This window comes from Podarcis filfolensis, assembly GCF_964270895.1.
Source record: "Podarcis filfolensis genome assembly, chromosome: 1".
NCBI classification, from domain to species: Eukaryota; Metazoa; Chordata; class Lepidosauria; order Squamata; family Lacertidae; genus Podarcis; species Podarcis filfolensis.
Window position 1 is genome coordinate 105,798,378 of NC_139604.1, and position 254,712 is coordinate 106,053,089.

The 254,712-nt window shown below is 44.1% G+C and overlaps 6 protein-coding genes and 2 long non-coding RNA genes across 15 annotated transcripts; 4 read left to right on the top strand and 4 right to left on the bottom strand.

The window, feature by feature from the left end:
• Positions 1–5,196: 5,196 nt before the first annotated feature.
• Positions 5,197–25,458, top strand: JDP2 (Jun dimerization protein 2). Of its 2 annotated transcripts, none has more exons than XM_083621515.1 (4): positions 5,197–5,827; positions 18,109–18,332; positions 22,900–23,004; positions 24,306–25,458. In XM_083621515.1, exons 2-4 carry the CDS (start codon positions 18,132–18,134, stop codon positions 24,489–24,491), a joined length of 492 nt encoding a protein of 163 aa, XP_083477641.1. In that variant the 5' UTR covers positions 5,197–5,827; positions 18,109–18,131; the 3' UTR covers positions 24,492–25,458. The 2 variants fall into 2 exon arrangements, with proteins under 2 accessions (XP_083477641.1, XP_083477640.1); XM_083621514.1 differs by having other exon boundaries at positions 5,199–5,385.
• Positions 25,459–43,192: 17,734 nt separating this feature from the next.
• BATF (basic leucine zipper ATF-like transcription factor) lies at positions 43,193–50,737 on the top strand. The gene is made up of 3 exons (XM_083621779.1): positions 43,193–43,531; positions 45,133–45,237; positions 50,131–50,737. The coding sequence occupies exons 1-3, from the start codon at positions 43,466–43,468 to the stop codon at positions 50,338–50,340; spliced, it is 381 nt and encodes a 126-aa protein (XP_083477905.1). The 5' UTR covers positions 43,193–43,465; the 3' UTR covers positions 50,341–50,737.
• A 6,271-nt stretch (positions 50,738–57,008) lies between these two features.
• Positions 57,009–64,089, bottom strand: LOC310766591. The gene is made up of 2 exons (XR_014550273.1): positions 63,966–64,089; positions 57,009–57,637 (listed from the first exon to the last, which is right to left on the bottom strand). It is a non-coding gene; the product is annotated as an uncharacterized lncRNA (long non-coding RNA).
• A 372-nt stretch (positions 64,090–64,461) lies between these two features.
• FLVCR2 (FLVCR choline and putative heme transporter 2) lies at positions 64,462–112,886 on the top strand. 3 transcript variants are annotated; one of them, XM_083616237.1, is made up of 11 exons: positions 64,538–65,324; positions 82,332–82,473; positions 83,003–83,143; positions 88,187–88,254; positions 88,951–89,054; positions 95,957–96,067; positions 96,734–96,839; positions 97,154–97,265; positions 98,121–98,176; positions 100,957–101,050; positions 105,083–107,227. In XM_083616237.1, the coding sequence occupies exons 1-10, from the start codon at positions 64,752–64,754 to the stop codon at positions 101,035–101,037; spliced, it is 1,494 nt and encodes a 497-aa protein (XP_083472363.1). In that variant the 5' UTR covers positions 64,538–64,751; the 3' UTR covers positions 101,038–101,050; positions 105,083–107,227. The 3 variants fall into 3 exon arrangements, with proteins under 3 accessions (XP_083472364.1, XP_083472363.1, XP_083472365.1); XM_083616238.1 differs by lacking the exon at positions 100,957–101,050 and having other exon boundaries at positions 64,462–65,324; XM_083616239.1 differs by lacking the exons at positions 100,957–101,050; positions 105,083–107,227 and adding an exon at positions 112,106–112,886 and having other exon boundaries at positions 64,547–65,324.
• Positions 109,317–117,921, bottom strand: ERG28 (ergosterol biosynthesis 28 homolog). The gene is made up of 5 exons (XM_083621697.1): positions 117,803–117,921; positions 116,819–116,975; positions 114,617–114,707; positions 111,462–111,580; positions 109,317–111,184 (listed from the first exon to the last, which is right to left on the bottom strand). Exons 2-5 carry the CDS (start codon positions 116,949–116,951, stop codon positions 111,105–111,107), a joined length of 423 nt encoding a protein of 140 aa, XP_083477823.1. The 5' UTR covers positions 116,952–116,975; positions 117,803–117,921; the 3' UTR covers positions 109,317–111,104.
• Positions 117,922–118,021: 100 nt separating this feature from the next.
• Positions 118,022–228,391, top strand: TTLL5 (tubulin tyrosine ligase like 5). 5 transcript variants are annotated; one of them, XM_083610486.1, is made up of 36 exons: positions 118,174–118,342; positions 119,754–119,920; positions 125,378–125,484; positions 126,057–126,139; positions 126,532–126,638; positions 127,200–127,330; positions 128,496–128,578; positions 132,026–132,095; positions 132,533–132,617; positions 137,053–137,154; positions 137,953–138,044; positions 139,602–139,709; positions 153,140–153,221; positions 153,381–153,442; positions 154,714–154,802; positions 160,312–160,353; positions 162,073–162,186; positions 162,617–162,708; positions 163,063–163,125; positions 163,684–163,719; positions 166,389–166,445; positions 170,606–170,757; positions 171,010–171,325; positions 172,617–172,737; positions 174,091–174,237; positions 176,285–176,385; positions 177,350–177,462; positions 178,197–178,310; positions 179,919–180,308; positions 183,373–183,566; positions 189,934–190,079; positions 206,980–207,178; positions 214,108–214,328; positions 222,535–222,620; positions 223,731–223,856; positions 227,792–228,391. In XM_083610486.1, the coding sequence occupies exons 2-35, from the start codon at positions 119,844–119,846 to the stop codon at positions 223,853–223,855; spliced, it is 4,107 nt and encodes a 1,368-aa protein (XP_083466612.1). In that variant the 5' UTR covers positions 118,174–118,342; positions 119,754–119,843; the 3' UTR covers position 223,856; positions 227,792–228,391. The 5 variants fall into 5 exon arrangements, with proteins under 5 accessions (XP_083466615.1, XP_083466612.1, XP_083466613.1 ...); XM_083610487.1 differs by having other exon boundaries at positions 183,376–183,566; XM_083610489.1 differs by lacking the exon at positions 223,731–223,856 and having other exon boundaries at positions 118,022–118,342.
• LOC310767001 lies at positions 204,071–227,785 on the bottom strand. The gene is made up of 2 exons (XR_014550568.1): positions 224,261–227,785; positions 204,071–204,251 (listed from the first exon to the last, which is right to left on the bottom strand). It is a non-coding gene; the product is annotated as an uncharacterized lncRNA (long non-coding RNA).
• Positions 228,392–232,322: 3,931 nt separating the features above from the next.
• Positions 232,323–251,865, bottom strand: TGFB3 (transforming growth factor beta 3). The gene is given in 8 exon segments (XM_083619937.1): positions 232,323–233,284; positions 236,022–236,175; positions 236,836–237,010; positions 238,332–238,439; positions 243,153–243,282; positions 244,269–244,432; positions 251,319–251,730; positions 251,732–251,865. Coding segments are annotated over 8 exon segments (1,398 nt in total). The 5' UTR covers positions 251,828–251,865; the 3' UTR covers positions 232,323–233,125.
• Positions 251,866–254,712: the final 2,847 nt, after the last annotated feature.

Genomic DNA, 254,712 nt, shown 5'->3' on the forward strand with positions numbered 1-254,712 from the left:
ATCTGACTTGCTGTCATAATTTTTCCAGTGGTGGTGGAAATCTTTCTTGGTCAGAATGCTGACATTGTCTAGACATTGTTTATAGTGCAATTGGATTCCAGGGGTTTTAGAACACTAATCGCCATTTGGAATCCTGCGTTTATCGTGGTTGGAATGGGTGGAGCTGAATCGTAATAACCGCAGTACCACCGGGGAAACAAAACAGGGTGGGAGGACAATGCTGCCATAGGTAGGTACATCATTCGGTCAAAGGATTTGCAATCTAACTGAAAGCAATGACATAACAAGTAATATAACCAATACTTGGAGAGGAGCAGAATGAGCGGAACAAAGGCTTAAGAATATACACACATTATTTAGTCATCAAGATATATAACCTAGTATTTCAGTTACAAAACTTATGTGTGCATCTGTCAAATACACTGGAAATACTCTGCTATGTCTCTTGATGATTTATGGTCCAATTCTATGCATGTGTACTTGGAGGGAAATTTGTGCTCAGTGGAATTTACTACAATTCAAATGTGTACGAATGAATTATTCCTAGCGCTTACTGCCTATTTTAATATTCTCCCTCGTCCCCCATAAGCACTTTCCCCAATATGAAATAGGATCTTCATACATTCTTTATATCTTTTTATTTCTTCAGGATGTTTCATCTCACTCCACCACCACCACCACTTAAGCTTTCTGTCATCCAGAAAAAACAAAAATGCATTTAATAATAACAACACTGGAGAAGAAAAAGTCGATAAAATTTTGCTTTTGGTGTTATTTTATGGAAGAGAGCTTTTGTCCCACTCCCAGCCTGTTGTTCACGCATTGAAACTCCTGACTATTCCCAATTGGTTTGACCTTGGGCAAATGGTAATTTTTCTTTGTCAGCCACTGCAATCACGGACTTTTCTTTCCAAAGGAATAGTTTGTTTGCCCTCCAATTTCCCACCCTTTCATTGATGTTGCCTTTCAGTAAAGTTTCGCCTGCTGGTGAAATGTTGGGTAATTGATGGATCCTTACTACTCTTTTAAACCAAACAGAACGATGCCCATAAAATCGCCGTGTTTCTTTCATGTTTGCATAAACCAAAACCTGAACTGGGAAGGAGAGCTTCCTGTCCCAGCAGAGAATGAGCTAAAGATGTGGGAGCTAAAAACAACACTCAGGCAGGAAAAGGGAACCTCTGACCCTCCAGATGTTGTTGGATCACAACTCCCATCATCCCTGACCATTGGACTGGAGCTGATGGGAGTTGAAGTCCAACATCTGCAGAGCCCCATCCCTTCAGAAATGGATGCCAAAGATACTCTCAACCACTCCCCTTATCACTTAGAATGATACTGAAAACGAGGGGAATACAGTCTATATTATTATTTTTAAACTACTTCCTTGTTGAACTTTGGAGTAGTCTGGCCCCATTACTGTACTGTTGTAGGTGCCCATTGGGGCTGGTATGATTGATGGTTCCACATTACATGGAACGAGAGCCAATGACAGACAGAGCCAACTCTAGTTTTCTCCCCATCTTCTTAGAGACAGAGGAGGCTAGCAGCCAGGGCCACCCCATGGATTGAAGTTAAAAGGCAGGGAGGTGGGGCTAAGGGCAGAGGTTAGTGGGGCAGTAGCCCATTAGCTCCAATGGCCCAGCCGCCAATGATTGCTGGCAAGGGCAAGATGGCAGTGGAGGTGGGTTAGAAGGCGACTGATATGACCCCATTCCACAATTTGTAACATTCAGCCCCAAGATATTCCCCCCCCACCAAAAAAAGCAGTATCTGTTAAGCATCTGCTCAAGTTCTGATCTTAACAAGTATTTGCATGATTTTCTGATCCTGGCCCTAAATGAGTGCCCATCTGTTTCAATTTCCCCTTGCCTAACTGGCCTTTTCCTCTCACGCTGCAGCCTTATTCTGCTCCTAGGATAGGGAGTGTGCTTTTTGACCATCGTGCAAACAAATGAAGGCTGCAGATCACACACCCGTAGAAAGACAGAATATTTATGCAATTTTCAGCAAGATGGCTTATGGAATATGCATATGACTGGGGTGCCTCTTGATTCATTTGAAAGGCGATTTGGGAAAGGGGATTATATTCTGGCTCAAAGCTACAGAACGAAGGGATTAACTAACCTATATGCGCTTTGATTCTCATTCTGTAGAAATAGATTCCAGATTTCCACTGTCTTTTTTAGTCTATGTCATTTTAAAAATGTATATATATATGTTTTATATTTTTGAAATGTTACGGTACAATCCAATGCACAATTTACTGGGAAGAGAATTGGCCCTCAAATGTTCTGAAATGGTTATTTATGTGTTTTGTCTAATTTCCCCCCCTCAAATAAGAAATTCATTTTAACAAATAATTTTTGCTAAGGCTGCATTTTTAATCATGGTACCTATATCCTCATCCTGAAAAAAATGTAAACACTGGGCCTACAGTGTCTGTTGATGGAGCCTAGCTGCACTCTTCCTAGGTTGGACCTGGTAAGGATGATGAAAGGGGGAGGGGATATGGAATGGAGATAAATGCATCTCAAATATAATCTGTCCTTTGCATATTTACACCCACACAGAAATCGCTCTTCTAAAATAAAGCAAAATTCCCCATGCTTGTCTAGGCCTAGCTACTGAAATCTGGCCCAAACACTATATGTTTAAAATGTGCCCGGAGGAGGCACCAGAGATACAGAGCTTGCTTTTTTGTTGGGGGTTTCAAGCCTCAAGTACACAAACCAATCAAGTTTATGACATAGGAACAGCTGCCTGTGTTAACTTCCTGAACTCTCCTCACTAGAAGGTCCAAAAATGGGTTGTGCACATGGAATATTTCTGTCATGTTTGCCAGGGGACCATTGGTGACATTCAGTGCTGTATATATACAGTGGTACCTCGGGTTACATACGCTTCGGGTTACAAACGCTTCAGGTTACAGACTCCGCTAACCTAGAAGTAGTACCTCGGATTAAGAACTTTACTTCAGGATGAGAACAGAAATCGGGTGGCGGCATCAGGAGGTCCCATTAGCTAAAGTGTTACCTCAGGTTAAGAACAGTTTTAGGTTAAGAACGGACCTCCAGAACGAATTAAGTTCTTAACCCAAGGTACCACTGTACTTGGAAATAGAGTGAAGGGGGGAAATCACTTAAACTAGACAGGAATGAGGCAAGATGGGTGAGTACTTGAGGACTGGAAAGTGGCCAATATAACACCAAAAAGGAATCCGGGGGAGTCCGGGAAATTACAGGCCAGTTATCTTAATAACTGTTCTGGGGAAACTAGTGGAAAGCATTGTTAAAGGATTACCAAACATGCAGAAGAATAAGTCTTGCTGAAGCAGAACCAGCATGGTTTCTGCAAGGGTAAGTTTTGTCTCACTAATCGTTTTGAGGGGTTTTTTAGCCTTAGAGGGTTGTGGGTTTTTTTTTAGAGTGTCAACAAACATATAGAGGTGATTCAGTTGACTATGTGTACTTAGGTTTTCTCTAGAATGCTAGTATTTTTGGGGAGGGATTCAAGTGCATACCAGAAATTTAAATGTGTGCAATTAATTATCCACTTTTTAAAAAATTGCCTTTTGCAACTAGGAAAGTGACAGGGAAATGCATTGAAAGCTGTGGGGTGGATGAATGATTAATGGGAAGATGCACAAACACCACACAAGCAAATTAGGATGAATGCTGGTTGTTGTGTAACCTGCCCACAAACAAATCAGAACAAATGCTCCATAAAGACTCACCATGGTCTATTCTTTGTGTAAGCTTTGTGCAAGCAAGTCAATATGAATGCTCAGTAGGCAGGCTGTCTGGGGAAGCCCATAAGCATTCAAAATGCTTCTGATAAAGTACCTCCAGCATCCTGTTCTCTTGAGTACTACTGAATATACTGAATAAGCTTAAGAAGAAGAAGAGTTTGAATTTGATATCTGGCTTTATCACTACCCGAAGGAGTCTCAAAGCCGCTAACATTCTCCTTTCCCTTCCTCCCCCACAACAAACACTCTGTGAGGTGAGTGGGGCTGAGAGACTTCAGAGAAGTGTGACTGGCCCAAGGTCACCCAGCAGCTGCATGTGGAGGAGCGGAGACGCGAACCCGGTTCACCAGATTACGAGTCTACTGCTCTTAACCACTACACCACACTGGATCTTAGAAGTCATGGTATAAGTAGAGGTCCCCTTATGGTTAAGGAACAGGAAGAAGAGAGGAAGAATAAATAGACTGTTCTCCTAATGGCTGGTAGAAAGTCTCCCAAGGATCATTATTGGATCCCTGCTTCTTAACTTGTTCATTAATGATCTAGAGTTAAGGGTGAGCAGTGAGGCAGCCAAGTTTACTGATGATACCAAGTTCTTCAAGGTGGTTAAAACTACAAGGGATTGTGAGGAGCTCCAAAGCATTTGGTTGGCCACTGTGAGAACAGGAGCCTGGCCAAGATGGGCCTTTGCCCTAATTCAGCAGGCTTGCTCTTGAGATAAGTCACCAAAAAATGAAACGCATTGCAAGTCCCCTAATGCATGTAGATTGTTCAATATTAAAAGTGTGTTGAAAGGTGCAGGGATCTACCACTAGCCTAGACATGGAACCAGAACTGCAGATTCCTATATTCAACTTTTACATGGTTGTTCACATACATGTTAGTTATTTGTTTAAAACTCAAGAAAAACTTTTTTTTAAAAAACCAACAACTGCAGATTCCTGATTTCTTTGCTATCAAGCACACTGTGAGGCTAACCTCTGGATAATCTATAACAGGGTACGGAACCTCTGGCTGTTCAGACATTGGACTACAATTCCCATCATCCCTGACCATTGGCCGTACTGGCAGGGACTGATGGCAGTTGCCATCTAACAATAGATGGACTATCCCTGATCTGTGTAGCATCTTGCTTCGGACATGCCCTGTAGGACATATATCTTTTTCCTATCCCTTGGCTGCGCGTGTCTCCTGGCATCACACTGGCGCTCAAAATTGCGTGTTGTGCTTTCTGGTTGGATGGCGAACCACCTCCGCGTTGTCATCCATACCATGAAGACCAAGACTTGCGCTGCATCATCACGATGAGCCACTAGCGAAGCTCCCCGGCTGCCCCTTCCCCAGCCCCGCGCTTTCTTTCTAAAAAAAAGGGAAGGAGATCCTGAGGTTGAAGCCCGCCTGGAAGTCACGCCCTCTGACCTGGAAGCCCTCTCGCCGCCTTTCCCCAGCTATGTTACGCAACGAAAAGTTGCAGGCGGGCATTCTGCACATGCTCAGAGTCGCCCACTCGCATGATGTATGCCTTGGCTTGCGTCTGCGCCGCTGATCCCCGGCTCTGAAAAGGGGTTCCGGGGCTGAGATCCATTCCGGCCTCTTGTCTTCTGCAAGGGGAAAGTCGGAGGCGGCGGGAACAGGCGAGCGATCCTCCGCGCGTTGCCCGTGCAAGTGGTCCCGCCCCCCCGGCCTGCGCTCTTCTCCTCTGCGGTCCCCTCTTCTCCTCCCACCTTGACGTCTGGAGCTGGCAGCCCGGCCGGTTCCGCATTCCCGACCCCTCCCCGCAGCCCAGGGGCCGCTATATAACTGGGGCTGATGCAACCAACCCAGCCGTCCGACAGAGCCTGCGGGAGGGACGGCGAGGGAGAGAGTCGACTGGCAGTGACGGCGGCGGGGGCTGCAGCCGCCCAGGCGTCCCCGGGGCCGCAGAGCCACCTCCCGGGACCGGACTGCGCTCGGCACGACGGGCCTGCAGAGACAGGCCGACAGCCGCTCCCGGAGCTGGGCGGCTGCAGGGGAGCTGAGCGCGCAACCCGCCTCCCGCTGCAGCCGGGCCCCGGGGGCACCTTTGCCGTCAGCTCGGTGGGTACGGAGATGGGGCGGGCGGGCGGGCGCGGGGGGTCGGGACCGCGGGAGCTCTCTCTCGGAGGCGGTGCTCCGGGCTGGCCGCGCGCGAGGGCTGCGATCATCCTCGGACCTGACTTGGGGCTGATCCGGCTGGGCCTGCCTCTGCTCCGGAACGCAGCGCGCGTGGAGCGCAAGCTTCTCCCGGGGCTCGCAGCCCTTTACGCATCGGCCGGGGTCCTTTCGTTACCGGATTGCGCGAGCCTTACCGCTGCCTTTGGCCGTCCTGCCCTGATAGTCCGGGTGACTAAAGAGCGGGACTTCCTTGCAGCTCCAGGGCATTCTGTGGGGCAATTGGGGAATTATTGTAACATGATCTGATGGCTTTCGTGATTGAAGGCAGAACCGCGGGGCTGTAGTTACTCTGGATTAATTGATGCGGAGTTATTACAGCGTGGATGTTTGTGTAGGAACCTCAAGGATCGTTCGGAAGTTTTCTCCCTTGCTGGCTTCTCCTTTGGGTGCTCTCCTAGCACCTCATTGTGACCCAGAATCTTGGGCTGGAAAAGGGCCTGAAGGTAGACTGAAAAAAACTTGATGCACCAAGGCCTATGTAGGAGGATGTTAAAATAATCAGTAGGTAGATTGGAGCAGGCTTTCCCAAGCCGGAGCCCTCCAGATGATGGGAGTTGTGGTCCAAAATGTATGGAGGGTACCAGGTTGGGAAAGGTTGGACTGGAGCATGGCTAGGGAAACTGGCCCTCCACACGTTGTATTGAATTGTAGAGCTGGAAGGGACCACGAGGGTCATCTAGTCCGACCCTCTGCAGTGCAGGAATCTTTGCCCAATATGGGGCTCGAACCCATAACCCAGAGATTAAGAATCAGATGTTGTTTGACTTCCAAGTCTTATCAGCCCCAGCCAGTGTGGTCAGTGCCCAGGGATGAAGGGTGCTGTAGCCCAGTCTGTGGAGGATCAAACCTCCTCATCCCTGGATTAGAGTATGCTGCAAGAAGGGGGCATGGGGTGTGGGTGTGCATGCTTGATCATGTGCACATGCATGCATAAGGTGCTCCAGGTCAGAGGTGACTGGTGGGTGCAACCTGGATTACTTCAAGAGCTGCTTGATGTTAACTAAGTGAAGACAGCCACACTGTAGAAAAACATATTTTTGTTTCATTTTTAACATATTTGCTGTTAATCCCTTTTTGTCTCCCCTGTCTCTTTTGCACCCTTAATGTAGGGAACCCTCTCTTATTCTGCACAACCAGAGTTTATTTGCTGTCACCTTTTGCTGCCCCTCCTCTTTCCCCACCCCTCTGCATCCCCACATCTCTCACCTCTCTCCTTCCTTCCCATTTTTTTGCTCTGTTTTGTGTGCCCTGTCCCCAGCCACACTCTTTACTGAGATGCCAGAGAAGCCCACAAGGCCCTCACTCCCCCAGCAGTTCCCCCGGGAGCCTTCGATAAAGGTGGGCTCTGTAGGCTGGCTACAACAGGCAGGGAAAACACACGAGTGCGGACAGTTTTGATGGGCTTGGTGGAGGCTTTTCTGTTCCCACAACAGTATGGGAAAGACTTCAAACAAAGAGCATGTTGAATTTGCCCAGGGGGCTGCAGATAGGGAAGGGTAAGTCATGTACACTGACCGTATAATAAGGAACAATGTAGAAGTGCCTGCTCTCCTGTACAGTTCTGTTGTCACTCTTGTTGTGTGTTCCTATTATCGGCTCCTGCCATCCCCCTCTATTTGCCTATCTGTGTGAAGCTGAATGGATAGTGCGAGTAGATGTTTCACCTCTGGGACTGGGCCATCCTTGGATGCCCCGCTGTTACTTAATCTGAGGCAGTAGGATTAGGCGCTGCCTAGAGGAGCTACAAAAGCAATTTCTCAAGCTTGCAAGTTTCACTGCTTTGGGCACGTCTGTTACTTTAGCCACGCCTTCTCTGGCATGTTAAGGAGGGCATATAGGTTATGGTTTTGCAGACTTGCATGAGGCACATCTTCCTGGGACAGCCAATTTTTTGTGTCAGTGTTTCACTGGCTGCTACAGAAAAACTGAATGAACTAGATGGGCCTTTTGATATGACCCAGGAAATTGTTTCTTACGCTTTAAAGGAGATTCTGAGTCAGCAAGGTTTTTATGCACATAGAGCAGTCTTGCTGATGATTATGGAGATGAATGCATTGAGATGAATATATGGCCCAGATCCACAAATGGCAAATAATAATAACAAGTGCATAATTTTGGCTTAGGACAACCTTCCCCAGCCTGGTGACTTGGACTTCCAGCTCCCATCCATCTCAGACCAGTATGGCCAATAGTCAGAGGATGGGAGTGCAGTTGTTCCATCTGGAGGGCACCAGGTTGGAGGGAGGCTCTCTTAAGTACTGCAGTATTTTTTTTGTTGATGACTGGGACCAAGGGATTTTCATTCTGTTTTGCAACATGGTTCTCTTCTGCAGACAGCTTGTTTTCCTCTTCACTTCATTGGTCTGCGCAATGTGATAATGCAAAAGGAACTGATCTCCGCTCTGTCTGAGCTCTTGTAGTTTTGCTACCCAGGTGTTGCAAATGTGCTTAGTCAATGGATGTTCCTTCTTCTTCCAGTTCTCTTAAACCTGCAAAGGAAAGGAGTCTCTTGAGTCTTAAGGAAGCAGAGGCAGTCTTCAGCTCGCTTTAACAGTCAGGCATAAAGTGGGAATTCAAGCCACAATCCTCTGCTCCACTCTATACAGCAGCTCTCTCTTTCCTCCACTCTCTGCCTCTGGTTGTAGAGAAATAGGTTGGAGATCAAATTGAGAGGAAGGAGAAATACCAAGAGAGAAAGAGAGAGAGAGAGAAAGAGAGGGAGAGAGAAAAGAGCAAGCAAGAGCCACATTATGTTTCCATTTTCCTTTTAATGAAGGCCCTGTCGAGGTGTATTTGAAAACACAGGGTCTCCTATGCCCTCAAGGTGGGTGAGAACACTCTCTTGGCTGGTTCCAGGGCCATATGCAACGTATGGTGGCCAATGAAATGGGGCCTGGCTCATTCTGTTGCTTGTCTTGGCAGCTTGCTTCATGGCTTGTATTACCAGCCCTGGAACACAACCACTGCCAAACTCTCTCAGTGTGTGCGTGTGTGTGTTGGGGCTTGGAGAGCTTAGCAGAGACAAATGCTTCACTGAGTCAGGCTAGGAATTTTTCAACTTGTTTCTTGAAGCCTGCATGAAAATTATCTGCAGGCTTTTGCCAGAGATCTCCACTGGGACTCTGCGAGCCTGTGGGGGCGTCTGGGATACCAGTTGTTAGGATGTCAGATTCTTTGTGTAGTTCCTGACAGTTTAAAATGCCCATTTGCGTGGGTGGGGGAGACAGGACATAGGGCTTGCAGTCCAAATCCGCCCTTTTGTTTTTTTGCGAGGGGCAACAGTTGGCTGTCTGGGGATTACTTGGCGTGCACTGGAGGGTTTAACGAAATTCCTGGAGAAATGAAATGCAAATTGGCTGCCTTTTGCCCTGTAACCTCTGACATTTTATGCTGCTATTGCCCGCAGGGAATATCTCATCCCTTTCACAAATGCTTGCAACTTCTTCATTGCAGTATGGTCTGCATCACAATGGTCTTGGCTCAAGTAAGATGGCACTACCTGCAGAAGAGACAACCTGGTGCTCCCCCACCCCCACCCCCACCCCTAGGATTTTGTCCTCCTCCCTCCTTTGTTGGCATCCTAGGCCGAGCTCGTATATTTGCTGGTGTTGAAATAATGATGCTGAATGTTGGAAGTTTCAAGGCAGATGCGAGAAAGTACTTCTTGACACAGCACGAGGTTAAACTATGGAACTCGCTTCTGCAGGAGCCAGTCATGGCCACCAACTTAGATGGCTTTAAAAGAGGATTAGACAGAAGAAGGTGATAGATGGCAACTAGCTATGATAGCTGGGCTGGGCAATAATGCAGTTATGCTTCTGAATACCAGTTGCTGGAAACCACAGGAGGGGAGAGTGCTCTTGTACTCAGATCCTGCTTCCCACAGGCATCTGGTTGGCCACTGTGAGAACAGGATGTTGGATTAGATGGGCCATTGGCCTGATCTAATAATAATAATAATAAATTTTATTTATACCCCGCCCTCCCCAGCCAGAGCTGGGCTCAGGGTGGCTAACACCAAAAAAATCACAGTAAAAACATAATAGAGGGGGAAAGAAGAAGAAGAAAGAAACCAATTTAAAATACAGGTTAAAATGCAATTTAAAATGCATTTTAAAAGTAGCCGATGGATCAAGACCATAAGGGGAGGGCAACATAAGGGTCAGACTGAGTCCAAACCAAAGGCCAGCCGGAACAGCTCTGTCTTGCAGGCCCTGCGGAAAGATGTCAAGTCCCGCAGGGCCCTAGTCTCTTGTGACAGAGTGTTCCACCAAGTCGGGGCCAGTACTGAAAAGACCCTGGCCCTAGTTGAGACCAATCTAACCACCTTGCGACCTGGGACCTCCAAAATGTTGTGTTCTTCTGTTAATGTGTTCAACTTCATCAGTCAAGTAAGCCTAGAAGTAACTTGTTTCCAACCATTTAACTAAAAGGCCTTGAAGAAGCGTCCTCTACATTACTTTTGGCTCCAGGGTTTGGATGGCTCTTAGGGAAATGTCCCCAGATACTTCCTTCTTGCCAGTATCACCGCTTGCTTGCACTCTCCAACTAGGCCCTTCCAGAGGCCGGGAAAGGACAAGACAAGAGGAGAACGTTGTTGTTCCAGTTGCCTCACTCTTGCCACTGCTTTCATTCTTGGAGATGCCAGGTGAATAGGCAACCACAGCAAGGAAGACTAGGAAGCTCCAGGTGTTGGCAGTGAGACCTTGTGAGGGTTTAGGGAGCCTGGGAAGATGTCTGATAAGGACATCGTGCTAGATAGAAGAAACGGCCTTGGAGAACTCCTGTAGGCAAGAAAACTGCATTAAAGTCTTGTATGTCATGGCAGCAATGGTGGTAGGCTCTGAAACCTGGTGGCTTTCTGTACTATGAGCACATTTCCTTATGTTGCAGTTGGGTCTGAGGCCTGTAAACTTGAAAGTGAATATTGGCTCCAGTTCCTAATCTGCTATAAGTATCCACCCCTGCCTTAGCAATGAACAGAAAACCTCTGAGCCAACCCCAAATTTATTTGGCATGAAGCTTGGTAGGCAAGGATCTCCTTCTTTGGATGCAGATGAGGTAGAAAGCGGTTGATAAACACTGAAAAGTAAACTAAGGTCTATCAATATTTCTCAAACTTGGGTCCGCAGCTGTTGTTGGACTACAACTCCCATCATTTCTGACCACTGGTCCAGCTAGCTAGGGATGATGGGAGTTGTAGTCCAACAACAGCTGAGGACCCCAATTTGAAGAATACTCACTTACCTCTTTGCAGGCAGGCATGATCTCCCCTCCATTGTACACATAGACCTGGCCAATGTGGAGCGCTGGTTCTGGTGGCTTCAGACATTTGTGCAACCATTCTCTTCCAATAGAGAAGAGGGGTGAGGGAGATTGTGCATGTGCTCCAATAGGGGGAATATGTGCTTGCTGCTCCAATGTGTGAAAATGTTCTACAGAAGGCATGGGGGAGCCTGTGGCCATCCAGATGATTTTGAACTCCCAACTTTCATCTAGAGGGCGACAGGTTCCTAAGCCCAGGTAAGTATGAATTAGGCCTGAGTTAGCAAGGTGAGCAACAAAATCTGTTCTGAAACTTAGGCGACTTGGAGGTTCTGAGGTTCCATCTGCCCTGAGCTCAATTATGAGAAAGGGTGGCATAAAAATACCATTAATAATTCAACAATAATAGAGGCCATTAAAAAAAATATGAGAGTATTTAAATTAAAATTTTCTGCTCGCACACTGGACAAGTTACCATTCACTTCCAGAATAAATTCTAACCTGGAAAGGGGATACTCGTATTTTTCTGCCTCCAGATGATTCTGTTTGTGGGCAATACTCTATTAAAAGACTTGTTGCCTCCAAAATGGGCTTTTCTATCAGAGGTGTGTGTGTTGATCCTCTTGGGGCCAAAATAGACATGACAGCCACAGGAGGTCCATGTGTCAGAAAGGAATCTGCTGCCAGATTGCTGTAAAGGTGGAGAGGGACACAACTGAAAGGAAGGCATGAGGTGAACCCGCTTCTGTATTTCCATTCAAAACCACTTTTTAAAATGGCATTTCCACAGCAGGAATGCATTCTGGAATCCAGGGCCTCATGAAGAGGTTTTAAAAGGCAGTTTTGGTAAGAAAAGCACAGGCAGGCTTCAGATGTGCTTTAAATCAGCTGCCATCCCATAGGGATTGCGTAGAAAGCTGCCCTTATACCGAATCCATCTAGTTCTGTATTGTCAACACTAACTGGCAGTTGTTCTCCAAGTTTTCAGACAGGAATCTTTCCCAATCCTACCTGGAGATGCTGGGGATTGAACTTTTGAGACCTTTTGCTTGCAAAGAAGGTGCTTTGTCACTGAATATGTGGTAGAACACATGCCTTGCTGTTAGGAGAAACCAGTTCCAATCCTGGGCATCACCTTTAAAAGGATCGGCTGGCAGCAGAGCTGACCCACCCATGAGGCATGGTGAGGGAACCACCTCAGGCGGCAGAATCAACAGGGACAGCAGATCCTGATGCCACTTTTTATTCCCTCCTTGTTCCCTATGTTGCTCTTCACTTACTGCTTCTTTCCTGGCAGGGAGAGGGGCGCCATTTTGTGATTTGCCTCAGGTGACAGAATGTATTGAGCCGGCCCTGACTAGCAGGTGACGTGAAAGACCTTCCTTTCCTTCAGATCCTAGAGAGCTGTTGCCGGTCACAAGCAGGCAAGATGGACAGCTAGTCTGGCCTGATAGATGACACTTTCCTACTGTCCTTAGCAGGCTTCATGCTATACAAACCAAGATGTAAGTGGGCTAATCTTAATAACTGCCTACCATATGGCAGAAGCAACATACTATGAATTAACTCTGGACCACCTTTATGGCCAGATTTTCTTTCCCCCACACATTTTAATTTCTTTTTAGTTATTTAAAATTGCCAATATGGCAGGTTGTGAGATACTGTGTGTGTGTGTGTGTGTGTTTTGCTCTTGCCAACCTAGCGAAAGTGAACGGACATCTGAGGCAATTCAAGATTCTCAGTTTCCCTCTACAGGAAGCAGGTACTGCATTTCAGCTGGCAGGAAAGAGTCACACACACATTCCAGCCCCCTTCCTTGTTTTACCACATAATTAATTAAGGGCTTGATGTTTCTAGGCAGATTACAAAAATGCCCTGAAACCTGGGGTGGGTCTACACACAGGAAAAGCCCGCTATAAATAAGTCAGAAATTAAATCGTTATAACAAAAGATAAAAACACGCTATGGAAAACCACAGATTTTTTTTTCTTCTCTCCAGCACCATCTGGTGTTGCATGTTTATAACTCATTCAAAACACTGTTTTTGACTAATGTAGCTGAGACCCTGGTCATATTCATCCCCCCCACTCCCTAATTTGTGCAAGTTTCTCTGTAAGGAACGTGAGACGTTAACAATGTGTCTAAGGAGTTTTGAACAGGCCCAGAATTCAAGTACAGTGGTACCTCGGTTTAGGTACTTAATTCGTTCCGGAGGTCCGTACTTAACCTGAAATTGTTCTTAACCAGAAGCACCACTTTAGCTAATGGGGCCTCCTGCTGCCGCCGTGCCGCCAGAGCACGATTTCTGTTCTCATCCTGAAGCAAAGTTCTTAACCTGAAGCACTATTTCTGGGTTAGCGGAGTCTGTAACCTGAAGCGTATGTAACCCGAGGTACCACTGTACAGCGTTTTCTCACCTTGCCTTACTTTCTAGTGGAAAGGTTAGCTTACTGCAAATCATATCTCCTCCTGATTTCGCTAACGTGCCATCTCATTTTTCCCAGGCATTTCCCAGAATACTAAGCGTAAAACAGCACAGTTCTGTCCTGAGGGAGCATAAAGTAAGACTCCTCAATGGAGACGGGCCTATTGGGCAAGTGGGGCACTGCCCCACCAAGCTCAGCCAACCCCCGTCCACCTTGTCTCTTTGGCCTCCATGTTGCTTTTGTAGAACTTGGCTGAGAGGAGGATTGAGGCAAAACTAGTCAAATGAGGGCCCATCCAGACTTCCCTTTGTTTTCAAGCACAGGCCTGCACTTAAAGCTCAGAATCCGATTTTCGGCTTGGTGCCTTCCCTGGGAAAAGCAGCGTTTCACTGCTAAATCGAAGCAAACAGCAGTAGGGTTTCCCATGGATTGCCGTTTGCTCTGATTCAGCGGTAAAACGTGGATTTTCCCAGGGAAAGCATCAGGAAACGACAACAAAAAAACCACACGCTTGGATACACAGCTTTAGAGTGCGTACCTGTGCCTGGAAAACACAGCGCAAAAGGAAATCTGAATGAGCCCTTTTGAACCAGAATTAGTTGACTTTGCCTGTCTTTGTGTTTAGGTCTGCTTGCCATTGGTTCTGGCTCCACCTACTGTCAACATCCCTGCCTTCTGCCCTCTCCCACCATCCCCACAGCTACTGTTCTGGGGTTTTCCAACCCACCTACCTCGCCCCGCCAATTTGGCAGGGGGCAGGAGGAGGAGAATTTGGGGGAAAGCCCTGATGCAAAATCCTCATGTGGGCTTTTGCTTGCAGGACCCACTAGCTGTATCCAGCCCATAACATCTTAATCCAGTCTCTTTTTGTTGTTGTTGAATGTATATATCTTTATTGTTTTAAAATAGATACATTTATGCCAGGAAAGCAAACAGACAAACAAACATACAATCAAATAAACAAACAAACTATAAATTGACAATCAGACAGCAGCAATATGTGAAACAACACAATTATGATAACTAACATCCTTTGTACTCCCAATGATGTGAATGATTGTAAAACTTGTAAAACAAGAAATTAAAAATGACTTCCAATTAGTCTCGCTGTACTTTATCTGTTGATTATCTTATACCGCAGTTACATATTTCTTATATAGTTTCTGTTAACTTCACTACAAACTTATATTTATACAATGCAAGGTTCAGTCTAATTCTGCCAGGAAGTTTCCTTTTATACCGTAATTTTTTAAGTATTCTTTAAAAATTCTCCAATCCTTATAGACTATTTGTTTTGTTTGGCCTCTAATCCTTCCTCTCATCTTTGCTAGCTGCAGGTATTCTACCATTAGGATTTACCAATCCGCCGTGTTAGGTATTGCTGTATTTTTCCAATTTCTTGCTACTAAGATTCTGGCCACTGTTATCCCATACAAGAAGCACGCATCTCGTATATAGAGTTGAGAGAGAAATGACAGGGTTTGTAAACTCCACACAGGGGAGGGAGGAGATCACCGGCATGATTCTGGATAAAGACAAGTTTGATTGCTATCAGAGAGGTAGCAGGTTTCCCCAAGTTAAAAAAGTTTTTAAATTTATTTTTAAAAGGCTACAAGAACACAAATGTGGGGAACTGGGGGACCCATCTCTCCCCCCCAAAAACCCTTCAAAAATTGCTCAACTTTGTGTCGTGGGGAATACAAAGATTATTCCAAAATGCAAAAGGCGGCAATATGACACCCATGGTGGAGCCTGTAGAATTAGTAATTGCCTGATTTCTAGAGGGCAAAAGTGTATTTATCATGAACACAGTTGATAAAAAGAAGCCGAGGCTATAATCCTAAACTCGGGGCCAGCTCACCCATGAGGCAAGCAGAGGCAGCCTCCTCAGATGGCAGAATCCCACAGAACAGCACACCCATGGGTGCCCTTGCTGTGGCTGCTGGAGAAGCGAGGTTAAATGGTGGCAGCAGCTCCGCAAGATCTCATGAGATCTCATAGGAAGCCTGCCACTGTTGCACGGCCCTGGAAAGTGAGACTTTGGCAGCAAAATGGGCCGGGCCACCCCTGCATGTACTTGGGAGCAAGCTGTATTTGAACACCCTGGAACGTGAATGCAGAGAATTGCGCTGAGACAGCTGCATTAGATCTAGTGACCGATAACAGCTTTTTAGTCAATAAAGTATTGATTTTAATTTATCTATGAATTAATCAACTTATTATTTATTTATTTGCACACCCTCTATCCTAAAGTAGCAGGGCACGTTACAACAATAAAAATGCAGTGTTAAAAACAATGTTTAAAACACCTTACAAGCATAGAAAGAAAGTGAGTCTTAAAAATTTACAACTTATGTGACCCTGGAAATAGTCTGTTTACTGACACTTTATTTACCGTATTTTAAAAATGACAAAGACCACCACCACCTGGTGGCTACCATCTTGAGCCTCATCTTAGAGTAACAAATCCCCCGCTCAAACAGAATTGTACAATTGCTTTGTTTTATTTGGAATTTAATTAATAGGGTTAATGAAGATTGAATGGGGGTAATTAACTAAAGGGGAATTGATTGAATTTTGGAGTTGGATCTGTGTAAGTAATTAATTAGGGTTGGACCCCAACCGCCTGATTGGACCTTGGCTTATTTAACTTTGATTAGCATGCTGTCAAACTTTTTGAATCTCCATTTTGGCGTAAAAGCCATTTTTAGACTAGCGTGTTTGTGAAGAGGCTTTGATTACTTCTATCATCCACCCTGCATTTTTCTCAAACCTGTTTGTAATCATTGTAAATTGTAATTGAAAAGGAGCTACTGATTTGGGATGGAGGGTTGACAATTCATTGATAAAAAATACTTGATTTGAGGTTAATTGAATAGACAGGTTTGGTTTGCCTTCTGTGAAAATTTCAGTTCCAGTAATTATTTCTAAATGGGCATTTGCAATTTTGTACTTTATGGGCCTGTGCCCCAAATCTTTTAAGTACCTAGTTGCTCAGTATTTCCAGTAAACAGAATTATGTTGTTTGTGTACTTAACTCTGGAGGTATGTTGACCTGAGCTGTATTGAAACTAATGACATATCAGTGTGCTTTGTGCTTAATTTTTTGCTGGATTCTGCCCGGTGTTCTGAGGTTCTATGAAATGTTATTTATATGTAGTGCCCAGTGGCAACCCTTAAAATTTGACTTTTCTTACCTCTTCTATGTTCTTTAGAAAGTGTTGCATGTATTCTCAGTCACATCAAATAGTATTAATGGCAATTAATTTTTATCAAGTAGATCCTGCGATGCTTTCGGCTAGTCAGCAGGCCTCTATCTTAATTTCAGACTAATTTTCTTCTTTCTAAAGAAGAAAACACATCACTCTGTGTTTCTTAACTTTCACTCCATGTGGAAAGTTAGTTGGTTGTTCCCTTTCATTTTCTCATATGGAGATTGTGATCGCAGGTGAAGTCTTTGTGGCTTTTTTTTGTCCCCACGTAGAATCACTATTCCTGGCCATGAAGTTAATTTTTATTTTACTTCCTGTTTTCATTGTAGGTTTTTAGCCTAAGTTATCTAAGGTGGTATTTTGTGAGAAATTATCACTAATCTTCCTGTGGCGGGCTGCTCTCAGCAACATAACCAAATAGGATATGGGAAGGATGTTTGTTTGTTTCTGTGGTGACGCCCTTATATTTACCATTTGCATTCAGGTTGATCATTTGTCTTACAGGTTTTACCTAGAGACACGCACTACTTCCTAGTCTTAAGCAATCTGTGTAACTAAATGGCTAACTTCTTTCTTGCCATTCTGCCTTCCTCCTTAAGCTCATAATTATTGCTGAGTCCTGCATTAGATAATCATTGCCTCCTGTCTGTTAAAGCGTTAACTCCATAAAGCTTCTTTTATTGCCCTTTGGCATAGGAGTCAATAATTACCTCTTTTTCTGTCCACTGACCTTCTTCACCCTTTACTTAGCAGTGATAAAGGCTTCTCGCCTTACGTAAACATATGCAAATATCTAATTATCATGACTTTGCATGTTAGATTATCTGGGTCAACCTGGCTCCTTGATAGAATGTCTTCTTTTTGTAGCTATTTCCCTGTGAAACAGGTAAGAATTCTTCATGTTCCTCTGGATCAGGGGTGGGGAATCTTTGGTCCTCCAAAATGTTCCTGAACTACAACTCCCATGAGCTCCAACAAACATGGCCAATGGCTAGGGAGGATGGGAGTTGTAGTTCATCAACACTTGGAATGCCAAAGGTTCTCTATTCTAGGAAGATGTCTCTGCCACATTGTGCACAAGGATTCCAATGTGGTATAGTTTGGATTTCCTGAGACGAGATAGTTAAGCAGAGACAGACAAATCATGTTCCTCATCTACACTGTCTTTCCTTAAGATTTCAGAATGATTTGTTTTGCCTTTTTGGATTATCATTGCTCAGATTCCCATAGTGATGTGTGGTTTTCTCTTTCTCTTCTCCAGGCTGTGGGATTGCATAGCCTGCTATGATGCCCGGGCAGATTCCAGATCCATCCCTCACAGCTGGCGCTCTGCCTGGCCTTGGCCCCTTGACAGGGCTGCCTGGTACCACCTTGACAGCGGAAGAGCTGAAGTATGCTGACATTCGCAACATCGGGGCCATGATTTCGCCACTACATTTCTTGGAGGTTAAACTGGGCAAGAGGCCCCAGCCAGTGAAAAGTGAGGTGAGTTTCAAAAAGGGCCTGTCAGGTGCCAGCTGTTTCTGTATGCTAATTCCTTTGTGTTGTCCATAAGGAATAGCGTTCACAGGCCTTTGCACACCCACCCACCAAAATGAGAATCGAATAAGTCAGCTACCATGAACTGTAACTCTAGCCCCTAATACAACTTTGAAAACAAACATAGCTGCTGATTTTGGGCATGTGTGTGTGCTGCACACCTCTAGTTTTGTTGAACCTTTCTTTTTTTCCTTGTTGTTGTTGTTGTTGTTGTTGTTGTTGTTGAGGTACCGGCCATTGGAAACTGGGGCACTACTGATTGCTGTTTTTATACTGACTGTTCTTTTTATATAAGAAGCTATGAATTTTATGATGTTTACTTTTTAAATTGTACTCATCTCAATCTCAAACCTTTATTGGCATATAGACAAAATCCCTAAAGGTTCAGTGCAATAAAATCACTTGGCAAAATCGGCGTCTAACATGTAAAATACTCTTGTATAACATTCACGGATCCTTACTGCATGCTGCAGAAACCTGGCTACAATTTCCGTCTTATCCCCATCCTGGATAAACATTAGGAAGGCTAACTTACATTCATCAGACTACCACTCCCTGCTAACAAACAACTGATGAATGAACTTGTTGGTTTAACTATCAATCCCCCTTCCCAGAGAACTCTGTGAATTGTAGCTCTGGGGGGAGAATAGGGGTCTCCTAACAACTCGCAGTACCCTTAGCAAACTCCAGCTCCCAGAATTCTTTGAGGGAAGCCATGACTGTTTAAAGTGGTGTCATAGTGCTTTAAATGTGTGGTATGAACGTGGCCTTAAGTTTGTACGAAAAGCCACAGGGAACGTGGGGGGCAGGGGTTTGTCCCAGAGGTACTTGTGAACCTATTTAATACAATCTTGCATTTCATGTTCAGTGTGTTTGGGTCCATACATTGGCTGCGTTCAGAAGCCAGAAGTTGTGGTTAAGCACATTAGTGTGTGCCCAGGCTGCAGGCTTGTGCATTCAGTTCATACTTCACTTCTCCCTAAGTCGAGTGGGGAAACAAACCATCGATCAAGCAGGGAAACAAGCCCTGGATTGGCTGGCTTGGTGCCGGATCTTAATTGGCCCTTGTCCTTTGTTTCTTCCAGCAAAGCACCACCATGGAGCCAAGAACAAACCTTGGCTTCAGATTGTGGTTAGCCTGAAGATAATGCGGAGCCAGGCATGGTTTCTTTCTCTTCTGGAGAAAGGGAAGAGTAAGCAGAAGAGCTCAGGCTGCATGCAGAGCCTAATTTGCTTAACCGTGATTTATGGTTTAATGTTGCATCCAAACATAGCCAGCCTCTTTCTCAAGAAATTGCAAAACTGCTTTAAGGAAATATTGGTCCATCCTACCAGCTTTCTGCAATTAATTGTCAGATTGGTCAACAAATGCTTAATCACTAAAGAGCTAATGTCACAGCCAAGAGTATGAGCTGTGAGCCTGGAAGTCCCAATTCAAATCTCACCACCTCTACTAACTCCTCAGACAGCAAGCTAGTAGTACCGGAATAGCTCTAGAGGGAACCAGCATGGCAGAGTGATTAGTGGCTTGAACTTGAGCTACTGAGACCCATGTTCTTTAGATGTGCTTCAGGCCTATCTATTCCTCTCAGCTATTAAGTTCACTTGGTGAGCCTCAGCCAGTCATGTATATCTCAGCCTAACCTACCCCACAGGGTTGTTTTGAGGACAAAAGAGGGGAGAGGGAGGACCATACATGTTGCCATAAGCTTCTTGGAGGAAGAGTAGGATGTGTATATAGTGGTACCTCGGGTTACAGACGCTTCAAGTTACAGATGCTTCAGGTTACAGACTCCGCTAATTCAGAAATAGTACCTCGGGTTAAGAACTTTGCTTCAGGATGAGAATAGAAATCATGCGGCGGCAGCTGGAGGCCCCATTAGCTAAAGTGGTGTCTCAGGTTAAGAACAGTTTCAGGTTAAGAACGGACATCCGGAACAAATTAAGTACTTAACCCGAGGTACCACTGTAATAAAATGGCCCTGTAGATAATCTTATATATGTAATTCCTACGGCATTCAGTGGAACTTACTCACAAGTAAGTGTGCATAGGCTTGCATTATTAGTCAAGCTTAACCATTAATTAGTCAAGCTAGTGGTCTTTTTAGTTTCAGCCCCACCCCCAGTCTCCCTCCTAACACCTGTAAGTTATTATAAAAAGATGAGGGTTGGTATTTCTTTCAAGTAATTAGTGATGACTTTTATTTATGCAACTATAAGTTTTCTCAGCCTCAAGAGAGCTTTCATTTCTTCTGTTATCCTCAAAATGGCACACGCATTGAGGATTTGGGTAATGGTGTAGTTTGTATTTAATCTATCTTCTAAGCCAATTAAATTTAATCACTTAATCTTTTGATAGCCTTGGATACTTTCTGTTGTTCCTAAAGGCTCCATGCTCTAGTCTGGAGAGAGCATCCCTAAGCCTACAAGAAGCCCAGATGATGCCACTCTTCACTGATGCCAATCAGGAAGCTTGGACTAGCCTGCTGGAGATGCAAAGAGTTTAAAATAAACAATATGAATATTATTGATTTGACAGTTAGTGTAATTTATGATTATTTTGATTAGCAGAGAAAAAAAGGTAGATTAATTTGCTCTTTCCTCAAGAGTTTGGATACCAAATAGATGTTTCGTTCAGGAGTGGAGGTTAAGACTTCTTTACGAATTAGCAAGTGCTATAAGTACTGTCAGGGAACTGCCATCAGCTCAGAGGCGAGAGGCGGAAGGGCAACTGGGTTACAGGGAGCCTCCAAAGATCGTGAGAAGCAGCACTTCCTCTGCGAAGGAGGGAAGTCCCGCCTCTAGTGGGGAAGGGATGCAGGGCTCGGAGGATGCAAGAGAGAGCCAAGACATCGTGCATGAGCAAAGCGGGGGGGAAGCAGGTCCCCCTTTAGCCACACCCTCTCTGCGCAGTAGGTTTACGCACAGAGAGGGGAGGCGTCGGATGGGGGTCAAGAGACTACTCTGCTGGGGAAAGTTTAAGGACCGCTCACTCTCAGATTCTGCTAGTGACTGAGCAAGACGTGGAATTGAGACGTTCTGCACTGTAAATTTTTTTGGACCAATAATAAAGCCTTTGAGAAGACCAGTGGGGATCTTGCCTGTTCGCTCTTGAGCAACCACACTGGTAGGCATAACGAGTACCAATGTTGGAACTGAAATGAAAACGAATTGCAAATATATGGGCTTTCTCACCCAGGGATGGGGAATCTGTGGTCCTCCATCCCTGATCATGGGTCATGGTAGCTGAAGCAGATGGGAACTGGACGCCCACAGGTTTTCCATCCCTTCCCTAATATTCAAAATTATGCAACATCTAAAAAAATATTTTGTGCTCAGTAGGTCAGTGTTATGTGCTTGCCTCCATGTGAAACCACTCTTGGAAAGAGGAATTCAACACTGTTCTGTTTATTCTGTCAGCTTGCCCAACAGAACGATGAAATGGGATTTGCCCCCCCCATGTGCTGTCCTGGGGGTTCTTGAGACACTCCAGAGCCAATATTTTTTTGGGGGGCACACTCAAGGAAGAGGGGGACAAATCCCACTGCACTAGTGGGACATGTTATGCTGGCTCCTGCCAGTGCACCTCCTAGATTAAACCTCAGACTCAACTATAAGCTGCAATCTTGGCAAAGCGCCTCAAGGCTGTGCACATGCACCTGGGAACTCCATGGGATCTGATTTTGCATGGACATGAATAGGATTGCACCATAAGTCAGGGTGATAATTGGCAGAAAAATGCAGTAATACAGAAAGTGATAAAGGATTTTGACTGCATTGGGCAGCAGAGGGGCAAAAGCAGGTTGAAAGGCGCCAGCAGTAGTAAGCACTGACACAGCCGAGAAGGGAGGGCAAATAGTAATGGAGGTTACCACCCACACACTTCGCCTGCGCTTTCTGCTTGTGTGGTGGCACCTTGAGAAGACCTCGTCTTACTGGTTATAGCAGAGAATTCCCCCGGAGGCAGACGGCAAGAGCAGTCGCCATAGTCAAAGTCCTCAGTCAAGCGCGTCTTTATTTCTTGACTGGCCATGCAAGCATTTCTATTACAAATATACACAAACATGCCTTCTATATCTCTCCAGCTCAGTAAACTCAGGGTGTGTGTGTGCTTTCCTTGTCCTGGAATTGCAGCTTGCAACTTCCTCCCTTTATTTGCACCTCCAGCTGACACCGGTCAAGCCAAGAGTGCTACTCCCACACACTAAAGAAAACTCTGGAACCTTCTTTAAAGCTTCCAGGAACTTTTATCTGTTTCTTGAAGAATGTTTTCCTAACAGATAATCCTGGGAAGACTACGGTGACCTGGTATCAAAAGAGAACCCTGTGGGAGAACAACCCTGTGATTTTATAGCTAGGGTTCTGCAGGCCTGGACTGGGACTTAACCAAAGAGCTACATGCAAGAGGCGTGTACCAAGGTTTTGTCCTGAGCTTCTTTCAAGGAGGCTGTTGCATTGCCTTTTCTGCTTTTTTTGTCTGGTTGTAATGGTGTGCCTGTGCCTTTCCCTTTAGCTAGATGAAGAAGAAGAAAGGAGGAAAAGGCGCCGAGAGAAGAACAAAGTAGCAGCTGCTCGGTGTCGGAACAAGAAGAAGGAGAGGACAGAGTTTCTGCAGCGGGTGAGTACCTTCTATGGTGTAGTGGTTAAGAGCAGTGGACTAGTAATCTGGTGAACCAAGTTCGATTCCCTGCTCCTCCACATGCAGCTGCTGGGTGACCTTGGGCTAGTCACACTTCTCTGAAGTCTCTCAGCCCCACTCACCTCACAGTGTTTGTTGTGGGGGAGGAAGGGAAAGGAGATTATTAGCCGCTTTGAGACTCCTTAGGGTAGTGATAAAGCGGGATATCAAATCCAAACTCCTTCTCCTCCTCCTTCGTCCTCTCCCCCCCTCTTTCTCACTGCCAGCACAAGGACGTCTGCCTCTCCACAGCTTCATTTTCTTGCCCAGAGCATGCTTTTAAAATGGGTAAAAATCTTGAGGAAATCCCTTTTCTTTGGAAGCTCTTGTTTCATTCCTCTATGTGAGGTGTGAACAATGAACAACTAGGGTACGAATCCAGTAAGGCAGAGGTGGAGAACGTGTGGCCCTGCAGTCGTTGTTTATGTATATAAAATTTTTATTAAATTTTCTGTTCTACAATTTAAAATACTCATTTTACATCCCTAAGATATCAATGACTTCCCTTCTTCTCTTTCCATGGTTCATTTTACATATCATAAATCCCTGCATATTTTACGAGAACTTATACCATTCAGTATTCCATTATTGCATCCATCAAAACTTATTTACACTGTTGAATTTATCTTAATGCTGCCAGCGTTTTTCGCTGTACACAATTATTTCCCATATGAGGAAATGAACGTTTTCCAATCTTCTTTAAACGTACGTTGTTCTTGTTCTTGTTCTCTTGTTAGGTCTGCAAGTTGTGCATATTCTGCCAACTTAAGTTGCCATTCTTCTTTGGTTGGGACCTCGCTCGTTTTCCATTTTTGGGCTAACGAAACACGGGCCGCAGTTGTAGCATACATAAATAGCCTTTTTTAACACCTGGGAATTTCAGTCTGAATTATCCCCAACAGAAAGGACTCTGGGGTTTTTGGGGGGAGGTGGAAGTACTTTTAAACATTTCCCCCCAATTCATTATGGATCATTTCCCAATACCCTTTTACAAGTCCAGTCCTGCAGTCATTGTTGGACTACAACTCCCTTCACCCGTGATCATTGGTCATGTAGGCTGGTGCTGATGGGAACTGCAGTCCAGCAATGTTGGCAGGGTCACCGGCTCCCATTTGCTGCAGAAGGAAGCTGGAGAGGACCCCTGCATGTGACAGTTGTGTGTGTGTCAGGTGATGCTGGGGCTTCTGAATGCATTGGTCAAGAAATTAACCCCCCCCCTTGTTTCTCTGGTTCCTGCTTAGGAATCTGAACGCCTGGAGCTCATGAATGCCGAGCTGAAGGCCCAGATCGAGGAGCTGAAACAAGAGAGGCAGCAGCTGATCCTGATGCTGAACCGCCACCGCCCCACCTGCATTGTGCGGACAGACAGTGTCAAAACCCCAGAGAACGAGGCCAATCCGCTGCTCGAGCAGCTGGAGAAGAAGTGAGAGGGTCCCGGTGGGCCAAAAGAACGTAGGCGGCAAAAAGAGACAAAACCCGGGGACCTTGGAGCGTCTCTCTTCCATGTACTGTACGAAGGACTGTGCACCAGAGATGGGTGCAACCAGAACACAGTGAGCTTCCTTGGGGATTGCACACTCCAACCAAATAGAGGGGATGGAGGAGAACGGCCACAACAGAAATGCTCAGAGGGGGAGCTGTGGCTGCAGTTGTAAGGCTCAACACAAGGGGGCGTGGCAGCTGCAGAGGAGGAGGATTTTCCAGCTCCCCACCCATTGCAGAGCATCTCAAATCTGGAATGTGTTGCGGGTAGGGATGCTGGGAGGTAGCGCTGTGGCTTCCCCACTATCCCTCTCCCTACGGCTCCTGGTTGGCAATCAGCATGGACACAAGGTTTGAACACTAGTAAGAACTAGGGTAGGAGGAAGCTGGCAGCAGGCTGAGCTGCGCACGCCTCTGCTCCTTTGGGACCCTGCCTCTGCCCTCTGTGCTCTCCCCAGAAAGAAACCAAGAACGGCAAACACTTGACACAAGTCCTGCCTCATCGCTGGGCCTGCCTGTGGCACCGTGGCGCAGGCGCCCCCACAAGCACACCCTCAGTATAATGTTTACAGCCCAGCTGTCCAGGCCATGCTTTTAAAAAATGCACATTTTTACACTTTTTTATATTTTTATAAAGTTTTGTTTTTATACAGCAGTCTCTATATGGATTTATATAATCACTAGATGTGATCCCATAGAAATGTATGTTATTCTGGTCTCTTTGTTACAAAATACATATGCCACAGTTATCTCCATTGTGTTACTTGTTCGGCAACGGGCCTTCTTTTCCCTCGGCATGCTGGGAAATGGGCCTGTGCCCTTCCCATGGGCTCCACTGCCATGTCCATCCATGTATGTCCTCCTTCATAATACTCAGTCCTGTATCTCTCAGTAAATGTTAACTTTTACTTATCCACCTTTCATGCCTTCTGCTTTGTTCAGTATCTTGCCCTGTTAGTTTTATCGCGCGTGAGGGTTTTGTGTACACTTTGTAAAGTCGGTCGATGGTGGTGGAATGGCCTGACCCTAATCAGGTGGCTCTCATTTGCAGCAGTGGCGACACTAAGAACTAGTGGCTTACAAAGAGTAGGGTCGTTCACTTGAGGGATAAGGAACGCTGAGCTGAAAAGTGAGCTGGCACTCCCTCAGCCCTCAGTCTCTCTCATCCCTTTGTCTCAAGTGCTCCCTTCAGATGCCTCCCCCTCTGATATAGGAGGGAGGAATTTCGGCCACAGTCACACCAGCTACTAAGGAAAAATCAGTGTCAGTCTCAGTTGTTTACATATCTCAGTGGTGCTGTTGCATCCTTAAGCACATGTTAGCCAGGGGGTAGCCAGGGTAGTGCCCATCCACCCCCACCAGCCCCAATGGACAGGGATGATGGGAGTTACACATTGGCTATACCTATGCCTATATTTATACCTGCATAAATAAATGTATTTAAATCCAGGGAAAGCTGAAAGTGACTGTGTATGGGAGTGGGGACTGCTTGACTCACTTCAGCCAGAGGCAGACAGCGGGGCAGCTCATGTGTCATACTTTCTTCCTAGGTAGGAAGGAAAGTGTACACCTGTCATGTATGTGAAAAGCACACTGGCACCCATTTACTACAATTAAACAAGTTTGGAGTCTGCAGTGTGGAAGTGGCTTCCAGAATGTTAATTGTGGCAAAAGAAACAGTTCCTTAATTTCATTTTTCACACAGGATGGTGCATGTGGCTCTTTCTCCTCCTCCTCCTGTGTAAATCTGCTTTATCGTGTGCGAAGCAAAGCTGATGCTTCTTTATGTAAAATACTTCTAGCCTGCTTTCCCAGTACTCATGGGAACTGGCAGCAAAACAATTCATATAACCCATACCAAATGCAAGTTAAATTCCAGAAGGACACAAGCAACACAGTGCCTTTTGCCTTCTGCATTGTCAAGTGTTCCATTGTTCATAATAGTCAAAAAGGGAATCTTGCAGTCCTCTGGAAACTTGCACATTTACTATGGAACAAGGCTTGCTTTTTTGAACTAGAGTCTGTGTCGTCAGCTGGGTAGCAATTTTCAGTTAGTAGGTATATAAAAGGGGAAAGATAGCTTTAACCTGGTTCCAGACTTGTTTTTTGTATTTCATTTCCATCTGCCCTCACTGTCTAATGTTTTCTTACTCCCAGGTATGAGGAACCAGTGGCCCCCAGCTTTTGTTGGACTCCCAACTCCCATCAGCCCCAGACCCTACAATAGTTGGTCAGGTTGATGGGAGATGCAATTCAGCAACACCTAGAAGGCCATAGGTTCCCCATCCTTATGCCATAATAATTTTGTCTGTCTTTGAAGCTGCTGGAGACTCATACATTATTTCAGCAAGAAACTCAAAACAGGGCAATTCCTCTGGAATTAATAAACCAGAGAGCCTATTGACCCCTTTGTAAGGTCTTCATAAACACTTTGCTGGGCACTACCCTGGCTACCCCCTGGCTAACATGTGTTTAACAAGTGCGGGAGGTCACACCACAGTTCTGGGGCACCTGCAGAGAAGGCCCAAGCCTTTTGCAGTAGCTGCTTAAACTTCCTGGAATGAGAGTAATTGGAATAAAGCTCTGGAAGGTAAAAGTAAAGGTAAAGTACCCCTGGACGGTTAAGTCCAGTCAAAGGCGACTATGGGTTTGTGGCACTCATCTCGCTTTCAGGCCAAGGGAGCCAGGGTTTGTCCACAGACAGCTTTCCGGGTCATGTGGTCAGCATGACTAAACCGCTTCTGGCTCAATGGGACACTGTGGTGAGTGCCAGAGCGCACAGAAACGCCATTTACCTTCTCGCTGCAGCGGTACCTATTTATCTACTTGCACTGGTGTGCTTTCAAACTGCTAGGTTGGCAGAAGCTGGGACAAAGCAACGGGAGCTTGCTCCATCACGCAGATTCGAACCGCTGACCTTCCAATTGGCAAGGGGCTCAGTGGTTTAGACCACAGAGCCACCTGCGTCCCTCTGGAAGGTGAAATGGGACACACGGCTATAAAGAGGCTTCAGCACCTCCATTGCCAGTCAAAGCAAGCCCTGTTCTTCCAAGCTGTCGGCAATTTTGCTACTGTCGGAACAGGAACGAAAACATTAAAGCCAGTTGTTGTGTCCGTCTATACTTTTTTTAAAAAAGCTTGTTGTACAATAGCTGTTGTTGCCCTCCTAATTCCTGCTAAAGCGCTGTGTGCGTGAGGCGTCTGTCCTTCCCAATTAGCAGCCCCTGCTGAGAGGGCAGGGCCTGGCATGTTCCTGAGCAGAGCTAGACATATCACAGGGCAAAGAACAGCTGCACTGGGCCCCTGCCAGTGCTGCCACTTTTGCTCTCCTGCCCGGGCCAGTTGCTACAGTGCCAGGTGTTATGAGTGGGCAAACCACTAAGTTAGATGCTCCTTGCTGCCCTCAGCACCAACTTGGCTCCCAATATTCATTTTCTGGCAGCTCTGAAGCAGAGAGAAGGAGGACGAGCTCTCAGGATGAGTCTTTGCCACTGGAATGAAATCAGATAGAACTAACACTGTCTCTGGGTGACTGTGTTCTCTCAAGGACTACCATAGAGGAGAACAAATGCAAGAGGGTCTCCTCTGCCTACTTGATGTCTGCCAAATGTTTTCGACTACAACTCCCATCAGCCTCAGCTAAAACATTCAATGCAATTCCCTTTCAGTTGCCCCCATTCACGATATTTCAGATAGCCTGTCTCTTTGATTTATTTTCTCCGATATCCTAGCCAGATCACCCACCCAATTCAAATTTCCCTGAATGAATTACCCAGCTAGAAAAAGACTGGAGGACTATGACCCACGGTCCACACTTAGCAATGCTCGCTGAATCCGGAAGGTGGGGGTAAAGGCTGTTGCATTTCTGCTTGTGGTAAATGAGCCTTTCCAGGAAAAAAGCTGGCAACCCTACTTTTGGTTAGTTAGTGTGACTGACTATAGCTGCGATTCCAGGCACTGGTAGTATTACAGAGGGTACAACATGTTCGGGCATCAAGGGATGCTGGCGGCAACACTTCGCCCCTGCTATGTTCAGTCCCTGGCCAATGCCACCAACTTCAGAAAGTCACTCCCTCTTATTCTGCAGGCATCCAATTAGCATATGGATCTGGCTTTCCCTGGAGTCACATGACCTGGTCCACAAGAGCTCTTGTTTTTGCAGTTGTGAAATCACTCCCACCCCCAAACCACAAAGCAGAGTCCTCATGCCTTTAAGTCCTGTGTGGCAGGCGCAAACCCATCAGGTGTAGTGCTTTGTATAATTGGGGCCGAGAGACTGAGCATGTGCCATTGCCAGGGTCATGAAGAGGGGGCTTTTCTGGGCCTGCTATTCTGCTTTCATATAGCCACATGAATAAGGACAAGGAAGCTCAAAAGGGCTTTCAGTGTCATGTGTGAATAAACCTTAAAATGTGCTTGATATAATACTTTGTCTTAGCTTTCGTGTTTTAGTATAATAATAATAATAATAATAATAATAATAATAATAATAATTTTATTTATATCCCACCCTCCCCAGCTGAAGCCGAGCTCAGAGAGGCTAACAACAATCAAAGTAACACAATTTACATAAAATCCCAATCAATTAATTGAAATGCATTCTAAAATCAACTCATTCTAAAATCAATTCAAAATCAAATTAATGGCAACCATTGGGCTAGAGTTCTGTGAGGGTTACCGAAGGAGGGGGTCAGACTGTGCCTTGGCCAAAGGTCTGGTGGAACAGCTCTGTCTTGCAGGCCCTGCGAAAAGATGTTAAATCTCGCAGGGCCCTAGTCTCTTGTGACAGAGCGTTCCACCAGATCAGGGCCACGGCCAGAAAAGCCCTGGCTCTGGTTGAGGTCAGCCTAACCTCTCTGTGGCCCAGGACCTCCAATATGTTTTTATTTGAATATCGTAAGGTCCTCCGTGGGACATACCAGGAGAGGCAGTCCCGTAGGTACGAGGGTCCTAGGCCGCATAGGGCTTTAAAGGTTAAAACTAGCACCTTGAACCTGATCCTGTACTCCACCGGGAGCCAGTGCAGCTGGTATAGCACCGGGTGAACGTGTGATCCCGTGGCGAGGACCCCGTAAGGAGTCTCGCCACGGCATTCTGCACCCGCTGGAGTTTCTGGGTCAGTCTCAAGGGCAGCCCCACGTAGCGTGAGTTACAATAATCAAGTATGGGACTGAAAAGCCCCCCCTTCCCCCCCACCCTGCTGACTCCTTTGAAACTGATTCCGACTAAACATCAGGAAGAACATTCTGACAGTAAGAGCTGTTCGACAGTGGAGCAGACTCTCTTGGCCTTTCCTTCCTTGGAGGTTTTTAAGCAGAGGCTGGATGGCCATCTGCCGTGGATGCTTTAGCTGAGATTCCTGCATTGCAGGGGGTTGAACTAGATGACCCCTGGAATGCCTCCCAACACTACAACTATTCTATGATCAATAGCTGACCTCAGAACAAGGCAGTTTCCTATGCTCATTCTGTGACTGGCCATTGCTCTCAAGAATTTCCCATTGCTTGTTGCCTGACCATTTAACTGGAGGTGCCAGGATTGAATCTGAAGCCATCTATACACAAATCATGTGCTCTGCCATTGAGCCATGTGCTAATCCCATGTGTAATCAGTTTAGGGGCCTTTTTGTTAGCAGTGTGTACTGTTATACAGTACAGTCATACCTCATGTTACGTTTGCTTCAGGTTGAGCATTTTCTGGTTGTGTCCCATGGCGACCCGGAAGTACCGGAAAGGGTTACTTCCGGGTTTCACAGCTCAAAATGATGTCACGCGCATGCGCAGAAGCGGCAAATCGTGACCTGCGCATGCGCAGATGCGGGTTGCGTTCTGCTCATGTTGCAAATGGGGCTCCGGAACGGATCCGTTCACAATGAGAGGTACCACTGTATATGTATTCATCAGTATAATTATTTAGGTGGTACACAATACAAATTAAAAATGCATTTAAAAATGCATCAAACCAGTTATACAATCCAAAACACAAATAAGACTAGACCAGCAAATCAAACAATGCAAAGGTTAAAAGCCAACCAGCCACCATTCATAGCAGAGAGACTCATAATGTCAGAGGTTGCTAATTTTTCTTTCTTTCGTAGCATGCTCCTGTGCCTTTAATACCAACCCAGAATGCAGGTGTTATTGTGGAGAATCTTTTCCCCATCTCTTTACATCCAGGCCAAAAAAGGTATCACATGCTCAATTTTGGCATGTCATAAGGCTCTTAAAAGTGCAGGATCAGAACCAGTAAAACTGCTTGAAGCCTTATTTCTGAACCATAAGTATTAGCAGTTTTTGCCACATTGGTTCCAGAAAACAACAGATATCATCTTACCTTTTTTGTATCTCAGTCTAAGTAGATGACTCTAATAATTTCCGTATAAATGTCAAATTATGACTCCCAGAATATAAAATGTATCAAGTAAACATTTAAGAGATGCTGAATTGCCTAACTTGACTGGCAGGGCACATATTCCAGGAAATCCTTATCCTTCCCTATTGAATTGCTTGGTTACCAGAAAGCAAGCCTGACATACTTAAAATCTCAAGCATAGCCAGTGATAGCTGCGGTTTCAAATGTTCCTACTGCCCTCTAGTGGTGCACATCCAGAAAGACACCCAATGACCGTCGATTTGCTAAGCCAGATTTGCTTCCTGGTTCACCCAAGGGCAATGGTTGCATAAATTGAGTGATCCTTGGGAGAGAACGATGACAGAACTCAAGTACTCTTTTGAAGCACCAGACTCAAGGCATTCCCTCTCTTCTAATTTCACCCCACTATAAAAGTAAGATGCCATTCTGGTATATCCTGTGGCAAAACTCAGACTAGACATTAATGAACATGACTTAACTTAGCGCCATCAATTTCAGTGTACAGTGGTACCTCGGGTTAAGTACTTAATTCGTTCCGGAGGTCTGTTCTTAACCTGAAACTGTTCTTAACCTGAAGCACCACTTTAGCTAATGGGGCCTCCTGCTGCTGCTGCACTGCCAGAGTACGATTTCTGTTCTTATCCTGAAGCAAAGTTCTTAACCTGAAGCACTATTTCTGGGTTAGCCCGGAGTCTGTAACCTGAAGCGTCTGTAACCTGAAGCGTATGTAACCCTAGGTACCACTGTATTTACTCGGAATAAAACTTAGTTGAATGCCATCCGATGGACCTTTACTCCAGTAACGAACTAGTGGAGAATTGCTTCTCCTTCTCAACTTAGTATACCCATAACAGGACAAATTCTTCTTGCTTTAGACCGAAGGAATGAGAAAACAAGATTCCAAGCTTTGATTTAGGAGGATAATTTACATCAGTGGCAGGGAATCTGTGGTCCTCAGGATGTTGTTGAACTCCCAAGTCCCATCATGGCAAACAGAGAGGATGGGACTTTCAGTCCAACAAGATCTTTAGTGCCACAGGCTCCTCATCCTTGATCTATGTAATATATGATGATCTGCAGCCGATTATAAATAATTTGACCTTGGATAGAATGGAAATTGCGGCAAGGTGGAAAATCAGCAATGTTGCAAATGTGATAGGGTTATGGTGGAATATAGCTGATATAATGAACATGACACTCATCCAGGAGAGTTATATCCATTTTAACATTATTATTATTATTATTATTATTATTATTATTATTATTATCATTATTATTATTATTATCATTATTATTAATAATATACCGCCCTTTACCTGGAGGTTTCAGGGTGGTATTAGTGTTTTCTTAATGTACTTGTTTTTTTAAAAAGGGAGACAAGCACAAAGGTGAAGACAGCAAGTGAACCATTGTAGAGAATCAGCAACCTACGAGGGTAGCAAGAGCTAGAGGAAACTCTGCCGAAAGATTAAAAGAGCCCAGCTATGTTGAGGAAACTGAAGTGAAGCATTTTAAGCACTGTGTGAACCACTGGAAACAAATGAGGGAATCTGTTTACAGGCCAGCAGCAACTCTTTTAGAAAGAAGTCAGATGATCACGTGAAAGATAAAGGAATATATGCAAACACGAAATTTTGCAGATGGACGATCTTTCCCCTGAGGTCAGCATATCACCTGCTTTTGAATAATGCTGACTTTCACTAGGCACAAAACGGTACCCATTCCAAGATCTAACCTTGATTTCAGGGAAAGGGTTTGTGAGGCTGACTTGAGCACCAACCACCCAACAGAAATACAGATGTGACAATCTCATTGATTTAATATTGACTGCATTTCTAGCCCACCTTTTCCTCCAAAGGAGCTCAGGGCTGTGTACATGGTTCTCCCCCTCCTCATTCAATCCCCACAACAACCCTGTGAGGTAGGCTAGCCGAAGAGGCAGTGGCTGGCCCAAGGTCATCCACTGAGCTTCATGGCCATGCGGGGATTCAAACCCTGGTCTCCCAAGTCCTTGTCTGACAACTGCTTCTTCCAGTTTAAGAGACATTGCTGCAGCATACTGGGGCAACATGGCCCTGATCATTTAGGCTGAGGGATAGCTCAGCTGGTAGAGCATGAGCCTCTTAATCTCAGAGTTATGGGTTCGAGTGAAAGATTCCTACATTGCAGTGGGTTGGGATATATGACCGTGGTGTGAGAAAATATGCTGGGAAAACTGCATTATCTGGAAAAACTGGAATGCACAGGTTTGAAGTGATCCTAAACTGTTCTGCCGACTGCATGGATCAGTAGTTCTCTTCCGCCATCTACTGGCCGCTTTGAAATATTGTGTGACGTTTCCACAGAGCAGCTAGGGAGGTGTTTGCTAGCCTGATATTTTCCTTTGATTTGCTTATAGACAAAAGGCCGTTTACTTTGGCTTGATACTGGTGACAGGAACACACCCACAGTACCCCAGAACACACAGGTAAAGATCAGGTTTGCTCTATTTGCTTATTTTGCAGGGCTGCATTGCCGAGACAGCCCATAACAAGAGGATACGCTTGGCATGATAAACATCTCAGGTTAAGTGCTTGGTGTCTCCAGTCAAAGTATCTCAGGTATTCAGGCTGATAAAGGCCTATTTCTGAGACCCTAGGGAGTTACTGCCTGTCAGTCAGAACAGACAACAATGGACCAATGACCAGGTGTAGCTTAATGCAGCTTCAGATGGCGAGTTTCTTGCTGTTAGTTCTGAAATGAACATGACTGCTGAAGCTGTGTTTCTTCTTGGTGTGTTACTGGATTGGCTAACTTTACAGGAGGGGAATCAAACTCCAATGGCTACAGGATGGGGGCAGGCATGTTACCCAGAGATGATCAGGAGAGATTAATGGCCAGCAAGCACAGTATCTGAATGGGATCCGTCTCCCTAGTGCTAAAGAATGATGCAAACCAGGTGTCTGTGTGGAAAAGTCTGCAGTTCTAGCATGAGACTGAAAAAGGCATGCAGAGAACAGAGCTGGGCCCTGCAAGAATCTTAAGGCAAAAAACTTGGGGGCATCCAGCAGAGTCTTTAATACTGTGCCTCAGTAATGTTGTATCCTTCATTGGCACCTGGGCACAGGGGTGGCAAAAGTCCTGTAAAGGTAAAGGGACCCCTGACCATTAGGTCCAGTCACGGACGACTCTGGGGTTGTGGCGCTCATCTCGCTTTATTGGCCGAGGGAGCCGGCCTACAGCTTCCGGGTCATGTGGCCAGCATGACTAAGCCGCTTCTGGCGAACCAGAGCAGCGCATGGAAACGCTGTTTACCTTCCCGCCAGAGCAGTACCTATTTATCTACTTGCACTTTGACGTGCTTTCGAACTGCTAGGTTGGCAGGAGCAGGGACCGAGAAACGGGAGCTCACCCCGTCGCGAGGATTTGAACCACCAACCTTCTGATCAGCAAGCCCTAGGCTCAGTGGTTTACACCACAGCGCCACCCACCTGGGACCTCCGCAAACCTTGCCTCCATCACCTTGCTCCATCCTCATCCCAATGAAAAGCAGCTCTACAGCTGCTGCTGAGAAGACCCCACTACCTCTGCCACACAGGCCCCTCACAAGCCAGTGCTGCTCTGGAGTTCCTTGGAAGCTTCTCAGGAGGTTGTCAACAAGGCAAAGGAATGGCAAATGAGCTTCCCTAGATAGTAGTTTGCTCACTGCCACAGAAGAGTCTCCTGTGATATCTTCATGGGTATGTTAGGTGTGCTCTTTGCTATTCGCTCGCTCGGTTAATGTGAAGCCACTGCAAAATTCCCCATGCGCCTGGTGCCCTGAATGAACTGTGTTTTCTATAATATGCTCCAGCATCGTTCGCAACGTGCTGGGGGAGCTCAGCGGCAGATGAGTCAATGTAGGAAAGAGTCGCCTGAAAGGCAGAAGCTGTGAAAAGCTGCTGGGCTTGGAGACTAATGACGGGAAGCTTCGTACCACTTTAACCAAGGTACAGGTTCTGACCATGAAACTCAGGGGCGAACCAAACGTGGTGCAGATTATGTGCAGGTAATTCACAGGCATGGTTTTTGTTCTTTAAATAAAAAGCTGCTGTAGGCACCCTCCCACCCTAAGAAGAACCAGAGATGGTTGTAACATGAGGAAGGGGCTAACCTTGTCCTCATCGTCATATTCCAGGCAAAAATTCCCTCCCTGAAGTTCCCATTGGCTCCACAATGAAGGAATCCCTCATAAGAATTTAAGAAGAGCCTGCTGGATCTGGCCCATCTAGTCCAGCATCCTGTTCTTACAGTGGCAAGCGAGATGCCTAGAAAAACTCCTTTCCTGTCAGGAGAAGGGGTCCAGGAGTTTCCTCAGGACCACAGCAGGGGGAGGGTGTTAAAAAAAACCCCTTCCTGTACACTGCAATCACAGTTCTGCATGGACAGTCCTGTGGCAGCTGTTTAAATATATATTTTAAAAAAACCAAAACAAGGGATGGAAGACAAATTCATTTTCACACTTCCTGAAACAATATGTGTACTGAACACAAACGTCCTTCGGAATTCAAGCTTCTCTGCGTTTGTGATGCAGTCTAACCCCCCAAAATGCATGCAGAAACGTGTATGTGAGGGGAAAGTGCACATAAAAACTCATACGAGTGAAAACGACATACAAAAGCGCACTATATTAGGGAGAAATGCTTGCAAAAATGTGTATATTACACAAAAGTGTATTTTAAAAAATGTGTACATAAAGAGAAATGTGAACTCAAACACCAGGCAGTTTTTGTGAGAACTTGAAAAAACACAACCCGAATGTGGAAATGTTGCAAACTGATTTTAAGTTTGGGGAAAGGAAAACCTGAGATTTAAAAGGAGCATGTATAGAAATGCAAGAAGAAAGCCAACACTTGTGGGGAGAAGGTGAGGGAGGTCAAAGCTGAGAATGAGCTCAGGCTTGCAAAAGAGATTAAAAATAAGAAAAATGGTGGGGTGTGCTTTTTTTTGCTATGTTCAAAGCAACAGGAAGAACAAGCAAATAGTAAGTCTGCTGTGTGGAAAGTGTGGGGAAATGCTATTAGGTGACAGCGACAAGGTGGAACTGCTCAGCATCTACTTTGCCTAAAAAGGAAAACAGTCTCCAGCCTGGTGATAATAGAAAAAATGATGAAAGAATTCAAATTCAAATCTCCATGGCCTGATGAGTTGCACCCGAGGGTACTAAGGGAGCTTGCAGATGTAATCTCTGAGCCTCTGACTATAATCTTTGAGAATTCTTGGCAAATAGCTGAGCTCCCTGCAGATTGGAGTCGGGCAAATGCTGTCCCCTTCGAAAAGGAGAAAAAGAGGACTCAGGCCACTCCTGACTGGTCCATTTGACAATGATACCAGGAAACCCTGTAGAACAGATTATTAAACAGTCCGTCTGCGAGCACTTAGAAAAGGATGCTGCAATCATTAAGAGCCAGCATGGGTTTTTCAAGACCAAGTCATACCAGACTAATGATTTCTTTTTCTGCTAGGGTTGCAAGCTTAGTGAATCAGGGGGTTGCTGTGGATGTAATGTATCTTGATTTCAGTATGGCTTTCAACAAAGTTCCCCATGATATTCTCGTGGAGAATCTGGTAAAATGTGGTCTAGATGATATTACCGTTTGGTAAATTTGTAGCTGTTTGACTGACCAAACTCAAAGAGCTTTGTGGCTGAGTGGGGATTTTAACCCTAGCCTCTCAGGTCCTCGTCCAATGCTCTAACTGCTGTGCCACACTGGCTGCTTACAGGTGTGGGTAGATGAGGTGTTTAATGCAGGAGAGCATTCAAAGTTGCTATTCCCCATCTGAAGTGATATAGTTATGGCACTGTTTGTCTGAGCTTCTTGGGCTTGCCGATCAGATGGTCAGCAGTTCGAATCCCCGTGATGGGGTGAGCTCCCTTTGCTCTGTCCCAGCTCTTGCCAACCTAGCAGTTCAAGAGCACGCCAGTGTAAGTAGATAATTAGGTACTGCTGCAGCAGGAAGGTAAACAGCGTTTCCATGCGCTCTGATTTCCATCACGGTGTCCCATTGTGCCAGAAGCGGTTTAGTCATGCTGGCCACATGACCCGGAAAGCTTTCTGTGGACAAACGCCGGCTCCCTCGGCCTGAAAGCCAGATGAGCGCCACAACCCCATAGTAGCCTTTGACTGGACTTAACCTTCCAGGGGTCCATTACCTTTTTACCTATTCATGAGGAGAGACTATAGCTCCTCATTCCAACCTCACTGTATTACAGGCCTCAGTCCTTATCTTTTCAGCAGGTAAGGAATATACAGTACAGTGGTACCTCTGGTTAAGAACTTAATTTGTTCCGGAGGTCCGTTCTTAACCTGAAACTGTTCTTAACCTGAGGTACCACTTTAGCTAATGGGGCCTCCCGCTGCCGCCGCGCTGCCGCCACACGACTTCTGTTCTCATCCTGAAGTAAAGTTCTTAACCCGAGTTACTTCCAGGCTAGTGGAGTCTGTAACCTGAAGCGTTTGTAACCTGAAGCGTTTGTAACCTGAGGTACCACTGTATTTATACCTTGGCTGCTCTGATGGCGGCTCTCAGCTGTCCAGGAAGTCATCTTGTGAATGTCTCAGAAACAGGGGTCAAACCCAGCCAGGACAGCCTTTTGTAGAGAAACAGTTGGGCTTGAATGAGGAAAGTAGTAACCTTTGGCTATCAGAGGTTTCACTGTGGCTTGTTGTCTCAGATGAAGCTTTGGGAACAAACTCTTTTGCCAGTAACACTCACCTTGTGCTGATGTTATCACTTTTCCACAGAATGAACTTGTTGAGCTGTTGCTTGTGGTTCCTCTGGGGAAACACTCAAAGCTCCTTGACAGACCAGCCTTTGCCTGTTGTTTGCACATCATGCATAATCCCAGAAGAGAAGAGAAAGAGAGCAGGTGGCTGAATATACTGGAGATGAATTCAGCTGGAAATACGTCACTGAATTTGGTAACTGCTTTCCCATTAAATATATAACCATTCCAGAGTTGCTCCTGTCAGGAGTGAAAGCTACAAACCTGCTGTTTCACGGCAGGATTCCTTGCCCAACAGAGAATCACTCCTTGGTGGCCAAGGAGTTTGAGGCCATGGCCAAGACCATTCTGGTTTTCTCCCCCAGTCTTCCTCCTTTTCCAATTAGGCAAATCTTCATGATGTTTGGAGGCTCCTGAACCACTCAGTAAAAGGATCAAACTTCTATTTCACATGCATGTGTCAAAATGACTTTTCCCTTTGACCACTTCATAATTAGTGCCATGTTTCCTGAACCTATTAGCGACCTGCATTATTGGCCCTGTTGTTAGCTCAGATCACACATCATTACTTTCGTCTCTGGCCTTTGTCCTTCATCTGCTTAGATCCTTCAGGGGCACCTGAGTCCCTCTTTGGCCAGCCCCCCCCCATTTCTAAAATCTAATTTTAAAAGTTGGAGAAGAAGAAGGTCAAGCATATGGTGTGGTTAGAGCGCCAGAGCAAAACTTCGGAAATCAAACAGCAGAAGTGTAACTCTCTCCCACCGAAATGTGGATTAAGAAGTGCTTAGCTTTTTTGCTCAGTTGCGCTGCTTGATTTTTCTTCACTTGAGGGATTTGCATGAAGCAGCCCAGGGCTCAGCGACCAGAGAAGCAGAAGCCTCTCTCGACTATTCAAGATTGACATGCCAGTGGCGTTATGGTAAGGTAATCTTTAGACAAACAGAGAATGTGAATCACCGAGCCTGTTAATTTGTCACTTGTCATGGAAGACTCGGCCCACACAATTTTCATTAACTGTTGTTTATGTTTCTATGCAAATCATTTGCTGTCACGCAGCCTAAACTACCTCATCAGCTCATTTGCATTAAATGTCAGGCATGAAAAGCTTCACACACACACACACACACAGAGAGAGAGAGAGAGAGAGAGAGAGAGAGAGAGAGAGCAAGAAGAGAAGCCACATATTAATAATATGTTTAGAAGGAGATGGGAAATAAGTCTTCTTGGATTCCTCCAAATGGTCTCCTAACTAGGATAACTGTGCATCACAGTGTTTATAACACGAAATCTTCTTTCCATTCTCCCATTATTCTGCAATATACTGAGCAGAGAAGCAAGTACTTGAACAATAATGCACAGCTGCTATGGCCTCCCTTAGAAAATCCTTGCTTCTTGCAGCTTGTACAGAGGTTGAAACCTAGGCTGTAGTTTTAATCTCTGTTATCCTAACACAGATAACAGCTTCACCGTTGCTGTGATTAAGATCATGAAACCCAAGAAGCCCCATGGGGAGAAACTGAATCCCACACCTGGGTCCTTCAAGCAACCTTGTGCCAAGCAGGAACACACATTGTGGGGTGGGACCTATGGTGATATGCCTCCTGTGTTCAAGGAATCGCTGAAGAGCATCACACCTCCAGCAAGTACCGAGAGCATTTAAAAATGGGCGAGTTCTGCATGTTATCAGTCAATGCAGGACCAGTGGTCTGGGGTCATAGGCCCCTTACTATTTCTCCAGCAGGGTGTCTACGCATCTCTAGCATCCTAAGTCGGCCAAATCAGCACGAAAGGTGTCATGGGAAAATTGGCTCACTCATTCCCAGGTGGGAAATTGACCTGAAATAAATGGACAGAGACCAGGCTAAAAGCAAACGCTCTTCAACAAAGGAGATCTTTTGCTGACTGCCAGCAGGACGAATCTTACAGGTAAATAAAGGTAGCTGCATGTTACAGCCACACACCTTTTATACTTTTTACAGTCAGGGAGTTGCCCCTGCCTCTTAAAATCTTAAAACTGGGGTGCCACGAGCAACACTGGCCTCTGTCCCTCTTTCCTACCCCTGATGATCACTCCCTTCCTCCTCTGATGCCCACTGTGTCATGTTGTTGTTTGTTGTTGTTTAGTCGTTCAGTCGTGTCCGACTCTTCGTGACCCCATGGACCAGAGCACGCCAGGCACTCCTGTCTTCCACTGCCTCCCGCAGTTGGGTCAAACTCATGCTGGCAGCTTCGAGAACACTATCCAAGCATCTTGTCCTCTGTCGTCCCCTTCTCCTTGTGCCCTCCATCTTTCCCACATCAGGGTCTTTTCCAGGGAGTCTTCTCTTCTCATGAGGTGACTGGGTCATAGTGGTTACCTAAGAACATAAGAAGAGTCTGCTGGTTCCGGCCAATGGCCCATCTAGTCCAACACCCTGTTTTCACAAGGACCACCCAGATGCCTGTGAGAAAGGCACCAAGCAGGATCCAACCAAATCAGCACTCTCCTCTCCTTTGGTTTCCAGCAACTGGTACTCTGAAGCACTGCTGCTCCCAACCACTATTCCACCATTACTCATGGGGGCATTTCCAGAGAGTAACATTGGCTGATTGCTTTTCGACTGCAGGGTTCCATATTATTCCCAATGCTATTTAAAATCTGTATGAAACCATTGGGGGATTTGGGGCATGATGTCACCTGTACATTGAAGACTCACTTCTCTGTTTTTCTGAGACATCTGAATCAGCTTTGGCTGTGCGAGTCCTTGGTTGGTATCTGGACTCAGTGGTGGGTGGGATGAGAGTGAATAAATGGAAACTGGATCCTTCTTAAGCCAGAGCCAGAAGCTCTGTTCATGGGTGGTTTCCAGGTCCAGTAGCTTGCTCAGTAACCTATTTGTGATGGGGCCACACTCCCAATGAAGGAGAAGGTTCATAGCCTGGGAGTGCTACTAGATTCATCATGGTTGCTGGAGGCCCAGGTGTCTTCAGTGATGAGGAGCGCTTTCTACTGCCTCTAGCTGGTGCAGCCTTTCCTGGACAAGTTGGTCACAGTGGTGTGCGCACTGGTAACTTCAAGACTGGATAATTTCAAGGTGCTTGTGTTGGCCTACCTTCAAGGCTGGTCTGGAAGCTGCAGCTAGTGCAAAAGGCAGCAGCTAGATGACTTTGTGGAGCAGCCTATCCTCAGCATATGTCACCAATGCTGTTAGAACTGCACTGGCTGATGAAGTGTTGCTGGGTCAAGGTCTTACTTTCAGTTTAGAAGACCCAGAACAACCCAGGACCAGGACCACTCTGCTCCCCGTGACCTCTGCACTCAGCTGCTGGGGCCTTGTGGCATATGGAATGCTGGGGCTGACTCGCCTGTGTCATTTTTTCAGCTGTCCTACTTTTCTTCTGGCCTGCTCTTAGCTTTCAGTCCTCATCCAATTAGCAATGCATATGCAGAGTCAGTGGGATTTTTTTTCTTTTTCAAATATGGACTGTCCCACATGATAGGTATGCAAATAAGCAGTCTACTTTTAGATTGAATTTAATACTTTTTTTAAAAAAACAACAACTTAAGCTTGAAAAAAACCGAGTGTGATAACAGGTTGCCCAGGCGTTGCATTTTAGAACAGCCTTTCAATTATTCTTCAAATGGGACTTCTTAGAATCAGAGTGTGCTTGGCTTAGCTTCTTTAAAAAGCGCTCAGAAGTTTCAACTGATGCAAAATTTTGCAGGAAGGGTTCTAGGAATAGGTTCTAGGAGTAGGGAGCCTATTGTTGTACAGTGGTACCTCGGGTTACATATGCTTCAGGTTACAGACGCTTCAGGTTACAGACTCGGCCAACCCAGAAATAGTACCTCGGGTTAAGAACTTTGCTTCAGGATGAGAACAGAAATCGTGTGGTGGCAGCGCTGCGGCAGCGGTAGGCCCTATTATCTAAAGTGGTACCTCAGGTTAAGAACAGTTTCAGGTTAAGAACGGACCTCTGGAACGAATTAAGTACATAACCAGAGGTACCACTGTACCTTCACCACCATAGCTGTCAACGTTTCCCTTTTTTTAAGGGAAATTCCCTTATTCCGAAAAGGATTCCTCGCAAGAAAAGGGAAAAGTTGACCGCTATGTTCACCACTTGGCCAATCAGTCCACATTCTATGGGCTTCCCCTTCTTCTGGTTTCCTCTGGAGAAAGCATGGGAGAGCCCTGGTGTTCCTGCAGTGTTAATTTCATATACAAATAGGCTTGTTAAACAGGAGCAAGCACTGTGTGCACTCCTGCCATGACACAGATCCACTATCTCCTATCAGATCCCTTAGGAACACAGGATGCCTGTCTTCAGTGGAGGTTCCTGTGTGCAGCAAAGTGTTGTACGGTCCTCCCAGGTTTCTGAGCCCCTCCCCAAACCTTCCAAGCCATAGTCCAGATTTTATCCTGATATCCAGTGTCATTGTTTAATTACGTGGGTGGTGCTGTGGTCTAAACCACTGAGTCTCTTGGGCTTGCTGATCAGCAGTTTGAATCTGCACGGCGGACTGAGCTCCTGTTGCTCTGTCCCTGCCTCTGTCAACCCAGCAGTTTGAAACCATGCCAGTGCAAGTAGATTAATAGGTACCACTGCGGCAGGAAGGTAAACAGTGTTTCCATGTGCTCTGGTTTCCATCACGGTGTTCAGTCATGCCAGAAGCGGTTTAGTCATGCTGGCTACATGACCCAGAAAGCTGTCTGTGGACAAACGCCAGCTCCCTCAGCCTGAAAGCGAGATGAGCGCCACAATCCCATAGTCGTCTTTGACTGGACTTAACCATCCAGGGGTCCTTTAGCTTTTAGTGTTGTGCTGTTTTTACCATCTGCATTTTTATAGAGTTGTTTTTACATCATTTCAAATTCTAACTATTGTCTTTTATATGTTTAGCTATCTGTGGTTGGGTTTTTTTGTGAGCCACCCAGGGGAAAAGGTGGTGTGTGTAACCTCAGGTTAAGTACTTAATTCGTTCCGGAGGTCTGTTCTTAACCTGAAACTGTTCTTAACCTGAAGCACCACTTTAGCTAATGGGGCCTTCTGCTGCCGCTGTGCCGCCGGAGCCCGATTTCTGTTCTCATCCTGAAGCAAAGTTCTTAACCCGAGGTAATATTTCTGGATTAGCCGAGTCTGTAACCTGAAGTGTCTGTAACCAGAGGTACCACTGTATTTTGTGTTGAGGTTTCCCCCCAAAAGCTCAACAATTTGGGTTTGTTCCCCAAAAAGATTCTCAACGATTTTGGTGGTTTCCTAAAGAAAACAAAAACCAAAAAAACGGCAATTTGGGGGTCTGCCAAGTAAAAAGCCACTTTGTGGGTGTCAGGAATTTTACTTTTTGAAATATGGCAACCCTATCTTTATACTTAACAGACTTTATTGTTTCTCCTCCTCTTCTGACGTTTGCACTGTAGCCGAAACCGCTCTTTCTCTTCTTCTAACTGCCTTAAGTTATGCGGGTTTTTTTCTTTTCAGACCATTTTGATTTTCCCAAAGGTTTTTTTTTTTTCTCTCTCTCTCTCATTACTTTTGATCTTCGGAGTTTCCGCCCACGTGACTTTCAGTTGAGTCCCTTGCAGCTTCCGAGAAACCACAGCAGCTAAGCTCTAAAGAGAGGGAACTATCAGAGTGAGCTGCAGACTCTAAAAGGACAGGAATGTAGACGCTGGGAGAGTGTCAAAGAAAGTGACCAAGAAGCCAGAAGGAGAGGGAAAGGAAGAAAGAGGAAAAATCAACAGAAAAGTAGTGGGGGAATCACCAAAGACCTCCAGGAAGCAAGAAAGGAAAGACCACAGGCAGGGGGAGCTGTAAGCCATGCCCCATAGCTCTGACAGCAGCGACTCCAGCAGCTACAGCCAGTCCTCTTCATCCAGCAAACAGGTACTGTTTGGGCAATTCCTTTTGAGTTAATTTTATGGCTGTCTCTCTTTTTTTCTACCAGGGCTCCTGTGCCTTGAGCACAAAACACAGAAATTCAACAGATGCAGTATCTCCTAGCATGGAGAAAACTTTGCCTATAGGATTTCTGCCCCTTTATGCTTAAAGGCACCAGAACAACTCCAGATATGAAATATGAGCTCCAATGGATACCGTCTTGCCACTTTGCCAAACACTTCGGTTCGTCTCGTGTGCTGAAACAGAGAGGAACAGAATGAATGAGAAACGTTCAGTGTTGTCGGGATTTTTGTAGGATTTTGAAGGAACTGATGTAGGGACAAACCCAGGAAAATGCTATTCAGAAAAGCTGAACCAAAGATAAGAAGCTAGGCAATAGGGTAATACGAAACAGTTAAAGTTACAGCAGTGCAGGGACCGAATGAGGAAGCTTGGTGATACTCTTGCATGAAAGCATCACAAGTGCCATTGGTGGCTATCGTAGCAGAATAACTGTTTACAGATAGGTGGCATAAAATGACCTCATCTGCTTGGCACTGCCAAGGTGTGCTGATCCATTGTGTCCCCTCAAGAAAATGTTGAAAGAGTTAAGATGCCGCCAGCACCACAACCACCCAAGATGGGATGAGTTTGAAAATCCTAAGATGGAGACGAGATTTACTTTGCTAGGAACGGGTCCTTAAAACTTGAACAAATCTGTGCGACGAGTTCATAGACTCATATACTAAAGGAAGTAGGAACCCTACAAGAATTGTTAAACACAACTCAGTAAGCGATTATCCAAGGAAGGCATGAAATTACATCATTGGACATGATGTAATTTTTTAAAAAGTGAGGCAAAGGCATGTGGACAAAGACATGGGTGAATCGATTTTTTTAACATTTATATGCCTCCCTGCTTCTTTCATGAAACCCAAGGCAGCATACGTATGATTCCCAGGTAGTCCATCACCTATTGAGAGATACTAAGCAGGCCTAAACTGGCATAGCTTTGTAAACCGGTAGTCTCATGTGCCTTCACGCTATGTCCTAGGACCATAGCTAGGTTTGGATTGGTAGGTTGGGGGACTTTTACATAAAACCCAATACTGTAGTTCAGGAAAGGGGAAGTTGTGGCTCTTCAGATACTGTTGGACTACGGCTCCCATCAGCCCCAGCCAACATGGCCAATGGTAAGGAATGATGGGATTTGTAGTCCAGCAACATCTGGAGGTCATCCTTCCCTGCTCTAGTTAACTGAATGTAAGATGAACACCCCAACTGTTTTGTATTGAGAGTTCCAAAAAGGGTTGTTGCTCAACTCTGATGTCTCATGTAATTAACCTGCTGGTTCTCTTGATCCTTAGATGCACTTACTTATCCTGCATTAGGAATTGGGGCAAATTTGGGGGAGGAGAGGGTCCTCCATCAAGCTGATACTGAATCTGCCATGGAGACAACAGAGGAGGAGAGATAATTGCTGAGAAAAACGCTTCCTTCTGCTTTCTATCCCAACATTGGCATTCTATGCAAGATCCTTACATGTGTAGATGTTAAGATGGTGTTCCTGTTGTCATACCTTGTGTTGCGTGATTCCCCTCACCCAGGAATCTTCGGATGATATGAGAAAAGTACAAAGAAGAGAAAAGAATCGTATTGCAGCCCAGAAGAGCCGACAGAAACAGACACAGAAAGCAGATACCCTGCACATGGTAAGAACGTCCATTCCCTACCCACAAGGATTTCTCTGGTATTAGCCCTGTTTCATGCAGGTGTGGTGATAAAATTGTTCCTGGACTGTACCACCACAGACTGCAGGTGGGCAATTGTGTGGCTGGGTGTGCCTTTTTGTAAAAGCTCCTTTCATATAATTCAATATTCATTTTTTCGTTGCTTTAGCAATCTGCCATATAGGGCCCTCACAGGAAAAGAAAGGCTCTCTCTTCTTGATTTATGGGAGTCTAGCAGGCGAATCACCAGAACCTTTCTCCCTTAGTATAGTCCCCCCGCTTGTTCCTATATCAGCAATGATGTCAACTCATTTCAATACTTTTATGCACTTAATAACACAGACACCACAAATTATCCAGAGCATACACCCTGAATCCCATGGTATACTGTATATGCATTGAGGTGAGCATATGCATTCCTATACCTTCCACAGTACTGCAATGCTAGTACTTCATTCGTTCCGGAGGTCTGTTCTTAACCTGAAACTGTTCTTAACCTGAAGCACCAATTTAGCTAATGGGGCCTCCTGCTGCTGCCGCACCGCTGGAGCACGATTTCTGTTCTCATCCTGAAGCAAAGTTCTTAACCCGAAGTAGTATTTCTGGGTTAGCAGAATCTGTAACCTGAAGCGTATGTAACCTGAGGTACCACTGTATGCCATGCCGCCAATCTTAATTGCAAACAGGACTTTAAAGGAGAGCAGCCTTGTTCTCTGTACGAAACGTTTCCCCGTGTTTTTGCACCTACGAGGAGAGGGAAGCTCCCCTCCCCTTTATCTTCTGGTGAATTTCCCCATTGCGTTGCCGCTTTCCCCAGCTGCTGAAAGAAACAAGTGAGACTTTCCTTCAAGGCCAGTAGCAGGTTTCCTGTGGCAGGTGGTTTTTCTGCTTCTAGATGGCAGTTATTGACCTCCCCACCCCCACTCCGTCTCCTTGAGGCCTGAGCCGCACGCTCTCTCGGGTCAGGATGTCTGTGGCCGAGGAAATACGCGTGTATGAAAAGGGCTTGGTGACAGGCAGTGGGAACCTACAGGCGGCGGAGGATACACTGCTGTCATTTCTCATAAGTCGCCGGCTGGGGAGAGAGTGCGGCCGAGGACTGAAAATGTCATCCGCTATCAGCACGGGGCTGGGTTCTCTGCTTGGGTTTGCCCAGAACATGAGTTTACAGGAAGAAAACGTCAGTCAATCAGCCTGGAAACTCTAGAGTAGCTAGCGAAAAAAGGCTATGAACCCCACCCACACAGACCCTTTCCCACTACCACTTCTTAGATACAGTACTGCAGTCAAAAACAGAGGCCTGCACATTTTTATTTATTTTTTAAGTGCTGCTCTGGGTGGCTTCCAACAAAATATAAAGGAACGTGGCAAAACATCAAACGTTAAAAGCTTCCTGAAACAAGGCTGCCTTCACTTGTCTACAAAAAGTCAAGCAATTGCTTATCTTTTTGTTTATCTGATGGAAGGGCATTCCACAGGACGGGGCGCCACTACCGAGAAGGCCTTGTTCCCTGTAACTTCCCTTCTTGCATTGAGAGGGAATTGCCACAAGGCCCTCAGAGCTGGACCTCAGTGTTCAGGCTGAACGATGGGGGTGGAGATGCTCCTTCAGGTATACTGGGCCGAGGCTGTTTAGGGCTTTAAAGGTCAGCACCAACACTTTGAATTGTGCTTGGAAAGCCCACTCCGCCCCCCTGCCACTTTTGGGACCTAGCAGATGGGAGAGGTTTCTAACTGAAAACTATATCTTTAAAGCAAAAAAAAATATTTAAAAAAAATGATGCTTATTGCTGTGGATCTCTTCTTTCTACAAATTTACCTAAGGCCTATTTTGCATGTTATAAAAGGGCTCCAGGCAATGTACCTTCTAGAAAGCCATACTTTCTAATTTTCTAGAATGTAATATTATATTTATATCCTGCCTTTTGTATAAGTAGCTCAAGGGGGCACACTCGGTTCTCCTCCCCATTTTTATCCTCACAACAACCTAATGATAATAATAATAATAATAATAATAATAATAATAATAATAATAATAATAATAATTTATTATTTGTACCCCGCCCATCTGGCTGGGTTTCCCCAGCCACTCTGGGCGGCTTCCATAGAAAACCAAAAATACACTAAAATATCACAGATTAAAAACTTCCCTGAACAGGGCTGCCTTAAGATGTCTTCTGAATGTCAGGTAGTTATTTATTGCTTTGACATCCGATGAGGCTTAAGTTAGGCTGAGAGACAGGGACTGGTGCATGGTCACCAGTGGGAATCACCAGGTCTCCCAGGTCCTAGATGGACGCTCTAACCCAGTGATGGCCAAACTAGGCCCACCAGTGGTTTTGGGACTACAGTTCCCATCATCCATGACCACTGGTTCTGTTAGCTAGGGATAATGGGAGTTGTAGTCCCAAAACAGCTGGAGGGCCAAGTTTGGCCATCACTGCTCTAGAACCAGAGGTTCCTATCCTGTGGTGCCTCTCCTGAAGCAGATGTCTCCTTTCCTCCTCAACAGCCTAGATATTCTCAACATGAGTGGTTGTTGAGAGGCACCAAATAAGCAGAGCTATTGCAATTGGTACAGCAGGCACAAAAAATAATAATTAAGGCCCTCAGCAATTTTCAAGTGGTCTACAAAAAACAAAGTTGGGGAAACCACTGCCCTGTACCACACCGGCTCACCAGATGTGTGTATTCACATGGAAACCCATAGCGTGACCCCCAAGTTCTGTACACATCTGCATGGGCCACAGTTCTCTGTTGCAATTCCTGTGACTTTGGTGACCGAAAAAAAAACCAAGTGTCACTAACAGTTGTGGGAATTGGCAACCGCAAACCTCAGAGATCATCACTTCATCTGTTGTGGAGAAAATAATTACTGGATGCCCTCCTTTTCAACTTCTAGCTCTGAAGAACAGAAGCAAATTGAGTTGCACAGGAGTAGCTGGGGATACACCTCCCTGCCAGGAAAGATGAAAGGAAATAATTCTGGTAATCTAGACAGGGCTGGAAGGCAGCTAAATTATTGCCCGCCCTCTCCTTTCTCTTTCAGGGCCAAACTAGACTTGATGTTAAATGTGTCTTTGCTTTTAACTTTTTAAATGCAAATAACACCAGTTGGGGGAGGAAGTGATAATTATCTGGATCTTAGGGGGGGGGTATTTAACCATTTCCTCCCCTGCTGCAGTTCTGAGGAAAATCCCTCCTCTGAAGTTAGTATTTGCATTAAAAGGAAATTCCCCTATTGGGGCCTTAAGAGATGAAGAAAGGGATTGCTTATCCTGCTCACAGGACATAGCAGGATGCAAGCTAAGACCTTTTTGTCCCTTGAGCTGCAAGTATCAACCTGTGTTTTTCATAATGCCCACTGTTAAAAGATACAGCTAGTTTCTTGAACTGTCCTAAACTCATAATTAACTAACCACCCTCCACCAGTGGCTGATCTTGGGGTCTCAAAATTTCAGCAGCACCCTGCACGGTGCAAAAATTCAGTGCCTCTCATGCTGCACTCTAAACCACCACCTCTATCCTCCACCTTATAGCGAGATCCTGCTTTCTTTTATTGATATCCCCAATGTATCATTTCCCTGCCCTTTTCTCACTTTTACTAGCATGTTGGAACCTTGTTTACTCATTCAGGTTCCACACTGATAATGGTAATCCATCAGTCTATTAAAACAGGGCTATATACAGTTCCTTGACAGGACTTTAAAATAGAGGCCTGCAGCAGGGCTCCTTGCCCCTTACTAGGAAAGGAGGGAAGAGTCTGGGCTATATAGGATTCTCTGGGGAAAGTTGCATGCTTTAAATCAGGGGTGGCCAACTCCCAAGAGACTGCAATCTACCAATAGTTAAAAACTGGCAGTGATCTACCCCCTTTTTTGAGGTTCTGGTCTAAGTTGTAGAGCTTTTTTAAGGAGGAGGAAAGCCCAGTTTTTAGGGGTTCAGGTCACAGTAGTTGAGCTTTTTTTAGGGGAGACAAAATTGGGGGGAGTCAGTGATCTAACAGTGATCTGCCAGATCCGCTCTACTTCCCCATGGGGAGGAGTTGCGGTGGACCGCATGGCCATCCACTCCCCACCAGGGGCGGGGGACTTTGTCCCCCATTGCCCGGGGGATCCCGGCCACATCAGAACCCGGCCAGCCAATCTGCTGGCCAGGGCCGTTTAAACGGAGGAGCGAGCCGGAGGACTTCCTCTTGGACCGGACTTCCTGTGCAGCAGGCAGGAGTCAGATATATGTAGCTGGGTCCAATCAATGCTTAAGCCAATACTGCTCACATTCTGTAATTCAGTAAAGTTGTGGCCAAATATGCCCAATAACTTAAACCTAATATCTGTGTCCTGGTGTGAGTTATTTCCCAATGAGGGGGTGGCTGAGGGGTCTTGATACGCAATAGATCACGATCTACCTGTTGGACATGCCTGCTTTAAATGTAATATAAATTTATGGTGTGGATGCAACTTCCTTCTTTCATCCTCTTTTACTTCAGTTTTTCCTCGCCGTGTCACCTACATAAAATTAGGCCAAGGCCTGCATTTGGCCCTTCAGCCAGTGGACTGCCCCATTTTCTTTCTCCACAGTGGGCCTATAGTTTCTGTTATGTACTGAAGTTCTCACCCTGGGCCAGCAGGGGGATACTGTAGATAGTTATGCAAATAAGGGATCAAAAGTGACGTTCAGTCATTGGATAGTTTTAGAAAATTGTTACAGTTACATTGTACTGGAGCTCTATATAAGCAGGCTGACTGAGCCCTTCAGTTCAGTTCTGTCCTGGCCTGTGAATAAACAAGAGCTGTTTGAAGAATTGCTGTGTTGTCTGATATGTTCACCCACAACTTAACAGTTTCTAACTGATCCCCCCCCCTTTCTTTAAAGGAGAGTCAAGACTTGGAGAGGCAGAATGCTGCTTTGCGCCGGGAGATCAAGCAACTGTCAGATGAACTGAAACACTTCTCTGCCATGCTGACTTCCCACGAGACTCACTGCTCCATCCTCCATACGCAGCCCCCAGCACCCACCGAAGTGCTTTTCACGCCACTCCCCTTTCCCCAGACCCACATCAGTGCCCCATGTTTCCAGCACTGAGAGCAACTTCTAGGACTGGGAAAAGTTTGCAGACTCCGTGCCTGGACAGAAGGAGGAGGAGGAGAGATGTACTTCACCACTATGGACCATTTGGGGGGGTATTCTCATATATCAGTTGGCAGGTGCTGTCCTGAATAAGGAGTAAAATGTCAGTAGGATTTGGCCTTTGTGAAGAACCTGTGACATGCGAGACTCACCTGCAGGGTATTGTGTGTGTGATTTAATGTACAGTAACCGCTATCAGTACTGTTCTGTTGTTTGCACTGATCTTCTTATCACAGAGCCTTGTACAATAAGCCATGTTCTGTTGTAAAATGTATACTAGTGGTTCTGTGGACACAGAGAACAAAAGGTGGTGTTCCATTATTTTTTTAAATAAAGATCTCTTTTTTATATATATACAGTATATATATATATATATATATATATATATATATATATATATAAGTTTAATGTTTTATTTTTTAAACCTGGTCTGACCTTCCCTTGCAGAGTTAAGAAACAACGAGACGAGAAAAACTGGGCAAGGAAGCCACTATGAATTGTTGCTGCATATTCAGGACAAAATACATGTTCTACATGATGAACAATGCTGTGCTTGGGGTTTTGTTTGCTAAATAGCAGCCACAGAGGAGACCAAGGCGGACTAAGACTGCAGTGGTGGTGGTGGTCAGGGAATTTAACCCTCTGTCCCAGCCATGGTCCTCATCCAAATTCCTCACCCACAGCTGCTATTTGCCCTGGGAGGAACTCATTCTGAGGCTGCTTCCAGATTGTCACTACTTTGCATGTGGGATTTAAGGGTATGCTGGCAAATTTAGGGTTGTACAGTGAAAGTGGACTTGAACTCTTCCAACCACAACAAACCCACTTCCAAAAATATCAAACTTTCTGTGGTAACTTGCGACAGGGAAATGCACTAGAAAGTATGGGGTGGCAATTGAGTGGTGCGTCGTGTAATAACCTTCCTCCAAACAAGCAAACACCCTGAAAAGTTTTTGCAAATAAATCAGGACAAACGCTCAGCAAAAAGATGGTCTACTCTGGTGGATAGAAAATCTGGTCCTGAAAAAAGGTGTAATAGTTATGCAATACACAGAGGCAGCGAGCTGTGTAGTTACATTACTAATTGGTTTGGGAGATACAGTACAGCGAAGCTATGGCACAAATTCCATAAAGCCAGGCATAATCTGTTCTGTCTTTTGAAATAATTACATAAAAACACCAAAGTTGAAATATTTCCTGTTACCTCTAGGACTGCACCTTTCCCCCTCTGATGGGCGCTACTGTCCAGTCCTCCATATAGCTGCAATGGAGAAATTGAGGCTGCATCTCTGCACATTAAAGATAGCTTCCATTGAGAAAATTGGGCCTGATAAATACTTGTTAAAACTTGTGTTAGGGAACATGGGCGTAGACAGGATTTTTGTTGGGGGGAGGCAGGACTTTGTTGGGGGGGCAGAACCGTCATGATTGGTCAGTTAATTAAGCACTTCTATTGTTTTACTTGATGGGGGGCAGCTGCCCCTCCCTGCCCCCCTGACTACGCCCATGTTAGGGAAGGTGAGTGATAAAGTGAGAAGCCTTCAAAATTCCTGATGCCTGCTTGTGTGTTTGAAGCAGCTGCTCCCATTCCCTATCTTACTAGTTTTCCCAGTGATTTTTCTGATCTGAGGCTGTGGTAATTCTCAGCTGCAACATTCTTCAGTAGAATAACATCCACACTGTGTTTTTTTGTCCAGAAAGGGTCTTGTGTGAGAAGCTTTGATAAACAGAGAACATATTGTTCTCCGGCTGTGGAGCAAATACTATTGTTGCATAAAAAAACTGCTTGGGTTGCCATAATTCCCATACAGATTACAAAAATGGCAACTTTGGGCAAAACTAAAAAAAAAAAAGCTCTTATCACCAGGGTTTTCCCTCCACACCCAGCCCAGTGATCTCGCAATTGCCTTGCATAGTACAGTGGTACCTCGGGTTAAGTACTTAATTCGTACTTAACCTTTTCTTGCAAGGAATCCTATTCGGAATAAGGGAATTTCCCTTTAAAAAAGGGAAACGTTGACAGCTGTGGTGGTGAAGGTACAGTGGTACCTCTGGTTACATACTTAATTCATTCCGGAGGTCCGTTCTTAACCTGAAACTGTTCTTAACCTGAAGCACCACTTTAGCTAATGGGGCCTCCTGCCTCCGCCACGCCGCTGGAGCAAGATTTCTGTTCTTATCCTGAAGCAAAGTTCTTAACCTGAAGCACTATTTCTGGGTTAGTGGAGTCTGTAACCTGAAGCGTATGTAACCTGAGGTACCACTGTAGATATGAAAAGCAGGGGTGGATCTCTCTAAGGCTCTCTAACTGGCCCTCAAAGACTCTTTCCAGGCCACGCCCCCTTCCCAGCTGCACCGCCTACCAAATTTGCTTTGCACACACCCCTCCAGTGCTTTCCCCTATTCCGTCCTTGAACTCTGATTGGTCCTCTTGCTTCCTTCGAAGGGGAACAGAGAGGGGTGTGTAGACACTGACTAGCCTACTGTACAAAGGTAAAATTTGCATTCATTGCTCTGCCCTCTTGAGCCACTGGCCCCACTCATCCCTGACATGTGGCCCCTAGAACATTGATCAGAAGGGAATGTGGCCCCTAGCTAAAATATACAGTATTCCCCACATCTGCCCAGAATCATGGGGACCAGTGGAGATGGAAAGCCCCATGAAATGTCCCTTGGACCTTTGAAATACCCATTTATAGTAGAGGGAGGGGAACTGTAAGGCACTCATACAAAAACTACTAGTGGGAAGTCCTGCCTAAAAATAATTTTTTAAAAAGCCACTTCAGGTGGGCATATTAGGAAGCTGCCTAATTTGGTCCATCTAGCAAAGTATTGTATACATTGACTGACAGCCGGTGACTCGCTAGGATTTCAGACAGGAGTCTTTCTCAGTCCTACCTGAAGTTTGTTTCTTTGCTTATTTCAAATCTATGCTTCCAGGCGCCATAAGAAGGCTGCAGAGATAGTGCAGGACAGTACACACCCTGGAAATTATCTCTTTCAGCTTCTGCCGTCTGGAAGAAGGTACAGGGTTATAAAGACTAGGACTAGCTGCCTGAGAAACAGCTTCTATTCAAATGTGATTTTGGTTTTAAACACAGTGTAAGCTAGTCTCTATGGGAGTATATGACATCACCTTGCCAACAAAGGTCCATATAGTTAAAGCCATGGTTTTCCCAGTAGTGATGTATGGAAGTGAGAGCTGGACCATAAGGAAGGCTGATCGCCAAAGAATTGATGCTTTTGAATTATGATGCTGGAGGAGACTCTTGAGAGTCCCATGGCCTGCAAGAAGATCAAACCTATCCATTCTGAAGGAAATCAGCCCTGAGTGCTCACTGGAAGGACAGATCCTGAAGCTGAGGCTCCAGTACTTTGACCACCTCATGAGAAGAGAAGACTCCCTGGAAAAGACCCTGATGTTGGGAAAGACTGAGGGCACAAGGAGAAGGGGACGACAGAGGATGAGATGGTTGGACAGTGTTCTCGAAGATACAAACATGAGTTTGACCAAACTGCGGGAGGCAGTGAAAGACAGGAGGGCCTGGTGTGCTCTTGTCCATGGGGTCACGAAGAGTCAGACACGACTAAACAACTAAACAACAGCAACAAAATGGGAGTATATTGAATTTAATTATGGGATATCAGAGTTTTTAGGGGGCTAACCAGGCCGGGATAGCTGGGATAGCAGGCTTGTTGGTTTTTCAATGTCTAATATAGATTTTTTCAATTTTGTTGTTCTGTATGGGGCAATGGCAATAAAGATTATCGTATCATAGTTATATATATAAAAAAATTAATATACCACTGTAGCCTCCAAGCAATGTAAGGATTGAATCTGGAACCTCTTACATTCAAAGTATGTGAATACACCACTATGAGTGATGGCCCTTTCCCCTATTCTGAGGCCAGTATTCCTTGTGGGATTAGAAGCCAGAGATCAGAATTAAGAATTTAAGAAGAGCATGCTGGATCAGGACTACAGCCATTTAGTCCAGCATCCTCGAAGTGGCCAGCCAGAAGCCTGTGCGAAACCTGCAAGCAGGACTTGAGTGCAACAACCCTCTCCCCTCCGGCATCTGCCAGCAACTGGTATTCAGAATTCGTAAGGCGAGGTCTTGTATAGTAAGCAATGCTCATACTGAACGAAGAGGCTGTTGCGATGTCATTGTGTAATGCCAGGAGGCCAAGTATCAGATGGATTTGAACTTCATGTCAATGGAGTAAAGCAAGCAAGCATACAACAAGTTGCAAAACCCAGGAGACTGATCAGTGTGAGAATAAAGGTAGAGGAAATGTAAAGAAGGAGCAAAACTAGGAACAAAAGGAGGTTAATTTACCTGCTGGAGGACTAAGTTTGGAATCTGTGTCAACAGTGGAGGAAGAAGTTGAGGAGGACTAGAGGAAGACCCTACTGCATGGCTCTTTAAAGTTTTAAATAGTGTCTTGGTTTTTCTCAGAAGGGGAAGAAATGGAGGCAGTGACAGATTTTACTTTCTTGGGCTCCATGATCACTGCAGATGGTGACACGAAATTAAAAGACGCCTGCTTCTTGGGAGAAAAGCAATGACAAACATAGACAGCATCTTAAAAAGCAGAGACATCACCTTGCCAAGAAAGGTCCGTATAGTTAAAGCCATGGTTTTCCCAGTAGTGATGTATGGAAGTGAGAGCTGGACCATAAAGAAGGCTGATCACCGAAGAATTGATGCTTTTGAATTATGGTGTTGGAGGAGACTCTTGAGAGTCCCATGGACTGCAAGAAGATCAAACCTCTCCATTCTTAAGGAAATCAGCCCTGAGTGCTCACTGGAAGGACAGATCCTGAAGCTGAGGCTCCAATACTTTGGCCACTTCATGAGAAGAGAAGACTCCCTGGAAAAGACCCAGATGTTGGGAAAGATTGAGGGCACAAGGAGAAGGGGACGACAGCAGACGAGTGGTTGGACAGTGTTCTCGAAGCTACAAACATGAGTCTGACCAAACTGTGGGAGGCAGTGGAAGACAGGAGTGCCTGGCGTGCTCTGGTCCATGGGGTCATGAAGAGTCGGAGACGACTAAATGACTAAACAACAACAACAGTAAACAATGCTTTAGCATAGCATCTGTTGAGCATAACCAAATATGAGTTTTTCCATCTTTGAGAGATGACCAACCTGGCCGCAGCCAATAAGCAAATTACAGGCATTTGCAATCAAGGGTAGCATTATCCCTTTCAAACACAGAACAAAAGCACAGTTTAGGATCTTATCCTAACCATGTTCTCTAGACTAGAGAATAAGTTCCCCTGATTCCAGGATGACCAGCTTTCAAGTAAGCATAGTACAAAATGAAGCATTTGTTGCAAATGCTGACATCTATTGGCCCTAAGGAGAACTGCAGCATTAACAACTAAGAGTGCTGAACTTTTAAACAATGGAATCCTACACTGTAAGTACACCTTAACTTAGAATCAAGTCTCACTGAGTTCAGTGGAGTTCACTCCAAAGTAAGTGTGTATTTCTGATTCAACACAATCCATTTAGATAATGGTTACTTGTGTTAACGCAGACTATGATAATCTGATGATGACTAATTCTGGTTACACCTCAAAGGTCAGTGCTGAACCTCTTCACTTGCTGACACGTCCAACTTTGCAATCACATGATTTTCATTTGTGACATTTGCTTTAAGTTTCAATTTCATTATAAATAAGGACCTCACCCAAAAAAAGGGGGAGGAATCAGGTAATCCCAGATACGCAGAAGACCCATCTCACATATGTGCATGGGGAGATGAGCTTTTGGTCCTTCCTCCATCATGCAAATTAGAATGCCAGCTAAGCCTAGTGGGTGTACAAAACTGCAAATACAACAGCAGGATGAAAATGTATTAAAGACTAGTTAAGATAAGTGATTAGTAAATAGCCTGATTGTTTAACCACCTCCTAAAACATGGACATAAAGCCACTTTAGACAGCTAGATCATATGGGATTTTTCCTTTATTCTTTTTGAGGAGGGCTGGCCCTACCATTGGGTAGAGTCAGGCCACAGGGGGGCATAAAGGCAAGGTGTTGCAGGAGAGAGCTGTGGGTTGCCCTGCACTCCCTGCTGCCCTCATATCTGGTGCAGGATGCGGCCCTGTCACAAGTGTGGAAGTGAAACCCAACTGCAAGTCCCGCTGACTTCTGTACATGGAATGTGGAGCAATAATCATCTTGTCCTTCACCTCGGGCAGCAAAATGTCTTGGGTCAGCCCTGCTTATATACCTGCTTTCAAGTGTAAGAGACAATTTCCCTAATCCTGACAGCTCTAATGGAAGAGGAGTCTCTGCTGATCTCCTGCTAGCTCTCCCCACTGTCCTCTCCATAAAGAATCCCAATGTTTTGACTCATTTCTTCATAATGACTGACCACTGGGATTCCTCACCTTTACAGAATGTTTCTGCACTAGGCAGCCTGACCTGAGGTAGAAAACAGAAAGATAAATCAGATTCGAAGCAGTAAAAGCAGACAGATAATTCTAACCCTCTAAATATTTTATTGGTCTGAAACACAATAGATTTATCCACCTTTATGGCATCCCATTTCTGAACGCTCAAGGCCGCTCTCAATACAACAACCATGTAATAAGATAATGCAGATGAAACTACTACTTATATTATTATTACAATTATTAATTACCTTCTACACCACCACCAACTCCTTCTAAATAGCCTATTAGTGAAAGTTTTGTAAGAATCTGTCAGAATATTTGAAGAACCAGTGCTGAAGAACAAAATGACGTAATCACAAAAGGCTGGAAGGCAATCAATCAGGTTTCTGCGATACTTCTGGTCTAGAAAAAAAAGAGAGCAGCACTAAAGCGAATCCTTCATCTCAGTTATCTTCAAAAATCCCTACTCCTCAGCTGCAAAGAATTTCTTGTTTTACAATATGTGGCTTGTTGGACTTTAACCACATTTTGCTGCTTCCCAGCCTACTCCCACCTCTGGCCTTTTCCTTCCACTGAGCTCCCTTGGAATTTCCAACACATTCCATCACCACAAGAAGCTCAGATCATGTCCTCTTTGCCTTAGAACTGTAACTTTCCCCTTATTCTTAATATATGCATAGCTGCCCCCAATGGTGTTTAGAATTTTCTCTTGGTCCCTCCAAGTAGAGAGTTGCTAGGTGTTCCTGAGTTCCTTTGCCTTCCATGGCTACAGCTTTCCTCATCATGGCATCTTCAGGAACAGGGCTGTCTCCTCAATTTCTTCTTGTTGCGCAGGAGCTGCGCAATAGGGAAAGGGGGCCAAACTGTGATTCAGTGAAACTGATTGGCAGTAGGTTCAGGACAGAAAAAAGGAAGCACATACAACACATAGTGAATGTACCAATATAAGAACGTAAGAAGATTCCCCTGCTGGGTTAGGCCCAAGGCCCTTTCAGCCTAGCATCCTATTCTCACAGTGGCCAATCATGTGTGACTCCAAGTAACTAGGATTTGGAGGTGTTGAGAAGAATGCAATGTTATGCTAAGATATGGTTACCAGATTTTAAAAAATGAATCCGGGGACACTTTTTTTTTTTTTTGAAGCCGAGTAGCAACAGGGAGTCAGCAGTGGGGATGGTGAGGCAAAAGACCCTGGGCCCAAACACACATGCATATTGTATAGAGGTGCAAAGCCCTTCTTTTGCACCCTGTGAAACATAAACATAAATGCAGAGTTTTTAAAAAACTGGGCAATGGCTGCCCGCGCAGGACTCCAGAGCCTCCCCCGATCAGTCAAAGCAAAGGGGGAAGGGGGCAGGAGATAGCACAAGAAACATCATGTGCGAACAAGACACATCATATGGGGACTTCCAGCAATGAAAAATGGCGGGCGCCACAGCAGCGAGCAACTCCTGAAGCCAGCCAGAGCCAACTGCGCTACCAGGCTGGCTCTGGGCTGCTGAGGCTGCCGCTGCCACATTTCCCAGGGACAGATGTGCAAATCTGGGGACATTTCGGGGACGGAATTTGTCCGGGGACAGATTTGCAAATCCGGGGACTGTCCCCGGGAACCGGGGATGTCTGGTAACCCTATGCTAAGATGATTGCTCCATCAAGGCAAGCATTTGGGCTTCCATGAAGGAATGACCAACCCCCTCTGTTCTCTTGCTATGCACTGATCCATGGGTTCTCCTGTGTGTGTGCGAGGAGGGAGAGGCAGGAAAGCCCTGTTGTGGAGGTGCAAGTCCTTGCACATAGCCATCATAGCTAGTAGCCACTGACAGCCTCCCCCACCCCCATGAATTTGTCTGAAGTCCTTTTAGAGCCTTCAAATTTGATAGTCTTTGCCAAATTTAATGCCATGAGATGGTGATGAAGGCTGCCAGCTTAGATGTATTTGGAAATAGGGTTGAATAGATGAATGAACACTGCAACAGCGGCTTAGAGTGAATCCTCCATGTTTGGAAACAGTGTACCTCCCACTTCCAGAAAGAGGGGTCAAAGACGATGGCTGTCATATTCACATATGTGTGCTTTCCTAAGGTTGGCTGCTGTTGGCGGCAGAATGCAGGACGGACCTTGACCTGATCTAGTAAGGCAATGTTTATGTTCTTATCTTGAGTATGCACTCTTAATTATGTGCAGGGGAATAGACTGACCACCTCATGAACGGTTCACAACCTTTACCCCTGCTCCATCACATTCTGCCACTTGGCTCAGAGTTTGTACTCTGGGCTGCTGCTTGGCTCATCAGCAGGTGTATATAAGTTGTTTTCATTTAATGGGGCAAGCACGCTATTTTTAACCTGGCCAGATGTGAACAAAGTCAGGGACTCTCCCAACAATCACCCAGTCACCTTCTTTCAAAGTTTGTAAGGAATTTATATCACTGTTCATCAGCGCTATTTTTCTAGAAAAAGAGGTGCTGGAACTTGCCATGAACACATCCCTTGTTCCCTTATAATGGCAACGGTGCCCACCTGAGAGGTGCCGGAATTGAGTTTTGCCAAGTTCTGGCTTAAAAAAAGCCCTGCTGCTCATGTTCTTTCAGGGTGTGTGCATCACACATGATGCCAGGATTTGCCTTATCTCCTTCTGAACATTTCTCTATATTTTTCTGAACAAATAGTGATCTAATTCCTTTGAGCTGAAACTACTGTCAGGTATAAGCTACTTCTAGGACATTCCCTACTGCAGCAGGAGCACAGCTGTCAACCTTCCCTTTTTTTGCGGGAAATTCCCTTATTCCAGCGCCGTTTCCCGCTGCTTCCCGCTGCTATCCCGGATTGTTAGATATCCCATAGACTGTCCCCGGGACAGGTGATCCCTTATTTTTGAGGCTGCTGATCCCTTATTTTCAAATCTGAAAATTGACAGCTGTGAGTAGAAGAAATGTGTGGTTTGAGAAGCCAGCCACTGAATGCCATGCTTGCCTCTGCACTTGGCCTCCTCCACCCTGTTTTTTTATATGAGGGGCACCACTTCACCCCAAATATTGGGGGCGCCCAAATGACTCAACCCCTAGGAGCTGGTGCCTCTGCTGGAGGGCATCAGGCTGCGGAAGAGTGTCCTTAAGTTTCCAGTACAAGCGTTTCGTGTCTTTACTCTAGAGGAGTGCCTGGATGAGCAGCTTACAGTTCATAATGCTGCTTGCTCTGTTCTAATATTTCTTCCAAACAGCTTCAGCAAACCTCACAAGATCTGGGAAACCAACACAGATAACAGGGAAATTATGTTTGCATAAGCATTCTCTAGCACAATCTACAATCTCACCTCAGTTCTCTCTCTCATGGCAATGCCCTTGCAGGCTGAGCTGGGAGTCCTTTTGGCCTTGAGATGGTAGTGAGGGGAGAAGTTCATGCTTTTTCTTCATTCGTGGGCCTTAGAGGCAATATTTTGTTTACTTGCACAGAAGATCCTGATTAAAAGGTCTGCTACCCAGGGAAGCACAAGTGAGTTTTGTTTGTGCCAGTCCTCTGGAGCAGAAAGAGTGCCGTTGACTTGTTGCATTCTCTCCTCATGCCCACCTGTCATTTTGTATCTGTCTGGGCGCAGGGTGCCCTGGAGTATATGGCTGGAAAACACTGGGTATGTGCACAGTGTTGCTGATGCACTCAAGTTGCAAGCCTTCGGTATATGACCCTTTCCTGTGTGTAGAACACAGTGCAATTTAGGGCATGAAAATAATAATGTCTCTCCACTTAACTTGAAAGCACAAGGGGGAGAAGGAACGGCATGAGCGCAGCTGTGTAGGGCTCATCTGGTTTAGCTACAGGTCAAGAGTGAGGTGAATCTGCGCTGCAGGGGCCTACAATGTGTTTTCTTGGCTCTTGAGTATGTTATTTGTCCTTAAAGTCATAAGAAGTGAATTTAAGTTCAAACATCTGACATGAAAACTGAATAATATCCTAGTTTAGAAAAACTAGTGAAAGCACAGGAAACAGGAAATGATGTTTGTGGCTAAGCGGACCTATCTATGATGGTCACTGGGCCTGCTATTGAGCATTCTGCCTGATTTTTTTGCTGAGAGGTTACACAACATTGGCTAGATTCTGATTTCTTTGAGGGGAGGTCAGACACTCTCCAGCGCATTTCCTCATCACTTTCCTTATTGCAAAAAGTAGGTTTGTTGCATAAGACTCAACCTTGCATCCCAACAAAGCCAATAATAGGGATGGCTGGAGACAAAAGTGGGTGGGGCCATCGCTTGACACACAGTCTCTCTCTACCCAGTGGGCTTTGGGGAGGGGGGGGGGAGGACAGGCCACTCTTGCCAGAGGCCTGAATCAAACAGTTGTAGAAGGCTTTCACACACACCTCCTCCCATCACTCTATCCATTTTGGCTCCCCTGCATTCCCTCCATGCTTCTCCCATGCGCCTTCAGGCTGCAGGTTCTCAACTCCTGGACTAGGGAGTTAGCCATGGGTGACCCAAGATTCCACACAACTGGGATTAAGTAAGTGGCGCTGCGGGTTAAACCACAGAGCCTAGTACTTGCCGATCAGAAGGTCGGCGGTTCGAATCCCCGCAACGGGGTGAGCTCCCATTGCTCGGTCCCTGCTCCTGCCAACCTAGCAGTTCGAAAGCACGTCAAAGTGCAAGTAGATAAATAGGTACCGCTCCGGCAGGAAGGTAAACGGCAGTTCCGTGCGCTGCTCTGGTTTGCCAGAAGCGGCTTAGTCATGCTGGCCACATGACCCAGAAGCTGTACGCTGGCTCCCTCGGCCAACAGAACGAGATGAGCGCCGCAACCCCAGAGTCGGTCACGACTGGACCTAATGGTCAGGGGTCCCTTTACCTTTACCTTTTCCAGTCATGAAACTACAACTAGAAACAGGGGTCTAATCTCTCTAAGGTAAATCACACAAAGAACCAGGCCTAGAATTTTGCATTTATAATATGCTACCCTAGACTTCAGTTCCAAGATGCAATGCCTTCTGCCAAGATGCATGCAAACCAACCCAAGATGCATGCAAAACCATTTTATAGACTTGTCACAGTAGAACATGTTAAACCTGCCTAGCTCATAAATCGTTCATATGCTATTATTGTGCTTGCATGCCAAACTAAGTTTGAACTGCCTGTTTAATACTGGAAAGGTAATTGACCTTTCTTACCTGCAGAGCCTTTTCCTCATGATGTTTATCCATTACAGCTAGTAAAATGCCTTTCCAAATTAGTTCTAGCCCATAAATTAGCTGTAAACAGAGAATGCATCAAACTAATGCCATTGACATTAGTTAATGGTTTTTAGTGTCCGTAGCTGGCTTATCAACTCTGAATTTATATATTTTTAATCCTTAACTTCTTGCAGAACCAGCTACCTACTAATCACAAATGCTTCTCTACAGTGGAGTGCGGTGAAATGTTGCACAGGAGAACAGTTAGGGCCAGACGTGCCAGCTTGCGAGGGCGATGGAGGAGAGGAGAGGGAATGTTGTGCAACATTCTTCCCTTCACCAGGCCTCAGACAGAATGCTGGAACCCTGCTGCCTCCCTCCCAAAACCAGGACTAGCTTAGTCCCCCTAGTCCTGTCTAATCTAGTGGATAGCACTCTATGTTAGAGAAGCAATCTATGCCTCCAGCGACAAAGTTTGCTTCCAGATTACCTGTTTAATTAGCATTCAGCCTGATTTGTTTGCAGAGAGATTTGATTATGTGTCAGCTATCTAATGAGCATTTATCCTGATTTATTTGTGTGGGGACTGGATGATGTGTTATCCCACACCTTCCAGTTGCAATTGAATCTCACCTGGCGGGGGAAAAAGACAGCCTGGAAGTGCCCAGACTATGTACTTTATTCATCTTTTATGTACCCCTTCTAGAACAAACTCAATACAATTTATCAGGGCAGATGAACCACCTACTAACCGTACCTCCATCTTCTCTGGATTCAGTTTGAGCTTAGAAGGCTGTAACCCTTACTTCCTAGATTGTGTATTAAGTTCCAATGAGATCAGTGACACTTGCTTCCAAATAAATATGCTTAGGACTACAATGTAAAAGATGCCGAAAATGTCTGCAGCTGGATTTGATGCCTCTCCTCCCCCTCCCCATCACAAGAGCGAGAGAACATGCTCTTTTGTTTGCATCAGGAGCCAAGTGTTATGTTTTGCAGTGGGAGCTGACCCAGTTCTCTGCTGAATCCATTATTGACTTGTCGGCTGCTGCTGCTCTCTTTGTACAGAGCCCTGTTCCCCCAACTGAAGGTGCTTGTATAGCATTTCACTCAGTTTTATGAAACTCTGTTCTATGATATAATGAGCTTTTGCAAAAAGAGCAAGTGCTACCGACTTCAACTGAGGTCAAAAGGATCTTTCTACCATTGCACTACAATGCTCTGCTTTATGCTGCTGAAAAGCTGTATCAATAGACTTTCTTTTTGGTGCATAACTTACTGCAGTGGTGCAACTAGGGAATTTTAGACTCTGGACTTAACGGTCGGTGGGGGATATGGGTGGGGCTTTAAGATAGCCATGTTTATCACTTCACAGTGATTTCTCTTCTCCGCCTTCTCATGCTTTACCATTCTTGATATGTTACTGCAAAAAACAAACAGATAACAGTTTGCCAGCCCTGGTTAAAGGTAAATAAATACTCTCAGCATGTGCTGTTTTTCATTCTGTATTCACTTCCTTCAGAGCACCACCAGGACCACAAGAATAAGAGTTTGTTTCTGCTGTCCTGGTGCGAAATGTATTAACTTGGAAATCAGCACCACATTGTTCTAGAAAGGGATACTATATTTTAAAACTAAAAATAATGCAATGAGCATCTGTTACCATGCACAGCCGGCTACCCTCTCACTTAAAAAAGCATTGAGAAGGAAGGTTGTGCAGGAGTCTGCGCCATCCTCCTTGGGCCCCTAGCTGCCCATATGCCTGTTTGGATCTGTCCCCAACATCTGCTGCTTTCTCGGAGGTCATTTGGGACCCGGGACTTCGGCCACTGACCTGCAAGTCCCGTTGTGCTATGGACAGAGAGTTGGTTCCCCGCTCTTTTATCAAGTCGCTCTTGCCTCGGGCAGCGAACCAGGAACTAGGAAGTTGCTTTAGCCTCCGATTTTACCGGCAGTCAGGCTGCGCGCACCCTCCCCAATCCGAATTGAGAAAAAAAAACCCGACCTGGTCGGTGTGCACACCCTCAGCCTGGCAGACCGCGAACCGGGACGTCGCCCCCCTCTTCCCCAAGCTAATGACTGGGACCGGATGACTGGCGGTCTTTCGAGCCACGTTCCTCTCGGTCGACGCGCCGCCGGAAGAATTTTGGCAGGTCCTTCCCGCGCTCCCGCCCTCAGGGCAAAACGACGCGGGAGCTCGTGAGGCCGCCGAAAAGGTTCCCGCGCTCTCGGTGCGGACGGAAGGCGGAAGAACAGCTTGGCAGGCCCACCCCCACCCCACTTTCCCGGAGGCTGCGCAGGGCGCAACGCTAACGGCGCTGCGCGGCTGGAGAACCCCGGACGGGACCGTCGGGGGGCGCGCGCCTGCCCCACTCTCTGCGCCCCTCCCCGGGCTTTTTCGCGGGACGGAGAGAGTTGCCATAGCAATAGCAGGAAGCAGCGCAGAGGGGCGGGGGGCAGGCAGCCAATCCGCGCCCGGAGGGGCGTGGTGGTGGGCGTCCAGGTAGCTCCTTCCAACGCGAGCCGGGGGGCGGTGGTTTCTTGGCTGACGCGCCTCGGCGGGCGGGGCGTGGTGACGTGCGCCGTGGAGGCAAACCTTGAGCTGGCAACATGAGCCGCGAAAGGTGAGCGCAAGAGGAAGAAAGTCCGGCGAGGCGAGGCGTGCGCGCGGGGGGCGCTCGCTGAGGGAAGAGTGAGGGATCCCCGAGCCCGCGCTGGTGGCGCTTGCTGCAGCTGGTGTCCCGCCGTCGGAGGAGGAACTTGTCGCTCAGCGCGCACTTCCTCGGCCGCTATGGTGAGCGGGGAGCCGGAGCTGGGAGAGAAGCGGACCGGGTACCGAGCCGAGCCCGACCTGCTGCAAGAGGCGAAGCCCGAGCCGGCGGACGCCGAGACGCCCAACGGGTCGGCGCCGGGGTCGGTGCCGGAGGTGCGCCTGACGCGGCGGCGCTGGGCAATCGTCTTCCTCTTCAGCGCCTATTCGTTCTGCAACGCTTTCCAGTGGATCCAGTACGGCAGCATCAGCGTCGTCTTCGCGCGCTTCTACGGCGTGACCCCTTTCGCCATCGACTGGCTCTCCATGTGCTACATGATCGTCTACATCCCGCTGCTCTTCCCGGTCGCCTGGCTGCTCGACAAGAAGGGGCTGCGCCTCATCGCCCTGGTGGGCTCCGCTCTCAACTGCGTGGGCGCCTGGGTGAAGACGGGCAGCACGAAGCCAAACCTCTTCCCCGTCACCGTCCTGGGACAGGTCGTCTGCTCGCTGGCCCAAGTCTTCATCCTGGGCATGCCGTCCCACATCGCTTCCGTCTGGTTTGGGTCCCGGGAGGTCTCCAGTGCCTGCTCCATCGCTGTCTTTGGTAACCAGGTAGGTGGCAAAATATTCAGGTATGCATTAAGACCCGGGTTCCCAAGTTGTGACCCACAGATCACCAGCTGTCCACAAGCTTTACTCAGATCCTTCGTAGTGTATCTGTGGCTGAAAATAGTAGATGGTGCATCGGTTGCCTTTTAATATTTGTACTGATTTTTAATTGCATTTGTATTGCGTTTGTATTTCTTATATTGTACTTTGTTGTGTTGCAGGTTGAAGTTTATAGAATTCAGATTGTGTCTTTCAAAACTTAGATACAGCTTTTCATTTATAAATGTATGACTCTCAAAGTGATTCAACTACAGCAGTTCAGCTGTAACAGCCACAACTAAAATAAAACTTCGATATCTACAATCAGGAAATGCCAGGGTAAAAAGGAAGGTCTTTGGGAAAGTGCCTGTTGTCAGTTTTCACTTGATCTCTACAGGGATCTCTGGTCACACCCACACCTTCCATTAAAAGCACATTTAATGGGGGGCCCTTTTTGTATTAATCATTGTGCATTCGCCACCAAAGCAGCCACTATGTGTCCTGGTGCCTCTTTCAGATCAATTGAGCAAGTTATCATGTCACTACAATGGCAACACCATCAAAATAAATAAATTAGTGGGTGGGGGCACAGAAGGGACAAAGTACGTTGAACCTTGTCCAACATACGGAAATGAAAGAAGCGATCAAAAATACAATTACAAATCATACAGCATTTATCACCATTATAATTGCTGCAATAGACAGAAGAATCATTGAGTGGTCCACCAATATTCTTAGCAGTGGTCCATGGTCAAACTGGGTTTGAGGACCAGCAAATTAAATAATATCAACTATTTCCATCTTGTTCAATAGTATAAGGTCAGAGAGAAAGAGATGAGGGGGGTTAGAGGAAAGGAGGTAGTCTTTTCCTCTACATAAGACCACATAACACCGGTCTTGAAAGATCTACATTAGCTCCCAGTATGTTTCTGAGCACAATTCAAAGTGTTGGTGCTGACCTTTAAAGCCCTAAACGGCCTTGGCCCTGTATACTGAAGGAGTGTCTCCACCCCCATCGTTCTGCCTGGACACTGAGGTCCAGCACCGAGTGCCTTCTGGCGGTTCCCTCGCTGCGAGAAGCCAAGTCACAGGGAACCAGGCAGAGGGCCTTCTTGGTAGTGGCACCTGCCCTGTGGAATGCCCTCCCATCAGATGTCAAAGAGAAGAACAACTACCAGACTTTGAGAAGACATCTGAAGGCAGCCCTGTTTACGGAAGCTTTTCATGTTTAAAAGACTACTGTATTTTAATATTTTGTTGGAAGCTGCCCAGAGTGGCTGGGGAAACCCAGCCAGATGGGCGGAGTATAAATAATAAATAATTATAATTATCATCTGATCTTGAGAGGGCTCATCCATGTTTTTGCTTGCCCCATGCCTAGAAAGGACAGGCCCACATGGTTTTCCACTTGACTCACTCTTTCTAGGCACAGGTCCAAGTAGTTTTCTCCATTCTCAGGGAAAACCTGCTCTTTATCTCTAAATTGGAGCAAACATCAATCCATTCCAGAGCAAACCCAAATTGCTACTTGCCATTGGCCCATCTGGGGTTCTAGTTTCCCTGCCAATCAGCTGACATCACACTGATCGGTGGGTGTCAGCTGGTGGGCAGGGGTGGTGGTGTTCAATTCTTCATTGGTGGTGTGCACTAGTTCCCTGCAGAGAACTGGTGTTCACAGATAATGCAACAGGATGGTACACTTAGTTCATTAGCTGATCGGGCAGGGTGGTGTTGGTGTTAAATTCTGGTCAGTTTGCCGGAACAAATCACTTTGCATTGAAACCCCTGTGATCAGGAAGGGGGTTGAATCAAAACTCCTGCTAAAACTACCCCCCCCCCCACTTTACTGATGTGCTTTGATGTTCCGACTTTGGGACTTCAAAACACCAAATAACATGATGCCGTTGTGATATCAGATGATTTACAGGCAGGCCACCCACCTCTCAGATTTGGTTTGAGAGACCAATCCTGATAAGGATCTGACCTGTGGAGCCAAACAGGTTCCCCGCCTGTGATCTACTTTGTAGGCTAAAAGCTTGCTAGCATAAAGGAATCACTAACCAGTGGAAAGTAACAGTGGCAAGTAAATCTAGATGTAAGACATGTGTTGCTATACTTCCTCAGGCATGTGCATAGCTGGTGCACAAGCCTAAATTAGGCATAAATGCTCCTGGCAAATCCTGGTGCAAGGCAGAACCCAGGAGGATGCCCAGACTGTGAGTCTGATTCTTCAAGGTGAGTACTACCCCATCCAAAACAGGCTGAATCCCTATTTCAGAGTCTGCATCCTTCCTGACTGGGAGTGCATGTATCTATTTTAGCTTCCATTTATTCATCCTCATCCAGCCCGTTACTGTCCCTAGGGATGTGCTTCTGCTAAAGTTCAGTACAGTGATACCTTGGTTTACAACCATAACCTGTTCCGGAAGTCTGGTTGTAAACCAAAACAGGTTGTAACCCAAGGCTCGCTTTCACCAATGGGGCCTCCAAAAAATAAAAATAAAAAATGGTTGTAATCCAAAAAAAGGGACACACACTTCAGGGTCTGATGTGGTTGTAATCCAAAACGGTTGCAAACCAAGGTACCACTGTACCTTTCCTAGCTAACAGCAGAAGTCTGGAACAGTGTTTCATGCTCTCCGAACAGCATAAGGTGTTTATTGTTACTGAATTTTCAGAACTTCCTTATGAAGTTAAAATAACAATCCAGTTATTTTGTGCAGTTTTTCCCCCTCTCTCTTTTATTTTACTTCATGCTGTATTTCTTACTGGTTTCTCATATATATATATATATATATATATATATACACACACACACACACACACACACACACATATACACCAACATTTATAATACTGCATGATTGTAGTAAAACCTCTACTCTGATAAATATTAAAATTATCAATAAAGACAGTTAAAAACAATTAGTGGCTCTCTTGTGATACTGGCAGCAGATCTGAGCTCTATACTTCCCCCTCCTTTCAAAATTGGCATTGTTATCAAAGGAGTGTCTTCCTAGGCAGGGGAAAATAAAGGAAATGTACGTGTACATCAAAGTACAATTGTCTCTGGTGAGTTTGTTTGTGCATGATGTGGCGGAAGCGTTCAATGTTCTCTATCCTTCCGCAGGGGTAGCCAGTGTAGAATCCAACAGATGCTCTAGGCTAGGACGACAATTCCCATCATCTGTGACCATGCTGGCCGGGGCCGGTGGGAGTCCAGCAATATCTGCAGACCACAGCATTGGCTACCCTTGCTCTAGTGCCGTCTCCCTAAATACTGATTCTGCTGCATCAAAGGGAATTCCCACATGCATTTGCTGCTTTTATCTTGATTAAGAGGGAATCCCAGGACTCTCCTGTCTTTGCGTTTGTGGTTAGCCTCACTGTGAAACTAAGGCCTTCATTTTAAATATAAGATCATGCAATTATCCCTCCAACCCTCAAAGACTGTGGGTTGTATTCAGCAATATGCTCTTCTGATCCTTCTGCCAATGCAAGCGTTTTAGCTAGCCGGTTGAAATGCTCTCCTTCCCCTCCCTGCCCAAAGCAAACGCTGTTCTGGAGTTCTCCAGAAACCCTCTAAGCCAATTTGGGTGGGTACCTGAGAAGAGGAGAGTTGGGGAAGCCACGTTGTTCAAGCAGAAGTCCTTGCCAAGGGCTCATTAGGTGAATCATACCCTATTAGGATAGTGAGAGGACCACAAGGCAGTTTATAATAAAAAACACAAAAATGCATAACATAGTAACAAACAAAAATAATGCCCTCCTTGCAGTTTAAAGGGCCATGTTTCTGTCAGAATAGGTAGAGAAGGTAGGTTTTTAATGTTTGATATTTTGTTGTCGTTTTATAATTTGTTGGAAGCTGCTTAGAAGGGCTGTGGAAACCCAGTCAGGTGGGCAGCAAGCAAACAAATAAATCTAGCTGCTTTATAATAGCTTGTATTTGGAACATTTTCTTTGCAACGAATGGCCACCATAGGGGATGTATTAGTACTCCTGCAAATTTGATAGATCCTCTTACTTGGAAATCTTTCTTTATTTTCTTGCCAAGTATGCTGCTCTCCAGTTGTTTGTCCTAGACAGAATATTATTGCTAGCATCTACTGTGCTCAATAATGATGTTCTTTTCTAAAATCAGGATATTACGGAGCTGAACAAGAGCAAACAAAATAAGTTTCCCTCCGGCTCCTGTATAAGAAATGCACTGTTTTCAGGTTCTTCCCCCTCACTGGTGTGGATTGCTGAAGGCAAAAGGGAAGTGCCTGATGCTGACATTGCGCAATAAGAAGATGCCTTGGCTTTCAGGCAGTCTTCCTGAGTTCTGCACACGCAGAAGATATAGGCATAATAATAGCTGTGAGCATTAAAAGTCAGTGTCGTTGGAAGCAAATGTTTCCATATGAAGGTGATGGTGAAGATTGCTGCACGCATTTGAAAGGAGATAAGTGTGTTTGTCTCACCGGACTGAAATTGCATGTCCTTAAGAATGATCTCTCAGATCAAGTACCATTGATGCATTTTAAATGGCTCTTCATAGCAGAGACACTTAACTTTGTAAAACTGTTTGAGCTGTTAGAGACCTAAGTCAGCAGCTGAACGGTTCCTCTGCCAGAGTTGTCTGGAAATGCACACATGCAGACAGAGAGAGAGAGGGAAGGAAAGAAAGAAAGAAAGAAAGAAAGAAAGAGCTCAAATAGAACTCAAAGATAGAACCTTTCTATGGGATTTGAGCATGGGTCGGCAAACTAAGGTCCGCGGGCCGGATCAGGCCCAATTGCCTTCTAGATCCGGCCCATGGAGGGTCCGGGAATCGCTGCATGGATCGCCAGCACGCATGTTCTTTCCCTCTCCCTCACACGGCTGCACTTTTCTCCTCAGGGATGGAGCAATCTTGTCCTATTCCGGGCTCCATTGACGGCGGGAGTTGGCTCACCCACCTGCCCACCTCAGCAGGGCGGTGCTGTGAAGGGGGCGTGTGATGCCTGTGGCCGGGTGCTGCTGCATTTTCCTTCTCCTCCTCCTCCCTCTCCCTCAGTCCTCCCTTCCTTCTTTCTCTGCGCCGCTTCCTCGCACGCTTTCTTCATCCCTCCCTTCCTCCTTCATTCCTCCCATGGCGTTCAGGCAGGTTGTTGCGGTGGCCACGGCCGCCGCTTGCGGGTTGGCAGGCAGCTCTGTCTTCACAGTGCCCCTCGGGAAGCAGTAGCAGCAGGTGGTGGGTAAAAGCTCTGACGACGCCTTGGTTCCCCTACCTCCGTCTGCGGCTCCTCTGCTGGGGCTGCTGCTTCTGCCTTCGCCGGCCAACGCAGCCTCCTACCCCGCCATGGCACCTGGCTGGCTGGAGAAGGCCAACTGCAGCTATTGGGACAACAACTGGGACAGGTAAAGCAAAGCATCTTCACGCCTCTTTGCGGCTGGGCAAAAAACGTTCTCTCCCCCCAAAAAAATATAGTTGGCCCCCCACAAGGTCTGAGGGACAGTCCCCCTGCTGAAAAAGTTTGCTAACCCGTGGATTTGAATGTGGGATCCCTCTTTTCCCTAAAGAGGGTACAGGTTACTGTAACAAAGAGTTGACTTTTGTAATTTTGCAACATTTGCGGCTGCTTCATGGTGTAACAGAGATACTTATGCAGTAGAAACATGTCAATGCGTTTGCCCGCTGCTTTGCACTTGGGCAGGGGTCCAGGGGATGCTGGCATATTTGGGGAGCATGTTGCCTTGGCATATTGCCTGTGCTGCATTTTCATGGTGCATTGTTTTAAGTATTTGATGTGACCAGAGCCTCTTTCTGCCAGATTTCACATGTCTCCTTGGTTGAAATAAAGTTGATTTATCTTTCTGATGTCTCACTCTGTTGGTAATTTTATTATAGTGCAGAACAAAATAGACTGCTGGCTGAAAGGATAAAGAAAACTCGAGGCCATTCCAAGTACAGGTTTACAGATGGCCAAGTTGGAACAAATAAGATAACAGTTAATACTAATACCAGCGGTCTTAAAAATTTCAGCGGCATCCTGTACTAGGCCAAAATTCAACGACTTTCCCAACGCTTATCTTCCATTCTGCTCAGTTTACTACATTATAATTGCAAAGCCCTGCAGCGTCTTTTGTGTTGGCACCAAGTGCACCAGACCCAGTCGCACTCCCCAAAATCCACCTCTGCTGATACTGAACTTGTAGAAGATACAGTAAATAAAACCTGAAAGGAAATGATCTTCTTTGCCAACAAGTAGTTACTGAAAGAGAAGGAATCAGTGAGGAGGAAGAGCAGATTGCCTTTCTATCTCTCACAATTTCCCCTGGTTCAGGTAGCTCAAGATAGCATCTAATTACCAACATTTATTCTAAAGGCTTGTCAGCTAGTGCGTTTGCCCCATTCTAAATAATCCCCACTTGTGCTTTTTCATTGTTTAAGTTATCACATGATTTCTTGGAACACACCACACACGATGTTGCAAGAGGGATCTATGAGACTCCTTCTGCTTCCCTGCTCTCCAGCTGAGTATCTTGACCTTAAACCCAGAATGCAAACACTGAGATAGGGAGACAATGTTTTTGGGTTGCCACTGGGGACGTGGTACATTAGACACATCTTGTAGACTTTGCTTTTGTTTCAAGGACAAAAGTCTGGATAGTATCTCTTATAAAATGTTTGATGCGATACCACAGAGTACTGTTCCTTGAGCTGTTCATAATGTTTTTAGTAGCCCTCTGCCTTTCAGCTAGGCTGTCATTTTGTTTAGAGGAATAATTTGTCTGGTACTGTAGTTTTTTCAGAGTTTGCTGTTGTGACCCAACATGTTTGACTTATGTTTGGTGGCTATCCAAAGTGGGCTTTGGTGTCAAATTTTTATTTTTTTATTTTTTATTTTGAATTTGTTTTTTATTTATTTGTTAACATTCTTATATTACATCGGTAAATGTTGTCATATTACATTACAGGACTTACTATAATATAATTTCCAACATGTATACAAAAATTATATACAAATTTTATATACCCAGAAAGAAACAAACAAAAAAAAAAGATGGAAAAAAATGAAACAAAAAAAAGAAAGAACAAAAAGAAAAACAACCCCCCCAAATCATATACATACCAACATACTAGACTTCCTGTCTATCCCATTGTATATTCCTTTTTTACAAATGAATGTACTCTTATTATTGTATATTTCTTTACATTTTATCTAATGCATTCCTATATCAATATGTGCTCTTAACTCTCAACTCATTCTCACTCCAACGTCAATCAAATGCTAGCATAGATAGCGGACCTATACTGTATTTTTGAACATATGTTTTATATCTATCCCACTTTTCCATAAATTTTTGTTTTGAATTGCCTCTCAGGGTATTTGTTAACTGTGCCATTTCAGCAAATTCTTGTAGCTTGTAATGCCAGTCCATTATTGTTGGGGCTTCTTGTTCCTTCCACCCCTTTGCCACCAAAGTCTGAGCTGCGGCCGTTGCATATAAGAATACCTCCCTAAAGGCCTTTGGGATGTCCCTGCCAACAATGCTTAACAGAAATGCCTCTGGTCTTTTTGAAAAAAGTTATTCCAAACATTTTTTTCAACTCCTTGTAGCCCCAGAACACTTCGTACATGTCCACCACATATGATACATGTCGCCATTACTCCCACCACACCTCCAACAAGTATTCGCTAAGTTTTTATACAACTTTGATAGTCTTGAGGGGGTGAGGTACCATCTGTGCTGCATCTTTTCTTTGATGTTATAACACGCCGTAAATTTCATATTTGTTCTCCAAAGCTCTTCCCATTCGGCCATCATTATTGGACGTCCAATGTCCTGTGCCCTTCTAATCATTGTTGCCTTAACCTCCTCCTCCTTAACTTCCCATTCCAGGAGGAGTCAATATATTCTCGAAAAATATGGTAACACTGAAGCTGAGCTTCTCTTGTTCTGGATTTGAACAACTCCAAAGCATCCTGGGGAGCTTTGGTCCTCTTTGCTTTCCCTTCTTACTCTTGCTGTGGTGGGTGTTAGAATCTGGACTCTTGCTGTTGTTTAGTCGTTTAGTCGTATCCAACTCTTCGTGACCCCATGGACCAGAGCACGCCAGGCACTCCTGTCTTCCACTGCCTCCTGCAGTTTGGTCAAACTCATGCTGGTAGCTTCAAGAACACTGTCCAACCATCTCGTCCTCTGTCGTCCCCTTCTCCTTGTGCCCTCCATCTTTCCCAACATCAGGGTCTTTTCCAGGGAGTCTTCTCTTCTCATGAGGTGGCCAAAGTATTGGAGCCTCAGCTTCAGGATCTGTCCTTCCAGTGAGCACTCAGGGCTGATTTCCTTAAGAATGGATAGGTTTGATCTTCTTGCAGTCCATGGGACTCTCAAGGGTCTCCTCCAGCACCATAATTCAAAAGCATCAATTCTTCGGCGATCAGCCTTCTTTATGGTCCAGCTCTCACTTCCATACGTAGTGAATCTGGACTCTTAGGTGAGAGCAAAAAAGGAGATTTTAAAGGACAGCAAGGCCAACTAGGGCTCATTATAATATTCATTTGCCAAAGATGCCCGCTACAGCATAAATGGAAGGTGGGGGAATGCATTTTTATGCTTTATTGCCTGTGAATGAGATGAAGGTGAGATGGGAGAGGAAGATCGTTAGGAAGATAAGATGGGTGAGGCAGAAACAAAAGCTGGGTGTTGGTCTGGATCTCCCACAAACCCTTAACCAAGAGGTGGCAAGGCTTTAATGTGTGGGGGGGGGGCAGGGGAGGCCATAGTGGTTTGTGAGACAAACCCCAATGCAACCATATGGCTGGATGAAGTGGAATAGTCTAATTACAGGAGACACTCCAGATTTGCCATTTACGATCTACAGTGGTACCTCGGGTTACATATGCTTCAGGTTACATATGCTTCAGGTTACAGACTCCGCTAACCCAGAAATAGTGCTTCAGGTTAAGAACTTTGCTTCAGGATGAGAACAGAAATCGTTCTCCGGCAGCGCAGCAGCCGCAGGAGGCCCCATTAGCTAAAGTGGTGCTTCAGGTTAAGAACAGTTTCAGGTTAAGTATGGACCTCCGGAACGAATTAAGTACTTAACCCGAGGTACCACTGTAATTGCTTCTAAAGTCCAGGGGAGAAAGTGGAGTGTGTGTTGTACAGTGGTACCTCAGGTTAAGTACTTAATTTGTTCCAAAGGTCCGTTCTTAACCTGAAACTGTTCTTAACCTGAAGCACCGCTTTAGCTAATGGGGTCTCCTGCTGCTGCTGTGCTGCCAGAGCCCAATTTCTGTTCTTATCCTGAAGCAAAGTTCTTAACCTGAAGCACTATTTCTGGGTTAGCGGAGTCTGTAACCTGAAACATATGTAACCTGAAGCGTATGTAACCTGAGGCACCACTGTATTCCAGCAGAGATGTGGCTCCTGAAGAAATGACTGGGTTTGTAAAACTAGATGCCAGCCTGAGGGGAAATTAAGCAACACTGAGACACAAATAGCCTGCATACCACTTTCTGCAGCGCATCTGTCAGCGCTTAGCTTGGGCCTGACTACAGTGCACTTATTTTTGGGATTGGTTGCACTTATGGCAATGGCACATCCAATCCCCACAACCCGCACGTACCAGGGACTTCCCCTCCTCTGCTCAAGGCTGCTGTCCATACATATGGATGACAGTGGGAATTGTGGAATAAGCAACGTTCTGGTAAGGCTTCATCAGATAGTTGCAGCCTTTACCATTCTGTATGAGTTTTACATGGCTGAAATATCTCCCTAGTGAGGAGGAAACAGGGTGTAGCCATGAGTCTTCTGTCCTTGTGGGTCTTGTAGTAGCCAGCAAAACCGGTGTGATTATTTATTTTACTATATCTTAGTGCTGCTTTTTAGAAAATTGTTTCCCAAAGAAGTTCATATTAAAAGAGAGGGAGGGAGGGGCATTGCTACCAGGCTTACAAAGACACAGCAGGGAAGGGGAGAGGATGGAAAAAATAGAGGAAGGAAATAAGTTCTTTAAGGCCAGAACAAAGAGGTGAAGAATAAGCAGGCATTTCTCTGTAGTTGAGTTTAGGCCATTTTCTGTTTATTTATTTGCTTGTTGATGTTTCCTTATTGAATAGTCTTTCGGGGGCTCTTGTTCCTTGGTGGATGTAGAGCATCTTCCCATCTTGCTTCTGCGGTCCTAGTGCAGCTGGCATTTGGAGTGGAGCATCCTTTCTGCAGGTTTCCTGCAGCTGCTCCTTCTCTGGCTGATGGATGGGACCCTCTTGGTCTCCCCTTGGCCATTACGCTATTTCTGGGAGGCTGGAGGAGCAGCTTCACAGCACCTTCCCATGGTGCCTTCAGCTGACCCTGGGCAACTAATTTAAAAAATGTTTCTGCTATCCTTTGGTTGGGGGTTTGATTCTCAAGTTCACTTTGGCAAGTTTCTGTGTCTTGGCAAATTGTGGAGAACAACACTACTTTTGAAATTCAGGTGACTGGTATTGCAAAATGTGTTTGTTTGATATTCCAACTACATTGCTTTGTTCCTACCTTGTTCTGGAGTGTCCCTTTGATCTGAGTGGTGCTTACTCATATATGGTTTCCCCACACTTGGAAACCTGTTTGGTTCCTGAATCTCTCCTCCTAGACAGTAGCCATTAGAAATCGACCCTGAGGCTGTACTTTTAGATCCACTTCCCTGTGAGTAAGCTTCATTGAACTCAGTGGGAATTTTCCATTTAAACATGGATAAGATTGCACTGTTAAGGAAAAAGAGACTGTAGGATAAACATTAAGCCAGTTTGACTTATAAAGGCCACAGGTTGGACCTGCAACAATCCCTCCCTGCAACATGCATTATTGTTCCTGGTCCCAGTCAACCACCTTCTTCTCTTCCAGGTCTCTCCATTCCCTTCCTTCTCCCTCTTGCTTTTCCACCCACCCCAACAGTGCACTTCATGCCCAGTGAACATGCTCAGCCATCACTGGGGTGCTTTTGGGTCCTATCTCTTTAGTCCCCCCCCCCCCTTTTGTATTTGTGCAAACTTTGGTGTTTCCCCAAGTTGGCTAATATTTCCTTTTTAGCATGTGGCTGGTGCGATTTTGATGACAGAAGTGATGGCACAGTTGCTTGAGTGCTGGAAATAAAGGAAGATGCTGCTCAGTGACTTGAACCTCTGAGATGAGTTGTGACCAGGTCAGAAGTCCTTTTTGAAAGTGCCATGTCATTGGCTGCTTGGTCGCAAGATGTGTTCGCATTTCCGGCTGTGCTTTCTTCTGTAGGAGTTATATCTGCCTTCCTTTCTTACTCTGCAGAATTTTTTAGCTGATGACCATGCTCCCTGTGGTATTCTGCTTTCCCCCTGAATAGCTCCGTGTTTATGCATTTCTGCATGTGGTTATTTCAGATGTTCAGTCCATAAAGGCTTACTACAAACTCTGCTAAAGCTGTTTTTCTTTTCTTTTTTTAAATGAAGTTCAAATTGCTTTTCTAAATGGAGTCCTTTGTGCTATATTAGAAAGCAATATACATTATTTGTGTGTGGTGAGGTTGAGTCAGTCTATTTGTGTTTTGTGCAAACCAGCCTGGAAAGGAGGGTGGAGGGATTGTGGTACTTGGAGGGTGTTTGTCCAGCAGTGGTTTTGCTGGTACCACTGGTCATATACTTCCTCCACGAAGGCAGTGCTTACATGGGAAAGGATCACGTGCCCACTTCCATGTTTAGTAGGGGAAATGCATCCACTTACACACACATGTATTTTTGGTTGGGGTTACCCTCTATCTATGCTGTGGTCCAAGGGACGCGGGTGGCGCTGCGGGTTAAACCACAGAGCCTAGTACTTGCCGATCAGAAGGTCGGCGGTTCGAATCCCCGCAACAGGATGAACTCCCATTGCTCGGTCCCTGCTCCTGCCAACCTAGCAGTTCGAAAGCACGTCAAAGTGCAAGTAGATAAATAGGTACCGCTCCGGCAGGAAGGTAAACGGCAGTTCCGTGCGCTGCTCTGGTTTGCCAGAAGCGGCTTAGTCATGCTGGCCACATGACCCAGAAGCTGTACGCTGGCTCCCTCGGCCAACAGAGCGAGATGAGCGCCGCAAGCCCAGAGTTGGCCACGACTGGACCTAATGGTCAGGGGTCCCTTTACCTTATGCTGTGGTCCACTGAAAATCACTCCCAATATCCCAACTCCAATGCCTATAATTAAATAAAGGGGGGGGGAATCACAGATATCTTACACTGGGTGTCTGGGGAAATAAAACAAATGAAAGTATAAGATGTATTTGTGTTTGAGTAGAGCTGAAGCATGACTGGAGAAAATAGGGCAAAGTGCAGTGGGGTGTCAAGTAAGGCTATATGCACCACTTGAAAAGAGAGGTGATGTCTCTTGCCTTTGCATTCATTTCCTTCCAAAAATCCTGAAAGGCCTGGCAGAGCTCATTAATTCTTTTTCTCACTGACAGACATTTCAGGCTCATTTTAATTGTGGACAAAAAGTTTTCTGGAAAATCCTTCTAGGAGGTGCAATCATAAGGATTGCCAGGATGTGTGAGACTTTGGCTGCTTTGAGAAGTAATGCTCAAACCTTTTCATTTTGCTTTTGTCTGTAATAAAAAAAGAAGTGAAAAAGCAAGATTGACTTTAATGTATTTTTAGGGGGCTTCTTTCTGCTTTTTTACTCTTCGTTTAACAGTGTTCACAAAACACTGGGTAGTAGACAACTGAGTTTTACTTAGAGCAGACCTGTTGAAATTAATGGACCTAAGTTAACCTTATTAATTAATTTCAATGGATGCACTCTGAGTACAGGGACATGGGTGGCGCTGTGGTCTAAACCACTGAGCTTAGGGCTTGCCGATTGGAAGGTTGGCGGTTCGAATCCCCGCGACGGGGTGAGCTCCCTTTGCTCGGTCCCTGCTCCTGCCAACCTAGCAGTTTGAAAGCACATCAAAGTGCAAGTAGATAAATAGGTACCGTTCCGGCAGAAAGGTAAACGTCGTTTCTGTGCACTGCTCTGGTTTCACCAGAAGTGGCTTAGTCATGCTGGCCACATGACCCGGAAAAACTGCGGAGAAACGTCGGCTCCCTCGGCCAGTAAAGCGAGATGAGCGCTGCAACCCCAAAGTTGTTCCTGACTGGACTTAACTGTCAGTGGTCCTTTACCTTTTCCTTTTACTCGTGAGTAATGCTATGTTGAATGCTACCTGATGTATCCAAGTTAAAAGTTGTTCTTAGAGCCTGTTGTGGAAGGAACTATATGGGCAACTGTCTCTGAACCACATGCAAAGTGCAGGATTGCCCGTCATGATAGTGAAGAAATTTGACCAAATTTCTTTTATCCTAACCACCAGCTGAACATGTAAAAACAGAAGAAATGACAAGAGGAATATTTAAATTTTAGGTTTGCTCTGATCTACTATTGCATGCTGGACTGTGGGAGGAAGTAGCTGGAATCAGTTTTAGGATTTGCTATAGCTGTAGATCAGGGATGGGGGACCTCCAAGTATTCCATGGACTCCAACTCCCAGCCAGTGTTGCCAGTGGCCTAATTTCCTTTTCAAGTAAAGGCTCAGATCTGTATGCTTTCCTCACAGCTATACAGAAATTAAGCTGGTTGTCTTCTTTTGGGGACCTTGGGAATTGTTGTTGTTGTTGTTTAGTCGTTCAGTCGTCTCCGACTCTTCGTGACCCCATGGACCAGAGCACGCCAGGCACTCCTGTCTTCCACTGCCTCCTGCGGTTTGGTCAAACTCATGCTGGTAGCTTCGAGAACACTGTCCAGCCATCTCGCCCTTCTCCTTGTGCCCTCAATCTTTCCCAGCATCAGGGTCTTTTCCAGGGAGTCTTCTCTTCTCATGAGGTGGCCAAAGTATTGGAGCCTCAGCTTCACGATCTGTCCTTCCAGTGAGTACTCAGGGCTGATTTCCTTAAGAATGGATAGGTTTGATCTTCTTGCAGTCCATGGGACTCTCAAGGGTCTCCTCCAGCACCATAATTCAAAAGCATCAATTCTTTGGCGATCAGCCTTCTTTATGGTCCAGCTCTCACTTCCATACATCACTACTGGGAAAACCATAGCTTTTACTATACGGACCTTTGTTGGCAAGGTGATGTCTCTACTTTTTAAGATGCTGTCTAGGTTTGTCATTGCTTTTGAGAGGAGTTGAACAGAGTGACCTGAATAGAAGCGGCAACTTTTAGTTGTGGTCTAAAACATGGCACAATAGTTTATGATGCCACTGAGCCATCAAAAAGTTTACTCTATCCTTGGGCAGGGCACTTACCTTTGAGTTTGTTTGTTTCCAGTCCACAAAGTGGATGCACTTGCCTATTTGTAGGGCCCTTTTCCAGGATGAGCATGATAAGCAGTTTGAAGTGCTTCTCACAATGAAATTGCTAGTGGCAAAATTCTCTTTTTAATTGTCCCACGCACTGAAGTGGGATATGTTGTGCATTACATTATAGCAGGGACTGCAATCTGTTCCCAGTATAAAAAAACTGGCAGTGATCTAACCATTTTCATTGGAGGGAAGGGCCAAAGTTGTGGAGCTTTTTTTAGGGGCCAACATTACATTCGGTGATCACTTTCTTTCATCCCGCGAGCTACCTGATAGACACCACGGCATTATAGCTTTCAGTTGTGGCTCTGTCATTCATATAAATGATCTGAGTTTCAGGAATCTCTGCCCACATTTGTCTCACTATGATAATAGCTCCAAAGCAGCCCAGGTGTGGAATGATAAGAGGGACTTTCAGGGTGATGCCTGGCAAATGAAGATCTCCAGCAAACATTGTGGGAGTTAATGATTTGTAAGTTTAGATGGTATTATTGGTTTCACAATTGAAAACAAGTTAATATATTGAAAGGTCAAACATGACACAGTCCATAATTTGAATTTCTCCACCATAACATGAGGAACTATTTAGTTTTCACAATTTATTTTGTAACGCATTTGTCATATATGTTTGTAATAACAATTATATATTTCAGTTTTCCTAAGTTCTGCTCCTTTTCACAGTTATTGTGAAATAGCTGGTAATACCAACAAAACAGAAGCGATGTATTCTGGTTCTGTGTTTAAACAGCAGTCCCTAGAGTTGGTTGTGACAGAGCAGGGCACGTTAACCTAAATATGCAAGTCAAGTCTTCCATGTAGAAAAGCAAAGCTTTGATTCCACCTTCATACAAGATAAGCGAGACACAGCCATGCAGCCTGCATAGCAGTCACAAATGCTGAAAGTCTGGCCTGAGAGCGCACCATCGTCTGTAAAAGAGAGAATAAGTTTTTCCAGTTCACTTAGTCTATTTAGAGTAGACTTCTTGTGAAGGAATGCCCAGTTAGACAAGAAGGTGGGACCTGCCACAAAATACTACGTTGTCTTTTTATCTCACAATAGGAATGTTTATAAGAAGGGAAGAGTCTGTTAAATTAGGTCAGTGGCCCATCTAGGCCACAATCCTGTTCTCTTAGTGGTAAATCAAATGTTTAGGGGAAATGCAAAAGCAGCACCTGAATGCAACATCACTGCCTCCTTGCGATTCCCAGAATCTGTTCAGCCAACCTGCTACAACCTCCCCCAGCAGAGCAGCCATCTCCACACCAAATTCCCAGTTTCTGTTTCCCAATGTGAGTATGCTTAGTCCTTATTGGACAGGCTCCCCCTCACACCTAAGTTGGCCAATATCTCTCTTTAGTTTCTCAGCACCCCTGTTTTGGATCAGTTTCTGTTGGCACTCACCACCTGAGTTTGCTCTTAAAGGGAGTGAGGTACTGTATTAACTAAGCCCATTCTCCCTGTGTCTCAGATAGGAGAACTGACATGCTGGGATGTCACAGCGTGTACAATATTAGGTTCATCCGTATTTGTTAGCTACAGGGTTGATATGAAGTACCCATCCTTATCGACTCATATGAATATCTTTAAAAAGGATGCCTAGTTTTGGATTTCCTCTTTGAAAAGGCTTTGCATTTTAAAATTTAAGAAAGAAATTAACCCTGTTGTGTATTTAGGGCGGCAATGTAATTATATATAGGGCTGAGGCACAGAGTGCTAGGACACCTTAAGGCTCAGTGCATCCTAGTGCAATGAGCCCTGGTTGAAAGTCCTTTGCTGTATAAAATTGTGAGAGTTCACAGGAGGCAGCCTAAAAAACTTCCTGACAATGGGGAGCTCATCTGGGCTTAAACCTCACAACCTTTAGAAAACACTTTGATGCATTTTTATTCTTTCAAGCCTTCAGTAAGAATATGTAGCTTTTGCTTAAGATGTCAAAAGGTTTTTGCTTATGTATCTTAGTCATGTTGATGTTCTATAATTTCATCATTGTTATGGGTGTTATGGTCCTCTGTACACTGTTTGGGGTTTTGCTCAGTTGAATAGGTATATTCACATGCAAATTGTTATTAACTGATGTCAATTTGAGAGTTAACATAAGAGGAACCCTCCTGGATTCAGCCAGAGGCTCTTCTAGTCCAGCATCCTGTTTTCATAGTGGCTAACCAAATGACTATGTAAAGTCTGTTAGGATATGAGCACAACAGCATTCTTCTTACTTATGATTCCTAACAATTTGTAGTTGAAGGCACACTGCTTCAGTCCTAAGGGCTGTATTTTACTAGTGCCTGGCTTCAAATGAATGTTGGGTGGGCTTAATACTGTTTAGCCAAGTGTATCCAAATGCTTGGATATTTGTGCATACTCCGCCAGCTTAAACTGTGGAATTTGGCTTTAGCTGGTGAAGCTAGCATAAGCAGAATTGATAGCTTTAGAGTTCTAAGCCTTTATAGGATTTGTTAATCATAAAATGGTAGAGTTGGAAGGTACTAACCCAATGCATAATGTTGCTCCTGTCAGGATAAGTGGCAGTCCTGCAATGATCACTTCTTATGGCTTTTGGTAAAATATGAGATGAAGTAGATTTAAAACAACCTCCTCCGTAGACCGTAGATAAGTTTACTGGACTAGACAAGTGTGAGAGATGACAAACACCATCTGATGATGTTTTCTGTGTTTAGCTTGGCATTGCAGTGGGTTTCCTCCTGCCTCCAGTTCTGGTTCCCGATGTGGAAGAGGAGGAGAAGCTGGCCTATCATATTAGCATCATGTTTTTTATGACTGCAGCTGTGGCGACAGCACTCTTCATCTTAGTAGCTTTTGGTAAGTAGATTTAAGTGGGATACAGTTTAAGGCTGATTTATAAGTCACGTTTGGACACTGTGTGAACTCCGGAAATCGTGAACTTCTCTTTTTGACACCTGCTTCCTGTAAATATGTACTGTCTGGAAATAGGAAATCCATATGACAAACCTCTAGGTGAGAATGATGACTAAAGTTTGCACCAGATAGGTTTATTCTTTTCTGAAATCGGCTTCTCATCAGCTAATCACCAGGGCTTGCAAAGTGCCATACACATGCCATGCAAGCAGCGGTGATCAGTTGATTGCTGAAGCTTCCATGGCTTCATCGCCATCTGATCACTCATAAGGGCCAAAGGAGATCATGTGACATCAGGTGATTGACAGGCTGAGGCCCCACCCATCTGTCAAAATCAGCCCACGGGATGAGGGAAACAAGTTCTCAGCCCCTGCTCTGCAAGGTTCTTTGCCAATGCCTCTCTGTTTCTTCTGCAGAGTCGGGCACAGCATCCAATCCATTCCTAACTTCTGGTTCTGTGCTCTTTCCATAGTGTTCAAAGAAAAGCCTGCACATCCCCCGAGCCGGGCCCAAGCCTTGATCCACACAGCATCACCTGAGGAATATTCCTATCTGCAATCTATTGTCCGTCTGTTTCGCAATGTGAACTTTGTGCTTCTAATAGTCAGTTATGGTAAGGTTCCTTTCCTGCTGATAAGAAGCAGCCAACATGACAGTTTCTCTGTCATTCATTCGTTTTCTTTAATTCTTAGGCTGCCTTTGTGCCATATAGTACTCAAGGCAGCGAGCTTAAGTATAAAACAGCAACTCCTTTTGTAATAAGCCATCCTTTTAAAAAAACAACAACGCAGAAAACATTCCAAGTTGAGTTAAAGATAAATTCTGCTTTTAGAAAGACACATACCAAAGCTTCTAATTTCCTTTAAGACAGTCTGCAACTAATATTTGTGTGAGGAAAGAGGACAGTCAGAACCACATCCCACGATCAGTTGTGATTTGTGTTCCCCTTTCTGTTAGACCCACCTATGTAAAAGGTTGTAACTTTTTATTAAGAAGAAAGCTTCCTTGTACTTAGTCTTGACAGAAGACTCTTGCTGCTGTCAGCACCATCATCAAAATGTTTAGAGGCACTCCTCTGATTTCTTCATGTGTCAGTATTGAAGACACAATGAACATTTCTCTTCCACCCCACTTTATTCCACTGCTTTAAATGCTAAACTCCATAATAAACAGTTAGCTAACTTTGATAAACAACAACAACAACAACTCTGAGCATATGCAATTTCATATTTTTAACTCAATCAGTCAGTTGAATATGAAGATTGAAACTGGAAACTCTATTTGCCAACACAGTACAGAGGGACAGCTTTAAAACAAGTACCGTATTTTTCACTCTATAAGACGCACCAGACCACAAGACGCACCTAGATTTTGTAGAAGGAAAACAAGAAAAAAAATATTCTGAATCTCAGAAGCCAGAACAGCAAGAGGGATCGCTGTGCAGCGAAAGCAGCAATCCCTCTTGCTGTTCTGGCTTCTGGGATAGCTGCGCAGCCTGCATTCGCCCCATAAGGCGCACACACATTTCCCCTTACTTTTTAGGAGGGGAAAAGTGCGTCTTAGAGAGCAAAAAAATACGGTATTTTTCTTCCTAATTTTGCAAACACACACACCAAAAAACCTTTAACAAACAGGCAACTCAGAGAAAATAAAAAGGAAGGGAAAGTTTTTGAATAGAATATGAAGAAACCTCCTTTGAGGAAGCATCTATAAACAGGGAGGAGTTGTAAAGTTCTGTGGAAATGTGTGGGCAGGGTTCAGCTGAGGAGTCCTGTCAGCAGAAGCCCTAAGCAAAGACTTTCACTTGCACAGTAGGCCTGTCCCGCCCTCCTCCTGCACACACACACTCTGCCCCAAAATTGACTCAGGAGTTGGGTGGGAGTACCCACAGGGACAGCATGTGGCAGGGGGAATTATTCCGTCCGACAAGCTGAAATGCTTGCCCAGACAGAATCAAAGCCTCATAATTCCTCCCAATGTCTTCAGCTCAACAGAAGTCTCAGTTATGGGCCCTAGCACAGCAAGAGTGATTTGATGGTTGTGTTCAGTTCTCTCTCCACAGTAACAGAAAAGATTGATATGTCTCCTGTTCTCTATGGGTTCTCTCTAGCTCTAGACAACAACCACCTTATTTGTTTATTTGAAGGATCAGGGTATGCAGTGTTATAAAGACAGCCCTCTCATTGCTCTGAGAGCTCTGGCTCCAGTTCTGCTATGTAGCCAAAGGAGTGATTGGGTGGTTTGGCTTCCTGGCTGAAAGAGATGGAGTAATTTTTGGGGTGTCTTTTTTTCCTTCCTCCTGTGCACAGTGCAGAAGATGTCTTGAGTGGGAATACAGTTTGCAGAGTGTTCCTGCTTCTCCCTAATCCCTCCAGATCCAGTACTGTACTGCAGAGTCTTTTGCATTCAGGCATCTCTGCTGCTCTGAGCATCACAATTAGTTGCTAGAGACAGTCCTACTATTGTTCCGCATTTGAATTCTTTTAAGGAAATAGAGACGCACGACTTTCAGACAGAAAGTCTTCTCTCTCTTTTTTGTCCCTGTCATTCAGTGGAACGGAATTCAGAAGAAAGAGGCAGGGATCAGTTACGGATTAAAGCAGTTCCAAAAAAAGGATGGAAATGGATCTTCCTGAGAGCATTTCTCACATTTAGGCCATTTAGTTATTATTAGTGTTAAATTTGTTGATTGCATTATCTTGCCCAGGGCAGCCCAAAGCAATGTATAGCCAGTTATTATATACTAGTTACAGGTAGGTAGCCGTGTTGGTCTGCCGTAGCCGAAACAAAATAAAATAAATATTAAAAAAATATAAAAATTCCTTCCAGTAGCACCTTAGAGACCAACTATAAGTTAGTTATGGGACGCAGGTGGCGCTGTGGGTAAAACCTCAGCGCCTAGGACTTGCCGATTGCATGGTCGGCGGTTCGAATCCCCGCGGCGGGGTGAGCTCCCGTCATTCGCTCCCAGCTCCTGCCCACCTAGCAGTTTGAAAGCACCCTTAAGTGCAAGTAGATAAATAGGTACTGCTTTATAGCGGGAAGCTAAACGGCGTTTCCGTGTGCTGCTCTGGTGACGGTTCGCCGGAGCAGCGTCATCACACTGGCCACGTGAGCCGGAAGTGTCTGCAGACAGCGCTGGCTCCCGGCCTCTAGAGTGAGATGAGCGCACAACCCTAGAGTCTGTCAAGACAGGTCCGTACGGGCAGGGGTACCTTTACCTTTACCTATAAGTTAGTTATTGGTATGAGTTTTCGTGTGCATGGTTTCTGAAGAAGTGTGCATGCACACGAAAGCTCATACCAATAACTAAATTGGTCTCTAAGGTGCTACTGGAAGGATTTTATTTATTTATTTATTTATTTATTTTGTTTCAGTTATTATGTGTTATGATTTATGTATTCAATTTATATCCTGCCCTTCCTCCCAGAGTATCCTAGGGTTTTTCCAGTCTATAGTTTTGAAAACTATTCCTTTTAACCTCTTTCCCAGCCTCCTTTCACAGATAAGCAGGTTGAAAACATCCAAAACAACCAAATATTTCATATATCTTGGACTATATAGAGGCAGCTTGTCACTTATCTCCCTCCCTCCAGATAATCATTCCACAGCTGCACTGCTGTGGCTACATTGGACTTAAATGTTGCTAGGTGTGTGTGGGGGAATTGTGGGGGGTGAATCTTGCTTTGGATTAAACTGTGACAGGGAGCAGGTAGGTGTAGCAGTAGCATGCCTGGAACAGGGATAGCCAACTCTCAGTTCGGGGGCTTCATCTGGCCTCCACAAGCAATTTTTTCCACCCTTTCCCAAGACTCTGCCAATGGTTCAAACTCTAATAAGGTTCAAACAAACAAACAAAAAGCACTAGGGGAGAAAGGGACATGACAGAACTTTCTCTAATGAGCAGTTAGCCAGGCATTAATTTTCTCATACAAATTAATAGGACATTCCTTTTGGCCTCCAAATTTATCATGGAGCTTTTCAGTGAAGTCACGCATTGGTTTGGGTGTGTGTGTGGTTGGTTTTTTTACAGCAATGACAGCTGTAACAAGTAGGGCTCTGCATGCTTCCCTATAAGGTCACACTAAAATCTTGTGATGCTATGGTCTTGTGACAAGAGAAAGGATGCAGTTTTATTTGTACAAATGACATGAAATGAATTTCAGAGTCCTTGCAAGTTCCTGACTTCTACCAGTTCCCCCACCCTCCACCCCGCCAAGACTGTGTTATTGGCCTTAAACATATCCTTCAATGCATCCCATTTTTCTGTCAAAACAGTGTAGCACAAAGGGCAAGGTGTGCTGCTGCCTATGTTCAGGGTCAGATGGTCCCCTGGAATGTGTGCTGTCAGCATCTTGCCTGCCTTATCACTTCCTTGGTGGTTGGCTTGCTGATTGTTTGAAGAGTGTGCCAGAGTGATTGCAATCGACCTTCCTCCTGAGGAAGACAGGAGTATTCAAAGTTCACTGTCATGTCTCTCGACTGGGAGTTCTTGACTTCCTTCTATGTGGTTTATCTCCCTTTTGTAAATAACAGGCTTTCCATTCTGCGTCCTGTATGGCCATGTTAAATATTCTGCAGTGTGTTGTTTTTGCCACAGCACTACTGGCAGAATTTGGATTCATTGTAAGTGTGGTCAAACTAGCAGTCCATCCTCCTGAGATGATGATGGTGATGATGATGATGATGATGATGATGATGATGATGATTGATATTACCTACCACACTGAGCAGAAGGGCAGTGAACTGTCACTGATCTCTTGGACCTGATCGTACAAAAGCAGGTCCTAACTTTAAAGAAAAGGATCGATAGCGATGAAAGGTTTAGAAATCACTGCTGTGTCTGCGGCAATTAATTCTACTGTGGGCAGAGGCCAATGATGAATCTGTGCCCTTTGTGCATTTCGTTATTGTTCTGACAAGTCCCCTTTAGGAATCCAAACTGCTGCCTTGTGCTTTGGGGATGTTGAAACAGCTCATTTGTCTCCTTCCTGTTAAACAGGGAAACTGAAACGCAGTGAAAGGCTCCGCTAGAGACATTGATGGAGCTGTGAAGAAACACCACGCTATTTTAGAAGTATGAATGGTGACAGCGGCAGCGGCTGGGCTTGTGGGGAGAGCTGGGCTGCAATAAAAGTGTACATCAAAGGCTGTGCCCAGTTATCTAGAAAATTGTGAAAGAGGAGTTGCAGGCTGCATCCCTGTGTACCGCATCCCTCTCACCTGTGCTCTGGGTTTTTCATTATCTCTACCCTCCCTCCGGCTCCTACCTGGCTAATGAGACAACAGCTTTGATGTCACTGAATGATGCTTGTTCCAAAGTAATGTCCTCTTCTAGTCATTGTCCCGTCTGTGTGCCTGCATTCAGTATTGTATTTCTTAAATTCCCCCTTTGCCCCAATAAATAAACTCAAGTGTACAATTGCAGGAAGAGGAAAGGGTGTTGTGTGTGTTCAGGAAATACCTGAAGATTAGTATCAAGATTGCGAAGACAGCAAAGCTGGTCTATGTGTCTTCATCCAGACTTTAACAAGGGTTCAAACCCCGATTTAGCTTTGACCTCACTGGATTTTGTGGTTGAGACCTGGCAGTGCTGCTGTGTGTCTCGTAATCCAGGGCACGCTATGAATTTGCTGTCTTTTTATCTACCTTCCAGGCTTAAACACAGGCTGCTTCTATGCTCTCTCGACCCTACTCACCCGCATGGTGATCAGCCACTATAAAGTAAGTGACATTCTGTTCAGCTGTCATGGCTTCCCCTTCAGGACACTGGCTCTTGCTGCATAACAGATGCCTGCGATCCTCTGTTCTGGGGGAGCCTTAGAATGAGAACACGAGGCTGAAAATCATTTCTGAGCCTCCTAATTCCATGTATGTGAGCGCTCAGTCGTTTTCTGATGCTCAAGGGGGAAAGGAAGAGAGGCATTCGAAAAATCAAGGCTAATTTCATGCATTCATATTCCAAGCAGAATGTCGTTTTAAGCCTTGTGCGTGGGAAAACACTCCTGATTTTGTGTACGCGTGTGGTTCAGGAATATAATACCACCTCCCAACAGTATCTTCAAAGCCTAGTAGTGCTGATAATGCCTCCAGATTCTCCCTAGTCCATGTCCACTTTTGCCGCCGGCCTCTTTAATCATTGGCATGCTGCCCTTGGGAAATTGTGCATGTGAGTATGTGGCCGTCAGACTGGAGCAGGTTCTCATTCCATTGCCTGAAGGAAGATTCTCACCTAGTGAGCCTCACTGCTGGAGTGGAGCCCTGAACAGGGTCTCTCTGGTCCTAGCCTAACCCCTGGGTGCTGCGTACCACATCGGTTTTCAGTGCTCTTGGTTCCACCCTGAGGTCTCCTGTTGTCCCTCCAGCTGTTTGCGAGTTTGAAAGCAAACTGCTCTGTGCATTTGTGTGTTGCTGATGCAGGATGAGCAGCTGAACGCTGGTCGAATTGGCCTCACCATTGTCGTGGCTGGCATGGTTGGAGCTTTGATCACTGGCCTCTGGCTGGACAGAACCAAAACATACAAGTAAGTCCTTTATACCACTCCTATTCAGTGGGTAAGTATAGGGGGAAACTCTGCAGGAGCTGCTTCCTGCTTTGGAAGAGCTTTGGAGCTATTTGGCTGAAATCCTTGGCACATGCGCCTGTGACGTCTGCTATTTGCAGTGTGAGGCTGTGCTTGTCCTAGCTAAATGAACTGTGCATTGGAGAGACTAACAGAAAGTATAGCATTTTGTTTATTTTTTAAAAGGTTGGTGGGAGGAGGAGGCGGGGATCACAGTTTGGGGTAAAGGCTTGCCAAGAGGTCCAAGAGCATTTTTATATATTGTAGAAGTAAAGGTAAAGGGGTTGCGGCGCTCATCTCGCTTTATTGGCCGAGGGAGCTGGCGTACAGCTTCCGGGTCATGTGGCCAGCAGGACTAAGCTGCTTCAGGTGAACCAGAGCAGCACACGGAAACGCCGTTTACCTTCCCACCGGAGCGGTACCTATTTATCTACTTGCACTTTGACGTGCTTTCGAACTGCTAGGTTGGCAGGAGCAGGGACCGAGCAACGGGAGCTCGAACCGCTGACCTTCTGTTTTTTTTTTTTTTAATATTTATTAAGGTTTTACAAAAAACAGAGATTTACCGAATAAAAGGAAAACAAAAAAAAGAAGAAATAAGGAAAAATACAAAAAATACAAAAGTACATAGAAAAAAAAGGAAAATACAAGATACAAAAAACAAATAGCTAGAAAAAAATTAAAAAACACATCTATTTTTTGATATCTTTAAGCTCATTTGCTTGTTTCCTTGACCTCCTCACACCTCCCTTTTATGTATTCCCGTTCACATAGTCAGTTCAGCAAATCCTTACCCACTTTCATTTATCCTCACTCTATATCTTAACATATTATAACTGAATATTTTCATCCATTATCAGTCCATTTTTACATATTCTTATTGACCTTGTTGCTAATGCCTCTTAATTTCAATCCAACATCATTTTAACATTCATTGAACCGCTGACCTTCTGATCAGCAAGTCCTAGGCTCTGTGGTTTAACCCACAGCACCACCCATGTCCCTCATATTGTAGAAAGGCTGGTTTAAATGTGTAGCATCCCTAAGATATTGCATTGATTTACTTCCTAAGATATGTCTGTAACTTTTTGAATGTGTTTCTAGGGAAAGAGAGGTGTGTAGCTAGAGTAAAGGGGAATTCAGATGCACCACAATATTCCTCTTAGGTCCAGACTAGATGTTCTCTTGGCAGATGTGTGCTGACACAAGGAATGATTGCTGGGCAGGAGGTAGGGATGCTGAACTCCCCCCGCCCCCCCGGCCACTGATTCTCCCCTGCAAATGTATTTAGTTATATAAGAATGTGTTTCCTGCTTTTCTGGTGCCTTCACACCACTCAAGGCAGCTCACAGCAATTAAAGCCAACCACTAATATAATAAAACTGAAGTGATACAAGTTTTTATCTGATAAAACAAATGCCTTACCTCAGCATGAAGATTTTCTGTGATAAGGCAATGAAAGTGAGTGAGAGTGCCCACAAACAAAGTATTGTGAGGAAAACCAAGAGCAAAGACAGATCTCAAAGCACTCTTCAGAATGCAGGAGAGGTTAATACAGTGGTACCTTGGGTTATGTACCGTACTTAATTCATTCCGGAGGTCCGTTCTTAACCTGAAACTGTTCTTAACCTGAAGCACCACTTTAGCTAATGGGGCCTCCCACTGCTGCTGCGCCGCCGGAGCACAATTTCTGTTCTCATCCTGAAGCAAAGTTCTTAACCTGAGGTACTATTTCTGGGTTAGCGGAGTCTGTAACCTGAAGTGTCTGTAACCCGAGGTACCACTGTAATGGACCGGAATTGAAAAGTTGAGTGGTGAAGAGCTAGGAAGTAGGAATTTTGCAGAAGGCTGTGGGTTGTCTTAGTGTCTTCTGTTTTGCAAAGCTAGAGCTATTGAAAGTTTGGGACCTAGGGACAAAAACTTTTAATTTTCTGCCACTGTGGTGTGTTCAAACAGTCGTTAAATATCTGGGTTTCATAAATATGCTTAAGTATTTCTAAAGGCATTTTTTAAAAAAATTACCCAATGTGCGGCACAGAGTTGTCACTGTCCCTCTAACTGCACATACTATAATTCAGTGACCCTGTATAAGGATACTTCCTATATCCTCACAAGTGTTGTGAAACTGGTGGTGTGACTCAATCCAGGCCTGCTCCAGGCGTGTGGCCTTCCTGATTTATACTTCCCAGAAGGCAGCTGTACCACTGCATGGAAATCTCTGCCAAAGGGCTTTCTGTCTTAAACAGCAGCCCCTAACGGCTAGTTTTTAGCACTGCTTAACATCATGCTTTCTATAGAGGCTCTGCACATAGTTAAGCTGGGATGACAGAAGGAACAAGTGAAGAAGTATGTGGAGGAGGAAGGAGGCATTATTATCTTGGCAAATAATAGACTTTCAGGGGAAGAATAAACCATTCTCCCCTGCAGATACCTCCCTCGCCCTCACTTTAGTGCAGTGAGGTGAACACTTGGTTTATGCTTCCCTCAGTATCAATCAATCAATTAATTGTACGTAGCCAAAGGCCTTCACAATAAACAACAAAGGGATTCCTCTAAAATCGCACAACATAACCAGTAACATCTACAGCATAAAGGATGAAAATCAACAGCATAAAGTATGGTGCATTAACATAACTGGACTGGAGCTTCTCAGCTGCCAAAGCAAATATGGCTCCCAGATGTGTAATTTGTAGATATTTATCGGCTAAGGGTTCAACTATCACTTCCGGGGGGGGGGGGGATCGGCCTGTTTCCTGCAGTAACATGTAGGACTACTCTGAAGCAGAGGTGAGTAAAATGAATTCTTTTGGGTGAATTTAGCTGCTAGGGAGTGATGTGTTTCTGCTCATCTGATTTAACAAGGATCCTGCAAAGCCTCTTGCCGTTTTTACCACTTATGGATAAGAATTAATCCATGCACACATAAGCACAAATGCTATAAATCCCCTAAAGTACAGAAAGAGGTTTTTAAAATTATTATTATCATTTGAGAAGGAAGCTTTTGAGAAGTTGCATGACCAATTAGATCATGTGGGTAAGGGCTTCTGTGACACTCTCTTTGAGCTGAAACCAAATAGCGGGGCGTTATTTTTTCCTTTTCTCTTAGCTTGACAGGGGCGCCGTACGGCAACTGTTGCTGATCTGCCCTTTATATAACTGGGAAAGGTACACATCCCTTCTGCCAAGCCATTCTTTGGAATGCAGGGTCCTTACAGAGAGTGCTTTTTCAGAGTGAAGCAAGATGGATACAATTTTACTGTATCCTGGTTATAACAGCTTGGCAGCTTCTTGTCGTTCTGTGCATGTTTGCTCTGAAAATAGCAGGCTGCCCTCCCATTAAGCCTTAAGGATAGATCTCTGACCCAACGCAGAACTGTAATCACTGAACTTATATATACCTCCTACCACTGTAAACAGTAACTCTGTACTTTAGCAGCCCTGCTGAGTTATTGCTCTTCCACAGTTGACTAGAAGTAGAATGCAAATCGTGACTGCCCTTAATCTCACTCCTTTTAATAGTAAACTCAACTGCAGAGTGCTAACTAGGTTTGGATGACTCAGTCTCAGCCTCTCTTGTCCTCTTCCCATATTAAAGTACCGTATTTTTGGCTCTATAAGACTCACTTTTTCCCTCCTAAAAAGTAAGGGGAAAATGTGTGTGCATCTTATGGAGTGAATGCAGGCTGCGCAGCTATCCCAGAAGCCAGAACAGCAAGAGGGATTGCTGCTTTCACTGTGCAGTGATCCCTCTTGCTGTTCTGGCTTCTGAGATTCAGAATATTTTTTTCTTGTTTTCCTCCTCCAAAAACTAGGTGCGTCTTGTGGTCTGGTGAGTCTTATAGAGTGAAAAATACGAGAAATCACTCCCTGTTCCCTAGCAGATTTTTTAAAGGTGAAATCCAGGGAGATCCTAAAAATCTGCGTGTAAAATGTCTCTCACCATCCCTGCTCCACCCAAGGAATACTTAGCAAGTGTACTGAAGCCCTGTTCTCACTCCTGTTCTTACTTTAATACTGTAAAGTAGCTTGGATCAGCTTCAAAGCTCTGCTATTCCATATAAATATGCTTCAAAAACAATGCAGGAAGTGATTGTATGTTGTTTCCTGTGTAGTAGCATGTGCAAAAGGCCATGGTGCAGACAATAAGATGGCTGTACAATTGCACGGTGTCCATCATCATGAACAAGATATTTACCCAGAAGGAAGTCCCATTCAGTTCAGTGGACTTACTTCTAAGGAAGTTTATTTAGGATTAGAGCTTTCAGTTAGTAAAGGTCCCCCAGGTCCTGCAAGTTCAAAAAATTACCAATTAAAGGGCCAGTAGTTGGGAGAAGCAGGGAGACCTTTCTTGGTTGATTGAAGGCTTCAATCCTGACAGGTTATGTGGCCGAGTGTCCCAAAGCAAGAGGCCATTACTAACCCCCCTTCTCTCTTGCAAATGTATAGCCAGCAGCCCGGGGCTGTGTTGCCCACCTCTGTCCAACTGAGATGTTGTCACATACAATGAGGGAGAGGGTGAGGAGCATGAATCAGACTTCACAAATGTACCACCAGGAATACTAGATTGGCTCTGCCAGTGCACTTGCACCATGTCAACCTTGCTGCCACTGTGCTCCTCCCCATCCCAGGATAATGCAGCAACACACCAGCCAGAGGTCAGGGGAGAGGTACAGCCCTGCCATGCTGTTCACTGCTGGGAACAGAAAGCTTGTTACCTTTTTAAGGTAAAGGGACCCCTGACCATTAGGTCCAGTCATGACCAACTCTGGGGTTGCAGCGCTCATCTCGCTTTATTGGCCAAGGGAGCCGGCATACAGCTTCCGGGTCATGTGGCCACCATGACTAAGCCGCTTCTGGCAAACCAGAACAGTGCACAGAAACACCGTTTACCTTCCCGTCGGAGCGGTACCTATTTATCTACTTGCACTTTGACGTGCTTTCGAACTGCTAGGTTGGCAGGAGCAGGGACCGAACAATGGGAGCTCACCCCGTCACGGGGATTCGAACCGCCGACCTTCCGATCGGCAAGTCTTAGGCTCAGTGGTTTAACCCACAGCGCCACCCCCGTCCTTTTTATTCAACTGCAATATCTCACAATACCACATTTGAGCATTTGTCTGGACTCTGCCAGGCTATAGGTCAGAAGCTGGTGACTTTAGGGACCTCAGCCAGTTCATGTTGAGAGCAGCTACAGAAGCCTCTTCCAAGCAGTAGAGGATGCTCCTTGACCTTTAGAAAATCTTCCAGGTCAGGCTTTCTCACTAGTCCCTGAGCAATGGGAAGTCTTACTCTTTTACACAAAAGGTAGAACAGGATTTGACAAATTTTGAATTACAGATGTAAGAAATGGGGGGTAGGACATATTGGCGGGGCCCTACTTCTGGCAGAGGAGGAGGACAAGGAGGGCAAGAGGAGTGATGGCGGCGGCAGCAGTGCTCCTCCCATGATAACCAGGCAGCCATCATTTTGTTGTCCCTACAGTGACATAACACTGCAATGGGGGTTTTCAGGGAATTCAGGAAAGCTGGTGCAGCCTCATGCATGAGGCTCTTTTCCCTGTCTATCTGACTGAGGTAGATAGCTTAACAATGCAGTAAGATGCAGTGCAAAGTTCAGGAGACTGTTGCAGGACCCACATTCTACCTCTGCTCTTGCATAAAAATAGCTGCCATCTCCTTCAGAGCGGCTGTAGATTAATTTCCTAGGCAAATGCAGCAGCGAGTGATTTCCATGTGCTTTTTATATCCTCAAGTTGTCCTTGGATTTTCCTGCTTTCCTGACTGCGCTCTCTACTTTAATCCCTGCATACTATTGAAAGCTTCTCAAGAAATAAGCCAAGTGTCAGCTTCACTAACTGGCCTTGTTAATTTCTTCAGTTTCCTATACCTATTGGTTCTTACCAGCATCTGTGTAGGATACCCTGTGTTTAATTTAATTACAGAAATTAAAAAGTGACATTCTAAATATACCACTATGAGGTCCACAGTCTCTTTCTAGGGCCAGCTCAATACATTTTGCTGCCTGAGGTGAAGGAGAGGATGGCGTGAGACACCCTCCTCCAATGAAACTGGGGGCAGCAAGGTAGCCTAGGAGGTGTGAGGCGGGTTGTGCACACCACATAGAACTGCGTTCCAACAACTTGGTGCTATTACCAGACACCTGAGGTGGCCACTTCACTCTGCCTAGTTAGGTGGGACTGGCCTGCCACTTTCTATAGCTAAGAACTTAAGAAGGGCCTGCTGGATCAGGCTATTTGCCCATCGAGTCCCATAGTTTAACTACACGCTGCGTGAATTAAGTACAGCCGTACCTTGGTTGTTGAAGGGAATCAGTTTGATTTCCAAAGTGTTCGACTTCCAAATCACGGCTTCTGATTGGCTGCAAGAAGCTCCTGCATCCAATCAGAAGCTGCGGAAGCCCCATCGGACGTTCGGCTTCCAAAAGAATGTTCAAAAACCAGAACAGTCACTTCTTGGTTTTGATCATTTGGGAGCCAAAATGTTGAAGTTCCAGGGTGTTCGACAACCAAGGTATGACTGTACTTCATTTTAGCCATCCTGAATCTTTCAACACTAAGCTTCCTTAGATGTCCACAAGTTCTAGGTCTGATTGCATGACCTCCTTTGGCCTATTGCTGTCAGGAGACGTTTGCCGGCCTGGCTGCAGGTTGAGTAGCCCCTGCAACTTTCTTGCGTGCAAAGATGAATATTGTCAGGCTGTTGGATTAATTTGATTTTTTTATTGGGGTTTCCCCCCACAATAGAACTTAATTTTAGTTAAAATGTAATGAAATCTGAATTTAAAAACATTGAATACAGTGTAAGAGGAGTAGCTTCATTCTGATTGTGTTTTGTTTGTTACAGGCAGACAACTCTGTTGGTTTACATCATGTCATTTGTGGGCATGGTGGTTTTCACGTTTACTCTGGACCTAGGCCATATCTGGGTGGTCTTTGTGACAGCAGGTGTGCTGGGGTAAGTTTGCTTCTCCTCTCACACCCAGGGTGAATTTTCTCTTCTTTGAAGGAGTTTCCCTCTGAAGGCATTTGGCGGCTGCCTCTGACATGGAGATGAAGATGCCTCTTCTTTCTCTCTCCAGTGGAGTGAAGAGTAAGAAAGTACCACAAACAATGGATACCCAGGCAAAGTGAGAACTCTGGGATATGCATAGCAGCCATCATGTCCTTTCATGTCTCTGCTGACCATGGACATCTTGCACTGCAGAGCGTGGTTGAATGAAATGCTATGGGCAACAGCTGCTGGTGGGGTGGGGTGCTGTTGTTGACTTGGCTTCCCAATGTGGAGGTTGCTGACAGTAAAGAGGCGAGGCATCTGGGAGGTTGGTGCAGTGCAGGTGCTGCCGCACGGCCAATCAGACACTTCTGCTGCTGTGTCTGCACTGCACTGACTTCCCTGCAGCCTCACTCCCTGCCCTCTTGGTTACCAGCAGTAACTAATAGGAAGCAAGGTAAGCTATGCCATCCTGCTCTGCACCACCAGCTGCTCCTGGCCATGGGGAAGCAAATAGGGTTATGCCTTTGAGACTGAAGTGGGGCTTGGAGAAGCACCCTCACTTTAAAACTGCATGTCCCAAACTTTGCAGCTGCTGATGCTTTCCTCCCTGCCAATCTTTCCTGGCAGTTTCTTCATGACTGGGTACCTACCACTGGGCTTTGAATTTGCGGCAGAACTGACATACCCAGAATCGGAAGGGACCTCATCGGGCCTTCTTAATGTAGCTGCACAGGTGAGTTAGTGCTCAGAAAATATAGCAGGTAAACAGACTCACTTCTTAGCTTGGCATTGCTGTTGCACAGGAATTCTGTTGATGAATCCAGCTCTTCAAGGTGGTATCATAGAATTGTAGAGTTGGAACTCTGAGTTGGGACTCTGAACACTTTCCAATGCAGGAATCTCAACACATGGTCTCCCATCCAGTTTGAAACCATATTGGACCCTGCTTAGCTTTGCCAGTGTGCTAGGCATAGCGGTGTGGCCAGACTATGCTGCAGTAGCTTTCTTCTGTTTCTTCTTTGTAACTCTTTTTTGATCTTGTTTCAGATATTTGGAATAATTTTCACCATTAGCCAAGCACAGATCTTTGAACATTTTGGAACTCAAGCAGGAAACCTCTTCCTCTGCAGCTTCCTGTTTGTTGGCACTGTTATAACTGGTAACTACACTATCCAATCATTGTCAAACCTTTTTCAGCTCCTGCTTCCTACAACTCTTGTATTTCTACCCCAGCTTAAAGTAATGAGGTTTAGGGTAGGACTGTAATGTTGAATCACTTTGATTGGTTATTTTTAACCTAGGGATGGCTTCCAGTTATTTTCTCTTTCAGTCTTAAACTCAGTACTCCACATTTCTGTAGCATTTCATCATCATCATCATCATCATCATTATTATTATTATTATTTTAATCCTCATGATAATTCATAACCGTCTTAAAAAATAGAGGATGGTTTCTTATCCAAAAGGCTGAGATGCCTTTGAGTGAAAATTTCTCCTAACAAACACATTTTTTTTGTATGCAGTTTTGACTCACATACACAATTTTGCAAGTAAAATAGCTGTGTTTCAGTTTGCATGTACGTTCAGGAAGTGAGCATTAGGTACCTTTCTCATTAAAATGCAAAGAAAATCCTCTTTCTCCAATAGCCCTATTTATGCCAACCCAGTTGTTTTGTGTCCTTCCATGCTGCTGTTTTAATAATTGAATTAATATCCTGTTGTATTTTTATTGTGTTATTGTGCTTTTAATCTGGAAGCTGCCTTGGGGACCTGTTTGGGTGGCTAAGAAGTGGAGTAGATTTAAGAAGTGGAATAGATGTTCTAAGATTTAAAAATAATTTATTTTCCACCATGGAGAGGACAGACCCTGTTCCCTACTTCAGTTGTGCTTTCTGAATCGTAAGCTATGTTCTTCATATCGCCCTGCCTTGAGCTCCATTGCTCTGTGAAGAGCTGCTTATGGTCAACACACAGTGACTTCCTGGCTCTGTTTTCTCTTCCTCCAATGCCCCAGCTTTCATCAAAGCAGATCTCCGGAGACAGCAGGCCAACCTGCGCGATGAACAGACTGTGAGTAAATCATATATTTATGCTGGTAGCTTATGGCCAACCGTCCCCACCTGTGAGTCTCCTTTGCTATTATCATGATGAATAACTGTGCCACCTTGAGGGAGTATTGTTGCTGCCTCAGCTGTGCCAGGTTTGGGTTGTTAACGGTTGAATGCTGTTGGATTTTCCTCCAGGAGAAAGTGTGGCATGTGCCTGGGACCAGCTGCGAGTACTGAGAGAGACATGCTGGCAATCTCTCTGTTTGAGGGCATACATCTGGTGCACTAGCCAGACCAGTGTTAGGCTGTTTGTAACCTTAAGTAAATGCAAATACAGCTGCTTAAAGAAAGGTGAAAGATCATGGGTAATATCCAGGGGTGGTGTCCTACTCACACAATGGACTTCACTTGTGCACACTGAAACTACTCTCCTACCTGCCCACTATGTGACCCAAAATGTGCCATGGAGGGTCCCCCAAATCCAATGAGTGTTGGCGGACCCTCCAGAGCAGATTGGGAGGGATGATGGAGGCTCCAGCAGGGAGCTGCTCTGGCTTATCTTAAATTCATTTAGGACTAGGGAACCAGATGTTGCTGGACTGCAACTCCCAGCATCCCTGATAATTGTTTCTGAGAACATAATAAGAGCCCTGCAGGGACTAGATGGGCTTATGCAATCCATGGGACAGTGCACCAAGATAGAGGGTGGATGTGATGGTGCTCACAGTGTAAAGGTGTCACTGGGCACACTGTCCGATGGGTGGGTGATCCTGCCTTTCAGCTGAGGAATGGGCTACTGATCCTTTCCATCTCTAAGATACTGTGCCTGTAAGTTGACCCTTGGGCACAGGAACCAGATGGGCATTTCTGCTTTCCATAAGCTTTTCCTCCAAAGTTCTCCTTGCTACTTTTGTTGTCTATATTCTGACTATTTGATTTTTGTATCTGGCATATATCTTTGGAAAAGTTTTGTAGCAGACGCACAGTAGTACAGGTGACTCTCAACTTACCCTGGGGTTACATTCTGGGCATAGTGAGTAAAGCCAAGAACACACATAGTCAAAATACATTGGGTTCAAAGGCGGGTGGGATTGCCAAAGTTTTTTCCCTCCTTTCTGCCCTCTTTTTATTTATTTTTTTGCCAGGTGTGTAAAACACAAGTTAAATGCACAGGAGTTGCAAGTTACCTGTACTCAATACTTCAAAACAGACATATTTAGTACAACCTGGGTCATCATTATGTTTTAAATCTTCATCAGAAGACAGTTCTTTAAAAGGCAAACAAAACTAACAAATTTCAAATAACTCCCTAATGTTTAAGCTCCCCGCACTTGATACAGTGACAGTTATGTGATTCTTCTGTGTAAAGCCAAATATTGAAATATTTAGTTTATGCAGTGAACTTTCTGACAGGGTACCTGTGCTCTAGACAGCTGCGTGGCAGGCAAGAATTCAGCAACTGAACCTTTTCCTGGGATACAGGATAGGAACGACTTGCCTGTTACGCAATTGTTAAAAGGGACAGAATCTCTACCAGGGGGAAAAAAAGGCAATTCTAACTCTGAATCAGGTCATGCTGAATTGGGTAAATGAAGGATTCTCTTCTGCAATATATAATGAAGATTCTGGTCTTGGATTCTGAATTGTGGAGTTACAAATAGGACTAAGCCAAAAGAGAGGAGTTTCCTTTAATTCACATTGTTATCCTGATTTTTGTTTTTCTTTGGGGGTGGGGAGGGTATCTCAAAATGTGTCATCGCTGTCTTACCAGGAGAAGGAGTGACTGCAACAGTAGTGGAGGGAAATTTACTTTCCAAATATTGCTGAATACAGCTCCCATCAGCCCCAGCAAATATGTCCAATGACCAGTGATGATGGGAATGATAGTTCAGCAACATCTGGAGGGCCAAAGGTTCCCCACCCCTGTGCTATAGCATGCGTTGCTTGGCAGCAGCCCAGGCAACAGTGGTATCAATGCTCCTCTCTCTGTGGCACCCGTTCAGCCTATTGATGTGTTCCTTTGCCCAGGGTAATGTGGAAAGATAATGTGATGTGGAAAGCATTGTTTTCACTTTGAATTCATTTATTCTTTCATTTATTCTTTCTTTCCAAAGGGAGCCCAGGGTGGCTAACAATAATAAAATGACCTACAAACAATGTAAAACACTAACACATATTTCAGAATTGGCTTTGTTTACTTTCCAGTGATGTTCTGATAGTACCAAATTTGATTAATGACACCGCATTGTAGCACCATCATGTTTGCTGCATGATCCCTGATTGCTAGGGATAACGTTGTAAAAGAGGAGGAAAAACATGGTGCTGAAGGAACGACAGAGAGGTGGAGCACAGTGGTTTTCAGAAGAATCACAAGCAAAAGTGAGAAATGCACAACTGGTTTTTATTTTATTTTAAGAGGGGACACATTGTTCCACATGAATATATAACTTTCGGACCCCAAAATGCTAATGTGAACATTTGGAGCCTCCTTAGTTAAAGTGAAAGAACTTGGCAGAAGAGAAGTAAGCTAAAATAAATGAATTTATTTAACATTGAGACTACATAATTCTTCAGGGATTAGGTTAATCAGATCTCCTGCTGCCTTGGAATGAGTACAGGGCTTATAAAGCTGAACATTCTGTGGAATTTTTAGTGATCAAAAGTCTCACTCACTTTCAGTTCTGCGGAGTTTCACCAGCTTATTCCATCACGATTCCCTGCCTGCCTGCCTGTCTGTCTGTGCCTCCTGTTTTTTTTAATTCTGCCCCTCTTTGGGATTGTGACATATGGCTGTTGTTACAGAGACTCCAGGGCAGTAACTGTCAGATAATGAATTATGGACATTGTACCTTAATTCCATCATTTCCCATCCCTGATCAGTAATTCTCAGACTAAGGTAGGAGAATCATACTAACCTGCTTATACAACTCTTTCTGTGAGATGGCACTGGCACCAAACCAATGGCATGTTGCAGGGCCAAAATGTGTAGAGAAAGGGCTTGGTGTGGGGAAAAGCACACTCACTGGATCCAGCATGCTGGATTCGGCCTATGATGCAAATTTGATCACCCACCAAGCAATTGTCAAAGGGAATGTTAAGTCCTCCAGTTAGAACAGCCACTGGATTGGTGCCTTTTTGTGTAAAATAACTATTGCAATTCTCAAAGCACTTTGCTTTGCAACGTTAATTCTATGCTTTTTCCTGAAGAGACCTTCATGTTGCCGCTAAGTACGTGCTTGAATATGCTTCATCTGACTATCTATCTTTCCTTAAAGCTTACCTTCCCCTTGTTGAAAATGTGTGCTCACATATTTATTGCTCACCATTCTCAAGTTTGTTGGTGAAGAGGCAATCACTGGATGCAGTAATGAATTTCTTAATGCTGGGCTGAATTCTGAAGCAGTCAAGAACGGGTAAAAACATGGTGGGAAGGGGGCTGGCTGCAGAAAAGTGCTAGATTTACAATTATTTAAAAAATCTATCCATGGCATTTGAGGGGGTTATATATATGTGCAAGCTCACTGTAGAGTAGCGAGCAATCGATATGTGAACATTGATGCATCTTTCAAGGTGCCATTCATGTGCAAAGGACATCCTGAGATGAAAACATGCTGCACTACCATGACTTTTAGCGTTGCTGCTTGCAAAATGTAACATGTTTACATACCGGCTATCTTAAGCCATTATTGTGCCTGATCCATTACTTGCAGGATGGAATGATGTTTTGATTGTTTCAAAGACTCTGAAATCCTTCAGGTATATTTCTGACTCAATACACAGGCACCATACCTGACATTAGTAATGGTAAATCAGGACCAAACAAGATGCAAGATTGGAAATGTATGAATGCATTTCTGCTTATTGTTCCCCAACTCCCATTTGGCATCCAGCACTTGGGGCTTTTCCCAGGCCACATCACCTTATTAGCTACACCCCTCACTGGACCTATTCTGCACCATCTCCAGTTCTTCTGCTTGGCTGGCATACCTTCAGCTGTAACAAGGCTTCTTGCTTACCGGAGGGAGGAGTTGTATGTGCAGAAACCTCTTAACATTTGTGTGGCTGGAGTGTGGCCTACTATAGGAAGATAAGAGTTGCCTTGCCAACCTCTGGCATGTGCCCCCTGGAAGGTTGTCGAAGAGAGCAGAGCCGGCCCAGCAATGAGGCAGGGTGAAGCATCTCAGGTGGTGGTGGAAGCGCAAAAGGATAGTTTTCTGTTTCACAGGCCATCTTCCACCATGTCCCAGCAATAAGTACAGCCCTCCTGTTGGCCGCCTTCCTTGGGGTGCCTGGCTTCTGTGCTGTTAGCTTTGGCACGCTTAAGTCCCAGACTCCTGGGGCCTTCCTGTGGAGAAACGTGGCGAAGTATACCTAGAATGCCTCTATGCCCTCTTATGAGTCTAGTCAATGGTACTCATGAAGAGCCTGAAGATGGCGTAGGAGTAAGAGCTAAGGCCTTCTTTGTATGGCAGGCCCTCACTTAAAGGCCTAGTTATCCCAGGATATTCTCTGGAGTTCTCTCCGAGGCTCTGTATATCCTCCAGGTTTCCCCAACCTTCATTCAGGCTAAGGCCCTGCAGCTGGACTCCTTCCCTCCCATCAGGCAGATGAATGACAGGGCCTTCCCTGCTTCTTCTAGCACAGATGGAGCCTTTAGGCAATGTTTCCTCAGTACCAAATGGCTTTAAATCCCTACCAAGTAATCATTGGGACAATTGCACTATGAGCCAGGCTTTTGAGATGCATTATAAATATACCAGTGTGTTAGCATTTTGAGGCTTGGACCTGGGCATTAACACCTAGAAGCAGGTTCCTAGCTGGTGGCTATTTATCTACTGCCATTTTGTGCAGTATATTCTGGCACAGCTGACCAGTTCCACCAGCATGTGATAAAGGAATGCAAAGATCTGTAGGCCCTGACTTGTGAGGCAGATGGGGATTTTTGTTTTACTTCTGCTCAGCTAAGCATGGTCTGTTCTAATCTTTGTAACAGACTGTGCACAATTGTTTAGTACCTTTTTTTTTTGAGGGGGGGAGAAGAGGGCAGGTTGGGGAAGTCTGATACAGATCACCGGATTAGGGTTGTCATATAACCCCTGCCCCATTTGGGCACCCTGCCGCCCCACATCTCCCTCGCTCGCCCCCTCCTTGCTGCTAACCCCTTTACTATTTATACCCCACACATCTTACTGGGCTGCCCCAGCCACTCTGGGCAGCTTCCAACATATATAAAAACATAATAAAACATTAAACATAAAAAACCACTTCCCTATATAGGATTGCCTTCAGATGGCTCACGGGTTGAATAACTCTGTACTCTCTATACTCTGTGAACCTTATTGTACCTCAGTTCTAACAACGTTCACTGGCATGCTATTGGAAATTTGTATGACTGAGCCATAATTATTGTTTGATGAAAATAGAGAGGCAGCCTTGCATACATAACCATTCCCTCCACGAAAGGATCCCTAACCTTCAGCGAATGGCTGTTCTAGTTGTCAGTTATTTGCCTCTCCAGGCAACTGCAAATATTCACCTGTCCCGGAAGAATGTAAAGTCTTGTGGCGTTTTGAAAAACTCCACTCTTTGTGGATAGGTTTATCCCACACAGAGACACTGCTGTCTCCTATGTGGCATCAATTTCCTGAAGATTAACTATGGAAGGCAGGTTGATCACAGGTAGCAAGCACGTTTGACTTTGCTCTCTGCCAAGTCCTGATGAATGATCTACCTCCATCATTCTCTGTTCTGTGGGACCTGGGTCAACAGTACTCTTAGAGCACAACAGACTCATTCCTTTTCCCTGGAAATCTTGGAATTTCACTCTTTGGCGAAGGCAGTGGGGAGAATCTAACAGGGGTAGCCAATGTGGTGCCTTCCAAATGCTTCTTGGATTCCAACTCCTATCACTGCTAGCCAGTGACAGTGGTGGCTGGCACAACACCTGGAGGACATCACATTGCCTAACCATGCTCCTCTAAAAAAGAATTACCACAATTCCAAGGATTCTTTGTGCCATGACAGTTAAATAGTTTCCATATATTTCTACCCACTTTGTATGTGCATATGCCCTTACTGTTATGAATGGATAACTTCATTAGGCACCAGCAAGCTTCCTTGTGGAGAGGTGCCAGACCCTTTTAATGTGTGGAATTGATGAGGCAGATGGCGTGCGTGGTCAGGAGACAGAAACAAGGCAAGAGTTTGTAGCTTGTAATTGGCTAAATTTCCTGCACCACTTCCTTCTCTGCAGACCCATCCATGATTTTAAAATACTTGTTACATGAATAAGAAGTATTAGCTTCTGCAGCGTGGATACAGATACGGCTCAAAGGGCATTCCTGGTGCAAATGTATCATTGCAGCCTTCACAAACCTGATGCCCTCCAGCTGTTCTGGACTACAATTCCCATCAGCCCCTGCCTTCTCAGATGGGGTACATTGTACCTGGGATTGTGCTGTTTTGATTAAGGCAATGAGTAGACTTAGCATCACAAATGGTAGTGCTGAAGGGCAATTCTGGGGGGTTGATACTCCCATCACTCTGGAAAGCAGAGCTCTCCCAAGCACTATTCTCCCCTATGAAATTCACTTTTCATAGCTAAGGGTGAATTCTTTCTTCCTGGCTTTGCTTTGTAACCTTTGTTGAGCAGCAGCAAGGATTAGGCACCGTTGGTAAGAGAAAATGGAATGTACTTGTCCTTCTTTGGGATCTCTCCTTTCCTCTTGAGATATTTGGACCCAAAGCAAGAGCAGCAATGCTTCTCATATATTCATATATTCATGGAATTGTAGAGTTGGAAGGGACCCTGAGGATCATCTAGCAATGCAGGAATATGCAGCTGTCCCAAACAGGGATTGAACCTGCAACCTTGGTGCTGGTAGTGGGTTCCCTGACTGTGCCCCTTCTCTCTCTCTCTGACTTTCAGAAGACATTGGGAAAAGTGCCTCAAACCAGCACTGTGCCGCTGTATGAGGAATCAAAATTCTAATGGTGGGAGATTGAGGACCAGCTGGCGCCACCAACAACCTCCATTCTCGTCTTTGACATCTGTACCTCCCACTACACTTGGTGTAGCCCAGCATCTGAGGACAATCTAGGAAGCTGCTGCTGGAAAGGAATGCACAGGACTTGAGTCACCCTCACCTGAGCCAGCTCCTCTGTCCTGGTGGCGTGTCCTGGTGCCCTTTCTGCCAAGGGACCAAAGGCAGCAGTTGCTCAGCGGAAGATAGCTTGTCTTGGCCATTGCAGCCAAATCACTGAATCCAGCGTTTCTTCCACTGCATGGATTGAGAGCGACCATTTGTTAATCCTGTTATGTGTCCAGCAGACCTACTGAATGGGATATGAAATGGATCCAGAGGAAGATCCTTGCTCCTCAGGGAGAACAAGAAAGCACTTGCTCTGTGAGCAGCCCAAACTGAAGCGCAACTCATGATTTGCCACTGGGGAAAGACCTCACCGGGAAGCTTTCTCCCCTTCAAAACTTCCTGTTGGTAGACTATATTTTAGTAAATCAAGCCCAGAGAAGATTCTTTTTAAAGTAACGGACAAAAGTTTTGAAATGAGAATGCTCTCTTATTACCCAAATTATGGCAATACGCCAGAAATGTTATGGGGAAAATAGTTTTTAAAGAATATTTGAAAAGGTCAGCCTGTCATAGGTTGCTTCCACGCTACAGCTTTTTAGTATTATTTGAGATACTGCTTTTCCACAAACTGACTGGAAGCAGCAATAAAACAGAGGTTTCAAATAGACCTCTGTAACATTTATTCACAAGTAAGTCCTATTCAGTAAAAAGCCCCTACAATGTTAATTAAAAGTTGACTCTTCCTGGAGGGGGGGTGCATAAATTTAATTACTGGTTCCCTTGTATCATTTTATTCTTCTATAATTAAATAACACTGTTTTCAAAGAAAGAGGAAAAAAACGATGTAAGGAAAGCAGTAACTAAAGCCCCTGAACATAAGCTAACCAAAAAGTATAACGTATCACTAGTTGTCCCAGCAGTGCTGGACAAGAAGCAATTAAACTTGGAGGAAACTTTCATCAAAGGCGTAGGAAGTCTTAAAAGCCTTGATAATGTTTTGCCAGCTCACACAGGACAAGCAGTAACTGCAATTGCATTTTATTGCAAGAGGCAGGAAAAATGTCATAAAACAGGTCTGGAAAAAACACAGGACGACAACACAGGAAACACTGGAAATGCAACCATTGGGCAACAAATTACCAAATTTGTTAAGGATGGCTGTTTCAGAGAAACAGGCCATTGTTGGAAGCAATCACAGTATGCAGTGGCTAGCTTTGTGGTTTATGGAAATTATTTAAACCAGATATATTTCATGGAAATTCACCTTTGATCAGGGGAGGAAAAGTGCAGTTTAATTTATGGACAGAAGATGAACCTTGTGTATTTTGAAACGGTTATGAGTTGAACCATACAGAAATCCCCCACCCCATGCATACCACGATCATCTGAGACAGAGAAGTGCCATTTCCAAATTAGAGTGCAATTTCCCTTCATTTTGAAGGCATCAAGTTCTACCGAATACCTGTACAATTCTCAGTTTCATTGTTTGTTCAGATCGTGTTGTATAGTATCTGTTGCCAATGTATTGGGAATTTGGGCTTGGTTTATGAGCTCTTTGACTAGGATGTGTCCTGCTATTATTTGGAAAGCACTGTGTAACTATAAAAAATGTATTTTTGTGTACATTAGCTACATAGTGCTACCTCAAATACTGTTCTAAAACCAATGAGCATTTGATGGTTTTAGAACAAATGCACAACACTCTGCTCCCCGCCCCCATAGCACTTCTAAATTGGACAAGTATCCTTATAATTTAACCTCATTCACAACAAGGCCCCCAAACTCATCTGGGAGAGCCAAGGCAGTCCCAGGTTGAAATCTCTGCTTGGTCATGAAGCCTAATTCATCACCTTGGGTCCTCCATTCTCTGTTAAGTCCAATCTACCTCTCAGGGTTGTTTTTGTGAGGATAAAACAGGGAAGAGCATATCATGGAGCTCCTTGAAGGGTTGGATACAAATAAAATAAATGCGATGAAACTGATCTACTCACCTTCCTCTGTATCTCTGGGATCTCAGGGATTGTCCACAACTTTGTCTTTCCACTGAATGGTACTAAACTTGTAGCTTGATGGAGGTAAGTTGTATCTGCTAACTTCTTAGTTTGAGGTCTAGCTATTCATACCCAGGCAATGTATGGCCATTCTTCATAGAAACAGGGGAAGTTAGCACTGAGGCTTTCACATTAATTGGAGGTAAGGAACCATAGATCCAACGCCTGGCTTTGTATTATCTTCATTCAGGCCTGCCTACACACTCTCTTTGGACATACTGCTTCCATTTCCTTATCCAGGGTAGTGCTAGAGCCTATCTGAAGAGGTAGGTTCTGGGACTGGCAGGTTCTTACACATGCAGCATTTCTTTTAAATTTATGGTGAAGTATTAACTCTCCCAGCCCATGCAAACCCTGCCCCCCCCCAATCTGCTCTTATCTTTTCTGGCTTATTGGCCAACTACCCAAAAGTGACCCATGAAGCTAATTCACTTGATTGCTTTGCTCATCACTTTTTGCAAGCTCGGAAAGGTGAACGTTAGAAGCAAATTGCAAGAAAGTCACTAGTGCACCCGTTTTCGAATAAATCTGTGGCGCAACAAGGTCAGAGGGGCAGTAGATAGATCTGTATCTACTGATAGGTCTCTGAGTGGTCTGTAGTAGATTGGAATGGATTTCCAACTCCTTATTGTTGATAGTAGCACCAAAATCTCTCCCCCACCTTCCGCAATTATATTGGGTAACTTTCTGGGTAACCAGAAGTGGATTTTTAGCTCTTTTTCAGTTCTGTTATTCAAAACAAACTGAACTTAATTCTAAGGGTATGTCACTAGAGGAACACTGAGGTCAGAGGGAAATGAAATGTAAAAAAAAAATCTAATGTGTTGAAACTTGAATTTATGTAAATAATTACAGTGATTATTCACAGAACAGTATAGATGATAACACAAAGATGCTGTTATTGGTCAGGTAATTAGCACTTGAAATTAGCAGGGTAAAAACTCACTAACTTGCTTCTAGCCACACAAGTGATAAATGTTAACAACTTGCTAAATTACAATTAATTGGTTTCACGCTGGAGTCTTCCTTCAACATTTGTTTACAAATGATCCTTTAAGGCCAGTAACGGTGTCTGAGATGTTAAAATATTCACTGAGCAGTTTCTGATTACTGCCCTTTCTAATGCCATTATTGTGTCTATTATTTTGGGTGTTGGGAAAAAGTAACATGGGGGGGGTGCTCCTCTGTGAGTGGGTGCTTTGGGTTCAGAGTCTTTTAAATAACTAGTGCTCTGGCACAGTCTGGGAACGCCTGCGCTAGTCTTTTAAGTTCAAACAGTTAGGATACAGCAATGTTCTGATAGCATCATTCATGCTTGGGCTGACACCAAATGCCTTGTTTACTTAGCTATAAATGGATGCCTGATCCAGTGAGCTGATGCAGTTCAAAGGTGGCTATACCTGGCAAGAGGCCAAATCCCTTTCGTCTGTTTTCATAAAAGATTTTTAGAAACAAGTACCACCCAAGCCAGATGCCTCAGTTAAGGATCCGAATTCTGTATGCTACAGCTGATTTCTAGCTCCATCCTGCCTCTCTGTGACCTACAATGGTATTGTCTACGTTTGTTCTGGCTTTTTTTCTTGCTGCTGCTGTTGCTTGGTTGGCTCACAGACATGCTCATATGTTCACCTATGAACTTCGGGAGCACTATGTATACTTGATGCACTTTCTAGGTTTTTGTTTTTTTTAGTTAGTCCCTTTTCTGTGCAATGAAACACATACAGTGCAATGTTGCGTAAGCTTAGAGTTTGGTGTAGTATGAATTCAGTGTACCGTCATCTTCTAGCAGCATGTTTAGCAGTACTTTTAGCTTTGCTCCAAGTTGGGCTACCTGGAATGCAACTTTCCAAGAGCTGTGCAGCCTCAAAAGATGCTGAGGGAAATGGCCCTCATACTATATTACGATATTCCGTAAGTAAGTCAGATGCACTGCCTTGGGAGAGCTAAAATCTCGCCTTCCTTATGTTCCACCGTATGCTGAACAACCTAAGAGTAGCACATTAAATGATTAAGACCAGCATTACTATTTTCCAATTTTTATTTTCAGTTTCAGTAGCTTAGTATACTTATTTGCATTGCAAATTACTTCAGCTGGACTAAATACTGAGCAGCTGGACTAAATACTGAGCACCATTACCAACAAGATCAGAATCCCAATTTCACCTGTTAGCATGCACTTTAAAAAAGGGAAAACCAACCCTTTAGCATTCGTTCACCACCCCGATTGAAAGGACAACTTAACTTACAAAGATCTGTTCAGCACCAAAATGAAAACGGGCAGCCTGACCCTTTGATGAAATAGGTTAGTATCTCACCATCCTAAGATACCTAGAATGCAGGGGATATCACTCAGCCTGTGAAGGGGTCAGCTGCCTCTGGGCATCTCTTTCACAAGTGTCTCTCCAAGGCATTTGCATAGCTGAGGCAGATGCTCCTGGAATTTTGGCACTCTGGGCCGTTGCCTAGTTTGTCTCTAGGTTGGGCCGGCCCAGGACTAACCTATAACAAACCTATAAGAACATAAAGAAGAGCCTGCTGGATCAGGCCAATGGCCCATCTAGTCCAGCATCCTGTTCTCACAATGGCCAACCAGTTGCCCGTGGGAAACCCACAAGCAGGATTTGGGCACAACAGCACTCTGTCCACGTATATGCTATACTCTAATAAAGAGAGGCATATGTGTCCTCATCTTTGTGACTTCAGCAGCAGGCATTCCAGTTAATAAGACAACATTTTAGGAGGAGGTGACCTGGCCTTTTTTTTTTTTGTAGCAGCAGTGAGAATCCAATCTCTCTACTTGTCTCTTCAAGTCCTCTGTTCTACATGACTCCTACTTCTATCACCCAAAAACTATGCAATAGTATTTTTTTTTTAACTAGCTTGCTATGCCAAGCTTCTTTTCGAAGCCTGAGGTTTGGTCTAGCTCTTCTCATAAGGCAGTGAAGAACAGTACTATACAGAAGTTGCCTGCTTACGCTTGAATTTAGTGTTCCAAATGGAGACTTGAAGGAAGTACACAGCTACCTTAGGAAGGAATGAGAGGACAGGTGAGGGGAATAGGGAGACGTTATCTAGAACTATAGCCTATTCTATTAAGGGAAAATTGCCAAAGCAGATTCCCCAGAACCTAAAATGAAGAATACAAAAAGTCATGTTATCTCTTGCTAAGGAGTGAGACAGACAGGCAGACAAACAAACAAACAAACAAACAAACAAACAAACAGACAGACAGAAAATCTGATATCTCTCCTTTTCCCTACCAGATAAAAAGAAGCTGCAGTTCTGCACAATTTTTGCCTGTTTATTGAAAAACCATGCTTATGGACAAACACACAGCTACTATGTGCCATGATGACTTTGGTCTGGCCTCTTCCCACAATACCAGTCTCCACTGGATTTTGGGCAGCGCTACATTTCCCCTGCCCTGCAAAGGTGATGGGGGCAAGATATCTATAGCCCTCTCTTCCCTTCCCACCACCAGAACGGAGGATGCTTTAAGAATCATAGAGTTGGAAGGGATCCCCAAGGGTCATCTAGTCCAACCCCCTGCAATGCAGGAAGGCGCCCTCCACCAGGGAAACCCACACCCAGTTTAGAACAGCTCTTCAGGGCTCCGCATCTGCCACTGGTCGCAGGTCAAGTACTGCCTGTTCAGATCAAAATCAACGGCAAACAAAAGAAAGGATGACTGAAGTCCCAAGAACGATCTGACCACTTGCAGGGTACGGGATGAGGAGGGAAAGTCAAGGAGGCAATGTGGTAGTAGACACTGGACGATGGCTGGGAGGCTGATATGGGATCCGTAACTTCAGTTCCGTTTCTTGAGCTGCGATGTTGCTTCTACTTCAAGATATTGCAGCCCAATCAGCATACCCAGGATGGAGAAACCTGAGACAGATGGAAAATGAGAGGGAGCAGAGGACATTGCTACCCCTTCTACATCTTTAGGCGGCGCTAGTTGCATTTGGTTACTAAAACCCCCATTTCAGCTCTGTTCAGTTATGAAGCTTACTTGCTGGCTTTGGCCATATCACTGTCACTTAGCCTGTCCAACCAACCCATCGCAGGGAAAGTGTGAGGGTAAGTCTGTGATCTTCTCAGGGGAAAAGCAGGCCACAGCTTTAACAAGCCAAGCACCAGGCACCAAAGAATGGGCTCTACTTACTTGCCACCATTAGGGGTGCCAAGACACCGATTGTTGCAGCTGCTGTGCCATAAATAAACACTTCAGAGAGGAAGTGGCCGAGGGCAAGGAAGAAGGTGAAAAGTGTGATGTTATAGAGGCTGCCGGAGAGAACAAAAAAATGAGAATTATTGCAGGCCACAGAGAGACGCCGACAAAGAAATTAAGAGCCAAGGAGTTAAAAAATACACAAAGCAAACACACTCACGTTTTTGCACTATGTCAGCGACAGCCAATATGATGATGCCTTCAAAATGCTGTTGGACTCCAACTCCCATGAGACCCCACCAGCATGGCCAGTGGTCAGGGATAATAGAAATTGGAGTCTAGGAACATCTGGAAAGCACCACACTGGCTATCTGGTAATACAGGTACACGCTAGACTGGCTTCTGCATTTCTTGGAAATGACAGAGAGCCTCTTTCGTTGCTCAAATGGCAATTCAGATGAGCTGGTTCAGTCCATCTTCCACCCACTAGTCACCACATGGGATATACGGCCTTCCCCAGGCTGATTAATAGGATTAACAGCATGGATGGCAAGGGGTGCACCAAGTTGTGGTAGCTGGTATTGCTTTGGTTAAAGCAAGATGGATAAAAATCAACTGGGATTTTTTTATTTTAAAAGTATAGTGACTTCGAGAATAACCAGGTTTGAAGTGACCCTCGATTTACCATCAAAATGTTGAAAACCTACACATACAGCACAACCCTTTATGTCTTCCCAGAAGTACATCCCAGCATTGCTCACTCACCTGCACGGTAAAAAATTACTTTGGTATTATCTAAATCCCTCTTATTAGGGCTAAATTGACATCACAATTGGAAAAGAACTGGGGACAGGTTTCAGACTTGCCGCGTAACTCTAGGGAAGCAAACAGACCGAGTGCCTGTTCTCCTTTAAAAGTACATCTCACCTTGTCGAATGACACAGTACAAATAGCTCCCTCTCAGCATGCAGTTCCTTGCCACTATGGGAAATGGGAGATGAAGCTGCCAACTTCGATGATTAAAAAAAGAGAGAGCTACTGTGGCTTTTCACACATTATTCCTGTCGAGCCAACAGAGTGGAAGGAGGGTGAGCTGGCTTGCATCTCTGGAACAGACTCCTCAACTAAACTCTGATCAGTTATGCTTGCACAGAGGGTAATGGGGACAGCATAGTGCTTTGAAGCCATGGAAGTATTACTAATGAATGAGGACGAAATGGCTACATTTTACTTTAAGTATGTTTGCAGCACTGGCAGTTAAAAAAAGAATTGCAATCCAAAAACCTTGCCCTGTGAAACTTAATCTGTGCTTTCAAGTCCACATTTTTCTCTGTAAATAAGTGACATTTAAATTGTGTTTGCAAATGTATTATTTCAATCATGGTGATTTTAAATAAATATATGAAATAGAAACGAAAACCCTGGTATGTTTATATACTGTATGCCATTTGCTTTCCAGTCCTAGGCCATCAAGGTTGAAACCCCAGCTTGAGCCATGATGCTTACTGGGTAACCTTGGGCCACTCACAATCTTTCAGCCTAATCTTGTTGTGAGGATAAAATGTGGAGGAGAGAAATGTGTATGCCAGCTTGAGCTCTGTGGAGGAAAGGTTGCTCTAGATATGCAATAAATAAAGCAGATTGTGCAACTAAAATCAAACTGCAAATTGTGTAAATGGCCAGTTTCGTGTAACTGAGGATGCTTTAACCAGGACTGGGGTGATGGAGGGCAAGGGGGGAAAGGAGGAAGAATGGTCTTCATCCTGATGCTTATAAACATGTCAGTCTTACTGATTTCAGTACAATTTAACTTTCTGGTAAGTGTGCTTCACTGTCACTTTGCTTCATCTGCCAGCGGAATAGGAAGGCAAAGGAAGGGAACCCTGTCAATGCAGATGAAAGAGTGATGAAAATGCAAGCAACAAGGGAAAGGGGTTTGTGGGGGTATATTTTTTAAAATGTCAAGATCAGGAGCAGGCAGTCTATGGCAGAGGACTGAAAGCTATTGTGGGTGAACGCAGAGCTGTGCTTCCTTATAGAGGTCCCATATGCCCAACTTGCTATTTTTATAAATTTCTCCAAGCAACTGTCCAACCAGACCTCAAATGCTACCACCTGCTTTTCTTTTATAAAAAGGTTACCAGCTTCAAAAGCTCTTTGCATTTATCCATCAACTGCTCCTTTAACAGTTTGTTATTTTTATCACAGGAAGCCTTCCACTGACAGTTCAAGACCAAGACAGTAGACTGTTGTCCCATCTTAAGCCTCCCGCAGAGGCTCTCCTGACCTCTCAGACAAGCAAACTAGGTCTCTTAGCACACACAGTGCCAAGCTAATGCTGAAGTCAAGCCAAATAGAAACATAAGCTCAGTCCATTCATGCATATGGCTTTCTTGGAAATCACCAACACAAAATATATGAATGGAATAGAAGTTCCAAAAACAACTTCCAACAGAAGATGACTGAAAGTGTACTTGCGAGCTATCCAAATATCACCAAAAGATAGGGCGAATACCCAATTAGAGTGTTTGCACTTTTTATTCCAGACCTCTAAACAAACATGTGCTATAGAATAACTACCTACATTCTGATCTTGCATCAGTATTATGCTAAACAGTCTTTCCTTCATGCCTGTGCAAATGAAGCATTTCAGGAAAATAACATTTGTTGCCTCAACTGTACAAGCTGCTTGATAAAAGAGTTTAGGATAACCGGGAGGGAGTCAGGCAGTGACACCATGAGGGTCTGCACCAGCCAGATTATTCCCTCCTCCCATATAACCAACACCATCAGCCACGTGTGAAGGAAGAAGAAGGGCATGGGGAGGGTTTTATTTTCATTTGCTGGTATAAGATGTGTAAAATTGTAAATCGGCTCTAGTGCATTGGCAAAAAGGTGGTATAAAAACCAGTAAATAAATAAACCATTGCCCTCCAGATAAGTGTTGGACTACAACTCCCATCTTCCCTGACCAATGGCCATGCTGGCTGGGTCTGATGGGAGGTGGAGGCCACGACACTTGAAGGGCCACAGGTTACCAACCCCAGCTATAGGGGAATAGAAAAGAGTTATTGTGGCACCCAAGTGTGGACATGATTGGGAGGTGGGCAAGACAACCGCCGCCCCCCTTTAGCATTTATTGTACATACGTCTTGTTGCGGATATCAATGGCACAGTAGCAGCGAATTACAGAGGAGAGTAAGGTCCAAATGCCAAAGGTCCGAGCCTGGAGGCCATTTACTGTGTAGAGATAACAAATATAGAATTACTAGGGTCTGTCGCCCCGCTTGCTCCGCTCACTGACCCCTTCGTCCATCCCTCCTCCCTTTGCACATGACCAACCTCCCTTTATGCTCGCTGACCCCATACCCATCCCCTCACAGCCCCCTCCACAGTTCAGCCCAAGCCCCTCTGCCAATTGCTCCTGCCAGCCCACACCATCTTTTAAAGGAGGGGTCAGGGGCTTTGCAGAGCAGTTTGGCAAACTCCAACATGATGGCAGGCAAGTGGCCAAGGAAACCTGCTTAACAACAAAGCAGACACTTCACCAAGCAATTTAACAAACCACTCTGTGAAGCACCTGCCCTTCTCCATTAAGCCTTATTGCAGCCATGGTTACTGGTGGGAGGGGGACGACCATTTGGGGAGCGCTTTCCAAAGTGGTTTGCAAAATCGCTCTGTGAAGCACATCCTCCCCTTTAAGCAGCTTGCCTAGGCTGCCTGCCACCAAGTCGTCCACCTGCCTGCCATCATGGTGGAGTTGGCAAAGGCAGCCACATGAACTGCAGCATAACAACCATACATTTTTACGTATATACAGGCAGGGGGTAACTATCTTTTCTGATACTCTCCCAGTCTAGGCAAAGCTAAGCAGTAGGTATGGATAGGACTCAAGACTAATGGAGTTGGAAAGCGTTGTAGGGGTCAAGGTCTTTCCAAATGATGGAGTAATGCTACTATCAATACACAAGGGAGCAGGGAAAATGCTACTGGCAGTTAATTAAAACTACTCGTTTACTTGAAGTTTGGTTTACTGGTACTTTAGCTGAAGCCGGAAGATCCCTGTCTCTACACATAAGGGTACATGGTTGTGTTTGGGATGGAAGGACTAGTCTTAAAAAATGTATTAAAAAAAAGCATTGGACAGGAATGCATGTATAACTTTGAAGGGGACAAAAATCTAGAAAAGGTGGCAGTGAATTCAAAATGGTGTGGAAGAGCTTAATAATGTGCCAGGCAGTGCTTCAATAGGTGCCTATGCCTTTATCATAAGGTCTATTCTGCATAAAAAGACATCCATAATATCTGCACTTGCTGGGCTAAGAGATACCTTTTACTAACAATTCTGGTTAGTGGCTTGAATGCTGTTCATCAGTGATTGTCTGCAATGGGAACTTTTGCTGGGATGATGTCATCTGGGTGGTTCAGTGCCAGCAGCACAGTCTTTTCAGATGGACCATAATATCTGGAAATGCCCAAAGCTCATAATATGACAGGATTTGCTAGACTATTCTTATACTGTGAGTATAATTGTATTACATAAGTGTCTGAGATTGTATTTCTTAGATGGGGAAATATAGTGGATTGGCTGATTGTTGAATCAAAGGACATGTGGAACTGTGCAAATAAGCCCATAAGGACCCATGGAAAATGCTTGTTTTAGTACTGCAGTAAATGCTTGAGACCACTCCAATGTGGATATGGAACTGCACTATCTTCTGCAATAATCCATTATGAGGTGACAGAATATCACTACGGGTGAAATGGAGATTAATGGAAAGGGCTTTAACTCAATGGCAGAGCACATGCATAGTATGCAAAAGGTCTCAGGTTCAAGGTATGGCATTTCCAAGTAGGGGTGGAAAATTCCTAAGTCTGCAACCCAGAAGAACCACTGCCAGCAAGAGTAAAGAGTAAATAGGTGAACCAATGGATCAATTTGGTATAAAGCTGCAAGCTATGTTCCTAAGGGCTGTCTGACACATTTGCAACTATGTGGTCTTATATTTATTTCATCACATACACATGCTCCAGAAAGCTATAATGGGCTCCTGCTCTCCCTTTCATGTACAAATAGTGAAACAAACACAAGCCTCTTTTTTTACACATCATTGAGGTTTTGGTATACCAAAAGCACACAACGCGTTTCACCTAAATTTGTAACACGCTTAGCAGTCTTCAAGCTGTCACTGTTCAAGCAAAAATAGCACTAGCCACCTCTAGAAGTTTAAGTAAGCAGAAGGTGGGTTATTTTGAAATCTGAACAAAAATTTTCAGATCTCAGGCAAGATAACCCAGGATTAAGGTTCCAGCATTTCTTGAGTGCAAAAATGACAACCTGTGCATCTTACCGAGGCTTGGCTTGCCAGTGTATAGTTTCTCAGAGAGGAAACTGTGATCTCTGAAGCTTTGCACTGTGTTCCCCATGGCAATAATGGACACCATAACTAGCCAGCTACGGAGTACATTCAGGAAACGGCTCATCTTGAAGTGTCAAAACACAATCTGCTAATGGGAACAAAGACAGAATCCAGAATTCACAATGCTTCCATGCATCATAATTCAGTCACCCTCCTTTAACTATGTCTGTAACCTTTCCTCCTAAAGTAGTGTAAAGGGGCTTCATAAGAATGACAGCAGGGGCCATAAGCTTATTTTATCATTCCCCTTCATCCAATTTGTCCTATACGATAGCATTCCATAATAATTACAAAGATGGAAATCTCACATGCATCGTCCACAAAGCCACTGGCCTTTCTTCCAGAGAGGACTGGTAGCTAGCTGTCTTTACTTTGATCCGCTGCATGCTGCCTTGGGGTTAAACCACAACGGACACGGCGGGGCTTATTTCACAGTAAATACATTTAGGATTGGCTATTGGAGAGAGGATCAGCCTTGAGAAATCATTTTATGTTCAAAATCCTAATTTAATCTATAGCAGAGATAGCTGGCTGCCCAAGGGGGGGGGGGGGAAAGGGAGCACGAGGCACAGTTGGTTTTCCTATTAAGATGCTTAGCTTTGTGCCTATATAGCTATGTCCAGTTTAGACGATTGCATTTAGGAATGATGATTTTAAAAGCTAACTCGCTTCTTTACAGCCTTGTAGTTGGCCCTAGCATTAACCATTCTCGCCCCTCTCCCACGGAAGGGACCAACGTTTGTACCTACAACGTTTGTCATATTTAGGAATGCCCTCAGCTCGCCCAAATTCAGTTCCCACGCTGCAATGCCACCTGCTCGCTTAACCTCCAAACCTTCCACATCGCGCCTCTTCGTTATCCTCCACCCCCAAAATGCAACCCCACCCATCAATGGACACCCTACATCGCCTTACCTGGTCCTCAGCCGCAGCAGCTCTCCACCCTCCCTCAAGCCAGAGCAGCAGCAGCAAGCACCAGTCCCGCCTCCCCGCACTCTACGCAACGATTAGCGCACTGTTGGAGCTTGCCTTTCCCTGATTGGCCGCTACGCCCATAGCTAGACCTCTCCTCCGCGCCACATGGAAGGGTAAGCCACTGCGCCAATCACACGCGTGGAACCCTTCTGAGGCGCTGTGACGTTTTCATCAAAGGCGGGGTTAGAAGAACCGACGGCGCTACAGCCTCCTCGGTTCATTTTCTTTCTTTCTTTTTTTTTTAACAGAGGGAATCTTGCAAGACGCCATCTTAGCAGAGGCAGAGGTTCGAACGAACGGGCGAGTGTTCCTTTGTGCGCACGCGCTCGAGGAAGGAACCCGGGCGGGAGCCGAGAGCCGGCGCTTGCGCAGACGCGTCTTGGGCGAGGGAGGGAACGGTTGCCTGTTGGTTGTTGTAGTAACAGGAGAAGCGCCGGCGGGAGACGCGGCTACCGGGCCCGAAGGGAGATGAAGCAGCAGGTAGGGCGCTGGGGGAGCCCGGCAGTGACGGCGCTGGCAGCTGCAGAGCTTGCTTAGGCAGGCGGGTTGTGCTTGGGCGGCGGCAGCGTCTTCTCCCCTGCTCCACAGGAAGGACCGAGCGGGGGGGGGGACCTGCCTTGGAACCGAGGGCGAGGGGCGCCTCTCGCCCCAACAGCCCCCTTTTGCCTAAATAGAGGGCCAGGCCAGGGCTGAGCAGCAAAGTTCGCGGAGTTCACATCGGTGATTCCTGAGGGCCACGTGCAGGACCGACTTTCCCCTCACACTTTCACCCCCAACCCCCTACAGACCCCGTTTGTGGGGGAAATGCGTCCTGTGGGAACAGTGTGTGCCATGGGGCTGAGAGACGTCGCTACCCACTTGCAGTGTCTCCCCCCTCCCCCCCTCGGTGTCCCTGCACCTCAATCCCTGGGGCTGCCTGACTAAAATTAAACATCGTATTTTGAACAAACTCCGCTGTTTTGGGTTGCGGAGGGATGTTATCCCACTGTGCTGTGTGTGTGGGGAGGGATTTGAGTTTCATTTTGAGGAAGGAACTGTAAGAAAGCTTGCCTCGGGCTGCCGGGAAAAGAGCCCCAAAAGTCACAGTAGGAGAGTGTGAACCGAATAAAAAGTTGATAAGGAAACGGTGCTGAGCTGAATCTGAGTTGAACTTCTCACAACCGGCAAGTTTTCAGCACAGGCGCCTCTCTCAGCTCTCCCCTTCCAGTCTATGGTATATTGTATAATCTTTCAAGCCGGTAGATTAGAGCCGGTGAATTAGTGGCCAATACATGTCAACGTGTCTGGGATAAGGATATATGTAACTGTCAGGTTGTGACTGGAGTGGATATTTTAAGTGTTGATTCCCATAGCAGTACAAGTAGAGGAGGAAGGCAATCATAGTACAGCCTTCTGCCAGTTATTTATTCATTTAATTTTATCAGGTATATTTATAAAACTCTGAGCATCAAGATAATGCCATGCACTATACAGAAATACAAATAAAATAAGTAAGAATAGATAAGCGTTCTCAAAATGCAGGAGACACTGTTGCCGTTTCTGCATGAAGTGCCTGTGAAAATGTGGCTTAGATCAATATTAAAGGTGGTCTGTTAGAGAGTATTAATTATTCATATTGGTATCCTCCCCTTTCTCTAATAAGCTCAGGGTGGTGTATCATATTTTATCCACTCAGCAATATTGTGAAATAGTAACTTCACTCATAGGTATTGTGGTTGAGGGGGATTATTACCTATGTTCTTGATATCCAGATTCAGCACTCTTGTCATGACACCACCCTGACTTTCTTTGTAAGGGAGGAAATAATGCCAGGGTACTCCATATCTGCAGTTTACTCAAAGCAGTCATTTTGTTGTTGTTGTTGTTGCTGTTGTTGTTGTTGTTGTTGTAGAAAACAGCACTGGTGGATAGGTTTACTGATTCTACGGGGGAGAGTTTGAGAGGCCACCGTTTCTGGGCTGTATGAAAACGTCCACAGGAAATGCCCGTTGGAATGGCTCGGGACTTGGAAGAAACAGATTCGTCCTCAGAGGAAGAGGAAGTGGTGGAAGGACCAGAGTAAGTTAACATGCTACCTGTATATGATATTGAAACTGTACATCTTGCATCTCATCATCCGTACTTGGAAGATTATTTCTCATCGTTAAAAAGGGGGGGGGGTGTTGGTTGGTTACAATGCATGAAAGATCAGTATTCAACTTGCACCTGAGTATTCTTTTAGAGTCTGAAAAGCTGTGTTCTCCTGTAATTCTGGAGTCAGGAAGATGGAATAGTCATACATGAACATACAAAGCTGCCTTATACCAGATCAGACTGTTTGTCCATCTAGTCCAGTGTTCTCTACTCTGACTGACTGTGACTCTCCAAGGTCTTTCTTGCTCTCTGACCCTTTAACAGCATATAATAATAATAATAATAATAATAATAATAATAATTTTTATTTATACTCCGCCCTCCCCGGCCAAAACCGGGCTCAGAGCAGCTAACATCAATGTATAACACATTAACATAAAATCAGGCAATCAATTAAAATACATCTTAAAATCAGATCAAGATCAGAATAAAATCCAGTCAGATGGCAACCCACAGATAAGGGTAGGGGACCTTAAATGCTCACCAGGCCCAGCTGTTTGTGTTGAACTTATGTGAGCCTGTGAGAAAAATTGAGAGGCCACTGTAATGCATGTTCTTATGAAAGGGGAGAGGACGTCAGACCCCAACCAAAGACCTGGCGGAACAGCTCCGTGTTGCAGGCCCTGCGGAAAGATGTCAAATCCCTCAGGGCCCTGGTCTCTTGTGACGGAGTGTTCCACCAGGCCGGGGCCATGGCTGAAAAGGCCTTGGCCCTGGTCGAGGCCAGTCTAATCTCCTTGAGGCTTGGGACCTCCAAGATGTTATTATTTGCGGACCGTAAGGTCCTCCGTGGGGCATACCAGGAGAGGTGGTCCCGTAGATATGAGGGTCCTAGGCCATATAAGGTTTTAAAGGTTAAAACCAGCACCTTAAATCTGATCCTGTACTCCACCGGGAGCCAGTGCAGCTGGTATAGCACTGGATGAATGTGATTCCGCGGTGAGGACCCCATAAGGAGTCTCGCTGCGGCATTCTGCACCCGCTGGAGTTTCTGGGTCAGCTTCAAGGGCAGCCCCACATAGAGTGAATTACAATAATCAAGCCTGGAGGTGACCGTTGCATGGATCACAGTGGCAAGAGAAGTAAGGGACCAACTGCTTAGCACGGCGAAGATGGAAAAATGCTGCCTTTGTTGTAGCTGTAACCTGCACCTCCATAGAAAGGGCGTTGTCGAAGATTACACCCAGACGCTTCACAGAAGGCGCTGGCATTAATTGTGCCCCTGCAAGAGATGGGAGTTGGCCCACCAGCCCCATGTCGTCCTGACCCAGCCAAAGGGTCTTCGAAGGATTTAACTTCAACCGGCTCCCACGCAGCCATCCAGTCACAGCTTCCAAGCACCTGATCGGTGTGTCTGGGGCCAAGTCAGGATGGCCGTGCATCTACAGATAAAGTTGGGTGTCATCAGCATACTGGTGGCAGCCCAAACCAAAACTCCAGACAAGCTGGGTGAGGGGGCATATAAAGATGTTAAAAAGCATCGGGGAGAGGATTGCACCCTGCGGCACTCCACACACCAAGGAGTGCCGTGACGACGACTCCTCCCCTAGTGCCACCCTCTGTCCTTGACCTGAAAGGAAAGAGCGCAGCCATTGTAGGACTGTGCCTGAATCCCCACGTCGACAAGGCGGTGGTCCAGAAGTTCGTAATCGACCATGTCAAAGGCTGCTGACAGATCTAGAAGAATCAGCAGCCCTGACCCACCTCGATCCAGCTGCCTACAGAGGTCATCTGTTAGGGTGGCCAGAACCGTCTCAGTCCCGTGACCAGGGCGAAAGCTGGACTGAAATGGATGCTGGGGACTGAACTTAGGATCTTCTACATGCAAAGCACTTACTCTATCACTGAGTTATGGGTAGGGTATAAATATAATAATAATTATTATTATTATTACTACCATGAGGCAGAGTGAGACAGCTGCCTCAGGTGTCAGATTGGAGAGAGCTCTGTGGGTGCGCTATGCAAACCTTTCCTGCATCCACTAAACTAGGCCCCTGCCCTCAGGGTGCTGTGGAGGATGTTGAAATAAGATTAAATGGTTTGCTGAGCTATTGTATGTATAATAGACTCCGGGGAGGCAACTTTTCGCCCTTTGCAATATGCCTTTGGCTGGCTCTGGCTTCTTTCTGAATGGTTATCTTTCATTATCACCAATTTTTATGATCTTGTTATTGATCTTCTTTAACAGATACTGCCATGACTTACTAATGGGTCCTTTGGTGGTTGCCACCAACCCCCTCTCTTTTCCCAAGTCCTTTGGAGTGCATGGAGAATTCTGAAAGGTGGAGGTTATTCTCTCACCTGTGCTGTGGTTTGGAAAAAACTTTGTTGTTTCTTATCCAAAGTACAAGGCAAGTGAGATAAAACCCTGCTTGCTAGAGAGTGGGTGGTGATCTGTGCTCATCTGTATTTATGTTTAGAGAAGATGAGAAACATCAAGTGATTTCTTAGCTTCTCCAAATTGTTTGTACTTGAACATCCATCTAACCTGAGAGCCTGGGCAGCTCTGGATCTGTCAATCCTTGCAGGTAAATAGAAGATGATACTGAAATACAAGAGGTTTGGGAACCTTATCCTGTTTCATATGCTGTATGTTTTGAATCTTCTAAAATGTTAGCCCTGAGCCATAGAGAAATGGTACAATAGAGGAAAAACCTCTTGCTAACCAGTCATGCTACTAGCAACAAGTGGCAGCAATATCTATTCCTGAGTAATATGTGTGGCGCTTCTATCCCAGCTTGTCACTATAAGATCATTTGCATAGTATTAAGAATTGAAAACTGCTTTATTTTCTCTTCCCTCCTGGTTACTTTTTACTTTTGTAGTATGTTTATTGGATTGTTGGCTAGAGGGCAGGTATACTTGTTTTTAAATATCTGTACAGTGTTTAGACTGTAGGTGTTCTAGAAGTGATAATTAATAACTTGATCTGGTCACTTGAACAACCTTACTCTCTCAGCCGTCTTTTATTTGACTACTGATATACTCTGTGAACACTATTTTTTCTAAGGCTGCTATTCTAATTTATTTAAATAAGTAAGAGTTTTGCCCGCTGACTTGAAAGGAACGTGGACCACACCTCAAATTGGGTGGGAATGCCCATAAAACTTTTCAGGTATCTTCTCTCTCTCTCTCTGTGTGTGTGTTACATCCTGCTAGAGATTCCATGTACAGTATTCTTCTTATTGAGGCCCAAATCTTCCTTCCTTCTTGCACCCAAATCTGCTTTGGCAGGCATTTGCTTTTTTGTCTGAAATACCACACTGTGCACAGAATAGTATGGGATCAGTGCCACAATTGTAGGGATCTCCAGTCTGCATGTCCAGACATCTTTCTCAGTATACTTCAAGCAATACTGAGCTGGTTGCAGTGCATAGATGTCTGGATTATTCTCTAGGCAGTGACTGCAGTCCTCCAGCATGTTATTCCAGGAAACTGAGGGTCATGAAGAGGGTGAGTGTTAGTGTCTGAGCTGTGGTGTCCTTAGTGTAAATCCTCAGAACAGGAATTAGCCTAAAGTACCTTCCTTCAGTCTCGGCTCTGTTCCCACTTACATAAGGTGTTAGAGTAGGCATGAAAAATATTTGACTTAACATCTTTGCTTGACCCAGCTCAGCGTTCAGGGTGAACAACCTGGGGCATAAGAGGACACAAAATTGTTCTTCATACTGACATGTGATGTGGGATTCTAATAATCAAAAGAATCCTGTGTAAAGGAACTTAAGGGAAAGGAAGTGTACAACTGTAGAATCACCTTCATTGATTGACTCCTTGCAGTTTATGCAGATAGATAGAATTGTCCTAGACTTGGGCATGTGTTCACATGAAGGCAAATGGTTATTTTTGTGAAGGGTCTGTAATAGCTTATTTGCACTTGTAGGTCATATTGAAAATATGCTTGTGAGCTCTAGCTAAGCAGCATGCTGCGTATAATAATTTGCATGCTCCATCTATAGGTGGAAAATATTTAATGTTGGTGGACATATTGTATATGCGGTGCACTATTTTTTTAAATTCTGAAATAATTGAATATGTGGAGAGTGCTAAAATATTGATGTGCTGACAGCACTACATAGACTATCAAGCATTTTGGTATCCTTCTTTGTGTAACATATGCTTGAATGGCCTGCTATCACATTTACAGTTTACAGTAGTGATGTGAGAACTGGAAATCTCTTAAAAACAACAGTAAACTAAAGCTGTTGTTTTTAGGACTCACCGCTTCAAGACTGTAAATGCATTGCTTTAACATTCTTATTCTTGGTCTACTTGTCAGTTTATGTACCTGTATAGTATACTCTTAAACAACAGCATGTTTTTCTTCGTACTTTAACAAAGGCAAAAGTGCCTACTTGCAGTTGAGTGCTTGTACATCCTAATTTTCCTTCTTGTTCCTTAATGGGAGTTTTGAACTAGCATGTGTTTTTGCATCATTTTGTTCTTGGGCAGAATATAAGCCATGTAGGAGATCTCTTAATTTACTGTTCCCTACCTCCCAGCTTATATGTTATTTTGGAGAGAAAAGGAGTAAAATTGCTGTGAGGGGAATATCTAAGCGTTCCTCCTTTCTGTTTCTAACATGTCTTTTAGCACAGGGTAATACTGGAAGATGGGTATATAATGACTCCTATCTTAAGAGAAACTTGTTGTGAAGTTTTTGGTGCATGCTGTATAGTTATCAGACCACCCAAATATCCAAATTTTAATTTAACGTAATAGAAATATTGATAAAACAAAAGCATTTCTGCATATGATGACTTGCTTAATTTATAAGTAAGAATTTCCTTGTACATTGCCACATGCTATACCCTGGTTTTTCTTCTTCCAACTCCACTGTTTCTTATTTTTCTGCTTTGCTAAGCAACATTCTAGACTGAATTAAGCCTTTTGCTGTGTGGTAACTGTACAAATGTCAACATCTCGGTGTTTGAGCTGAGATGTAACCTTAGTGTAGTAATGTGTTGCCATTTGACTTGCTGAGGTGTTGCCTTAGCATGGGTTGCCACGATACCTGGCCAGTTTATAACCTGAACTGCACTCAGAAAAGGTAAGGGTTTGTCTTGGAATAATTCTTTGAACATTGTAGCCCTATCTAATGCTACATAAAATATCAAAATCATCTCTCTTTCCCTCATAAGCATTTTAATGCCTTGCTTTAAATGTTGGATCAGAAAAAAGGAAAAGAAAAATTGCTGTACACTTCAGCAATAAATGTTTGTCGTAAGAGGGTTAACTGCTGTTTTTATGTTTCTGAATCTTGAGGCTTATATTTACTTTTAAGTAGTTTTAATCTACATAGGGGTTGCTGTATGCAGGTATTCTGACTCTCTTCATAATTAGCATTTTCCTGTATATGTTCATAAATGTGTTCTGCCGTTTTAGGGAGCACCCATGCATCATGTGGACAGGTGGATTCAGAAGGATCCCAATCCTGGTATTTCATGCAGAAGCTATTCTAACCAAGGACAGTTACATCCGCCTGATTGGGGGTAAATGTGGTTTTATGCAACTCATTATCTCAACAAGAGTATATAAAATGAAATTACCTGTATATGATTTCTCTTCTTGTCATATAAATAAATGAAATAGCTCTTGACATATTAGAGTTATGTGTTGCCTTGACTATAAATAAATAAATCAAAACAGTCAAGTTACAACCTTCTAAATTCCTAAGAGAAGAATTTAAACATGCTCTGAAAATGTCTGTTGAAAACAAGGAGTTAAAAAGTGCATAACATTGTTTGGAAGTCTAAAAAGTTCATAGGCTCTTTCTTGTGCAGCAACAGTAAATTAGCTGATTAAACAAACATGTGGGGAAAAGAAAGAAAGAGGGAGGGCCAGGGTGAATTTTGTAATTTACCCTTATTGGTTTTGCTGCATCAATAATAATAATAATAATAATAATAATAATAATAAGTAGTAGTAGTAGTAGTAGTAGTAGTGTAGGTATAATGGAATGTGTCAAGTTCCCTAACACTGTTTCCCTTTGGCAGCCTTTGGCAGCCAGTGAAATATAATGTGGCTGGGGTGGTGTTACTAATTTGTGATACTTTCTTCACAGAGCGCTATCGCTTGTCTTTTAAGATTGTGAGAACAGACAGTCGCCTGGTGCGGAGCATTTTGTCAGCTCATGGATTCCGTGAGGTATGTTCATCAGGACTTGTTAAATATGAAGAGACTTAAAGTCCAATTATGTTTGCCTGCTCTTGAAGCCAAGAGACAGATATAGTTCAGAGCGTGGAGTGTGAAGATACAGCTGTTCAAACAAAAAGCATGATAAAGCACACTCCTGCATTAGGTAGCTTGTCATATATACTGTTTCTAATATGATTACTTTATAATGTACATTCCTTTTGTCTAGTATGATATTTTGAAACCTACAAATTGTATACATACCCAAAGAAACAAAGCATACCTGAAGAAACAAAGCTTGTGGAGGTGCATTAATACTGGCTGTGTGAATTGTTTTTGTTTTGGAATCTAGTGCCTTGATTGGTAGGTAATATACTTTTCCCCAACTTCCTTGTCATGTCTAGGTACACCCAAGCAGCAATGAGTATAACCTTATGTGGACAGGATCCCATCTGAAACCCTACATTCTACGAACCCTCACAGATATTCAAAAGGTCAACCACTTCCCTAGGTAAGGGGATATGTGATGACTGCATAGAAATGCCTCTATAGAAGGGTGCAAATAAGCAGTGTGACTTGAATATGCACTATATTATTCTTCAGTCTCTCTTATAGCTTATGTAGAAAATTGGGACAAATGAGATTTATAAATTCCCATCACCAAAGTCCTCATGCTCAGTAAAACTTTCATAAAAACACTAATAAAATAGTTTTTAAATTAAAAAATAAAATAAAATCCCTTGCCATGAGATACTTGCTCAAAGAGTTGCCTATTATTGCTTAGAATTAATGGATCTGTAGAGAAATTGGAATGAGGAACCACCACCAAGAAATCTTTCTGTAAGCTTGGTACATTCATACCATCCTTTAGAATGCCTTCAGTAGGAGAGAGTCAATAATCAGTTGGTGACTGCAGACCTTTATGTTGTATTCAGACTGACAGTAGCAAGAGAGCAAGCTAGAATTGTGCAAGTTCCTTGTGTTCCTTAAAACTTGTGAGTGTTAAGGTAATTAATTTTCAAAATTCCTCACAAAGAGGCGACATCTGAAAACTGCATGTACATCTCTTCAGGTCTTATGAATTAACTCGAAAGGACAGATTGTACAAGAACATCATTCGCATGCAGCAAACCTATGGATTCAAAACCTTCCATGTGCTCCCTCAGACCTTCATTCTCCCTGCTGAATATCAAGAGTTTTGCTGTAAGTGACTGAATCAAAGTGACCAAGTATTAAGTAAAGTCGGGAAGTGTTTTTCATTTTTCATTTTATGACCTTCCTGGTACTCCAGGCGACAAAATGTATGTCAGCTTTTGACATTGAAACTCATGATATTTCAATGACTCCCCTAGGAAAAGTCCTCTCCTAACCCTTTGAATCCTTGCAGTGGAGGTCATTCATGCATTGGGAAATCCTGGGAAATAGATATTTAAATGTGGGACATCTCTGTTCCTCCATACTAAGACTCATGACTTGGAGTCCTAAGCCTTAATTTTTTAAAAAAACCATCAGCCATTTGAGTGTAACAATTGACAGGGGGTGAGTCCCGAGCTCTGTGCTTACTTTAGTCTGGTTTGCACATAGCCATAAGCCAAACCATGGCTTATTGTGAATGAGCAAGCATGCTGGTGCACAGGGAGAGAATTGTGTCTTCTTTGCTCCTCCCCTGCTGTCGCTGAAGTACTTTAACTTGGCGTTATGCCCAAACAGGGGCTCACAAAATGTGATCAGTAACCAAAGTTTGTACTTGGCTTACTGCTTATGGTTTGGGAGAAAACAAACCACGAGCCTGGGTTTGGACATAGTTCTAAGGCAAGCCATGGCTTAGGTGCTGGTAGTGCAACAGGAGTGAAGCAGCACAAGTTTCCCTGTGCAGTGGCACACTTGATCATTTAGCCATAAATCACAGGGGAATGGCTGTAGCTCAGTGGCAGAGTATCGGTTTTGCATGAAGTCCCAGGTTCCATCCCTGGCATCTGCAGGTAGGGCTGGGAGAGAACCCTGTTGGAAATCCTGGAGAGCTGCTGCGGGTTAGGGTGGACAATACAGATGTAGATGAACCAATGATCTCACTCAGAATAAGGTAGCTTTCTATGTTAAGTACAAACCAGGCAAGTGAATTTTCCAAATCCCATAATTGCTATGTGTCGCTATCTGTGACCAAACTGAGTATAAAGTGAGGAGGAAAGATGCAGAATGAAAAGACACCTGTGGCAATTTTTAGCAGTTCATATAAAGACTGGCTGAAAGAGGCCCGTAAGTACTGCTGAAATTCCATTCAGTCATTGCTGGAAGCTGTGGCAATGTCTGGTAAACCTTTTGGTAAATCATTTGATAGTGTTTGTGATTTTTATTCTTTCTCAACCAGGTTCCTATTCAAAGGATAGGGGACCCTGGATCGTGAAGCCTGTGGCATCTTCTAGAGGACGAGGTGTCTATTTGATCAACAATGTAAGCACTTAAATATACCAAGCTTGATAAGTTGCTTGCATCTTTGAACAAGTGATAACGTTTCATGATAATGTTTTGGCCTCCACATAAATGTTCAGACTGTTAGGAGCAACACACTGAGTATGGTACTGTCTTGCTGCACTTGTCCTGTTCCCTGTCACTTGTATCAGATAAGCAAATTATTAGATAGTTAGATGTTGCTTATTTGGTTTGTCAAATGCTAACAACAGAGCTTAGACAGAGCAAGCAGAATAGCTGTTACTGTTTTGGTTGCTACTTAACATGTGCAAGATGTCTGAGTCTTGGATACCAAGGAAGTAGTGTATATAAGACCTTTGACTTGGGACATGAATGTTTTAAAACTGAGTGAATTTCCTGGGTGAAATTCCAGTTGCTCCCTTTGTACAAGCATTCCAGCTTGCCAGGTGGAACAATACCCTCTCCCATTGTGTGCCTTTCTGGGGGTTCTGACTCCCCAAGAGCCATTTTTTTTTGTAGTGGGAGGTGCTAACTTTGTGCAGGGCTTTCCTTGACATGGCTGATTAGGTGACTCCCGCCATATTGCCAGAGAGGTTATAGGAATATCTTTTCAGGGGTGTATCCAGTAGAAGAGGGGTAGATTCAGAAAAACTTTTTAAGTCTAGGAGCAGCTATGTTCAGGTGGTTGCTGTTTAAATGTGAAGCTTGTATGTCTTCTGTGCATTCTCACCTTCTGAACTGAGATCACTCGTTTGTTGGCTAATGTTACTTCTTAACAGACACATCCCCATTCTGGCAAGTGGAGATATCTTGAGGTTCATAGTGTAAAAGTTACCATACTTTTAGGGCAGCCACAGAATGATTAGAAGCGGCTATCTAATGGTAATGGGGTCATGTTGACCATACACTCATATGTTAGGCTAGTTGTCTGTATCGTGAGGCAAATTTTACCAAGCACTTGATCAGAAATCTGGAGAAGCAAGGGTGTGGTGACATTTTTGCTATAGGTAACTAGCTCACCTGAATCTATTGCATTCAGCACAGATTAGCACTTGGTAAATAGATTTCACTCAAGGAGAACAGTGTAGCAGATTCACTGTTGACTGTTTTAACTACCTTGTCTATCACTAGTCGTGAAAGGAGCCATAATGGATAGGAAAGTTTATGTGTGTGTCCCCTAAAACTAATAGGCAAACTATAAAACTGAACAGTGAGTCACTGCTTTCACTCATATATATCTCTCCCTTCCCCATATTGAAGGGGCCAGTTTGTCTCATATGTTCTCAGCCTGGCTCCTTTCCCATGGAATAAGGCAGCTGCTAGCCAAGTGCATGAAGCAACTGTTTCCAGAGCTGCACAAGGCTTTACTCTCCGCTTCAAGGAAAGACATATGTGAACAAAGGGTCAGAACCTGGAGAAAGGCACTCTAAGCTTATTTCCCATAATATCTGGTTCTTCCAGGATTGTTAAACCCACAGATCTGTCAGATGTCCTACTCCTTCTCTCCAGAGTGCTCTCCAGAATCTCATTCTTAAATTGCCTTAATCTCCTGCAGATAATAGGGGATGCTTTTGTTTCTGTGTGTCACACTAGATAAATACAAAGTTTTCCAGTTGACTGTAGTTAACTTGTTCATACCCAAACTTATTTGAATAGTGGTTGCTACATAGGAAAGCCACTTTAGACTTGATTATATTGCTGTTAGAAACCATATCTGTGGTCTGTGCTTTCAGGATGTTGCAGCCCTCAGACTTACCCACATGTGGTCTATTCCTGTCAAAATATGAGCCCTTGATCATGACTTTATCACATTAGCTTTTACTATATTGAACTGTCATAAGTATCATAGTTGTCGCACACAGTTCTTTTCTGTGCTCACAGTTCAAAGCCTTGGACAGAATTGCCTAGTTCGGCATTTGGACTGTGGTGCAGAAAGCATTATGTAAGGAAGTTGTTTTCTCTGCTGATGTTGTGCAGCCTGAATCCTATGCATGCTTACTTAGAAATTTGTCCCACTGTGTTTAGTGGAGGTTACTCCTAGGTAAGTCTGCATAGGATTGCAGCTTTAGTTCCTGTTACAGAGTTCTCATTCACATCAATGTGGTCAACAATTCCAGTTTTTGCTGGAAGGAAAGAATAATATTAAAAACTTAATTCTGATCCAGTTTTGATATGAGAGGGAGCCCTGTGATTGTGTAGAATCATAGAATTGTAGAGTTGGGAGGGACCCCGAGGGTCATCTAGTTCAACCCCCTGCAATGCAGGAATCTCAACTAGATCATACAGCCTCTACTTAAAAACCTCCAAGGAAAAAGAGTCCACCACCTCTTATGGGAGTCTGTTCCACTGCCAAACAGCTGTTACTGTCAGAAAGTTCTTCCTGATGTTTAGTTGGGATCTCCTTTCTTATCACTTAAATCCATTGGTTCAGGTCCTAGACTCCAAAGCAGGAGAAAACAAGCTTGATAATAAGCTGCATTCTATTTTGCTCTCTGATGCATTTGTATTATATGAAGATGGATAATTTCTGAAAATGTTGAACTTGGTGTTTGATATTTGCATATCTTTATAAACAATAACAAGGATGGGTTCATATAAAGACAGTTTTGCAGCACTTAATTCTTGCTATTCTGCTCTAAGCTGCAAGTGGAATAGCAACTCTGTTTCAAGATTTCTGGAATCAAAATAACTTTCTGCAGCCATGTGGGCAATCTCATTTCTCTAGCTCCAAATGTTTTAGGGCCGGCATAGGCAAACTCTGCTCTCCAGATGTTTTGGCACTACAGTGGTACCACTGGTTACGAACTTAATTCGTTCTGGAAGGTCCATTCTTAACCTGAAACCATTCTTAACCTGAGGTACCACTTTAGCTAATGGGGCCTCCTGCTGCCACCGCTCCGCCAGCACACGATTTCTGTTTTCATCCTGGGGCAAAGTTCTTAACCCGAGGTACTAGTTCTGGGTTAGCAGAGTCTGTAACCCGAAGTGTTTGTAACCCGAGGTACCACTGTACAACTCCCAACATCCCTGACCACTGGTCCTGTTAGCTAGGGATGATGAGAGTTGTAGTCCCAAAACATGTGCAAGGCCGAGTTTTAGGGGGACAAATTTCATTCAGACGGTGGTGTGTATGTATTTAAGAGGATAAATGCTCCCTTTTCACTTGTTGTACTGCCAATTATATTTTTATCTACTTGCCCCACATCCCTCCTGAATCTGTTCAGGGTTTTTACACAACCCTCTGGAACTGAATTTGGGAAAGGGCTCAAGGGATGTAAAGTTCCATTGAGCAAATCCTTGCACAAGTGGGACAACTTCATTGGATATGACCCAATAGCTTTTGCCACAGCATTTGGTTAACCTAGTAATCAGGCAAACATTCCCTGGCATGCAGCAATTGTGGGATAGTCTGTTAGCATTCAGATGTCCTGTTCCTCACTCCAATGTGCTGTCTGTTTCTTCCTGTAGCCAAGTCAGATTTCCCTTGAAGAGAACATCTTGGTCTCCCGCTACATCAACAACCCTCTACTCATAGATGGTGAGTTTGTGTCTGAGTTAACTTTTCCTTCAGGAGATGTAAGTGGAGGCTTCAGAATTTTATTTATTGATTTATTATATTTATATCCTACATTTCTTCCAATAAGCTCAAGGCAGCATATGTGGTTCTAGCCCTCTGCCAGTTTCTTTCAATAACCCTGTGAAGTGCATTAGGCTGAGAGATAGCAATGGGCCCAGTCACCTGATGAGCTACAGAACTGAGTGGTGGTTTGAACCTGGTTATTGAATAATAGGAAAACAATTCTGATTCTGTTGTGAAGCATTTACCCTATTAAAAATACAGTTGTGTCATCCAAATGCACAAAGCATCACTATTCAGGAATACTCACTGGAAATATCTGATCCCCTGACCCTGTTGTTCTCAACTCTTAGGTAGGTTCAATTTGTGGCCACTGATCAGTGTTGTTCCTTTTTCAGATTTCAAATTTGATGTGCGACTGTACGTTCTGGTGACGTCCTATGACCCCCTTGTCATCTATCTCTATGAGGAAGGTCTGGCCAGGTATGTGTCGGTTCTGTGTCCCATGCTGTAGAAGGCAAATATTTTGCTCCACAAAGTTGATGAGTCAGGTGTCTTAATTTCATTTTGTGACTGTCTCTTAAGATATTGAAGAGTTCTCTTGGTAATCGTACTCAGCTTTTGGAAGTTGGGAATCATGAATCAATGCTTATAAAGTATCTAGATAAAAATTATTTTCTCTCATTATGAGTGCATTTCCATTCATTTCCTGTCCTATTCTTCTCAAGCACCAAGTGTTGGGGCAGTCTCTAGTGGAGAATCTGCTGAGCTTAGCTACTGGCTGAAATTCAAGCAGCCTCAGCAATGACAGGGAATTATGGAATATACTGTGTTTTTTCGTGTATAATTTGGGAATTCCTAATTAAGAAAACACCCCTTAGCACTACCCATGTATAAGACAAGCCCCAATGTTAAACCTAATTTTCTGGTAAAAAAAACCCTAGTCTTATACTGTACACGGAAAAATACAGTATGTATTAGTGAATGAAATGCCATTTCCTGACTGTGGCCTTGAGGTGGCAGTAGTGGACTTTAAGGGTTTCATTGCCTTCCAAAGTTTTTGTCTTTCCTGAATTTGTGAGTATCGGCACAAGGGAAAGCTTTCATGACTTTGGCGCCATCAGGTTACAACTCTTTTTGTCCACATATTTCCTTCTCTGGCCAAAATGCCAAGAAACCTATACTAAAGGAACATAGGAAGGTGTTTTATACCAGGTCAGGCATGTGTCCGACCCATTATTTTAATTGAGAACTTGGTTCGAAAAGTTTAAGCATTCCACAGCCTTTCTTCAGTAGCTATATTAAGAACTAGAGGCAATATGCAATGACTTGTAGGAAGTGGCACAACAATACTGCATGTGAGATAATATGGGATAAAAGCAGAATGTTGTTCCCCGTGTACTGAATTTAGGAAGATGTTGTGGTGTCCTTAGTATGTAGTGTTATGGGACAGTGGTCCTCTCTTGTTTGATATGGGCAAATGGGTTGCAAACTGTGTCATATATTTTGACTTGTTCCAGAGCAACTTTCCATTCTAGCTCTGGGCCTCCTTTGCAGGTAACAATCTGATACTTTAAAGTGGAAGGTATATTTGTGATGAACCTCTTTTGTCCCTACTCCTCCTAATGATCTTGGCATTTGTCTCTTATCGCCTCACGTGAAGTAGATTTATTTATTGCATTTTCCAGAAATTATTGTCTCCTAAAGTGGCTCACATCAGTAAGAATAAGAGAAGAGGCCCTGATATTAGGCATACTAACTTAAAAACAAACAAACCCACAAAAGTGAAAGGAGTGAAGGGAAAAGGTAGAGGAGGGAGATCAGTTCTTCAAGGCCAGAACAAAGTGGTGAACTATATAAGCGGGCATTTGTTTTTATTCATGCTGATCTTCCCTTTGCTGGTGTTCTTGTTTGAATAGCAAATGGTGGCTCTTGTTTCTTTGGCTGATAGCTGGGGCCAGAGTGTTCTTTCCTCTTGCTTCTACAGTTCCAGGGCAACAGGCAGCTGGAGCTGAGTGTTCTTTCAGGCTGTAAAGGGGGAAGCGAACTCCCTGCAGCTGCTTCGTCTCTGGCTGATGGATGAGGCCAAGTTGGTCTCCCTCTTGCCTTGATGTTATTCCTGGGAGGCAAGGGCTGTGGCTTTCCAGTGGCCCTCGGCCCTCTGGTCAATGGCAGAAGTCACCGTATGTTTCCCTTCTGCTCTCCAGTCTCGGAGCAGTTCACTTATCAAGTGAACGTACTTAATTGTGAGCTGATTTTTTTGGGCGGGGAGGAATCAACTTTACACTTGAGTATCACAGCACAACAGGCAGCTTCTGCGGTGCATCTTAAAACAGCCCGTTGTACACTATCAAAATAAGGTGCAAAAGGCTTAGATGCATGCTGGTAATTTTTTGTGTAACTACCTTTGCAAAGAATGTTGTTGCCACCTCCTTTTGTGGGCTTTTGTGTTCTTTAGCAGCCTGTGCCCTTCACGTTTGCTGGTTTCGGATTGTGCGCAAACTTCTGACAGCAGTGAAGTGCCAGTAGGGGGCACTCAGGCACAGGTTTTGCAAGTTTCTTCCTCAACTTAGTTTTTCTTTGTTTGGAGTCAAAGGGAAAAAGTCAGTTATTTTAAAATATCAAGTTTTAAAGAGCTATATTTTGGGGCCTAAACTCTTCCAGGCAGACACTTGTAGTTGGACCAGCGCTGATCTGCGGAGAAAACGCAGAGTCGTTTTGTGGAAATACAATGGGTTGAGCAGAAAACCAAATGTGCTTGAGAGGGGCCCCAGAAGGAGAAGGGGTGGGAAAAGGACGTGGCTGCGCAACTATGCTCTGAAACGCAGGAGCAGGCAGCAGAACCTCGCAGTGCCTGACAGTGTGCTGCTTTCCTGTTCCCTAAGCCCCCTAGTGCCCTCTCCTTTGGTAGTCCTGCTTGCTAATTAGCACTGGCTCCATGGAGATATTTACCTTTTCTCTGCTGGATTCCTGTGGTTTCCAAAGAATTCAGGTACTTACTGTGAGCCAAGGAATTCACATTACCTCATAGACTGTGTTGTGGCCAGAGCCTGTTACAGCAGCCCAGTCCCCTTTTCAGTAACCCCTGCCTGGCAGGCCCTTGATGTTTGGGGAATGTAGCTAACTTAAGCAGTGGGGGGATTGCAGTTGGTCTCATGATCCTCCTTTCTCTCTCCCCCCACCTCCTAGGTTATAGCAAACATCTCAGTTTTGAGCAACAGTATTTTGTACTTCTTGCTACTACTGAGCATGCCTCGATCGGTTAAGCTAGTATGAAGCAGAATACCACTATTGGTTTCCTACATTGAAGAGCGTTGGGCATATTGACAGGATATAAGAATGTTGGTGCTATCTGTAGTTGTGCATGTGAAGTAGTAGCTAGAATTTGAAAATGGTTCTTCATTTTTTTGTAAGTGGCTTAGAAACTTTTTTGTAGTAAGCAACTAATTATAATAATAGAATTGTAGAATTGTAGAGTTGGAAGGGACCGCGAGGGTCATCTAGTCCAACCCCCTGCAATGCAGGGATCTTTTGCCCATTGTGGGGCTTGAACCCACGGCCTTGTCATTAAGAGTCTCATACTCTACAAGTAATAAATTATGTACCCATTAGGAGATTACATAGATCTGACTGAAGAAGTATGGAGAATTTGGAGTGGCATTCAAAATGGTACACTGGGCCAAGTTGTTTGTGTTTATATACAGTCTTTCCTCCTGTAGGAGCCCAGGGGGTGCACAGCAATGTTACAATACAAAAATCAAAGTAAAACTCCTTAAAGCTTGATTGTCTAAAACAAGAAGCCTGATGTAACGCAGCCAGCCCACCATACCAGCTACTGGCTTCCAGGGCTTATTCAGGCTCCCACAGCCCAGATGAATAAATATGTTTCGTTGACATCTGAAAATTTTCAGTGTGGGAAACCTCATAGAGGGAATTCCATAACCAGGGTGCCACTACCATGAAGGCTCAGTCTTGGGCAACCAGCTTACAGGCTATACCTGGTGGTAGAACCATTAGCAGGACCTCTTCTGCTGATCTCAAAGCGGGAGTCAGTTTGGAGACCAACAGACTTATGGGGAAGAGCTCTCCCCACTTTAATTTCCTTGGCACGGTTTATATACCATAATGCCATTTGTGTGTCCTCATTCAATTTAAGTTCCATCATTCATTTGCAATAATATTGGATTTTCCATAAAACTTTGTGTTGCTAATTAATTTGCATCGAATTTTCTGATGCCCCCGAGCATGATCTGATTTAACGCGTTTATTTTACTGGTATTTAGAACACTAGGCTAAAAATGCTGAAACTGCCAAGCTGGCCTAATAAATTATTTGCATTTGGTATCCCTCAATTGTTCCTAATTAACTTAAGAAACAGAACATTTTTTTAGTTGAAAAATAAAGCATTGACAAATTTTCCACTCCACATTCCTGTTCATTTGTTATTCCTGTGTCCATATGGAGTTAAATGGTTTAAAAGTCGTTTAAACTGCTTCCTGCATTGAGGATGGGGTCCTTCAAAATTAGTTCACATAAGTCCAGTTATGTGACACAAACAGAAAAAATAATTAATCAAAGATGGTTCCTGTTACTGATGTTGGCAGAACAGATCATGAATTCAGTCGCACTGCTGTTTCTAAATGTATGTGTGTTTCCTGGATAAGACTGCAAATAGCCCATTGCAATTTGGTAGTGGATAAGAGACTGTGAAAAAGAGATGATAGCAATTTCTGATATGGTGTGGTGAGGGATGGGTTTGGGGAGGAAGCATGGAAGTTGGCAGCTAGCTTTCATCAGATGTATAGGTGAGGGGAGAAAGTAATATTTAGCCATTACCCAATCTCTAGATAAAAGATGATGGGACAATTGGCCTGCTATGCTTTGAATTATTGTTGTAGTCTTGGTTCTTGTTTTGTAGGTTTGCAACTGTGAGATATGACCAGGGAGCAAAGAATATTAAGAACCAATTCATGCATTTAACAAACTACAGTGTCAACAAGAAGAGTGGTGACTATGTCAGGTACTTACATTTTGCTGAGGAGTTTTTGAGTTTTCAGTTGTCCAGAGAAAAGCAGCCAAAGCCATGATATTTATTTAAATATATTTTTATCCTGCCTGTTACACCCTGCCCCCACAAAGTAGCTTACAGCAGTTAATATATATAATACATTGAATAATGAAGCACTAAAAAACAAAACTAGTATTTTGTTGTGGCTGTCTTAAATTGATGCAGACACTGATTTAGAGACCACCTTAACCCAGTAGATCTCTGTGGTCTGCGGGAAGGTTTCTTCTGCAAGCTTCAAAGATCTCAGCCGCCCCCTCTGTGGTAACTTGGATCAGTCTTTTTTAGTGTGGCTGCCTCTGTTCTGCGGAACAGCATTACTGTTGAGATATGACAGACATTCACTTTTGGCACTTTCCAGAAACAATTGAAGACATTCTTGTTCCTACAGGCTTTCCCAGTTGAATAAATGTGTATTTGCCACGAGTCTCTATTTTGTATTGTCTTAGTTTTGTTTTAAAGGTACTGGCTGTTTTGTGTGGTGTTAACTTTTTTTGCTGTTTTTATTGTACTTTCCCTTGAAATGCTTGCATAGAAGGAGATTAATAAAATAATAATAATGGTGATGATGATCTATGATCTATGATTCTATGTGCTACTTGTAAGACTTGACCCAAATTGTTTATTTCTGTTAAACATTTGTAAACAATAATTAATACAAAAACCCAAAACTTGTAAATTGACATTTAAACAGAAATATGAGACATTATACTGAAGTTCCTGAAAGTGTGAAATCTATTTCATTGGTTATAGCTGTGATGACCCTGAAGTGGAAGATTATGGGAACAAATGGAGTATGAGTGCAATGCTAAGGTATCTGAAACAGGAAGGGAAAGATACTACAGGTGAGTAGAGAACTGTTACCCCCAGAACAGCACATGATAGGAAGAGAGGAGGGGTAATTCCGTCTGGCAAGCAAAAATTCTTGCTTTCACGGAACAATCAGAAGAGTGTGAGGTTGAATACTTCCCATGTGTCTTTTGTAAACACACTATTCCCTATGTAGTATTCACTTTATTAAGTGAATGCCTTTCATCCTGGAATTCTATATTTCTATATTTTATTGGACAGTTTCTTTTCCACACGTTTGATTGATTTGCTGATAGCATCATGAATGAGCAATGCAAATTAGAAATTCCTTTTAGCAACAAGTTCTTAGCATTAATTAATGATGACTAGCATCAGTACCAGCGTTGTCAAAATTCTTGTTTAGTGGAAGGAGACCGGTGAACTCAAAAGTGTGAAATGCATGGAATAATGCATGGTGTTTGAAGCAGGCATTGTTTTTGCAATAGTGAAGAGTCAATGCCTATGAGAATATATGGCTTTCATTTTCATGTGAGAATTGAAATGGCTTGCAATAAATATATACACAGGTGGTTTGGCCAGACTAAGACATGAGCATTCTGATGTACTTAAAAATTTTTGGATCAATTTTGTGTTTGTCTGAAATCTTGAAAGTGATAGACGATAGTCTGCAACAGAAATGGACAAATTATTTATTCATGTGGGGTCACTAGTCTCCAGACAGTGGTATTGAGGCCAAGAGAATATTTTTTGGCACAGTAGCTAGGTTCCATAATAAAACTGATGCTTCCTAAAGGTTTTACATAGCTTTTGTGCTTGGGCATAGCAATACATACAAATGTGTACAATTGCTGATAGTCAAGAAAAGCTATAACATTAAAGTGGAATACCTTTCTTGAAAAGCAGCAAGTTTACAAACTTTTTATTTTTCCACGGAATGAAAGTGTAGGCAAATATATTAGGGGTTTCATTAAAAAATAATGATAGGGCTAACAGGGACTGGAACTAATTGCCTTGAGGGCTGTCATTAGGTTATCCTAGTTTAGAAGAGGCATAACTTGCAAAAGGTGTGGAATTCTGTCCCCACGGAGGTTCGCCTGGCACCTTCATTATATAGCTTTTGTTGTATGCTGAAGACACACCTCTTTACCTTGGCCTTTACCTCTTGAGTTATATATTTCGAAGACCCACTCTAGTTGTGATTGTAATTAGTTTTAAACTGTTTCAATACTGTATTTTATACTGCTGTAACCAGCCCTAGGACCTTCTGATGAAGGGTGGGTAATAAATCTAATAATTAATAATTATAATAAGCAATAACACTTTACATTGTACCGCAAAACTAGAATATTACTTTACTTGGTTTTAATTCTTATACTTTGGTTGGTATTTATGGTGTACCTATAAGCAAGTCTCCTAATTCCTTCCTACAAGTTTCTTTTAAAGTTCCCTTGTGGGCGTGCTCTTATGAGCTTTCTGTTTGCTGGCTTTTGTCGATGCTCATGTTCTTATGTGTCTTTGTTTCAATATCACAGGTTAAAAATCCTCATATCAAATTTCTCATTCTTTTTCGCTTTACCCTTTTCTCCTTCCAGCTCTGATGGCCAGTGTAGAGGATCTGATAATAAAGACAATACTTTCAGCTGAACTGGTAATAGCTGCTGCCTGCAAAGCCTTTCTCCCACACCGAGGTGTTTGTTTTGGTAAGGAAATGAAGGCACCTCATCTGTTGTATGTAGTTTCTCTGACAATGCAATCCTATATGTGTCTAGTCAGAAGTAAGTTACATTGAGTTCAGAGGAACTTTTATTTCCAGGAAGGGTGAAAGGATTCCAGCCTTATGGTGGAATTCAGTATAGCACTAAGTGGGGTATGCATGGGGATGGGGACAAGGTCTGCTCATGCAATGGGACATGCCCAGTGTGTGTCATGACATCATGCGCGCTGCCCAGTCTCGGAACCTGACTTCCAGTGACACAGGAAGTCAGGTTCTGAGACCTCACAAGGCCTTGAATGTGACTTCTGGTGCTTCGCGAGGCACCGGAAGTTACAACAGGGGCCCTGCAGTGTGGGTGCTGAGTACCCATGACAATTTTTTTGTGGGTGCTCAGGCACCCAGAGCCCCCTATAGTTGGCACCCCTGCCCCCAACCCTCCAGAGCAAATTTAAGGGGTGCACAGGGGGAAGCCCCGTTGTACTAGCACACCTCGTTCCCCACATCCAACAACTTAGTTGAATCTCCCCCTTCAGTGTTTCTTCTTCCTCGGGTCATATTTTGAAGGGAGTATGGGTAATTTGCACTTCATACTAGATCATTAATGGACAAAGAATGGGCCAGACACCTTCTGTAGACCATATGAAGTTATAAGCAGCTGTTCTTTGAATGATGCCACACATGGTCACAACATGGGTGGCTGGTTGTGTTCGTTGCTTGTGTACGTCCACTGTGGCATGGGCTGCTGTCAAAGAACAACTGTAACAGGTAAGCTGCTTTGTTTTTCTTAGTAATGTAATATGGGCAGGATGCCAGCAATTAAATTAACATGCAAGGTTTAAAATGCAAGAGAATATTCATCTGTTCAGTGCACGGATGACCTAGAGGGTGCATTCCGCTAGTAAAAGTGTAACAAAAAAGCACTCAACTTATTAATGAAAGACTAGGAATGGCAGCAGCTGTGAGATGGAAAACTCAATCCTTTTTAAAAAAAAGAAAAGAAAAGAAAAGCATATTTCTTGTTCACAGTTTGAAAATGTGCATCAGATTTCTCCTGAAATAAGAGGGCTTCAATGATGCTTTAAGAACAGAAGGAATTGAATTGGCGTCATTGTCCCTGCCCTTTATGATCTCTTGGGTCTCTCTGCTTCTCATGGCATTTTGTTTCTTTTTGTCTTGCATTTGGTTGCTTTTGTGTCCTGGGTTTTTTTTTTGGGGGGGGAGAGCAGTCTACGTTGGAGATTATTCAACTAGTTCCTGGTGAGTGTGGTATTGCCCAATGCTTTCTCCTAACCCTGGTTCCACAGTGGGTGGGGAAGGATCACTGGCTCTTCCCCAGGACTTGAGTTGAAAGGGGAGCTGAGATATGCGTTGACTGCATTCTTGCTAGGTGCAGGTGCAGAGCCAAAGCAAGCCTCCACTTCAGCCTCTCTTCCTTGGCTCTGAACTTGAGGAACTTGAGGTGGAGACATGTGGGTTTGCCTCTGTTAGGCACTCTGAGCTTGGAAGATGCTACTGGAGCAGAAGAACTTGACACATCTCCGACTTCCCTTGCTTTGAGATGAAGATGAAACAGGGAAGCTTGTTTCTGTGTTTACTTACATGGTTTTATTTGTATGCAGCCTTTCCACAGCTTACAACATGAAAAAATATATAACTACAACATAACAAAAGTAGTCATAAACCATAAATAAAACATTAAAAAATACACAACCACATAAACCACAAGATCTAAAATAAAGACACAAAAAAAGAACAGCAACAAGTCCCACCAAACAACCCGCCCCAAAACCCACCCCAGCCCAAGAGGGTGTTCAGCAGCCTCAGCTTTTGTAGCTGGGGTCAGTCAAGGCCCTGCTCTCCCAGACCAGGTGGAAAAGGCTTGCAAGAAGGGAAGCAGATCTTCCTGGCTGTTTGTTGAGTACTTGTAGGATCCAGAACGAAACCAAGGCTCCACAAACCCCCTCCAGTAATAAAGCAGTGACGAGGCTTCTTGTATGGTGAGGAATGCCTCACACTTCTCCCCAGTTCCAAGCTTGGAGCTAAAGAGCGAGGTAGAGGATGGTAACTAATCTTGTACGTTTGAGACATGCAGCATTAGGTCAAGGACAAGATCTGTCCTATTGGAGGAGGGACATAATATTGATGAAGACTCAGGCTTCCTCAACCTCGGCCCTCCAGATGTTTTGAGACTACAGTTCCCACCATCCCTGACCACTGGTCCTGCTAGCTAGGGATCATGGGAGTTGTGGGCCAAAAACATCTGGAGGGCCAAGGTTGAAGAAGCCCGATGAAGACAAATATTTGAAAGCCAGCCGTACATTGTCCACCCTGGCCCCAATTTTATCTCAATTATTAAAATAATTAACTCAAATGTAAGAACATAACATATTTCCTTTCTGGATTAGATCAACAATCCATCTATTTGTAATACCCACTTTCCTCCAGTGCCTAACCAGATGCTCCTGGAAGCTCAGAAACTGAGCGTAATTGTCATTGCTGTCTCCTGTTGAGTATAATTAGAAATACGCTGTCTTGAGTATTTCAATTATTATGGCGATCTTCCATGTATTTGTCAAATCCTTTTTAAAGCTATTTAGGTTAGTGGTTGTTGCAGCCGTCTGTAGCACTGAATCCCACAATGCCTGTCAGTTGCATTGGGTAGCCCAGAGCTGTAGTTGAAATTAATGAAAAAGCTGAAATTACTCTCCAGTACAATGTCCATATCACTCCTTGTTCTTGTCTTTCTTAGGCCTCTCTCATAATGACACACTACCCCAATGATTTTAGTTCTTCTTTCTTAACAACCCCCCCCCCCCAGTTTTCTCCAGCTTTGCAATATTTTTTGTACAAAGGCAAACAGAACTACCCACAATATTTTAAATACTGGAGAAAACAGCCTTTTGGAGCTCTTCAGGACTTATGAAGCACCGTACACTTGGCTCAGATCCTGATCTAAGAATAAATTGCATCTGAACGGTGTGCCTAGAATTCTCAGGGTATCCATCCCAATGCTGTGGATTTCCCCACATGCCAAATGGATAGCTTTGAATCACTGACTTTTTCCCCCACCATTAAATATTATCCAGCACCTGAACCTCACTATTGTCAGGCTAGGATAAATCCACTGATGGTAGCTGCAAAGGTGTGAATTGCACTATCTGTCGTCCATAAAAACTGGGAAATGTCCTTATGATGTAAAAATGACTAAGTGAAAATTCACAGAATGCTTGCACCTCACAAGCGTGCCTCTTTCACAGATTTAGCATTTTTGAGGGAAAGTGTGTTGCTTTCGTTTGGTTTTTTTCTGGGTTTGTGTTTGGATGGTCATACCACATGGCGGCGATAGAGCTCACATCTGGCAGCGCTTTTGATTGGAGTTATGTGCTGGCAAAGATTGGAAGACTTGCTGGCAAGAAACCTGGGAATGTTTCCAAAAAAGCAACGGATGGTACCAGTTTGTGCCTTCTCCCACTTTCTAGTACCTGTTTCTCAACCTTCCCTTTGGCAGCAACCTATTGCTTCCTGCAGCCTTATGCGTAAATACAGGACAGACGCTGCAGAGCTGGGAATTGTAGAACCCAGAAGCATTTCATTCCCTATTTATTAAGGCTGCTCAGGCCTACCAGACTAAAAGTGAAGAACCCTCTAGCTCAGGATATAGATACTAGAGCTGTGAAGCTTGATAGCACTATAGTTACTATATCAATTACATTAAAAGTACAGACTTGATTAAAGTTGGGTGGCGGTAGGTCCCAGAAGAGCTGGAACAGAGTATGAGCAATACCAAGTGCTGTGACAGCTACTGGTCCTGTATGCTTTGCTAATTGGAACTCATAACCAAATCTGGAGAGTAGGGAGCAACCTTCTTGCTGCAGTAGCTGATGTGCATGGGCTTTTGCCCTCCCCCTCGGAGAAGAAAGGTGTAAAGCAGTACTAAGCCTCATTCATGGGATCTTAGTGTCAGCAGGAGTGTGTGGGCAAGGAGTCCTGAGGTCCCTTGCTGCTAAAGAAGAAAGGTGGATACATGATGAAACAGCAGCTAATCAGAAGTCAGAATTGTGTTGCAGAGTGTGGAATGTGTGTTGTGGTTTATGGAAACAGGAATAAAAACTCCATGGGCAGTGTGGATGAATGAATGGGGAAAGCCAGCACCAGTGATTCCAGCATCCAAGACAGTGGTGCAAGTTGCTGTTTTGGTATCTGCCTCAGATATCAGAATGCTTGCGGCCAGTCTTGTTTACTTGCCAATGTCTCATACAGGGATTAAGGCTCACCATCAGCCTTCTGAGTTGGCCTGTTCCTCCATTAGGAAGTTGCTCACAAGGAGTTTGTGGTTCTAGGACAATGGTGTGGACCCACTTTGGTCTAGAGGCCTGGAGCCAAAATTTGCCAAACTTCTGTAGGCCACATTGGTTTTTTGCAGCCAAGACTTTACCTTTGGTGCTGTTTGAATTTGACTATTGTGCTGCTTTCAAAAGAGGTCGGATATGCTTGGGAGTAATCACTTGCTTCTGAGTGTCTCTGATACCCTGTCATGCTGCCTTTGGCAGGTACGTTGCCCAAATCAAACAGTGTGCCAACCCAAAGGTAAAACTTTGGCTGCAGAGGGAAGTTCTTTTGCAATCATGGCTTGAATTTGGCACTGTTTGCAGCCTTTGCTTGGCTGAAATGGGCAGGCTTGGTGGGCCTAAGTAGACCCACAGGCCAGAGGTTCCCCACTGCTGTCCTAGGACTACTAATAATTGTATGTGAGGTGTCTTTTTCCCAAGGCTAAACAGCTTGCTAAGCACATTAAGCACAGCTTACAAAAGTAACATTCACAACTTTTCATATCATTTGCACAAACATTGTAGAGGCAGGTGATGAACCTTTTTCACTTTTTTGATAAAGAATCCATGACCATCTGTCATGGATGCTTTAGCTGAGATTCCTGCATTGCAGGGGGTTGGACTAGATGACCCTTGGGCTTCACTTCCAACTCTATGATTCTATGAAATGGTGTGTATATTCAGCTCTCTAGTGTAACGGCTGTGGTTTGGAGCATGCACTATAAAACAAATAGCAGCATTTGAAAGTGACTCTGTTCAGTGCCAAGAATATTTTAAACGTGCAAACTGCCTAAACCAAGGCATATTAAACAATGTGCATAAATCCTTAGTTTGCATAGTTCATTTTTGCTTCTGTAAGTCATGGGGCCGGGTGGAGAGTTCTATGCAGGACCTGCCTACAAATTCTATGACCACCAGGGGTGCCTATTCAGACTTTCCCTCAGAGATTGCAGCAGGCATTGCTTGCATAAATTCTTTTTACAGATGGGCAGAAACGTATTGTTTTAATTACAGTTCACATGTTTTATCACAATGTTGATTACTGCATCCAGTGGCAAATTACATATGTGCGCTGTAGTTGTTGAATAAAGAGAACCAAAACTATAGGATTCCTAGTTAGCGTTTGGTGATTCCAGCTTTTCAAACAGTATTTTCCATTTTTACTTTTTCCTGTGATCAGTCAAACCTTGGTTCCCTAAACTGATCTGTTTTGGAACGTTTCGGCTCCCGAACACCCAAAACCCGGAAGTAAATGCTCCAGTTTTTGAACATTTTTCAGAAGCCAAATGGCTTCCGGGAATCCCCCCCCCCTTTTTCTCTCCATTGACTTTGCCGACTGCCCTTTGATCCTCAGTCGTTGAACGTTTCGGAAGTCGAACGGACTTCCAGAACAGATTACGTTCAGCAACCGAGGTTTGACTGTAATTGAATAATTATTTGCTGGTTATCTGCAATGCCAGTACTGTCCTGTCCTCTCTAGCTCCTTTCCACTCTTTTGTGAACTATGCTACCCAGGATTCTTCCTCTCTTATCTCATTTTGCATCTACCAGACCTTGCAATATGCACATTTTCTGATTTGGAGCTTGTACAGAGTTGCTTTGGACTCTTCTGTTTTATTTTCAAGCACCTAGAAGTGGTTGCACATGAATTTAGGGTCCTAAATTAACCCAAGTAGGAGATTTCTGCACAAATCTTAAAAGGAAAACATGGGGGTGAAATATTCCTATTTGGCTAGTAATATTTGCTTGATTTGCCTCCCAAATGCCTTGGACTCTATAGGTATTAATCCTTGAATCTTGAGGCACACAGTAGTCTCTCATCATACATAGAGTTAAGCTTTGAACAGGGGGAGGATTGCCAAAGTAACCTCAATTAGTATAATGTATTTTTATCTTCAGTGAGGGTTATTTCCCCTTGTAAATGCTAACCAGCTTGACATTGGGAGATACAACTTAAATTGCAGCCCTAGGTGGTCTGGCTGTAGCCTCCCTGGAGATTGCAGGTATTATGTATACATCCTGACCAGGCATTAATTTGGCAGGTAGTCTGGAAAATGCCACTGCGTTGTATTCTAATGTGAAAGCTGTGTTTAGCATCTGCATTGAGTGGAAAGAGGTTCTGCATTTTGAGGGAAAAAGGACAACTGGCAAGTTGGAGTTGGGATAAATCAACTTCATATAGGATCATGCCCCTTAATGTGGTAAATATAGTCTTGGGAGATGATCAAAAAGCATTTTTTTTTTGCTTGGCAGAACTAGCTTATTCCCATTTGTACAACTTCTGGAGGGTTACAGAGGCATCTATGAGTTAAACAAGGGAGAGTGGGAGCTTTCAGCACTCCAAGCAGACCATTACAGAAGTGATTCAGCAGGAGGAGGAGGCAGGAGACTGGTATATTCCGGTCTAGGCCTATTAAAGGTTTCATTGTTTTGACTTCTGGAGTCTGCTTCTGGGTGGGCATCGAAAAGCCCCATTATGGCATATATTGAGTCCTGCTTTGAAGCACTGAAATTTTTCCCTAGGGGGAAAAGGGAAGAGATGGTGAGAAGGCACTAAGTTCATTTTCTGACTCATTCGCCACTGCTGCACCCACAGCATAGATCTGGCGCAAGTATAATCCTATCACAGTCCCGTATATCACTCTCATAATCACTGATATAGGTAATGTAGCACAATAAACTACCCAGAGAATGTTAGTTATTGAGCAGGAAAGAAACAAATGGGGGACTGAACACCAGAAGTCTTTTAAAGCTCGAATGAGACCATAAACACTGAGAAATTGTTTTACATTGCTGCATTGTAACCCATTTGTTCTTTGTCAAAGCGATAAAAGAACATGCAGAGGCTTTGGGGTTAGTAGTTGTTCAATAAAAATGCAACAACCTTTGCATACAGTAGATTTATTAGTTAAGGAGAGTGAGCTCAATATATGACTATAATAACTGGGGAGAAGGAGAGAGCAAGGAAAGGTATTTGATTTATTTATTCATTAAAGGTGTTTTAATACAGACATACAATCATATCCCCATGGTACTTACTTAAACTAAGCTGTCATTTTCCAGTCTTGGAAATTAGAGAACACATGTGGTTCAGTAAAAGATTAGAGTATGTAGTTGTGTCATGATCGTACTGCTGAAATTATTCATTGAATGATGTATGTTCTTTTAAGCTGAAGTGGCGAATGGAACAAATGACTGCTATGTTCTTCCCCTGAAAACCACCATAAAGAAAGTATTGGGAGCAACCATTTAAAGCCTTGGCCCCTTAATCTGCAGAGAAACTCAATGTTTAATTTATTCTATGTCAGGCAAAAAGGTGTGTATGTGTAGAGAGAGCTTTTATTGTGTGGTCCTTTTTTGCCACACTAGAGTTGGAGTAGATGTTGCTCTGAGCCCTGAAAAGACCAAAAGTGCTTTCAAGACTTTGAATGCCCTACACAGTTTTCTCACAGGGTAAGGTAGCCTTCCCCAACCTGGTGCCCTCCACATGTTTTGGATGGTAATTCCTATCAGCCCTAGCCACTGTATCCAGGGTGATGGGAGGTGTAGCTCAACATGTACGAGAACACAAGAAAGCCTGTTGAATTGAACCAGTGTCCTCTCTAGTCCAGCATCCTGTTCTCACAGTGGCCAACCAGATGTCTGTGGGAAGCAAACAAGGAGGACCTGAAAGTAAGAGCAGTCTCTCCTCCAGTGGTTTCCAGCAACTGGTTTAGGAGCATACTGTCTCCGACAGTGAAAGAGGAACATAGCTGTCATGGCTAGTAGCCAATGATAGCCTTATCCTTTATGAATGTGTCTAATCCTCTTCTAAAGCTGTCCAAGTTGGTGACCATCACTTGTGAGAGTGAACTCCATAGATTAATTATGTGTTATGTGAAGAAGTTATTTCTTTTGTCTGTCCTGTATCTTCCAACATTCAATGTCATTGGATGGCCCAATGTTCTACCACTGTGAAGACAGATACAACAAATTCGTTCAGCTTCTCCACAGTCTCTGCAGAGGGATCTTTAGCATACCCTTGACTTCTGTAATCTAAAGGTCCAACTGCCTCACTAGCCTGTCTCATGCTGCTCAATGTATTTAAATTATTTTCTTTGGTTTATTTATTTTTAGCAATGTGCTCCCCTGATTCTTTTTTATCATCTGTTATTGCCTTTTTGCACTTCTGTAGCCAAAGTTTGTGTTCCCTTTAGCTCTTATTTGGACAAGAGTGTCATTTTTATCTCTTAACAGCTTCTTAACTCTACTTGTGAAGCACGCTGGCAACCTACTGGCTTGATAGTACTTTTCCTGGTATATATTCCAGCTGTGCTTCTAATAATGTGATTTTAAATAACTCACAAATATTTGGGGGGGATTGGCGTCTCTTGACTTTGTAGTTGGGGCACCAACCAACGATGTACCTAGGAGCAGCACAAAACTATATGCCTGCTGTTCCAGAGAAAATTCTATTCTATCCAGAGCTGGTACGCAACCCAATTCCTGCACCTGGGAAACACCCATCTAGAGGGACTCAAGTCTTGTCATGATTCAGTTGCACTTCACTAGCCCTCATCCAGCCCATGACTGCATCCAGGCACCAGTTTAGGATATGCACTATTCTCCTGATTTACCGTATTTTTCGCTCCATTGGACGCAGTTTTTCCCCTCCAAAAATTGAGGGGAAATGTGTGTGCGTCCTATGGAGCGAATGCAGGCTTGTTCCATAGCCGCGCGCAACCCCTCCGGCATGGAGAGGCTGCACGGGGCTATGGCTTCTTTAGCCCTGCGCAGCCTCTCCCGGCAGGGAGGGATTGCGTGGGGCTAAAGAGGAAGCCAAAGCAGCCAGCGGGATCCATCCCGCTCGCTGCCTTGGCTTGTTCCGGCATGGAGAGGCTGCACAGGGCTATGGCTTCTTTAGCTCCACGCAGCCTCTCCCAGCAGGGAGGGATTGCGCGGGGCTAAAGAGGAAGCCAAAGCAGCCAGCGGGATCCATCCTGCTCGCTGCCTTGGCTTGTTCCATAGCCGCGTGCAACCCCTCCGGCAGGGAGAGGCTGCACGGGGCTATGGCTTCTTTAGCCCTGCGCGGCCTCTCCCGGCAGGGAGGGATTGCGCGGGGCTAAAGAGGAAGCCAAAGCAGCCAGCGGGATCCATTCCGCTCGCTGCCTTGGCTTGTTCCATAGCCGCGCACAACCCCTCCGGCAGGGAGAGGTTGTGTGCAGCCTGTACGTTGCTCTTTGGGGCTGGGGGGGGAGATTTTTTTTATTGATTTCCCCGTCTAAAAACTAGGTGTGCCCTATGGTCCGGTGCGTCCTATGGTGTGAAAAATACAGTAGATGTTACAGAGAAATAAAGATAAAATCTTTGAAATTTGGGTTTCAGTATTTGTATAAGGACAAGTATTAGTACTGATTTCCCTCACTCTCCTTATTGCACATGGTACTTCTCGAGGCAACCAGGATTATTTCTTGCTAAGGGGAAGAAGATCTCCCAAAATATTTCTCATAAGGATCTTGGAGGTCAGTTTGCGAGCTCCTCTAACAAGAAGAAGCTCAGGGGAAAAGATGTTGCCTTCTGAACTCATATCAAACCATGGAGAAAGGCTGTGAATGTGAAATAGCCATTTGTTGTTTGTAGATTCTGGTACAAGTGGAATGTTAGGAAAACATCTGAGGAAACATGATCTTCAGTTTGCTTCCATTTCCCCCTTTAACATCAGTGGTGCAATATGAGCAGTCAGGGCTGATGTTGCAGGATGAGAGGAGATATCCCAGAGCACTGCCGTCCTTTAATCAATCTGCTTTCTTTAATCCCTTTACAAAGGGAAAGCGACACTGTGAAGCCTGGCTGTGTCAAGCAGCTGTAGAGAAGGTGCCTGGGTTTCTTGAACGGTGCTTAACTATCCCTTTTCTTGGGACTCCACGACTGCTCTCTGTACTTTGCATTAGCTGGGATGTTCTCCAGAATGGTAGCAAACATTTTATGATCACTATCTGAATATGATGCATCTTTCTATAAAAATTGTGCCTGCTATAGGCCTTATGTTAGGGAATAGTGGTGCGAGTTCAAAAATATAAAGCTGTAACTTGTGATCCAAAGAGTTTACTATGTGGATATGATGCCAGAAGAACAATGTATACTGAGATAGGACAGTGTCGTGTCCTCCAGGTCCTTTTGGACTCCAGTTCCCATAATCCTTGATTACTGACCATGCTAACTAGGACTGATGGGAGTAGGAGTTCAGCAATATCTGAAGGACACTGTGTTGGGTATGCCTTTCAAATACAAAGGAGCAGTTAGGATAATGCCTAATGAAGGTGGTGGTGGTGGTGGTGGGGTGTGTGTGTGTGTGTGTGTGTGTGTAGGTGTAGAAATAGAAAGAGAAACATGAAAACTTCAGAAGGGGAGAAAACCGTAGGGGGGGGGGGGAGGAAATAGTGTGATGAAGAAATGAATAATGAAGCATATGGAGAAAAAACTGAGTTTAGGAAAGCCTGACTTCTAGCAAAAGGGGAAATAGCTGTATTACATATTAAAACATGAGTTATCTCTGGGTCTAGAGGACAAGGGTGCAGCTACTGTTGACAACTTTTTGCAGTTACTACGAAGTTGTTTTTTACCAGAGAGCGAGTCTCTTGCTGAGAATTGTGAACAATCTGTTGCATGCTGTGACAAATAAAAGGTGCACTTCCCACTAATAAACTGAATTTGGGAGAAGAACCTGAGTATTTGGAGTTTTGTAACAGCCATGGAAGGAGGACTCAAAACACAGAGCATTTGAAGACCTCTTACTCCAGTGCACAGAAAAAAAGAACTGGGTAATACAAACATCTGTTTGTAGAGTATAAAGACCTCCTTTGTGTGCTTTTTTCCCATGGGAACATCAATACAAGTATTAATACATGTGCCAGAAAGGCTGTGTTCCTCAAGGTATGAATGACAGCTCAAGTGTGTTGTGTTCAGCTTGTGTATGTGACTGGGCAGAAAGAGAACATAAAGAAACCATAATGGGAGCTGGGGGTTTATTATGAGAAAAGAAAAATATTTCTAGCGTTCTGCAGCGGTTGAAAGGAAAGCGTAATACTAGGAGAAATACAAAGGGATACAAAGTAGGCTCTGGTATTCACATTCTAGGGCTTTGTTCTATTGAGGGCTGCATTTCTGGGGGGTAATTTGTTGGGGGCTGCACACTGGTGGTAGGTGGGGCCAGAGCCAAAAGCAGTAACATTTGCAGTCTTGCAGGATTGCATAGCAGTCTCTCTCTCTCTCTCTCTCTCTCTCTCTCTCTCTCTCTCTCTCCCTCCCCCTCTCCGCCCCCACTCTTCCAAGGTCCAATTCAGCTTTCCTCTCTTTTCTCCTCTAGTAACATACAGGTCAGAACTGATTGCTTGCAGAAGCTTCTCCCTCGATCCTGTCCATTTTGGCTCTCTCCATTTCTATCCATCCACCCCCTACCCCATCATTCTCCAGGCTTCTTTTCACCCCACAGTTCAGTGTAAGAAATTCCTATAGCCGTGTCTGTCTTGCATAGGTGTGTGCATATGCATGCATATACCCTTTTCCCGCCCCTGCATTGATGTGAGAACTAGGGGCATTCAATGGAAGCCTTCCTGCAGGGAGGGAGAAGAGCAAGGCCAAAATTTGATGCCCCAGCTGTCTTCCCAAAGCCAGCTGAGTGAGGCATAGGGCTTTGGGAAGGAGGCAGAAGGCTCTGGCAGAGTCCTAGAGCCCTCCCACATCCTTCCTAAAGCTGGGAAAGCGCTAACTAAGCTTTGGGAAGGAGGTGGGAGGACTTGAGGACTCTGTCAGAGTCCTCACACCTCATTCCCAGAGCCCAGCACCTTGCTTACCTGGCTTTGAAAGGCCAGTGTGAGGGCTGCAGCAGGTGTGTGTGTGTGTGTGTGTGCATGCACGCATGCATGCACGCACCAAAGACCTCAAGGGTGTTGAACCACCCTGCTCCACCCCCTTGTCTCAAAATGGAAAATCAAGACTGAGCAGTAGTTTTCCAAGCCAGAGAATCTTAACTTTGACTTATTTAGTAATGGCTTCACAACCACCTCCTTTAGACATGTGGGCACCCTACTCTTCTTTGGAGAGGTTTGCAGCACCTCTGAAATCCATGTGCCCAGCCTCGTCCTTGCCAACCTTAACAGCCAGGGAGTACACATTAGGCCTCAAACCTCCAAGTAGCTTATCTGTGTGTTTTGTTTTGCTTTTCAGTTGCACAAGCTAAAAAGCATTATAACTAGGCATGGGGGAGGAATTAGTTCAGTCTGCTTTCCATCACCCCTTCATTCTAAGCAGAGCCTAGGACCTTGACAGGACCACTGACTGAAGTTGCAGGAGCATTTGTCAGGAAAATTTGTATCTTGGGGTGGATTGTTCCCACTGGTCCACTACCCCCTTCATAGGCTCTCTCTCTCTCTCTCTCTCTAAGGTAAAAACCTTTCTAAAGGTACAAGGTATGACCAGTGGCAGGCCTCAAAAATGGGGGGGGGGAATATTGGTTGTAAGAGCAGCATGGGTAAACTTTATTTTCTTCTCCTGACTCTCTTTCCCCCGTTTCTAACTCATACTTATTGGTGTAGGCTGCAATGATGTCTGGATCGCTTAATTTTGCAAATGCTTAGAAAAACTAGATTCTGATGTCTGAAAAGATGGGGTTCTGGAAGACATGCCTTGTTTCCACCCCCTTTATTCTGCGGCCATTGTTCTGCATTCCCTTTTTGAAGCTTTCTATTTCATTAGGGCTTTTCCTGAACTTTAACTGGACAAAAGCATGCAGATGCCTCTATTGTGGGACTGGACTTGTATATTTCTAAAAGCAAAGAACCAGGAAGCAGTGACAAAATATAGCACCAGTACATCTTCATTCCAAAGCAAGAGCCAGTATCTTAAAGGTGGAGCAATTGTGGCCACAGAATATTCAAAACTGGCCATGGTAATCTGTATCACACTTTTAAAGAAATGAGCAAGCATCACCACATTTCTCATGTGCTGAAATACTCTATATTTATCCACAGTCCCTTGTTTTGATGTTGGTTCGATTCCTTGAAAATACAATTGCGCCACCACGAAATACTTTGTGTGTGCTTTGTTTCAGAGCTTTATGGCTTTGATGTCCTCATTGATTCTTCTCTCAAGCCTTGGCTACTGGAAGTGAACCTATCCCCTTCCCTGGCCTGGTAAGGAGTTATTGAGAAAGATGGAATTTGAAATGACTACCATCTGTTGAATACTCTTGATGGCTACAACTGAATAACTACTTTATACTATGTTTTAGAGGAAAGGCTCTAACTGGAGATACCATTAACTACTTGCCTTTTCTGTTTCTTGTTGGATAGTGATGCTCCTTTGGACCTGAAGATTAAAGCTAGTATGATTTCAGACATGTTCACACTTGTAGGTGAGTTCAGTTTCAGTCCAGTGTTTTGTTGGCTTAGGATGGTGATAGCGGGTTATAAGTGGGTATGCCATGTTTGTATGGTGGGTGTGTATATATGACATAAGAATGGTATGCTGTAGAATAGTAGAGGTATTCAAACTTGTTTTGTGAAGGGCAGGAATGCTGTAGCTGGAAAGTATATAATCTGAGAGAAGTGTAGGTGTCCTTAGCTGTGTAGTATGAAAGAGTAATGAATAGTGGTGAACAGGGTGTGGGTAAAAAATTCTTCTTGGGGGGGGGGAGGGATGCTGTTGAGTGCCTGACATCTGTATGATGCTTTGATAGCCTAAGGATCATTGGGTAACTCTAGAATAATTACTACCTTTGTTGGCATGGTTCCTATTAAAACAAGTAGGTAACAGGAATGCTATAGAGATGTGAAGGGGTGGTGGAGGAAGAAAAAAAGGGAACCCATTTTTTGTTTTTGTTTCTTCCTTAGGCCTTCACATGTTTACAAAGCATTGTACTGGGGTAGCTAGCCCTCAGTTTATGGGTCTCACCCAGCCTACAGGCAAATTTTTCTGGCCTCCCAAGAGCCCACCAATTTTGACAGTGGGGAAAAAAAGTTGACACAGCACAGATGCAACTCTCTTCCTTTCCTGTCATCCGATAAATCATTTGATGAGCAGAGAGAGGAGATAAACTCCCATCATCGGCTGATCTGTGTGTTTTGAATTTGGTTGCATTTCAGTGTTTCCGAGTAGTGCGTTTAGATCTTGTTTAGAGCATGGATGGAGAACTTTTTCTGACCGGAAGGCTATATCTTTATCTCCCCCACCCCTGGAGGGCCCAAGTTGACCTGTTAGCCCTGCCCACCTGTTAGTCACCTGACGGCATAGTGTCATAATGTGATTCTTTGTTGGGACTTCAAAGCAAGTGGGGGGGGGGTTCCTCATGCAGGGATTTTTACAAAAGACTTTTTGATACCCTTTCTGTCCTGCATTTCTCTTTCAAACCATGGTGGCTTGAAGGAGAAGCAGCAGCGGTGTGTGTGCTGGTTGGAGGAGCACTTCCTGCCATTCATTAGCTGATGAGTGAGTTCATGGATTTGCGGGGGGGGGGCATTTGTGCCTACTCCATCAGCTGATTGGTGTGTCACAGTGCACCTTCAGGTGCCCCCTTTTTGCAGTTCTTTCATTGGAAGAGTTAAGCTGCTGTTGGCTATTGATACAGAGTTACTAAACTAGCCCATAAATTAAGTTTTCTGTGGCCTATTTTGCTTCCTCTCTCAGGCTTTGTTTGTCAGGATCCAGGTCAGCGGTTCAGCCGAACATCATACTTTACCCCTGAGGGAAGGAGACATCCTTATCAGAAACCTCAAGTAAGGAGAAATTTGAGAAAGTAGCTGAAAGATAAAATCCTTCTCTTCTGCTATTAACAGATTATGAAGATGGGTTTAAGCAAGGATGATTGCCATTTCATTTATTCATTCTTATCTGACAACTTTGTAATTTCTTTGATTATTTTGTATCTTAGTACTTCATCACTGTGTATGGCTTCTATACTGCTGGAAGTGAAATTGACCTCTAGATGCTAACCATTCCCCGCACCCAATCCTTTGCTATTTTGATGATGATTATGGTGATTATATAGTGCCATCAGTGTGCATGGTGCTTTGTTTTTTTTTTAATGAATATTTATTAAGTTTTCCAATTTTATAGATAGATAGATAGATAGATAGATAGATTCTTTATTGTCATTACACACGTGCAACATTGCACAAGTGCAACGAAATTGGATGCCATCCCTTAAAAACAACAAAAGCAAAACAACAACAACAACCCACAAACCACATTCCAGCCACACCCACACCCACACCCATCAATCTCCCAAGTCACACTATCGAGTTACAGCATTCAAAAGGGCCACAGCTCTCGGGTAGAAACTGTTTTTCAGTCTATTTGTCCTTGACTTGATGTTTCTATATCTCCTGCCAGACGGCAGTAGTGCAAACAGACTGTATCCCGGGTGAGATGAATCCTGCAGGATGTTGTTTGCTTTCCTAAGACAACGGGAACCGTACAATTCTTCCAAGGATGGGAGAGGTTGACCAATAATCCTTTGTGCTGTGGTTATGACCTTCTGGAGCACCTTCCTCTCCCTAGCTGTACAACTGGAGAACCAAGCACAAATACAGTATGTAAGAATGCTCTCTATGGAGCCTCGGTAGAAGGACACCAGCAGTCTCTCACTCAGATTGTTCTTCTTTAAAAGTCTGAGGAAATAAATTCTCTGCTGGGCCTTCTTCACCAGAGCAGTGGTATTTGCGCTCCAAGTCATGCCCTGATCGATAGTTACTCCCAAAAACCTGAATTCCGCCACCCTCTCCACCCGTTCCCCATTGATATGCAAGGGCTGAATGTCCGCCTTTTTTTTCCTGTAATCCACCACTAATTCCTTGGTCTTAGCCGTATTAAGAGCCAGATTGTTCTCTCCACACCAAACACAGAGCCGCTCCACCTCGTCCCGATAGGCGGACTCATCCCCTCCTGAAATGAGCCCTACCACCGTAGTGTCATCAGCAAACTTGATGATTTTGTTGCTGGAATAGATGGCTGTACAGTCATACGTATAGAGAGCATAGAGCAGGGGACTCAACACACAACCCTGTGGTGAGCCGGTGTTAAGGCTAAGGGCTGTGGACATATGTGACCCTACTCTAACCCTCTGAGAACGTTCTGACAAAAAATCCAAAACCCAGAGACAGGTGGAGTTGGAGAGTCCAATCGCCTCTAGCTTGGACACCAGTCTATGGGGGAGAATAGTGTTAAAAGCTGAGCTAAAATCCACAAACAGCAGCCTCACATAACTCCCCGGCTGCTCCAGATGGGACAGAGCAGCATGGAGAGTGGTGGTGATAGCGTCCTCTGTGGATCTATTTGCCCTGTATGCAAACTGGTAGTTGTCAAAAGTTGATGGAAGACAGGAAATAATATGACGGCGCACCAGTTTCTCAAAACACTTCATGATGATTGGAGTCAGTGCAACTGGTCTGTAGTCGTTCAAACTACTGATTGTGGATTTTTTGGGCAGAGGGACAATAGTTGACGACTTCAGGCAGGGTGGGACAATAGACTGGTGTAAGGACTTGTTGAAGATCTTAGTAAAGACCCTCGCCAGCTGATCCGCACAGCCCTTCAACACCTTTCCAGTGATGCCATCAGGTCCAGCCGCCTTCCTCGGATTCACCATCCTCAATACCTTTCTCACCTCATGCTCCTCTACCGTGAATGAGGGGCCCCTAAGGGCTGGTGGCTGTAATACCGGCGTCTCAGGTGGCTCCTTCTCGAAGCGAGCAAAGAAGAGGTTAAGCTCCTCCGCCAGCAAAGGGTCACCGTCGACAGCACCAAGGTTAGGTTTGTAGTTGGTAATGTGCTGAATCCCCTGCCACATCTGTCTTGTGTTGTTGCTCCTTAAATTATCCTCAATCCTCAGCCTATAATCCCGTTTTGCCTGTCGAATGCCCCTCTTCAAGTTTGCTCTTGCCACACTGTAAAGCTGCACCTCGCCTGACCTGAAAGCCCTGTTCCTTTCCCGCAACAGGCCCTGGACCTCTCTATTCATCCAGGGTTTCTGATTGGGATAAAACCGGATGGATTTGTTTACTGTGACAGTGTCTGTGCAGTGATTGATATAGCACAGAACTGCCGCCGTGTGCTCCTCCAGGTCTGAACGATCGAAAATATCCCAATTAGTTCTCTCAAAACAGTCCTGCAGCTGGTGAATAGCACCTTCAGGCCAGATTTTAACAGATTTTAATATTGTGGGAGCCCGTTTCCTGAGTGGGATATATGCTGGTACCAGGAACAAAGACATATGGTCGGACTGGCCCAAGTGTGGCAGCTGTAAAGCCCTATAGCCGTGATTTACATTCGAATAAACTTTATCTAGTGTCTTGTCCCCTCTTGTGGGACATTTCACATGCTGATAGAGCGTTGGGAGCACTGTTTTAAGTTCTACATGGTTGAAGTCTCCCGCAATGATGTGCACAGCTTCAGGATACTTGTCTTGCTGGCTGCTGATAAGGCTCTGCAGGCGTCCCAAAGCCAAGTTGGCATTGGCATCTGGTGGCACGTACACACCAGTTAACATAACAGCTGTAAACTCCCTAGGGAGATAGGCTGGTCTACATTTAACAGCCACATATTCCAAATCCGGTGAACAGTGACACAAACAGAAAAAGAAAAAGAAAAATATTAAAAAACAATTCAGTTTCAATAACAGTTTTTCAGTCACACGTTTCTTTGACTTCCTCATACCTCCCCTTCTTGTTCCCTAGTTCAATTTGTTAATTCAGCAAATCCTAATCTCTTAACATTCCTTTTAAAATATCACCTTATTTTCCACTCAACTTTTTTTTTTTAAATTTAATAACAAAAACAATTATACTCCCCATTATCTTTATCATAACAGCTAGAGACCACCAAAGTTCAAAACAACATCTTTTCAAAGTTCATTAATTTTATAATATTTCTGTAGATATTCCTTAAATTTCTTCCAATCTTCTTCTGCTGACTTTTCTCCCTGGTCGCGGATTCTGCCGGTCATTTCTGCCAGTCCCATACAGTCAATCAACTTCATCTGCCATTCTTCCAGAGTGGGTAAATCTTGAGTCTTCCAGTGCTTTGCTATAAGTATTCTTGCTGCCGTTGTAGCATACATGAAAAAGGTTCTGTCCTTCTTTGGCACCAAATGGCCGACTATACCCAAGAGAAAACCCTCTGGTTTTTTCAGGAAAGTATACTTAAATATCTTTTTCATTTCATTATAAATCATTTCCCAGAAGGCCTTAATCTTTGGGCACGTCCACCAAAGGTGAAAAAATGTACCTTCAGCATCCTTACATTTCCAACATTTATTATCGGGCAGGTGATATATTTTTGCGAGCTTGACTGGGGTTATGTACCACCTATATATCATTTTCATAATATTCTCTCTTAGGGCATTACATGCCGTAAATTTCATACCTGTGGTCCATAACTGTTCCCAGTCAGCAAACATGATGTTATGTCCAAGATCTTGTGCCCATTTAATCATGGCTGACTTAACCGCTTCATCCTGTGTATTCCATTTCAGCAGCAAGTTATACATTTTTGACATGATTTTAGTTTTAGGTTCTAGCACTTCTGTTTCTAATTTAGATTTTTCCACCTGGAAGCCAATTTTTCTGTCCAAATTATATGCCTCCCTTATCTGAAAATAATGTAACCAGTCTCGGACTTTGTTTTTTAATTTCTCAAAGCTCTGCAGTTTCAGTCTATCTCCTTCCTGCTCCAAAATTTCCCAATATTTTGGCCAACTGGCCTCCATATTGAGCTTTTTCTGAGCTTTCGCTTCCATTGGTGACAACCACCTTGGGGTTTTGTTTTCCAGTAAATCCTTGTATCTAATCCAAACATTAAACAAAGATCTCCTAACAATATGATTTTTAAATGCTTTGTGAGCTTTAACCTTGTCATACCACAAATATGCATGCCATCCAAAAACATTGTTAAAACCTTCTAAATCCAAAATGTCCGTGTTTTCAAGAAGCAGCCAGTCTTTCAACCAGCAGAATGCTGCTGACTCATAGTACAGTCTGAAGTCTGGCAGGGCGAAGCCACCCCTTTCTTTTGCATCAGTTAAAATCTTATATTTTATCCTAGGCTTCTTGCCCTGCCAGACAAATTTAGAGATATCTTTCTGCCACTTCTTAAAACAGTCCATCTTGTCCACAATTTGTAATGTTTGAAACAGAAACAACATTTTAGGCAATACATTCATCTTTATAGCTGCTATTCGACCCATCAAGGAAAGCTTCAAATTTGACCATATTTCGAGATCTTTTTTCACTTCTGACCAGCATTTCTCGTAATTATTTTTAAATAAGTTCCCATTTTTAGATGTCATGTTAATCCCCAGATATTTCACCTTTCTCACCACAGACAGACCTGTTTCATTCTGAAATTTCTCTTTTTCAAACAATGTCATGTTTTTCTCTAAAACCTTAGTTTTGGTCTTATTCAGTTTAAATCCTGCCACCTGACCAAATTCTTGAATTAGTTCTAAAACTCTTTTGGTACTAGATTCTGGCTCCTGTAACGTCAAAACTATGTCATCTGCAAATGCTCTCAATTTATAGTGTTTAGCTCCGACCTGTATACCTTTAACCAACCGGTCCCTTCTAATCATATTCAGCAAGACCTCCAGGACCGATATAAAAAGTAAGGGGGAAATTGGGCATCCTTGTCGTGTCCCTTTTTCACAGTATGCATGGTGCTTTGGAGTACAAGAGGACAGGTCTTTGTTCCAATGAACTTATAGTCAACACAGGGAAATGAGAAGAAAAGGGTGAACTGGTCATCAATCTGGCATTGTTTCATTTACATGTGCTTTTGCTTTAGTCTTTTCAAGCAGAAGAGGAAGCTGGTTTTAAACATTTCACATTCAACACTATTGTGTGCTGCATGTTTATTCCTAAATGTCTTGAGTACCTATTTAAGAGGTAAAAATGTAATGATGAGGATGAAGTAAAAGCAGTTGACATTTTACACAGATTAGAAATGTGCGTTAGATGGGTGATAGTTGTAATATCCTGCTTGCATGATGTTCTTCCACTCATGCAAATGTGTCCTCCCTTTCCTCTCCTCCTCACTTTGGCTCACACCCTCAAAATCTGCTCCATATACTTGAGAGACTCTCTGGAGCAAATTGAGGAGGGAGAGGCATAGGAAATCTGGTCATGTCTGTTGGTGTGAAATCTATGCATTTATGACATGCTACATGAGCAGAGTTGCTTCCAGGGTTCAAAGGGGAACATCAAATCATTATTCTTTGTCTTTCTCTTGTAGCGCCCTGTTTCTGCACAGTCCCGATCAACAAATGCCAAATTGGTAGGTATTGGGCTATTATGTTTCTTCATTTACAAACTTCCATTTGCCTATTTCAAAATTTAAAGTAATATATTTATTTTGTCTGCAGTGACTTTTAAGACACTATAAAGGAATGGTAAAGAGGTTCAGGGGAGAGAAATGAACAATGCATATGGAATGGCAGGAGCTGCAGGCAGCTGATAACCCTTAGTGTGCCTGCCTGCCTCTCTCCCGCACTTACTTTACCTAAAATTGCAGCCATTTGTGTCAAGTGAATCCCAACTTTGTTTGAGAATAAAGCACACACATTAAACAAGATTATGCATGCTCTGCAAAATATGCATGTTACTGCAACAAATTCAAAAATTAGATTATTTTGATAGAGTGTATGCATATTTCTGAAATATGGAGAAATACCAATGTAAGAGAGAAGAAAGACAAGAAAGATTGTACTAAGAGAAGAAGAAACCTTGGAGATTGGAGACTGGGTGCTCATAACTGACTTAATGATGGCAGAGGCAAGCACACACAACTGTTTGGTATTATTTTCATACAAAGCATCCTAGAGTCAAAGAGGAGGTAATAGACACATCTTGTTCAAGAGAAGAAATGATACTTTCCCTTGATTATGCCTTAAAAATAGCAGAAGATCCACACTATAACTGACTGGAAGGATTACAGTTTATTATTATTATTAAGTAATGGGAAAGATTGCTGAACTAGATGAAGTTTTGGGCTGATCCAGCAAACCTCTTCTATGTTCATTCATAAGCCTGAGTTACTTACTGATAATAGGTCTTCTTTTGTCTAGGTTTGTATATGTCTCTTCTGAGGCAAATTCAGTTTTTGGTTTTTAAACTCTGCTTTTCTGTGTTAAGGGGAATATAACCCATATGAAATAATGGGGCATATTGCTAATATTCATATCTTTATGGAGATGGATCAAGCTGAGCCTTTAATCTGTGGTGCAGCTGAACTTGGTTTTCGCTTCAGCTACTTTGATCTCAAGGTTTAAAAAAACTCTTTAGGAACTTATTATCTCAAGGTCTTTAAATGCCTCTTGTTTTCAGCTTTGACAGTGCAGTTAGGTCAAAAATGTCTTGCCTGGATTTCAGCTTCTGCTCCCCCACCCTTTTGTTTGCATTTTGTACTTGCCCATTACTAACTCAAGCAGCTTTGTGACGTGAGATAGAGCTGAATGCAGGATATGCAATCTTCTGGCTCAGTAAAGATCTTTAGCTGTGGTCATTGTAACACTTGGAACTACTGTAAATACAGATGAGCTGCATTTCTTTTCCTTACTGTAGCTTCATCTCCTAAGCAGGTTACTACTACTACAAGACATGGGTTATCCAGCAATTGAGAGTTGGAAATGTTACCCCCCGGGTACCAGAGCCAGGAATATGTGTCATGTTTTGCCCATAGAGACAGAAGCTGTGAATGCTGGCTCCTGCTATTTTGGGGTGTGGTTCTGTGGTCAAACACTGGGAATGTGAAGTTTGGCTTTGGTATTGAATGGGGTGTGGACTTGCTATAGTTGGAGGCAGAGAGTGTGAATCCTGGCATTGGTGCCCTTGGATTCTTCTGCCTCTTGAGTGTGACTCCTGGTTCTGATGCCTGGAGAGTGATGTCTCTTGCTGGGCAAATGACTTTGGTATTTGAAACCCCGTTAAAAATAATTGGAATAAGATTAGAAGGAGGGGAAATGCTAAAATCAGGTTTCTCATTGTGATTCTACAGCGTTCTCGGCCGCTGTCTGCCAGTGATGCTGAGATGAAAAACCTTACGCCCTCAGCAAAGGAGAAAACAGTAGGAAGGCATTTTGGCTCCATGCTGGGGCTCTCCATGGAGGAGGTAAGGGTTGTCATGTACTGTATTCGCTCACTGGACATGGTACATGTGCAGAAGAAGGGAACAATTAGTCACCATGAATGGGTACATTTGGCTGCCAGATGCCTCTGCCTTGTGGCAGCAGACTGAGACTGGCATCTTGGCAGCATAGATAGGGAAATTAAGGGACAAAGAATAAAATGGTTTGTTTTTTAAAAGTGGAACTGTCAATATTGACCCCATAACTAAATGATTCACAGGGATTATGTGTATCTCAATGCATTCCATCCCAAGGTTCACCCTTTCCATTATTTGTTTTTATTTATTTGAAAGATTTATTACTCACCTTTCATGAAAAGTGATGCCAGGTCAAGTTACATCAAGACGACAAAACCAATTCAAACCTAAACAACTAAAAAGCACTAATGCCTTTCATTGCTTGTTCTGATTCCAGATAAAAGTCTTGCGTCGAGTGAAGGAGGAATATGAGCGAAGAGGGGGATTCATTCGTATATTCCCTACGCCATTAACTTGGGACACTTATGGGTGAGCAAAAAATCTAGTTTTGATTCTTTCATCCTGGAATGATAGAAGACATTAGGAGGTAGAAGATTCAAATGCTAATTTATTCCCACCTTAGTGGTCTCAAAGACCATTCATTATGCTTTAAATTTCACTTTCAGGGTCTTTTTGCATATCAAACACTATTCTGTCACCTTTTGTGCTATCTAATTCTTACCAGCTTCCTTATTAGTCTTACCTTTTCCTCCATTCCTGACAGATGAAGCTATTTCCCCCTCACTTTTCATGATAAGCTTTCACTTTTTCCTCACTGAGTCTTCCATTTTTAAATACTCCTAATCTGAATTTAAACTGACTCCCTTCCTCTTGGTTTTTCAGGTCCTATATGGAGCACAAGACGACAATGAACTATATGCTGGCCTCTCGCCTTTTCAGCGACAGGTAGGAAAGTGGTTCCAGGAGTCTGCAGTACAGAAGGAGACCCATAGGAGGAAGGAGAAATGAAAGTGAACATGAAGAGCGGGTTACTTGTAGACAAAGTACTGGGTCCATTGGGCAGTTGCTTGTAGAATGCGTTTTGGCTCTTAGCTCACTAGCTGGAGCAAACAGTAACAGAAATAGAGTAATTCACAGGCTTATAAAGAAGGCAATTCTCAAGAACATAACAATTGCCTTGACTGTTCAGATGAAAGCCCTCCTCTATGGGTAAGCTAGCTCCTTCTGGAGGTTCATCAGAAGAGCCTGCTGGATCAGACCAATGGACCACCTAGTCCAGCATCCGGTTCTCACAGTGGCCAACCAGATACCAGTTGGCCAACCAAGCTGATTTGGGGAGTGAGGAGAGAAGGTGAAAAGCCTTGTTATGGAAGCCTTTCTGCGGGACTTTTGCTGATGGGATTCATTAGACGAATCCTGCCTTGGGCTTTTAATGTATCTGTTTTATGTTGATGTAGTATAATTGTAATGTAATCACAATATTCTTTTTTCACTGTTCTGCAGAGGGTCAAGAAGATGCCTAATTTCTAAACGAACTCGGTAAGCAGCTTGTATAGGCAAGTTATTAAAGGAAAAAGGTTGGTTTTGTATTTTTGACCGTGCAGTCACCTTAGACTTTAGATGGGACTCTTTTTGTCGAACAATAGAAGGTTGTTTTCAAGGCTAATTGCTGTGTTTGGGGTAGTGAGAAATGTACCCTATGCACTGAGACATCCAGCAGGAGGTCTTTTACAGAGGAATTGGGGTTTTTTTTGCGGTGGGGGCTGTAGTTGTGGAGGGAAGTGGTAACCCTCTGCTTCCCATTTTCTGTGATCCTCATACCCTGGCCAAATATTCCTTGCATGGGAAATAGTCTTTAAAATGTTTCTGTGTTAGGGGGTTCCCTCTTTGGTGGTCTGTGTCATTTCTTTGGATTTCAGTATCCTGGGACTGCTTGTTGCTCTGCCATTATGAAATGGTTGTGAAAGCTGAATTAGTTACTTGCTATTATTGTTTTGCCAAGGTCCAATATTAATGTTCTTATGATTGCATAGTTAAACTCTCAACCAGCTGTTTTTAATGGTGTAAACTGGTGGTCCTGAGTATTGTGTTGCTGGATTTTTGTGATTTTCAATTACTACTTTAAACTGTGTGTTGGCCAGAGAACATCCATTTGTGTGTGTGTGTGTGTGTGTGTGTGTGTATGTGTTTTCCAATATATAAAAAGTCAGAGGAGAATTCAAAACAAAATGTCAAAAGCATAATAATAATAATAATAATAATAATAATAATAATAATAATTTATTATTTATACCCTGCCCATCTGGCTGGGTTTCCCCAGCCACTCTGGGCAGCTTCCAGCAGAATATTAAAATACAATGATTCATCAAATAACACAAGCTTCTTACCTGGCCTATGTGGTCTCTGACCAGGAGTTTTCCCAGTTACTTGGTTGTAGAAAACAGTTGTTTCTTTAACCGATCTCTAAAAAGGGAGATCAACATATCCTACCTCAGAACAGCAAAACATGGACAAGCAGGAAATTGCCCCTGGGCATTCTAGACCCAGAGGGAAGTTCTTTCTGTGGCCCTGAAAACTCTATTGAGTTTTCCAGTTCTGCTTTTTCAGTAAGCAAAATCTGAAACTGAAAGAGAAGGATGTGCATAGTGCTGCAGCTAGCAGAACAAGTTTTGGATTGGCTATCAGAGATTATGATTTTATTCTAAGTTGTGTTTTCCAGAAAATTGAAATTAAAATAGAAATTTTAAAATAGTGTGGCCAGTCCCTGCAGAAAGCAGAGCTTGGAGTCACTCCCCATCAGTTGATGGGCAAAAACCTCGTTAGTGTAATGTACATAGATTTGTCATGAAAATTAATAAATCTTTTAGGAAGAAAGAAATAGTCATAGTTTTGTTGTGTACTACCTGTTGGTGGTCCATATAGAGAATTATTGTAGATGTATTGATATTTACAGATTACGCAACAACAGTTCTTTGAGGCCATTAATTAACATACCAATAGATCATGGATAGCTCAGTTGGTTAGAGCATGGTGCTGATAACACCAATGTTTCAGGTTTGATTCCCGTGTGGGACAGCTGCATATTCCTGCATTTCAGGGGGTTGGACAAGATAATCCTCAGGGTCCCTTCCAACTCTACATTTCTATGATTCTATTATCCCTGGACACTGGGCAGAGTGGCTTTCCTATCAGCTAGTTGTGCCCATTGACTCATTACAGTACTTATGTTGCATTTTCACCAGTTGATCAGATAACAGAAGGTTAGAGAAGTATGAATTTCTTGGTGCAGCTGGCTGTTTGCCTGTGGAGAAAGAACATGACTTTCAGTAAGGTCAGAACACAGAGGCATTATTACAGTTTTAAGCAATAACTGGCTACTTCCCCAATGTTCAGAATCTTATTCAGTAGCCTACAGGTGGTGCTCCATTTTTCCTGGTCCACAGCACATGACAGACATAAGGTAGATAACATTTCTGCTGCAGGCAAACAGTTCATAAATTGCAATTTGATTGTCACAGATCTTGATTTCTGGACAAAATAATCTTAATACCTGTGAGATTTATTTTGGTTTAAGTCTGTTGTTTGTTTCACATTTTCAGTAGGCTGTGTGTTTTAAAGTGTGGTTGTAATTTTTTAGTGATAATTTTATTGTTTTATCTTTTTTGTAGACCGCTTTGAAGTCTTTTCTATAATCAAGCAGTATATAATTTTAATGAAATAAATAAATCTTGCATTTTACATTGTAGTGTGTAGTTCAGTGAGCAAGCACTTGTTCTGTAGGTTGTCTGCTCTGGCTGTCTTTTGATTAAAAGAGAACAAATAAATATTTAGCAAGCAGAATAATTCAAAACTAAGTCGGACTTAAAAGGAACTTCCCTATAATGTTCTTTGAATTCTGCACCATAGGAAAGTAAATCATTAATATTAAAGAGTCTTCACACATACAGCGAAGCTGAGGGAGGGATGCATTTCCATTCATTTCAAAATTCATTCCTGGAAAAGCCTCTCCTTCTCTTCTGCAGTCGGTTCTTCAGGCACAAGATGCCAGTTTCCAAAATCAGTTTTTTCCAGGCAGAAAATTGCAGAAACCTTAGGTTTCTTGCACTTTAACTCCTCCTAGTTAACAAGATATATCATCAACAGGCACAAGACAGAGTTCAAAGGTGCAGTCTTTAAAATCACACAATTCTTGCTCTTTTACTCTTTAGAGGCCTTGACTTGCAACGTGGTCATCTCGCCGCCAGATGTCTCAGGACCGAGTCCAGGTAATAAAACTTTTCACTCTTCCCCCCCCTCCTTTGGATTTACATATGGCTTCACATACCCTTTGATCCCAACTAGGCAGTAGTTCAAAGCTTTATAAACTGGGGCTAGCTGCAAGCTCTTGTCCCCTCTACTCAGCCTCAAGTACAGTCTCTTCTTCAGAAAATTCACAGATCTCAGCAAGATCTCAAAAAGATACAAGTATCATAACTTCCTATTTTCTTTTCATAATTCCAGCATTGCAGACAGTAGAGAATATTGCCAAATCTTGGAGAAACCTTATGAAACGTTTTTAATCAGCATCTTCCACATTATTCCATGTATGGAGAAGCACTGAGTTCACTAGGCTAGGATTTTTCTTCATATTTCCCCCCAAAGTTTGAACTCGGTGCCCGCCTCAAAGGCCACGTTGGGGAATTCTCAACCACCTATGAACTCTGTTTCCCGTCAGCTTCTGAATACAGACATATTTCTGCTGAAGGGTTCCACCCTCACAGTTGCTGAGTTTAGCCATTATTTCTGCTCTTGGTTCATATAGCCTTACAGGCTGTTCCAGTAAGACCTAGGGAGTCTTCAGTTACAGAATTATAATTAAAAAGTGAATTTGTGTGCATTTAAGGAGATCAAAGTTTACATTGCTTTAAAGAAAATGGAATTAATTCAAAACAAAATATCAAAAACATGGGAATAATAGTTAATATTTCTTACACACCTATCCTATAGTGTCTGATCCAGAGGTCTTCTAAGTACTGTACTTTTAAAATTATTTATTATTTATTGAATTTGCATACCATCCTTCATCTGAAGATCACAGGACGGTTCACAACATTAAAATGAGAACACCAAATACAGAGGTAACAAAAACAAAAAAAAAATCCCCTCCCACAAACAAAGGCAATAGAATATTTAATCAGCCAAAGGCCTGATTACAGAGAACTGTTTTAGCCAATCTGCCAGAATATTGTCCACCCCTGCCAGATGTTCCTCTTTTATGGAAGCCAGATGGGTCGTTCTGTTAACCGAATGCCCTCCAGTCCACTTTTTCATCTGACCCACCCTGGTTCTGCTTGTTGCCTTCCAGGTTTAGGGTCGGAATAGACATTCCTGTTGAGGTCATCTCAGTTATCTAGGAATTCCTTTTCACTGTGTGAGGTATTCTTGTTCTGTGTTAAAATACACTGTCTTGTATCTCTGTATGTGTGACATAATTTTTTGTGTGGAGCATGGTTTATGGACTTTGCTTGTGTTAGGGGTTGAGGGGTCTCCTTAGCTCAGTCATTTTGATCTGGAGCAGGGATCCAGATCTAAGGCCCCTGGGCCGGATCAGGCCCGTCTGAGTTGTGGATTTGGCCTGCGCCACGAAGCCAGAACTCGCTGTGAAACCAAGACTCCCGGCAATGGCAACGGGAGGAAGAGGCTGAGTGGCGGCGGCTCTGCCAATCAAATACTGCACCTGGTTTACCTCAGCACACCGCAGGGCAGTATTGTTCAAAGGGCACTGCCTATATTCTCTAGTGGGAAGAGTCATCCGGTTAACGGAATGTCCTCCAGTCCCCTCTTCAAACAAAATCACAGTAGTACTAATATCTGGGTTTTTTTGCCAGGCACCTACTTGATTGTAGAAAATGCTATTTTATGTAGCTTCCTTTATTTAACCAATGCCTACTGCTTGAGGTTAGACATATGGTTCTTCAGAACAGCATGGCATGGAAGAGCAGGAAATCACTACATGTTCTAGGCTCCAAATATATCAGAGGCACAGCAAACCACTTTTTAAAAAGCTTCTGACCCTGCCTTTTCATGGCAAAATCCAGTCTCTCATGGAGAGTGATGACAAATTAACTTTGTACATGTTGGTCACAAGTAGCAAGCCTTGCACTGGCTAGTCAGTGATGATGTCATTTTGAGCTTTCCCTTACAGGAAATGGAAATTAAGCATCATTTATACTGTGTTAATAAGTCTTTGTTCTTTCCCCTGCTCCTACAATTTTCTGCTGTTCCTTAGCTTGCGTTAATATATTGTTTTATATTTTAAATTTTGTGGGCCCATCGTGAGTGGTTCTCCCTGAAAACCAGCATATAAACTAATTAAAAAATTTTTCACAACTACACAAAGCATAGTTTGCCAGAATATCAGACGTTCCTTTTACCATTCATAGGTCACATGCATTTAACCTTATGTATCTAGCAGGATGAAGAAGTGGGGAGAAGATTTGGGAGGTTTTAATTCACAAAGGAAATGTCACAGGCTAATTCTAATGGAGTTTTAGACTGAAAAGATGAATAATTGACAAAACTTTAAAAATCCAGCTAGTGTCCTTCACACAGGGCTGGCTCACAGAACTACCAAACCTGGGATCTTTAAAATGCATTGTATTGCTTTTCCAGATTCAGAGTGATTGCTACAACATTGTATGGCGCTTGAATCTATTGAGTGAGCACAGTGCAGCCTGTTAAGGAAACCTTAAGAGAATAAGATCCCTGCTGGATCAGGCCAAGCAGAAAGTCCAGCATTCTGTTATCACTGTGGCCAGCTAGATGCTTTCATGAAGCCCACAAGTGCACCAACTTTCTCCCCACTTGTAATTCTCAGGCATCCAGTAGTGGAGAACTTCATTGTAGCCACTATATGAATCTAAGCGGCAGTTCTCAGTTTTCAGAATCCAGTATCGTTGTTATCCTTGCCTGCATTTAAAAAGGGTATTTCAGCATTTCTAGAATTGTTTTGCCTGATGACAATTGAGTCTCAATTCCCACAAGGGGGTGCATGGAATGAATTACTCCTTTGCATTCACCAGTAGCAAAATATACCTGTGCTGTGCTGGCTGGTGACTATCTCTGTTGGAGTGTTCTTGGCATCTGGAATTGCAGGGAATGCCCCTCCTAAAGTTTTCTTGCCTTTCCTGGCATACCATGGGACATATTTTCTCAGCATACAGCTTCTTAGTGGAAAATAGTTTGCTTTTAAGAGGAAAGGAAAACGCTCAGGGATTTTTGCTGGAAATCTTTTGAATCTTCTTCTAAGACAGCCCTTCAGTATAGGAAAACAAATCTTAAAAACAATGAGTCCAAGAACTGATGGCTACTGCCATGGCCTAATGGTGCCCTGATTTGATTAGGATTTCAATGTTCAACACAGAGGCTGAGTGATGTGGCATATATCTTATAGCTGGTACGGTACTATAATGGCGGGAATGATAAAGATCTTTCTTCAGATCCTTGTTTTAGATCCTTGTTCAGCTGTGCATTGATAGGTAAGTTTTTTCTTTTTAAGGATAGCATACTTCACAGAGCTGTGAGGCTACAAGACTGTTCAGGAGTAGAGTAGGATACAAATGAAACAAATACAGTGGTACCTCGGGTTAAGAACTTAATTCGTCCTGGAGGTCTGTTCTTAACCTGAAACTGTTCTTAACCTGAAGCACCACTTTAGCTAATGGGGCCTCCCGCTGCTGCCGCGCCACTGCTGCACAATTTCTGTTCTCATCCTGAAGCAAAGTTCTTAACCCGAGGTACTATTTCTGGGTTGGCGGAGTCTGTAACCTGAAGCGTCTGTAACCCGAGGTACCACTGTAAGATGTATTTGGGCAAGGGATGTCCTAGGAGTAGTCGGATAGTCCTCCCTGGTATTAGCTTTCATGTGCACAAATCCAAGGAACTTAATGCTGCATAATCATAAAGAGACCAGTATCTTTCCAGTTGGGCCCATGAAGCAGATAGATGTATGAACAAAAAAACTGCTTCCTTGTTCAGCCAGTTTCCTCTCCCCACCTCCCACCCCTCCAGCTACTATCCTGTGTGTATAGTTAATATAGAAGCCTTATGCACATCATGGCTTGTTACGCATGGTTCTCTGAGCCCCAGTAAATACACATGCACACATACATCCCCACTGCTTTGAAGAATGGCATAAAAACTTTTGCTCCTGCTAGTGTGACTGTGTGTGTATTCAAAGAGTATTAGTTACAGGTAGGTAACTCTGATTCTTCTGTACTCCTTGTGACTGGATAATTCTCAGAAGTGTACTTGTACTAACTCAGTCCTGTTTGTCTGGTGGTGTAGGAACAGTATAGATTCACTACAGAGACCAGCATATAGGTTTTATCTGGATATAGGTGGGAGGAAAGGCATTGAGGAATCTCCTTGTTCTTGTCTTTTGCAGTTTGAATCTTGCTGGAGAACTGGGTCTGGACATTATGGATTGTAATGCTCAGCTTCATGCTGCTCTATATGAGCGGAAGCTCCTGTCACTAGAGGTACGGAAACGAAGGCGGCGTTTTGGCAAACTGAAACCAGGAAATGCAAAACTGTCAGGTACATGCGAGTCCTGCCTCTTTCCCCATATTATAACGTTGGTGTCTGGGTTTAAATGGTGGTTAGCTTCTCTTGCCATGTGTAGATCTTGACCATATTTGGGCTAAAAGAAAAAAGACTGTGTACACCAGATATTTCCTGTATTGGTGATCAGTTGCTAGCATGTATTCTTTGAGTGCACATGAGCCTAATTTTTTCTGCCTTCCTTTACTTATCCGAAAATGTTGAGAACTGGACATCTGTTTTTGACAGGGACTTCGCAGTCAACTGACTTTGTCCTCAAGTCAGAAATGGAATGTGAAGAAGAGGAGGAGATAGTGGAGGAAGATGAAGAACTGGAGATACCTCGGGAGGAAACAGCTGGCTCTCTTAGGAACATGCAGGTGAAATTTAAGCCAGAGTTGCCAGAACAGGTGGAGCATCCCAAAAAGGAAAAGTTGTCAAAGGAGTCTGAACAGAAACCTGTCCGTGAAGCTCTGCTGCTTCAAGCCAAAACGGAACCAATGCCAAAAGATACTGAGCTTCCATTTAATTTGCTACAGGTTTTACAGGAGAACAGTAATCTAAGGTAGGAGTTTTAATGAGATTTATTTGACTATCATTGTGGCAAATATGAGGCAAGCATGTAAACCAGAGTCCTTGTCCACTTGTGAAAAGGCATGTTTTTGTACTACACCCCTAGTTTTTAGGTTGTAAAGGAACTGCTTCATAAAACGTATTGGCCTCTTAATCTTCCCTAGGCCAATGGATGGATGCTACCATTGATGGCCAACATTCATTTAGTGCCCCAAGTGTACCAGATGCTATACAGAATACTAAAATAGTTTGTATACTTGTCCGGTTGGCTTATGCTATTTGCCTGCTGGTGGGCAAAAGTGAAGACAGTGTTGATAAGAAGCAGTGAGAATGAGGTAGGGTTTTCTAATGGTTCAATAGAGAGCTTCCATTGCCAGTGTTTAGGTAGGGGTAGAGAAATCCATACTGGTGACACAGTACATGATTTACTTGTTAGTTTTACTTTTTCCTTTGCTATCTATTCTTAGCTAACCCAGTGTAGGAGTTAGGTGAGTTACTTTTTGAAGCATGATAAAACAAATGTATGGTATGTGGTACAGAGGATCAAAAAGGAAGAACAGTTGAAGGGTTAGAACAAACAGGTCCTTGGGTGATATGTCTTTCTGCTTTATGATGTAGAGTTGTATTAAGACAATAAATTGTCTTACATGCTCACCTTGAATAACTTGCACAGTCCCCCTTGGAGTTTAGAGAGAAATGGATAGGCAGCAAAAACTTAGTATACGTTTCATACCACCAAATGTTGTTTCTCCCCACCTCCCACCCCTGAGGTTTGTTTTTAAGAGAAAGCTTCCCTGTTTGAGACTTGAGTTAGCTTTTCTTATTTAGTCTGGGAGACATGGGAAGTCTCCTTTGCATAGCACTTTTGAGGGAGTTTTCCTGTTTTAGTGGACTAATCAAAACTACTCATGAGAAGCAAAATCATAGCTTCAGAACATGCTAGAACCATGATAACGATAAATTGTTTCAAATTTATCCTAATGTTCATGTGGGAAGTAGTCAACCCCACTTTCTGTCCTACTATAGCCTCCTGTGGTATTCCAGTGAGAGAATGAGGAACTCTGATACCCAGACATGTTCTTCTGGATGTCTATTTTGAAAAATGAGCTAGAGTTTTAACTTCATTTTGTAAAATGGACTGCCAGCAGCAAATTCTGTTGCCATAGATGGTGGCCAAGATTGTAAAATGGTCCTTTGCCCTGTGTACTGAGGGGTTCTTTGTCGAAAAACAAAGGTGTTTATCTGTACTTCTGACTGCTGTCTGTGCCTCTCTGTTTCTACAGCAAAGTTCAGGCTCGCAGGGCTTTCTCTGCCTATCTGCAGCGTGTGCAGCTGCGCCTGATGAAAGAGGCTGGAGATCAGGTCCATAATCCTGCCTGGGCTGCCAAAGAGGATGAGCAGATGGTAAGAAATTGTTTGCTTGCCCTGCTCCTTTCAGGGAGGAGCCCAGCTCATCTTACTCCACATTCCTGAATTACAGTTAGTGTGAAGCTGATTCCCATCATCTTACTCTATGTTCCTGAATTACAGTTAGTGTGAAGCTGATTCCCAACAGCTTGAGCTAAACAGCTAGATGCTGTAACTCATCCTGCCTCTGTTACTGAAGTGACTTGAACTCCTCTCTGAACCAATGTAGACTGTTGGTGTGTAGAGCAGGTAGAAGAGGTGTACTTTGGACTCCAGCGTAGAAGAAGCATTTTTGAATATTGCTGAAGTGATGGCCACTTGTGATTGCCATCCTTTATTTTATTTTATTTTATTTTATTTTTTTGCATAGCCTCCCTGAAGCCCACTTCTTAGTTTAAGCTCTCTGTATGTCAATCAGTTTCCAGGTATGACTTTGAGTTGTCTGCCGGTTTCCCCAGACAGTAGCTAAATCATTGTACTGTATCTGAGGCAGTTGCCTTATAGTGCTTATTGACTTCAGTCCACATTTCTAGTCCTTGCCCTCAGCTGGCAGCCCACATGGAGACACTGTGAAAATCCCGTACGGGTAGAGAGCCAATCTAGCTCATAGATTAAAACCCTTATGTCAGGAATTGGGAATAATCAGTTTGCCTCAGTGGAAAATGTTACCCTTGCTCTTTCCAAGTGGAAAATTGAAACTGGTTCTCTGAGAGCTGCTTTGTCTGCTATGCTGTGAAAAATAATGTTTAAAATAACAGATCAAACCAGCCTAATATAATGCTAGTGAGAGGCGAGCTGTGAAATTCAACGCTTTGGCTATGAAGCAGTTTACTTGCATGCTAGCAGGGCACCTAACCAAAAGTAAATCCAGAGTGGAGACAGAATATGTTTGAAACTAAACACTCACAGCAGGCGTCTTGCTCTAGCACTCACTTTAAAGTGAGGGTAGTTCTCCCTGCCATTGGCTGATGGCATAGTAGGAGGGATTGGTGTGGTTTTTGAGACAAAGTTGGTGCAAGGCACAGAGCATAGAGAGTGACCAGAGGTGGTGCCAGAGATGCATGAAGGTGACAATAATATAAGTGGTCAGAGTTTTAATTGAAAGCCTGCTATCCTTAGAGAGATGCACTTTTGTCTGCAGTTATTCTCAGCAAGCATAGATTATGTTAGAATCCCAAGGCTTTTGCTTTGCACCTTTTTGTCAATGAATTTACTTTTATTTATTGACTTTTTGCAACCCAATTTCTCTTATCCTCAACCCAAACACACTTTGAAAATCGTTTCTAGTAGAGTGATGTATATGAAGATAAACAAATGGGCTCACTCTTTGATTTTTTTTCTTGGTGGCAGGAACTGGTTGTTCGCTTTTTAAAGCGAGCAGCCAATAATCTTCAACAGTCTTTGAGAATGCTGCTCCCGAGTCGGCGCCTGGCCCTGTTTGACCGTAGGCGCATCTTGGCTCACCAGCTAGGTGAATTCATCATCTGCTATAATAGGGTGAGTATGGCATGTGCCAGCTCAGTTCTAACACAGCAGAGGATTTATGCAGATGATCTAGAGCAACACTCCTTGTTTTGTTTTATTGCTTCTAGGGTTGGCCCAAATGTTTCAGAGAAGGAGGGAAAGCAGAAGCATGAGTCATTCATATTCCTGCTTTCTGTCCTACTGTAATGATTGAATAGAATCTTTTTGCATGTTACCTACGGGTGATCCATGAACTTCTGGAGCTCACAGATGGTATTGTGAAATTCTCAAATTTTGTTTCTGATATTACAGGATAAGTAGAAGCTTCTGTTTTTGAGCTTTCGCTTTCCCTGTTTCTTCATAATGAAGTGCAGGGACCTACATTTATATCTTGCCCATGGTCAAATGGCAAAATGCATGCACAGCCCTGTCAGTTGTGAATTGTGTAGGTGCATTTTACAGTGAAACAGCCCCTCTCTCCTCCTGCTCCTCAGGTAAATCCAACATGTGCATTATGTGTGTTTTGCCATTTATACTTGGTACTTTTTGTACCAAAGAATGAGTTAGCTTTTACCGTATTGAATAGTTAATACCCAGCATCTGGGTAGTGCAGAAGAATTTGCATTTTTATATTTTCAAAGTATTAGAATTATTTCCACAATCAGGATTTTTTGGGGTACATTTGTATTATAAAGATACACAGTAGATGGTAAATCAGCTTATAATCATACATGATTTATTGCAGCAAAAACAGATCAGTCAGGATTTTAAGAAACAAATGTTTAAGCTACTAAACGTCTTGAGGCACAGATGTGTTTATTTCACAATTTGGACTCAAGACAAATTTATTTCACTCAACTGAGATAACTGTATATACATTTTGAATAAAAGCTCCTTGTCTTGAGCAAGATAAGCAAAACTCATCTTGTTACTGAAGTCTGTTACCATGAAGTTACATTCCAGTGGTAAGAATATTGTCTTCAGTCCTGTGCCTCAGGCATAGCCATGCTGCTACAAGTGCATTTGAGAAGCTATCACTGGCTACCTGAACTAACAGATCATGTTTTGGAGTTTTTGAAGTGCAGGAAAAGATATCATGGAATACTCACTGAGGTCTTGTTTAAAAGATAACCTTTCTAGCACAGAAGCACATTGGACATTTTTACAGAGGAGCATTTGAAAATGTCACCGTGCTGTTTGTAGTGACACTGCTGATTTCTCTGGTCAGAGGTCAGCCTAAAGATCAGTATAGTCCCGGTGTGGCTCAGGAGTGTCACGTTCACCAAGTGGAGGTCTTGCGCAGCCTGCATCCAAGTACTCTTCCTGAAAGCACCCAAAGTGTTGTGTAATGTAGCAGTGTTGTTGTTGTTATATTTCTCAAACACTTTCTACTATAGAGTTTCTAAGCAGCTTATAATAGGAAATTAATTCAATGCAGATCCCAAAACTTTTTCTAAGAACACAAAAATAATTATATATCGATTATAAAAATGGAAAGCAGAATTCCTCCACAGTTGTAATCAGCAAAAGATTAAAAATAGCTATGATAACAGCGCAGATGGTCAAATGCTAGGAAAAGAGAAAAGTGTTTGCCTGCTGCTGAAAAGATGTTGGCACAGGTGAGTCTCCCTGGAGAAAGCATTCCATAGGGAGGGGGCCAAAAGGCCCACTCTCTGTACCGCACTCCAAACTTCTCTTGGAGCGTGGACTTGCGGAAAAACCTCTGATTATAATCTCAGGGTCCAGGTAGGCTCCTGTCAGAGGAGGTGTTCATAAACTATTGGGATCCTAAGCCATATAAGGCTTTATAGGCGAAAACCAGCATGTTAGACTGGACTCAGCAATATACTGGCAGCCATTGCAACTAGACCAGATCAGTGTATATGATTGGACACTGTTCCATGTCAGCAGTCTGGTCACTGAATTCTGCACTAGTTTCCAAACCGTCTTAAAGGAAGCCTCACCTGTAATGCATTGCAGTAATCCAGCCTTGAAGTTACGTAGAACATAGACGCTAACAGGAAGCCTTTATGGGCAGAAAAGCTGGTTTGAGAGCTTACTTAATTTTACTTATTTGCAGGAAACAGATCAAATGGCTCAGAGAAAGTTAATGAAGAATCAGGAGGATGAAGAGGAAGGGGTAGATGCTGAAGGCTTTCACAAATTTGTTACTAAGGCAAGGTATGAATTTACTTTAAAGCAGAAATAATTGTGCCAGGCTCTCGTATCTTGAACTGCAGCAGAGGGGGAGTTGTTGGCACTATGCTCAGTGGTTTGGGAGGCACTGAGGGCTGGCAAAACCCTTCTTTTACCCCTCCCTAGGTGGGAAAAAACCCTGGATTTTGAGGCTTTCTTTAGCTGCATAGGCCTTTCTATGAGCAGAACTTTTAAATGCCACATGGCAGCTGATACGTGGGGGATAAATTCTGCAACGGTAACAGGCATGTGCAGCCAAGGAAAGCCTGTGAAATGCAGGCTTCTTTCTTGTGCTCCTCAAAGTGGTGATGGCAGAGAATGAAGGGGAGAAAGAAGCTTTCTTTGGCTGCTTGTGCCTGTTCCCTGGGCAGAATTTGAATCAAGCTCATAATTCAGTGAATGGGAGTTAAATCCTGCTGCGTTGGCTGCTGGTGCCTGTTCCTTGCTCAGAACAGGCACCTGTAAGCCAATGCAGAATCGAATTCTACCCTCCCACCAATCAAGCTGTTTGATAAGTGGGTGTGGTTTGGGGGAAATGGCCTTGGCCAAAATTGGCCTGTGGCCTGGATATTCCCTACCCTTTATGTAGGGTTTCTGTTCATGTGAAGGGATTTATGTGAGCACAATTCTACATGCATAGAAACTCCCCTCTCGTGTGCTGTCGAATGCAGAAAGGTTGGGAGCAGCAGGCATAAGCCTGTGCTCCTCCATCTGTTCATTATTGAAGCAGGTGAGGTATTTGACCTATCGTTGTCTTCAGTTAGTTTTTCCTTCTGTGTCTCTCTCTCTTTCATAGAATCAGAGTAGAGTTGAAAGGGACCCCAAGGGTCATCTGGTCTACCCCCCTGCAATGCTGATGCTTCAAGAGTCTCTCTGTATCTATTTCAGTTCTGTCACCACATTGTAAAAGCTTGCCACTTGCTCCTTTTCTACTCTTTTCACATCTTAGCGAAAGTGATCTTGAGGAGGTGTTGACTTTTTACACACACAAGAATAAGTCAGCAAGTGTCTTCCTGGGAACAAATCCTGGAGTTACACAGAATAGTACCAGCCAGTTGGAAGGTAAGGCCCAAGAAAGTGAGCATACTTTTTGCTGCTTATCATTGTTACTGATAACTTCCCACAAAGAGATGGAGAAACATAGGTGCAGTATTTTTTTAACCCTCCCCCCCCATTTTCTCATTTTACATACACTTAACAAAGAAGAACAAATGTACAGTAGTACCTCGCAAGACGAATGCCTCGCAAGACGAAAAACTCGCAAGACGAAAGAGTTTTTCGTTTTTTGAGTTGCTTCGCAAGACGATTTTCCTTATGGGCTTGCTTCGCAAGACGAAAACGTCTTGCGAGTTTGTTTCCTTTTTTCTTAAAACCGCTTGAAGAGGTGCAGTTGCGACTGACCGTGCTTCGCAAGACGAAAAACCGCGCAAGACGAAAAGACTCGCGGAACGAATTAATTTCGTCTTGCGAGGCACCACTGTATACAAAAACGATCTACATTTCTTTCAGCTTCACTCCCCTCCTTTCTGCAGTTACATATTTTATAAATTTTCTCCACTGCATATAAAAACATACGTGCAGTACTTAACTTAGTCTCCCTAGCTGATGTGTGGAAATACCAAATTGACAATAATTTTCAGTGCCAGAATGGATTTGTGCTTGTAACATACTGTCAAGTTATTTACCATATTAAAAAGCAGTGGTGGGTAACACATTGGAAAGCCTTATTGCATACTGTTCTCCAGCAGAGTTATAACTGGGAATCCCCCCCCCCTCAATTCCAAACTTCATTTCAGATCAGCCAGAAACAGTGGAAGAAGCTGCAAAACAGCAACCTGAAATCCCAGTGGAAAAGGAAAATGTGGCAGAGAAACTGAGAAGTGACCAACTCAAAGCAACCAGATTATCCAGTGAGTGAGAACAATGGAGAGGACTAAACTAGCAATACATAACATTAGGAACAGGGGCTGGATGTTACAGTCTGACAGAACTTTATGGCTTCTTTTCGAATTCAGGCACATTTATAATTGGTGGCTGCAGCAATAAATGGTCTTTCTTAACAAATCTTCCACTGACATTAATATTTATAACAGAATAATCAGCCAGCTGACATGCTAAAAATTGTCATTTCCTCCCAAATTCTAAACCCATAATCTAGAGTTAATCATGGTCAGAATTCTTTGCTATATTTCCATTGCGGCGTCAGTAACAATGGATCAGTCAAGTGGAAGGTACTCAGGTCCACTGTTGGAGAACTTGTGGCCCTTTAGATGTTGCTGGATTCCTTATCAGCCCTAGTCTCACATTGTTCGGCCAGATGCGTATTGGAAGCTCGCAGGGAGGACCTGAATGCTGCAGCACTCTCCCTACTTGTATTCAGAGGCAGTTTAGATAGAGCATAGTCATCATTTTAGAAGACTCATTTGAAAAATTCAGTTGTAGAAAAAGCATGTTTTGGAAAATAGTTGTGTAGTCTGCCTTGTACAATATCTCATGTCCTTTGTTTACATAAGATGGAATTCAATATAACGCTAAGTGGGGCATGTGGGGGGCAATGAGGTTTACTTGCGCAACAAGACTTTTCTACCCTCTTCTCTCCCCCATGGCCCACTAAACCTGTTTTGGGTTTTCCCTCAACCTTCCAGATTTGTGGGACTTGTGGGGGAAGATGGGGAGTCCCATAGCACAAGCAGATCTCATTCCGCACAGTCAGTACCTCAGTTGAATTTCAGCCATTGTCCTTCTGCACAATTTTGTAAAAGGCTACTCTAGCATAATATAGTGGTACCTTCGTTCTCAAACACCTTGGTACTTAAACGCCTTGGTTCCCAAATGCCGAACACCCGGAAGTAAGTATTCCGGTTTTTGAACGCTTTTCAGAAGCTGAATGTCCAATGCGGCTGTCGGCTATTGTTTCCGGGGCCCCTGCACACCAATCAGAAGATGCGCCATGGTTTTCAAACATTTTGGAAGTCAAACGGACTTCCGGAATGGATTAAGTTTGACGCTTTTGTTTTTGCTATTTATTTTGCGTTTTTGTTTTTGAGGCTTTTTTGGTTAATTTGTTTTGTGACTGTGTGGAACCTAGCTCATCTATTAATTGATTGATTATGTGACTGTGGAAATGGATAAAAAAAACCCCATCCAAACAATGACTATCATCAGTGCAGGTAAGAAAGAATTGTAATTGCAATTTTTATCATCTACAGTACTGTCTTACTTATTTTATAGTACAGTACCTTGATTATTGTTTTTGTTTTATGGATAATGGTCTCGTTAGATAGTAAAATTCATGTTAAATTGCTGTTTCAAGGGTTGTTTTTAGAAGTCTGGAACGGATTAATCCATTTTGCATTACTTTCTATGGGAAAGTGTGACTTGGTTTTGGAATGCTTTGGTTTTTGAACGAACTTCCAGAAGGAATTCAGTTTGAGAACCAAGATACCACTCTACTAGATTTGTGTTTTACTTCAATGTTCTGATCAGATTGGATATGTCTTTTTTTACAAAAAAAATAGGGATGCCCTCTTCGGCAGAAGATGAACAGAATGCACCGCAACCCAGCCTCCTTAGTACGTCTTCCTTTGTTCCAAGTGCCATCCTTCCACAAAGCATCAACTCCCAGCTATCCTCTCATCCTGCTGCCTCGGATAACGCACAGGTGCCTGATCATCGCCCAGGGCTCTCTTTTTCATCTGGTTCTAGACTGACTCCTTCCCCTTCTCTCCAAAGCACAGCACCTGACATCTGGTCTAACACAGCAAAAATTACACCCCGCCTGTCCTCAAACAATGCAAGCTTACACCGTTGTCGGTCTGGCAGTTACACTGCCAGCCCCTTCTCTTCCTTTCAGAGTGCTTTGCAGATCTACAGCCAGAGACTGTCCCGACCAGCTTCAGCAAAAGCAGGTAAGCCATATCTGACTGCTTAGCTGGCACCGTATTGTAATATTTTTACTGTCTAGCAGTATTCAGAATAGCTCGAATTGGCACAACGGGTCAGAATGTGGCTATGCAAGCAAAATTTGGGGAAATACTTACTTATGGCTTGCTAAAAATAATAATACAGCTAATCAGATTCAGAAATTGGCCTCTAGTTAAGTCCTAGATTAATAATACATGTGTGAAATTATTATTATTATTATTATTATTTTGGCAACTTCCAGAAATATAGGATCATTTTGCTTCTCCAATCTAGCTGCTGTTGGCACATGACACGGCTTGGCAGTGATCCCTGGCAGTCCAGGAAGTGATGATTAAAGTTTACGCATGTGAAACTGCTTAGGGCAAAGTGTAGGGCAGCAACAGAAAGTAACCTGCATTGAAGTATGAATGGATGACTCAGATTAATAGCTCTTTTCTTGGAATAATTCTGTATTTGTTCTGTGAAGTAGCTATTCTGCTCACATTATCAGGCAATATAGCTGTCCCAGAACTTTGTCACTAACGATACACATGAAGGGTTGAAATATGGAGACTGGTGCCATTTTCGGTATGGCATATTCTCACATCCTTGGTGCTTTTCAATTGCCAATTGGGCCACTAGCATCTGAGAGCTTCTTGCATACAATGCTTCTTTTTCCTTGTCAGTTTCTAAGTTTGGTAGCTTTCCATGTTGGTGGCTTGCAACTCTCTCACTTCAAAATAGTACTGCAGCATTTTTCTTAACAATGGTATTTCTAGGTGTTCTATTCTGCACTTCTTTCCTGCATTCACATTTTTGTGATGGTTGCTCTCTTTTCAAGTGCCCTCCCTGGGGAGGCCTTCCTGAGACGTCACTACTAAACATTGTGGCAGAGAATTTAGCAATGAAGGATTCGATATCAGTAGGAAGTAATGTCAGTAATTGCCAGCTGTTTACACCACGCTCTTCCTGCATCTGCTGTCATACGGGGACTGATTCTGCCCCTGAACCACAATTTTGTAAGTGGTGTGTCTCAGTAATTATCAGCCTCTCAAGTAGGGTACCTTGGGGGTAAAAAAAACTTGAGAACCTCTGCTTTGTTAGACAAGGATGAGATGACAATAAAACTGCAAATGGCCCAGTGACCTTTTAGGTGTTGAAGGGGATGTTAGGCTCTAGCTAGATTTAGCTGTTTCAGGCTTGCAGTCCTGAGGGATAGGTGCCAAAGCTGAGAAATGCAGATAAAGTCTGCTCAGATGAGACTGAGATTTCCCAAGAAGTGGCAATACTACCCCACAGTGGTAGTATTGGTGAGCTTAACTCTGTTGTATCAAACTCCTGTCTTTCACCTCTTCAACATTTCCAACGGTAGGTTTTTCTTTGAAACTTCTTTCTCAGAGTTTTGATTTTTCTTCTGGTTTGACTTTGTCTTCTAAATATAACTCTGCTACACTACGTACCATATATTGTGATTTTAATATTATGTTGGCTGCCTCCCAGAGTAGCTGGGGAAGCCCAGCCAGATGGGTGGGGTATAAATAAATAAATTATTATTATTAATTATTATTATTATTATTATTATTATTATTATCCATATATAAGATGATGTTTTTTGCTAAAACAAATTAGTCAAAAATTGGGCGTCGTCTTATACACAGATGGTGAATGAACAGGGGTAAAAGAAGCAGCGGCTGCCATGTAGAAGCTGCTGGGATGCGCTTTCAAGGCTGATGCTTGCCTGTTGCTCAACAACTCAAGGGTGCCCTGCAGGTCGGAGCTGCTGCATCACTCTGGCGGGTGCATGCCCACCCCTAGCGCCGATGGATCACGCTCTGTCATTAAAATATTGATTTCTTAGTTTCTGGGTCATCTTATACATGTGGGGCGTCTTATACACATAAAAATATGGTAATATTTAGCCATGGCTCCCTTTAGAAACCAGAATACTTTTTCTTGGTTCATTTTTTCGCTTATCGGTTTTTACAACTTTCCAAGTCATCATTTTTCAATAAAATTAAATTTCCCTATTCCTATAATTTGTCCTTTATAAGTAGGATGTAGTGTTCTGGCAGGTGTATGGGGCGTTAGGGGAGGCGTAGTACCTCTGGTGGGGGGCACTTTGTGATCCTTCTGAGGCAGTATGTCTACCTTTGGTCCCCACCCTGCACACAGCTCTCACTTGTGGCTCCTAGAATCTGTCACCATGCAACAGTAGCCACACACTGGGAACATCTTCAACTAGCCGGCTAAACTAGGTGTGCGTAGCTGATGGGTCTCAAACCCTTGGTGAGTTAGGGACTTTCCCTGCCTGTGAAGACACACTCCTGCAGACTGAGCATACAAGAGCAATAATGGATGCAGCAGTGAAGAAGGTGGAAGTGAGGGGCAAACAGGGCTCATCAACCTGGAAAGGTAGCCCATCTAGGAGAAGGAAAACTTTGATCCTAAACCTCTGCTGCCTTCTTCTTTGGAAGAAGAAAAGGCTAAGGAGTAATCTCTACACAAATCTGGAGTGGAGTCCCTAAGATTGTTGGATGGTGCCTTGTATGCTTCCTTCTGGCAACTCCTGCAGCGAAACTGGTGCCAAACGTTTTACTGTGCTTTCCTTTGGACCTCATCAGCGAGGCCGAGAGGTGGGGTCTTGTCATCTGGGCAGCCCAGGACCTCCATACAAGCTGCCCAGGCTTGTGCCCCGGGGAGATCACTTTGGTGCTGCTAATGCATGTTTGACTTCACTCCCAGAGGCACACTCCGTTGTCTCTTTAGACAGATGGCAGCCAACATTGTGTTCTATATTAAACCTTCTTTGGATACAAAGAAAAAGAATGGAGATTTAAACTGTTTTGTACACAAAGAAGGGTGTATGAAGTTGGAATCAGCCAGAGAATGTAACAGTAGAAACTGCAACACAGCCGTTCAGAGGAGAATATATCAGTAGGTTCTGTAGAAAACACCATGGTTCTAACTGGTTGTGCAGATGTTTGTCTCTTGCCATTTTCAGACACACAAGGCAGATTCTTTACCGACTAGTACAAAGTCTTGCAAAGTAATTTTTTTCACCATCTTTAGCAGATTCAAGGAGTCACAGCCCAAGCAAACAGCGTGGTGGATCTGCCAGAGTTAACAAGGATGGGGATGACTCCTCTTCTGAGAGCAAGCAGTACAGTCATGGTCTTGTTACAACAGAACTGCAGAGACTGGCAGAGAAACAGGCAGCCAGGAAGTACTCTCCTTCCAGTCACATCAGTCTCCTTACACAGCAGGTACAGTGGCAGCAGTCTTCTATGGAACGAAGTCTGTGCATGAGTGAGAGAGAGCTTGGACAGAATGTTTTTGCTAGTTAATGGTTTTTAATGGATCTTGGGCAATACCTGATCGCATCACTTTAAAATGCTCATTATGTTCTCTCTCGGTCCGTAAGGGGTCTTGTCAAGGGCAAAATGTTGTAGGGAAATAATTTCTTTTTGAATTAGACTTACACCAGAGGATACTGGAAGCATTACATATAAAATGTAGATGCAGTTCTGCCAGAGGCACAGCTCAAAAGAAAACAATAGTAGAGCAGACTGTGATGAAATACCCAAATATCTGATCTTTAGTTCTGCTGTCATGAAAGCGAATAATAAAATTATTGAGGTTTGTTTGCACAGTTGGGACTTGTGGATGAAGGAGAGTCTACCAACTGTTGAAACTGTGAATAAGGGAGGGAGAGGGTTCTTTTCCACCATGATTTAGTATGGTTAGCCAGGTCACAGGAAGCTTCAGGGAGCTGATTTACTCTCTCCTCCTACATTCATGCAGATGAAGTAGGAGCAGAAAGAACTCCTATAGTTACCCCACACCAACCTGACCTTCCCAATAGGTGGACTTATCTTTTTAAAGCAACAGGCAACTTGCTGAAACAGCCTTGGATCTCCCCTGTCTGGGCAAAGGATCCTTCTGGAGGAAATGAAGAAACTACTGTTTTGAGAGGATAGATGTAGCAGCTAAAATAGAAGGGATGGTGTGAGGCAGCAGCAGTGGCATCTTCTGCTGCTCCTTTCACAACTCTTGGGTGAGGGGAGTTCTCCTTTCTAGTGTGATGAAGCAGCGTAGTAGTTATACTTGTTATGTGATTAAACAGTTTCCAAGACTGAGATCCTAATTACAACAAGAAGTAAGACAGCAAGCAAAGCTTTGCAACCACTGTTATTTTTATCACTGTCAAATCCCTGTAACTGTCAAGCAGATATTGCTTGTAGAGGTAGAAATTAACCATGATCTAAGTTACTATATTACAAATAGGAATAAAGGCAACTAAGGCGATTGCTTAGCACTGGTATTTGGTAGCGGTTATGGAATTAGGTGCCCACAAGAATGTGCAACTTTATATGGAAAAGAGTTACCATTCCTGAAGGCTAGTCTGCTTGCCTGGAACTGGTGGTGGATCTGCTAAAGTGCTCTTGGTTCTGTTTTTCTGTGCTAACGAGTCTGTTCCTTCTCCTTCCTTTCACTCCTTCCGTTTCCTATTTTTCCTCCTTTTAGACAAGATAGGGTTTTCTGTATAGAAGGCTATTGAAGTAGTTGTGACTGAGCAGTTTGGAAGTAACGTTTCATTGTTTTCGGCTTCAGTCCTAGACTGTCCATTAATGATCCTAGTCTTCTGGTCTCTAGTTGGTCAAAGCCAATAAAAATTTTGGCTCAAAATTTAATTAATTAATTAACAACAACAACTGTTTAATAAACTACCTCCCTTAATTAATTAACAACTGTTTAATAAGCTACCTCCCTTTTTGCTTAGTAAGACTTGAGGTGATATGCATTTGGGGGTGCAGATTCTTTTCTTTTTTGAATTACCTATCCTTTCTGTACAATATGCTGTGCTGCAGATCTGTGTAAGGTATTTATGGTACTTTTATGTATGTGTTGGGGGCAAGAAGCAGTAGCCTGTTCCTATTGTCTTCCAATCTGCTGTGCTTGGTGGTCATAGATGGCAAATAGGCTGTGTTGAATTGACATAACTTGATAAATAGAAGGGAGAATTTAGTAGGAGCACTGGCTGCCCTTGTCCATGAACAAATGTGTGAGAATTTAGGGCTGGCTATCACTAGGAACAGTTCCAGCTCTTCCTTCCAGAGAGTTTGATCACAGGCATAAAACCAGACCACCCAAGTGAGGGAATGAGATGTATCTTTCTTATCTAAGCCAGCCAGTGCTCAAATGTTGAAGCCAGGTTTCCTGCAAATGTGATGATCTATCCCTAGGACGATGAGCACATATTCCTTTCAAGTTTTATTTTATTTATTTTATTTCACAACATCTATATACTGTTTGATTGTAATAAAATCTCAGAGTTTGCAGAAAGAATGAAACAATGAAATTATCAGTAAAAAGCAGTTAAAGACAAGTATTTAAAATATTCACATGTTTTCATTCTGGTAGGGAGATAATTAGAGGAACTGGTCATTCCTCATAGAACTATATGGAGTCTGAATAACCCACTGCTGTGGGTTTACAGTAACAGCCTTCTGCTAGGTACCCATCATTTCAAAACCTGACCTGTAGTTTTACAGTGTGATTTTGTCTGACCAGCACATTCTGGGTGGAGATTGGACCAATGGCTGTAAAATGAAGGAGGCAGGTGAATAACATAGTTTATGCTGAAATGATTTAATCTCTTGGATGAGACAAGTCATTTTTAATGGCATCCCAAAGTGCTCTGTTTTCTTCTACATTGTTTTGGCTTTACATTGTTGTCACTCTTCTTTGCTGAATTATGTGATTCCACTAATACTGGCTTGCAGCAACTTCAGTAAGATGTCTCATGTTAGGAAATTCACCTTTAGAAAAGTAATTTCAAAGTTTTCAGACCCAAGTGCGGTTTTCCCTGCAACCTGGAACTTGAGACTTACTTTATTTATTGAGGGGATCCCCATGTTTCTCCTTCTCTGCCTGACACCCTCCCCACTGTCTTTCTTCTTCTCTGTACTTTGTGACTTTTTAACTTGGTGAATATGACCCACCCGAAGTCAGGGCATGACCCATTTCTAGGTCATGACCTACCAGCTGAAGACCAGTGCTTTAAAAGAAGAAAGGTGTCTTTGGAGCACCACCGTTCCTGCTGTATTCCAGCTGCAGCAGCTTTTGTGCAGTTGGAATGGACCTTGTGATTTGAAGGAGGCCGCCAGTTGAACCAAGCTGAGCTTCAAGGAACTTTTGTTGTGGGAAGGATTATTCCATGATCATCAAACGTTTGGCACATCTATGCCCTATTGAAATAGCTCCCACTGAGAAGTTTTGAAGCTGAGAGTACTTAATTCAGAGCCTGACTTTTCAGTACCGGCAAGAGGCAAGTAACCATCCACTGCAGCACAAACTACTTTTTTTTTATTGTTAAATGGATGCATACGCTGGAGAAACTACAAACGAATCTGCAAGTTTGTCAGGTTTCCCAGGAATGTCTTTGGCAGGTCTTTGTCTGGAACGTTTTCTGGAGACTAGAACACTTATGCTTTTTATGCATGTGCATATCCTGTAAGCTGGTAAGCTCAGCAAGCAGGGAAGGAATGTCATGGGCCTTTAGCCAGATCAACTTTGGTACACACACAGATTTCACACCTCTCTAGCCCTTTAGTCTTTGCTCTCATTTTCCTCTGGCTTATAGTTGTAAATACAAATGTATGCATGAAATGAACTTGCCTAAGGGTAGATCTGTACTGTATGGGTGTGGCTGAAAATGAGCCTCAGTCGACAACAGAATGGCCCTTTTTTCTCCCCAAGAGGCCCCCTAGCCACAATTAGATACTATAAGTCTTAAGGCCAGGGAATAGTGCACCAGTGCAGTTATACCCTCTCCCCTGCCCCCATTATTGTCCATAAATACACTTCATGTTTACTTGCCTTTCTAGTAGAAAGATTGACCATAAGAGATGAGAAGCACTGGATGCGGGTTTGAGGGCTCTCAGTGACACAGAGCGCCTTACATCAGCTTAGCCTAACTGTGACCGTATCTAGACAAGGGTAACTTGACCACTATAATCCAAACTTCAGCCCAATTGGATTGTAAACCAATCAGTGTTGGATTGTTGCAATGTGTTTATGTGGGGCTGCTTTTGCAACCTGTTCAGAGGTATTCTGATGTTGGGAGAGGTATTCATCTGGAATACCTCTCCCAACATCAACCTACCTGGACTCTTAAATCTTCATCTTAGGCCCCTCTCTGGGTCCCTCCTCTGAGTGAGGCTGAGGGGGCAGGACAGGGACAAGGAAGAGGCACTTTTCAGTTGTGGCTCTTCATCTATGGATTGTTCTCCCGAGCAAGGGCTGGCCAGTGCCTTCTTTGACATCTTTTCAGCACCTGCTAAAGACTTGCCCTTTTATCCAGACTTTTGATAGACTAGGATGATATTGTGTATTATTAACATACTGCCAAAACTTGCTGTATTGTAAGTCCTTTCAAGACCTTCATATAACAAATAACTAATTTATTCATCATCGTCATCGTCATCATCATCATCATCATCATCATCATCATAGTTTATTTCATTTCATGTGCCTGAAACACTGCAATCAGTTTTCCTTCCCTTCCTTACATCCCGCCCCCAACTTTTCCAGTAAAAAAACCTTTCATTTGTTCAGGAGTTTTCTACTTCGTTCTTATTTGTGATTTAAGAATTACAATTAAAAAGACCTGTTGGCATTTTTTTTAATAAAAAAGAAGAAGAAGGGGGGGGAGTGATGTCGTCATATATCCATGACAGTCTGAAAGTTCATTAACTGAATGGGAAAGACTGTCACTATCAGATAATTCAAAGCAGAGCTGCTGTACAGATGCTTAAGTATTACGGGCTACCCAAGGAATCCACCAAGCTGGCAGGCTAATTATAGCAGCTGAAACAAATCAGGGCATGGAGGAGTAACTATCAAAATGAACGAAGCTGGTGGGCTGGTTCAAATATGCCTTGTGTGCTCTCCTTTGAATCCATTGCCTGTATTTAATTCTGCTGTAATTTAAACACCTGTCTACATGGAATGTGTGAAATGTCCTTACCCGCCGCACTCAACTGTTTACACACCTGCCTTACTTGGAAAGACAACTTTAAAATAAACGGTGTTTTGATATTGGAGGGAAAATGCAACAAGGTAGCACAGATGGGGGAGAATAGGATAGAGTGGTGAAACAGCTGACTCAATGCACATTGATGCTGGTGGGAGAGATCTTATTTTAGCTGTCTTCATGCAGCGCTTCTTTACTGGAAATCAAATCTTACACGTTACAGGCTTGTGTGCATCCACAAATGCACAAATTCTGCACTATGAAAATACAAATTCTTCAGTTTGATTACATTTGCAAAGTGCACATTTTAATGCTGCTTTCAGATTTTCAAAAAATCTTTGCGTTTTTTGTTATGTTTTAGTGGGAGTTGGGCAGGGCATTTTCTGAGCTGACTTTTTGATCTCCTAGTTCCAACTAGAACCACTCATAATCTCGTAATATAAATTTGGGTTGCCTGGGGCAAGATAAAGCGACTAAACAAATAAATAAATAAATGTCACTACAGCTTGCTAGTTGGGTTTTGGTTAAGTTTGCATCTTTCATTTATGTGTTGATACAGCGGCTGCACAATAGGTGGCAGAATGTTTGCACCAACAAAGTAGAAGTAAGAAGGTGTCAGAAGAGTTTAGCAGGGATATCCCAGTAGAGAGAGAGAGAGTGCTCTTCAAAATCACACTATCTTCCTTTTGGAGTCTTAACGTTGTGGATTATCCTCAAACATACTGAATCTAACCAAGAGTCCACATAACACTTACTGTCTTTATAATGGCAGAAGAATGCTGAGAGGGAATATTTGTAGCTACTTGGCTCTTAGGGAATTTTTTTATTTTCTCCAGAGGTTCATCTAAGATGAAGCATTGCAGAGGTGGGTCAAAACCATGGTGTCTATTAACACAAGACTTATCTTTACTCCATTGATGCTTTGGGAGCTTTATCTTTTGTTTTTGTTTTTATGCTCTGGTTTTGAATAATGTTGCAACAAGTCCTGAGCTCTTGGGACAGGGTGGGGTTGGATCAGAATCGAAGAAAACACAGTTCGGTTCATAGACTATTTGTGTCATTCATCTTAACCATTACAGTGATGAAAGGAAAGGGATAAACTCCAAAGAACAATGACGCCATATTTATAAATATTTTCTTTTGTTGTTGCATTTTTATCCCGTCCTTTCTCAGTGGAATTCAAGGTAGCATACATGGCCTCCCACCCCCCGCCCAATCTCTGAGGTAGGATAACTTGAAAGTCAGTGCCCGGCTCAAAGTCATCCAGTAAGCTTTGTGGATGAATGGAGATTTGAACCAGGGTCTTCCCAGACTTAAATACAACTACCTTTCCACTACCCTGCCCTACACCCCACTGACTATCAACATACAGAGACAGTATCTGTTGGATCAGGGATTGGGCACCTGTGGCCTTCAAGGTATTACTGATTCCCAATAACCCCAGCCAGCATTGCCAGTAGTCAGGGATGCTGAGAGTTGTGGTCCAACAGCACCCATGTGATAGACAATGAAAATATCTTCACTCAAATATATTATAATCCAAACTTCGTCAAGTCTCTTAAAGTGCTTCCCCTTTTTTTCTTGTTTGTTTTTAGTTAACAAATTTGAATCTGATGAGCGGAGCTATAAACAGAGGAAATGTAACTTCTCCCAGTTACCGATCACCTCTCAACCAAGGAAACTCATTTTGGGCCTTTCAAGCACACACCGGTGACATCAGGCCTGCATCTTTGACAGTGAGGTAAGTTAACAACATTAGACTGAGAATACTAATACAGTGGGTGGAAATGCTTTTCAATATTACTAGTTTGCAAGGCAGTGACTGAAATGTAGCTGCAGTTTGAACAGGTATAAAATATGGGAGGTGCCATTTGATTCCACAATGAAACCTGAGAATAAGCTTTTGATATTTGTTCAGTGCTGAGATGTGCAGATTAGGTAACCATATCAGCTGAAAATGGGCTGTATTTTTTTCTGATAGTAAAATTCAGAATCCCTTTTCTCTTCCATGGAAAGTCTTCTAAAAGGGAAGTGTCTTCCCTATCTGCTTAGGAGCGAGGCAAGCCAACTGTCTGAAGCACTTGGCCAATGGGAAAGACAAAGCCTTTTGGGCTGTCTGCCTCTGAGATGGCAGGCAGATTTCTCTTCTGTTCTTGTAGCCTGAACATTTCTGTGTGTTCTCAGTGGAGAGGGAAGGTGTGTAGAAAAGCAAGAAAGGCAGAATTTACACAAGTTTTTAAGTTGAGCTTTCACTTTTTTTTTTACCTCTTTACCTTTTCAAGAGTTTATTTGAGCTCTACAGTATTACTATTTGTAGGGACGTGGTTGATGCTGTGGTGTAACCACTGAGCCTTGGACTTGCCGATTGGAAGGTTGGTGGTTCAAATCCCTGCGATGGGGTGAGCTCCTGTTGCTCGGTCCCAGCTCCTGCCAACCTAGCAGTTCAAAAGCATGTCAAAGTGCAGGTAGATAAATAGGTACCGCTCCAGCGGGAAGGTAAACGATGTTTCCGTGTGCTGCTCTAGTTTCACCAGAAGCGGCTTAGTCATGTTGGCCACATGACCCGGAAAAACTGTCTGCGGACAAACGTCGGCTCCCTTTGCCAGTAAAGTGAGATGAGCGCCGCAACCCCAGAGTTGTTTGTGACTGGACTTAACTGTCAGGGGTCCTTTACCTTTACCTTTTTATTATTATTTGTACAGGATAGGATCATCCTTTTCCTGAATTATTCAAAAGAATACATTGCTTCAGTAGAGAATAAGCCTGTCTAAATTGTGTGCATGCATGTATTTTTGAAAGTTCTGTAAGTGAATTAGCAATAATAAATGTTCCTAGAATGTGGAGGTGGTGCACCATATCATACGTGTATTTTCTAGTGCTGTTTCAGTTTGTGAACTCGAGCTCATGAAATAACTGCTCTGAAGCAGAGAAATGAAAACAAAAAGTTTTCAATCCTGAATCTAATGAAAAGAGAGACATATTTGGGGCCGCTGATTTGGTCTGTGACCAAGGTTTGTTAGTAAACTGTTTGAAAAGTAAGTCTGAGGTGTGAAGACTCCAGAAGTGGCTTGGAGGCTGTGCTCCAAACAGACCTATTGACTGAATTATGGAAGATCCGTTTTCTTTTTGAATCTGAAGATCCCTCTCTCCCCTATTTAGAGTTTCAAGAATATTTCATTTGTTACTTCTGTAAGTCCCCGGTGCTTCTAAAAATGTGATGTAAGAGGTTGATTATGTCAAACTTACTCCAAGCATACTGGTCCTGCCCTTGGACAATGAATTACAGAGTTCAGTGAATTTCTTGTGCTGGTCCATGGGTCTATTGGAAGCCTGTCAGACACGAAGATGAATTTTGCACAGGCATCAAAACATGTAACTAAGATCATGGAAAGTTGAGCAACACTGGATTAGTGAAGCTACTTGTATTCATCTGTCCATTTTCTAAGCATTGGCCTACATCTAGAAAGTGCTAATTCTTCTGGCAGATCCTCACTTCCTATGTTTCTTGTTGTTTGTTTCTATTTCTGTGTTTTTAGATTTGTAGGAACATCAGATAAGGGGCGGTAAATTTGTGCCTTTATGGCCCCCACCAATCCCCCACCCAAACTATTCAGTTCTCACACAAAGCAGAACTAAAATGAGACACCTCCCTGTCCTCCAATAATACATTTTTATAAGCAGAACTTCAATTGGTAAGTGAACACCTCCCCCGCCCCAATTTGGTGACTTATTCAGTGGCCTCACACTTTTTATCCCTCTGAATTTAAAGTATGCAGCCTTCTGTTGTTGTTTCATCCCTCATCAGATGGTTGCTGAGCTACTGTAACTGCTCTGCTGTCCACTATCCTTCACTGCTTTCACTGGCCCCGACGCTCTCTGTTCTCTGGCCACATGCTCTTGACATGGCAAACATTGCAGCTGCCACATCTTCTGATTAACTAGAAGAATCCTAGCGTGGGAGAAGCTGTGGAGTTTCTATGAAAACACCCTTCCTCTCTGTTCCCATTTTAAGCCCCGTTGTGAGCCTAAACACAACAGTGAGTAAGGCCCATTGAGCACAGTAGTCGGAATTGCTTCTGAGAAAACAGATAAGGTTTTTTGTGTACTAAAGTTTCCAGAACCCAAGGGTTTTCCAGAAGTCACAGCTTTGCTTGGCTATAGTTCCTTCGCCCTAAATTCATCTTACTCATTCTCTGCTTTTTGCTGTACTGCCCAGTGCCACCCCCACTAGAGGAAAATATCCTTTTTTATGGCCTTCCTTGCATGTTCCGTAGCCACCAATTATGTTTATTCCCTGAGGAAGCTTTAACCACACAGTATTTGGAGAATGATCTTAGCTCTGTGTTAGAAATGGTATCATGTTCAATCTCCGGGATCCCACGGTAGGACTGGGAAAGCCCCGGTCTCAACCACTGGAGAGTCGCTGCCAGTCAGAGTAGACATTCCTGAGCTAAGTGGGCCAGTGGTCTGACGACTGAAGGCAGCTTTTTATGAACTGTTTCTCTAGAAGGATTGTCCATCAGAGTCAAGGAGCATTAAGGCAAGTTGTTCCTGGGCCATCACAGGGCATAGCCACATGACTGTAGCCTTAAGGGATGGATAGCAATCCATGGCTTTTGACTCAGTGGGGCTTATCCACTCCTGCGGTCAAATACCTCCTTGCAACTACAGCAGCACAACTTGCACTGCCTGTGTATTGGCTTTACCATACTGGAGAAACCTGTGTCAGCAGCTCCAGTTGTACCTCCACCTCTTCTGAAATAGTTCTGAGCCCATTATTGCGGGATGGCACAGTTTTGTGGCCAGTTGTCTTTTGCAGCCTCAAGTCTTGGCTTTGTCAGCCTGGGGCCTCAATGGGAGGTAAAGCAGGAAGCCTATATCTCTCAGCGGTTTGAGGCCTGACCCTGCAACCTCAGATTTCCAGGCACTAATGAGCAGTTAGTTTTCCAAGGTAATCAGGGATATTAGTTGCCAGAGAGTTAGGTAGAGTGCAGTGAGTTCCAAGAGCCACTTTTGGCCATGTATTCTGAGTTAACAACAATAGCTCAAGTGATGGGTGGGAAGAGAGGTGACAGAATGTTATCACCATGGCTTTCATTTATGGTGGGTGACATCTACTTGGGCACTTGGTTAACTTTCTTCTCTGGGGTCTCTGTGCTGCTGTACATATTAGTTCTGCACCTGCACAGAGCAGCATTATGAACCTTCTAGAGATAAGATGCTGGAAAAAACCTTGGCATGGAGGTCTGCCCCAGGGCAAGGGTACTTGGCTATGAAGGCGGGACTCTTCTCTTCCTGCTCAGTTTCTTTCTGATTGCCACAAGTGAGGGTAATATACATGTACAGTACTATATTTTTGGAATATGTGGCACCCAGATAATTAACAGCTGATCGTCACTCCTCAGCTTACTTTCAGGGTAGCATTCTTTTCATTCCCATTGTCCTTATGCTTAGCTTTTCTTGGCTTCAAGCTTTGTTCAGATCGCAGCTGTAAGAAGGATAAATGGAAGGGATGAAAATCATACATCTTCCCTTTCACTAATTCATCCTAGTTATCAAAAATGAGTTTACTTCAGCTTCACCTCTCTAAATTTTCCTCTATTTATTTTTGGGGTCATAGCTTTAACTATTTTTTACTCCATTGCCAACAACTTAACTATTATTTATTTATTTAAAGGATTTTAGCCATTTAAAACATGTTTAGCCCACTTTTTAGCTGAAAGGGCTCCAGGGCAGCTCACAAGAATCACTAGTAAGAAAGTCTCTGTCCTCAGACTTACAATCTAAAGACATAACACATAAGGAAAAAAGGGCTGGGATGGGAAGAGCAAAAAAGAAATTTCAAGCACCAACACCTAAATTTACAGTTCAGGTGGTCTGATGGAATGACTACAAGTAGGTGGCAATGAAGGAAGGCCAAAGGCAGCTGATTTTTCAGCAGAGGCCATATGATATTTGGGCTTCCCTTCTTTCCCTCTACTGGTCACTCTTTCATATTATTATGTTAGCTTTTTGGTTCTCTGGATGACAATATTTCAAGTTAGGGAATGCATAATTGTTTTCCATCTCAGTGCAATCTGTATCTGATGAAGGTTCCTTCCTACAAAGGTTTATGTCACATTAAATTTAGTTGTCTTTTATGAGAATGTCTGTATTAACCTTTGCTGGATCTTTTTGCTGCTCATAAACTTTCCACTAAGATTTTAGTTTGCTTCATTTAGTCATCACATTTTTTTATCTCCCAGACTATGGTTTGGAGGACTGGGGATGAACCTTGTGCTCCCTTCTCTTCTTCTCACATGCATGTCTTAATGGAATACTTTCTGGTTTGGCCAGTTAGCTTGCTGGTTCAGACACAACAGCAAAATTTTGAGCATGATTTCCAAACTAGGAGTGCAAACTCTGGCTTGATCAAGCCTGGGAGTATTCCATTAAGCCAAGCGCTAAGGGCAGGAGAGACCTCATGAGTCCAGAGATTGTTCCTGCCCCTCCAAACCAAACAGTGATTGAATACAGTCATTGAGTTGCTTACAAAGAGTGTTCTTTTTATTGCCAGTGGTTGACATAGGGCTTGAGTGTATGGGTCCCCCCCCCCTTTAGTTTCCACTTTTGCTTCAAAACTGAATCTCCCACCCCTATTAGCTTCCACTCCAAACGAAATTAAATTGTATCAGTTGGTTCTGGCTAGAGTGTGCATAACATTGCTGAGTAAATTTGATTAGGAATGGGCTGTTGGTTTGTCAGATTATGCTGATACTGCAGCAACTGCCACACATTTCTCTGCTGCTCTGTTTGCAAATAGATACTTGAAGGAAAGTGTGTGTGTGTGTGTGTGTGTGTGTGTGAGAGAGAGAGAGAGAGAGAGAGAGAGAGGGGGGGGGGTGGCACTTTCCATGGTTATATGAATGAGGTATCAAATTATAGCATAGAACACACAGATTTCCAAAAGAAACTACCAGTTTGCTCCCCAAACCTGATACACACAAGAAAAGAAAGGAGAAGGGAGATTAATGCATGTTATAGCGATTTAATCCACTCTATCTGCTGTTACATTCTTGGCTTCGTTTTATTAAAGCGAGCCTCCTGCGGCCATCGGTTGTGTTGCTGTTACAAAATATTTCATAAATATATAAGTTTCTCAGGTTTTCTTTTTTTAAAAAAACCTTTCATCGCACAAACCAAAGGACAGATTGAGTTGTTGATGTGAAGGGTTGCAGAAAAGAGAAGAGGGAGTTAGGCAGTTATTTGCAGAAAGTGAACCTTGCAACATTTTGCTGCTCCTCAACATCTGAATTAATTTAGAGCTTGTTCATATTGCTTCTGTTTTAGTCACATACTATATTATATGCTATATAAATATGTATACTATATTATATATTTATGCTATATAATTATACTGAATATGTGCTTAGTAATATGAATTAACTGCCACAAGTACAAATTGCCAGTTTGTGTGACATTGGCACTATAAATTTCTACACAGCCCTTCACCCAAAGATTGCAAAGGGCAACCTTGCATTCAGAGAGGTGTATCATTCCCATTTTGACAATAACTCCTTTGTTTCTGGGTCATGTGACCTCAGGTACTTTAATCAGTAGGAGCCTTTTGTGTTTAAAAGGTCTCAGATTCGGCTTTACCAATGCCAACTTTACTATCTTCCTTGAACAAAAGCTGCTGGAGCTTGCTCTAGTTATTTATATGCTGCTCTCTAGGGAATACCCTCAGCTGCTTTCACTATAATGCTCCCTACTCTGATTTCATAACCTCAGCCTTAAGTTGCTGTACTTGGTTCTCAAAGCTCTGATGTTTGCACCTGGCCAATGTATATCTTATTTGATCTTGGTGCAAACAGCTGTATGGTGCACTTTATACTGAATGCAGTAAACTAGGTTTCTAACCGAAATATCTCCCCCATTTCTGTTGCTAGCTATGTGGCAAGCAGATTTCTAGAAAGACAAGTGTAGAATTTGACACCAAGCATTTTCATGGCAGAAGCCAATCTGTTCAGCTTGAAACACCTGGAGTTGCTTTATCATCATCATCATCATCTTCATTTGTTCTCCAGTACATCCATTCAGGGACAATACAGTGGTACCTCTGGTTGTGAACGGGATCCGTTCTGGAGGCCCGTTCGCAACATGAAAAGAGCACAACCTGAAGCGCTGTATCTGCGCAGGTGCACAGTGCAATGCACGATTTAGCACTTGTGCGTATGCACGAGTGGCGAAACCCGGAAGTAACCCTTTCTGGTACTTCCAGGTCGCTGCGGGATGTAACCTGAAAGAGCGTAACATGAAGCAAATGTAACATGAGGTATGACTGTATATCACTGTTATATAGGAACAGTGAAGTTGTGGTCTTGGACACATATATTCAGTCTGTTGAGATCCTGTAATCTTATGCCATTAGTTCACTTTTGTTTCGCCTTGTTTTCCATTAGAACATCAGAGAGGGATATGAAGTAAAGAGTTAAATCACCTTCTCTGCCTATAAAATAACATAAGAAGAGTCTGCTGGACCAGGCTAAAGGCCCATTCTGTCTAGTCCAGCATCCTGTTCTCGGTGGTCAGTGGGAAACCAGCAAGCAGAACCCCAGGACAGGAGCATTCTCCCCTTGTGTGGCTTCTGGTATTCAGAAGCATGATTGCCTCCAAGTGTGGAGGCATGTGCATCTGAGATGTTTCATCCATTTTAAAGATGGAGACTGAGAGTGAAACTCTTTCAGCTGATCTAGTATTTGAATCAATATCTTGATTTATGCAGAAGTTAGGATCGGAGTTGTCCTTGCAACTCATTTTTGCTGTTCTGAACAACTGTAAGAGGTTGTGTGTGGAAAAAGATGCCTGTGTAACCCTGAAGAATGAAAGCAGGAACTATGTGCCACTATGTGCATAGAAGTGTCAGCTATCAGTGCATTACTAAGCGATCCTGTCTTGTCTCCTCTACTCGCACCTGTGTCTTTGTTGACATACTTACTAACTTCTGGGTTTTATCTACTCCTGGTGGCAAACCTGTACCTTCATGGCCCTTGTACTAGGTGTTTCCTGTTGGAAGTGAGACCCGGAGTGCAGGGAAAGTGTTGCCTGATGCTCCTCTTGCCGTTCAGTTTCTCGCTATCACCTGCTTGGATGGGCTTGGAGGCTGCCAAACATGCTGAAGTGGTTAAGTTTCCCACAGGCTCCTCGGGAAGCTGTGGGGGAAGAGTGGCTCCTGCCTGATGTGTTTTCAAAGTGAGCCGAGTCTTTGAAGTTTCGTTTTAGCAGCTGCCAGGTATTTTTGCCTCAGCCCTGTGCAGTGTTTCTGAACCCAGCCTTCATATGCTGCATTCTTTGCTGCACATGCCAATGTTTGCAGATGGGGGAAGGGAGGAAAATAATTAGCCAAGGGGGTAAAAGGCTTTAACCTAGTTCTACTTCGTTTAAAATTCTTTTGGCACAAGCCCTCTCTTGCTCTTCTGCTGCTTCTCATGTGACTCACTCGAAATCTTTTTCTAGGTGTTTACTAATATTTACTGGGATTTTTAAAAAAAGCTTCCCTGGTTCTGCAGTTCAGATTTGTTAGTGCAGTGTTCTGATACTTTTGTCTCTCTAAAACATGAAGAATGTCGCAGATACATTCCTTGAAGGTTTAGAGGATCAATCTTGCTTTAAAGAAGAGAAATAACCTTAGCTGACGGAGAATGGCTTCTTGGAAAGTTAGAGAGGATCTGGCTGCCAGAGATTATTTCTGGGAAAGACTGATGTCTTGGGACAGCCTTTTCCAATCTAGTGTCCTCTAGATATTTTAGGCTGCAACTTGCTTCCCTTCCAGCCATCATGGCCAGTAGTCATGGATTCTAGGAGTTGTAGTTCAAAACATCTGGAGGAGCACCAAGTTGAAGAAGGCTGCCTTAGGCCTTGGTGTATTTGGGGGCTATGTGAAACCAACTTACACTCCCGTCTCTTCACTATTGGGCTTTGTAATTTCCATCTCCCTCATGCTTTTCATCTTCACTTTTCTCTATAGAACAAAGTATGTTACTGTGGATCTTCAGTTTTAAGCCAGGACTGTGTAACAAAGGCAGTGATGTAAGTTGTCACTGTGGAAATCTGAGGCATGCAGTTACTTCTTTCTGTGAAAATTCTGGTGGTGTGAAAGTAGGTACTACCTACCTGTGCTGTTTAATTGAGTAGTATTACTAACCAGTGACTGGAGAATCCAAGAACTAATTCCTTTCTGTGCTACAGTGTTATTGTGAAGTTTGTGGGCCAATATATCACTAGAAATGTACTTTAGATTTACTCTTTTGTACAATTGGATGAATAAACACCTCTTTCAGCACTCTAGCACTCCAGAAAGAGCTGTTATTGATGCATTGGACTACCTTTCTCCAACCTAGTGCCCTCTTTATGTTGTGGGATTCCAGCTCCCATCAGCCCAGACAGCCTATGGTCAGGCATGATGGAAGTTTTAGTCCAACAATAGCTGAAGGGCCCACATAGGATATCCCTGCTCTACTGTGTCCCAACCAGAGGGCCGCTTAGGTTTTGCTTTGCCTACTTAATGTGGTCTCAAATTTAACTCAATCATTTTCTGGCTAAAGTAAAATTGCATATAGTACACATGGCAGCCGTAAGAGTAATTCTTCCATCTGTGGAACAGTTTTTCATGTGTTTTGATTGAGTTTATGTAATATACCAATAGATGAATTGTGCTCATGCTCTCCAGATAATCTGCTTTCCCTGTGCTTTGCATTTGTTGGAATACTTTGAATTTCGAAATGTGGCATGCATTATCTACAGAGGCACCTCTTCCTCTTCCCAAAATAATGGAATAGCAGCAGTTCTCTCATTCATGCTAATCTCATCACATGTATTCTTTATCATTAAAATGTTCCAGCAGGCTGGGCCCATGTGCAGGTGCATGTGCAGGCATCCAGAAGCCAGGACTGCTTCCTGTTCAGTGCACCTAACCATTTGGCTTTGGCTAATTGAAAGAGAGGCTGCTGTGTGCTCTCTGATTCAGCTAATCCAAATCACACAAAGGGGATAAGCATTGCTGCCATTACTACCTCTTCTCCTCTGACCTGATGTGTTGCGATGGGATGGAGGCACTGAACCTCTTAACCAGATGACCCCTCACTTTCCTTTTGACTTAGATCCCATATGTTTTCCCATTTGTTTTCAAAGCTTGATTTTCTATGAAAGGAAAAGAGGGAGGAGAGGGGGGAAATGAGACACTCAGCTGCCAAATATTTCCCAGCTCATAGAGGCCAGTGTTACAGTACTCTTGGCACAGGTCCACAGATGCTACTTTGGGCTAAGTGAAAGCCCACTCTGCCAAAAGCTAGATATTTAATAACTGGCAAATTCTAGTTGTTCTGAACATGATAGTGTGGGTAATGTCAATTGAATCCAGAAATAGTTTAATCTGAATGTCTTTAGATTTTACTTATACAGCCCTTCCAGTGTTTCACCTCATCTACTGTTTCAGTCCATCTTTGCCAGCTAACGTTTTGGCAGACCTACATCATGCGTGGCCACATTCCTCCTCTAGACCGCCATGCTTGGCTTTGGTCAGTTGCTTCAGGCTAAATTTCCAAAAGTGTAGCCTGCGCTGTGAGGATGTCCTGCCTGAACTCCAGGAGAGCATTCTGATAACCTGTCAGGTGGCACTCTCCCCTTGGATCGTGAGGCAGGGCCAAGCTTCTGTCAGCAACTTCTCTAAGAGGAAGGGTGCCCTGAACCAGCCATGCCTGTTGGCAATAGCTCATCTTGGTTCTGCACGCCATGAGCTTGGTTGGGTTCATCTTTTTCTTACAGTGATTTCCTCCCTTTTTTCTCCCTTTACTCACGTATCCACAATCCACAATTTTATTTCTTCTAAATAAAATGAAATAAGCCGTCCTGGACCTGAAGTGAGTGAACTAGTCACTTGGCTAGCAGTGCTTCAGGATGGAAATGCTGAAATCCTTTTTGACTTCCATAAACAGGAATTTGTAGCATTCATTTATTTGTACAAGGCATATTTCCACATTCCTTTCAGAATTGGAATAACTTTTGCCATTTTTACTGCATTGTATTATGCTTTTGCCTAACTTTGGCTCCATGGCTGTTTCCCAAGGTCCTGGTGCACACTTTAGGGTGCAGGGCACATGTCTATAGATGCAGGGCATCTATATCCAGTTGGCTAAAGGAAAAGAGCTTGACCAACACCCAGGCTGTACTTTCATGCCTTAGACCCTTGACTGTGTTATGAACTGGACAAAGAACTCACTGATTCCCAGGCAATGCCTGGAGCACTTGGGTCTTATCCTGGACATTGCACAGTACAGAATGTTCCTTGCTGATAAACAAAAACACAAGATTTTTCAATTGTCAGTGACAAGACAGCAAAGCATGACTATTATGACCTTGGCTCAAATATTAGACATGATGGTCATGTCTCTCCTCCAGATCTCTGCAAGAGCTTCTTTTACCACTCCCAGTGTACATAAGAACATATAAGAATATAAATATGAGATAGCTTCCCTTACACATCTGAAGGGTGATGATCACAGACCATATCTACCTAACACTGGACTTGTGGTTGAACTCACATAAGCAGTCATGTAGAATGAGTCAGAATTAGAGAGCCCATAGTAACAATGGTCCAACAGGAAGCCCTCCTAAGGGAGCATGTGGCTCAACAGACTTGATCTCAGTTGGAGTTCTGCCCAAACATAAAATGGTTAGAGCTGCTTGGTGGCCCTACAAACATTCAGGAAGAAGGGGTGTGTGGTTCTGTTAGTGCTTTCTGTCAATCTGGTGGGTTCTACTAGATGGCTGACTGGTAAGACATCAATCCAGGAGTTGGAATGTGCTCTCAAGCTCAAGATCTTCGGATATTTGGTATGCCAGTTTGTCTGACTGTTTCTGGACCTTTTTGCCTTCACAGAGATCCCGTACTCAATTTATAGAGACCATTCATGTCCAGTACTAAATTGTCCAGAAGCTCCTGGAGGCAGGACCTTTTAAACCCGGAATTCACCGGAACCAAGTTCCTGCATGCTGCTTGGGGCTGCGCAGTGGAGGCTATGCTCCCCCTCTTTTTCTAGAAAAAAGCCCTGTCTGGAGGGTATTGAACAGGATGGCATATGCTATAGAAGCCCATAAGCACAGTTAAATAACTTCCTTCCTTACAAAGGAGAAACCACACATCAGTCCCCAGACTAGCTCTGCATAATGAGTCTGTAGGTCATGATTATTTTGTCCTCTTAAGATCCTAACCTGATCTAGCTTTCTCTTCACATTATTTTTTTGTTTCACCTCTTCCTCTCCTTCCCTCTCTCCTCTGGCACATCCTGGGAAGGGAAGGAAGACTTTTCCCATGAAGATAGAGAAACACTCTTTTCCTATTGTTTTTGGTCACCACAGTTGGTGGCATGTGAAGAAGCAGGCCCTTAGTAATGCTACTGCAGTGTGGCAAATGTACCGTTTGGCAAAGCACAGTCATGGAGGCCACAAGCTGCACCACCAATGCTATAGAGGCCAGGCCACCGGAAGTCATTGCTATCTCACCTGACACATAGGGCAGTACCACTATGGGGAATTTGGACTTCTTATCATAGGCAAACAGGCTCATTCAGTAAATGAACTGACGATAGCAAACAGGAGAAAGTGGAAGCAAGCTCTTTGGTGAGGAAGGCTACCAAGACTCCCTACATAATGGGTTAATCTTGTCAACGCATGAGCCCTTTAAAAATGGGTGGTTTGATTTTTCTTTTTAAATTGCCTTATCTGTGGCATTCTTGGCAGATTCTTGCTTTGATGCCATTCAGTTTGATGCCAGAAGCCTAGTGGTTAACAGGTTGACCAGAAGGAACAACTGGCTGAGGAATTATGATGTTGACCTGGGTGGGGTGTCAGACATGTCATTCTCAGGGCCAAATCCTCTAATTTGGAGAACCACTGGAGGCGGTTTTGGTTGAGACCAAATATAAAAGAGAGCTGTTCCAACAGCAAAGGAAGATACTAAGAAGCTTAGGTTGTAGTATTCTTTTCACATCTCAGATACCATGTTTAGATCTCCCCTCAACAACTTTAAAAAAGCTTTTTGAAATACTCTAACTACAAGCTTGCAGCCTAGATGGAACCATGGCTTTTAAATCTTTTAAAATTCTATTTTAGCTATATTGATAATTGTCCTGAAAACATAAATTTGTGCTGAAAGTCAGGGTTCTGAATTACATATATTCAAAGGATTTAGAATGCCCCTCTGCTTCTGTTGCTTACTCTTCATAGGAAAAAGTTCCTCTTTTTCTGCTTTCCAGCTGCATTGTAGCTTTTTGCCATTTGTAGATAGTAGGAATGTAGTATCTGGACAGCTCACAGCTCTGGTGAGAATATCTAGGGCATTCATTCTAGGCCACTAAGGAAAGCTACAAATAATTTGTGGGCATATAGCTATGTGCGTATAAGAACAATGCAGGCTTATATGTTTGTTTTCAGCACTTTCACAGATGCAGGATAGTGATTCACATGAGATGCAGGCCAGAGTCTCTGGCCATGCTGGATGTTGCTTTTGCTTGCATATCCAAGAGTAACTTTGACTCTTAAGTTACAACACAGAGTCATAAGTAGACAAGACTTAAGCGGGGCTCTGTGAAAACTTCTACAAGGGCCTTGGGGGTTATGGAGTGAAGTTTAGGTGCAACGAAGTTTAGGTGAAAAATAAGGGTGAATGAATTGGATAACAGGATATATTGCCTGCAGCAGGAGTGACTTTGGGAGTAGACTAGGTCTTCTATAGCAAGTTGGGACTGAAAAGAGCCAGTCAGGACATGCAGTAGGGATTTGGCTATCAATCTAGGTCACTAGACTTAAAGGGAGAAAATACTGCTGTGTTAAACCTGAGGCATCAGAATCTGGCTAGGTTCAAAATAGAGTAGAATAACAAATGTTCACTGTTAGCACCACAAAAGCCCAATGCCCCCACCCCCAAGCTGCTAGGTATCTTGACTCCTCCAGCCCCTAGGCTTTTTTTGCCAGACAAGCCTGAAAGGGATTGGCATGTGCCTATATGTACACACCAGCAGTGTTGTAAAGCCTCAATTTGCATTCCATGACTTGGGGTTTAGAGGATAATCAAGGTCACTAGTATAGAGCAAGTTGATGATCCAAGCCTCAGAGGTTAATGGCTAGGTATAACAGTGCTGCTGCTTCTCTTTGGCGATCATTCGTAGCCAAGTAAGATTGTCTTCCATGAACATGGTCATAACAGTGAGTCTGTAAGTGACTGTGGAAGCCAATTCTGGATCCACACGTCCTTCCACAGTAGGGACATAGGTTTCCGGGTGGGAGTTGATCATTATGAGGGTTTGCCAAATATGCACGTTTCTCTCTTTCATCCTGAGTTCAAGCGTCTTCAAAGCCCATGACACCTTTGGTAAATGCTGTTCTCCAATTGGAGCGCTCACAGGCCATTGTTTCCCAATTGTTGTTTATCCTACATTTTTAAAGATTTGCCTTGAGAGCATCTTTAAACATCTTTTGTTGACCACCAGCATTACACTTTCCATATTTAAGTTCAGAATAGAGTAGTTGCTTTGGAAGACGATAATCAGGCATCCGAACAACATAACCAGTCCAACAAACTTTATGTTGAATTTTTGCTTCGACACTGGTGATCTTTGCTTCTTTTAGTACACTGGCATTATTTCACCTGTCTTCCCAAGTGATATGTAGAATTTTTCAGAGATACCATTGATGGAATCTTTCGAGGAGTTGGAGATGGCATTTATAAGTGGTCCATGTTTCACAAGCATACAGTAAGGTTGGTAGTACAATAGCTTTGCAAACAAGCATTTTGATGTCCTGGTCCTCAAACACTGCACTTCAATCGGGAGAAAGCTGCACATAGCCTTAATGTAGTAATAGTTCTAAATGTATGTTTCTGTGGATGAAAACAAAAGATTCTGTCACAAAAGACACAATCTAAAGAACATACCAGTGAGGAAGCATGTAGAGCTGACAGACTAAGCATGGAGGAGCTTCATGGTTTTTTGGGGGGTTTTTTTAGTTAAACCAAGTTCCAGGAGCCATTGAGACATGTGATGTGCTTTTTAGGGGCTTCATATTCCAGGCCCTGTCAATCTACCACCTGTTCTCCACAAAACAAGTGTGCCTGGCCTAGAAGAGTGCAGTACTGCAGCCAGGCCCACAAACTCAAACTTCAAAGCAAACAGGCAGGCTTCTGTTGGCATGTATCACATTGCAATTCACAGCTGAGCTCCCTCTGTTGATGACAGGGTTGTAACAATGCTTTTGTCCTTTGAAAAGGTGTCTGCTTATTTGAAGACCTTACTTTTTGGTCAGCTATTATACTAGTGTGATGAACAAGACAAAACCAACTTCAAGCATCATGATCCAGTTCCATGTGTAGCCTTGCTTTTACCAAGCTTCCTCGGCCGCCTCCTGTGCATTTTTCTGTCTCCTAATACACAGGAAATCCTCATATATTTACCGTATTTTTCGCTCTATAGGACGCACCGGACGATAAGACGCAACTAGTCGGGGGGGGGGGAGGAAACAAGAAGAAAAAAATTCTGAACCCCAGAAGCCAGAACAGCAAGAGGGATCTGGCTTCTGGGATAGCCTCTTGCTGTTCTGGCTTCGGGGACAGCCTTTGAAGCCTCCGCAGGGCAGCGGGGTGAAGGCACCCCGTTGCCCTGTGGAGGCTTTGTGCAGCCATCCCCAAGCTAGAACAGCGAGACAGAGCGCTGTGCAGCACTCCGTCTCGCTGTTCTGGCTTTGGGCTTAGCCGTGCAGCCTGCATTTGCTCCATAAGATGCACACACATTTTCCCTTACTTTTTAGAAGGGAAAAAGTGCGTCTTATAGAGCGAAAAATACGGTGATTGGTCTGGTCAGTCTCATTTGGGTATGTGAGAGCACTTCGTATAAAATTACAAAAACATGATAGAATTAGGCATCTAGGAATTTCGGAGTAACTGGGGTTTTTTGTGCAATTTGGATTCTTGTATACCTGTTTTGGGGGCTAAAAATGGACTGTTGGTGCCCTTCTTCTTGGTGCCAGAGTCTACATATCCATTTCTAATCTCTATAAGATTCCTAGGTTCTGGGCAAATTATTACAGTAATACTGCATGTTGCTCTGTAATCATATCTACTCTGTCAGCACCATGATTCCCTTTCAGTCTTGTATCTTCTGTATCACTTTCTAAAATCCTATTTGTTCCTTTTGTGCTTGGAGAAAGTGGATATAGCACTTTCCCAGAATATGGCTAGTATCGTACAATAAGTGCTCTTCCACGGTTATTCACGTATTCGAATCTTTTATCAACAATACAGAATTTCATACCACCATTCTTTCAGTATATTAAAATAAGATATCCAGTATACTAGATGTTGACATAAACATAACACAGTAAAACATAGGTGTATTTTAAAATGGGACCAAAATTTGCATGTGGAGATTCTGGAGGAAGTATAGAGTTCTTTTTAATTCAGTGTACTGTAGGCTCAAATTTTACAGTAGCCACAAATTAGCGAGAATTCTATCAAAATTGTATTTCTGGGGCATTGGTCACAGGGATGGCTGAGTCAAATTCCACTATGTTGTTGTTTAATTATATAAGCCAGAATTCCCAAACTGTGGTATACCAGTGGTCCATGAACTTCATTCAGGTAACTTATACACTGGCGCAACTAGACTTGTCTCACTGGTTGCCCACCGCTTTTCCAGTTTGTTTTTACTGCTGTGATGTATCCCAAAGGATGCCATCCTCCCTTTTCTCAGAGAAAATAGGAATGTTTTACTTATGGTAAACGTCTGTTATTGAGGGGTAGGAAGGAGAGCAAACATTGATTGGCTGAGTTTGCCTCATCTTTCCAGAGACAGGTGCACAAGGCCTTCTAGGTTGTAATTTTTATTTCTGTGCTTATTGAGAATTCTTTGTAGGGACCCAGTTGACACTGAATATTTTTTTTTCTGGTTATTGATATTATTACAGTATCCTAGAGTTCCTGTGCTTGGTGTGGGGGAAGAGGAGGACTCCCGCGAAAGAGTATTATGAGTTATATATATCCCACATATCTCAAATGACAACTTGCATTATCAAGCCTACCCTTTCCATCAGGTGGAAGAGGAGAGCAGCAAATACAGTGGTACCTCGGGTTAAGTACTAAATTTTTTCCGGAGGTCCGTTCTTAAGCTGAAACTGTTCTTAACCTGAAGCACCACTTTAGCTAATGGATCCTCTTGCTGCTGCCGCGCCACCGGAACACAATTTCTGTTCTCATCCTGAAGCAAAGTTCTTAACCTGAGGTACTATTTCTGGGTTAGTGGAGTCTGTAACCTGAAGCGTATGTAACCTGAAGCGTATGTAACCCGAGGTACCACTGTACAAGCTTTGGCTATTCATTGTGTGAGGGTGTAGTCCACAATAAACAAATGGTTGAAATTTGGTACATTTTAGCACCACTAAAATAGCATGAATCATTTGGTGAAGGTGCTTCCCCCGCCCCCTCTTGTAGGAGGACTGTTCCCTGGCAAAAACTCATATAGCTCCTTGAACAACAAGAGAGGTCTTTAGGCCTGCTCTCTCTCTTTGTATGCAGGCTGATTAAAACGTAAAACTTTTAAAATCCTTTCTCACTGCAGGACCCTGGAGACTGACAACTTTGCCTGGGAAGGAGATACAGAGAACTGCATACGCAGTAAATTGATAGGAGGCCAACCAGGGCTTCCCAGGGCCCCGCCAAGTGCCGGCAGCTATCAGCTTCATTTTGCCCTGCAGCAGCTCCAACAGCAGAAGCTTCAGTCTCGGCAGCTTTTGGACCAGAGCCGAGCCCGGCACCAGGTAACTTAAGATGAGTGAGTCCGTCTTGGAAGATGTATCATTGTTAGATTCCAAACTCATTCCGAATAGATCAGTGTTCAAAATAAAGCTAAATGTTGTAAATAAAGCACCCATACCCAATTTTGTTCAATTGCACAAATTATGCAGGTTTACGTAAATGCATTTTGATTTGCATAGCTACTTCCCTGTTTCTTCCAACCCCTACAAATTGTAAACGGCAACGGAGAGCTTTAAAGAGGAATGGGCCTGTGCAGAAAGCCACACCATCTGATCACAAGCATTTACGGGAAATGCCGCCTACAAACCTTTAGTCTTTTCTTCATCATCAGAAGCCAAAATTTTAAAGAATCACAATCCAGGTTTTTTTGTGATTGTGTTATAGCCCCACAGACTTCTCTCAGACTTGAACTAATAATTTTAAGTGGATAAGGCACAGAATGGAAGCAAATTAACAATCTCTCCCCATATTTGCTCATTCTGAAACAACATTCACTCAACTGCACATCTTACACGCTATTACTTAGCCTTGCTTTTATAAGCATATTTTCTAATCCCCTCTCCCATTAACCCATAAGCATTAGGTACACAAATAAGCTGAAGAATAACTTAATGGCACAGTTTCACAACGGATTCTGGAAAGCAAACATATAGAAAAGATCCCTTGTAGTTCAGCAGTCCCCGCTTGGTTGTTAGGACCCACTGTGTACTGTCCCTCCATTTGTACTCCCCTCTGTACTAGCAGAGCAGAAATAGTCGGCACATTTTTAATCTTTTATCCAAAGGGCTCCACGTGGGCAGTGCTCAGCTCAGGGTAGCCCTGTGAGCAAAGCTGTGTCTGTAGGGGGGTTGAAGGGGGCCGTGCTGCCTGGCTGATCCCTCTTCTAATTGCTGACATTGAGATGATGTTGTTCTTGGCTTGGGGCAAAGCCATTACTCAGGAGTTTCTGTTAAAGTGATTCTTTGTTAAACCTCTGCTTGCATCCCCCGCACTCCTCCTCCTTCCCTCCAAGCACAGCCGTTCAGAGTTGTAGTTACAGAGATCTTTGCCATGCCGCAGGCTCAGGCAACACTGAAGTTTCCATTATTGAAGAAAGGGGGTTGTTCAGTGGCAGAGGCTCTCACAGCACACACTGTAGGTTAATTTAGTTAAACATAAGATCAGTATAATTTAAATGTCGAAAAGCAACAAAATATAAATGATCTGGCTTTGCCCTTAGTAACCAGCGGGGTTTGCCATAAATCTACATGCTGACATCAGGCTGCAGCAAAAATCCACATAGCCACTGCCACCATAACTTATTAATTCGTTATATGTACCATTCAAGTTTCACAAATCATTAAGTAATAGTTTAAAACATGAATTAAAGAATATAAAGAAGGACGTTATAATACATGTGTAATAGGTTTTGATGTACAAGACCAGAATTCATTCCCTCTTTGCCCATGGCCTTGTATAGCCCTGGGCAAGTAGCTTTTTCTTTAACCTCAGTTCTTTAAATTCTAAAATTGAAAACTTAATTATTGATGTCCCAGGATGGTTGTGAAAGTAACACACATCATTTATATAGAAATTGGCAGATAAATGCTCCGTAAGTTATTAATAATGTTCAAGTATTAATTTCCTCTCACAAAATAATAGTGTGCTTGGATTTTAGGTGGGTCACGTTTGATAAATTCATATTTTTCTTTGTTTTTAGGCAGGTTCCCTTTCAGTTTTGTAGAGATCCTGATTATTTTCACTACTTCCTATTCCATTGTAACAATAGGGCTGCCATGTTGGCCACTGAAGTGTAGAGATTGTTCAAAGTTGCATTTCCTTGCTTTTGAATTATCTAAATCACAGATGGGGGACCTCAGGCCAGGGGATCAAATGCTTCCCTGCAGCACTCCCTGTTTGGCCCTTGGGACTCTCTCCAGAGCATATTTCCTCCTCAGTCACACCCCACTTCCCATGCTATACCGCTTATCAGCCCTGTTGGACTGGAACGTGCCCCTTTGGTTGATAAAAATTATCCATCCTTGATTTAAATTGTTCAAACTGTGAGTCCTACATAAGCTCATTTCTCAAACTGTGTTTTTGATAATGTTGTTTGTATCATGAAAGATTTTTAGGTGAAGCGTCCTGCTAAAAGAAAAAGACTATGCACCAAAGCACACACTTTCCTGGCTCAGTTTCTGCTTTTGAATATAAAGCGCAACAGCCATTCAATGACTACATGGAATTCTCTCTTTATTTCCCTTCTGATCACACTCGATGTGCTTTTTCTTACTGCTATCCTCAATATTAACTTTCTTCTCATTCTTTAGTTTGTTCCTAGGGTGGTTTACGTTTGCCATTTTCAGGGTCCTTTAGCCTTTGGTCCACAGTGCCATAACTTATTTTGGAAAGAACTTCAGTCATACACATAGAAAAATCATGCCAGGAATGTATTTAATGTATTTTTAGTGTAACAGCTGAGAAGAAGGAATGGGGGTTGGCTTTTCTGGCTCATAGCTTGGGAACTCCTGGTTCAATCCTTTCTTCAGTGTGTGTCCCTCCCTCCACTTCCCCCTTCTTTCTTTCTTCCATTCCCTCTTTATTTCTTCTCATAAATCAGTGACCCTCAAAGAGAAGTTTTTCCCCATTTTGAGTTCTGTATAATGCCTAGGATATAAATCTCAAATGGAAGCAGTATCCATGCAATCTGACATGGAGAGTGTAAGTGAGAATTGTTGATTTGCATTCTTCAGACAGGGCTATTGGAAAACAGCGGGTTATCTGGCAGTGGGAGAGTCTGGGTTATATTGTAAAAGCTTGCTTTTGTTGCTGAGTTCTGCAAGAGCCCTTTGCAGAGGAAAGTTCCTCTGTGTTCTGCAGCCAACAGAATTGCTTCTGGTTCTTAGAGCACTTAGGATATTTCTGCATCGGAATGGCTCCTGTTGCAGGGGAACAGCAGTAACTCAGTTTCAGAGCACGTGCTTTTCACTCCAAGTCAGTGTAGATGGTACCGAACTAGATGGAGCAATGTCCACCTTGAGAGACTTTTAGGAAAAATGCAATTAAGAAGTGACATGATAGAAATTTGTAAAATTGTGCATGGCGTTGAGAAAGCGAATAGACTTTCATAATGCTAGAACTCACTGACATCCAATGAAGCTGCATGCTTGAACATTCAGGACAGATTAAAAAAAATACTTCTTCGTGCGGTGCGTCGTTAAACGATAGAACTTGCTCCCACAGGAGGCAGTGATGGCCACCAGTCTGAATGGCTTTAAAAGAGGATTTGACAAATTCATGGAGAAGAGGGCTGTGCTCTGCCTCCGCAGTTGGAGGCAGTAATACTTCTGGACACCACAGGAGGAAAGAGTGCTCTTGTGTTCAAAGCCTGCTTGTGGGTTTCCCACAAACATCTGGTTGACCACTGTTTTGAGAACAGGATGCTGGACTAGAGGGGCCATTGGTCTGATCTAGCAGGCTCTTCTTACATAGCTGCTATTGCATCTGTGGCTGTGTTGTTTCAATCAATGCCAGAGTTCTGATGGCATTCAGGGGAAGAGTGAGGTAGTCCTACTAAATGAAAAGAAAAGTGGAAGTACAGTGGTACCTCGGGTTACAGATGCTTCAGGTTACAGACTCCGCTAACCCAGAAATAGTACATCGGGTTAAGAACTTTGCTTCAGGATGAGAAATCGTGCAGCGGTGGCAGCGCGGCGGCAGCAGGAGGCCCCATTAACTAAAGTGGTGCTTCAGGTTAAGAACAGTTTCAGGTTAAGAATAGACCTCCGGAACAAATTAAGTCCTTAACCTGAGGTACCACTGTATGAGTCCTCCTACTGGACTAGGCATGCAGGGTCTTCAAGGCATTTCTCCCGCTCTCTATACTAACTGGCAGAGCAAAAGCGAATTCCTCAACCCACTCTAAAAAAACCCGATTAGATCCTTCTGAAGACTCCACTCGTAAGGACAAAACTGAAGAATCGCAGGAAGAACAGCAGAATTCCACTGCAGAATTAAAGAGTACAAGAAGAGAGAAACAAGAACTCTAAACATTATGTGCAGTATGTAGGATGCTGGCAAAAGCTGTGACTAGCACACCCTAATCCAGAGAGCAGCCACACAGGGTGCAATGTGCTCCAACCCCACCTTCAAACAGAAATTCTGTTTTTTGCTGAATAGGTCTGGAGCCTATTCCTAAGGCAGATAGAAGAGACCAGTACCCCCTGAGCCAAGCGGGCTTCCTCTATAAGGTCCTCCTATGGCAAAACCCTCTTGGAGGACTTTCCTGTCAAATGTTGCATCAACTGAGAAAAATTCTCTCTATTTTCTAGTGTTTTACAAAAGTGTGCAGTGAAGCCCAAGTAGTCACCTTGCAGATATACAAAACAGGGGAACCCCTCTTGCAGGCAGTCAGAGTGGCGGCCCTCAACAAATAATGCACAGTTGTTTCCCAGGAGTGCGGTGGAGCAGGGGGCTTACCCAAAGCAACATGCAAGGGAACAGGAAGCCATGAGCTCAAATGGAGCACTGGCCAGGGCAAATAGTACCCCGTTGAGATTCCAAGTGGGGAATCTATGAATGACCTTGGGAGACGAGCCAGCCACAGTTCTATTGGTTCACCTTCATGTGGCAGCAGGGCTGCAGAGGAGGTGGTAGATCCAGACTCTGAGGAGCGTGCAGCAGCTGCTGCTGGCACTGTGGTGGTGGTGGAGGCGGGCAGTGCTTTCCTCGGAGGCTGGATCTGCTGCCCCTGTAGATTCTGCCACCCAAGGTAGTTGCCTCATGTCACCTCATGGGTGGGCTCACGGTTCAAAAGTAAACTTGTAGATCTATTACATTTTTATCTCACCCTTCCCCCAAAGTGTTCAGGGTAGCAAATGTGGTCCACATCCTCCTTCTTAGAAGAGAGAATAGGAAAAACAGTCTAAAGTAAACTTAGAGCAGCCCAGAATGGTTGGGGCAACCCAGTCTGATGAGCAGGGTACAAAAGAATATTATTATTATTATCATCATTATCATCATCATCATCATCACCATCATCATTTTCAAAGTATGGTACTTAGACAACCAGTGGTCTGTGACATTCATTTAGCGCAGGATATTACAATCGCTAAACAACAGACAGAAAAATCATTAAGACCTGCAGCAATTTTCAATTGGTCCAAGGCCATGTGTGTGGAGTTTGTGGACAGCTGGCTTAGATTTTTTATTCTTTTCTAGAATTCTCAAGAAATATGGACTCAGCAGTTATAATGACTAATGCAAAAGGATTACAGATTTGACTGATTTCTGTCGGGAGCGCTGGGAAAGCAGAAGGGTTGGGAGAAGGGCAAAGATTCAAAAGAGAGGACAGTGAAAGGCAGGTTACATTAAGATTTGATAGTGGTAGAAAGAATTTTTAACTCCACTCCATTGGTTGGAAGCAGGGAATATTAATTCAAACGGCAGTATTTTCTATAGCCTGATGTACATAGAACTTACCACTCCAAGCTCAGATATGGTAATTTATAAACAATTGGCATTTACAAATTAATTCTTGGGAAGATTCCATTTGGCTGTCAGTTTCTATAGTCTCTGCCCATTATGTGTGTGTGGGTAGTTAGGCCTAGAATATTTTCCAATATATTTCACATGAGAAATAACATAAATCAAAACGATACCAGTCCAACCCTATAACAACTTAATGCTTGTTGGAAAAGTTCACATTAAATGTGATACAATCCATGCTGCAGAATATCTGGCTCCCTCTGGATTGTTTTATTCAACAGCTAGTTGATTGTTTTCTTCAATTTTCTGGGCTGGCAAACTACTGTTTGCTGACCACGAAATACTAATTGTGTTAGCAGAAAATCTGGTGTGTCCCCCACCCCCCTCCACTGAGATTGTTCAAGAGGAGCAGAAAGCAAACTAAATGCATCACTTTAGCTTTAGAGCAGGACTCTGATTTGTCAGTTTAAAAAATGGTTGTGTTTGTACTGCATTTGGCACTCCTTAGAAGTTACAGATCTCTGACATATTAAATATTGCTTGGGACAACTCATAGAATAATAGAATTTGTAGAGCTGGAAGGCACCATGAGGATCAAGTAGCCCAACACTCTGCAATTCAGGAATCTTTTGCCCAATGTGGGGCTTCAACCCACGGCCCTGAGATTAAGAGTTTCGTGCTCTACTGTCTCAGCTATCCCAGGCCCTGTTGATGGAGAAACATGGGCAGCAAACTAATAGTTCTGTACGTATCTGACTGTTTTTATGCCTGAATTGCTCTTGTGTCCTTCCCTTATTGCACCTGATCCATGGCAGATGAAAGCTTCTTTCTCGTTTTTCTTCCCCATTTATCTGTGTCAAGATTTTCCCAGCTCTGGCTTCTTTTGCTGTGTGGTCAAACCTCTGACTTCACTTGCTGCTGTCTTGTTTGTAGAGTAGCTTCCCCTGGCTTCCTAACATACACTAAGGGGGCTCACAGTGGGATAGCTTTCTTTGAAGCTGAATCCAGAAGCTCAGGTCCTTCTGTATGCTGGCTAGAGTGTAGAACAGCCAGGATTACAGCACACCAGAGAAACAAAAGCCTTTTGGATGTCTGCTGCCCCCAAGAAAAACAGTCCTGACCTTTCTTCAGCCTCTGACAGTCATGCTGTTAGAAGCTGCTTTGTTGACTCTTCCCACTGGGTGATAGAACTCCTCGTCTGCATGCAATTAGAGAAGATGCAAAGGCAGCACTGAGCAATAATCTTGCAAACATCAGGAATCTTAAGGCTCTAAATATTGGAGAAGAGCATAAATTCAATTACTTTTTCATTGCACAGTGAACTATAGAACAAGGTGTTTGTAAAGTTAGTATTGCATTGTAAATTTCAAGTAGAAACGGTCTGGCGGGACACATAACATCTACTTCCTTACCTAGTCATAGAAGGCAGATTAAATCTACGTTTCTTTCTTTCTTTTTTTGCTAGGCTCTGTTTGCTAACTTCCCAACATCCACCATCAGCTCTATGACCCTATCAACTAATTCTGGTGCCCACAGGACATCAAGTGCCATTTCTAGCAGCCAGAAGGTACCGAACCTGAATAAGGTGATGCCATCCCAGAGTGCATCTTCAAACTTGATCCCTAAGCCCCCAGCCAGCCATAGACAAGCAGTTATTAGGAAGGTGGCATCTCAGAGGATTTCCAAGTAAGTTTGTGTTCCTGAAACAGAACTCGCTATTGAAAGATGTTGATGGAGAAACATTGGCAGTAAATGACTAACTTTTCCTTGGTGGGGGGGGCGGTGTCCTGATTGTTTGATGTAACTGTATTAGATAAATTTTAAGAACTGTTTTTTGTTGTTGTTTTTTGTTTGAGGAAGGTGGGGGAAAGAGTAACCTAAATAAGATGAATTGCTGTACACCAGTGATGGCCAAACTTGGCCCCCCAGCTGTTTTGGGACTACAGTTCCTATCATCCCTGACCACTTGTCCTGTTAACTAGGGATGATGGGAGTTGTTGTCCTAAAACAGCTGGAAGGCCAAGTTTGGCCATCACTGCTATACACTACGGCAGCCTTTTTCAACCTTGGGTCCCCAGGTTGTTGGCCTACAACTCCCATCATCCCTGACCCACTGGTCCTACTAGGTAGGGATGATGGGAGTTGTAGTCCAACAACATCTGGGCACCTAAAGTTGAGAAAGGATTTGCTATGGCATACAGCCAGGGTGGGGAATCTATTTCACCCCAAGGGCTTGATTCACACTTGACCAAGCTTTTGGGAATCACAACATCACAAAACAAACATGCACAAAATAAATTTGCATGCACCAAAAATGCAGAGAGACAGTGCACACACAGAGCAGGCATGCAGGGACACAGGGCCACGTACACACACCATTTCCAGCCCTCCTCTCCAGGGGTGGAGGTGGCTAGCAAGATCCCTCTGCCTGCTCTTTAGACCAGGGGTCAGCAAACCCTTTTAGGAGGGGGCTGGTTCACCGCCTCTCAGACCTTGTGGCGGGCCGAACTGCGCACACGCACACACATGTGCACATATGCACGCTGTGGAGGGGGGCTTCTCTCCCCCCCCCCCGCTTTCCCACCTCCTCTGCCGCTCTGCCTGCATTTGGGAGCCGGCGGTGGTGGTGGCGCCTCTCCTTTCTGGGCCAGCTTTCCCAGGTGCCAGGCACTGGGCCAGCAGGCTCACCAAGCTCCAGCCGAAGCCCTGCGATGCGCCCATCAAGATGCCCACAGCGCAGCCATGGATGGAGAGGCCGGCGGGATGGTGGCGAGTCTGGGCTGCGCCTCAGTGCGCGGGCAGCGAGGCTTTGAATTGGCTGGCACCAATTAAAGCAAGCTCCCTTTCTCCGCAGGGCGGGAAGAAGCCAGGAGGAGGAGGGAGGAGGCGCCGCCATGGTGTGTGGGGGGGAGGTGCCCCCCAAAAATTGCAAAAAAAAAAGGCGCAGCCTGAACGATCACGCCGATCCAAGCGGCGATTCTAGGACCGTCCATGGGCTGGGTCCAGAGGGCAATTGGGCCTGATCTGGCCCACGGGCCTTAGTTTGCCGACCCCTGCTATAGACAGTATCACTAAAGAGCAGACAGGGATTCCCCCCCCCCCTTCCAGCGTTACCACTATGTACCACAGTACTAAGTCTGGAGGTAGAGTAAAACTCAGCCTTGCTTCCTAGCCCCACTCCAATGTTGGAGTGGGAATAGGCAGAAATTCTGTTTTTTTAATATTAAAGAGCAGTCAGACCACTTATCTGCAATTTTAGCTCTATGGTGCTTAGTGCTAAAATCGGAAATAAGAAATCTGCCTGCCTGCTCTTTATTTCCAATCTCCATATGATTAGTAGGTGTGCAGGACACAGTGGGACAGACATGGCAGGCTGTCAAAAGTTCCCCACTTCTAGCATTCATCCTGCTAGGACCTCATTGCACACTTCACTTTCTGTACATTTTCTTTGTCATGGATTTCTAATACATTAATTTTGAGCCAACAAAACTTTGCATTTCTGTATTGTGATGTATGCTTGTTCTGATCTTTATCTGTGTTTGAAAAAATAATGTGTAATTTAGCCATTATCCTGTATCACTCTTACTTGTATTTAATGCTAGAAAGAAAGCTTTAAAAACAAATTATCTTAAATACATATAGAAGTGTATTCTTATCTCCCTGTACTGGTGATATGTTTTATTTCCTGCAGTGTGATAGACTGCTTTTGTAACTTCTGTAGACTCCTAACAAAAACCTTAACTGTTGATGTTTTAAATGTGAGAACAATTTCATATTGTATTGTCCTCAGTTTTTAGTTTCAGTATAGTTTCTGGAGAGGTATTGAAATCATTGTTGCTTGTAAACTTGTCATCTTTCTATTTTTATGGAGGTCATTAAGTTGGAGTCTGACTTATCTTTCCTTGACCATTTTGTTATTTTGTGCTCCATTATGCTGCTTCTTGCTTGTCTCTTTCCTAGACTAAACAATCTCATTAATTCATTATTCTCAGTCTCTCATTATACAGAAGCCTCTCCAAGCTCCTCGTAAATTATATTATCTATCTTTGGAGATATTGAGTTGCATTATAAATCTTTATTGTTGTAAATTGTGATGTTTGCTTCGCTTCCCCCAGTCTATAGGACTAGGCGGACTTCACATCAGGTGAAATATGCGTAGCTGCAGTGATGGATGCATCAGTGTGCAGCATCCTATGAAGTAATAATGACCCATAGGGATGGAAGGACCATCCTGCTAAAGGGCTTCTTTAATCCCTAGGATGGTGCCTCCTCTGGAGCACATAAACACAGCCAGAAGGAGGAGCCACCAACGTTTCCTGACCAGCAGTGTCTCACGTCTATCAGCCAGGCCAAAATCTGTATTAAGAGCCCAACTCCTTAGTATAACCATTCTCCAGTGGTTTTTAAATGGTATGAATTTCCCTAAAATGCACAGTTGTATACACTTTGTATATCAGCATTTTTTGAACTTAAACTGCATTGCAGAAAGTGGCACAGCACACCATCTGCTTAATAACTACATTCTGGTCTTCTTAAAGACAGAGTTTTGAATTTGTTTGATCTGATGGTGGACCAAAGAAAATCCTTCTCCATCCCTGCTGCCTGTTATGGTTGTTTGGAAACTTCTAGCACTTAAACATACCAATATTTGGTAGCCTGGTGTATCTAAGCCTCCACCCCAACCACACACAATGTAAGTGTGTGTCTGCATGGCTTCTCTTGTAACAAGGTGTCTATGTAGCACAGATGTTGTTCGAAAAATACAAGAGAATAGGGGGGAATTCCCAACAATGAACAGGTATGGCCACTGCCTCTTCTGTTTCATAGAAGAGTGTAAGATGGAGAACTGTGTTCACTGGCAAACATTGCAAATGATTCCTACGTGCGAACGTACTGTGAGTACGAACAAGAGCCCAAAATTCCTTCCCTGACCATCCAACTCTGAGATTAGTGCACTGCACAGACCAGTGTCATTGTTCCTTTCTTTCTGGTTACAGGTTTTTAGATTATTGTTCCATTAGAAGGATTGCCCCTTCAATTTTTATACATTAACTTTCTTTTCACCTACCATGAGCCTCTGAGATATGATGGACTACTAATTGAAATATTTTTGAGACTAATCCTCCAGACACGTTTTAAAATGGGATCCAGGTGTTAAGTAAATTGGTCAGTTCAACTAGTACAGATAGCCATACCTGTTTCGATAGTCCTGTGCTGATAATAGCTTTTGTTTGACTCTCCCCGTCCCGGGGTGATGCATATTAGTTCAGGTGACAAGCCTTTTCAGTGAGTTTGTCTGCCAAGCAGCAAGATGTGTATTTGAAGATGCCGGTGTGCTGTACTCACATATTGGCAGGGAGAATGTTTATCCTTGTGAGATGGAATTGCAGCTCCTTGGACAGACTTGACTTTACTGCGTTCTTGTGGTTTCTGCTCTGTGACAGGCATAAGTGTGGGAAAACCGGAAAAAGCTCAGCATCGAAAATGCATAGAAGGGTGAAAAAAGTAAAAGATTCCTTCACAATTTCAGAGTGTAGTCCAATTACTGAAGGCTGCAAGGAGCCATTCCGGAAATACTTTCTGAGTTGCTGTTCAGACTCTAGCATAAGTCTCCAAGTCTATTCTTGCAATTTGTGGGATCACATTCTGACTTTTCTCAGTTACACGGAAATGAGAGCTCCCAATATATTCCAGAACAACTGGGAGATTGACCACATCCAAACCTCTTTCACTGATCTGTGTGTCCTTTTTTATTGTCCAGTTTGTCTTTCTTACAGAATCAAGAGGGGGGGAAACACAGCCCATGTTCTATATGCAAGAGAGATTCCCTTTTACTAAAAAACAATTCAAATGAAAACTACTTCTTAGGTGCTTCAAGTCTTATGCTTTCCATTGTTCTTCAGCCGTTTAATACAGACCATTTGTTCTTTGTTGGTATTTCCAGCCTTTTGAACTCCACTGTCAAGAATTCCATTACATCTCATGCGAGAAAATGCTAAGAGATTTTATGTTTGGTCAAACCCCACCCCCCAAAAACCCCCATCCTTAACAGGAAGGGATTAAGTTCTAAACAAACTCATACTTCAAGCTTTTAATCTATGTTAGTAGTATTTTTCCTCTGGTGTGGGGGAAGAATCTGCTAAACTTCTGTGCAAGTTCCAGTGCTAGGTATTGAGATAAGCAAGAGAACATGCAGTTCAGAACAAGCTGTCTCAGGAGGTTGTGGAGCATGTGTCTCCATAAAGCTTCTCAAGGAAAGGTTGAACCAAGATATTGGCCTACATGACTCCTTTGATCTGTTCATGTTATACCATTCTGTATTCTGGAGGACAAGCTTACCTTGTTGTGTTCTAGTCTTGGTAATTGCAATGCCCCTCTAGGCACATTTACTTGCAAATAATTCTTTGTGTTTAATGGAGGCCTATTCCCATGTAAAGGGATGTAGGTGGCGCTGTGGGTTAAACCACAGAGCCTAGAACTTGCCGCTCAGAAGGTTGGCGGTTCGAATCCCCGCGACGGGGTGAGCTCCCGCTGTTTGGTCCCTGCTCCTGCCAACCTAGCAGTTCGAAAGCACGAAGTGCAAATAGATAAATAGGTACTGCTCCGGCGGGAAGGTAAACAGCATTTCCATGCGCTGCTCTGGTTTGCCAGAAGCGGCTTAGTCATGCTGGCCACATGACCCGGAAGCTATACGCTGGCTCCCTCGGCTAATAAAGTGAGATGAGCGCTGCAACCCCAGAGTTGGCCACAACTGGACCTAATGGTCAGGGGTCCCTTTACCTTTACCTTTATTCCCATGTAAATATGTGCAATGTTGGATATATATTTTTCTTTATCTCAAATCTGCTGCCTATTGCCTTGTATTTTTGCCATTTCATCATAGATATAATATGATACAACCATTGAATCTCTTTTCAAAGGTTTCTGGAGAAACTGTCTTTGAGCAATAAAGAAAACCTAAAATCTGTATTACATCTCTGAACCATCTCATTATTCCAGTCTCAGCTGGACCACATACGATCTTTAGAAGAAAAGAGATTTTTTTTTAAAATTGGTGAATATGTGATGGATATCCTAAAGATGAATATTTCTAATTCAACAATATTTGAATAGCTTGAGAACCTCCTAGTTAGGACTCTTCCCCATTCCATCAACCACGTGCATATTTTTCCCACTGAGGAAGGTAATAAGAACTAGACAAAGAAGGCTCATCTCTTGCTATATATATTACCTCCTAATTTGTAAGAGTAAATTGCCTTTTTAAAAAAATAGGAAACTCCCAAACATTATAAAGACATGCAACTTCTGAATTAAAAGTTTGGGGACTTTGGTGGATTGTTATAAATGTTTATTTATTGAAATATAACTCTATCATTAGGTTGAGAAAAATACAAATTTACAGATAGTCCTGTGACACTAATATTCAAACTCACTGGATTTGTATTCATCTTCAGGCTTCTAGGGAAAGGAGTTGATGCAACTCAGAGCTCGTTCCTTGTCAGGATGGTGCCTCTAGATCAGTAGGCAGGCTCAATGTATGAACAACCATCTCAGCAAGAGAGAGGCTCTATCATCCTGGTGTGCCCCAGGTGCTGAACAGCTGTTAGAAACCATGGGTGCTTTTTTGGTATTTGATAAACATCTGTCTAGGCTCCTTGATGAACTTGAGGGCAAATCTCTAGGAAACAGTTGCTGGAATCCAGACATCAATTCTTGATGAGATCCAGGTGCTTGCAAATTACTGAAGTGCCAAGTCTGTCATGGAATTTAGGGTGAAACTGGTGTCATTAAACAATTTGGGAGCTGTTTAGCTAAGGGGTCGCCCGGTAAGTGTGCTTCTCAGATTGGTTACTGCTGAGAGTTCTGCATGCCCTAGTGGTGCACTTCATTTTTACTAGAAACCAAGCTTTTAGTGTTGCTTCTCCAACCCCCTGGAATCAGCTGCCATTGGAATAGGACTTGGACAGGAACTTTGATTTAGACAAATGAGAAGGTGAGCGACGTGTGGAAGGAGATAAAGAAAAGTGAAACAGCAAAAGGCTAACCATGGGTAGGAAGCGGAGTACTAAAGAGAGAGAGAGAAATCTGGAAATTAGGGGAAATGCAGCTGTCAGGAAACAAAGGAGGAGGCAAGTGACCTATGATCAAGTGGAAGATCAGCAACTCCATTGGAAAGTATATGTTTATCTGCCAGCAGAACATCTAAAAGCATGTGGAATTTGGAGATATTAAATTAGTCCAAGGGATATTAAATTAGTCAGAAATAGAGAAATACATCTGAGTCATCTGTGCAAAGATTGTAATTTTAAATATAGCAACTTATTAGGCTGAAAAAGAGGTAGAGGGTAGGGCTCAGAGATAGGAGAAGAAGGCAGTTCTTAATGCAGCAGTGTTAATTCAAAATGCTGCAGTGAGAAAAAATGCAATGCTTTTCACCTGACAAAATGCCTTGGGGTTGCTTCAGATTTTAATTTTCGGATGGAAAATGACCCAGCCTATGTCTAAGTTATGTCTGAATATGAATTTGATAATGGAACTTGTAGATCTTTTGAGCTGCGTCTGTAACTTCTTGTAGGCCCGTTTTTTTAAAAAAAGTAAAATACATAATCTAGTACATTACATATGCATATATCAAGTTCTCATTACATCTGCAAAATAGCAAAGATACAGTCCAGTATCTTACAGTTTTCATACATTGAAAGTAATTTGACCCATCCATTCTGTCCCTACGCTGAATCTGTTTTATAACTGTATATATATTTTCATTTCTGCCACTTGTCAGACTGAAAGTTTTTTGTTTTTTTTTAGGCTGGAATATTTTATTCTCCATGTCTACTGCATGCAGGTTTTTTGGTTTTTGTTTGCTTCCATGATTTAATTAATAAGGAAGAAAAGCACTGTGCAACCCACCAAAATGGAAGCTGCTTGCTTCACTTACTCTGTCTCTGTGTACTTCTATCTCTGCACCATTGTGTGTTAAGTTTATAGATGTATCGTCAGGCAAATGATGGGTGCTGCTTGAGCAGGGAACGGTCTTCAAGTTCTGAGGAAGACCCATATTTTCAGCTTCTAGCTAGCAAAATGGAGAAATCCTGACAGAGGCATTGCATGTGGCACCTTGCTGTCAGTTTTCTTGAGATGTACTTGAGCTGTAATGAAAATGTGCTCCTTTCTGAATTCAGTAACTGAATTGGTACATACAGCATTAATTGAAAATCTTTAAGTAGCCGGGTTACCCTTCACATTGCCTCATTTTTTCATGATTTGTTTGTTTTGATATTCACTGAACACAAGTCCTGGCAAAATGAAACATTCCTGGAACCGAAGCACTACTTCATGGAAGAACCTCTGAATTGTTCATAGGAAATTGATTATGGATTCTGCATGAATTATTTGAGAACGGAATCCATTTTGAGTAGCCCAACCATCTCTGAATCTAGACTCCTCCAGATATTTTGGACACCAGCTCCCGTCGTCCCTGACCATGGATCATGGTCGCCGGCACTGGAAGTTGGGGGGCCCATTTATATGAACAGCGCCAGGTTGGGGAAGGCTGGAGCTGCTTCTATAACCGTGTTTTACAATGTTTTTGTCATTTTAGTATACCAATTTTAAAAGATTAAGTAGCTTAGAAATGCTTTTTTAATGACTTGATTTAAAATAAAATAGACCACATAGGTCTAGATGGGACAAAATAGTCTGATGTGGCATGAGGTTGATTTGTATGTTCCTGACAACTACACACTGATTATGCGAAGAAATAAATTGTCCAGAAAGACCTTTTGGTTCATCTGTTAATGAATACTAGAATGGTTTTACCCTTGATAGAGATGTATTTTCCCTCTCATACATGGGTTTGTGCTATCCTCTGATTCAGTGTTTTGTCTAGCAGGGCAACCTCCACAGAAGGGCACCTGAATGGATTCCAGAATAGCCTTAACAGTGCTAAATCCTGTGAGCCACTCACAAACTCCAAAGGTGAGACAACCAAGGCATTGCAGCCAACCTTTTTTTGGTTTTCCATTTGCATTGTAACTTGTCTGCCCTGACAAGAATCATGGAATTGTAGAGTTGGAAGGGACCCAAAGGGTCATCTTGTCGACCCCCTGCAATACAGGAATCAGTTTTCAGCCATGACCTCAGTTAACACGAAATGTCATAAAATAGGGTTGCCATATTTCAAACAGTGAAAATCCGGACAGTTATTGAGCTTTTTAGGCCAAAAAGAATATGCAATTTTTAAGCTACTTTTTATGGCAGTCTTTAAGAAAATAGGGCCTATCCACTCCATGCTGCAGAAAAGGAGTGGTCCTTGCTTGTGCCAGGCATACGTCATGTTGGGCGGAACTTTTTCTGAATTTTTAACTGAGGAATGAAGAAAGCACTCGATAACATTTCCACTTTTAACTAAAGTGGGGGGGGAGTGTTTTCTTGTCCTGAATCCATATCAGTGCTAGAGCTACATTTCCAACCCCTGAAAAGCTCAAATACCAAAATGGAACATCTCCAAGCCGACTCGCTTTTTTCTGTCATGCTGGTGAGTATGTTGAAATCCCCTTCACTATATGGAGTACACACTCAGCTTCTCATGGTGTTGCAGTTTGATTTTGCATCAGGTCATTGTCGTCTTTTCTGGAATTGGTGGGCGATAAGCCAAGTGGAGGGACGCGGGTGGCGCTGTGGGTTAAACCACTGAGCCTAGGGCTTGCTGATCAGAAGGTCGGCAGTTCGAATCCCCGCAACGGGGTGAGCTCCCGTTGTTCAGTCCCTGCTCCTGCCAACCTAGCAGTTCGAAAGCATGTCAAAGTGCAAGTAGATAAATAGGTACTGCTCCGGTGGGAAGGTAAACGGTGTTTTCGTTCGCCAGAAGTGGCTTAGTCATGCTGGCCACGTGACCCAGAAGCTGCACGCCGGCTCCCTCGGCCAATAAAGCGAGATGAGCGCCGCAACCTCAGAGTCGGCCACGACTGGACCTAATGGTCAGGGGTCCCTTTACCTTTACCTTTTAAGCCAAGTGGAAAAGAGGTTTTAGTACAAAGAAGCAGAGGAACCTGCCCCACGCTAAGCCGTTTTCCCCCCATTTTCCAGGTCTTTTGGAAGCTTCCCCCCACATTATTTTCGCCAGAACTAGACCTTTGTCCAGCCGATCCAGAGCCACTGATTCACTTGTAGGGCAGAGAAAGAAAAGGCCAGTGGAGGGAGGGCCAGCTTAAGGTAACAGAATACTCATCTGCGCCTCCTTTCCTTCCATAACTGAGTAGAGTAAAAGGGGCATATCCCCCCAAGAACATGTGAGGGTGGGACTTTTTGTGAAAGGGAAAAGACTAGACACAATAAAGACCTGTAGCAAGTCTGTTCATAGTAATATGTCACTTGCCAGCATATTCTAAGAAATAAATAATGGACTCTATATTCTCTCACTGTTTGAGCTAAGCAGCTGGACCCTCATATTTTTGCCACTCATGTACATGAACGCTTATGATTTTTGCAAGTTTTTGCCCTTGTGTTACAGTCACATTTTCAAACATAACTCAGAATTTGCCAATGCCTTGAATTCTACAATTGTGCCTATAAAATCTTGATTGATTAAGTCAGGGCTTTCAGCAATGTTCAGTTACCTTCACTAGTTTCTTCTCTGCTTTGCTTTCTTTTAAATCCATTTTCTGTGCATGTGCTACTCTGTAGAATGCAGCCCCCTTCAAATGAATGGAAATTTTAATTGTAGCACTTGTTTTGCTTTCCAAGTCTTCCCCCAACGTACTATTGGGCGGCAAAAACTCATCTCCCTGGGAGGCGCTTGGGACAATAAGTTCCCCTATGCAGGGTGGGCAGCCTCATAAAGAGGCTCCCTAGAAGGCAATGGAGAGAATCTTCTCTATGTGAGCAGAGACTGCTTTCCAAGGCGTCACCTGAGAAGTCTTCTCCCAATCGGATTTTAATCGGAGTTTGAGAAAAATATGGAGTGCTTTTGATTCTTGTATCTCTTTTTAGGCAAATGTTACTGAGCCCCTGAAGTTCATTTTCAGGGTGGAGCCTAGTGAATTTTGGCAGCATCTATAATCCTGACTATATCCAGGTTTTCCATCATCTATATTGTAGGTTTAGGTTCCCAGGGCTTCTATAAAGTCAGAAGAGTTCTGTACATCGCCACTCTTAAGTATGCATTTTTTGTGTTGAAAACTCTGGCCCCTGAGAGCTTTGGCTCCTAGTTTCAGAAAGCTCCTCATTGTCAGCTATATCTTTAAATCCTTCAGCAGGAGCAGCTGGAAACAGGAATCCCTCCAGTTTCTGTGCAGTGATGCATTCCTTCCTGCACAATAGTAATCCCCTTTTAATTCCGTTCCTCATTTTCACCTTCCTGCCTCTCTTGCTTACCATAACTGACAGCATAAGTTGTCTTGAGTTTGAAACCTCCCTTCCAATGACATTTCAGGTGGGAGGCTCCAGAACTGGCTCTGTAACAAATTTTTGTGCATCAACTTTTCTTTCCAGTTGTGGGGAAAATAACTGGAGGATGAGTTTCAGTGGAATAATAGCATGAAGGTGAAAAGGTTAAGAAGCCCCTCTGCCCTTTGCCAGTTTTCCACTTCAGATTGCAGCCTCAGCAACTTCATAATGCAGAGAGAGAGAGAGAGAGAGAGAGAGAGAGCGCACAAAAACCCCAGTGAATAATGAACTATGGAACTGTATGTAACGTGTAATTCCATCCTTAGGTTTCCTTAGTAAGCAGTTACAGTTCTAAAATCAACCGTCTTTCGCAATTGCAACTGTTTATTCAATGATCATATTTTCAGTTGAAGTTGATTGAATCCCGGCAAAGTTGAAAGCTGCTTTCTCAAGAGAGCATCTGGTGAATAATGTCAAACACTGTAGCCACCTTCCCCACTAAATCTGAGGGATGGTGCTTGCTTCTAATGAGCAACGAATAGATACTTTTAATCCTCAGCCGATGAGAATGACCTGCCCCTCGTACTTTGGGTCATCCACTTTGTCTTTGTTTTACAAGAGGAAGAAGATGTTTCCTGTTATCTGCTGGTTTTATGCTACAAAGAGTGCAAATAATCCAAGTCTACAGAGTATTTCTCTGCTGTAGAAAACACTTTTGGAACTCTGGAATGAGAGAAAAAGTAGTGTGTCAAACCAGCTCCCTGAGTCGAGAGCAGAGTAGGATGAGTGATTTGAGATGGAATAATCTTGGACTATACCATTTCAGCCTGCAGATAAGGTTCATTGTTTTTAATGATTCCCTCCATTTTTTCAACAAAACATAACACATGATAAGCTGGCACATTTGAGAGAGAAGCTTTGCATATCTCTCTTGATGATGTGTTTGTTTATTGCATGGGTGACAGTTCATCTTGATCTTGTATATGTGATATTGAGCAAGGGAATTCCAGACCCACTCCTTCCTTGTACATTCCCCTGAACCCTCTGAAAAGCTTTTGCTCTTAAAAATTACTTACGGTTTGATTGGGGCGATTTGCCTCTCCTCCAATAACCTCCAGGCCTTCACAGAGGGTTCTCTGACCCTCAGAGGAGACTTTTGAAGGGTTGCAAGAGACGATAACATGGCGAAGAGGGCCAAGAATCCCCTTGTATTGGATAGAAATCATTGCCATTTATGTTTAATAAATCTTCAATTTTTTTTATACATGCCCTTCTTAAATCTTAGCTCATCTGTAAGCTCCTTAAGCACCCACAGCGGTTTCTTTAGAGGCCTCCCACTTTTCTTTCTTGTTAGAATTGTCTGCATTTGGGCCTTCAATATTTCACCTTTAAGAAATTCCCATCCATCTTGGACTCCCTTCTCTTTGAGTTTTTCTGACCCTAGGATCACACCCAGTGGTTTCTTAAGCTGTTTGAAATCAGCCTTCTTAATCAAGCTCAGATAGTGGTTCTGTTATGCACAAAACATTTTTCATGCATGGCAATATACCCAAAAGGTCACTCCTGTGATCAAAATATCAATGTAGGGCAAACCAACAAAAAGTTACATCTTTGGCTACTCATGAATCAGGCATAGAGCATCTGCAAATGATTAAGTATCTGTGTGTATTAAGATGCATTTTAATGTGTGTGGGTATGGGGGAGTGTGTGTTTGGAGCTTGCAAACCAAACTTGTAATGTGTGAAGTGGCCTTGGGATGTCCAGAATCCTCAAAGCCTATGAACTGAGTAGGATGGGGAAAAGGCAAAGACTCATTCATTAGCTCAAACAGTTATTGCAATATAGCAGGGTTTAACGCCAGCAAAAAAGAAAGAAAAAGTGAAAAAAAATATGGTCACAAAATAGATTATTTCCTTAGCAGACTTTAGGCACAGATATACATGTTTTTGCATACTAGTATTAAAGCAATGTGGGGTTGAAATAGAAGGTTTCTCTTAAATTATGCTACTGTTACAAGGCCAATAATTCTTCTGTGAGTGCTGGCATTTGCAGTATTACTTAAGTTAAAGTATAAATGCTTGCCATACACAGAGGTGGAGTTGATAGCATGGGAATTCACTTAACTTGGTACTGTACCAAAAGTTTCTGTTCAGTGACCCAGCTTTTCATTTTTAATAGCTAATATGCTTGTTCTGTTGGATCAGGCATTGCTCACAAAGACTTCAGTTTAGGCCCAGATATCATTCCAAATTCCATGGGTTTGTGTGATGCTTGACACTTAAGGAGACAGATTCGTCTTTGTAAAATGCTGCTAATATTCTTAGTGCTACTCAAGGTAGGTTACAGAGAGCAATCAACTGATTTTAGTAAAATTTGCTACATGTGTAGCGCAAGTTATGACAGACCATAGCTCAGTGGCATAGAGCATATCCTTTGCATGTGGAAGGTGGCAGCTGCAGTCTGCCAGGAAATAGCAGGTACCTGTTTCCTTAGAGCAAGCTTGCACTTACTGTGAGAAGGCAGCCATGTGATTGCTGATCCCTGCCAATCATATAGACTATTCTAGAATAGCGGAGTCTCTTCTTCAGTCTGCACAGCAGGGATCAGAACCACCACAGCAGCATTTCCTCTGCCTGCAGCTAACACTATCTGGAGTTATCCTGTCTGGTTTTGTAACTTGTGTCAAGGAAGACTCCTGTATCCTGTGGCTCATGCACATATCTCTGGAACCATTAACCAGCTTTCCTTTGTCTCCCTTTCAGCTCCCGGTTGCACTTACTTTCTGAAGTGAAGGATTAATCCTCAATAACGGGTGGACAAACAATCCAGTGTGTCAGCATGCAAGGAGGAGATGAAGCAGGAATGAGTGCTCATCATTCCACACTCCTGGCAACACCCAGATTGACAGCAAGACCTGGTCGCACACTCCAGAATTTTCCCCACTGAAAGGAGAGCAGAGCAGCAGAGTGTTTCTGGAAGAGCTGTTGGAGCCCTGACTTGAGGCTTTCTAGTTCTGCTGAGCTTTTGCTGCTTAAGCCTCAGGCCTTCCTTTGCATTCTATATCACATCTTCCATCAACTAGTCAAGCTTATGACTCACATAGGACAGGAGCTCTTAATGGTGTCTGTATTATGTATCCTGAGGCCCAGGTTTCTCCATCCACTCAGTCATTTTGACTCACTTTGAGAACAATCAAGGTTCTCTGTCAGGTACTGGGCAGCTTTCACCACCAGTGGCATGAAGAGCTGAAATGCTGACTTGACTATAGACACTTCTGCTGGCTGCTATCTTGAATTTTGACAGAAAGCCATAGAAATGCTCAGTCTGAATAAAGTCATTCATTTTGTTTGTTTAGCTTAAAATTTACATTTATTATGCTGGGTAAAAGTCCTTCCAATTAGTTGACATTTAATTTTACTCCAGTGGGAGGCTTTATTATTATTCATGCATTACGTTGATTTTCCCTTGCATTTCTTTACATTTCTTATGTTTCCGTGCTGAAGTTGTGTTTCCAGAGCCCAGACTGATCCCACTAAGAGGGTTCTGTCACTTCAGATCAGCTGCGTGAGCATGGAAACAGTACATTATTTATCATTTCCACACCATTCAGCATTCTAAGTGTTTTGCATTTGTCCTGTGAGGTAAGCTGGACTTGGAGAGAGTCTTGCAAACCACACAAACATCTTACTCAGTCACAGAACAGGAGTTTGTCCCTGTTCATTTCTGTCCAAACTGACCACTCTGTTCATTACACTGCCCTTACTACTTGCAAGCTTAACAGCAAAATCCCATGCCTGTCTTCTCAGGGTCACTGTGTTCAGCGGGGCTTGCTCTCAGGGGAGTTTACATAGGCTCACAGACTGTTCAGTATTGAGGTTTCTTTCTAATTGTGATACTGTCTTTTTTTCTCCTGATGTTGACTTGAGAAAATCACAGTTTGCTGTCCCCACCTAGCAAAACAGTCCACACTGTGTAGGAATCTTGCCATCCCAGGGAACTGCTTCCTACATGCTAGAGCTACATTGTACCTGGACAGATAGTAGGGAAACACGTACTTGGGCTGACTCTTAGTGAATATTTTAGTACTGTCATGAATGTCCGGGGAGAAAAGGGCAGCATCACTCAAGTTTTCTCCTTATGACATTCATAAATTATTGTCTCCACCCCACATAAAGTTGGAGAGTTAGCTGAAGTTGTGGACTAAATGGCAGATGTTTCCTAAGTGGTTTGTCACATGGTAAACAAGCTGTTTTAAGTGCTAAAACTGGTCATGGTGAAGATCCCCTTGGAAGACATGCTGCTTACAGTACTGTCCTTAGCAGCAGCAGCCATGATGCATGTGACCATAGTAGACACCTTCTGCACTGTGAACATTAGTCATCAGCTCTTGTCTTCTGAGCTACTTACCTTTGGGCAGACAAGATCACCACAGCAGAGCCAAACATTCTCAAGGATGTAGAATATGGCCTTTAAACCATTTTCTTATGAGCCGATTTCTCCCTGGTCACAGCCTAGCTGACATCTCAGGCAATGGTGATCAATGTATTATGGCCAGACATAGGAACTGGCTACAAAGCTGAGGCATGGATACAGATTTGCAGATCAGGTTAGTAAGCACCCCAATCTCCAGCTCAGTCCTCTTTGCAGATCCGTTGGAATTTGTCCTGGTAGAGGCCCAAGGACAAAACGCAGGTTCAGCAAAGAAAGATGTTCAAAAAACACACCAAGCAACCCTACAAGGTCTGACAGACCAATAGATTTAAGTGTAAGGGATCAAACACCAAACATGCAGAAAAAGGCTTATCCTAGTCATTGTCTGAACTTACCCTTGCCTAAAAGAAAAGAAAACGTCTCCAGTTGACGTCAGGCAGCCATATGTGCCATTAGAATCATAGAATTGTATAGTTGGAAGGAACTACAAGGGTTGTCTAGTCCAACCCCCTGCAATGCAGGAATCCTTTGCCCAATGTGGGGCTCAAACACATTATCCTGAGATTAAGAGTCTCATGCTCTACCAGTTGAGCTGTGCTATCCATCATGGGCAAAAAGCAGTTGCCTTCTTCATGTTGTGACAGGTTCAAACAGCCATGGAGACATGGCTAAGATTGTGTCCTTTGACTATGCTTTGAGTTTACCCAGAAGCAGAGGGACAATTTTCTGGTGTCACCAACCTCCAGAAAGCTACAATATATCAGCACTGGAAAAACAAGACTTCTGGAATCAATAGATCACATCCCAAATTGTTTATCCCTTGATGGTACAACTCATTGCTTATGATACTGAATGGGGCAGAGAAAGGTTTAGTTCTTCATTATGCTAGGAGGTTGCAGACTGGGCCCAAGGCTCTGGAAAGGGTTGATGGTCCTGGGAAAAGGCTGAACAAAGTGACTCCACAATTTGCTGATAGAGAAAGGAGACTGAGGATAATGGGAATGGGCAAGTCTCTAGCCACGAACCATGCAATAAAAATGCAACATCAGCATGTGAAACCCAAAATGTGTATCGGCTAATCTATGCTGGTGGGGGAAATTGTGCTGGGCTGCTAATGTGTTTTCAATTAGTTTCTGCCCAGAAGGATAACATCTTGCTATTCAACAGCATTTGTTTTTCAAAGCGGAATCAGAATAAAAGGTGGGGGGGGGGGAGAGGACTGGAAAAATAATACGATTAAAATGCTAGCACACAAGTCAGTGGTGTGTCCTCATAGGTACAGCATTAGTTTTCCCATTCCAAAAGGGTATTCCGTTATTAGAGGGATGAAGAAATCTTGCTTGCCCTTTAGAATTAAAACGTGCAAGAAAGTTAGAACAAAACGAGAGCTGCTTGCTTCATCTGAGCATGATAACAGGTCAACGAGACCTAAAGAGAAATCAAAATGCCAAAAGTTAGGCAATGAGTGGGTAAGTATCCTCTTATCCAAGCATGAATTTCCCTGTCACAGGCACTCAGCCAAAGAAAGCCTGTATGATGGATTGACAGCAGCCCAGCTGCTCTAACTAGAGTTTTTCACATCCCTTTTTTTAAAAAAAAATAATACTTGAAATTATGAATTAAAGCAAGTATGGTAGAGAACAAACAGCTATAGACTTAGGCTACAGGAGCTTGGTTGGGGTTTAATTGAAAGGGCCGCAGAGGCGATGGCACAGATCACTGTCCAAGTTCTAGAAAAAGTGCATCTCAACCTGGGTGAGCTCAGCTTCCAGGTTAAGGGCGAAATGTACTCCCCCTGCCCTTGAAGACTACCTATGAAAAAACGTTGGGGGGGGGAAGGTCCACATGGATTTTTATCACCAGTATTTATCTGGCTAAGGGTCAAATGAAACCGACTAGCAGCAATTGCTTGACGGGCTTGAAAAAACAACAAGCAACTTGGAGGCACACCCACCCACCCCAATCCTTATCGGGGCCTTGACACTTTTGCTCACCTCCATGCTCCCAACTCTTGCCTGTCTGCACCAGCTATTAATATTGGGAAAAGCTTTTTCCAGTCCAGGTTACAGGTGTGGGAACCCTAGTCTGGCTCAGGACCACAGTGAAGGGCAGAAGGTTAATCTCATTGGCAGGCAAGCTTGGTACTAAGCCGATGTAGATGGGAGACCACACACGAAAAAAGCAGAGGAGTGAGCATAAACAGCAGAGTCACGGCGATGGAGTGGGGCTTATGGTGGAAAAGGAGGAAATGCAAGCAAGGAGAACTGGATTACTGTAGATCAGTCACAGCCCCTCACTTAAGTATGTGAAAATGAAACATAAGTAGAAGGGCAAAGGACCAATAGGCACTGCAACAAGAGCAGAGTTGGCCCCCTTTTTATTGGCCTCATTCCTGAAAGAGGTCAATGGTAGAGCACATGGAACCAGTCCCAGGTTGAATTCCTGATCTCTCCACTTAAAACGATGTGGGATAGCACAGCTGCAAGAGACCCCTGCCAGAGACCTTGGAGAGCTGCTACCAGCCAGAGTCGGCAGCCCCAAACATAATAGGACAATGAAGAATAGCTTTGGTATAAAGCAGCTTCACAGGAGAACAAAATGCGGTTGAAGTAAACAGCGTCATTATCATGTTCATGGTAAAGTGATCTGACTAGTTCACTAAGAACCAAAATCAACCAAATGTTCATGGTAAGCTAAGCGACTTCATTCTCAGCAGAAAACAAGCTCAAGTTCTATCTGCTATCCAATCCCTCAGACCACAGAACTATCAAGAACAGCAGGCTTTCAGAAAGCCAATTTTGGCAGTTCTGGTGCATCTACCCATTCCCCTCCTCTGACCAAGCAACTTGTTAGAACAGAAAATTCCCAATTCCAAAAAATATTTATTTATTTTCTTTACAATAGTTGAGGTTAATACTTCTTAATAAAACCTTGGCAGGTGTGGCCTGGGCCAGGTCCTTGTGCAAGAGATGTGCAGATTTCCTTACAATACCTTAGCCACCACAGCAAGTGCAGGATCCTTTAGAGATTACTTTGAAGAATCCTGCATTTGCTGCCCACTCTTACCCAGAGGTAATCGAGCAGGGACTCCAGGAGGAGAGAAACTGTGTGAGAATTCACCATAGTCAAGAGGTCCTCTCTAAAGTGGTCGTTCTGAGAAGTTGGGACCACTGACTCCTGCACCCATTTGTAGGCAGAATAATTATGTCCATTATGTTCTGGTTCTAAGAAAATATTACGTTCCTTCATAAGGAAATATTCGTTACTCTGTAGGAAAGGCTGGGCTCGCAGAGAAGTCAATGGTGGGATAAGAAGTCCCATTGTTCCTGCCAAATGTCCACAGCTCTGCTAATCGTCTCCTCCTTCCGTGAATTCTTCCTCATTTGCTTCTTTCTGTCTGTCCACTAAATGTTTAGCCGGTACGTGTGTCTTCTTCCCCAGCCTCCGTATTGCAAAAGTAACTCCCAAAGAAAAAGAGAGGCATGAAGGCAGAGAGGTGTGTGGTTTTTTTAATTAAAGTTCTTCGAAGTGGGTAGATTGTCCTTGACTGCAGTGTAAGAAAAGCCAGATTACAGTACCTTCCTTCAAGTACTTCTTTCGTTTTGACCTGGGAGCAGAGAACGGATGGCTGCAATTTCTCGGCTATGGTTGGCACTGGGTCCCTTTCAACTGCATTTGCAGGATTTCACCACCATATTGGAGAGCTGCTCAACTTTGGGGGTCCTTCCAACGTAGTACAGGATGGTGAGGGGCTCTAGATCCTGAGGCACGCAGCAAGGGGAGGCGGATGCTTCAGGATTCAGCGTATTGTATAGGCCAAGTACCTGGAAAAGCAACCAGGAAAAACACACAAATCTGTTTAGGCCAAAAAACAAATCGCCATTAGGCAGAAAACATGCTTCTCTTCAGTGATCTTAAACTGTGTAGCTTACCACACCCAGCTCCACCGCTAACAGATTTAACAGCTTGTTAGGCAATATGGTTATTAATTTGCAGCAGCTGAGTAAAGCCCAGCCTGAAGTCAGAAACACGAGTGCAGCCCTGTAGCCCTCAGACCTCGACTCTGCATTCAAATAAGCAAAGCCTGCTCTTTTAAAAACAAAAATCCCTGGGTGTAACCATCCTATGGCCCTGTTTGAATTTCAAGAAAAACAGCTGAAAAAAATCAACTTGCTTTGGCCAGCATCTCCAGATCATGCTGGATTTAATCCAGTCCCTCTCGGATATCTACATTCTCTCCCAGCTTTTTGAATCCTCTACAAATCCAATGAGGTCTCTCTCTGCTCCATCTCATATATTGCCAGAGAGGGAGTGCCAGATGAGAGCCCTGGGAGACTCTGACAGATTCTTCCACCTCCTCCTTAGTCTTGGATCTGAACCACTCTTTTAAACATCTAACCTTAGAGCAGTGCTTCTCCCCAAAGGCTGCTGCTTTTCATGCAAGAGGGGTGTTGGTGATTTATGGGGGAAAGAGTCACAATCTGCTTTTATCCCTACTGAAAATGCCTCTCTAAATACTGAGGAGTCTGCCTTACTGTAAAAGAAGAACAATTTTCCTCAGGCTACAGAAGCCTGCCTGATGCTAACAATGATGGCACACGTTCTAGTCCTCAGCTTCTCCCTAAACCCTCATAAATCATTCCTTTAAGGTTTTAAATGACAAGGGTTGCGGAATCCCCTCTACTGGCTTCTCCATAATGGACACCTTTGACCGCTTTTTCACAGCTTCACTGTGCCGCTGGCATACCTGCATATTACTAGAATTTGACCAGTGAAGGGTTCTCTTCCTCTGGGAACAGGAGCCAGAACTTGCCTTCACTCCTAATAAACAGATCCTCTCGCACTGTGTGTGTCTTTCCTTAATTATATTTAAACCTTGCCTGCCCTGTGGGCTCAGATCAGCTTATGACAGCCTCAACTAGGTCATATCTATCCCCATAGGGCTCACAACCTAAGTAATAGCGTTTTATTGAGCTGCATTGGGGAAACTCTCACGATGCCCTCTCTCCATTATAAAGTCTTGCCCTTTCCACATGCTCTAGGAAATGTCTCCCTTGAGACCACAGCACCATCTGTCAGGCACTGGTTTTCTGTCATTTTAGTCTGAGGTTATGACATAACACCAGCTTCCTTTAAAATCTTGATGCTGCCAAGTATATTGCCAGAAAAACACTACCGCTTCTTCCATAGGGCTCTCTTCTTTTTGGGTCATTGAGGAATGCAGGAAGCTGCCTATGCTGTACAGATGCCAACACAGCTTGGCTGAGCAGCTGAGACCAGCCACTAGGGATAACATAGATCTCTACAAAAAGCCATAACCAGGAAATGCTTGCAGTGCTTAGAAATAAGCATCTCTGCAACTGCACTATGGACTGTAGACTCTACTATGCCACACAAGTTCACGGATTTGTACCAGAATCATTGGGGGCGGGGAGTTTGTGGCCTGCACAGGTGAGAGCAAAGCTTAAAATACAACATCTGACCTATCTCAGAAATCAGGATGGGTTTGGATGGAATGCTGACTATTGTATGTCTTGCCCTTTTCCCAGTTTTCGTTTCCTACTCTGTAGTTCCTACACATCCTGTACCTTATTACATTTGTTATGCATATGACTCCTTCCCTTCCTCTATTCTGTTCCCCACCCAAAATATTCCAGCTGGAACAGAAGTACGTTTATGGTAACTTGCATAATTCATCCCATTTCCAATATGAAGAGGACATGAGGAAACATGCCAGAGGCAACTAGGTATATTCAGCACCACAAGTACTAGAATTTGACCAGTGAAATTCAATGCATGCGAGAAGAGCAGCCTCAACCAAGACACTTCAACAATTATTCCCAAGTTCGCTCAAAGGCGCATCCATTCTACAGAAAGGCAACTACTGAGGCTACCATTTGCCAAAGGCCTGAAAGTGAGTACAGAGCTGAGATGGTAGCTGAACCCAGGACTAAATCTAATTCTCACTCCGTGTGAAACAGAATCCCTGGGTAGAATACCAACTGCTAGCAAACTACTCCACTCTAAACTTTGAATTACGTTATGAGAAGCCTAAATAGGTACTGATTCTGAGTGTCCACTGAGTGCCTTTCCATCAGTCATGCCACACCAACATGAGGCAGATCAAAGTCTTGAGCGTTATAAAACAAGAAAATAAAAAATAGCTCTAAGAATTAGAAAATGTCATTTCTCTGTACAGATTTCCTTCAAACTCACAACCCTAAGTTCTTCTATTGGCAACCTCTGCAGCTAAATGTATTGCTATGCTTTCCTTTCAAACACATCAGCGAAGCTGGGGGTGGGGTGGGGTTGGGGGTCTTGTCATCTGGGCAGCACTGGACCTCCCTACACTCAGCCTAGGCTTGTGACCCAGTGAACTAACACAGCAGTTTGACTTCACCCATGGAGGCGCACTCTATTGTCTCTTGAGACAGGCCAATGCCAACAACAGTTCTGTGAGCCTCTAGAACTCTATGAACTACGATTTATTTATTTTTTAAGTTGGGGGAGACAGATCTCCCAAATTCTAGGTTCCCTGCTAATATTAAGGAACTGATGTACCGTGCTGTGAGTTGTGTCTGCACTGCGAAGGTATGGGCAAGGTCCAGAGCAGAAGTTGGCGAAGTATCCCTTGGGTTCGTGGACCCATTTCCAGCCCAGGTCTTGCCGAAAGTCAATGTAGAGGCGACGCACACAGCAGTTTTCCTCCATGTTCCTGGAACAAAAGGGTTTGAAATGGAATCAAGGGCTTTGGAGAAACAGGGACTTCTTCTCTGCACCATAATTTTTACTTGGTGCTGGAAGCCCAAACAAGCAGTAGGCCAGACTAGTGACCTAGCAAGCTGGATTTGAAGTCTACCAGCTGAATTAAGTTTTGCTGCCTGACTGGAATTGGTTAAATTTGTAACTACTCGCCTAACAAGTCCATCAGTGAAAGCTCTGGGCAAGGACTTCCTATTGCACAATGGAGCACCCCCCCAAAAAAAATGGCTCTGGGGGGAGGGTCAGGGGAACCACCGAAACAGCACATGGGGGAGGAGTGTGGGTCCTTTGAGCAGGCAGGCTGAAATGCCGAAAGGAGGATCAGAAGCGTGTGATCCCGAATTCCTATTTCACCAAAACTGAGGGAAACATTGCAAGCCACTGAGCTCCGCATGTGCAAAGCAGGAAATGCGAAACTCAAAGGCATCCCTCATTGTCAGGCACAATACTTGACTGAACCAGCCATCCCTGCTTTGCATCGGGCTTCCAGAACGTTTCCCCATCACAGTGCAAACTAGCCAATTGCCAGCCTTGCAGCTGCAGAGCAAACAGGTGGAGCCACAGTTAACCCCAGGGGTGAGGTGGAAGGGAAGGAGAGGGATCCCTCGCTTACCTAAAGCAGTAATTGGTGTCGAGGGCCCTTTTCTTCCTCTGGCTTCTCAGGGCAGGGCTCCCCAGCCGGTGGGGGGGCAGCATCATCAGGATCAAGTGGGGGTTGTGCAGGTCCTTCTGCTTCTTCAAGCTCCCCAAGTCCCCACGCCCCACGTGGCTGTCCTCACTCTCAATGCCTGGAAGGGGAAGGGGAAGGGCATCAGCAAAACCGCACGGCCGCTCTAGAGCTGCAGTGGAAAATGTTGGGATCCATGAAGGATGTTTAACAGGAGGGCAGCTTGGGAAACTCTCCAGCAGTACTGGCCCCTGTGAGGTTCCTCTGTAAGGACTGCAGCCAGCCTTGCCAGGAGAAACGAGGTTTCCTCTTAGCCTGAAACCAAGTGTTGTGGGTCATTTGCTTTATAATTTGTAAACTGGTGGTGGGGCCATTAATCTGCTCCTCTTGTTACTGGTTTCAGTCTCAAGAAAGGCCGAGGAAGATTAATGGCTTAAGGAAGATGTCAGATGACTGGAACTGTGCAGCAGAAGGAATATCCAGGATGTGGAGCCTGTGGGTATCATGGCCACAGCCCAGGGCCCAAAGCCAGGCAGCTGCTAATGTTGAACCTAACTCAGCCGCTGGCTGCCTGTGCCACCTCAGGCTGGATGCCCAAATTCTTCATGCCCACATCATGACAGCTGGAAACTAGAGTCTAACCAAGAACGCATCAGAACCGAGTTTTCCAGAGAGACTTTAACTTCAGCAATGTATCTGCTTTATGCGAAGACATATATGCAGAGGTGGACCTACATTTTGGGGGCCCTGAAACTTGAATTGTCATGGGGACGCCTTCACAACCAGCAACCAAGATGTGGGGGTAACCACTGTTATCTTCTTCATTGGGGTTGTACCACGACAGATTACCACACCTTGACAACATTTGTGTGACTCTTAAAACATTGGGACTGTTGAAATATATACAAAAAACAAACAACCTAATCCATTTAAGTCATGCGACTCAAATTGGGTTTTACTAGACCTAAAAAATTTAAGCAATGTAGACTACAGTTGCTTTTGGGGCCCCCTCCAAGATTAGGGGCCCTTAAGTTTAAGCTTCAGTAGTTTCATAGTAGATCCATCCTTGACTATATCCCTTCACTTTAGCATTCTGTGCCAGTTTCTCTGTCATGGCCTTTCCCCCATAGAGTCCTGTGAACTGTTGTTTGGGGGAGGTGCTTAGAATTCTGTTAAAAATGCCTAGCATCCCTCACAAAACTACAGTTCCCAAGATTCCCCACAGAAAGGAGATTACATGCATTTGTGAGGTATGTGTGCCTCCCCACTTTTGAGGTACTCCCTGCCCTCCTATGACAACCCCTACACAGGTTTATCGTGAAGAAACAGCAAAACCCACACAGAAACAATGTTTTAAAAACACTCCAATCTAGATGGGGAAATGATTCATTTCTCCTGGTGGCCCATTTCGCTGCTTCCCCCTCCAATCTCTCCCCTGTCACCTTTGAACTTGATCTCCAGCACCTCATGCAAGTTCTCCAGGATGTCGCCATTGGACTGGAAGGTGTTACATGGGCAGTGGATGCTGATCTCCAGTCCCAGGTTAGATTCTGTTTGGAGAGAAAGAATTCATGTGAACTAGCAACTTAATGTCCCTGCAATCCAAACAGTTCTTCGGCAATTCCATTTCCTTTGTCCCACCAATGTTTAATTTCCTTGGAGACAACAGCACTGACATTCTCCTATGTTGCGGAAAATGGAGGTGGAGTTCTACATGCAGTGAATATGGACTTTCTGCCCCAAGTGGCGGCTCATGATGCATTTTCCTATCCTGCTCCATGTTGCACAGTTGAAGTCACTTCATGTTCTGACATCATCCAGGTTCCTCACCTTTGCTCCCCAACATTGGCTGCCAGTGGCAGGAATAGGAAAGTGCATAATGTAATGACATTAAGACAGGGAAGATGCTATGGATAGAGACTGGGGGCAGGTAAGCAGACCCAGGTTGCTCTTTGGCAGCAATCTCGAAAGCCTTCTAGGGATGGCGGAGAAATTTGATTCTAGATGCATTCACATGGTAGTTTATTCAATTTTTGCAACTTTCCCCTAACTTTTAAGTTCTGCATTACATCTAAGCTTCCACACCACATAAAAGCCACTGCTAGAACTATACAGTGGTACCTCAGGTTAAGTACTTAATTTGTTCCGGAGGTCCGTTCTTAACCTGAAACTGTTCTTAACCTGAAGCACCACTTTAGCTAATGGGGCCTCCCGCTGCTGCCGCGCCACCGGAGCACAATTTCTGTTCTCATCCTGAAGCAAAGTTCTTAACCCGAGGTACTATTTCTGGGTTAGCGGAGTCTGTAACCTGAAGCACATGTAACCCGAGGTACCACTGGAGTGGAATATAGTGCAAGTTTAGTGCTCATATCTATATAATTTCCTTCCAGAAAAAAATCAGTCTGCAAATTTTATGGAAATCAGTGCTAAACTTGCACTATATTCCATTATAGTTTTGCCATGTTTCACTATAGTTCCAGAAGTGGTTTTTATATCGTGTGAAAGCTCAAATATAATGTGGAAATTAACAGCTAGGGAAGCAACATGAAAATGCAATAATGCAACTGTGTGAATGCAGCCTTGGTTTGCATTTAAAGTCGAACCTACTAAATTTGCACTTTCTGAAGCAGTACAAAACACAGCTATCCTTCAAAATGCATGCCTCTCCAAATGCAGTTTTCCCAACAAATAATATATGCAAAAGTGCATATACTAGGATAAAGTATGCTTGGAAATACACAAATTAGTGAACATAATGTTCAAAACAGCATTATATTAGACATAATGGCTTTGGGGGAAAGTGTGTATTAGGCAAAACTGCATACAAATGTGTGGCTATTAGGAGAAATGCCCACTCTCATGGTAATTGATTTTCATGAGATTTTCATTTTAAAAAATACGTATATGGAGATGTGGAGAACTGAAATTAATACTGGAAAAATGAGAACGTGATAGAAAGCAACACTTAGTGATCCACCGATCCCTAGCAGTTCCACTTTGATGCTGTTTCAAGTTCCACTGAGATTTTGGATGGTCTTGTCCTTTTGAATTTGTATGAGTCCATCCATTTAAGCAGAATTTTCCTGAATTATGATCATAATAAGATTTAGAGCCCAATCAGAAAACACACAAAAGAGAGGCCTCTTGACACTCAAGGCTCCAGACCTATGATAATTTGGTGGGAGAAATCCCACAGAACTTATTTCTAAGTAAATATGAACAGCATTAGGCTGCATAACTCTCCTGTCCTTGTCTTTATAGAAATGGTTGAGACTAACAAGAAAGCTTCTTTTTGGAATTCTGTACCGCAAGTCAGAAAGCCCTCAAAAACAAAACAACCACAAAACCCTAAATGCTGCAACTGGGATCTTTGTTGGGAACAGTAACACAGGTTCATCTGTTTTACATATGTAATTTCGACCTTGAATTTGCCTTGCATTGTCATGGCATTTGAAAGCTCTGGCAAGGGGTGGGGGAAAGAAGCAGTAACCAACATATACTGTGCAAGTGGACATTGCTAGCTGCAGTCAGAGGAATTGTCTAAGGCTCTCGAGGATCAAGCTAGAAGCAGCCATTGGATCTCAGCACCTGTTTAATCTTCCCAGCTGGTGGCAGCTGCTGAATCCCACATCTTGAATTCTATAGCTGCCGGCATTTCTCCTGATATTCTCTGATGAATGCCGAGCCCTGCACCAACTGTTATATTGCACAAGCCGCAAAGCCCTGGGTAAGGTACCTGCTGCTTGTATCTGCAAGCGTCACCTACATCAAAAGCTGTGCGACATGCATGCTACTAGTCAGATTAACAGCTTTGCACTACCAATAGTTCAGTCCCTGGACTCTGGCCAAGAAAAATCTAAGAAGCGTAAAATCGGCTTCTCCTCCTAGAATTTATTGCCTGCATACCAGCTTTGACAGGCATCCAGATACGACTGTACCTGCAAGGACAGGCCAACTATGAATCAATAGTCTTGCCTCAAGATGCCCTCATGCCCAGCAGCTTCTTGTGCTGAACAGAAGCAAATTTCTTGCCAATTCCTCTAAGACAGTGTAGACATCGACTTGATACATGTGCATTTGGGTTCACTATGGGGTGACAGATTCAGTGGCGTAGCGTGGGGGTGCAGGGGGGGCCGGCCGCACCGGGCGCAACATCTGGGGAAGGGCGCGCTTGCACTCGCAGCTCTCTGCCCCTACCTGGCTCACTCACTCTCTCTCAGCGCTGTCACAGATTTTGCAAAAATTTCGCTATTGTCACAAGGATCCTCCTCCTTGCCGATCAGGAAGTGGGATAATCTAGTGGAAGAGACTCGAGTGCTAAAATCCACGGGTTAGGGGGAGCAAATTACTTGCCTTGCCCCGGGTGACAACCCACGCTACGCGTGCTGACAACCCACGCTACGCCACTGGACAGATTTAGCCTAATATCGTAGCTGACCATTGGTGCACCCCCTTACATGAGTTCCACCTTCGTAAGGGTGTGTCGGTGCAACACATGTGTGCTCACATGTGTGCATGTAGACTAGAGCATGGCCTCTACATGCTAAATCTGAAAATGGAAGAGTTACAGCGGTGGTGGTACGTCAGTGGTGAAGCCTGCCAATGGTGACATCTGACAGGATCTCTGCTTCAGGCTCTTATTTTTTCTAAAATAGTATGTCCCCCAACTTTCCAGAACATTGTTGATTTAAAAACAAAAAAACCAAAAACAGCCATCATGTCACAAAAACATGGCAGCTACCAGTGAGGGCTTGCATTTTTTTTAAACCCACAGTGCCCTGGAATGACAGAACTTCAAAGGTACAGCATTTTGAGAAAACTAAGAGGGGAGCTGCAGAAGGGCCATTCGATGGCACTTTGCTAAGACCCCCTCACAACCCTGGCACAGCTCTGAGGGACTTGTGGTACCACTGAATCAGTGGCACTGACTTACTGGCAGTCTCATCCCAGCCACCTCCACCTGCAGTCAGGATACCAGTTGCCCATAAGATCTTTGGGGCTGGGTTCCCCCACCCATCTGACCTTTCCAACTTTCCTTGGGCTAGTTTGGTCTACCCTCTGTGAAATTTGAGGGGGGCACTGGGGAGCAGTGTCAAGCAACAGAGTTGGCAGTGGCTTGGTGAGAACAGCCACAGAAGCAGCGGGGGACCACTCTCAACTTACAAGTATGGGCCTCCCTTACAAGTTAGTTGCCTTGATTTTCTGTAGCATGGACAGGATTTCTCCCTCTAATTTTGGCCTTTCAGTCTGTTTATCTAAGAACTGGAGCAGGTTAATGAACTACTTGAGAAATGGACAAAATTATCGACCAGTGAACTCTCTGAACAGCACTATTACTTAGGATGATGGAAATCCAGTGATGTGCTTTGCTCAAAAGCATACTTCCCCAGAGAAGTTAATTACTCATATATCTGAAGCTGCTGAGAAATCTGTCAGAATACATCCTCACAAAATAGAATGAACCGATGACAGTTATTACTGGTTAAATTTAGACTCTTTTGTCTGCTTCACAGATGCTGTAGTCACTGAGTGAGCATAATGCATCAAAATGGTGATTTGCATGTCTGAATGGCTTGTAGAACTGGAAAGACTCAGGTTCAAATGCCCACTCAGCCACCAAGTCAATAGGTAACCTTCAGCTGACCATTCCCTCTCAATCTAACTTACCTCACAGGGATAAAGAAGAAAGATATGAGGATAAAGAAGGAAGTTTATGCTACCCAGAGCCCCTTAGAGGAATGGGGCGGTCGAAATAAATATGACTGGGTGCCACAGATATCATGTCAAGCGCAATGCCTTTCTCAGAGGTCAATATCCTCTTTTTAGCTCTCCCTATTTTGATTCGTATTCCCTTTCCTTGATTAATTGCAAATATGTACTGTATTACTTGTTATAATTTACATCACTTATTATTTCAGGTATTTATATACTGCTAAACTTCACAAAGCCATTTACATCAAATTATTATTAAATTATCAATAAACAAAACAAAAATGGGAAATAAATCTTGTCTGAAAGCTTATTTCTGCCGCAGCTTCCCTCCCCCTCGGGGCAAAATATAACATCTTGCCTTCATTTTGTTGGGGGAGACAGACAGAGGGTCAGGAAACTAAAAAATAAAAATGGACAGTGGAAACAATTTAAACATTGTGCTGTGAATGGCGAGTAGTTCACTCTCGGTGATGAGTTATTGACGGACATGTCTGCGTGACCACCTGATCCAGACAAAGAGGATCCCTGAACCTCCTTCCTGCTGCACTCACCTCTATGCAAAAGCCATTCTCGCACTGTGTCCGTGACATCAAAGGACAGCCACTCAGGGGAGCCGCGCGTCATCACATTCCGGCCACTGAGGTAGCGCTGCTTTGCAATGTGCTCATCAGGCTTCAGGATCTGCATGGGGAGGAGACACGCAAGACCCCCTGCTCAGTTCAGCAACAGCAGCAAGTGTGTCTTCCCAAACTAGAACGGACTAGGACAATCCTCTCCATACAAACATTTGCACGCTTCCCGTGTGTTACCGATTTGCTGGATACGAAGGCGATGAAGCCCAAGAACGGGTCAAAATAGTTGCTGCTCAATGCAGAGGAGAATCCTTCCAAGTTCTGTACATGCTTTAGACAGGAAGAAGTGAAAATATACAGGAGAACACACGAGGATTGACCGGGTGTGATGAAATGCAACAAGGAGGCCAGTCAGAAACTGAAGGCTGATCTGCTGCGCAACAGCTAGGCAAGCGGCAGCTAATCGGATGGAAAACTGCTGGAAAATTCCACATGTGCTGCCTCCTTGCGCATGGGCCAGCTGGTCCTGTGCCACTGCTTACAGGATTCTGCTTCCAGCGTGTCACCACAAATACTGGGAAAGCAATGCTGGCAAAGAAGGTACTAAAGGGCCAACTATACATTGTACAGGCAACTCCCCATTTATGCGAGGGTTACGTTCCAGGATGATGGGAATTGTAGTCCAAAAACAGCCAGAGACCCAAGTTTGGAAACCCTGAGTCCTAATGTATGTAAGGAAATAATAGAGCATTGGAACATATACAATGTTCCAATGCTCTATTATTTCTTTAAATACATCAGGCTATTCCCTGAAGTACAGCAGCGTTTGCAGGAGTTAAATCAGATGTAGAAAACAAATAGGAAAATGGGAGGATGGAGAGATCATTTACAAAACGCTCCCCTAATGCTACAGCTTTGCACATTTCTTCCCCTCCCACATTTCTTCTTTGGGTGCAGAATATTGTAACACCATTAAGAGAAATAACATTAAATGGTGTTTAATAACAGAGGATCGCAGTGTTAGCATTTATGTTTTGGGGGGAGACGGGGCGGCAACTAGGCACTTCACTCTGCCCCAGCATTAACCTTGCTCACCTGAAAGAGTTCAATACGCTGCTCTGTGCGTTTTGAACTGAGGTTTGGCACTCGCAGGACCCGAAACTCAGCCCGGAAGAGGTTGGTGCTGTTCTTCTCTGCTGAAGACACGTTGAAACGGAACAGGTTGGAAGTTACGCCTTTGGGGCAGTAAGTCAGTTCATCTAAGAGAAAAAGAAGGAACCGAAATAACCTATTAGCCAGGATGGTCCACAATCCAACAGATGAGAGGATCTCAGGCTCATAAATTCAGCACTTGGTGACAGCGTTATTAATAGCTGAGACAGGGTCTAGCTACGCCTTGATTCTTCTCCCTAAACTGTAGACACCTGCATAGGAGAAAAATCCCCATTGCTTCTAGCGTTGTCATGGTAGACAGTCATTTTGCCATGCTGGCCTGAAGGAATCAGTGGTAGCTGATGCCAGGGGAGGAGACCTATTGCTGGTGGAGTCAATGACAGGCAGAGCCAACTCATTCTCATTTTATTACCACCCCCTTGCCTGCTGGTTCTGCCTGGGCAAGACGGAGACTGAGCAGGAGGAAACTGACAGCCAGGGCCACCTCCTGTAGGCAAATTGGGGCAGGCTGCGTTTGGTGGCACAGTGCCCTGCTCACTCTAAAGGACCAGCCTCCACTGCAAGGAATAAACCATGGGTAGGCAAACTAAGGCCCGGGGGCTGGAAATGGCCCAATCGCCTTCTAAATCCGGCCCGCGGACAGTCCGGGAATCAGCATGTTTTTACATGAGTGGAATGTGTCCTTTTATTTAAAATGCATCTCTGGGTTATTTGTAAGGCCTGCCTGGTGTTTTTACATGAGTAAATTGTGTGCTTTTATTTAAAATGCATCTCTGGGTTATTTCTGGGGCATAGAAATTCGTTCATTTTACATTTTTTTTCAAAATATAGTCCGGCCCCCACAAGGTCTGAGGGACAGTGAACTGGCCCCCTGCTGAAAAAGTTTGCTGACCCCTGTAAACCAACAAACCATATGTTAACTTCAAGAACTTCCCTGAATTACAATGCACTGAATTACAATGGCTCAATAAAACGTATCATTTCGCCCATAGCTATGTTCCTGGCAGTAGCTCAGGGGTATGGATGATCTCAGTGTCTCATGGAAGAATCACTTGGATGCACGTAACAAAGGCGAGGTGAATGCACCATCACAGTCTCCAATAGGCACTTGACCACCCAAGTTCACTACCAAACTGGAAGAGGAAACAGGGACACCCAATAAGAAGACAGTGGTTTCTACAGGCTTGGGGGATTCCCTAGGTATGCGCAAATATATATAGTTGTACATATGGCACAGGATCGCCATTACTTTGGAAATGCAAATCTTTCACACTCTTACATGCTTACAGCCACGAACCCTGTTGCAGAACCAATAAAGCCACAGCAAACATGCTTAGGGCATCAAGTGTGAAATGGTCCCATGTAGTCACCAAGTCACAGGTAGTGAGGAAGGTAGCTGTGACTTCTACTGAGCTGCTGTTCCTGTAAGTGGATTAACAATTCTCGGCATCAAGGAACAAAGAAGCCCTTTTGTCCCAAGCACACGACTTTCACTACTAAAACACTGGTTGCATTTTAGTTTTCTCTTTCTCTTTTATACTGCACATTCGTTTCTTTAAACCCATTCCATTCCCAATGCTCGGGACAAGCAACAATTGTAAAACTTATAATGGATAGATGTTTACATGCATAGGAACGCAGGAGTGAAAAACCTGGAGGTTTTTTTTTTGGGGGGGGTAATCTGTCAAGAACCGCATGCTGGTGGGAGACAAGGCTGTGGGCAGGATCAGAGCCAAAAGTGGGTGGGGAAACTCCTTCGCTCCCCCCTCCCCCCTCTCTCCCTCTTTCATTCCTGCCCATCCAGCTTCTGGGGGATGGCTAGATTGTTTGCAAACAGCCACATGAATTTGGGCAGAGGCTAAAGGCTGCAGGTTGCCTGTTCCTGTAGTAAAAGATGGCCAGTTGCACCCTGGTCACCAAAGTCAGACTGGAATATAGACCAGGGGGAGGCTGGGCGGGGTCCTTAGTTCACACACATACAGAGGCGGCTTCCCCAGAGGCACACAGCTGTGGTGTTCTCAGCTGCTTTTGACAAGCATGCCTGGCCCTTTGGGAAGCCTGCCACGCTGGGGCTAAACATGGACCGCAGCCACCCGTTCTCTCTTTGCGATGCACTACTGTCCCTGGGATGAAATGCTGGAGTGTTTGTGTGCATGTGTAGGGAACTTCCTCTTTTATCACCATCTGGAATGAGGATGTGAGGCTGCTCCTAAAATATCGGGTCTGCTTTCCTATCAGAGCTTCAGCTCTCCTCCTCCTGCTATCTCACTTCCCCTGCTGGACCCAAGTCCTGGAACAGGACAAATACTTGCGAGGTATCTGGTGGATGGTTTGGAGCCAGAACAGTTTCCTGTGTGTGTAAGCTCAGATTTGCCTGTATCAATCCTGAAGCCCTCCATGGAATAAGGCTCTCCCCGCTTCCTGAGGGAGAAAGGCGGGGAGGAGACTGGCTTTGGCTCCGAAATTCATTCTGAATCACCACCTGGCAGAGGGACAGAGCCATGGGAAAGTTGAACATCAGCCACTTCTCTTTTTTTAAGACATGGGACCAAATCCGTTGCTTAGGCAAGTGGCTGGAGCACCACAGATTTCTGCAAGGCAGATCCCTGCTAAATTTCATCCCCATCTTCCTCACTGTGATCTAAGTTCAGCGGCGTCTCTTGGGATGAAGACAACTTGGTCCCAAAGGACCAACAGAGGAGACGCCTTGCAGCAAGTGAGGGGGGCATATCTATTTCAAAAGGATCTTGACAACCTCGCCTCCATTTCCCCAGCTTCTTCGTAGTGATTTATGGGTTCCAACTTCTTATTTATGGCGAGTCTAACTTTAATCAAGAGCATCTTGGGGCAATGGCATGGTCCTTCTGCATCAGATGTGTGGAGCCAGTGGACATCCAGATCTTGATGGGCCCCCAATCCTCTCATTGCCCCCAACTACTGGCCATGCTGCTTGGTGTGATGGGAGCTGGAATCCAACAGGATCTGCCGGGTCATAGGCTCCCATTCACCATAAATGTAGATCCATTATTAATGGCTATTGACACCTCTCTTTCCCTCATCCATTTAGATGAGTTATTCTGACTTTAAAAAAAAATCATTACATTAATCATGTAACTTTTATGCAGGGCTTTGGTCAAATGAATATTAGGAACCATTCACTTCCACAAATGAATCTAGCTGCATTGGCACCTTAATACCTTATTCCAGCATGAAACAACAGGACTGGTTCACATGTTGTTGTTTTTTTGCAGTCGTTATACCCAAATACTTGTGGGAATGTAGTGTGCGAATACGTTACTGTATATTCCTGAATGACTTCCCTACCAGTATGCAGGTAGATAGAACAGAGGAGACACTATGTGCCCCTGCACTAGATCACATTTCAAGCAGTTACCTCTAAAGTTTCCATTCGGTTTTGGGCACAAGGATTTCCCTGGACCCATTCACAACAGCTATATGTTCCCAAATTGTTTTCAGAAGAATCATTCAGAGAACTGATCCTGAAACTGGAGTGTGCAAATTGGCTCTGGGCTTGGAATTTACATCACCAAGAAGAGGCAGGACCCACTGAGCTAAATACAGAAGTGGGTTAATGGAGCGAGAAGGACCTGCCGAAATCTCCTTCACAGCTGGCGGGAAAGTTACCACTTCCTAACATTTTGTTCAGGACATTGTAGTTTGGTTGCTTTCAACGGCTGGATCTTCCTCAAGTCTTCTGTTTCCCCTACCTCATGTAATCTGGCTCTGTACACAAACAGAATAACAGAACCAGGTTTTAAATCAGCAGGGTTGGTTTGCTTTCATAGGAGAAACAGAGACCGCTGAGATGAGTTTTACCCTCTTGTCAGATGTTGAAAGCATTTTGGGGTCCTGACTGCTCTTCCCTGGAGAGTTGATGTGGAGCAGCTGGATCAACTGTCAGGGTGTTTAAGACGTGTGCTTCCACCTACTGCCTGCTCTACCAGTGTACAGTATTTGAAAATAATGTTGAAGATTACAAAACTCCAGCCAGTCTCAAGCGACCCTTGTAAAGGAAACCAAATCTAGGTAGGCGCTGCCCCTCTGGAACTTCTCACTGTTCTGGGAAGCTGGGCAAGAATAACAACACAGATGATGGTTGGCTGTCATCGCAGCGCTGGCTGGCATTGCAACAGCAGCGCTAAGAAAAGCTGATACCTCCTGACGTGACTCCACATCTGCATAGGCTCAGCCTCTAGGGCTCCACATTGCCACCCCTCCGTGTGAGAAGACACAGATGCACAACATCTGCTTAGCATCTGCATCTTTGTGGTGCCTCCTCAGCACCTTCCTTTTCCCTGCCACTGATAAAGAGGATCTGGCTGCTCTGCTGTGCTTCCTTCCTGTTAGTAGCTCAGCGACCATCTCCTCCGCATTGGGAAGAGGCTGCCCTGTTACTCCAGCTTTTTCCACCTCCTTTTCCTCATCCTCCACGTTTCCCCTTGGCTTGATCTCTGGGCTGCCCCCAGTTCTTCTTAGACTCTATTTGGAGACTTGGGGTAGCATCCAACCCAAAAAGATCCTACTTCTTCACCACCACATGCCCTCAACACAGGGAGAGGAGAGGTGGGGGAATTTAGTTTCTGCAGTCAAAAGTCCATGCACAAGCCTGCATCTATTTTGTTGGATGCTGGCTTTGGTTCCCCTCTTGAAAAGGAAAGTGTGTAGGTTCACATGGAAGTGGCTCCTCACATGGTTTGGCCACTTCCACCATGCTAACACAAACTCTCTTTGCAGTGGCGTAGCGTGGGGGGTGCAGGGGGGGCGGGCCGCACCGGGCGCAACATCTGGGGTTAGGGCAAATCCATGGGTTAGGGGGCGCAAATCCACAGGTTAGGGGGCGCAAATCCACGGGTTAGGGGGCGCAAATCCACGGGTTAGGGGGCGCAAATTACTTGCCTTGCCCCGGGTGCTGACAACCCACGCTACACCACTGTCTCTTTGTTGAGGTGGGGATAGCACTGGCTGGCAAAGCTGGGGTTGCCCAAACTGTGTGGGGAGCCACTTTGTAAAAATGGTTTCCTGCCTGGAAAGACATCCACACCGTTTTGTTTTTGTGCAAAGCTCCTGCGTTACTCAGGTCATGCGACCACAGTGGTGTGTGTTGGGGCGGTGGACGGGGTGGATCTGAGCCAAAGGGCTTCAGTGGCTGAACAATTTCCCCTTACATTCCCCTTACGGCTGCAAATCCAAGTGTGGGTTGAAGAGTTGTGGCTATGCCTGATCATGCCCACCCCGCTTCGCCACATGCCAAACATAACCCAAATCCACTCAACTCGGCTTACCTCACTATGCCTAGTGCTCATGTATGCGTGCATGTACCCCACAAGGAAGGACTCTTGCCCAGTATTTGTGGTGACCGCTACTCACATATGGAACATTTTAATGTATCTGCTCAGCCCTTCAAGGATACATTTTGGCTTCCAAGCCTCATAACGCCTTTTCTCTCCCAATCCTGAAGTACGTCCCTCCCCGCTCTCCCTCTCAGTCTCTCTTTTCCCACTTCCCTCCACCCCTCCTACTTTAGTTTTCTAGACATTGGCTCGGTTTCCTGTTCGTTGGCTGGATTTGGGGCTGATGTTATTCCAAGACACTGAGAGCTGGCTCAGCTCTGGCTTGCCCTGGTGCCAACGCTGCTCAGGATTCTTCACCTGCTGGGAGGGGGCAGTTCCACAGCAAGTGCCTGCCTTCCATGGCTCAGGGTTTCAAAGCAAGTTAGCCTTCTGCCAGCCTCTTCCTGGGGTGCATTTACTCAGTTGCAAGGCTCGCTTTCTTCAATGGGACTTGCTCCCAAAGTGTGCACAACATCGGATCCTGCCTCTGAGCCACATTTCCACAGCTCCTCCAACCTCTTCACATTGATCAACATCCTGAAAGATACTCCTGCCATCCTCCCCCGGTTGCTGCCTTCGGCACCCCTCCCTCAACAGCACTTGGCCACATCCTTCTTCCCACCCCCAAACCGCTCTGCTGTAATTCAAGAGCCCACGAGGACACCTAATGGCAGCAAAAGGAAACATGGCTTTGCCAGGATCTCACAGCCCCCAGATGATTGGAAAACCTGCCTATGCACTCTAAGCGTTTGCCAAGATTCCAGGCCCAGTTTTGAAAAGTGTTTACTGCGGGTGCAAAAATCATGGATACATATGAACAAAAGTCAATGTACAGAGAGCGCACAGCTTACATGTAAATTGGCCAGACCCACACTTCCGTACATCTGCCACAAATTCACAGCCAGATGCATTTTATTCTCTCACTCAAATGCTTCCCCCCACTTCAACCTGGACACACAAACATTCCTTCCTGACTCATGGCTGCTTAGGATATACGGGTGCATCCAAAACAGACACTGGCAACACGCACAAGTCTTTGCAAAGACAGACAGTGCATCTAATGCTAGATTAGCTGAATAGCCGATATGTGTGCAAGGATACTACTTGCAACAGCACTTGCAACTACTTGGCATACACTCACAGCACATGCACTGCAGTCAGTGGTGCAATGGGCAGCTGTTGCCAACCACTTGGTTGGACAGGATTCTGCATCCCAGAGAAAATGCATTTCAGCTGCCAAGGCACTGCCTTCCTGATTTCAGCAGCTCAGGCAGAGAAATTCTCTCCATTCCTGCAACCTGGAATTCCCAGGCATTTATGAGAATCAGAATAATCCAGGGAACCAAGCCTTGGGTCTTCAAACCTGGGTTCAAATCTCAGTTTACCCATGTAACCGTACCACTCTGCCTCAACTTTCCATCCCTACAATGGACTTAAGAGTAACCCAAGTCAGATGTGCTCTCCCAATCCTCTCCCCACCATGGAGCTTTTTGTTGCATAGAAACATCTCTTCCAAGCTACCTGGGCAGCCTCTGCGGATCTGATTTTCCGCTGCGAATCTTAGGCATCACCCCGCCCCCCCCCAACAAAAGCCCTTTCGGGGACAGGATTCGGGACTTACTGTGCTCCGGGAAGCCCTGGATCATGTCAAACTTGTGGATCTCCTTGGCGTAGTACTCAGACTCGGTGTGGTCCTGGGAGCAGCTCTCCTCCTTCTCCTCCTCCATCTCTTCCAGGAGCTCCCGGGTGCTGTTATACAGAGCCAGGATCTGGTAGGGCACGTGGCTCGGCCCCACAGTCTCCGGGGGGCTGGTGAGGCGCAACTTGCTCAGGATCTGGCCCCGGATGGCCTCCACCCTCTTCTTCTTGATGTGCTCCAGGTCCAGCGTCGTGCAGGAGGACAGCGACAGGCTGACGGTGGCCAAGCTCAGCAGGGAGAGGAGCAGCAGAGCCCTGTGCAAGTGCATCTTCAGGCGCGGTGACGGCAGGGAGCGGGGAGAGGAGGAGGAGGAGGAAGCGGCAGCAGCGGCGGCGGCGGGACGCCCCCTCGGCGGAGAGCGCGCGCGCGCAAAAGGGCGCCGCCGACGAGGCGGATCCTGCAGGCTGGCGGCGCTCGGCGAGAAGGTGCATGAAGGAACTCCCCGGCCGCGGGAGCGAGGGGGGACTTCTAGGAAGAAGCGCGGGCGGCACTAAAGCAACAGGAGCGGGAGGAGGAGGAGGAGGGAGCGGATCGGCGCCTCGCCCTGCCGGGGTCCCTCTCCATGAGTTCGAAGGCGCACAGCGGCCGTCGAGGGGGCTCCAACCGCCGCGCCCGCGCGCCCCCGCTGCTCCCCGGGCTCACAATTACGCGGCGCTGCGCGGCTCCGGAGCCAGGAGCCCTGGAGGCGCAGCCGGGAGCGCACGTGTCGGGCGGGCCCGGGAGCGCACTTGCGGCGGCCGGCGCGCCCCGCTCATGCCTCCCGTTTGGTCGCCATTCCCCCGGCAGGCGGGCCGAAGCGGAGGCGCTTCACGAGCTGCGCCTCGGCTTCATTGGCGGCGTCGAGGGAGGGAGAGAGCGAGCGAGCGAGCGCCGTCACGGGCGACCCGCGGGCGCTGGCTGGGCTGGTTGCCGGCCGCCTGCCTGCCCGCGTCTCTCTCCGCCGTCTCCAGGTGCCAGGCGGCCGTCTCCTTCCCCTTGGTCCGCCTCGCCCCTCCTCCCCACGGCTCCCCTCGAGCTCGACGGGGCTCCCCGGCGCCGAGCCCCCTTCGCGTCTCTCTCTCTCACTCTCGCGCCCCCTGTCCCGCCGCCGCCTCCTCCTCCTCTTCCTTTGCGCGCCCTCACAACACACACTGCCTCTCTCTGCTCCTCTCGCCTGAAATTTTATACCTCCCTCCCATGACGTCTCTGGGACGGGCGAAGGGGGAGCGAGCGAGCGAGGGAGCTCTCCCAGCCCAGCCTGCGCGTCCAGCACAGTTCTAATGTGTTAAACAGGCGCGTCCTGTGGAAAGGCCCGCGGGGGGGGGGGAGATACATGCACACAGGCACATTGACGCCCACGTACTGGGCTGATTTAGGGTGGGGGTGCTTGTCTCTCCAGGCCCTGTTTCTCGCGCATCTGCGGTTCCGGGGAAGTGGGGGGGGGGCATCACAAGCTTTCTCCTGTATGCTGCCAAGTCCCCCCCACCCACCCCCGAATGAAAGGTTGGCCAGAGAATTCCGCTTCTGACCGCGTGCGCGCGGATTCATGGATCCAGACCAACCACCCGATGGTGGCCGCCCCCGATGGGAGCCTCCATCCCACGCATTCGGGGGTGGGGGAGAAGCGTCCACAATTCTGCCCGGGTCGTTGCCAGCAGATAGGGTTTAAAGGATGTGTGAATGGTGATCCGAAACACAGCTGCACCCCGACCTTCACTGCACAGTTTTACAGGATTGGGGGTGATGGCGCAAGAAGTCCCACTGGTTCAAACGGAATTGATTTCTTGGTGCGCTGCTGAGGACCGCAGCCTTGCTCGCAAGGAAACTTGACGGAAACTAATGGGATGGTTGTAGGATAGATGGGTTGTGGCCGAATTATGTAGTCCGAGTCCGATTCTTCCATGGGAATGACCAAATGCCAACAATAAGAGGGGGGGGCGGGGACCTTGGTGTCCATCCTTCAATCACGTTTCTTGCCAGTGTCTTACCTGAGAGTAAGCCCCGTTGAGTTCAGTAGGGCTTACTTCTGAACAGACATGGTAATTACGTCTATGCTATAAAACAATAATTTTATGATGGAGAGACTTCAAGGTTTGATCTCGCAAAACTGGAATGTACGCAATCTGGCGAGTTTATTCCCCCGGTTCTGCTTTGCTTTTTAAAATACTGTATTGTACACCTTCGAAGGGGAGAGGCTGAGGCTTGTGCACTTTTGAGACCTGATCAAGGCGGGCTCCGCTTCATTTATTTTACAAACGTCTCCGGAGGCTGAGTCAAGAGTAACGAAGGCAAGCGAACGGTGCCCTCTGGCGGACAAGCTGCGCCGGTGAAGGAGCTTCCAGGCGTCCTTGTTTATATATAGGAGCAATTTCCAAGAAAGCTTGTCCCTGAGCCGAAAAAAGTGTGGGTTGGGTACTTGGCGTGATGTCCGCCTCCCAGTTATTTTCAGCTGCTAACCAGCATCTCGAAAGTTAAAGCTTACCTAATGTGACCTTTCCATCATATGAGAAATCTTTGTAGTTGCTACAGAAATAGCACACCTGCTGTACGGTTTTAGGAACTCTTAGGGTGGAAAAATGCCAGAAATTATTTCTTTAGAAAGAAATAAGCACAAGTGAGATGCATTTGTTTTAAAATATTTGTGTGACGCTACTGTAAAATAATGTTCAAAGTGGTTTACAAAATGCAGCATAAATGAACAACAAAAGCATGATAAAATTTAGTCTAAAAGAAAACAAAAAACACAACCCTACATCTTTAAAAACTGTCTAAAATCATATAAAACTAGAGTAAGCAGACAAACAGGAACCACCAATCACCTATTAAAACCTTGAGAAATAAACATTGAGAAATGGCATCTCATCCTTCTTTTCTCATGAGACAGCCAGTGTGGTGTAGTCAGTGGCGTAGCGTGGGGGGTGCAGGGGGGGCCGGCCGCACCGGGCGCAACATCTGGGGTTAGGGCAAATCCATTGGTTAGGGGGCGCAAATCCACGGGTTAGGGGGCGCAAATCCACGGGTTAGGGGGCGCAAATTACTTGCCTTGCCCCGGGTGCTGACAACCCACGCTACGCCACTGGGTGTAGTGGTTAGAGTGTCAGATTAGGACCTGGGAGACTTACTTAGCCATGAAGCTCAGCCATTCACTGCCTCTCAGCCTAACATACCTCACAGGGTTGTTGTGGAGATTAAATGAGGAGGGAAAGAACCATCTTGTGCACCAGCTTGAACTCCTTGGAGGAAAAAAAATGCAAATATAAACACAAATTGAAAAGTAAATGATTTCCCCGTATGGGGTTGATACACCATGATCAAACTGGACCTTCAGTGCACAGTG

What these genes read in the sequence shown, in the direction of transcription:
- FLVCR2 (XM_083616237.1), top strand. Translation starts at nt 64,752, where the DNA reads ATGGTGAGCGGGGAGCCGGAGCTGGGAGAGAAGCGGACCGGGTACCGA. An exon ending in GACAGAACCAAAACATACAA is followed by an intron (nt 89,055 to 95,956) that starts GTAAGTCCTTTA and finishes TGTTTGTTACAG; the next exon opens with GCAGACAACTCTGTTGGTTT. An exon ending in TGTTGGCACTGTTATAACTG is followed by an intron (nt 97,266 to 98,120) that starts GTAACTACACTA and finishes CCAATGCCCCAG; the next exon opens with CTTTCATCAAAGCAGATCTC.
- JDP2 (XM_083621515.1), top strand. Translation starts at nt 18,132, where the DNA reads ATGATGCCCGGGCAGATTCCAGATCCATCCCTCACAGCTGGCGCTCTG. An exon ending in CCCAGCCAGTGAAAAGTGAG is followed by an intron (nt 18,333 to 22,899) that starts GTGAGTTTCAAA and finishes CTTTCCCTTTAG; the next exon opens with CTAGATGAAGAAGAAGAAAG. An exon ending in GGACAGAGTTTCTGCAGCGG is followed by an intron (nt 23,005 to 24,305) that starts GTGAGTACCTTC and finishes GTTCCTGCTTAG; the next exon opens with GAATCTGAACGCCTGGAGCT.
- TTLL5 (XM_083610486.1), top strand. Translation starts at nt 119,844, where the DNA reads ATGCCCGTTGGAATGGCTCGGGACTTGGAAGAAACAGATTCGTCCTCA. An exon ending in CAGCTCATGGATTCCGTGAG is followed by an intron (nt 126,140 to 126,531) that starts GTATGTTCATCA and finishes TGTCATGTCTAG; the next exon opens with GTACACCCAAGCAGCAATGA. An exon ending in CAACCCTCTACTCATAGATG is followed by an intron (nt 132,096 to 132,532) that starts GTGAGTTTGTGT and finishes TTCCTTTTTCAG; the next exon opens with ATTTCAAATTTGATGTGCGA.
- BATF (XM_083621779.1), top strand. Translation starts at nt 43,466, where the DNA reads ATGCCCCATAGCTCTGACAGCAGCGACTCCAGCAGCTACAGCCAGTCC. An exon ending in CCTCTTCATCCAGCAAACAG is followed by an intron (nt 43,532 to 45,132) that starts GTACTGTTTGGG and finishes CCCCTCACCCAG; the next exon opens with GAATCTTCGGATGATATGAG. An exon ending in AAGCAGATACCCTGCACATG is followed by an intron (nt 45,238 to 50,130) that starts GTAAGAACGTCC and finishes CTTTCTTTAAAG; the next exon opens with GAGAGTCAAGACTTGGAGAG.
- ERG28 (XM_083621697.1), bottom strand. Translation starts at nt 116,951, where the DNA reads ATGAGCCGTTTCCTGAATGTACTCCGTAGCTGGCTAGTTATGGTGTCC. An exon ending in CACTGGCAAGCCAAGCCTCG is followed by an intron (nt 114,708 to 116,818) that starts GTAAGATGCACA and finishes ATCTCTACACAG; the next exon opens with TAAATGGCCTCCAGGCTCGG. An exon ending in ATTGATATCCGCAACAAGAC is followed by an intron (nt 111,581 to 114,616) that starts GTATGTACAATA and finishes TCTCTCCGGCAG; the next exon opens with CCTCTATAACATCACACTTT.